The sequence below is a fragment of the Neovison vison genome, chromosome 1 (genome assembly GCF_020171115.1).
Source record: "Neovison vison isolate M4711 chromosome 1, ASM_NN_V1, whole genome shotgun sequence".
Lineage (NCBI taxonomy): Eukaryota > Metazoa > Chordata > Mammalia > Carnivora > Mustelidae > Neogale > Neogale vison.
Window position 1 is genome coordinate 119,188,216 of NC_058091.1, and position 273,449 is coordinate 119,461,664.

Here is a 273,449-nt window from a genome sequence, read left to right on the forward strand (position 1 = left end):
CACCATTTCCTTCTCTATCTTGACATTAAATATTGGAGCTGTCCAAAGCTTGGTCTTGGACTCTCTTCTCACTTTACAATCCTAGGAGATTTCATTCTTTTTTTTTTTTTTTAAGGATTTTATTTATTTGAAAGAGAGAGAGAATGAGCAGTATAGAGGGGCAGAGGGAGAAAGAGAGAGAAAGAGAAGCAGACTCCCCACTGAGCAGGAAGCCTAATGCAGGGTTTGATCCCAGGACCCAGAGACCTGAGCCAAAGGCAGATGCTTAACCCACTGAGCCACCCAGGCACCCCAGGAAATCTCATCCTTAAGAACTGGAAACTTTAGGGGCACCTGGGTGGCTTAGCCAGTAGAGCATGCAACTCTTGATCTCAGGATGATGATTTTGAGTCCCACATTGAAGGCAGAGTTTAGTTAAAAGCAAGCAAGCAAGCAAACAAACAAACAACAAAACAACTGGAAATTCTGGCACTTGCTTTCCTGTCTGGCCTCCACCAATAATCCTGTTGTTACTTTTACATATGGCCTGGCCTACATATGACCTTTGCTACTTTATCCTTTCCCAGCATTGTTGTGAAAGCTCCAGCTCTGCCACCTCTGCCTCTGTCCTCATGGGGCTGGACATATCCATGGGAAATGACAACCACACAGCCATGCTGGCTGATCTCTCTTTTAATTTATCATAAGCCTCAAGTAGACTCAGTGCTGGCTAACAATCATATTGCACTTCCCTACTCCAGTGCCCTTTATCCTAGAATGTTTGAAACCCAAGGAGTACACAAAGACCATACAAGTGGTCCGAGGGGACGACCAGTTATGGAAGTACCCATTTTTGCATTCTCTATTGCTATATGCCCTTTCCCCTAAAACTGGTTTGCCTGAGAGCTGTTCTGCAGATTCTCTCTTCCCTCCTCCTCTTTTACCATTGCCTACATGCCATTCTCTCAAGGTGAGGAAATGTGAAAACATCTGGGTTGTCAAACAAAAGTGCAATTTGGAATATTTGGAATATTGTTTTTGAAAGAAAATTACTTTATTGATTGAGCAATGAATCCTTTAGTGAGTCAGGTGGTTTCCAATTCTTTGCTTTCAACAAAATTAAAAGAGAATATAATGGAGTTGTCAGCCTGAATATCATTAAAAATACTTTTAATGATGGCCCATTATGTGATTTTTGACATATAATTCAGAAGGAGTTCAAAGAAGTGAGTGTTATTGCTATAATATAAGTATTTCCGTTCCCTTTTACTTATAATTTACTTATTATAAGGACTCTTAGCCCTTACACTGATGAAAAAGAAAAAATAGAAAAGGAATTCATAATTAATGCTCCTCATTCCAGCAACACGATTCAATGATACATGAACTAGTTGAAAACTCATTAACAGATGCATTTTGGATACCATTTTATATTAATATTTAATAATTATCAAATTTTATAACGGACATGTGATTTTCATCAGTTCGTGCTACTGTTAATGGTTCAATCCAGAAGAAAAATTGAAACACTTAGAATGCTTTGTTTAAATGAAATTAAAAGGAACTAATTTAAAAAAACAGATTTTGTTGCAGAGAAATAAAGGGAGATTATTACAAGACTCTCAGATATCACATCCATTAAATTAAATAAAATTCTATGGTGGAAGTAAATGAAATAGGAATTCAAGGAGAAAAAACAATGTAAAATCTCCAACTGTGGAAGAAGAGTTCATTCACATCTTTTTTGAAAACATGTTTTTAAGTAGGTTCCATGCCCCAAGTAGGACTTGAACTCATGACCCTGAAATCAAGAGCAGTGTGTTCTACCCACTGAGCCAGCTAGGCACCCCTATTCAAATCTCAGCAGGGCACCACGCTGGCCACTGGGTAGACTACTTCTTTACCCTTTGTGCCCACATTGAACAAAACTCAGGATACATTTCTGTTCGTGCAGCCAACTGTGAAACCTCAGAGCCCCAGCAAAGATGGCAACCTTGGGGCCAAGCTAACACACCCTCTGGACAAAAATGAAATAAAGAAGGTTAGGCAAGTTTTATAAGAGAAAAGAAATTCAGAAACTGGGTGTTGATTACAGACTCAATGCTGGTCTCTTCCACCAAGCTTTCATAACCTTTAGAAATTGTACCACGCAGCCTCCTTCCCTGGATGTGGATATTCACATTATTTTGAATGATACTTGCTTCGGTACAGCTCTCGTGGATGATTTATTTCTGTTTTTCTTGAGACGTGAGAAACAGGTATTTCCTGTGTTGGAATGTAAAGATGATCTAGGTAAGATCAGTGACTTAATAATACCACCTAACCAGGGCTCCTGGGTGGCTCAGTGGGTTAAGCCTCTGCCTTCAGCTTGGGTCGTGATCTCGGGGTCCTGGGACTGACTCCTGCATCGGGCTCTCTGCTCGGCGGGAAGCCTGCTTCCTGCCCCCCCTCTGCCTGTCTCTCTGCCTACTTGTGATCTCTTTCTCTCTCTCTGTTAAATAAATAAATAATATCTTTTAAAAAAAAAATACCACCTAACCAATACCGAGAAGCCAGAGCCATACAATGGAAGATAATATTCCATTCAAGTCCCACAAATGGTGAAAGACTTATGAAATCCAGAAATACTTGCCAGCAAAATCTGAAGTATATTGTGGCCCTTTAAACTTACCAGAACACTGGGGTGCCTGGGTAGCTTAGTCAGTTAAGCATCTGACTTTTGATTTTGACTGAGGCCATGACTTTTGATTTTTTTTTAACTTTTTTTTTTTTTAGATTTTTTATTTATTTACTTGACAGAGAGAGAGATCAGAAGCAGGCAGAGAGGCAGGCACAGAGAGAGGAGGAAGCAGGCTTCCTGCTGAGCAGAGAGCCCGATGTGGGACTCGATCCCAGGACTCTGAGATCATGACCTGAGCCGAAGGCAGCGGCTTAACCCACTGTGCCACCCAGGCGCCCCTGACTTTTGATTTTGACTGAGGCCATGATCTCAGGGTCCTAGGAGTCTGCTTCACGATTCTCTCCCTCTCCCTCTGCCCCTCCCCTCTCTCCTTGTGCAAGCTCTCACCCTTTTTCTCTAAAATAAATAAATAAATCTTTTAAAAAGTGAATAAAATTACTGGCACATGAGATCTAGGAAAAGAGTAATACTGCTATTGGTATATTACCAAATATTTGCTCTCTTTCTTGTTACTTTGGGGAGGGGCTGGGCAGAGAGAAGGTGGGAGGTGGGAAAGGACATATGTTGTAACTTACCATTCATAAAAGTCCATTGTAGGGGTATTATAGAGGGCATGGCTTGCATGGAGCACTGGGTGTGGTGAAAAAAAAAATGAATAATGTTTTTCTGAAAATAAATAAATTTTTAAAAAAAAGTCCATTGTAGGGGTGCCTGCGTGGCTCAGTCATTAAGCATCTGCCTTCGGCTCAGGTCATGATCCCAGTGTCCTGGGATCGAGCCCCATATTGGGCTCCCTGCTCAGAAGGAAAGCTGCTGCTTCTTCTCCAGCTCCCCTGTGCTTGTGTTTGCTCTCTCACTCTCTCTCGCTGTCATAAAAAAATAAAATCTTTAAAAATAAATAAAATTCCGTTGTAGGGGCGCCTGGGTGGCTCAGTGGGTTAAGCCGCTGCCTTCGGCTCAGGTCATGATCTCAGGGTCCTGGGATCGAGTCCCGCATCGGGCTCTCTGCTCAGCAGGGAGCCTGCTTCCCTCACTCTCTCTGCCTGCCTCTCCGTCTACTTGTGATTTCTCTCTGTCAAATAAATAAATAAAATCTTTAAAAAAAAATTCCATTGTAAAAATGAGTGTCATCCCATCTCTTTTGCCATATTCAATTCATTACAAGCAAGTCATTAGATCTAGTCCACACTTAAAGGCAGGGGATTACACAAAGGCATGAATATCAGGAGGTAGAGATCACTGGGAGCTATTTTAGAAGGCTGCCTACTATACACAGCATGACCATAAGCCTAAACATCTGTTATAATTAACACTATTCTGGTCCCAAGGAAATATGTTTCCATACCTCTTAGCCCCTGTCATTGAAACAAAAGTTGATGGTGACCCAATGTTGTGAAGATTTATGGGTTGTGCTGTTGCTGACTCTAAAGATGGACACTTGTTTAAAATGCAGGGAGAATTTAGCAGTGTTAGTAATTAGGTTATAGAAAAGACAAATTAATCAACTTGTCAAATCTCTCTCAGTCAGTATGAAAGCAATGTTTTCTTATATAGTGATGTTTCATTTCCCAGTAGGGCCACAGTTGCACATGGTGGCTGAAGAACATTTCCCTGTACTAAACAATTTATATTACTCTTAAATTTATATTACTCTTAAATATATATATATATATATATATATATATATATATATATATATGTAGGCAGGTAGAACAAGTATGACATATGAAGTTACACTGGCAACTAAACAGACAGGCAATACTTGAATTACATGTAGTTTTATTTTTATAAAAAATATTTAAGGGGTAGGGGCACCTGGGTGGCTAAGTGGGTTAAGCCTCTGTCTTCAGCTCGGGTCATGATCCCAGGGTCCTGGGATCAAGCCTGGCATTGGGCTCCCTGCTCAGCGGGGAGCCTGCTTCTCCCTCTCTCACTCCCCATGCTTGTATTCCGGGAGCTCTCTCGCTGTGTCTCTCTCTGTCAAATAAATAAATAAATACTTTTAAAAAAAATATTTAAAGGGTACCTGGGTGGCTCCGTCAGTTGAGAGGCTGCCTTTGGCTTGGATCATGATCCCAGTGTCCTGCAACTGAGTCCTGCCTCTGGCTCCCTGTTCAGTGGGGAGTCTACTTCTCCCTCCCCCTGCTCTTGTACTCTCACTTTCTCTTTTTCTCCCTCTCAAATAAATAAATAAATAAAATCTTTAAAAAATTAAGATTTAATTACAATTTTTAAATGTTAAATTTTAAAATACCTTCTTTCTATAATAACTTTATTTAGTATGACTTGCATTCTATACTTTATTTTTATTTTTTTTATGATTACTGAAAAGGGACATTTAATCCAGAATGGAAATAACCAAAGAAGGCTTCCTGTAGTTCTTGATCTTTATCCTTTTACCTTTATCTTTTGTACCTTACCCCTTACTGTAAATACATTGGGATCAGCTTAACCGTGAAACTATTTCCACTGATCTGGTTTTTAATTTTTATTTCATTTGTGTCATAGTTTTCTTTCTTTTTTTTCTCTTTCTTTCTTTCTTTCTTTCTCCTCTTTCCTTCCAAATTTATATTTAAATTCTAATTAGTTAGGGGTGCCTAGGTGGCTCAGTTGTTAAGTGTCTACTTTCAGCTCAGGTCATGATCCCAGAGTCCTGGAATGGAGCTGGGCATCAGGATCCCTGCTTGGCAGAAAGCCTGCTTCTTCCTCTCCCACTCCACCTGTCTGTGTCGGCTCTTTCTCTGTGCCTCCCTCTGTCAAATAAATAAATAAAATCTCTTAAAAAATTAAAAAATAAATTCTAGTTAGTTAACATATAGTGTAACATTCGTTTCGGGAGTAGAATTTAGTGATTCACCAGTTACATGTAACGCCCAGTGCTTATCATAACGAGTGCCCTCCTTAATACCAATCAACTGTGTAGCCCATTCCCCACCTATTTCCCTCCATCAACCCTCAGTTTGTTCTCTATCTTTAAGAGTCTCTTATGGTTTGCTTTCCCCTTTCTCCTTCTCTCTCTTTTTACCTCTTCCCACACATTCATCTGTTTTGTTTCCTAAATTCCACATATGAATGACATCATATGGTGTCCTTCTCTGACATCGTCTTTCTCTGACTGATCTATTTCACTTAGCATAATACACTCTAGCTCCATCCACATTACTGCAACTGACAAGATTCCATTGTTTTTGTTGGCTGAGTAATATTCCATTGTATATATGTACCACATCTTCTTTATCCACTCATCAGTCAATGGACATTTGGGCTTCTCCATAGTTTGGCTATTGTTCATAATGCTGCTATGAATATCAGGAGGCAATACTCCTTAGAATCTGTATTTTCATATCCTTTGGGTAAATATCTAGTAGTGAAATTGCTGGATCCTGAGCAGTTCTATTTTTAACTCTTTGAGGAAGCTCCATGCTGTTCTCCAGAGTGGCTGCTCCAGTTTGCATTCCTACTAGCAGTGTAAGAAGGTTCCCCTTTCTCCACATCCTCATCAACATCTGTTATTTCCTGTGTTGTTAATTTTAGCCATTCCAAGAGGTGTGAGGTGATATTTCATCATGGTTTGTTTTTTTTTTAACTTTTTAAAAATTTGTCTTTTTTTAAAGATTCTATGTATTTATTTATATGACAGAGAGAGACACACAGTGAGAGGAAACACAAGCAGGGGAAGTGGGAGAGGGAGAAGCAGGCTTCCCGCTGATTAGAGAGCCCAAAGCGCAGTTCGATCCCAGGACCCTGGGATCATGACCTGAGCCAAAGGCAGATGCTTAACTGACTGAGACACCCAGGAACCCTTATTTATTTATTTTTAAAAATTTATTTATTTATTCGAGAGAGACAGTGAGACTGAACAAGAGAGCTCAAGCAGGGTGAGCAGCAGAGGGAGAGGGAAAAGGAGGGAAATCATTACCTGAGCCTAAGGCAGACGCTTAACCAACTAAGCCACCCAGGTGCCCTATAATTCATTTTATAGTACATGTATTTTAGGGGCGCCTGGGTGACTCAATTGGCTGAGTGTCCAACTCTTAGTTTCAGCTCAGGTCTTGATCTCAGGGCCCTGAGAACAACCCTCCTGTTGGGCTGTGGGTTCAGTGGGGAGTCTGCTTGACATTCTTTCTCCAGCTCACCCTCTGCCCCTCCCCTGATCTGTCTCTAAAATAAATAGATTAAAAATTTTTTAAAATAACATATTTTATTAATTGGTGAATAATGATTATCTTTATTACTCATCCAACCATATCTGCTCCACCAATAGAATACCTAGATACATGTGATAATAATTAAACGTAGTCATTTTGATGTTCTTCTAATTGTGGTGCTTCACTCATATTTTTAAAATTTTGTTGTGAGGGTAAATTTGTCAAAGTAAAAGTAAAGACATATTTAACAGTCCATTAACCTGATTAACAGCTTAAAAAAATTTAGACCTATGATATGCAAGCTTCCATCTTTACTCTTCCACTGGGACCCTACAAATGTCTACACCTTCTTTTCTCTCTGTGTTGAATTAACCTCTTGGTGCCCAGCTGATTATTACTTCTTAGTTCACTGAAAAACAGAAGCAACAGAAGAGAACAGTCTCCACTTCCCACTACATCTCCCTACCTACCTACATTTCTGCCCTTAGACTCTGTCTTCCCTCCAGGCACCAAATCTAAGTATCTATCCAAGGCTACCTCCTCTACTTATGGACTGCACTCTAGGCCCTCTCACTCAAGGATACCAGTCCTACCACTCCTAAAATTACCACTTTACCCCCTTGTCTCCTCTCTCCCTACTTAGTCATTCCTACGAGCGTATAAAAATACCAGAATATGTCCATTAAAAAAAATCCTTCCTCCTGATCCCACATCTCCTTCTACATTATGCTGCTTTTCTCTCCTTCCCTTTAGGGCAACATTCTTTGAAAGAACTGACTGTGCTCTTGTTCTCCTCTTACTCACCACTCTCTCTTGAACTCTCTCCACTTCTTCCATCAAGGGGTGGATTTATGAGATCTATATCTCCTCCCTATAAATCTGAACAGGTTTGTGACTCTCCTGTAACCAATAAATGCAGTGAAGTCATGCCATAAGATTTCTGAGCCTAGATCTAAATGGTGATGCACCTTTTACCCTTTTCACTGCAACACTTGTTTTCAGAGCCACAAGGGCCATGTAAGAATTCTAACTATCCTAAGATTACCACACTGTGAAGAAGGCCAGGCTACTTGGAGAGGACTTGTGTAGGTGTTCTGGCCAAGAGCTCCAGCACAGATTCAGCTGACAGGTAGCATCAGCTGCTAGAAGATGCCACCAGATGGTTCCACCTCAGCAGCTAAGTCACCCCCAGTCTTTAAATCTTCCCACCTGAGGAACCAGACATCACCAAGCAAAAACAACCTGTCCTTACTGTGTCCTTCCTGAATTCCTGATAGTATTCCACAAGTATAACAAAATGGTTGTTTTATGGTTATGTTAAGCAGCAACAGTGTGTGTGTGTGAACGCGCACGTGTGTTCATATATATGTTCATATATTTCCTTGCTTGGTTTGCAGATGGGGCCTACAAACAATGGCATCCCTATAGCAATAAGGATATCTAGCACCCAGATCTTGGTTTCCAAGTGTCACCCTGTCAGAAGAAGCCACAAAAAGACATGGTTGATTCCTAAGCTGAGACAGGAAAAGTACAAATTGAAAGAGAAAGTAAGGAAGCGCTTAAATAATGTTAAGGACATTTCAGAAGGACACGGGATCCTGCTTGAAGGGCCATTTTATTCGACGAATTTGGGATAATTTGTGCATCAAAATAATAATTATAGTAACCTATTATAATTCATTAAGTAAAATAGAAATCCACAGGTCCAGATAATAAATAAGATAGTAATGGATTTACAGCTTATTGGGTAAGATAGGATCAATGAGTCCATAGGATATCAATAAATGAATAAACAAGGGAGAACGAAATGCTCTCTTTTATAGCAGATTGTTGACTAAAAGCTGAAGAAGATATGATGGAATTAAAAATCAGTACTTAATAAACATTATCATGGTTGTTATTCCAGTGGGGGTTATCAATGGATGCTAAGGCAAATAGATAGAGATATGATGATGTAGCAGATACTTAGGAATTACAAAGGGACACATCGTGACTTTATGGAGGAGAAACCTGCCAAACTGGGTTGGTAGTACAGGGGTGAGATGGGTTCACCTCCAGTACTTCCTGATGTCATGCACTGAAAAGTACATAACATCATTTTTCTCTTGCCTGTATGTGGCACTTGGGTTGAAAGACATCTTGCAGAAATGAAAAGCCTGTGCTCCTTATATTTTTAAAGATTTTATTTATTTACTTGAGAGAGAAATATCAGGAGCAGGAGGAGAAGCAGAGGGAGAGGAAGGGGAAAGAATCTCAAGCAGACTCCATGCTGAGCACTGAACCCAATAGGGCACTTGATCTCATGACCCTGATATGACCCTAAGATCATGACCTGGGCCGAAATCAAGAGTCGGATGTTTAACAGACTGAGCCACCCACGTGCCCCTGAATACTGGATACTTTTTAAAATGTTTTCTGTAAACTTGAAATTATTTAAAAAATTTTTTAAAATCCCATGAATAGACATTACACAAGACCTTGGTGCTGAACCTGCCTGTGGAAGGAAAGAAAAAGGTGATTGTATAGCCTTATGGTGAACTTGCCTGAGACATAAGCGAGGGTATCAGAAATTAATACATTAACGTAGCACTTCACAAATTACAAAAAATGAAAACAAACAAAAAAAACACTTGTGTCATTTGCCCCTTATAACAAGTTTGTGAGGCAAGAGATTTACCAGTTTTATAAAACAAAACAAAACAAAAACTAAAGCTAAGAAAAAGTCAGATGACTTCCCCAAGGTCACACTCACAGAGAGACAAAAAATAAATTGAGGCCTATTAAACATTTTAAGCATTGGAGGAAAAACGGATTTGAATGGGGGCAGCACCAAACTGGAAGTGCTTAGGCATGCTCTGTAGATAGGAGCCACATGAAAGACTTACACAGATAAAAGTGCAGAAGCAAAGAAAGTAAATTATTTGGCCAGCTGTAAAAGCTTAAAGTCTAGTTGGCTGTGACTGTCCTCAGCGTTCTGACTTCCTAACCTTGAGGTATTTACGGGCTTAGATTTTGATGTGCTAACATAGGCCACCACGCCATTAACACCACCTCAGTCTAATGGCCTCTTTGTTTAATTAATTTAACACATGTACTCGTTTCGGCAACACATATACTAAACAAAAATTTTTACACACCTCCTAATTATGTAATCAGTTTGATCCCATCCAGGTTTTTTGACTTTTAACACAACCCTCTTGTGGCAACAGCAAATAATAACATGCGTTGACTCTAAACAAAATTGTGACATCGTTTGTACCTTACTGGGGGTGAACAAGGTTTTCCTACTAAGTTAGGTAAGAGACCCTAAAGGATCCAGGTATGAAGTCCACTACCGCACAATGCTTACTCGGTGGGCTACCCTATCCCCCACGGGCCCACTTAATCCAGGGGGTCCTCTGGTCTCCACTTGGGCTTCGGTTTCCATCATGGACCTTCCAACCAGTGCCTGAGGAACAGGGCCAAGAACTTCAATCTGCCCCAACGACAACCTTCTGGGCGACATTCCCAGCCAACAACTCTTTCTCAGCACCCCTCACTCTCCTTCATTATTGCTCCAATACTTAAGCTCCAATTACACCCTCTGGCCCCGCTGACCAATCATGACCTCTTTTTCTAGACCTCCCCTTGGGCTCCTGCGGTCCAATTAGTGATGTCCTCTGGAACACAAGGGCCGGAAATCCGGAAGAGAGCTGTGTGGGTTTGGGTGGGCCACGCTTAGTGGCTGCAGACTTGGGGGAGAAGTAGTCCTGCGCAGCCTCAGCCCACCTCTGTGCTTCCCCACCCACATGGGTTAGGAGAGCCCTTCCCCTAGGCCTTTTCTTACCACCCACTGTGAAGCTGGAATGGGCTGACAGCGGCTCACAGTAGCATACGAGCTCTGCTTGCTCACCCTCTCTCTGATGTTGGGCCCTGAGCCTAGAGACCTAGAATGACTTGAGCAGTTCCAGTTTGCATGGGTCTGTGTTGGGCCTTCAGTTGCCAAGTCCCAGTTATAGTAAAGGCGGACAGACTTTATGAATCTAGTCCAGACCATTCACAGTGCACTGGATGATTATATGAGTGTTTCAAAGGAGAGGCTCATCTCTCCTTTCTCTATCTTTGGTGGGGGGATTAGGGTCAAGCCAGACAGATGCAGGACTTGCAGCTGCCATGCCCCTTAATCCTGGTGCTGCTGAGCAAAGGCTTCCATGCCAGCCTCGCTGATCCAGTCAGCGGTCAGACTATGAGTTAGTATGGCGGAGGAGGAAGGTGATGTGGATGAGGAGGATGTGTTCCTGGCATTTGCCCAGGGACCTTGTCCTCCCAGGAGTCCCCTGCGTCGGGCCTTGGACAAGGCCTTCATTATCTTCCTGGCCCTCGTCCTCACACTACTGACACTGGAGGCTGTTTGTAGGCTACTGTGGCTGCTGCCATGGGCAAAGTTTGGGGACTGGCTCCTGAGAACACCTCAGAAGGAGGAGGAGCTGGAATTGTGACCACCTTTCCTATTAACATTCTCTTCTCCTGCTACAGAGGTGAGAGCAGAGGGAGATGGGACGGCTGGGGCTGTGGAGGGGACACTGGGATAGCTTAGAACAGCTCTCTTACATTTTTTTGCACCTACACATTGGAAATTAATTTTGAAAAAGTTTGTACTTCTCACATTTTAAAGTAACCACCTAAAATTTTTCATCATAAATTAAAGTTGTTTCAAGGATGTAATTTCTGGTATATTGAAAACATTCACATTGAAAAATGAAATAGATCACCCTTTGAATGTCAAGGGAAGGGTAATATCAGAGTGACTTGATACTAACCACTATCTATTTAAAAATAGATAAACAAGCTCCTAACAATTAGGATTATTCCTTTCCTTCTTTCATGACTCTCTTTTCTCCTTGAACACCTGGTTCACTTCACCACAGACAATTTTAGGCTTTTATTTTATTTTTTTAAGATCTTATTTACTTATTTGTCAGAGAGAGAGAGCACAAGCAGGCAGAGGCAGAGAAGCAGGCTCCTTGCTGAGCAAGGAGGCTGATGCAGGACTTGATCCCAAGACCCTGGGATGATGACCTGAGCCAAAAGCAGCTGCTTAACCAACTGAGCCACCCAGGCATCCTGACAATTTTAGGCTTTTATACTTGAAAGTCTTTTATTGACTAATCTATCCTACTTTCCTGCCTATGCTTATATTTTAATTGAGATGAAAAGCATTTTTCTTTCTTGTGACCATAGACAGAAAAGTTAAAAAAATTTCTTCTGTGCTATCATTACAATTATGAGAACAGAACTGATTAAACAGCATAAAGACTGCACACATTTTTTAAATGGCCAAAAATTAAGAGTACATTTTTTAATGAGATAAGGGAGGAGGTATTTATGGTACCTTGATGAAAGAAATGGGCTATGAGTGTGTGTGTGGTTTAAGATTTTATTTATTTATTTGAGAAAAAGTGAGAGGGAAAATACAAGGTTATGTGTGTGTTTAAGATTTTATTTATTTGAGAGAGAGAGAGTGAGAGGGAAAGTACTAGCTGGGGGGAGAGGCATAGGGAAAAGGAGTGGAGAAGCAGACTTCCCACTGAGTAGGGAGCCCAGATAATGACCTAAGCCAAAGACAGATGCTTAAATGACTGAGCCACCCTAGGTGCCCCACTATGTGTTTCTTTATTAAGACAAGGTAAGATTTCGTGATTGACAACCACAGGCACACCTCAGAGATTTGCAGGTTCAATTCCAGACACAACAAAGCAAATACTCAAATAAAGCAAGTCAAAGGAACTTTTTTGGTTTCTCAGTCCATATAAGTTATGTTTACACTATAGCCTATTAAGTTTGCAATAGTATTATGTATAAAAAACCACAAATGCACATACCTTAATTTAAATATATTTTATGGAAGGGCACCTGGATGGCTCTGTCGGTTAAGCAGTCAAGTCTTGATTTCTGCTCAGGTCATGATCTCAGGGTCATGAAATCGAGCCCCATGTTGGGCTCTGCGCTGGGTGTGGAGACTCCTTGGCATTCTCTCTCCCTCTCTCCCTCTGCCCCTCCCCACCCAGCAACACACACACTCTCTTGCTCTCAAATAAAAAAAAAAATACATTATTGCTGAAAGATGTCAGCTATCATCTGAGCTTTCAGGGAGTTTTAATCTTTTTGCTGGGGAAGGGTCTTTCCTAGATGCTGATGGCTGCTGACTGATCAGGGTGGTGATTGCTCAAGGTTAGGATGGCTGTGCCAGTTTCTTAAGACAACAAGGAGGTTTGCCGCATCTGTTGACTATTCTTGCACAAATGATTTTTCTGTAGCTTGTGATGCTACTTGTTAGCATTTTACCTACAGAACTTTCAAAATTAGAATCAATTCTCTCAAACCCCGCTGCTACCTTATCAACTAAGTTTATGTAATATTCTAAATTCTTTGTTGCCATTTCAATAGTCTTAACAGCATCTTCACCAAGAGATTTCATCTCAAGGAAACACTTTTTTTTTTGCTCACCCATAAGAAGCAACTCTTCATCTGTTGAAGATTAATCTCGTGATTGCAGTCAATTCAGTCCCATCTTGAGGCTCCACTTCTGATTCTAGTTCTCTATCCATTTCTACAACATCTGTGGTTATTTCCTCCACTGACATCTTGAACACCTCAAAGTCCTCCATGAAGGTTGGAATCAACTTCTTCAAAACCCTTGTTAATGTTGATTTTTTAAAAAAGATTTTATTATTTATTTGACAGAGAGAGACATCACAAGTGGACAGAGAGGTAGTCAGAGAGAGGGAGAAGCAGGCTTCCCGCTGAGCAGAGAGCCCAATGTGGGGCTCTATCCCAGGACCCTGAGATCATGACCTGAGCCAAAGGCAGAGGCTTAACCCACTGAGCCACCCAGGCGCCCCTTAATGTTGATATTTTGACCTCATCCTATGAATCACGAATGTTCTTAATGACATCTACATTGATGAATTTTTCAAGAGGGTTTTCAATATACTTCCCCCAGATCCATTAGAAGAATCACTGTGTATGCCAGCAATAGTCTTATGAAATGTATTCTTAAGTGATAAGACTTAAATGTCAAAATTACTCCTTGATCCATGGTCTGCAGAATGGATGCTGTGTTTAACAGGCATGAAAACAATATTAATCTCATTGTACATTTCCATCAGATCTCTTGGATTACCAAGTGCATTTTCAATGAGCAGTAACAGAAAGGAATCTTTCTGAGCAGTAGATGTTAACAGTAAACTTTCTTGTCAAGAGATGTGCTGTCATCCAGGCTTTGTGGTTATTTATAGAGCACAGGCAGAGTAGATTTAGCGTAATTCTTAAGGCCTCTAGGATTTTTGGAATGGCACATGAGCAATGACTTTAACTTAATGTCCCTAGCTGTATTAGCCCTCAACAAAAGAATCAACCTGTCGGTTGAAGATTTGAAGCCAGGCACTGACTTTTCACCAGCTATGAAAGTCCTAGATAGTATCTTCTTCCAATATAAGACTCTTTCATCTACACTGAAAATCTGTTTAGTGTAGTCACTTTCCTTAATTATCTCAGCTAGGTCTGCTAGGTAACTTGCTACATCTTCTACATCAGCACCTGCTGTTTCCCCTTGCACTTTTACATTATAAAGATGGCTTCCTTATACCTCATGGACCAACCACTGTAAGCCTCAAATTTTTCTTCTGAAGCTTCCTCACTTCTCTCAGCCTTCAAAGAATTGAAGAGTCAGGGCCTCTGAGAGTTTGGCTGTGGCTGGTTTGATCTTCTATCCAAACCATTCAAGCTTCCTCCATATCAGCAATAACGCTGTTTTTCTAATCATTCATGTATTCTCTGGAGAGGCAATTTTAATTTCCTTCAAGAACTCTTCCTTTGTATTCACAGCCTGACTGCTTGGCATGAGAGGCCCAGATTTCAGCCTATCTCAGCTTTCAACATGCCTTCCTCACTAAGCTTAATCATTTTTAGCTTTTGATTAAAGTGAGAGGTGACTCTTGCTTTCACTTGAACACTTAGAGGCCATCGTAGGGTTACTAATTGGCCTAATTTCAATATTATTGTGTCTCAGAGAATAGGGGAGACTGAAGAGAGGGAGAGAGGTGGGGGAATAGCTGGTTGGTACACAGTATTTATTAAGTTCACTGTCTTATGTGGGTGTCATTTGTGGTATTCCAAAACAATGACAATAGTAACATCAAAAACTACTGATCACAGATCACCATAACAAATATAAAAATAATGGAAAAATTTGAAGTATTGCAATACTTACCAAAATGTGACACAGAGACACACAATGAGCAAATGCTGTTAAGAAAATAGTGCCAATACGGGCAGCTGGCTGGCTTAGTCTGTAGAACATGCAACTCTTGATCTTGGGGTTGTACGTCTGAGCCCCACATTGGACATAGAGATTACTTAAAAATAATTTTTTAAAAGAAAAATGCTGCCAAAATATTTGCTCAATGCAAACCTTCAATTTATAAAAAACAAACAAAAAAATTTCCACAATATCTGTGAAGCACAATAAAATGAGGTATGACTGCATTTTTTTTTCTTTAAGAGGGAGGATGTCTATAAGAAAAGGAAACAGGAAGAGGGAAAATCTCTACTGCAGGCATTTACTCAGTAAGACCAATTTTTCAAAAGTTGAGAATCTGGAAATTAAATTCCTCCAGCTCCTCTAAGTCTAAGTACTCTCATGTTCCCTAATTTGAAGACTATAGGTGTAGACATGGTGTGGGATTCTTTAATGGAAGGGAGGGTTTGAGCTTTTGGTACTCTGAGAGCTTAGGGATGTAAGGACCTCTGCGGTCCTAGAAAGTGGCAAGATGCTTGACACTTGTTGAATGTGAAAGGTTGCAGGAGACGGGAATCTCCGTGTTAACCAGTCTGACTTCCCCATAAGCTCACATTTAGACCCAGCTTGGCCTCCACGAGTCCTTCCGGCCTTTCTGAAGTTGAGTAAGATGGGCGTGAGGACGAGGCGGGCGTCAAAATCAGTTTCTTGTCTCTTTCCTCAGCTCTCCCAGAGGAAGAGGAGGAGAGGAGTCGAGACCCAAGGTATTTTAGAAGTCTCATTTCATCTGATAGCCCTCACAGCGGCAATTTGCACAGCTTCTCCTCAAAGCTCCCGTCCCATATCGCTGTCCGAAGGCCCTGGAGCTCCTGGACAAAGCTCGGCCTCCACTTCGGGAACCCCCACCAGAAAAGAACGGAAAACCACCTAGATGCCACCTACTTGGTCATTAGTTGCGTAGAGGCGCATAAAGAGACATCAATAACAATAGCAATAATAACAACACATTTGTATAGCGCTCTGTGCTCATTTGTATGGTGTGTTATGATTTCACGATTGGGAGCGGAAAGAACCTGGAAGTAGAAGTAGCTGCTGGACAGCGGCAAGGGAGTGCGCAGCCTGCAGAAGGGAAGGGGCAGGCACGGTCGATTAAACCGCGGAGAGGGTACAAGGCAGGTAGGAAAGTAGCTCCGGAAGGCTGGTCAGTGGCCTAACGGAAGGAAAAAGGTTTTTTTTTTCCCCCTCTTAAGAGACTCTCGTTCTTCCCTGCACCCTTGCGCAGTCTTGGAGGGCCCAGTTTCTTAGCTGTCCTTTCCCGTTCCCCCTCCCCTACTTGGAAAGGTGGCTCAGTCCTTCCCGCACGCGACCCGCCGACGGTTAGGCCGGATGCAGGAAGTTTCTGATTGGTGGAGTCGCAAAAGCACCGGGTGAAAAGAGGTCCGTCGGCAGCGCGCCCGAGTTCAGGTGTAGCCGATACCGTACGGCAAGATGGCGCCCCCGTACTTTGGGACGCCCTGAGGTGACAAGCCCGCCCTCTACTGGTCACAGGAAAGGGGGCCGCAGACCGTGTAGGCGATACTTGGAGGTGGGGGCGGGCCTACCGCCACTTCCGGCCGAGGCCGGGCCGCGCGCCGTACGACAATATGGCCGCGCCTAGGTGGCTGTAAGCGGAAATTCAGCAACTTCCGGTCCAGAGAAGGGCCTGCGGTGGGAGGGGGAAGGAAGGCGGAGGGAACCATGCGAGGTTCTGAGATCAGCAGCGAGGGTCGCCTCGAGAGACCGTTTCTGAGGTGGGGGCCGGACCGTGCGAGGAGCGAAGACGGGGGCGGGAATGTCGAGGGAGAGGTACTGGGGAGTCCCGGACGCTGAGTCTGAGGGGCAGGCTGTGGTACCTTCCTTCCAGTCCCTGAAGGGGAGTGGGGCGGCCGGGGGACTGAACTGGGGGAGGGGGACTTGGCGGGAAGCTCATTCTGGGGAAGGGGTCGGACGCAGGGTTGGGATCAGAGAGGAATCGGGAGAGTTCAGCGCTAGACTCGCAATCGGCTACAGGTCACAGAGAGAGAATGGGGGAAATCGGGTGGGGTAAGAGGGAGGGGACTTGAGGTGAGATCTCCCAACCTAACGCCCGGGTTTGAGGAGACCCGTCAGAGGGTGGAGTGTGAAGATAATTAAGGAAGGCGAAGGGGGAATGGGTGGTTGGGAGAGAACCTTCTTCGCCTCAGAGAGTCTTGGAGTTGGGGGTGATTCTTCAGGATGGGGTGAGGGTGTGGATTTGACGTGCTTGAGAGCGAAGGAGGGGAAGGCTCGGGAGGTGGTGCTGATGGGGGTGTGGTGTCTGTGTGAGGGAATGTCAGGAAATCCAGAGTGCAATGCGGAAGGTGGTCCAGGGGTTGGAAGAATCAACTTGGCAAGTATGAGATGATAGTAGGGAAACGAAACAGAGACAGGATATCGACAGGAGGGGTGGAGCTGCGGGCAAGGAACTTAAGGTTTTCAGGTGGTTTGGGGCCCCCCTAGTAAAAGGTCAGAAAAGCGTCCGGGACTAATATTTGCTGAAGATAGGCGGTGAGGACACTGTTGGGCAGGGCTGGGTGTTAGTGGAGCCCAAGAAGACTGGAAAATGTGTGCGATGAAGGGATGGGCTGTGCTGGAGGGGCTCTTTCTGAGGCCCCATCCCCTTCCAGCAGGAATCCCGAAATCCCCAACACTTCCTCCCTCCGGGGGATTTGATCCCCCCATGGCCACCGCTAACAGCATCATCGTGCTGGATGATGATGACGAAGATGAAGCAGCTGCTCAGCCAGGGCCCTCCCACCCACCCCCCAATCCGGCCTCACCCGGGGCAGAAGCCCCTGGCTCCTCCCAGCCCCATGGGGCTGGAGGAAGCAGTAGTTCTGGCGGCAAGAAATGCTACAAGTTGGAGAATGAGAAGCTGTTTGAAGAGGTGAGCTTTAGGGGAGAAGATTCTTGTGCCCCAGGGAGGGGGATGGCTGACTGGCTCTCCTGTCCTTTCTTCCTCACTAACCCCGCCTTACCTTCTTTCTCTCAACCCCTCCCCTTGTCTTTTTCCCCCTCCCTTCTTCCTCTGAACCCTTTAGTTCCTTGAACTGTGTAAGACGCAGACAGCAGACCACCCTGAGGTGGTCCCATTCCTCTATAGCCGGCAGCAGCGTGCCCACTCTCTGTTTTTGGCCTCGGCGGAGTTCTGCAACATCCTCTCTCGGGTCCTCTCTCGGGCCCAGAGTCGGCCAGCTAAGCTCTATGTCTACATTAATGAGCTCTGCACTGTTCTCAAGGCCCATTCAGCCAAGAAGAAGCTGAACCTGGCCCCTGCTGCCACCACCTCTAGTGAACCCTCTGGGAATAACCCTCCCACAGACCCCTCCTCGGACCCCACACATGCCGAGACCACTGCCTCTGAGGCCCCAAGGACCCGTGGTTCCCGGCGGCAGATCCAGCGCTTGGAGCAGCTGCTAGCGCTCTATGTGGCAGAGATCCGGCGGCTGCAGGAAAAGGAGTTGGATCTCTCAGAATTGGACGACCCCGACTCCACGTACCTGCAGGAAGCGAGGTTGAAGCGTAAGCTGATCCGCCTCTTCGGACGGCTGTGTGAGCTCAAAGACTGCTCTTCCCTGACCGGCCGTGTCATAGAGCAGCGCATCCCCTACCGCGGCACCCGCTACCCAGAGGTCAACAGGCGCATTGAGAGGCTCATCAACAAGCCGGGGCCAGATACCTTCCCTGACTATGGAGATGTGCTGCGGGCCGTGGAGAAGGCAGCTGCTCGGCACAGCCTTGGTCTCCCCCGACAGCAGCTCCAGCTCATGGCTCAGGATGCCTTCAGAGATGTGGGCATCAGGTTACAGGAGCGACGCCACCTTGATCTCATCTATAACTTTGGCTGTCACCTCACAGATGACTATAGGCCAGGTAGGGATTAGTGAGATGCCTGTCGGTAACCCTTATATGTCAGATGTTTGGTGGAGGGGGGCATCTCACTAGTCCCATCCCATCTTCTAGGGTTTGGGCTGAGTACTCTGACTTTATATCTCCCCACGTAGGCATTGACCCGGCACTGTCGGATCCTGCCTTAGCCCGGCGCCTGCGAGAAAACCGGAGCTTGGCTATGAGCCGGCTGGATGAGGTCATCTCCAAATATGCAATGATGCAAGACAAGAGTGAGGAGGGTGAGAGACAGAAGAGAAGAGCTCGGCTTCCTCAAGCTACCTCTTCCCACACTGCAGACCCCCCCAAAGCCTCCCTGGATTCTGGTGAGGTATGGAAGGGATAAACCCTTCAGACAGACTTTGTCCTTCCCTTGCACGGGCCAGCAGAGATTCCCCCCGCATCCACCCCCTGTCCCCTGAGGGGGAAGAGTGCAAAAGGAACACAAGAACCAGACCCTCTGGGGCAAGGGATTCCTTAGAGGAACTCCTTTGTCCCCCAGGGCCCTAGTGGAATGGCATCCCAGGAGTGCCCTACCACCTCCAAGCCTGAGAGTGATGATGAAGAAGATGAGGAAAGTGATGAGGAAGAGGAAGAAGAGGAAGAGGAGGAGGAGGAGGAAGAAGAAGAGGAGGCCACAGATTCTGAAGAAGAGGAGGATCTTGAACAGATGCAGGAAGGTCAGGGGGACGATGAAGAGGAGGAGGAGGAGGAGGAGGAAGCAGGTATGTCAAGAACAGTCTCCTCCTGTGTCAGTTCTCTCTACTCTGTTAGATATGAGCCACCTGTTTGAGACCCTTCCCTTCCTCCTCTTACTCTCAGCAGTATTCATTCTCCAAGTTCTCATGCTACCTCGCCCCTCTTTTCTTCTTTTCCAGGTCAGAATGGAGACAAGAGCCCTATGTCCCCACCACAGATGTCCACTGAAAAGAATCTGGAACCTAGCAGAGGGATCAGCAGGTCTGCAGGGGAGCAGCAAAACAAAGGACTCATAGTGTCACCATCTTCACTGTCAGAAGAACCCTTGGCCCCCTCCAGCATAGATGCTGAAAGCAATGGAGAACCCCTTGAGGAGTTACCCCTGGAGGAAGAGAGTCCTGTGTCTCAGCTCTTTGAGCTAGAGATTGAAGCCTTGCCCGTGGATACCACCCCTTCCCCTGAGGAGAGGGACATTTCCTCTTCCAGGAAGCAATCAGAGGATCCCCTCACCACTGTCCTGGAGAATGGAGCAGCCATGGTCACCTCCACTTCCTTCAATGGAGGTGTGTCTCCTCATACCTGGGGAGATTCCTGTCCCCCCTGCAAGAAGTCTCGAAAGGAGAAGCAGATTGGAGCAGGGCCATTAGGAAACAGGTAACAACAAGGACGAGGAGGAGGGAGGCTAAGAAGAGATTACAGGGGGCTTTCTGAGAGGAATATTGTGGAACTGGATGTGCTGGGAGAGACTGGATGCTGGGTCTGCTGGGAGAGACCCCTCCAGCCTCAGGCTCTCCATAACCCCTGCCCCTACATATTTGTGTTTCTGTCCCTAGCTATGTGGAAAGGCAAAGGGCAGTGCATGAGAAGAATGGGAAGAAGATACCTACCCTGTCTAGCCCACCTTCTCCCCTGACTTCCATGGCCCCAGTTGCTGATTCCTCCACAAGGGTGGACTCTCCTAGCCATGGCCTGGTGACCAGCTCACTCTGTAGCCCATCTCCAGCCCGGTTGTCCCAAACGCCCTATTCACTACCCTCCCGGCCTGGTACTTACAAGGTAAGAGGGGGAGGCAGTTTTTCCCTAACTTAATTCTCTTTCATTGTCTGTTTAGTTTCAGGTGTTCCATCTGAATATTACACGCACCACATCCTCTCTCTTCCTTTTGCCTCACCCCTCTTTTTAATCTCTGATAAGTCCTTCCCTCTGCTTCTACTCCCCCTATATTCCAGACAGACGTCTCTTTCTGACTCCATCTCTCACTCCCCTGCAGATGAGTGTGGCCACACAGTGCGATCCTGAGGAGATCATCGTGCTCTCAGACTCTGATTAGCTGCCTCTCCTCCCACTGCCAGCTTCCAACAAAATGTTTTGGGATAGTATTTGGAGGATGGTGGGAAGCTGATCACTGAGGAAGGGATTGACTGAGCTAATCGCCTTTTGGTGATGTTTCTTTTAAAAAAACAGACAAACAAAAAAACAACAAAAACTTAAGTTTTACACAGAAACATTAATAAACAATAAAGTTCTTTTCTTATTGTATCCTTGTCTTTTCCTTTTCCTTCCATACTCAATGCTTGGCCCCAGCTGTTCTCGGGTTCAGGGTTCCCTGACCCCGGGCAACACCTTGGAGCTGTCCTTTGTAGCCTGTCCTTAGATCGCCTCTCTCGGAGTTCCCTCGCCCTGAGGCCTTCCTCTTGCCCTCTGCCAGGCACTGAAAAAAAAAAAAAAAGCTTCGGCGTCCGAAATACGCTTTACTTTCTCACTTTGAGCGGTAGGAGTAAAAAGGCCAATCAGGGGCCGACTCAAGGTTATTTGGCCAATCCGTGCCTGGAGGAAGGGGGCGGGGTTTCAGGGAGACGGTCAGAAGCTAGGAGAGCAGGGCAATTAGATCTTGCAAACCCGCTAATGGCCACAGTTCAGGGGCGGAGCCTAAGCAGCGATGGCCAAGGCCCTTGGCCAATGGGAAGGACAGGCTTGCAGAATTAAAGGGAAATGAATGCTTCGGCCAAACCACCAAGTCCTGAGTTCTTCAGCGGCGGAAGAGGCCTGTTACCTTTAAGGTGGAATGAGACCTCTGTTCTTTAAAGGAGAAGTGTCCGAGTCGGCCAAGCATCGCCCAGCGGCACGGGCGGGGGTGCCCGCCTGTGCCTTTAAAGCCGGAGGGGCGGGAGGCGGAGCGGAGGCGGAGGGCGGAGGGAGTCGGCGCAAGATGGCGGCGGGAGGGGCCCAGGCTGCTGCTCTGGCCGCCGAGTGAGGGGCGGGGGGGCCCGGGGGCGCGCGGCCCGGTAAGCGGGGACGCGCGGGGTTGGGGGGCGCCTTCCGGGTGGGAGAGGAGGTCGAAGTAGCGCTTGGGGCGGAGCAGAGGGGGGCGGGGTCCGGTGTGGGCGGGGGTAGGCAAGGGGCGGGGCCGAGAGGGCCACGGGGGTGGGTCTTGAAGAGGTGGGGCCGAAAGGGCCAAGGGGCGTGTTTTTAAGGGGCGGGGCTAGAGGTAAGCCGGGGGGCAAAGGGGACCTTGGCTCTAGAACAGCTGGGGGGGCGGTGGATAGGCTAAAAAACACAGGAAGAGGGGGATGGTTCTCAGTACAGGAGCAGACTTGCCCCCCTCCCAATAAAAGGGTGCAAGACACCAATAAGGTAAATCTTGGAAAGTCAGGTTCTCAGGCAAATGGGAAATTACGAGGAGAGGCACCCCAATCCCCAAGACCACCTTATTTCTCTAATCTCCAAGGAAAGAGCAGTGGATTTGGAGTCAGGACTTATGCGTTAGCTGACACTGTCACTTACTGGCTGTGTGCTCTTGGATAGTCTCCTAATCTTCTGAACCTTAGTTTGCTATCTATCAAATAGGGTTGAGAGGAATACCTACCTTACAGTGCTATTGTGGGGAATCAGTTAGATAAAGGGTGTGAACATGTTTTTAAACTGTAAAGGGAAGGACTTTGTCATTATGAGATGTTATCATTCTTCTCTCTTTTTCTTCCCAGAGACCCCCCCGGCCGCCCTCCTCCTTCCCCTTGTTCCTGTGGCTGGGGGGGTACCCCCTCCCTCCACGCCATGGAACCATCTCCTCTCTCTCCCAGTGGGGCAGCACTGCCCCTGCCTCTGTCACTGGCCCCACCCCCCCTGCCCCTGCCTGCAGCTGCGGTGGTACACGTGTCCTTCCCTGAGGTGACCAGTGCCCTCCTGGAGTCCCTCAATCAGCAGCGGCTACAGGGTCAGCTCTGCGATGTGTCCATCCGAGTGCAGGGCCGGGAGTTCAGGGCTCATCGTGCTGTCCTGGCTGCCTCCTCCCCTTACTTCCACGACCAGGTTTTACTCAAGGGCATGACCTCCATCTCGCTGCCCAGCGTCATGGACCCAGGCGCCTTCGAGACTGTCCTGGCTTCGGCTTACACTGGCCGCCTCAGCATGGCTGCTGCTGACATTGTCAACTTCCTCACAGTGGGGTCGGTGCTCCAAATGTGGCACATCGTGGATAAGTGCACCGAACTCCTCCGTGAAGGCCGGGCCTCGGCAACCAGCACCACCGCCACCACTGCCGCAGCCACCTCTGCCACTGTCCCTGGGGCTGGGCTCCCATCAGGAAGTGGGGCCACTGTAGGCCCTGCCACCATGGGCTCTGTGCGCTCTCATGCCTCCAGCCGGGCCAGTGAGAATCAGTCCCCCAGCAGCAGCAACTACTTCAGCCCCCGGGAGTCCACTGATTTCTCCTCTTCCTCTCAAGAGGCATTTGCAGCTTCTGCAGTGGGCAGCGGGGAGCGCCGAGGAGGTGGCCCTGTATTCCCAGCCCCTGTGGTTGGCAGCGGGGGAGCCACCTCGGGGAAGCTGCTGCTGGAGGCAGACGAGCTTTGCGACGATGGTGGCGATGGGAGGGGTGCTGTGGTTCCTGGGGCTGGGCTCCGGCGGCCTACCTACGCACCACCCAGCATCATGCCGCAGAAGCACTGGGTATACGTGAAGCGGGGTGGAAACAGCCCAGCACCAGCACCCCTGGTTCCCCAAGACCCAGATCTGGAAGAGGATGAGGAGGAGGAAGACCTGGTGTTGACCTGTGAGGATGATGAAGATGAAGAGCTGGGGGGTGGCCCCAGGGTTCCCGAGGCTGGAGGACCTGAGGCTACCCTTAGCATAAGTGATGTCCGGACCCTAACTGAACCTCCGGACAAGGGAGAGGAGCAGGTCAATTTCTGTGAGTCTTCCAATGACTTTGGCTCCTATGAAGGTGGGGGTCCTGGGGCTGGGCTTGATGATTCAGTGGGGCCAACCCCTTCCTCTTACGCCCCCTCCCACCCTCCGAGGCCCCTGCTTCCCCTGGACATGCAGGGCAATCAGATCCTAGTCTTCCCATCGTCTTCATCTTCCTCCTCCTCCTCACAGGCTCCAGGACAGCCACCTGGGAACCAAGCTGAACATGGGGCGGTGACCCTGGGGGGCACCTCGACCGGGGCCCTGGGCATGCCGAGTGGTGCCGGGGGGACCCCTGGAGGGACAGGCAGTGGGGATGGGAATAAGATCTTTTTGTGCCACTGTGGGAAGGCCTTTTCCCACAAGAGCATGCGCGATCGGCACGTGAATATGCACCTCAACCTGCGGCCCTTTGACTGCCCCGTTTGCAACAAAAAGTTTAAGATGAAGCACCACCTGACCGAGCACATGAAGACGCACACGGGCCTCAAACCCTACGAGTGTGGCGTCTGCGCTAAGAAGTTCATGTGGCGAGACAGCTTCATGCGCCACCGGGGACACTGTGAGCGCAGGCACCGCCTGGGCGGGGGCGGGAGTGGGCCTGGACCTGGGGGCCCGGTAGGGCCAGCCCTGCCACCCAAGAGAGAGGCCCCCGGTGGGGGCGGGGGCAGTGGCGATGAGGCGAGTGGGGCCACGCCCCAGTCCAGCCGAAGGGTCTGGTCCCCACCCAGTGTGCACAAGGTGGAGATGGGCTTTGGTGGAGGTGGAGGAACAAACTGAAGGGGCGGGCTCCTGGAGGTGGCTTTCTGGATGGAGGAAGCAGGGGGCGCAAGGCAGGGCTGCTGTGGCCCTCAGGTGATCTCCCACTATGCTTAATGTCTTCCTTATCTCTCTGGACTTGTATATATTTTGGAGGGGGGAACCATGTTGCACCATCAGCCACCCCAGTCCGTTCCTCAGCCCCTCTCCCACGACGTATCCAAGGAACTAAGTCCCCTTCCCCTCAGATGGGTGCACTGAAGCCCCCAGCTCCAGACTAGGGCACATATGGTGGGGGGAGGGAGGGGGGGCCGTGGAGCATCCTGGAGTCACAGGGTCAAGGGTCAGGTGGTTGTAGTCTGTACCTGAAGTCTGTGTTTGTGTTGTTGTGGGGACCAGGCCTTTGAGCCCCACCCTTGTCCTAGAACCCACCCCACCTCCCTAAGGACGTGCCCTATATTTCCACCCTCATCCCTCCTATCCCTCCTTGGGGGCCCCCAGCTGGATTCTCATTGAGGAGGGAGTGAAGACGAAGAGGGAGTAAGTCGTAAGAGTACACGGTTTTTATTTTAAATCTTATTTTTTTTAAATGGTGATTAAAATATTTATTGGTCATTTCACTCGGCTTACCAACAGCCCCTCTGTGTTTGCTGGGGCCCGGGCGCAGGTGAGGGAGGGCGGAGTAACCGAACTCTGGGAAGTAGAGTCTGGGGGAGGGGGCGGAGGGAGGAGGAGCCTGGGGTTGGGGAGCGCCCCGGGACCAGGTGGTGCAGTGTGTTCCAAGAGGGCGGGACCGGCCCGAGGTCCACTGACCAGAACGAACCGGAGCTACTGTTTCGGGATCCCCACCCGGCCAACGCGGAAAGCACCTGCCGCCCGCGTGCCCTCACCCTACCAGAGAGGGGACTTCCTCCGCCTCTCCTGCCGGCCTTTCAAGGAAAGTGAAAGTGAAAGGGAGAAGTGGAGGCTTCGGGGCTGAGCAGATCGCGGCGCCATGAAGCCCCTGTCTCTGCTCCTCGCCGTGGCTTTGGGTGAGCGAACCCCGAGACTCAAAGGCCCAAGAACATGGGGGAGGTGGAGGGAAGTGAGCCCACCATGTGCCCGACGCGGGGGGCGTGTCGCCCCCTCACTCGCGCCCCTCTCCTCCAGCCTTGGTGACCGCCGTCTCGGCGGGACCCGCGGTGATAGAGTGCTGGATGGTGGAGGACGCGGGCGGTGGCCGCCTGACCAAGAAACCTGCCGCGCTCCTGCTGCGCCAGGGCCCGGGGACACCACCTCCCCGGCCGGACCTCGAACCCGAGCTCTACCTCAAAGTGCATGGTGAGTTACCACGGACTCGCCCTCAACTCTGTCACTTCCACCGAAACCCCCTCCTCTTTAGGTCGCGCTGTGATCTCGGGCCTCAGTTTCCCCGTGTAAAATAAGTCAGGATTACCTCTAAATCTCCCACTGCTGGGTAGTTTGTGCCTTCGGGATTCCCTGGACGCTGCCCTCCCCGCCCCTTTCCTGGCAGCGACTGCCAGCAGCAACTCCCTTCTCCCCGCTCACAGATCCCGCGGGAGCGCTCCAAGCTGCGTTCAGGAGGTACCCCTCGGACGCCCCCGCGCCCCACTGCGAGCTGAGCCACTACGTCCCGTTCCCCGCCTCGGCGAACTGGGCCAGGGGCCTGACCCCGGAGCAGAGCTGCCCGCGGTCCCTGGACGGGACTTGGCTCATGGTCAGCATATCCAGTTCGATCTTCCGCCTCTCCAGCCTCCTGAGAGTACAGTCCGGGCCTCAGCCCGAGCCTGCACTCATCACCTTGGCAACAGGTAGAGAGGGGCAGGCGGAGGGGGGTGGAAGTGGAGAAGAGTGGGTAGATTCTGAGGGTCAGGATCAGCCTGTAACTCGCCGTGTGAACTCGTTTCCCCAGTTGGGGCTTAGTTTCCTCATTTGTAAAGGCGAGGCGGTTCGGCTAGGATTGTTTAATCGGTCTCAACAGCTTCTTCTCGCTCCTGCCCAGTTTCAAACAATCACAATCCTCCCTTTAGGGGGCGGGGCTTTGTGGAGTTCTGGAGGGCTAAGCTTTGGAGAAAGTCTGACTTTCCTGTCCTGGGACCTTGAGAAACTTGTAAGGGGATGGGGTTGGGAGAAGCTCAGAAGCAGGAACCTTTTTTCTTTGCTCGTCCCAGGCCTGTGTCTTGCTAGGTAGACACTGCCATCTTTGCAGTTTTCGCTTTTTCTGAAACCGGCATCCAAGCGTCCAAGCCCCACCTGTACCCACATCCGGAGCTGTGGCCTTTAGCTAGGCAAAGGCTCTTGCACTCGAGTGCGTCGACCCTTCTTGCCAGCCCCTTTCCTATGGCTTGTGAGCACGCACTGATTCTGTGGTCACCAAATGGTGAGCTGGCCTGTGTGGAAAAGACAAGAGGCCTGATGGCTCCCACCGCAGGCATCCCTCATGAGCTGGTGCAGCGCGGTTTGATGGGCAGGGATCTGGCACTTTGCCCAGCTGAGGCTTGAGAGGGAGTGGGCGGTTAAAGCAAGACTGGGGTCCCTGGGGGCTCACCCTTCTGGCAGTAGAGGGTGGGGTAGGATACCAGTACAGTCATTGGCTGCCCTCAGTCTTGTGAGGTTTTTTTTGTTGTTGTTGTTGTTTTTTAAGTTTACCTAGTTTTAGATGTCTCTCTATACACAATATAGGGCTCAAACTCAAGACCCGGAGAGCAAGAGCCACAATGCTCTTCCGACTGGGCCAGCCAGCTGCGTCTTGTGCCATTTTTTGGTAAACAACACAGCATAACTGACAGGCCAACCCTCCCTTCTCCCTTCCCCAGGACCACCTTCCTGCCACCCAGAGTGAATCACCCCAGGACCAGGGAAAGGGACTCAGCACCCATTCATCACCTCTACCTATGCGGCCATTTAATTCCCAGGCCCCATCCTAGGCAGGGGCAGAGGCAAACTGTTCTTTGTCGGGAGAGTAGCTCTTCTCCAGCAGGCAGGAATATTTCACAGGGCTGCGGGCTTAACCAAGGTGAGGGGTGAGAAGATGCTTTTCTCTCTGAGTCTGTTTTTCCAGCTATAAAATGTGGATGCTATTTCCCATGTGCCTTTCTCTTTGTTGTGACTCTCAGGGGAGATACTTTGTTAATTTATTCACCTATTCAATATTTATTAGTACCAAGGAGAAATTTGAGCCCAGTTGGTTCTCAGTCCAGGCTGCAAATAAGAGTCCTCTTGAAAGTCTCTAAAACTGGGGTGCCTGGGTGGCTCAGTCAGTTAAACAGCTGCCTTCGGTTTAGGTCATGATCCCAGGGTCCTGGGATCAAGCCCCACTTCAGGCTTGTTTCTCCCTCTATGTCTGACTGATGCTCTTCCTGCTTGTGCTTTCTCTCTCTGTCAAATAAATAAAATCTTAAAAAAGAAAAATCTCTAAAATATACTGAATTGCCCCACTCCGGGTGAATTAAATCAGAATCTCTGAGGTGGTCCTGGGCACTTTTAAGGGTCAGGAAGGTGATCAGATGTAGATTCTGCTTTCAAGAAGGCTTTTGAAAGATTTGTCTTGGCTAATTGTAGAGTGTAAGATAGTTTGGTCCATGAGAGAAGTGTGGATAGGAGCCCAGGAGTGCCCCGGGTGGGAAAATTTTCTGCTGCTTATAGACCCCTGGGGGTAAAAATTAGTTGCTGTGCTCAGTCTTCCTTTTCAAGCATTTCTACTTGATTGGGGATTGAAGAAAATGAAAGTGGTTTTAATGTAAAATTTAAAATGAATCTTTTAGGGGCACCTGGGTGGCTCAGTGGGTTAAAGACTCTGCCTTCGGTTCAGGTCATGATCCCAGGGTCCTGGGATCAAGCCCTACATCGGGCTTTCTGCTCAGCAGGGAGCCTGCCTCCGCCCCCCACCCCGCCCCTACCCCATGCCTCTCTGCCTCCTTGTGATCTCTGTCTGTCAAATAAATAACATTAAAAAATCGTTAGAAAACTAAATAAAATCAATCTTTTAGGGACACAAATCATTGGTAATTTTGCTAATATACATTTACACAGTATTTCTTAGCAAATACTTTAAAATGTTTGTTGCTAAATACCTGCCCTAACATACTTCGTGTGTATGGTTTTTTAATTCTCATTGTTCTTTTAAAACATTTATGGAAAATTTCAAAGACACATAAAAATAGAGAGAATGCTCGACTGAACCTCATAGACCTCTCCCCCATTTTTGTGGTTAGTAGGTTTTACCACATTTTTTGCCAATCCTTCTCCCACCTTTTTTCTTTTCTTTTCTTTTTTTAAGATTTTATTTATTTATTTGACAGAGAGAGAGAGAAACAGTGAGAGAGGGAACACAAGCAGGGGGAGTGGGAGAGAGCGAAGCAGGCTTCCGGCAGAGCAGGGAGCCCAGGACCCTGGGATCATGACCTGAGCCGAAGGCAGATGCTTAAGGACTGAGCCATGCAGACACCTCTGCTTTTTTTGAAGTGTTTTAAAGTATATATCAGACATCATATTATTTACTCTTAATTACTTCAGTAAGCATCTTTATCAAATAAGGACTTAAGAAAACCATTGTCATAACAAACCAAACAACACTTAATTGCTTGTCCATATTAAAATTTTCCCAGTTTCTCAGTGATGTTATTTTACAGTAGATTTGCTTGAATCTGGATCAAAAACAGGTCTCTGTGTATTACACTTGGTTCTTGATCTGCTTGGATTACCATAACAAAGTATCATAGACTGGGTGTCTTAAATTTATTTTCTTACAACTGTGGAGGCTAGAAGTCCAGATCACGTCTAAGATCAAGGTGCTAGAGGGGTTGGTGAGAGAGCTTAGCCCTTGTGGTTGCATGTGGCTACTTCTGGCCCTGTCCTCATAAAGAGGAGAGAGGGAGCTCTGGTGTTTCTTCCTCTTCTTAAAAGGACACCAGCATATCAGGTTAGAGCCCTATGTTAATTATCTCATTTGATCATGATCACCTCTTCACAGCCCCTATCTCCAAATACAGTTGGCCCTTGAACGACTGTGTGTGGAGGAGTGGTGGGCCGCAGCTGGGGGAGGGGTGGGTGTGGGTGTGGGTGGGTGTCACAGGGTCCTGACCCCACCCCCAGCAGTCAAAAATCTGCATACACTTGACTCCCCCAGAATTTAACCACTCATAGCTTACTGTTTACTGGAAACCTTACTGAAAATGTAAACAGTTGATTGACACATATTTCATGTGTTGTATGTATTACATACTGTGTTCTTCAAGTAAGCTAGAGAAAACGTGTTGTTAAGAAAATTTATCACAAAGAAGAAAATCACAAGTAGGAGAAAATACATTTATATTACTGTATGTTAAAAAAACCAAACCTGCATATAAGTGGACCCTCACAGTTCAAACCTGTGTTGTTCAAGGGTCAACAGTATAGTCACATTGGGGGTTAAGGCTTTAACAAATGAACTTGGGCGGGGGTACCACAGACATGAAGTCCCTAACAGTTTTGTCTTTTAAGCCTCCATTATTCTGTAATTGCCCTGCACCCCTGAAAGGCTCTTGGCTTGTCACTTGTCCTGTAAAACTCCCCATATTCTGTATTTGGCCAAGTGTTTCCTCATTGTGTCATTTTCCTCCTTGTTCCTTTTCCCTCCATACTTCCTTTGAATTGGATAGATCTAGAAACTTGATTAGATTTGGACTTAAATTTTTTCAGTAATGCTTTATAATAATTACTACCATTCACTTTTATTTTATTTTTTTAAAGATTTTGTTTATTTATTTGAGAGAACACAAGCAGGGGGGAATTGGCAGGGCAAGAGGGAGAAGCCAACTCCCTGCAGAGCAGGAAGCCTGACATGGGGCTCGATCTTAGGACCCTGGGATCATGACCCAAGCTGAAGGCAGACACTTAACTGACTGAGCCACCCAAGTGCCCCTATCATTCAGTTTATTAACAGAAAAGCAAAAACCTATATAACGCAAGCTATAGAAACAGGTATGAGTTTCCTTGGGGTTCTGGGTCTGTTGCATTTATATTTGAATTTCTTGGAGTCCTGCTTGAGGGATGCACGTCTAAAACTGCTCCTTCAACCAATGTGAAAGAGTTCTGTTAGGTTAAGGGTTAAATTAAGCCATAAAACCTTCAGATTTTATTAATCCTGTGGATCGTTTTTAACAGTTCAAAAGTATGTTTCTGGATTTTGATAAATGAAGTGAACAGCCTACCTTTTTACTTTAGTGAACAAAAACTGTCCCATGAGGTTGAGATAAGTTTCATCTTGTGGGGCTCAGAAGCTACGATTAAAAATTACATAATCACGTTGAAAATTACGTAATACTTTTATGTGAAGGACCAACATTTCTGGGAAGAAGGAGCAGGAGAACTGACCTTGAGGGACATGGAGTATTTAAATATTTGGGAAACAATGGGGAGGGACCTGAAGGACCGTTATGACCACAGCAAAGAAAGGCCCAGTGATTAGAGTTTCTACTAGACACAGAAAGGGATTCTTTGGAGCTGGTTCTTGGGGTGCAAGAGAAGTCTGGGAGGGTGGGTTGGGGGCTAGGTCATCAAGTGCCCTGAGATCCAGGCTTTATAGGTGACAGTGAATCATCAGAAGTTTTGTGTGTGTGTGCGCACATCTGCATGTGCACACACACGCCTGTCATTTTCCCAAAAGCCTGCTATTTTACTTGATTCTTACAAAGGTAGGCAAGGATCAGATCATTGAGCAGATGAGAGAAATAGAGCTTGAATGATTTTCCTGAGATACCCAGCAAGACCGTGAGGAGGATGATGGCTGTACTGAAAATAGCAACACCTAACATTTACTGAACTTTCTATAGCCAGGTCCTGGCATTTTATTGGCATAACCTCATTTATTCCCGTCAACAACCAAAAGAACGAGGTACTGATATCCTCCCCAGATCACAGATGAAGAGATCTGAGACAGAGCACTTGGGGAACTTGTCCAAGAACTACCAGCTTGTAAGAAGCCAGGCTGGGGATTGAGCCTGGCTCGTTGAGCTCCAGCTTGTGCCTTAGTCGCCTGCTTCGTTGGTAGCTGGGTTTTTTAAACAGGCATGTGACCGGCTCAGACTTGTAGCCACACTGTGTGGCTCCAGCGTGGACGATGAATTGAAGAAGAGGGAGACTGAGGATAGGAAGACCTGAGAGGAGGTTGTAATTGTCCTTATGTATCTTGGTGAGAACTTGAGCTGGAGAAAGAGGTGGGATCTCTCAGGAAGACTGAATTAGTGCCTGGTGGGGGCAGCCCACGGTACGTTATATTTGCCAGTTTGATCCTTTGTCTCCCTTACGAGACCATAAGAAACTGGAGGGCAGTCCCTGTCTCATTCACCGCTCTGTCCTCTACCTTGAACATCATAGGTGCTCAGTAAATATTAGTCTAGTGAGAGAACTGGAGGACGAGTCTTGGTGACGTCAAGTGTTTGCCTTTAGTGTCTGGGGGGCTACTGGTGATTTTTCATCAGGGTGGGGGAATGGGCATTATAGTGGGGTGAGGGAATGCTGCAGAAATGCTGTTGAGTTGGAGCACGTTAAGTTGGTCTGACGGACGGTTAGATGTAATCACCGTAAACACTTTGGTGGCCTTACTGTATTCTGGGCCCTGTTCGAAGCACCTTCTAGATATAGGTGTCTTTGTTATCCAGATGCCGGAACTGAATAAATCTGGTAGCAAGAGGGACCAAATGATTTAAACCTCATGACAACCCCATGAGATAGGTACTATTACCATCATTATTATCTCATTATTTAGGAGACTAAGCTGAGCCATGGCAAAGTGAAACAACCAGCCCATGGGGCTGTATAAATAGTGGGAGAGTAGGGATTAACCAGCACGGCCCAGCTCCAGGAACTTAACTAGCATCCCCTGTCTCAGCAGAGCATAGAGGTCGGTGTCCAGGTCTAGGCTAGAGCCAGAACCTTCCAGAGTCAGTAAGTGCTCTGCACAGCACCAGAGGATTGATAGCCTGAATTATCCCAGCCTTCTCCAGCGAACCAAGAAAGGCCTGGCTCTTTAAGGGTGGGGCATGGAGACGGGACTGGTTCAGGCTGTGTCAGAAGTGCACTCAGCCCACAGACCCCAGAACTTGAGCGGGTTCTGTGCTCAGACCAGCCTTCAACCGCTGTACCCACTCACTGCCCCTGTTCTGGACCTGTCTGCTCACTCTTAGCCACCCTGGGTCCCATGCAGGCCCAGAACAAAGGGGGATTTGCAGGGAGGACTAGAAGGTGGTGGGTATCAGAAAAGGAGGTATCCTCTGAGGGGTGGGTGAACTTGAGTTGGGTCCTCCCTATAATTCTATTTCTCTATTTTTTTTCCCTTCTTTCTGTCCCTCCTGCCCCTTCCACTCCCTCCACTCCTCAACTTCCCTAGCTGTGCTGACTGTCCTCACCCATAGCCCCGTTCCTCGGATCCAGCTGGGACAAGATGCTCTGCTGGACTTGAACTTTGCCTACATGCCCCCCACCTCTGAGGCTGCTACATCTCTGGCCCCAGGTCCCCCTCCCTTCGGGCTGGAGTGGCGACACCAGCACCTGGGAAAGGGGCACCTGCTCCTGGCTGCAACTCCAGGGCTGTGTGAGCAGATGCCAACTCCCCAAGAGGGGGCCGTGGCATTTGCCGCCTGGGATGATGATGAGCCATGGGGTCCGTGGACTGGAAATGGGACCCTCTGGCTGCCTGCAGTACGGCCCTTCCAGGAGGGTGCCTATCTCGCCACTATACACCTGCCGTACCTGCAAGGGCAGGTCACCCTGGAGCTTGCTGTACAGAGTGAGTTGGGTATAGGGATCCCCACGGGTCAACGGTGGGCACAGGGATCAACACCATGATGGCAGAGAAGACGGTGCTGCGTGAGTGGCAGGAGGCAGATGGGGGTCTCTCGGAGTCAAAGGGGCAGTGGGGGGAGGTCCCTGGGAATCTGAGTGATGGGGATGAAGGTTCTCAAATCTGAAGAATAGGACATCCCTGAGAATGAGGCTTTTAGCATGGGGTTTCCTGTGAAGCACCAGTGGGAAGACAGCGGGTTCCCCATCCTGGAAGAAAAAAAATTCAAACCCATCTCAGTTTGGGGGAGAGCATAGGGCAAACTAAGGGTCTCTGAGGGAGGACAGACATGGACTGATTCCCCCCATGCTCCTTTCCTGTTTTCTCCCCAGAGCCCCCCAAAGTCTCCCTGATGCCGGCACCTCTTGTATGGGCTCCCCCCGGGGAGGCACCCCCTGAGTTGGTCTGCCACGTGTCCCACTACTATCCTTCCAAGGGCCTGGAAGTGGAGTGGGAGCTCCGGGGCGGCCCAGAGGGCAGCTTTCAGAAGGCCGAGGGGCAGAGGTGGCTCTCTGCCCTGCGCCACCACTCAGATGGCTCTGTCAGCCTCTCCGCGCACCTGCAGCCCATCCCGGTCACGGCCAAACACCATGGGGCACGCTACGCCTGTCGTGTCCACCACCCAACTCTGCCCGCCTTGGGGCGCAGTGCTGAGGTCACCCTGGAGGTGGCAGGTAGGAGTCAGGAGGAGGATGGAGCTGCCAGGGATAGGGTGGGGGTGGATGTTGGCACCTGGGAAGATACTGAGTTCACTCTCCCCCCTTCCACCTGCCAGGTCTTTCTGGGCCCTCACTAGAGGATGGTGTGGGCCTCTTCCTGTCTGCCTTTCTCCTCCTTGGGCTCATCAAAGCACTGGGCTGGGCTGGTAAGTTGACCCTCATTGCCACAGTGACAGTCCCTGCCTACTCCCAGTAGCCTGCCACCTATCCCTCTACCCTACCACTACTTCATACCATCCCTTCTCAATCTCTCTCCACAGTTGCCTACAAGTCCACTTTGAAGGATTCAGAGGAGAAGGTAACAGTCCTCTTTCTTTACTTTCCATTCCCATTTGAGCCTCTCCCTATAATTCCTCACCCAGGGACTCCTCATGCAAACTCCACCCTGGATTTGGAATTCTCACAGACCTGGGTTAACTCCTGCCACTTTGAATGTTCTACTTAACACCTCAGTTTCCTTGAGCCTAAGGATGAAAAAATTACTTAGGCAAAAGCACTCCGCCCAGTGTCTGCCAGCCAGAAAACCCACAGAAACTAGGAGCCCTGTTCCCCTGCCACCCTCTGTGCCCATGAGGGTTCATTTATCTCTGGACCAATCATGAGCATTTCACCTCGTCTTCTAAAACCCGGAATGCCTCGCTTCCTTTTTTATTTCTCTTCCAGAAAGTACAGTGAGGGCACTCAACACCATCCTGGGGAAGCCGCCATCATCTCTGGCCTGAGTTACTGCAGTAGCACCCCCAAATACTACACCATCATCTGCTCATGCTCTCTCCACCCTCTCTCCACAGAGCAGCTGGAACGCTTTTTCAAAGGACACAGACCTACAGCATTTCCTTTCTTAGAGCCCTAAGGCAGTGGTTCTCAAAAATTTTTCATCTCAGGCCTGCTTAAGGATTGTCAAGAATGCTAGAGAGCTTTTGGTTATGTGGGTGATAAACTAGAGATATTTATGGTACTAGAACTTAGTAAATTATGCTACTTAGTAAATTCTAGTAGCATCAATTGCTTAGTAAGCAAGCCTGCGTTCTTTTAGCTGTGAGGACAATGATGTCAGTAGACAGCTTCTGGAAAACTCTAGTGGTACAATATTTTGGAGAAAGTGAAAAACGCAATATTGTTATGAATAGCCTTAACTTCGCACACCCATGGAAATAGTCTCCAGGACCTCCGGGACAAGGGCCACACTTGGGAGAACCAGTGCTCTAGAAACCAAATCCATTTCCTGTCCTGGCCTAGGCAATTCCCGTTCTGGAGCCACCACTTGCCTCTTCAATCCTACCTGGTACCCTCTAGCCCTTATTTCAGTGTCACACCGATGTCAATTTTCTTTTTTTCCAATGGCTCCCACCTTCCCCGGTCTGTTCCCTTTGTCTGGTCCACCCTCGCCCTTCTTAGGCTCCAGACCAGGTCAGCCTCGTTATTCCCTCACACCAACCCATGTCCCTTTCGTGCGGTTCACCACAGTTGTATTTAAGTGATTGTGTGAGTCCTTGTCAGATGCCTGTCTTCCCTGCCTGACTGCAGGAACATGACTGTCTGTCCCCTGGTGTGTCCCCGATCCGGCAGAGGGCCGGGCGCCCACTGGAGGGCGCTCAACACAAGAAATTAGTCCTTTGCTCGTCCTAAGAATTTAAGAGTCTCATGCTCTACCGACTGAGCTAGCCGGGCGCCCTTCGTCCTAAGAATTTAAAAGCAGGTGTTCGACCAAAGAACTACAGGATGAAGGAAGCGGCAGCTGGCCTGGGGACCTCCGAGGGGGCGGACGGTGGGCTAGACCCACGCGGAAAGCGATCTAATCGTGTGGGAATAAAGTTGTGTTCTAATGCTCCCAAGAGGGTGTCTCATTCTACCCCCACGGGTCCCCTTTGCAAGCAAGCACAAGACTCTTATAGCCATCTCTGGTCCCTTCCAATCACCTCCGACCTCTCAAATGCTTTGGCGACACCCAACCCTCCGGAACATTGGGGGTCGAGCGCCACTCAAGGCGGGCAGGACGCCCTCTAGCAGCAGGCTTCGGTGGGGTGGGAGTAAGCCGAAAGGAGCACGCATACCAGCGCCGGGCGCCGGAAACCCGGGAGAGCCGAACCTAGAACCGGAAGTGGCGGCTTCCTGCTCCGCCCCCTTACGAGAGGGCGGGAACCCCGCGCTCCTCGGAAAACGCGGAGTGGATTCCGGTCCTCTACACGCGTGGGTGTGGGTGGGGAGGGTAACCCCGCGGGGTGGAGTAACCCATCCCTCTCGGCCCAAAACGCTTCCCACGGGAGTTCTAGCCTCCGTGTTGTAGGGTGGAGGGGAATGTTAATTTCGGCTCCTGTCCTCCCTCGGGGGCTGGAGACGGGAATCTTTTTTCCAATTAAGTGCGGGGCGACGTGGGCCCCAGTATCCCCGCATAGGGGGCCCCGAGGACAGCGGAGCTGGGGACCCTGGTTGCTGGGTCTCGGCCGCGGGACGTCCAGCGCTCCCCTAGTCCGCGGCCCTGGCTCCTGTCCTCACTTCCTTCCCTTTTTGGCTCCTGCTGTAGGAGCGGGCGGACGTGGGGGGGAGCGGAAAGGGCGGGAGGGCCCGGGAGCCTGGCGGGGGGGTAACGGGGGTGAGGAAAAGCCGAGGAGGGGACTCGGTCCAGGGACTCGGTTGGGGACCGGAGACCGACGGGAACAGCGGCCCGGGATCCCTGCTGCTCCCACCATTCCCGAGCAGGTCAGAGCCAGAGCACCCTGTGACCCTGCCCGTTTCCGTACTCGTGACCCCCCATCCCCAAAATGCACCAGGGATCCCCATATTCCACTATTGTGTTGCCCACCCCCCCCCGCAGGACTCCCATACGGTCACCTAGGCACCTACCCGCGTCCCTCCCCTCGCCGATCCCCCGCGCCCACCTGACTCTCCACCTGCACCCCCCTCCGTTTCTCCCCAGGAGCCCCCATGGCCCGACCCCGCTGATTCCTTCACTCGGCCATGCTCCCGCGGCCCCTGCGGCTGCTTTGGGACACGAGTCCCCCCGGGGGAGTCGTGCTGAGCAGCTTCCGGAGCCGAGACCCCGAAGAGGGTGGGGGCCCAGGTGGCCAGGGCGTGGGCGGGGGGCAGGAGGAAGAGGAGGAGGAGGAAGAAGACGAGGTGAGACACGAGTGGTGGGAAGTCGGGGAGGTATACATTTCGGAGACTCTCCACCTTGGTCTCGTGCCTCTGTGTCCCTTCATCTCTTCCTCCCAGCCTCAGTTATTTCCGCGCCTCTAGCTGGGTGTCTGCCTGTCTGCCCGCTGCGGGGAGTCCCGGAGTTTCTGTGGTTCCCCGTGGCAGTGTGACTCAGGACCTGCCCGCAGGAACCGTCCCTGTTCCTGCCAGAGCGTCTGGCTCTCTGTCCTGCGAGTCTCTGTCTCTCTCTGCTTCGGCCTGATTGTGCCTGCCTCTCTGGGCACCGTGTCTTGGTCCCTGTCGCCCTCCTTGTTTTTGTTTGGCGGGGAGGGGTTTGTTTCCACAGTAACCGGCTCCACTGACTCTGGGATTGGGGAGGGAACCCTTCGATTTCGTGACCCCTCCCCCTCTCCCGCCGGGCAAAGAGTGGAGGCGGGAAGCCCAGGTTTTTGGACTTTGGAGGGTAGATCCCAGGCCGAGTTGGGGTGGGGGGAGGTGTCACCTGCATTCCTCCGGGACTAATGGTGGTGGCCAGGAGCAGGATTTGGGGCCTCAGGAGGGGCCAGAACTTGGATTCGGGGCCCCGAGGCCCTGGACTCTTGGGTCCAGAGACTGGGTGAGGGCAGGGTGACTGGCAGGGCTGGTTTTTCGGGATCGGTTGGGGGAGGGGCTGGGGCCACGTGACTCTCTGAGTCTGCTGGCGCCCCCCCCCCATCATCCCAACTTCCCCTTCTCCTTCCTGTACTGGGATTGGAGCCGCCACCTTGAGGGGGGTCTCCCAGCAATGAGGGACCGGGGAACGGGGGCTAAGGGGAAGGACTAACTCCTGGGGCTTGGTCAGTTCCTGCGGGGGAGGGCGGAGCTTGCGGCTGTGCCTGTGACTGGGGTTCCAACTTCTCAAGGCCTCTGCCTCTGGTTTTCTGCCTCTCTTGCTTCTCCCTCCTATTCTTTGCACCTTGCTTCTGGGCTGTGTTGGGGTTCAGCTCTGGGGGGAAAGGGCTACAGCGGTCTCCAGACCCAGGGTTCCTGCGTTCCACCCGCCCCCCCACTGCCACCCCCTCGACTCCACCGGGCCCTGAGGCGGCTTGGGGGGGGCTGTCTGGGCCCCAGTGGGGGAGACCTGGGGTCACCAGCCCCCCCCACCCCTCGCACTCGCTGGTACTGTCCCCCGCCACCACAGGTGAGGGGTACAGAGGGAGGAGTAGGGCCTGGGGGTGAGGGCTGGGGACAGTGGGGGGGTGGTGTGGGACTGTCTGACTTCCCTTCCTTACTCCACCAGGCCCCTGTGTCTGTCTGGGATGAGGAAGAGGATGGTGCCACCTTTACTGTCACAAGCCGCCAGTATCGGCCTCCCGATCCCTCGGTGAGATCCTGACTCTGGCTTCTCATCTCTGACCCATCACCTCCCAGTCCCTCTTCCTCTGCCCAGCTTTTTGGCCAGAGTGCTAAGTCAGAGGTCTGGAGAACTGAACTCTGCCATGTGACTTAGGTCAAGTTTTTGGCCCTCTCTGAATCTTAATTTAACAAGCCTGGACCATCTCCTAGGTCTGGGATATCCCTCAGAGATTTGGAGGCTAAGTTGGAAAAAGGGTCAGTGACTTTCCTCTGTCTCCCCCAGGCCCCGACACCTCCCCCACGTTCCTCCAGAAGGCTCCGAGCCGGCACTCTGGAGGCCCTGGTCAGACACCTGCTGGATGCCCGGACATCAGGGGCTGACGTGACCTTCACATCAGCTTTCCTGGCCACCCACCGGGCCTTCACCTCCACACCGGCCCTGCTAGGGCTTATGGCTGACAGGTCAGGGTCATAAAGGGCCAAGGGTTGTGGAGGTGTCTGGACTTTCTGAAGCCAGGAAATCCCACCAAAAGCCACCGGGGGTTTGGAAAAAATGGGCAGATAGGATCCCTTCTCCTTCCCAGGCTGGAAGCCCTTGAATCTCATCCTACTGGTGAACTAGAGAGGACAATAGGGTGAGTGACCTGTGGCTGCTGACCTCACCAATGCCTCTGGCTGAGCTGCAGCTTGCTCTCTGACTCCTGGCTTCCCCCTCTCCCAGGGTAGCCATCTCTGTACTGTCAACCTGGCTGGCCTCTCACCCTGAGGATTTTGGCTCTGAGGTCAAGGGTCAGCTTGACCGGCTTGAGAGCTTCTTGCTTCGGACCGGGTATGCAGCAGGGGCGGGTGTTGGGGGGGGCAGCGCTGACCTCATCCGCAACCTCCGGTCCCGGGTGGACTCCCAGGCCCCCGACCTTCCTAAGCCCCTGGCCCTCCCCGGCGATCCCCCTGCTGACCCCACGGATGTCCTGGTGTTCCTCGCTGACCACTTGGCCGAACAGCTGACCCTGCTAGATGCGGTGAGACCCTGACCTCTTACCCCATGCCCCCTGCCCCCTTGCTAACCTCTCCCTGACTCCACATCCTTTCCTTGCTTCCATCCCTTCCTGATCCGGCTCCCAGGCTCCTCTGTCCACTCGGTTTTGACTTTTCCCCTGTTGCCCTTGATTGTTACCCTTCAAACCCCACGCCCCTGCAGTTCCTTGGCCACCTGAGATCCTTGCGCCCCTGATATCGGAGGGCTGACCTTACTTGACTCTGAGATTTAACGTCTGCCCTCTGTCCTGCAGGAGCTGTTTCTCAGTCTGGTCCCCTCTCAGTGCCTGGGGAGCCTGTGGGGTCACAGAGACCGGCCAGGACATTCCCACCTCTGCCCATCTGTCCGAGCCACTGTCACACAGTTCAACAAGGTGGCTGGGGCGGTGGTCAGCTCTGTCCTGGGGGCTACCTCAACCGGAGAGGGGCTTGGGGAGGTGACCATTCGGCCACTCCGTCCTCCCCAGAGGGCCCGGCTCCTGGAGAAGTGGATCCGTGTGGCAGAGGTAAGAAAGAGGCTTGGCCCTGTTGGGGACCCTGGTGTAGAGAGAGGTCCCAGAGCTCAGGCCTCCCTTTGTGACACCCCCCGCCCCACCATAGGAGTGCCGTCTGCTCCGAAACTTCTCTTCAGTTTATGCTGTTGTGTCGGCCCTGCAGTCCAGCCCCATCCACAGGCTTCGAGCAGCCTGGGGGGAAGCAGCCAGGTGGGGAGTCTGGGGCACTGGACGGGAGCTGAGGGCTGGGAAGAGGCGTGGGGGCGAGCTTGGCCCATCCTCAAGGCTATTGCCCTCCACCCCCCCATCCCCCCAGAGACAGCCTCCGAGTCTTCTCCAGCCTCTGCCACATTTTCTCTGAGGAGGATAACTATTCCCAGAGCCGGGAGCTCCTCTCGCAGGTGAGGCCCTGCTCGCTGGCGCTAGCAGCTGTCCCCACCCCTGTCCCACACCCAAACCTCCTTGTTCTGTCACCACCAGGAGGTGAAGCTGCAGGCCTCTCTGGAGCCGAATTCCAAGAAGGCCCCGAGGTCTGGCTCCCGGGGTGGGGTGAGTGACTAGCTGGGGGGTGGTTGTGAAAGAGGAAGGAGTGTGTGTGGGGAAGGGGTCTGAGGGATGGCTAGGGGACACATAGCAGGGGGTGGGGGGTGGAGTTAAGTTTGTCCTCCGAGGTCATGGGACAGGAAAGTGCAGAGGGATAGTGGAGCCATCAGAGGTGGTGCGGGGCGTGTGGCTGATCCTGACCTCTGACCTCAGGGTGTGGTCCCATACCTTGGCACCTTCTTGAAGGACCTTGTGATGCTGGATGCAGCCTCCAAGGATGAGCTGGAGGTCAGTGGCGTGTGTGTGTTCGTGTGTGCATTGTGATGAGTAGGCCTTGGGGTCAGACAGACCTTCCAGAAAGGTGCTGCAGGCCATCAGCACAGAACTCCAGGGCTCGAACCAGACTGTCAGCACCCTGGTTCTGTCACTTGGGCAGGTTGCTTAGCTTCTTTGTGTCTCAGTGATCTGTAAATGGGAAAGCAGCGACAGTGTCTGTGCGGGTCTGTTATTATGAGAGTTGGGTGAATTACTGCTCAGCAGGTGCTTGGAGCGTGCTTGAAATGTAAGCATATGTAGCCTTTGTTAAAGAAACAGATACTGGGGTCTTGGGCAAGTTCCTCCTTCTCTCTGAGCCCTAATTTGCCCAGCTGTGAAATGGACATCACTTGTAGGACAGGGTGACGGGGAGTAAGGGGAGGGGCAGAGGACTGAGAGACCTGGTGGCTGGAGTGTGTTTGAGGCGGACGTGGGTGGGTGTGTTCCCTCCGTGACAGGGTTGGGCCTCATTCCATCCCCCGTATTCTTGCAGAATGGATACATCAATTTCGACAAGCGGAGGAAGGTGAGGGGAGTGCCCGGGCTGGATGCCAGACAGCCCTAGCTATGTCCCAGGATGGGGAGACTGGGGAGAGTCAGGGGTCCCTGAATTTTGGCTCCTTCCTAGGAGTTCGCTGTCCTTTCTGAGCTGCGGCGGCTCCAGAATGAATGTCGTGGCTATGACCTCCGACCCGATCCCGATATCCAGCGGTGGCTTCAGGGGCTCCGGCCATTGACAGAGGCCCAGAGGTGATAGGCTGGATGAGGTTGGGACTCCAGGGCTTGGGTTGAGTGTGGGGATCAATGTGTCACATCCTGCCCTCTGCCCACTGGCCCTTCTCCCAGCCATCAAGTGTCCTGTGAGGTGGAACCAGCTGGTACCAGTGACCCTCCTGCCCCGCGTGTGCTTCGGCCGACGCTGGTCGTCTCGCAGTGGACAGAGTGAGGGAGTCAGCGGTTGGGGGGTAGTGTCCTGGCGAAGCTCCTTGGGAGAAGAGCCCTTCTTCCTCTGACCCTCCCAATCTCTCACTACTCCAGAGTTCTGGGCTCTGTTGGGGGACCCACCCCCCTGGTCTCCTGGGACCGCCCCAGCATGGGGGGAGATGAGGCACCTGGAACCCCTGCCCCTCTGCTGACTCGGCTGGCCCAGGTGAGCTCTGTTCTTGACCTCAGACCTCAACACTGACCCTGCCTTTGTGAACCTTTCTTCCTTGACCTCTCTGCCTTCATGCTGGTCCCCCATGTTGTTTGTCCCTAGCACATGAAGTGGCCGTCTGTCTCATCTCTGGACTCTGCCCTGGAGAGCACTCCATCCCTGCACAGTCCGGCTGACCCCAGCCACCTCTCTCCCCCAGCCTCCTCTCCGAGACCCTCTCGAGGTCACCGCCGCTCCGCTTCCTGTGGCTCCCCACTCAGTGGGGGTGCGGAGGGGGCCTCCAAGGGGACAGGATACGGGGGTGGGGGGTCTGGGCCAGGGGCCTCTGATTGCCGAATCATCCGAGTCCAGATGGAGCTGGGAGAAGATGGCAGTGTCTACAAGAGCATCTTGGTGAGGACGCTGCGGGCTTGGGGGTGGGGGTGAAGGAGGATGCCTTGTGGGACTACGGGTGTTGTCTTAGGTTTGAATAGCCAACGGGGAGGATCTAGTTTTAGTTCTGACCTTTGGTTATGGCAACTATTTTATTTAGAAAATTTTTTTATTTTCATTTTTGAGAGAGAGAGAGAGCCCACGCGCATGAGCCTGCACGCAAGTGGTGGAGTGGGAAGGGGCCGAGGGAGAGGGAGGGAGAGAATTTTAAGGAGGCTCCACACCCAGCACCACAGAGCCCAATGTGGGCTCAATCTCGTGACCGAGATCGTGACCTGAGCCAAAACTAAGAGTTGGAAGGTCAACCACCCAGGTGCCCCTCAGCTATTTTATTTTAAAGGCTACTTGGCATTACCTGCTGCACCTTGAATTTTGCTTGTTTGTCAGAACCTACAGCAGTTTCTTCATAGGGAAGCAGCCCTATGTTATTGGACACTGTGGAGTACAGGGAGCTACCATATAGGGTTTCCCTGTTCATTCTGAAGTGTTTGACACGGGTAACCATGTCTGATTGGGAATCAGTGGTTAGAGCTGAAAGGGTGGAAAACAGAGGTGATGGCCAATTTATTGCTCTTTTGGCCTCCTGTCCTACCAGGTGACAAGCCAAGACAAGGCTCCAAGTGTCATCAGTCGTGTCCTTAAGAAAAACAATCGGGATTCCGCGGTGGCTTCGGAGTACGAGCTCGTGCAGCTGCTACCAGGGGAGCGAGGTCAGAGCCCATGAGGGAAGGCAGACTCTGGAAGAGAGTGCTGCCCACTCGTGGTGGTTGTGGCGGGAATGGCTATGTCTGTTCTTGATGCCCCCTCTCTGAACACACAGAGCTGACCATCCCACCCTCGGCTAACGTCTTCTATGCTATGGATGGAGCTTCACACGATTTCCTCTTACGGCAACGGCGAAGGCCCTCTACTGCTACACTGGCTCTCACCAGCAGCCCTTCTGCCTCAGGAACTCCCCCAAGTGAGGGAGGAGGGGGTTCCTTTCCCAGGATCAAGGCCACAGGGAGGAAGATTGCCCGGGCCCTCTTCTGAGGAAGAAGCCCTGCCAGCTCAGCAGAACTCCTGGTGGCCATACCAGATGTGGGGAGACATCCTGAATGGTGGTGGTCATGTTGCACTGGCAAGAAATCCAGAAAGGTGGCCAGATACCCTGGGGCAGTGAAGTGCCATTGGTTCACCAGAGAGCCGAGAGAACCAGCTTTGTGGGAACTAGTCATCTCGGTAACCAAGCTGGATACCTGTGTCACCTCCCTACTTTCCATGAATGCAGCACACAGCTAGTGCTGGAAAAAGGGATCAGTTCCTGATTCCTGGCCACATCCTAGCATGCCAAGGGCCAAGGAAAGGCCTATAAGGAGGGGGAGAGGAAAAGCCTAGAGGCTCTGAGCCCTGGGGAGAGAAGATGGCAAGAAGTGGGTTCTAGTAGGAGATCCTTTTCCTACTCTAGGTGTTCCTGTCACTGTGACACTAAGATAATAAACCAAAACACTACCTAAATTTTACTTCCCAGTCCTGTCCTTGCAGTGTATATGGTCTAGCAGCTGGGAGTTGGGGTGGGGAGATGGCTGGAAGTGGACATCAAGGAACAAGAAAGGGCTCAATGTTTTCTGTCCCTGTTGCTGAAAGCGAGGTGTTGGTGAAGTTTCCTCACAGTAGTGAATTCCTCCCCAGTAACCTCTCCAGCTGGGTCCTTTTATTCCCTAAGTTTTTCTCCTCCGTTGTCACCCACATCAAATACTAGTCACCCAGTTAAAGCAATCAGTCTGAAGAACGACCCCCGGTTGGAAATCTGTAAGAAACAATTTTAGGACAAAGAAATGGAAGGCCAACTTTGTGGGTAATGTGTAAACTTGGAGGACTTGACAACATCACAAAGCATTCCATGTTGGATTTTAAATCAGTCTAAGCTACATTTAAACAAATTCTAGAAAGAGACTGACTAAAAAGAGAGATGCTTGGGATCGAGCCCCGCATCGGGCTTTCTGCTCAGTGGGGAGCCTGCTTCTTCCTCTCTCTCTGCCTGCCTCTCTGCCTACTTGTGATCTCTCTCTGTCAAATAAATAAATAAAATCTTTAAAAAAAAAAAGAGAGATGCCAGGGCTTTCTGGAGGATGACGACAAATCATAGCGACGAGGGTCACCACATTCAGTCCTGAGATCTCAGTTTAGGTTACTGTGAGTTCTGTAATTAAACTCATCTTTCCAACAATTGCTGTGTTGGAAATGCTCTTCTCAGGTTTCCTGAAGTGCTGTGCCAACCAAGGTAAGGAAGAATTAAGGGTTGCATATGGGCAAGAAGTAGGTTTGGGACATGTCAGATTTTAAGTCATAGGAAAGAATAAAGGATTACTCTGTTGCAGAGAGATTACAAGAATTTGGACCAGACAGAGTAATACACGCAATATATAAATAAAGTGGAAGGGCCCCAGGTAGCGGATGGAGACAATTATGACAGAAAGTGGCTGATCAGAAAACAGCCAGATGTTTTCACATTTTATTAGCTACAGTATAGACCCTAGAGCTGCCTCATTCCCTCCCCTCCCCTTCCCCCCACCACAGGGTCAGGCCTTCCCGGAAGCCCCCGCCTTGGCTGCCTGTGCCCGCTGGAACTCCTGCTGCAGCTGAGCCAGGGTCTCCCTCTGTTGCTCTGACTGCCGCTCGAGGTCCCGGAGCTGGGATTCATATCGCTTACTGAGGAGAGAGAAGAGAGACAGAGCAAATGAGAAATTCATGGGACTTATTATTGAGGACACTGAAGGCAAGGAAGACATTGATGGAAAACCTGACATCTGGGGGAGGGTTTGCTGGAACTGGACAAGAGGAGGTTACCCAGGAGCTACTCTACAATGGCTCCTCAACCCCTTCACGCCAGCGGTGTCAGGTGCATTGCAGGGTGGCAGAACAAAGACTCACATTTCAGCTGTGATATAGTCCAGCCTCTTCCCCACGGTGGCCCGAGCCTCTCCCAGCTCCTGTTTGACCAGCACAGGACCCAGAAGTTTAAAGACCACGTTGGATCCATCTAGCAGGGCCAGCTCCTGGTGAAGGGAGGGGACATGCGTGATCAGAACCACAGCCAGTACAGGTCCCTCCTCACCCCCACAAGTCCTCTCTCACCTCCTTCACGATATTATTTTCTGTTAGTTGCGCCTCAAGCTTCTGCCGCCCTGACATGGATTTACTCAAGTCTGCGGGTTGGGAAAAAAAGGCTTGATTAGAAACCTCAAATGGGCCGCCTGACGCCAATCCTGGTAAGAAGAAAATGGAGCTGAGGAAGTAGACAAGGATGCCGCGGCCGGTCAGTGGGTGGGGAAGAGCACTGTGATGGGGAAGGAAATGCACGCGGTGCCTCGAGTGAAAATCATTTTCTTGGCTTGGCTTTGGGCTGTGAGTGAAGGGACTGGGGCGAGGCCGCACCGACCCTGCTCCCTTACCCTTCTGTAGCTGCTGATATTTCTCCACTTCTCCCTGTAGCTTCTTCTGGATTAACTCGGCCATGGCGGGGACGAAGGCCTGCGGGGAGCGGGAGAGGGGCGCTTGGTCTCACACTGTGGAAGGTACCCGAACTCCCCTTTCGGCCTGGCCTGCGGAAATGACAGCACTCTTGAGAGGCAGCCTCCCGGAGCACCGCAGCCTCACCCCGTCCGAGAGAGCTCTCTACTCTGGCCCTAGGGCGTGGCGGGCGCAGCAAGACCCCAAAGCCCTCAACCGTAACCCAACCCTACTCACGTTCTCCCTTCACTATTACTAAACCTGGAAGTAAACAAAGAATGCTGGGAAAAGACGGCGCCGGAAGCTGTCTTCTGACGCATGCCGGGAACTGTAGTTCTGGCTTAATGAAAGGCGTTCCGCCAGAAGACTGGACTCGGGATATTTTAGGCAAGACGGGGACACGAAGCTGGAAGAAGAATGCGCACCGTTACTTAGGCCCCAGCTCCAGACTACCTTTCTTTCATTACTCCGGCATAAGCTGCTGCTCCAGATTGCTGGATCAAGGCCTGCCCCGCCCCTCGAGAGAGTGGGCCCTTATTCAAGATGGCGCCTAGAAGGCTTCAGACCTGGTAGGCGCTGAATGGATAAAGGAAGACGGACTTCCGGGGGTTTTCAAGCCGGCTGTGGGACAACTGAGAGGAGTTTGCACGTGGATCGTTGTTCGGGTGGATTAGATGGAAACAGCCCCCAAACCGAGCAAGGATGTGCCGCCCAAGAAGAACAGACTTCAGGCCAAGAGGAAGGTAGAGACGTCTCCTTCCTAGGATGGAAGGGAAGTTTCTAGCTGCGGGGTCCCGGGGGGCGGGGCGCGGCGCGGGCTACGGAGTATTAGAGCTTCTGATGTGCCCGTAGAAACCGCGGAGGTACTGGGACGAAGAAACCACTCTAACCGCTGCGGGAGCCTCCCCAGGGCCCCCTCGTAACAAGAAGAGGAATCGTGAGCTTCGCCCCCAGAGGCCAAAGAACACTAACATAGCAAAGAAGTCTCGGATCTCCAGGAAACCTCAGCTCCCGAAGAAACCCCGAGAAGGGAGGAATCTTGAGCCTCAGCGGAGCGTGTCCGGGGTAAGCCTGGGACCTGATAAGGTGGTGGGACAAGTCGCCTTGTGCTTCACGGGTGCGAGGATTGGGGTCAACCCTAGCCTGTTTGCTGATTGTTTCTTCTTCCCCAGGCCCAGGATCCATTTCCAGGCCCTGCCCCCGTCCCTGTGGAGGTGGCTCGGAAGTTCCGTCGCATTGACAAATCCAAAAAGGTGAGGACCAGCTGGAGAGTGGGGAGAAGTTGCAACCCGGGAGTATATGATTGAATTGGAGGGGGTTGGGGGGTGCTGGGTGGTTCTCCTGGGACCCTAAACAATGTCTGTTTCTTCGCTCACTTTTCCCCGACCAACGATGTTATAGCTGCCACATTCGAAGTCCAAAACCCGAAGCCGACTTGAGGTGGCTGAGGCTGAGGAAGAGGAAATCAGTATTAAAGCTGCTCGTTCTGAACTACTGCTTGCTGAGGAACCCGGGTAAGTGGACCCCAATGTGGGCCTCCCCAGGCCCTGCTTTATGGGGCTTTTCTTTCTCATTTTCATGTTGGTACACCCACTGCATATTTGGGAGTTTGACTGCAACGCTAGCACTCACTCCTAGGTTTTTGGAAGGGGAGGATGGGGAGGACACAGCAAAGATACGCCAGGCTGACATTGTGGAGGCTGTGGATATTGCAAGTGCAGCCAAGGTGAGTTGAAAAGGGGCCACCGGCTGGATTGGTGGTGCAGAGCAAGATGGAAGTGGGGATTAGAAGAGGGAACAACTGAAAGGAGCCATTTCTTTCCTGATTTTTTTTTTCCTGCACTCTTTCCTCTCTCAGCACTTTGATTTAAACTTGAGGCAGTTTGGACCCTACAGACTGAATTACTCCCCAACTGGGAGGTAAGGTTGGAAAGCAGTCTCTTGAACTAGGATGTGGTTCATCTCCTAACCACATCAGTCACGCTCTCCTCGGCTGGACCAGTGTATGTTTAGGCTGATGGTGGGGGGAGGGTCCTGTGATTTGCTTGCATGTGAGGGTGAGCATATAGAGGAGGGGCCGGTGTGGGATGGATCTCACACGGTCCGGGTCAGGGTGCTTTTCTGCACTGATGCTCTACCTGTCCCCTGCCCCCAACAGACACCTGGCTTTTGGAGGGCACCGGGGTCATGTGGCCGCCCTTGATTGGGTAACAAAGAGGCTCATGTGTGAGATCAACGTCATGGAGGCAGTGCGGGACATCCGGTCAGTAGGAGTGAGGCATCCCTTTCCTCATTGAATAACCGCCCCCAACCCCCTTTTCCCAGTGAACCTTTCCACCCCTACTTCCAGGTTTCTGCACTCGGAGGCACTGCTTGCTGTTGCTCAGAATCGCTGGCTTCACATTTACGACAACCAGGGCATCGAGCTCCACTGTATCCGCCGCTGTGACCGAGTCACACGGCTGGAGTTCCTGCCTTTCCACTTCCTCCTGGCTACAGCTGTGAGTGGCTGTGGAGCACAGGGGTTGGGTGGCAGCCCTTGAGAAGACCGTTGCTTCTCTGGGATCCCAGTAGAAGGACAGGGCAGTCAGGACTCATTCTGTGTCTCTCTTTCGGTCAGTCAGAGACAGGGTTTCTGACCTACCTGGACGTGTCAGTGGGAAAGATTGTGGCAGCTCTGAATGCTCGGGCTGGACGGCTGGACGTCATGACTAAGAACCCTTACAATGCCGTCATCCACCTCGGACACAGCAATGGTTGGTCTCTAGCTGAGCTTGGACTCTCTGACCACCTAGACCTGCTTTGTTTCTATGTTTGTACTTTCCAAGTGCCTTCAGGTTGCCCCTATTCATCTCCCTCGTTACTCCTTGGCCTTGAAACCCTGTCCTTCCCAGATGTAATCACCTCAGGGCTTGTTAATAATTTTGGCTCCTCTCCCCTGACATCCAGGTACCGTGTCCTTATGGAGTCCAGCCATGAAGGAGCCACTGGCAAAGATCCTCTGTCATCGGGGTGGAGTCCGGGCTGTGGCTGTAGATTCTACAGGCACGTAAGTCACTTGTTCGGTCATGAGCTGCTGGGGAGGTGACAGCTGGGTGGAAGGATATAGAAGGCAGTGTGTCTTTAAGAGCACAGACTCACAGTCAAGCTGCCTAGGTTTAAATCCTCGTTGGGGGCACCTGGTGGCTCAGTCGGTTAAGAGTCTGATTTTTTTTTTTTTTTTTTAAAGATTTTTATTTATTTATTTGACAGATCTCAAGTAGGCAGAGAGGCAGGCAGGCAGAGAGAGAGGAGGAAGCAGGCTCCCCACTAAGCAGAGATCCCGATGCGGGGCTCGATTCCAGAACCCTGGGATCATGACCTGAGCCGAAGGCAGAGGCTTTAACCCACTGAGCCACCCAGGTGCCCCAAGTGTCTGACTCTTGATCTCAGCTCAGGTCTTAAGGCTTTGAACTCAAGACCCTGAGATCAAGACCTGAATTGGGCTCTGTGATGGGTGTGGACCCTACTTAGAAAAAGTAAGAAGGTAAATAAATCCTGGAGTTAACCACTGACAGGCCATGTAAGTGTGGATACATTTTGTAACCTCTGTGTGCCACACACTTTCCTCACCCCAAGAGTAGAGATGAGTGTCTAGCTCAAGGATCAGAAAGCTCTTTCTGTAAAGAGCCAGATAGTAAAGATTTTAGGTTTTGCTGGCCAAGAGGAAAATTTGAGTGTATTGTATAGGTATTTGAATAAAGAGAAAACAAAGTATCACAGATTTTTAAGCATTAAAATTCAAAATATAATAGTTACCAAATACAGTGTTTTTGTAACACAGGTATACTAATGGGAAGAATTGGGTTTCCCTTTCGAGGATAACATTTTGCTCAACTGAGGTTCACAGTTAGTGTTCTGAATCAGCAATCCCATTTGCAAATATTTTTCTCTTAATTTTGATCTGTGGAGAGATCTTACCTATTTTGTCTTTGAAGACCTTTTCATACAGATGATGAGATAGGTGGCACTTTAAACGCTGTCAAGTTATAACCGTGTCACCACGAGTTGTCATGCGCCCACAGTGGTACGAAGAGATGACATGCCACACATGATGTCGGTCTTGACGGCTCTCCCAGGCTACTGTAGTACAAAAGTGGCCACAGAAGAAACCAGTGAACGACTGGGGTCGTGCTCCCAAACAACTGCCTCTGCAGATGCTGAAATTTGAATCTCCTGTATAATTTTCACCTGTTTCTTTTTTTTTTTTCTAAATATTTTATTTATTTATTTGACAGGCAGAGATCACAAGTAGGCAGAGAGGCAGGCAGAGAGAGAGAGAGAGAGAGAGAGGAGAGGAAGCAGGCTCCCTGCTGAGCAGAGAGCCTGATGCGGGGCTTGATCCCAGGACCCTGGGATCGAGGCCGGCCAGGCTTTGCCTGGGCAGAGGCTTTAACCCGCTGAGCCACCCAGGCACCCCAAATTTTCACCTGTTTCAAAATATTTTTGAATTTTTTCTGGGCACTTAAAAATGGCCAGACCATTCGGAGCTCGAGGACTGTCCAGAAGTAGGTGGTGGCCGGATTTGTTTGGGGCATGGGCTGTAGGCCACCAAGGCGTCCTAAATGTTAAAGCGGGTTAAGGCATATCAAGTTTGGCCTGGTGCCCAGGGAGTATGGAGCACTGGTTTTCGCCACCGGTTTGGCATCATCAAAGGTGATTGTTCTCTTTAGGCCTGGCAGGTGATGTGAGGGGTAGGAGTGGTGGGCCTGCTCAGAATTTCTACTCTTCGAGAGTTTGCAGCTGCCCTGGTGTGCCGTGTGAGGCGTATGTTTGTGTACGTGTGTATATGTGTGTACACAGTGTGTTCTGTTGTACCCAGGTTCCCTCTAATGGGAATAGTGGGTGTTCCCCTTAATTTGTTTCTTTTTTAGGCACTCTAGGGCACTTGCTGTGGGCTGGGCTCTGGGCCTGGGCTTCTGGGGGCGGTCCAAGGATGAAGGGGCTATCGGCCCTGCCCTGGTGCGGTATTCTACTTTATGTACAGAAACAGGAGACTGGAGTTTATGGAAATGATTACTCAGGAGATGCGTTTAGTTCCTGCTGAGTTGTCTTCTGTCACCCTAGACCGAATGTGTCTGTTAAGGGATAGGTCACCCTGCTCTTCCTTGGCTTGTTCCCTTTCTGCCACATTTTCCTCTCACCCAGAATTGGACTTGACACCTCTAGCTACACAGCCCCATCATCCTCAGCCAGCAGTAAGGGCAGGAACCAAGTTGCTGTTTACCGGGTGCATCCTGGAGGCCCAGGCTCATGCTACTTGCTTTGGTGCTGTCACTTCATTACTGTCCACAACCCTGTGTGAAGTCCCGGCTGCTTTCTCCGAGGTCTGTTATTTCCATCCTCGCTGCCTCCTGTGAACATGTTTGATGCTCGCAGCCACTTTCCAGCCTCTGGTTCTTCCTTCTCCTGGCGTGTCCTGGGTGCTGTTGGCAGATTGATCATTCCCACAGCTGCCTTCCTCCTTTCACACTGCTGCGCGGGAATCTTCTATATGTGGTGTAAACTACGTAACTTTATTTTACTTATTTATTTTTTTAAAAGGTTTTATTTATTTGACAGAGATCACAAGTAGGCAGAGAGAGAGGAAGGGTAGCAGGCTCCCTGCCGAGCAGGGAGCCCGACGTGGGGCTCAGTCCCAGGATCCTGGGATCATGACCCGAGCCGAAGTCAGAGGCTTTAACCTACTGAGCCACCCAGGCGCCCCTATGCTACTTTATTTTTAAGTGGTTTTAAACACAAGAAAAGGAACAGCCTAGTAGCCATCAACTTATGAAAACCGTCCAGTTGCTCAGGCCCACCCTCTCTGGTCCTCTCATAGTTGTTGTATCTTTGGGGCCAAGTGATTTGTCTCAGCTGTTTTTACTCCATATTTGTGCCAGCCGGCTTTAGGAGCGTGCTCTCTATGGGCCACTGAGCCTAAGCTGTGGTCTGCCTTCCCTGGGCTGCTTCAGTCAAGTACTGCTGTGCCCAAGGCCTAGTCACTTAGTTCCCTGAGATTTGGTCCACACCTGGACAACAGCACAGGTCCTTGACTGTAGGCCCACCTCTGCTTATCTCTGGTCGCCCTCAGGAGCGCCTCAGGGCACAGGGGCCGCAAAGATGAGGCTTGCTGTCTGCCTTAAGAGGCATTATGGAGGGGTGCCTGTGTGGCTCAGTGGGTTAAGCCTCCGCCTTCAGCTCAGGTCATGATCTCAGGGTCCTGGGATCGAGCCCCACATCAGGCTCTCTGGTCAGCGGGGAGCCTGGTTCTGCCTCTCTCTCTGCCTGCCTCTCTGCCTACTTGTGACCTCTCTTTCTGTCAAATTAAACAAACAAACAAAAAGGCATTATGGAAGCTTGCATTAGGTTTGGATTAGATTCTAAGAGCTAAACTGTTTTCTGAAGTTTAGAAGCATGGTAGCGCAGCCTGGATGCCCTCCGGCCAGCGGGCTGGTATTTGTGCAGCGGATCCAAAAGGTGGGTGTGTGGGGGGAGAGTAGGCAGCATGTGCCCTTCGGTTATGGGTTGACTGAAAGGAGTGACCCTGTGTCCCAGGAGCCCTCAGTAATTCCTGGTTAGTACTGGCGGTCTTTCCTTCTGCTGGAGCTGGGGCCCTGATCGTCTTGTGTCTGGAATAGAATCCAACTGGGCCTCTGTTCAGCCCCATCACAGGGCTAGTTCCTCTCATAGGAACCCTTCAGTCCCCTCTTCTGGGGCTCACAGCCAAGGCGAAGAAGAGAGTCCGTGGCCTTTTGGTAAACTTAATCCCCCGGCCTTGCTGGTCTCCCTTCAACCTCCGTCTCTGAGGAACAACTTGAACCTAGATAGACACTCCCAATCTCTGAAAACAAGCAGCTGCAGTCCACATTCCTGGAGAGCGTGGCCCTCCCTTCTTCCAGGGAAACACGGGGTGGGGTGGGGTCCTCCAGCGCACAATGGCACTGCTTCCTTAGCTTTTCTCAACTCCATGCAGCCTTCAGTCTGTTTCTCATCGCCAGAGAGCAGTGTCAGAGATCTGCATCTTCAGTCCGAGTTTAAAGAGCCCCTGCCAGTGCTCCCCTCCTCATCCTGCTACCCACATGTCCCACCAATCCCGAAAGCAGACCTCTGTTTCCATCTCACCTCCACACTGTTTTGTTCCTTCCTTGTGCTTCCTCGAGAATGACCTTCAATGGCTCCAATCCCAGTTTTATTATGAAGTCCTCCCTGACTATTGCTGTCAGTCCTTCTCTTTGCAGAGCTACTGCGCTCCCTTGTATGTGGCGGAACAGGTCACTTTGGCTGATGGGCTTGTGTGCTCTCCCTTTGATTAAGAGGACAGACACTGAAGAGACAGGCCTTATTTGAATTCTAGCTCTACCACTCACCCTGATCACCTTTCTCTGAGCTTTGGTTTCCTCGTCTGTAAAAGGAAAATAAAAATTGTTTCTCCCTAGCGAGACTTCATGCCTGCACTTGGCCACAGCCCTGCTCAGCAGGCCCACGCAACAGATTCATTTAACAGCCCACCCCCCTCTCCACCAGGTACATGGCCACCTCTGGCCTGGACCACCAGCTGAAGATCTTTGACCTACGAGGGATGTTCCAGCCTCTGAGTGCTCGGACCCTGCCCCAGGGAGCGGGGCATCTGGCCTTTTCCCAGCGGGGACTGCTGGCTGCGGGCATGGGTGATGTGGTCAACATATGGGCAGGGCAGGGCAAGGCTAGCCCACCCTCCCTGGAGCAGCCTTACCTCACCCACCGGCTCTCAGGCCATGTGCATGGCCTTCATTTCTGCCCCTTTGAAGATGTGCTGGGGGTGGGGCACAGTGGCGGCATCACCAGCATGCTCGTCCCCGGTGAGTGGGACAGGAGATGGGATCCATGTGAATGAACTCTGGGTGGAAGTTTGGGTTGGCTCAGGACACCCAGGAACAAAGGGCTTGGTTGGACTGCAGCTGCTGGACTGGGTTCTGTTTATGGCTTCATGGTTCTTCATCCCTCTAGGGGCTGCTGAACCCAACTTTGACGGCCTAGAGAGTAATCCATACAGGAGCCAGAAGCAGCGCCAGGAGTGGGAGGTGAAGGCCCTGCTGGAGAAGGTGAGCATGAGCCTGTGTGGGGTTGGGGTTGGGGAAAGCCCCCCATGCCCCAGGGGTCTTGGGAAGAGGGGGACTCAGCAGCCCCACGGCCTCCATCCCTCTTTGGGTCATTCTTCTGTGGCTCCTGACCCTTTCCTGTGCCTCTGTGACACCTCTAGGTACCTGCAGAGCTCATTTGTCTGGACCCGCGAGCCCTGGCAGAGGTTGATGTCATCTCTTTGGAGCAAGAGAAGAAGGAGCGTATAGAGAGGCTGGTATGGAGCAGGCCCCAGTACTCAGGCCCTCCTCCCCTCCTCACCCTCCGCCATGACATGTCCCCAGAAGGAGGCACAACAGATGGGGGCTGCCACGGTTCCTGGCCCCTAGGCCATTCTAGATTTCACCCTTGTTCCCCTGCTTAGGGCTATGACCCCGAGGCCAAGGCTCCCTTCCAACCAAAGCCAAAGCAGAAGGGCCGCAGCTCGACAGCAAGCTTGGTGAAGAGGAAGAGGAAGGTCATGGACAAGGAGCACCGGGTAAATGATCATTGGGGGGTGGGCTAGGCATCCCACGGCCTGTGTCATCCTGCTAGTGCCTCTGCCCTTGCCAGCCTGCCACTTCTCACCCTGTCTCCATCTTCCCACCCAGGATAAAGTCCGGCAGAGCCTTGCGCAACAGCCACAGAAGCAAGAGAAGGCCAAGCTCCCAAGGGCCCAGCCATCTGCCCTGGACAGATTTGTGCGCTGAGCCATGGTCCAGGGTGGCCTGAGAACAAGTTTGTCCCCATGATGGCCTGTGGGGAGATGACCCTGTTTCTTGGAATGAGAAGAGGGTAGTGTACCCCTTTCCCAACTGGGGAGGGACAGCTGGCTCCTGGGCTGGGTTTGTATTAAAGAAGATGGCTATTTTTTTGGATAATGTGTCTAGACTGGGAACCTGTTCCCCTCCCTTTGCGCATCCTGGGACTACCCTAGGATCCAGGGGGTCCTGGTATCCCGCTTCTACCCCACCCTGTATCTTATCACCATGACCTTAGCCTTTTTCTGTAGTGCCCTTCCTCCTCTCTTTCCCACGTCCCTGGCGATCAATGTCCTTCCCATCCAGCATGGTCTGGCAGCCTCCAGGCTCCCCAGGTTTGTGTTCTTGGACTCCTGGTGAGGATCACGCTGTACTCGAAGAGGTAGACAAACAAGTTTATTGAGGAGCTTATGCCCCTCCTCTGCCATAGCTGAAGAGAAGCACCCCAGCACTGGTTTGCTCTTCCTGGCGACCGTGATAGGGGCTGGCAGGCCAGGCCCCTAGATTTCTCCAGTAATAGAGCATCTGATAGAGGAAACTGGTCAGCTGCAGCCAGTCAGGGCCCCCTGCCTTGGGCCTGGGCTGGAGAAGGTGGAGGGGGTGTCAGCTCGACCCTCAGCTCCTCACTCCTGTGGCCCCAGGCACTCTCAGCTGTGAAGCCAAGCTATTACCCGACAGCGCAGGATCCCCAAGACTTCCTGGAGCCAGGAGCAGAAGGGTGTAGTCCTTTCCCTGTCAGAGCCGCCCACCAGCTTCCAGGCTTCCTGCATTTTCCAGGGGTCCAGCTTATGGGATGTCAGCAGGAATTTCCCATAGCAGCACCGGTCCAAGGGGTAGTGGGTGGCCCCAGCCAGCTTGACACAGTGGGTCGGGGTGAGGCCTCCTCGTCGGGCACTGACCCCCACAAAGACATCTTCCAGTGGCAGAGGGGGTGCCCGGCTGGCCACTTTCAGGATGAGCTGCACAGCAGAAGCTGAAAGCACATACCCCGTGCCAGAGGCGTAGGGTGGAAAAGGGCCCCAGGTAGGAGGCCACTGCTCCTCGGATATCTGGTGCTTGTTCCCTGGTGTCCGAGAGGGGTGCACCCGCCAGTGCACGCGGCCCAGGTACAGAAGAGGCACTGGCTGTCTCAAGATGGACCCCTCTTGCAAGTCTTCATCTCCAGAGTCAACCTCTCTCAGAGGTGGCTCCTTGCCCTTCTCCCATTGTTCCCAACGGCCTCCTCGCCGAATCAGCTCTGACACCAGTTCAGGGACATTGACAAACACATCATCATCCGTCTTGAGGATGTAGCGAGCCATGGAGCAGTGTTTGTTTGCCCAGTTGAGCCCACTGAGGGTCTTGAGAGTAAGGTTCCGGTAGGAGTCCCGGAAGGCCGCCTGCAAGATGTCCCCCTGGGCCGCTGCCTCCCGCACCAGATTGATGTGGGGTTCCCTGGTAGGATGCCACAAGCCTGGCTCTCCCAGCAGAAAAAGAGTCTGCACCCTGAGCCCCCGAGCCTCACGAAGCCCACCCCACGAAGCCCGAATGGCATTTCTTTGGTTCAAGTTCTCTGGGGCTGTGCACACAAGGATGAGCAGGAAGGGTGGGGCGCCGGGACCCCCGCACGCCTCTTCATTGGGGATCAGGAGGCGAGGCAGGGCCAGGGGCGGCCCTGGAGAGGCTGGAGCCGGGCTCAGGGAGGCCAGCGAGAGGCTCAGCAGCTCCTCCCCGATGCCCGAGGGCCCGAAGAGGGTCCAGATAATCACCAGCAGCAGGGCGGCAAGGAGAAGACGCCGGAAGAGGCTGAGGGGCATGGTGTGGGGTAATCAGAAGCGACCTGGAGAGAAAGGAGGGCTGTTAGTGAGCAGACGCCGCAGGTCCCAGTGACTGGAGTCTAACCGGCCACGCCTGGGATGGAGCGGGCGGCTGGTGCGCACGGCCAGCACCAGCAGGGAAGAGCGCCGATATCTGGGAGGCGGTGGGGGTAAGGGGGGCACAGCCGGAACTGCGGGGAGGTTACCTTGTCGGGGCCCCGCCGCCCCAAAGCTCCGCTCCATGGTGGGGTGTCACTGCAGCGCCAGGAGCCCCTCCCCCGCCCGCAGTGGCGGCTGGGTCCCGCCCCGCTCCCTGGGAGGGTGTAGGGCTGCACGCACACCCGCCTCGCCGGAAGCTGCTCGGTAGCTTCCCGGCTGCGGCGGACGAAACACGGCAGACCGAGCCCCGGAGGCGCGGGCCTGGGGCTAGCCGGCGGGAGCGGAATTCGGAGCAGTGTGCCTCAGTCGCTGAGGCGAACGCCGGGCGGGGGCAGCCGCGGCCAACTTCCTTAACCACACACGCGACCCCCCGCTACGCTGCGGACCCCAGCTCTTCCGGGTCAACGATTTAGAGGATTTCATCCCTACCAGTAGTCCACAACTTCCCGGCCTCCGCGCCCCTACGCACCCCCGTATTTTTAAAAGAAACCCAGGGGCGGTCAAAACCGGAAAATTCTCCCCGGACCATTAACTGGCTAGGCTCAAGATACCCACTTCTCGCTAACCCCCGGGGGCCTTGGTTGTCTTTAAATTGCCTTAGTACCCCCGTCTGGGAGGGGGGGGGAAGGGGTGCTTTACCTACGTCTTCCGTTAGAGGGCGTGCACCACAGGGTTGCCTCAGATAGGGCAGGGAGTGGCACTACCACTGGGCTTTGCTTTAGCCCAGGGGTAGGGAGGTGGAGCTGGTTCGGATACCCGAGGAAGCCATCAACCAAGAGTTAAACCACCCACAGGGCCCAGCGAGGCAGCTTTCCCTATCAGGGTCCCCAGAAGAATGCAGAGCACCACACAGAAGGAAGCCTTAGGTGTATAAACTATTTTATTAACAGACAAGGCCTACAGATTTATTTCTTCTTGGACACACCCACGGTGCGGCCCCGGCGCCCTGTGGTCTTGGTGTGCTGGCCTCGGACACGAAGTCTGCAGGTGAGAAAACAGAAGGGTCACAGGTTACACACAATGCGAAGGAAATGTCTGGAAAGAGAAGACACAGCATGACAAATCTCTGCGACTCTAGGGACAGAGAGTTGACTCCCACCCCTACTCACCCCCAAAAGTGGCGCAGCCCTCTGTGGGCCCTGATCTTCTTCAGTCTCTCCAGGTCTTCACGGAGTTTGTTGTCCAGGCCATTGGCCAGAACCTGGATTTGGAAGAGAGGGTGAGGAATGTTTTACCCACAAACCTCCTACAACTAATTCTAACTGGACACCCTGCCATCTCAATACACACCTGGCTGTACTTTCCATCCTTCACATCCTTTTGTCTGTTCAAAAACCAGTCTGGGATCTTATATTGGCGAGGGTTCTGCATAATGGTGATCACACGTTCCACCTGGCAGACAGGACAAAGGTCAGATACAGAGGGCTTCCCTTCGATGGCAGGCCCAACCCACTGCCCCCCTTCCTTGTCCTCACCTCATCCTCAGTGAGCTCTCCGGCTCTCTTGGTGAGATCGATGTCTGCTTTCCTCAACACCACATGAGCGTATCTTCGCCCCACACCCTAAAGAGAGGTTTTGGAAATTTGGGATTAAGTCTGAGTTTCTTGGGTTCCCTTTAATAGTGGGGCTCCACTATACAAAAAGCACACAAAGGTCAGCAACCACCCAGTGCGTTATTACTTTTCTAGATACAAAACCTAACCATTAAATAGGAGGAAATTAATTTTTTTTCCCAGGGACAGGCCTGAGAAAAAGAATCCTTGCACAATGTTCAGCATATATAGCTGTCAAAGACACTGTAGCAGCACCCAAGAGCAGTACCTTCTAGTCTTTGCCTTGTGGAGAACCAAAGGGTTGGTTCTCTCAAAGCTAACAGAGCACCAATAGCAAGACTAGGGGCTTCTGGGTTAACATGGTTGGATCAAGAGGTAGGACTGTGGTGCTCTGGGTCTATAAGGGTCCTTATTCTTTGGGCAGTTCACCCCATCACAATCATCAGTTTCCCAAGATCACAAACTTGGATTCTGTCAGTGCCCACAGATGACCAGGCCTCAGGGAGCTAAGCACCCAAACCAAACTGAAAAGACCCAATGCTTACACTGGTAGCACTGTATCAACACCAACACCAGTACTCCTTGGCACCTAAACTCATGAAGCAAACATGTGAATAGTGAAGGATGATGGACTGGGTTGAATAGTGCCCAACCCCCACCACATATGTCTAACTACAATCCCAGAAATGTGACTTTAGAAATCTGGCCATTCCAAATATAATTAATGAAAATGAGGTTACACTAGATTAAGGCAGGCCCTGAATCCAATGCCTGGTATCCTTATAAAAAGAGAGGACATGGGGCGCCTGCGTGGCTCAGTGGGTTAAAGCCTCTGCCTTCAGCTCAGGTCATGATCCCAGTGTCCTGGGATCAAGCCCCGCATCAGGCTCTCTGCTGGGCAGGGAACCTGCTTGCCTTCCTCTCTGCCTATCTGTGATCTCTGTCTGTCAAATAAATAAATAAATAAAGTCTTTTTTTAAAAAAAGAGAGAGAGAGAGAAGGGGGACAAAGTCGAAGGCCAAGTGATAGGAGAAGTGACACAGCTAAGGAAAACAAAGGAGTGCTGGCAACCACCGCAACCACCAGAAGACAGGATTCCTAGAGCCTTCAGAGGGAGCATGGCTCTGCCGACACCTTGATTTTGGATGTTTGGCCTCCACAACTATGGGAGTAAGTTTTCATTGTTTTAAGCCAACAAGTCTGTGGTGACTGTTCTCAGTAACCCCACAAAATGAAGAGAGGTGTTTTCCTCTCTGTAAGAAGTGATCTAGGGGAGCATCTAGATCAGTTAAATGTCTACCTTCAACTCAGGTGGTTATCTTCTGGTTCTATGATCAATACGACATAAAGCCCCCTGACCATCTGGGAGACTGCTTTTCTCTCTCCCTCTGCCCCCTACCCCGCCATTTGTGTATGCTCTTGCTCATTATCAATATGGTTTAAAAAAAAAAAATGACCTAGAAAATCAAGTTATCACATTGACTCAGAAGAGATTAAGGTCTTGGAAGCCTGCTTCTCCCTCTCCCATCCTCCTACTTGGGTTCCCTCTCTAACATGTCTGTCAAATGACTAAATAAAATCTAAAACAACAAAAAAAAAATGAAACAAAACCCACACAACCGTCCAGAAATTAAGGTCTAAATCTCTCTCAAATTTTAATATTTATAGTTAACAGTTATGTCTGAGATTTACTTTTAAATGATAGGGAAGAATATAGATGAAACAAGAGTCCAAATTTTTGCTATATGGTATTTCACAGGGGTAATTTTCTTCCTTCTAACTTCCTAATGTAGAAATTTTTCCTTAAAAACGTTTTTAAAGAGTTGCTGTAAGGTTTTTTTTAAAAAAAGTAGGCTCCAATCTGTACCCCAGTGTTTATAGCAGCAATGGCCATGGTCGCCAAACTGTGGAAAGAACCAAGATGCCGGGACGCCTGGGTGGCTCAGTTGGTTGGACGACTGCCTCCGGCTCAGGGCGTGATCCTGGAGTACCGGGATCAAGTCCCACATCAGGCTCCCAGCTCCATGGGGAGTCTGCTTTGCTCTCTGACCTTCTCCTCGCTCATGCTCTCTCTAATAAATAAATAAAATCTTTTAAAAAAAAAAAAAAAAAAAAAAGAACCAAGATGCCCTACAGCGGATGAATGGATAAGGAAGATGTGGTCCATATACACTATGGAGTATTATGCCTCCATCAGAAAAGATGAATACCCAACTTTTCTATCAACATGGATGGGACTGAGATTATGCTGAGTGAAATAAGTCAGGCAGAGAGTCAATTATCATATGGTTTCACTTATTTGTAGAGCATAACAAATAACATGGAGGACATAGGGAGATGGAGAGAAGGGAGTTGAGGGAAATTGGAATGGGAGATGAACCATAAGACACTATGGACTGTGAAAAACCACCTGAGGGTTTTGAAGGGGCAGGGGGTGGGAAGTTAGGGGAGCCAGGTGGTGGTTATTATGGAGGGCACGTACTGCATGGGTGTGGTGCAAAATCAATGAATACTGTTATGCTGAAAAGAAATAAAAAATAAAGTAAAAATTACTGTACTAAATTTAACATAAAATAAAGCTTAAAAAAAAAAAAAAAGTCAGCTCCATACCCAGCATGGAGTCCAAGGAGGTGGGGGGTGGGTAGGGCTTGAATTCATGACTCTTGAGACTAAGACTTGAACTGAGATGAAGGGAAAAGATGCTTAACTGACACATACACCCGAGTGCCCCTGGCCAAATTTTTGATAGCCTTGTTTGCAGGCTGGTATTGACTAGCCAACTTTCTACATTAGATCCCTTTTCTCTTCCAAGGAGACCACCCCTGTTTTCTCCATCCAGAAGAGTTAAGTATAGTCAGGGGACCATCACTCATTATTTGTTGTCCAAGGGCCTAGAACGTTATGAGTTGACACCAACTTAATATTAATCTTGGAAAGTATTTAACAGTGTTACTCATGGGACAGGACACAAATTCCTCCTGAGCAAGGACTCTGCTTAGGAGGTTCCTCCCAGCGATTACACCCAATCCCAACCCCTTCCTCCCAGGTTTCCAAATAACCCTCAGTATCACCCTGATTTAGAGGAAGGGCAGAAGACCAGCCAACCTTAAAGAATATCCTTAGTAAAAGTCTACAAGTAGAAACAAAACAATTAGGAAGGGATCATGGAATAGAATTTTATAGGGTCTGTATTACCTCTCAATATCCTCTTCTGCTGCCAACATCCACTCCATTCTTCATCCGTCTCCAGCCAATTAATCCCACTTACTACTTCTTTAGCCACATCTTTGGAAAAATCCTTCCCCATACCCAGCTCCCCACACCATACTTTCTTCCACTTTCCAAGTATTACCCCTCCATTCTGGACCGCCTCCTTTTTAAGCTTGGTTCTCTTACCAGAGGAAGAGCTAGCTGCATTTGCTAGCTATCCACACAATTAGCAAAAATCTCTGTAACATCTTTCTCTAATAATAACCTTTCCCAGTGATAAGCAAAGTATCAGGATCCCTAAGAGACTTACTACAAAGTTCACAAAGTACCTTGAAGTCCTTTGATTAAATTGTTCTAAGTGGACTACAAAGGCTATGGCACATATTTAAAGAAAAGTAAATACAAAATCAGTTAAGAGGCAAAGACAAAGGGTTTAACACAAGGATCCCATTAACCATGACCATCTTTTATACAAGCACACCTTGTTTAACTGCACTGTGCAGATATCCTGGTTTGTTTACAAGCTGAAAGCTTGTGGCAAATCCTGTGTCAAACAAGTCTATCAACACCATTTTCCCAACAGCGTTTGCTCTCTTGTGCCTGTGTCACATTTTGGTAATTCTCACAGTATTTCAAACCTTTTTATTATTATGTTACAGTGAGGTGTGATCATGATTCCTTGAAAGCTCATGATGATTCACATTTTTCAGCAATATTTTTAAATTAAGGTATGTACATTTTTTAAAAAAAGCATTACTACACATTAAATATTAATTACAGTGTAAATATAACTTGCATACACACTGGGAAATCAAAATATTCGACTCACTTTATTGCCTGGAACTGAACCTGCCATATAGACTTTTGAGATAAGCCCGTCTGTATTCACTATCCCACTTTAGCTTCACAGCAACCCTTAAAAAGGTACCAGTAGATTTTTTCCTAGTTTCATGTAATTAACAAAAGGAAGCAATCTTTTTATTTACTGTTTAGGAACAAACGAAAGCCGTACCTCCTGCAATATAACACGAAAAACTGAAAGAATCTGATCTTGTCAACCAAACAAGGATATACAGTTTTGATGGAGTAAGTTATCTATGCAATATTTACGTTTTTTAAAAATTCTTTGAAACCAGGCTACAGTATCCCTGGATCCATTCCCTTACACTGCATGAGCATCTATGATGCGCCAGAAGCTGGGGACTATGAACAAGACAGGACTGTCCCTCCCCCAACGGTGTCCACATACTGGCAACACATTCAGCCATATCCACAATTACACGGACAAATAAAAAAACGGTAGAACAATATCCCCAACTGGAAGGCCAGTTCGTTAGGTTGGTGAAAAGAAAACACATCCAAGCTTGTGTTCATCGACCTAATACGTACAATGAGCCAAATATTGGTTCCCATCAACTGGAAATGCATTTTATCACTTCTGACATTGGAATAAATGCCCCGCTCACCATGTAGTGTTACCCCTTCCACTTCCCAATTATAGGTTTCTTCACACTTGGCAATCTTTGGGCATTTCCACCCCCTCCATGTACAATTACACAATTTCTAAGGGCATAAAAATTTCACAGGAAGGGTTACTATTATGATGCCTTGCTATAGGGGGCAGAAACCAAACTTAGAATGAACCTCACAAAATGACCATGGCTGATGGTCCAGTAAATTCTAGCGAATTCTAGTAGAGACAACCCACTCCCCATTCCCTAGGAGAGAAGTATCTTGGCCTGAACTGACTGGCTTTCATTATTTACCTTTTAGGGAAAATGTGGTAAGTGGTTAAGGGAAATAAAGTCACTCTTTTAACCATTCCCTTTTTTTTTTTTTTTAAAGACTTTATTTGACAGAGAGAGAGGGATCACAAGTAGGCAGAGAGGGGGAAGGAAGCAGGCTCCCCGCTGAGCAGAGAGCCCAATGCGGGGCTCCATCCCAGGACCCTGAGACCATGACCTGAACGGAAGGCAGAGGCTTAACCCACTGAGTCACCCAGGCACCCCACTTTTAACCATTCTTTATTTTACCCAGCAGCTAAGGTGATCTGGTTGGGACAGGTTTCCTCAACCCTGCCTCACTTACAGCTGTCTTAACAAACCCAGTTTCATTTTTGTGCTCCATTCCTTACCCTACTTTACCTTAATTGCAGTGATGGCGAAGGCTATTTTCCGCCGCCCATCGATATTAGTGTTGAGTACTCGCAAAATGTGCTGGAACTTCTCAGGGATCACTAGAGACTGACAGAGACAGGGCGAGAAATCAGGCACTGTCAACTGCCATCAGACAGGAACGTCAAGCTTTATCATACAGGGGGGAACCACCCACACCCACCCCCCAACTTGTTTTCTCACAACAAACTCCTCAGTCCTGCACGCAGAACCTAAAGTGTTCGGGCTCAGGAAAACGCAACCACTGCGAGGGGGCAAATTTTCCGCCCATTCCCAAGAGTACACTCTGAGTGGCGGAGACTTGAGGTCAGCATTCACGCCCAAGACTTTACGGGCTTTCGAGCGCCCGGAGAGCCACTCTTCCTCTGGCCCACACTTCCCAGACCCGGGGGTCTTCAGTCCTTCCTTCCCAGGGTTGTGTCTCAAAGATCCACACAGAAAGTTGCAAATCCCCAGAATAGGGTACTTCAAGCCCCCCAACAGCACACTGTCCGTATCCCGGTTCCGATGTCGCGGGATCCCCGTACCGGTTAATCTTACCATGGCGGCGGCCTCAGCGGCGGCGTGTAGGCCTCCTGTGGAAGAGAGAACGGAAGTGACGTTGTGGCCTTATATAGCCAGCAGGCGGAAAAGGCGGAGCTATCATGAGAAGCGCTTCCGGAAACCGCTGGTGCCGGAGCCAATTCCACTTCGGAGAATCTCTATTTGTAGTCGCGACTTCCGGTGAGGTCTCTTTTTTTACAGTTCGTAAAATTCTTGAGAGAGAAAGCAGCAAAGGTTCCCGGGTGAGATTGTGCTTAAGACGTCCAATTCCCATTTGTAGCTGGGTGAAGTGTTTAAGCCGAAAAGGAAAGGCTAGAGTCAAACAACTTAATTCAAATATCTGGGAACGTTTTCGCGCCCTGCAGGACTCTCTAGGATTTGTTGGTCCCTGAGGGCCGGACTCACAGCGACTGACAGCTGCCGGAAGTGAGGCTGCGCGGAATGGCCGCTGCTGCGACCATGGCGGCTGCAGCCCGAGAGCTGATGCTGCGAGCCGGGGCCTCAGATATGGAGGAGGAGGAGGGCCCGCTGGTGAGAACGCGGGACTATTTCTCTTGCGGAGTCTTGTCCGATGGCCCTCGCGTCAGAAAGGACTGGGCTGGGTTTAGGCGCAAAGGTGGGGGCGCGGCTGATACTGGTGATGGCTACCTGTGTGGCTTTGCAGATTCCGAATTGGGATAGGGCCTGAGGCTGAGCGGAAATCAGAATGACCGAGAGTCAGGTACCAGGGGCATAATTTCAGTTAACTTCCGGATTTGGGGGCAGAATAAAGAAGCAGTGTAGTGTAAAAATTAAGAACATGACCTATAGTCAGATTGCCTGGGTTCTAATTCCACCTTTGCCTCTTGCCCGCTCTGTGTCTTTGGGCAAGTTAGCCAACTTCTTTGTGTCATACTTTCCACGCTGTAAGATGAAGGAAATAATACTTAACCGTGTAGATTATTGGTTATGATTAGATGAATGAGTGTATGAAAGATGGCACCTGGCACGCGGGGAAACGTTTTTAGCAGACATTTCTGGAAGGGCTGGTGATCCCTACAGGGATTGTGATGAAACACCTAAGATAGCAGGAGTCTGGGTATCCTGTATTCAGCTGTGAGCTTTGCTCTGTTCTCTACAACTCCTGATTTTCCTCATTGGGACACCTCTACTCTCTTGGTGGCATGAGAGTCTCTGTCATATTCCCTACCCAGAAGCCCCAGCTAGCAGATTGGGTACAATGTGAGACTCTTGGAATTTTTTGACTCGGTACCTATGTCTCCCAGTAAAAGCCCAGCCTGTTCCCACCTTTCTCCCACTCTCTAAAGGTTTGTGGATTATCCCATTATATTTGTTCTCTCTCTCTTTTCCTTGTCCTTTCCCATTAACTTGTCCCTCTCCAGGGGAGTGGTCCTGGTCTTCAGGAGCCGTTACAACTTGGAGAATTGGACATCTCTTCTGATGAATTCATCCTGGATGAAGTGGATGGTAAGTGATGGCACGAGGTGGATGCAGACTGCTTATGATTTGAGAGGCTTGGTGGCTGGAAGTAGTAAGGCAGGGATTGGTGTACAGATGTTCATTTGGGGGAGAGAGCGCTGTGGAGCTGGACCCTTATGATAAACTTCTATTTCCAGTTCACATTCAGGCAAATCTGGAGGATGAGTTAGTAAAGGAAGCTCTTAAAACGGTGAGGTTTTCTGCTATACTAATCTGCCCCCCCACTTACCCTCCCCTCAAAGAAGAAAAAAAGGAAACAGTTTCTTGCTTTTAAAATATTACCCTGGTGTCTCACCCTCTAGTTCTTTGTTATTCTGTCTCAGTGTCTCTTCACTGTGGCTTTCTCCTAACCTGTCGTGTTTATGTTCTCTCAGGGTGTGGATCTCCGTCACTATTCAAAGCAGGTTGAGCTGGAGCTACAGCAGATAGAGCAGAAATCCATCCGGGATTGTATCCTCCAGTAGAGAAAAAGGGTGATGTTATTAAAATGGGTATTTTTGTGGAGCATGGTGCAGAAAGCCCAGAGGGGCTGAAATCTTCTCTCTGAGGTTTCTGTCATTGCAGGGAAAAATTGGAGTGGTCCTGCAGGTCTGAGAATCTCCCAACTTTATGGTGAGGCCCCTTGACTTTTTGTGGGTCAGATATCCAAGAGAGTGAGAACATAGCATCTCTGCACAACCAGATCACAGCCTGTGATGCTGTTCTTGAGGTTAGTCACCATGACCTGTGACTCCTAATAACCGTGAACCAGATCATGGCCTCTCTTGTCATTCTTTAGGTCATCAGCCTCAGGTGGGGATAGTTAGATTCACTTTCAGGATGACCTCAGCAGCCTTTTTTGGTTGTTACTGTCCTACTAATATTATTTGCCAGTGACCTTTGGGGTACCTCCTTACCTATCACCTGCTACTCTCTTGGACTGATACTGAAGACTTCACCAGTAAACTTAGGTGGCCCCTTTGTCCCCTGGCAACTCTGTGGCACTCCAGCAACATCTTCTGTCCTCCCCCAGCGCATGGAGCAGATGTTGGGAGCTTTTCAGAGTGACCTCAGCTCGATCAGCTCTGAGATCCGGACACTGCAGGAACAATCAGGAGCCATGAACATTCGGCTTCGAAACCGCCAGGCAGTTCGGGGAAAACTGGGGGAACTTGTTGATGGTCTGATTGTACCCTCTGCTCTGATCACGTGAGTTGTCAGTTGAAGAGTCACAATGTCTGTAGTGGGTACATGGGCTAGGGTGACCTCCTGTACTTACCACATCAGTTTCTGGCTTCAGGTCATCAGGTGCCTTCCAGAAACTTGATGGGTGGGTTGACGACTCAACCTTGATGCATGCTTTAGGCATCCAAGATTAGGGATATCCAGGGTTGGGTGTTAAATTGGAGGTTTCAAGGCTTACGGGCATGGGACAGCGGGGAGGTTTCAGGAACAAGAAAATTTGTACACGTATCCTGACTATATGATTAGTATAAGAGGGGAGAGGTGATAGTCTGGATAGAAGAGATGGGATTTGGGATTTAGTGATGTCCAGATCTTCCTCCTGACCCCCACCACCCAACCCTACTACCCAGGGCAATTCTGGAGGCGCCAGTGACAGAGCCCAGGTTCCTGGAGCAGCTGCAGGAGCTAGATGCCAAGGCAGCTGCAGTTCGAGAGCAGGAGGCTAGAGGGACAGCGGCCTGTGCCGATGTCAGAGGCATACTCGACCGGCTCCGGGTCAAGGTGAGGGGTGGGGATGATACCCTAGAGATTACTAGAACCAGCATCCCTGACACCTTCAACCTGGGTTTCCCTGGCAGTCCTCACTGTAGCCCGTCCCCAAGAACTTCACCCTGCCTTACCTGGCAAAGCTCATCTTCATGTCTCTAGGTTCCCCTCAAAAATTTCGGAAATACTGAAGAGTTGTTCTCCACCCTCCATCCCCCTATATTTAACATGTGGCACTTGCCCCACTGTTTCTCAAAGTCATAAGGTTGCAGCTTCATGCCCTGTATCTGATCCCCCCCGTCTAGGCTGTGACGAAGATCCGAGAGTTCATCCTGCAGAAGATTTATTCCTTCAGAAAACCAATGACCAACTATCAGATCCCCCAGACAGCACTGCTGAAGTACAGGTCACTGCCCGAAGGAAGGGCTGGAGAGGCTCTTAAGTTGTTGAGCCGCCCAGAGTAGTGTCTGCTTCCCGGCGGGGGGGGGGGCAGTGGGGAGACTGACTTGTCCCTGGTGCCCACCCCACCCAGGTTCTTCTATCAGTTTCTGCTGGGTAATGAACGAGCAACAGCGAAGGAGATCAGGGATGAGTATGTGGAAACACTGAGCAAGATCTACCTGTCCTACTATCGCTCTTACCTGGGGCGGCTCATGAAGGTGCAGGTGAGGCCAGAGAGAGAGACCTTTGGAGGCACATGGGCTGGGAAGAGGGACCACCCCTGGTCAAGTCTGGATGGTGGAAAAAAATTTTTATCACACTGTGGGAAGAGGCAGTTACCAGTTCTCTCTTTTCTTTTTTCCTAGTACGAGGAAGTCGCTGAGAAGGATGATCTAATGGGTGTAGAAGATACAGCCAAGAAAGATATCCTAGAGCTGAGAAGTCCACCTTCTAGTCCTTGACAGTGAGGACTGCAGTGCCTCAAAGACACTGCTTTTTGCCTTTTTCTCTGGGACTGAAGCCTTCTAGAATGTGATAAAGGCTATGGCCCCCCTCCCCAGAAAAAGGCACATGTCTTTTTGACACATGATGTCAGGGAGGGTAGAAGGTCTCTGAAGCCTATTCCCAGGTGTCAGGGGGAGTGTGGCCCTGGTACTGGGAAGGAGGGACATCTAGGCTGTGTCTGGCTGTCTGTAGTCCCAGAAGGTACTGAGCCTCTGAGTCTGTCACGGTTGTGATCTTACTGTTTTCCCTGACTCTGACCCTTCACGATTCTTCTCGAAGCCTTCCCTCCGCAGCAGGAACACCATCTTCACCCTGGGGACCCGTGGTTCTGTCATCTCCCCCACTGAACTGGAAGCCCCCATCTTGGTGCCCCACACTGCCCAGCGGGGAGAACAGAGGGTAGGAGAGGGAACAAGAGTCTGTCATGGGGGGACACTGAGCATGGATGGGGGAGACCAGATCTGTGGGCAAAACTTCCCGGCCTGCAGTCCCCTGTATCAGTCCCCTTAGAACTGGGAATGACCTTCTTGGGTCACTCAGGTGTTCTGTGTTGTAAAGAGGCTTGAGACCATTGACTTGAGGACAGATAGAGGGAGAGCCTGGCTGAGGGGAGTGTCAAGAGGCAGGTTGTGGAGGTGGATGGCACAGTGACAGCAGGTGGGGGTGGGCTCTTCTCTTGTGCCCCTCGTCGCCCTCCCCCCTTCAGTACCCATTCAGGTTGCTCCATCACAGCCTGCACTTGGGTTAGATGGGAAGGGCCTCCTGAGCTCTCATTACCCAGGCTCATTGATTTTTCCATTAATATCTATAGAGTCAGCATTGGGGTCCATCCCTTCTACTTCTCTTCTTCACCTCTCCCATCCTAGTATCCATTCGAGGCCCTCTTCCGCAGCCAGCACTACGCTCTCCTAGACAATTCCTGCCGTGAATACCTTTTCATCTGTGAATTCTTTGTTGTGTCTGGCTCGGCTGCACATGACCTCTTCCATGCTGTCATGGGTCGCACACTCAGCATGACTCTGGTAAGATTCCCTAGCTCCTGTGCTCTTGGATCCCTTTGTCTTCAGTCCTCTGCAGCACCCTAGTGGGGTCATAACTCTGGTGGTACTGAAACCAGGACCCCCTTGTTCTAAAATGTCTAAGCCTTGGACTCACAGAGTGTATGAAACCCTCAAAGCTTGGGGGTCCCTGAGGCTATCCCTGCTATTGACCCACACCGAGGTAGTAGCATCTAAAAACTAAGGGACCCCGAAGTGGTGCTCAGCCCTGACTTCTGCTGTGATGGGCTTGGGATCATGGATTCTGATGAGCGAGCAACAAGACTACCTGAGTGGCCCAGTGAACAGGGAAAGAGGGGGCATTTCCTGAGAGCTCACTCCGCTCCCTTCCAGAGCTGCATCCCCAGAGGAACACATGCATTTGTCTGTAGCCACTGGGAGCGACAGAGTAACAAACATCCTTTTCCAATACTCTGTCCCTGAATCATAGAAACACCTGGAGTCCTATCTCACAGACTGCTATGATGCCATTGCTGTTTTTCTCTGTATCCACATCGTCCTCCGGTTCCGCAACATTGCAGCGAAGAGGGATGTTCCTGCCCTGGACAGGTCACTGAGCTCTGGTCCTTGATGCTCCACTGTCCTTGAACCCTTGGTCTTACATGACCCTTCCCTGACCCTTGGGCTGCTACTGAGACAACACCCTGACTCTTCCTCCCATTGATCTGCCTGGGGACAGTTCTGGTTTCTGACTCACCTTGCATACCAGTCCTGTCTCCCCAGCCCTCAGCTGTTAATTGGGTTCCCCCACAGAAACCTGCCACCGTTCCCCCACATTTCTTTTTGGCCTTTTAAGTTTTTATTTTAATTCCAGTTAGCTAAAATACAGTGTTCTAGTTGGTTCAGGTGTATGATAACAGTGATTTGGCTATTCCGTGTGTCACCTAGTGCTTATCATGACCCCCCCCCCCCGCATACACATTTCTTGCCAGCTGATCTCTGATTCTGATTAAGCCTGCAGGTACTGGGAGCAGGTGCTTGCCTTGCTGTGGCCACGGTTTGAGCTGATCCTGGAGATGAATGTCCAGAGTGTCCGAAGCACTGACCCTCAGCGCCTCGGGGGGCTGGATACTCGGCCCCACTATGTGAGAGAGGGCAGGGGTAACAAAAGGGCTCCTGAAAGGCAGGGTTCTTAGCTTTGCTGTGGGGGTTGGCCAGGTTCCCAGTTGTGCTGTGGGCCTGGCTGGATCCTGGGGCACAATGTGTATGGGGGGCAGTCTAGGAGTGTGTGTGAATTCAGGGTGAATCGGGCACCGTTGGTTAGCGGGATTGGGAGTGGGAGTCACAGAGGCTGAGTGGCCAGCTCCTAGGGACTTGGGCAGCTGTGTTGGTTGGGCCAGGGGGCCAGTGTGATTTTCTTCCCACTTTCTCTCCCCCAGATTACACGCCGATACGCAGAGTTCTCATCTGCTCTTGTCAGCATCAATCAGACTATTCCCAATGAACGGACAATGCAGCTGCTGGGACAGCTACAGGTGAGCATGGGCAGGACAGACTTCCCAGTGGCAGGGCTGCCAAGGTGGCCTGGAGTGTGAGCAGGGCCATGTACTCCTGCCTCTTCGTGTCACCTCTTCCTTCTGGCTTTTCCAGGTTGAAGTGGAGAATTTTGTCCTCCGAGTGGCTGCTGAGTTCTCCTCAAGGAAGGAACAGCTTGTGTTTCTGATCAACAACTACGACATGATGCTGGGCGTGCTGATGGTACAGACGCCGCGTCTCCCTTCCTTCCTACCCAGAGGGTTTGGCTTCCCCCAATGCTCTGGTGGCTCTGGAAGGACAGAGATGGTGTTGGTCTTGTCCCATGTATTATTCTTGGTGTCTGGCCCGTTGCCCAGCCAAGTACAGTAAATGTGGCAGGAAGGGGATATCCTGAAGTGACGGGCTGCTTCTCCCCACACTTGAGATTTCCCTTTGTCCTCCTTTAGGAGCGGGCTGCAGATGACAGCAAGGAAGTTGAGAGTTTCCAGCAACTGCTCAATGCTCGGACGCAGGTAGGGGGGTGAGGAAGAGGAGAGGGACAGTCTTCTGTGCTATTTTCAGTCCTGTGTGTGTGTGTGTGTAGGGAATGGCAGTTAAAGGGCTTCAGGTACACAGGATTGGAACTATTGGTCTGTTTTATTTTTTTTGTATTTTTTTAAATGATATACATGCCCCTGAAGCTCCTGCGTACCTTGGCGATAACCAGCATCAAACAATGAGTTCTTCCTCAGCCTATTCGTTTCCTTGCCTGTCATGCTTTTAAATCCCTCCTTAACCTAAATATTGTGTTTACCATGCTCTTGCTTTTAAAAACACAGCTTTAAGTATGGCAAAACAATAATAACTTAGTTTTATTTATTTACTTCTAAAGTTTTTATTATGTATTTATTTACTTTTTAAATTTTTTATTTATTTTTAAAATTTATTATTATTTTTTAATATTTCATTTATTTATTTGACAGAGAGAAAGATCATAAGCAGGCAGAGAGGCAGGCAGAAAGAGGGGGAAGCAGGCTCCTCGCTGCGCAGAGAGCCCGATGCAGGGCTCAGTCCCAGGACCCCGAGATCATGACCTGAGTCAAAGGCAGAGGCTTAATGCATTGAGCCACCCAACCACCCTTATTTAACTTTTTTTAAGTAGTCTCCATGTCCAACATGGGGCTCAAACTTGTGACCCCAATATCAAGAATCACAGGCTCTACCCACTGAGCCAGCCAGGCACCCCCATTTAGTTTTATTTTTGAGTGACATGAAAACAATCACAGGATTTTTTTCATGCATAGTTTTTCTTTTTTTCTTTTTAAAGATTTTTTATTTATTCATTTGATAGAGATACAGCAAGAGAATGAACACAAGCAGGGGGAGTGGGAAAGAGAGAAGCAGGCTTCCTGCCAGGCAGAGAGCTGAATGTGAGGCTCAGTCCTAGGACCCTGGGATTGTGACCTGGGCTGAAGGCAGACTCTTTAACAACTGAGCCACCCAGGCGCCCCATCATGCATAGTTTTCCAACATGTTTTCCAATATGATATGTCATATTATGATATATAATTCCAGCTTACTCCTTTTCACTTTATATAATTTTATGTTGTGTGAATATAATGTATTCTTCAGGTGGACCTTTGGATTATTTCTAGTTTTTTGTTTTTTATTTTTTTATTTATTTATTTTTTTTTAAAAAAAAGATTTATTTATTTATTTATTTGACAGACAGAGATCACAAGTAGGCAGAGAGGTAGGCAGAGAGAGAGGAAGGGAAGCAGGCTCCCCACTGAGCAGAGAGCCTGATGCGGGGCTCGATCCTAGGACCCTGGGATCATGACCTGAGCTGAAGGCAGAGACTTTAACCCACTGAGCCACCCGGGCAGTCCTATTTCTAGTTTTTTGCTACTGTGAGAATTGTTTTGTGAACAATTACATTTTTTAGTGTGTGTAGATGGAGATAAGTTTTACAAAAATTTCTCTTGGAAGTAGGCTTTTGCTTATTGCTTATAAGGTTTGTCAGCATTCAGCTTTATGAGACACTGCCAAATTGTTTTCCTAAATGTGTACCAGTTTTTTTCCTTACCAGTGATGTGTAAGAATTCTCTCTGAGCAACATTTTCTCTAACGCATTAGTATTATCAGACTATCTTTGCCATTCTGGTAGGTATCTTTTTGGGGGTCTTTATTTGCATTTTCCTGATTACTAATGAGATTGAGCATCATTCCAAATGTTCAAAAGTCATACAATTTTTTCTTTTCCATAAGATATCTGTCATAGTATTTGACCTTTTTAAAATTGGGCTATTTGTGTATTTCTTTATGATTTATAAGAGTTTTTTGTATGTTCTACTTATGAAACCAGTCTTTTGAGTATATAGGTTGCAGATATCTTTCAGTGCTTTATCTTTTTATTTATTTACTTATTTTTATGTTGTTTTCTGGTGGAAAAATTCTTAATATGATTGACTTTACTGATTTCTTCTTGATACTTCTGTCTCATTTAAGAAATCTCATATTATCACAAGGTCAGAAAAATATTATACTACATTTTCTTCTTAATGTTATAGAATTTTGCTTTTTTACATTTAAGCTCCTAGAATTGATTTTGAATATGATGTGAGTAGGAATCTAATATAATATTTTATATATAGATTATGTTGGACACAGAACCATTTATAGGAAATCCCTCTCTTTCTCCACTTGATCTGCAGTGTGCCTCTGTCATGTGAAAATCTATAAAGATATGTGTCTTGCCTCTGTTCTATTCCACTGATCAACTTGTCTGACCTGTAGCTTAGTTTTAGTTATTATGCCTTATAATTACTCAAATTCTACCTTTTTCAGGAGTATCTTATTATTGGCCTCTTGATTTTTCATATAAATTTTATTGTGAGCTTGTAAGTTTTTACATTGAAAAAACTTTAAGGATTTTGATTGGAAGTGCATTGATCAATTTGGATCAGTTTGGAAGAATGGATAGTTTATGATATTGAAAATTCTCATCCATGAGCATGGGCTTCCCATTTTTTAAGATATTCTGTAATGTTTGTTGATAACCTTTTATAATTTTCAGCACAAAGACATCACAAATCTTTTGTCAGAGTTATTCCTAGGCAGGTTCAATATGCAGATTTCATCCTCCTAGGAGTAAATAAAACTTCTCCAGTCCTTTGCCTTTAATTTCTTGTATCTTTGATCTCATACTCTTCTACCTAGGATCTCTTTGACAGTGTTGAGAAGTTGAATAGAAGGGTTATAGGAAGAATTCCTATCCTGTTCCTGATTTTAAAAGGAATGCTTTCATCACTGCCCCATTAGGAGTAATGCTGCTGTGATTGTTTTCGTAGGTGCCTTGTATCTGGTCAAGAAAACTCTTCTCAATCCCTAGTGTGCTAGGAGTTGTTACTATAGTTATTCCTATTAGAATAAATCCACATTTATTTAGGAATAGTTACTAGGAATACTAGGAATTACTAGGAATAATTGCTACTTATTTTCTTTCTAATTGTTCACACTTTCTGATCTATTCTTTTGGAATTTGTCCTTTAAGTAAACTGTTGATACTTAAGTATTATCATTTTAGAGAGAAATTTTCTTGTTGTTTGAACTACAGAGTGGAAATGCTATTGGTTTTTGTTTATCAACCATATAGCTATCTACCTCCTTAATTTACTATTTCTTTTTTTTTAATGTTTTTTTTTTTTTAAAGATTTTTTATTTATTTATGTGACAGACAGAGATTACAAGCAGGCAGAGAAACAGGCAGAGAGAGGGAAGGAAGCAGGCTCCCCGCTGAGCAGGGAGCCCGATGCGGGGCTCGATCCCAGGACTCTGAGATCATGACCTGAGCCGAAGGCAGCGGCTTAACCCACTGAGCCACCCAGGCACCCCTAATTTACTATTTCTAATAACATTTCTGGAGATTTGTATGTGTGTGTTTCTATGTAGGCATGACAATTTTAGTTCTAACTTTCTAATCCTTAAGTCTTTAATTTCTTATGTATTTATTCTCTTACTGTCCTTGATGGTACCTCCAGCACAAAGTTGAATAGTTGAGTCGAAATGATGATGGTGAGAAACCTTCTCTTTTCCTAATTTTAAAAGGAATGCTTTCATCATTTCCCCAGTAAGAGGAATATTGTTGTTTTATAGCTACCCTTTCTCAGGTTAAGAAAATTCCTTTCAATCCCTAGTATGCCAGGAGTTATTACCTATCAGTAATTCATTTTTTAAAATTCAAGTATAATTAATGTACAGTGTTATGTTAGCAGGTATACAATATGATGATTCAACAATTGTATACATTTCTTCAGTGCTCAAGATAAGTGTACTCTTAATCCCCTTTATCTATTTCACCCATCCTCCACCTACCTGCTCTGGCAACCACCAGTTTGCTCTCTGTATTTAAGAGATTTTTGGTTTGTCTCTCATTTTACTTTTTTTGTTTTGTTTCTTAAATTCCACACATAAGTGAAATCATGTGATATTTGTCTTTCTCTGACTGACTTACTTAGCATAATACCTTCTAGATTCATCATGTCATTGCAGATGTCAAGATCTCATTTATTTTTATGGCTAATACTCCATTGTCTATGCATACCACGTCTTTGTTCATCCATCAACGGACATTTCGGTTGTTTCCATATCTTGGCTATTGCAAATAAGGCTGCAGTAAACATGGGGTTGCATATGTCTTTTCAGATTAGTGTTTTTGTTTTCTTTGGGTCAATACTCAGTAATAGAATAACTGAATCATACGGTCATTCTGTTTTTAATTTTTTGAGGAACCTCCATACTGTTTGCCACAGCGCCTGCACAGTTTGCTTTCCCGCTACCAGTGCTGAGGGTTCCTTTCCCTCCACATCCTCGCCAGCAGTTAGTACTCAATTCCTAGAATGCCAAGAGTTATTATTTATTAAAATCATTGAATTTTTAATTAGAGTGTGTTTTTCTGTAATAGTTGAGGTAATTATATGGTTTTGTTCTTTATTAATTTTATGGTTTATAACTTGTAGATTTTAGAATGTAAAATCATTCTGGATTTGGTCTAATTCATTTAGAATTTTTCCTTATTTGTGCATAGGTGGTATTGGCCATTGGCTATTCGTTTCTTATAGTATCCTCATATGGTTTTGGTACCAAAGTCATACTGGCTTTGGAGAAGGAGGTGGAAAGGAAGTATTTTGTTTTCTTTGTTTCTATTCTGAAAGAGTTAAGATTAAAATGATCTCTTCCTTGAGAGGTTTCATAGAACTTGCCAGCAAAAACATCCCTGAAGATTTTAAACAATGGAATTCCCTCAGATTACTGCTTTTATTGAATTTTGCAGGTTTGAATATGTAGCATTTTTAAAATAATTTAGTTCTAAAATAATAATAAAAATAAAATAATTTAGTTCTAAGAATTTGCAGTTATTTCTTCTTCAATCCATGAGATTTTTTTGGAGGACTGTTTTAAAATTCCCAAAAGTAGATTTCTTATTTATCTTTTTGTTGTCTAATGTCTAATTTAATTGCATTGTGGATGGATAACGGGGTTTTTTGGTTTTGATTTTTGGAAATTTGTTTAGATTCACTGGTGGCCTAGTTACGTGATCAACGTTTGTAAATGTTCCATGTGTTTGAGAAGAATTTGTATTCTGTAATTGCTAAGTGTGGAGAGCCAAGCTTTTTAGTTGTATTGTTCACATTATCTACATCAAAATATCTACTGATTATTTTTGTGTGTGCTTGGCTTATTAATAGTTGAGAGAGATGTTTTGAAATTTATAGATTTGTCACTTTTTCAAAAAACTTCAGTTCTATCAACTTTTGCTTTATATAGTTTCCATTTATTTTATCTAAATTCCTAAAAGGTTAGAATCCTTAGATCTTACTGGTGACTTGAAATATTTGTCACGAGATAGTGACCCACTTTAGCCCTAATAATTTTGTCTTAAAGCCCGTTTGTTACGTCTGATACTAACATAGCTCTGTCAGCTTTAGCTTGGTTAATATTTGCCTTTTAATTGATCTCCATTCTTCTACTTTCAGCCTTTTTATGTTTTCACATTTTAAGTCTTCAATAAATAGCATGTAGCTGAAATTTTTAAAAAATTGGGTTGTCTGCCTTTTAATTTGTGATTTAATCTGTTTATTTTTATGATGATTAGTGTTACATTTGGACTTTTTTTTTTTTAAAGATTTTATTTATTTATTTATTTGACAGACAGAGATTACAAGTAGACAGAGAGGCAGTCAGAGAGAGGAGGAAGCAGGCTCCCCGCTGAGCAGAGAGCCCGATGCGGGACTCAATCCCAGGACCCTGAGATCATGACCTGAGCCGAAGGCAGAGGCCTTAACCCATTCAGCCACCCAGGCGCCCCATCTTTTCCTTTTTTTTAAGATTTATGTTTTTGGGGGCGCCTGGGTGGCTCAGTGGGTTAAGGCCGCTGCCTTTGGCTCAGGTCATGATCTCAGGGTCCTGGGATCGAGTCCCGCATCGGGCTCTCTGCTCAGCGGGAAGCCTGCTTCCTCCTCTCTCTCTCTCTCTGCCTGCCTCTCTGCCTACTTGTGATCTCTCTCTGTCAAATAAATAAATAAAATCTTTAAAAAAAAAAAAAGATTTATGTTTTTGTGGGGCACCTGGGTGGCTCAGTGGGTTAAGGCCTCTGCCTTCAGCTTGGGTCATGATCTCACGGTCCTGGGATCAAGCCCCACATCTGGCTTTTTGCTCAGCGGGGAGCCTGCTTCCCCCTCTCTCTCTGCCTGCCTCTCTGCCTACTTGTGATCTCTGTCTGTCAAATAAATTTTAAAAATCTTAAAAAAGAAAAGATTTATTTTTTTGTTTTGAGAGAGAGAGTGAGAGCACACAAGCAGGAGGGGCAGAGGGAGAAGGAGAGAGAATCTCAAGCAGATTACACGCTAAGCATGGAGCCAGCTGCAGGGCTTGATCTCACCACCCTGAGCTCACGACCTGAGCCAGAGTCAAGAGTAGGATGTTTTCTTTTCTTTTTTTTTTTTTTTAAGAGTTGGATGTTAACCAACTGTGCCACCCAGGCGCCCCTGCTATCTTAAGGTTTCTGTTTGTCCTGTGTGTGTTGTACCTTTTGCCTTTGTTTTTCTTACACGTGTTTTTTTTCTGTTTGGATTTCGTATTCCCTTCTTCTAGAATTTGCCCTTTAACTTCTTTGCATATTTAGCTTAGCATTTAAACTTAATATTTAACTGCTCTCCCAAGCAATACGTAGACTTTAAAACATTGAAAATACTTTAGTGCTCTAGTTGTTCCTCCCCCTTCTGCCTTCTGTGCTAATTATTGACCAGTATTTTATTTCTGTTCTACTTGTTTAAGATTTTATTTATTTATTTGAAAAAGAGAGTAGCATAGTGGACCCCCTCAGGTGCCATCACAGATCTTCAATCAGTAACTACTGATTTATTTCATCTCTGTCAGCACCCATTGCTCATCCTCCTGTGCCTGCCCCCCAGTTTTTTTTTTTTTTAATTTTATTAATTTGACAGAGAAAGAGCACAAGCAGAGGGAGGGGCAGAGGGAGAGGGAGAAGTAGGCTCCCTGCTGAGCAGGGAGTCTGACGTGGGGCTCAATCCCAGGACCCTGGGATCATGACCTGAGCCGAAGGCAGACGCTTAAAGGACTGAGCCACCCATGCTCCCCGCCCCCATTTATTTTGAATTAAATCTTCAATTCAATTAAATCTTCAATCTTACATCGTCACTTCCATCTGTATCAGAATGTGTTTTAAAAACCACAACATAGGGGCACCTGGGTAGCTCAGTGGGTTAAAGCCTCTGCCTTCAGCTCAGGTCATGATCCCAGAGTCCTGGGATCGAGTCCCGCATCAGGCTCTCTGCTCAGTGGGGAGCCTGCCTCCCCCCCCCCCGTCTCTGCCTGCCTCTCTGCCTACTTGTGATCTCAGTCTGTCAAATAAATAAAGAATATATTTAAAAAAAATAAAAATAAAAAATAAAAACCACAAGATAATATTACAACTTAAAAAAAAAATATCTCACTTAAAAGAGCTAGTGCTCAGATTTCCCCAGTTATCCCTTAAATGATTTTTTATGGTTCAAATCAGCACCCATGTATGGTCCATACATATGTGTCTTTATAATCTATAGAGTGCATCTTTGCTCCCCTTGTCTGCAATTTATCTGTGGAAGAAACTGAGTCACTGAGTCATTTGTCATGTAGAATAAAGTATAGTCTGGATTTTGCGGATCACATTCTGTGATGTGGTTAAATGCTGTTTCTTTTTTCTAATTAATGTGTGGCTAGAGGGAAAGGCTCGATCAGATTGCAGTTAGGGTCTTTATTTTCCAGGATAATTGAGAGCTAGTGGTGTGTACTTCCATCAGGGGCACAGAATGTCTTCTTGGTTCCTTTTCTGTCAGTAGCCATCTGCTCACTGCCCACATCCCATGAATTAGATTTTCATACTTCTCAGTGTCATCATTCTTCAGGTATTTCTAATATGCTGTTTAACCTATTGACTTTTTAAAGTTAAAAAAATTTAAAATTTTTAAGTCCTTTCTTTTTTTTTTTTATTATAAATTTCTATTTATTTATTTGATAGAGAGAAATCACAAGTAGGCAGAGAGGCAGGCAGAGAGAGAGGGGGAAGCAGGCTCCCCGCTGAGCAGAGAGCCCGACACGGGGCTTGATCCCAGGACCCCGAGATCACGACCCGAGCCGAAGGCAGAGGCTTAAACCACTGAGCCACCTTTCTTAAAAATTTAATTTTGTTTCACGTCTGTCCATTCCTAATCTTGTTGACTCATCATCTTTGTGTCTAATTTTTAATTCCCTGAATGTTTCATACAGAATGTACAACCGCTATGTATCTGACAGTTCTGATGTTGGCAGTCTTTGGAGGTCTAAGTCCATTGCTTATTGTCTCCTGCCTCTCATAGTAGTTTCCTTTCTTATGGGTCTGACAGTCTTTGAGATCATTGCTTGTTTGTTTGTTTTTTTAATTTAAAGATTTTATATATTTATTTGACAGACAGAGGTCACAAGTAGGCAGAGAGGCAGGCAGAGAGAGAGAGGAGGAAGCAGGCTCCCCGCTGAGCAGAGAGCCCAATGTGGGGCTCGATCCCAGGATCGTGGTGGGATCATGACCTGAACCAAAGGCAGAGGCTTTAACCCACTGACCCACGCAGGCGCCCCTCATTGCTTGGTTTTAATCAGGGGGAGTCATATGGGCCTAAGATGGGATTAAGGATATTTTTTTCTGTCGAGAGGATTTGCCTCTGCTTATGCGGTAGCTGAGAGATGCAGTCCACCGCCATCTACATCAGCACGCCTTTGAGGCTCTTGTGAGAGACCCAGGCTCTGCTTCTCTACTTGAGTCTGGCATCAGGCTCGGTCTCCAGATAGCAGAGTTGCCATGGCCACTTGCCTTCTGGCGGCTCTGCTTTGCCCAGCTCCCCACCCCTCTGGTTTTGGCCCTGATCCCACTTTCTCCTTACTCTGCACCCAGTCCAAGTTTAGTTTTTTGGCTTTTGTTTTTGAAGCGGGAGTAGTCCTTGGAGATTTCCCTACCTCTTGTGAGACCAGTGGTGTCTTAAAGTATATAATTTGCTCTGGGAGTATTCTGGAACCTGGTCAGTCATGATGCCACAAGTGGGAAAATCTGTTGACACCAGGACACTTGACTGTGTGTGTGTGTGTGTGTTTATTTCTACAGGAATTCATTGAAGAGTTATTGTCTCCCCCTTTTGGGGGTCTGGTGGCATTTGTGAAGGAAGCTGAGGCTTTGATTGAGCGTGGACAGGCTGAGCGACTTCGAGGGGAAGAAGGTATGAGGATGATGTGGTAGTGGTGGGGTCAGTGGTAGGGGGAGTGGAAAAGAAAAATGAGAGGATGCAAATTCCACGGTGGGGTGTGTAGAGCAGGCTAATGGGGTCGGGTGGTGAGGAGGGCTGTGCCTTGCGGAGGACTTAGGGGCCAAAGATCACCTAGCCAAGTCCTCCTCTGACACCCTCTCTTTTCCTCCTGCCATCAGCCCGGGTTACTCAGCTGATCCGTGGCTTTGGTAGTTCCTGGAAATCATCAGTGGAGTCTCTGAGTCAGGATGTAATGCGGAGTTTCACCAACTTCAGAAATGGAACCAGTATCATCCAGGTGACTTGCAGCTCCCAGGCCTCCCTCCTCCCACCCCCAGCCCCTGTTACTAGTGGCTTTCCCTGGGCTCAGCATCATCCGGGTGACCCTTGATCTTCAATATCCAGCATGCCTAAAGTTCTGGATGAGCCCTAGCCAGATTCCCAACATCATCTCTAGCACCACCCCACAGCTTGACTCTTGCATGACTTTGTCTGCCCAGGGAGCTTTGACCCAGCTGATCCAGCTCTATCATCGCTTCCACCGGGTGCTCTCTCAGCCCCAGCTCCGCGCTCTGCCTGCCCGGGCTGAGCTCATCAACATTCATCACCTTATGGTGGAGCTCAAGAAGCACAAGCCCAACTTCTGATGTGCCGGACCCTGGGACCCAATGGCCTTCTCTAATGGACTTCTGGATGCTGTCCCAGCCTCTTCGTCACCTGGGGTTTTCTAACCAGTTTTCCGCGTGCCTCCCAGGTCCTTGACATGCCTCACCCTGCCTTCATTCTCTGGACCCTGCCTCATGAGGATAAGCTGGATCCCCTTGTTTTTAGGCTCCCAGGACCACTTCCCCCCGGGTTCCAAAACAGTCTTTATCATTTTCCCAATTTCATCACTCTTCCCCCCCACACACCCAGATTCTCTTCCCCCAGTAAAACCTTCAGTGTCTCAGTCTCTGGTTTACTCAACTCTTGTCACCATGTCCTGAGGCACAGAGCCTCAACTCTTGGACTTGATGGCAAGGCAAGTCATTGATTTTTTTCTTCTACTCAGTGATTTCTTTTCTGTAGCTTTTTGACCTAAGATCTCAGAAACTTGAACACTAACCAATCCGATTCCTCTTGGCTTGAGAGTTACTCCAAGGCCAGTCGGCAGAAAACAATAAATATTTAATATGATATAACACTCTTCTCCCATCTCCTTCCTCCCTCCCTCCTGGGCCTTGAGGGGGGGGCCCCATTTCTGCTCCAGGGTCACCTTTCTGCTGTGGCTACCTCCTGGGCTTACCTCCTGGTGAGTGTCCAGAAGGGAGAGGTACAGAAAGTAACCTTTAACCTAAAGTAACCTTTAACCTCTGCCTGCTTCAGGGCAAAGAAGTGGCTGTGTTGGTTTCAGGGAGGGGACTAATTCATGAGTAACCAGCCTGATGGAGGAAGTGATGGCAAGTGCCTCAAAATAAAAATAAATTATATGCACACACATACATATATACTGCTGTCTTGGCTCCCCAACACGGGCTTTCCTTGCATCCCTACCCCCAAGCTGACCCTGGCACTGTCCCTTCTCCTTCAACATCAGCTCTTAGTTCCTTTGGTTGTGGCTGGCACCACCCTTGCAGGGGTAGGGCAGGGGCAATGATAGGACAGGTTTCCAGAGTGCCTATTTCATACATTTCTGTGTGTAACTTGGAGCACCTGTACACCTCATTTGAACTAAGACTGTAGACCCGAGAGACATGGAGGCGCCTTTAAGTTTTAAAGAGTAAGGCGCAGGCAGTCTGGAGAAAATGGTAATTTGGAGATATTTCCTTCTCTTCCGGCCTGAGCATTCCTTCCCAGGCCCCAGCGAGTTAGGGAAGGAAAATGAATTCTACCCCCTGCTTGGGCCCTTTGGATACAGGCCCAGCCGCAGAGTCAGGGAGGGGAAGGATCCTCAAAACCTCCACGTGTTTGCCAAGCGCTGGATCCCCGACCCGCGAGCGCATTGAAGAGGGAGGTGGGCGCATTGAAGAGGGAGGTGGGCGCGTCGGGAGGGGGAATTGAAACGGTCCTGGCCAGCAAGTTCCTCCGATTGGCTGCCGGGGGGCGGGGACGTGGCAGGAGGGGCCTTTTTCTGCTCCCGCCTTCCTTGGGTTCCGCCCATCTCCGAGAGGCGCGCTCTGATTGGAAGCCAGACCTCGGAGCCACTTCCTCGGCTTTGCTGGCCTGGGCCGAAGTGCGGGGGGGGTGGGGTGGGTAACTGTGGGCGGCTCTTGATTGGCCCAGACGCCTCAGGGGCGGAACCGAGGCAGTGTCCTTAACTGACCTCAGCCGGCGCCACCGCTCCTCACACCCTGCTCTCGGCGTCCTTCCAGTGTTACCCTGCCTGACTCTGCCCTAGACGTTCCCTGAGGCCTGCTGCATGCTAAGTGGTGGGGTGCTAGGCTCCGAGGGCCGCCAGTTCGCCCCGGGAATCCTCTGTCTTTCTGTCCCTCTGTGCCTTCCTATGGTGCTCATCATTCCTCGCCCAGCTACACCCTCCCCCAGTTCTAGTTTTCAGCTTTGGCGGATCTGGTGCTTACATTTGCTCTGACTCCAGCCTCAGTGTGAGGTGCACAGAGAAGGTTCACTCAGGGTTTGGGGCTTGGAACAGGCAAGGTACAGGCTGTTTTGACAAAGAGCAGTTTCCTTACAGAAAGGGTCCCCTGATACCCCATGTGGGAGACTTCCTCCAAGACTGGCGACTTAATCGGAAGTCAACTAATGCTCCTATGGGAGAAGGGCTGTGCGGGCAGGCACTCTGATTTTAGTACAGGCCGCTTCTGTCCATCCCGGAACGCAAATATTCAGACGACCGATAAGCGCGTTATTTTACCGGGTTCACTGAGGGGCAGTGCTGGAGTATGAGGAGGCTCTTGATTAGGGGACCAGAAGGCATTCACGTTTTATTGTAACGCACAGTTTTCGGGGACATCGACCTCCCCGGGGATTCATAAGAACTCGTAAACTCTACAGTCTCAGGACCCGATGCGACAGACTAGCGTGAAAGGGAGCCGCGATACCCATATCGACCTCCAGGGGGCAGCATCCACCAGGAGATGGAGTTATTCCCAGCTGCTTAGTTTTTCTGGAGGCGGGGGCGGGGGGGGGGGACACGAAGCTTCTCCCGTGCTTCCATCTCGCTGAAACGACTGAAGTTGTTTTCTTTCAGCCTGCCTATCCCCCTTTTAAAAAGATGTTTTCAGGGACACCTGGGTGGCTCAGTCAGTTAAGTATCTGTCTTCAGCTCACGTTGTGGTCCCAGGGTCCTGGGATTGAGTCCCATATGGGGTCTCCCTGCTCAGTGGGGAGCCTGGTTCTCCCTCTACCTGCCGCTCCCCCTGCTTGTGCTCTCTCTGACAAATATATAAAATCGTTTAAAAAAAAAAGTCTTTAGAAGGATTTTTAAGAGATTTTATTTACTTGAGAGAGAGTACATGTGGGGAATGGCAGAGGGCGAGGGAGAGAGAGAATATTAAGGAGGCTCCAAGCCCAGCCTCGAGGCCAAGGGGAGAGGGCACCAGATCTGAGCCTAGGTTGGGTCTGATGCTTAACTGACTAAACCTCTTAGGCGCCCGAAGATTTTATTATTTTTTTAAGCAATCTCTTCACCTAAGCTGGGACCAAACCTACAATTCCAAGATCAAGAGTCGGAAGCTCTGCTGTTTGAGCCAGCCAGGCACTCCAACCTAAAGACTCTTTGGCTTAGATAGAACCTTGTGATCTTCAGGCTGAAACTCAACTTCTGGCAAACATCACTGCCCCTCAAATTTCTCCGGCGCTGCTCAAGGATCCTTGACCCTTTAAAGAAATAGCATTTCCCTCTATTTCTCTACCTCTGTACCCTTGACTTGCCCTGAGTTATTTCTTACCTGAACTCTCTGGAAAACACTTAGTGTTTAACAGCTCTATATCTGCACAAAATGGGGGTTTCCATCCCAGCATCAATTTCAGGACTATTGATTGAGGACAAAAGAGATAAGGGACATCCCCCTTCCTCCTCATCCTATTATTGGCCCACCTGCCCTCCAGGTAAGAAGGGTGGCTTTTTTTATTTCAGAAGATCAGTCATAAGGGGAAGCAGGCAAATTAGCCAGATTCCAACATCGATCTGGGGTAAAGATTCAAGGAAAGAAGGAAAAAGCAAGCCCAAAACAAAACTTCAAGGGGGGAGTAGATATCAACTCTTTTCATCCTGGGAATAATGAGTACAGCAATTCATGTTAAATTTTGGAGTTCCCCAAGTGTTTTCATATATAGTATTCATTAAGCCAAAGCATATTTATTGATCCCCTTCTGTTTTCTATGATAGGCACTGATAGGATTCAGCGGAGACTAAATCGAAGTTCTTGATCTCATAGAGTAGACCTTTCATCTTACTGAATTCACACCCCTGCCCTGTGAGGTGTTCTTTCTCTTTCATATGCTTGAATAAATAAATGAGTCCCAACACCACACAGCCACTCAGTGTCTTGAAGCTTTTCTGTCCACACTCACTTCTTGTTCCATGACTCCAGGCTAGGAGTTGTGGGCCTGTGGCAGTAGCTATCTGTAGAGAAATAACAAATGAATTCTAAGAGGTAAGAATAAATTATTGGAAGTATACTTACAGAAGTGAAGGAAAAACTGAACGGGTAGGCTTTGGAAAAGACAGAAGCCAGGACAGTTCCAGGATCTAGGTAGCAGGGACCAAGGGTCCCAAGGTTCACGGGCAGGAAGCAACATGGTCTCCTAGCCTGGCCCCCTTTCCACTCAGACATTGCTGGGTTCCTCTGCAGGGCCTTTAACCAAGATCCTAAAGGCTCTGTGAATGAGGATTGGGGAAATTTTATTTTATTTTATTTTATTTTTATAAAATATTTTATAAAATATTTTACAGACAGAGAACACAAGTAGGCAGAGAGGCAGGCAGAGAGAGGGGGAAGCAGGCTCTCTGCTGAGAGAGAACCTGATGTGGGGCTTGATCCCAGGACCCTGGGATCATGACCTGAACCAAAGGCAGGGGCTTTAACCCAATGACCCACCCAGGAGCCCCAGGATTGGGGAAATTTTAAAAAAAAATTATTTTCACTAACTTCGAACAGACACTTAGCATTTCCTCTAATGAAAAGTGTAAGCAATAAACCACAGCAGAACTGGCAGTACCTGTGACGGTCATCGATAAAAATCACAGGGGTTGGGGCGCCTGGGGGCTCAGTGGGTTAAGTGTCTGCCTTCAGTTCAGGTCAAGATCCTGGGGTCCTGGGATTGAGCCCCGCATCTGGCTCCTCGCTTAGCAGGGAGTCTGCTTCTCCCTCTGCCTCTTTTGCAACCCCTGCTTATGCTCCATTTCCCTTCCTCAAACTCCCCATCCTAAATCTCACGTGGCAACGCTCAGGGTGGGATCTGCAAGCTTTGGACCAGTCTACTCCAGGGCAAGCATCCAAGATCCCTGTGAGCCCAGTGTGTCCACCCTCTCTGAGTGACAATAATGTGACTGCCACATATCAAGGGCTTACCCTGTCCAATGCACTGATTTTTGCACCTCCCCCCAACTTTGTTGAATTTCTTCATTGGATTTGCCTTTTCTTTTTTTATTGATGCCATCTCTTTACTGTTTCTTCACGTTGCTGTGTTTGAGTTTGATATGCTAACCTGAATTTCGAGTCATTGGTTGTCAGCCCTGTCTCCTTTTCCAGCATATGGACTCAATGCTGTAACTTCCCCTCTAAACACTGTTAGGTTATGTCTCGTACGTTCTGACATCTTTGATCTCTTTCTATTGTTATTCAATTCAAAAGATTTCCTAATTTCTGCTGTGGTAGCTTTCATAACCCAAGATTATTTAGGAGTATATGGCTTGACACTGGAGCAGTTCAGTATTTTCTTATTTTATTCTTGATTTCTACTTCCTGTAAAACATATACTGAGTGGTTTCAATCCTTTGATGTCTTTCTGAAGTTTGTTCTGTGACATAGCATGGGGTAATTTTTAGTAAATAAAATTTGATATACAAAAGAATGTGGATTCTTTTGCTATTGGGGCAAGTGTTCTGTATTTGTCAAATAGGTCAAGTTGTTAACTGTGTTCTTCAGATGTTCTATATCTTTTCTGATTTTTCCTTGTGTTTTCTTTTCTATCACTTATTGAGAAAGATGTGCCAAAGTCACTCACTAGGAATGTGTATTTTTCTGTTTTTTTTTTTCATTTAATTTTTTCAAATTCTGTTTTGTGTATTTTCACATGCTTTGGATATATATGACACTGGGTTTGGGGAAGGGAAGGCATCATGAGTTTATGGAACTGCAATATCCTATTGTCTCTAAAATGAAATTAGGATCAGAGTTTACCTTTAAGTTCAGCATCTGAGTCAGAGTCAGAGGATGTTGACACTGCTCCTGAGAGATGGCTACAGAGATGATCATGGAGCATTCGGGTGCCAGGGCTCTCATCCGGGTACTGCAGAGCCTCAGTATAGATCACCTGTAGGAGAGGGAGAGACAGCAGCTCCTTGAAGGGAATATGGATAAGCCAGTAGTCAGGAGGTGGGAGATCCCCACATCTGCACAGAGAAGACTTGAGAAGATGCTGTCCTCCCATTTATCTCGCAGGATCCTGTGGCGGACCTCCCTATAAGGACAGGACAGGGGCTCAGTCCTTGGCCTCTGCTTGGCCTCATTCATAGTCCAGGACAAGTCCTACAACTTAGCACCTGTAGGCATCGTCACCAGCTCTCCCTATGCCCCTGTGCTTGAGCCCCTTGGCAATTGCTTCTGACACCACCCGATTTCTTCCTTGTGTCCAGTTGTATCCTATTCTTCAAGAAATCTCTGGGTTTCCTCATTACTCCAAGGCTTGATTAACTGCCTTGAAGCCTTTCTTGGTTCCAAGCTTCCTTGTCTTCCTTTAGTTTCTGAAAACTTGTAATCATTTTACCCAGAAGATGTCACTGTCTCCATTTTTATTTCCGATTTTCTCTAATTCTTTGCTCTGCAGCTCCAGGGCCTCATCCAGGACCTGCAAAGAGCAGACATCTGGGCTGAGCTGCTATAATTGTGGTGTGGAAGGTTGTCTTCTTGTGGTCTTTGCACTTCTTTTTTGAGGCATCATATTCTTACTTGAGCTTGAAACTTTGCAACCTTGACATGAACTTAGGAGCCCCTAATTGCATCTTCGTCTAAAAACTTTAATGCAAGATTTGCAGAACCCCTCTTCAAGTAACAGCAAAGCCCATCTCCTTTAATATCTCTTTGGTTAGGGGCACCTGGGTGGCTCAGTGGGTTAAAGCCTCTGCCTTCAGCTCAGGTCATGATCTCAGGGTCCTGGGATGGAGCCCTGCATCAGGCTCTCTGCTCGGTGGGGAGTCTGCTTCCTCCTCTCTCTCTCTCTCTCTGCCTGCCTCTCTACTTACTTGTGATCTCTGTCTGTAAAATAAATAAATAAAATCTTAAAAAAATTCTTTGATTATCTGTGCAAAGCTTGGTATCCTTGAGTTTGTTCGAGAATCTCTCATAATAATGCAGGATTTGGAAAAGTTGTACCAATTCATCCACTGTAATATCTGGAGGTAAATCAGAAATAAAATACATTTGTATTTCTCTCTTCTTCAACATGAAACCATCTCGATTCTTCTTTTCTTTTATCTCTCCCCTTTTGGGATCAGCAGGCCTGAGGCTTTTCTTTGCAGAAGTTCCTCTTCATCCCTAGCATTGATACCTTCGTACCTTCGCAGTAGGGCAAGACTTGCCTTCATTGGAGAAGCCACAATTGGCCTGATGTGTAGCAATATAACCTTCTGTGATCTCAGGGAATGAAGCCTTCTCATCCAGCTCCCACTTACAGGAAGTATCAGCCAGCTATTACCCGAAAGAATCCATTTCCCCCCCACTGGGATCTTCTTGGTGTCTCCATATAATTCTTGCATTCCCACCTGCTTGTGAAACCTGTCCTTCCCATCCAAGTGGTTGCCACTTGCCTTTTCCATCTAGCACAGGGGTAGGGTCCAAGTGGGGGAGGCGGCAGCGGCGCCGGGCTTGGGAGCCACTACCCGATTATGTGTGAGGCCTGGACATTTAACACACAGAGTCATTTAATGCCCACAGCAGCCCTGTGAGGTCAGTACTCTTGTCATCTCCATTTTACAGAAGAAGAAATGGAGGCCCAGAGAGACCTTGTCCAAGGTTATAGACAGCTGGAACATGACAAGGGTGGGATTTGAATGCTGTCAGCTCTGCTCTAGAAGCCACATCCTTTTTTTTAAGTTTATTTATTGGGGAACCTTGGAGGCTCTGTTGGCTCAGCATCTATGTCGGCTCAGGTCATGGTCCTGCTCAGCAGAGGAGTTTGCTTCTCCCTCTGTCCCTCTCCCAGCTGGTGCTTTTTCTATCTCTCAAATAAATGAATAAAATCTTTTTAAAAAAGATTATTTGACAGAGGGAGAGAGATCACAAGTAGGCAGAGAGGCAGGCAGAGAGAGAGAGGGGGAAGCAGTCTCCCTGCTGAGCAAAGAGCCTAATGTGGGGCTGATCCCAGGACCCTGAGATCATGACCTGAGCCAAAGGCAGAGGCTTTAACCCACTGAGCCATCCAGGTGCCCCAAATAAAATCTTTTTTAAAAAGCTTATTTATTTAATTTTGAACAATCTCTACACCCAACATGGGGCTTGAACTCATAACCCCAAGATCAAGATTCCATTCTCTTCCAGCTGAGCTAGCTAGGCTTCCCCAGAGGCCATATCCTTAATCACCACTTTTTACTCCTTCCAAGAGACTCAACGAAATCCAGCCTTCCTCCTATCCCTGTTTTGATTGTTTAAGTGAAAATGTAAATGCCCTAGCCCACTTACTCTATAGCATTGTTGTCTCTGTGATACTCTGACTCTGGTCCTGACCCAGCCCTCCACTTGGCCCCTCCCGAAGCTACCCTCATGCCCTCTAATAAACTTCGGACCTCCTCATACCCTTAACTTCTCCTTAGCGTGCTCCCCTCACTTCCAGACTTTAGCTGAAATGTAACTCTTCCCTGGGGGCACTACCTTCTCTGCTGTCTTCTGAAATAAGAGCTGTTTATTTTCTTATAGCTGTGGGTGCTTTCCTTGCTCCAGATTGCTGCTTCCAAACTACACCTCCTCCAGTCCCCAGGTTTGTGTTTAAAATAGCCCCCTGCCTCAGCTAAATTGCTCTTTTCCTCTTTGCTACTGTCCGCCACATGCTAGACCTTCTTACCTCACTGAAGGGGACAGTGGCACCCAGCGGTCTGTGTCTCCCCATCTCTTTGTTCCACGCAGAGGACCCATTCCCCACCTGGCCTCTCAACAGCTTGGTGACATCGTCCCATGAACTTCTGCGCTCCCAGCCAGCCGCCCATTCCCTTTGTCACACCCTGGACTTCGTCATCTGAAGCAGCCACTTTTTGAAAATCCGTCCGTCAGCCTCCTGACTCAGCCCCTATCTTCTAACCTTGCAGCCATCACCCTGGCTAGCTCCTTACCACCATGTCTTAGGCTCCCGGTACCTCCAGGTCAATTCCCTTTTTCCAGTGTGTCAGCACCTCCTCTCCACTTTCAGCTGTATGGCCCTTCATTTCAACAACTGTCTTGACAATATCCCGAACTCCCTCGACCCTCTATATTTTCACCCTTGGCCCTACCTGGCAAAGCCCCACCCCTAGATGAGCCCCGTGATATGTCTTCTTCAGTATTTTACTCTGATGGCCAAGAGGTGTTGGAGGAAGCCACACAACCAGGAAATAGTTACCAGTCCATATTCATGCCACCAACCCCAGCATTGCTTAGTGACCCAACCACATCATGCTGGTCAATGGCTACTTTAAACTCCCTGATCCTCCCTGGCTGGCTCAGTGGGTTAAGCGTCTGCCTTTGGCTCGGGTCATGATCTCAGGGTCCTGGGATTGAGCCCCGAATTGGGCTCTCTGCACACAGGGGAGCCTGCTTCCCCCTTTCTCTCTGCCTGCCTCTTTGCCTCCTTGTGATCTCTCTCTCTCTCTGTGTCAAATAAGTAAAAATAAAATAAAATAATTAAAAAATAAGTAAACTCCCTGATCCTGGTCCTGTGAGGCTCCTCTGTCTCACCTCTCTCAGTTGGTGATCTTACTTATGTCACATAGGAAACTGAAGCCCTCAGAAGTGAACGCCCTCCAACACCTGTCACTAAATTTACACTACCCCCTTGTTCCTCACATTAGAGCAGTAGTTCTCCAATTTTGTGTGCATCAGAATTGCCTGGAGGGCCTGTTAAACCATGTATTCCTGATTCATTGGTTTGCGGGGGCTAGAATTTTAATTTGTAACTACTTCCCAGGTTTGGGACCCATCACACCCGACCCATGGTTTCAGATGCTGTCAGCTGATCATTCTCAAACTCATATCTGGTCTCCGGTCTTGTGTATCTGACTGCCTACATGGAAACCCTACTTGGATATCTGAAAGGTACCACAAACTTAGCATACTTGGAACTTAATCATAATCTTGCCCATAGACAGTATCATCATTATATCCAGACCACAAGGACTTGCTCTGGCCCGCATACTTTGGGGGCCTTTGTTTATCACACACAGCATTTATTAAATGACACCCAGGCACTTGGGATCTGGCGCTCAGTGCTGGCATAGCACAACCTGAAACCCTGAACATCTGCTCTCATCATTAACCCCATTTGGACCCCAGGGAAATGCTTCTGCAATCTCTTGGCCTCTTTCCTGGAAACAAAAGATGACTACAACCGAATCCTGTGAAAGTTTAGACTATGCCTCTGCCAGATTCCGAGGCGCATGCTGGTTTGGTGTGTAGGCAGGAGTTAAGTGGTGGAAGCACTTAGGTAAGAGAAAATGCAACTTAATTAATTTGTCAAATATTATCTCTCAAATGGCATGATAAAGTATCATTTATCACATAAAGTGTCCATTTTTCTTACTTCTCTTTGTGTTTCAGAGGTATCGATTCATGTTGTGCTGCATTCACGATAGTTACAAATGACAATTGAGGAACATTTTGCAATATTAAATGTTTTTTACTGTAAAATTTGTATGCAAAGAGGTCTAGACATAATTTTTGTGAGGTATGACATTGATTTTCTGTTTGGTAAGTGGGTGAACATTGAACACTAGATTACAAATAGTTTGATTTCTATAAAGTTGTCTAATACGGATTTTTAAAGCAAGCAAAAAATAGCTTTATTTAATTAGTTTGATTTAGGATATTAATATTTATTAATTATAATTTTTATTTTGCCTTTTTAATACACAATTTTGAATATTTTAGAAGAAAATACCTTTTGTAACATCTACTAAAGTGATTTTTAAAGTTTTTTTTACATTTACATATTTTGGCAAAAATACATTTTAATTTTGTAAACATTGACTACAATGATATATATATTTATTTATTTTTAAAAGATTTTGTTTATTTATTTGACAGACAGAGATCACAAGTGGGCAGAGAGGCGGGGGGGGGGAAGCAGGCTCCCCACCCAGCAGAGAGCCCAATGCAGGGCTCGATCCCAGGACCCTGATGTCATGACCTGAGCCAAAGGCAGAGGCCCAACCCTCTGAGCCACCCAGGAGCCCCATATATATTTTTTTAAATCATAGGTCACTGGGAATGAGTTTAAAACTATGATAGAAATAGAAGCCATTGAAATTATGGTAGAAGTCGGAACTATGGGGCACCTGGATGGCTCGCTCAGTCAGTTAAGCAACTGCCTTTGGTTCAGGTCTTGATCTCAGGGTCCTGGGATGGAGCCCCATGTTGGGCTCCCTGCTCAGAGGGGAGCATGCTTCTTCCTCTCTTGCTCCCCCTGCTTGTGCTATCTCTCTCTCTCTCATTGATAAATAAATAAATAAATAAATATCTTTTAAAAAAAAGTAGAAACCATGAATGTGGAACTCAAAGAAAAATGGAGTATCTTCAAGGAAGCAATCTACTGAAATTTTTAAAAACTGAGAAGAGTACAAATGGAAGCCACACGCATTTTCATTTTTTTATCCACAACTAAATTAATAAAGAATATGAAATTGTGTGAATTCGATCTGACCTATTCAAGTTGTAGATTTGATAAAATCATTTTCTTGCTCATTTTTCTCAAATTCACAACAGAGAGATTAAGGCCCTGGAACTTCATATTCTTTATTTGTACCCTGTATCTAGACCCCTCAAATGTTAGGGATTTCGCTCTTCCCCTCAGGAGGCCTGCTCCTGGGACCCAGCTGTCAGGCATAGGAGCCGACAACCTCAACTAAGGTTTCAACCAATTGCCAGTATCAGCTGGCAGATATGCCAGTGAAAACCTTCAGATGACTCCAGCTCCCACCCATTCAGTCACTTTCAGCGCAATCCCCACACATTGTAGAGCAGAGACAGGTGGCCCCAACTGTGCCCTGGCCAAATTCCTAACTGTAGAATCCATGGGATAATGCATGGTTATTGCTGTTGTAAGCCATTAAGGTTTGGGTACTTTGTTACATGACGTGGGTGACTAATACAACCTCCTCAATTGACTGCCATCAGCTCTACTTCCTTCCCTCCCACTGAATCTGTTCTCACTAAGGTTGAACACGCTAGATCTTCCCTTTGCCAAATCTAATGGGCATTTTTTATCTTCATTTTCTTTTTTTTCCCCTGAAACATTTGACCTTGTTGACTACCCACTGAAGTTCTTTTCTCTGTTGCTTTTTGTGAAACCATTCTGTTGCTCTCTCTCCCTCTCATTTGTCCTCTTGCCCCTCTTCCTGGACTTTCTTAGGCTACTTTCCATGACTTGATCCCATCTCCCTTCTTTCCTTATTTGCACACTTAAAAAATTTTTTTTATTAACATATAATGTATTACTTGCCCCAGGGGTACAGGTCTTACACACTTCACAGCGCTCACCAAACCACATACCCTCCCCAATATCCATACTCTACACTTTTTAAACTCATTCTCATCGTTATGCTGGTGACTTTGAAATGTGTATTTTTAGCTCAGATTTCTCCCTTGACCTTTACTCCCAGATTATCTGTCTCATGAATCTTTCCATCTGAATGTCTCCAGTTGCTTAAAAATTAACATTCAATTTAAGCTTATTGAGCAAGTATTGAATATTCCCTAATTTGAAATGTGTCTCTTCTCCCAAACCTGCTTCTTCTTCGTTATTCCTGGTTTCAGGAGACCGAATCACCAACCACCCAGATGCTCAAGCCAGAAACCTGGAAGCATCCTCAGATCACACTCTTTCTTGCCCCCTCGCACCCCCTTCCTAAGAACCAAGTCCTGTGATTTAATGTCTAGCTCATCAGTATATCATTACATCACCAACCCTGCTGCCACTGCCTGCCTCCTGACCTCTGGCCTTTCCCCAGCACCCAACACCATGTGCCCACCCAGTTCACAGATGAATCACAAGTGCTCCTTAGGCTTTGGAACCTCTGCTTAGGATTCTTCTGGTCATTCTTGACCTACTCCCCCAGTCTTGCTTCTTTCCAGTTCCTAACTCTGGCTCTAGGGCTCAAACCTTAATCTCATCTCTGGACTTCTGGATTCTAGGGCTTGACCCACTGCTGGATCGTGAGATGGCTTTCAGTACTCTGTACGCTTCAGAGATGGTTTTTATCTGACTTTCTGCCCTTGAACCTAACTCCCGATCAGCCCCTTGGCCAGCCACAGGTGGCCTAAGCTAGTCCCGATGATGAGGGAATGCAGCACTGCTCAGATGTCCCCACACAGACTTTTGAAGAAGTCACTTTGCTGGTCTTCTGTTTCTAGTTTGCCGTCCCCTCCAGCCCATGCTCCTCGCAGCTGCTGTAGGGACACTTCTGAAGCGAAAACCAGAACTTCTCACTCTCCTACTCACAATTCCTTAATGGCTGCCTCTCCCCTTCAGGTAAAATCTCCACTTGTCCACCTGGCACACAAGGCCCTTTGGGATCTGACTTAAGATATGAAGTAGGATGGGGCGCCTGGGTGGCTCAGTAGGTTAAAAGCCTCTGCTTTCGGCTCAGGTCATGATCCCAGGGTCCTGGGATCGAGCCCCGCATCGGGCTCTCTGCTCTGCGGGGAGCCTGCTTCCTCCTCTCTCTCTCTCTGCCTGCCTCTCTGCCTACTTGTGATCTCTGTCTGTCAAACTAAAAAAAAAAAAAATATGAAGTAGGGTGGAAAGAGCACAGGCTATATGGGGTGGCTATACAGGAAAGAGCACGGGCTGTACAGGTGGGGGGTTGGGCGAGCCTGGTGGTGGGTATTAAGGAGGGCACGTATTGCATGGAGCACTGGGTGTGGTGCATAAACAATAAATTTTGGAACGCCGAAAAGAAATTACATTAAAAAAAAAAACCCACCTCAGCTCTGCCATTTTTCGGCTCTATGATCTCTGGCAAGTTACTCTGGACCACAAGTTCCTCATGTACAAAATCAGAGAGATATTGTGAGGACTCATGATTTATATGATTTTGGGAAGTGTGTATCACTGATCCTGGTGCATAGTAAGTGCTCAAGAAATGTTAGCAATTGTTCTCACCCTTCCCTCCCATCTCCATGCTTTATGTTCCAATCAGCAAAACTGACTTACTTGGGGATGCTTGATTATGTCACACTTTCCATCGTCCATTCTGTGGGCATGCTTTTTCCTCCTTCTGGAAAGTTTACCGTCCACTCCCCCTCTACAATAAAAGCCAACATACACCTTTTTCAAGAATTAGCTCAAATCTCAAATGCTCTGGACACAGCTCTGACTCTTCTAGGTAGAGTGAGACCTCTTTTTTCTAATGTGGCCTGTTTCGGTTTCCTATCCCTGTTCCACAAACCACCCTAATATTTAGTGTTTTAACAGAAATGTATTGTTTCTCACAAGTCTGCAAGTTGACTGGGCAGCTCTGCTTCAGGTGGAATGTCCCAGCCTCATCACTTGGCGAGCTGTGGACACTGGAGCTTAGCCACTGCTGGCCTCTGTGGGCCTTGGGTCTACTTCATGTGGGTCTTTCAGTGGCTGCTCGGGTTTCCTCACAACACGGTGACTGGGTCCTGAGGAGGCATGTTCCAGGTGCCAAAAGTGAAAGCTGCAGATCAAGTAAGACCAAACCTCAAAAGTCACACACTCACTCCTGCCACATTCTGTTGGTCACAACAGGCCACAGTCCAACCCCAACTGTAGGGAAGGGAAGATAGACTGAACATCTTAGTGGGAGGAAGGACAAAGAAGCTGCCATCATCTTTAATTCCCCATGCCCTCATTGCACTCTGTCGTTTGTCTTTAGTGCAGCTGGAATTACAGTGTATTCGTAAGACTTGCTCCTGTGTCTGCCTCGGTGCCAGCCTCCATCTCAGAGCTTAGAAACTGGCAACCCGCTCAAGCATTTGGTTCTCAATGTGCTTTTATGATTCTTTTGAATTAATTACAAAACTTAAAAATGGAAACATTTTATAGAAAAATTGGGATGTATAGTTCCTCTTGGGGGGGAAAAAAAGCCTTAAATGAAGGAATGCTAAGCTGATGCAGCCACTGTGGAAAACAGCGTGGAGGTTCCTCAAAAAGTCAAAAATAGAGCTACCCTATGACCCAGCAATTGCACTACTAGGTATTTACCCCAAAGATACAAATGTAGTGATCTGAAGGGGCACGTGCACCCGAATGTTTATAGCAGCAATGTCCACTATAGCCAAACTATGGAAAGAACCTAGATGTCCATCAACAGATGAATGGATAAAGAAGATGTGAGATACACACACACACACACACACTATGCAGCCATCAAAAATGGAATCTTGCCATGTGCAATGACATGGATGGAACTAGAGGGTATGATGCTAAGACAAATAAGTCAAGCAGAGAAAGACAATTATCATATGATCTCACCGATATGAGGAATTTGAGAAACAAGACAGAGGATCATAGGGAAAGGGAGGGAAAAATGAAACAAGATGAAACCAGAGAGGGAGACAAACCATAAGAGACTTTTGATATCAGGAAACAAACTGAGGGTTGCTGGAGGGGGTGGGAGGGCTGGGGTTTCCTGGGTGATGGACCCTGGGGAGGGTATGTGCTATGGGGAGAACTGTGAATTGTGTAAGACTGATGAATCACAGACCTATAACCCTGAAACAAATAATACATTATATGTTAATACAAAAATAAATAAAATGAGGCAATGCTAGTCTGAATTCCTACATGGCGATACCAACCAGAAGCTGCTGCCTCTCCAGACAACCTTGCCCTTGGCAGGGTGCCTGGGCGGCTCAGTGCGTTAAACATCAGCTTTCATGATCTCATGATCATCAGGTCATGATCCCAGAGTCCTGGGGTGGAGCTCCAAGTCCGGCTTCTTGCTCAGCGGGGAGTCTGCTTCTCCCTCTCCATCTGCTCACCCCACTCTCTCTCTCTCCTTCTCAAATAAATAAAATCTTAAAAAACAAAACCTTGCATTTGGCACATTACATGCGTGGCTTTCACAGAAATGTGAGTTTGCCACCTTTAATTTTAGTTGCCTGAAGGGAGAGTTTGGGACATCTCAGATACTGGGCACTTTCATTGCCAGGTATGGTTTTTTTTTTTTTTTTTTTTTAAGATTATTTATTTATTTATTTGACACAGAGAGAGAGAGAGATCACAAGTAGGCAGAGAGGCAGGCAGAGGGAGAGGCGGAAGGAGGCGTCCCGCTAGCAGAGAGCCTGATGCAGGCTTGATCCCAGAACCCTGAGACCATGACCCAAGCTGAAGGCAGAGGCTTAACCCACTGAGACACCCAGGCGCCCCACGGTTCTTTTTTTTAAAAAATTTTAAATTTATTTTTAAAGATTTTATTTATTTATTTGTTGAGGAGAGAAAGAGAGAGAGCACAAGCACGGGGAGTGGCAGAGGGAGAGGGGGACACATAACCTGAGCTGAAGGCAGTCACTTAACTGAGTCACCCTGGCACACCTGAGAATAGTGTTTTTAAGTTCCATAAGATATTGTTGGGGTTTTGATTAGAATCGTACTGATATTTATAGATTTGAGAAAAATTACCAGCTTTATATTGAATTTTCCTTTTCTTGAGCATGGAATAGCTGTCCACTCCTTTTCGTCTTCTTTTCAAAATGTTCTCCAATAAAGTTTTATAATTTTCTCCACAAAGATCATGCACATATTTTGTTATATTTATTTCTAAATATTCTATAGTCTTTGTTGTTATTACAGATGGTATTTTCATTTTTCTTTTCAAAGATTTTATTTATTTGTTTGACAGTGAGAGAGAGAGACAGAGCACAATCAGGCAGAGAGGCAGGCAGAGGGAGAGAGAGAAGCAGGCAGATGCGGGCGGGACTCCATTCTAGGATGCTGGGATCATGACCTGAGCTGAAGGCAGCCGCTCAACTGACTGAGCCACCCAGTCATCCCACACATGGTATTTTCTTAAAATAAAATCTTCTACTTGTTTATTGCTGTCATATAGGCAAATTGATGTTTGCATATTCATCTTGTCCCCAGAAAGGGGTGTATTAGTTCTAATTATTTGTGGGTTCTTGTAAATTTTTTTTGTCACTAATTAATTATCTATGTAAAGTGATGGCTTTACTACTTTTTTTTTTCTTATTGTGCCAGTTCAGACCCACTAGCACAAGTTGAATAGAAACAGTAAAAACTAGGGAGGGGGGCACCTGGCTGGCTTAGTCGGAAGAGTGTGTGACCCTTGATCTTGGAATCATGAGTTCAAGCCCCATGTTGGGTGTAGAGATGACTTAAATAAATGAAACTTAATAAAAAATTAAATATTTTTATTTTTTAAAAAGATTTTATTTATTTATTTGACAGAGAGAGATCACAAGTAGGCAGAGAGGCAGGCAGAGAGAGGAGGAAGCAGGCTCCCTGCTGAGCAGAGAGTCCGATGCGAGGCTCGATCCCAGGACCCTGAGATCATGACCTGAGCCGAAGGCAGTGGCTTAACCCACTGAGCCACCCAGGCGCCCCAAAATTAAATATTTTTATATACAACTGATGAATCTTTGAACACGACCTCTGAAACTAATAATACCCTATATGTTAATTAATTGAATTTATTTTATTATTTTTTAAGATTTTATTTATTTGACAGAGAGAGATCGCAAGTAGTCAGAGAGGCAGGCAGAGAGAGAGAGAGGGGAGCAGGCTCTCTGCCAAGCAGAGAGCCTGATGCAGGACTTGATCCCAGGACCCTGAGATCATGACCTGAGCCGAAGGCAGAAGCTTTAACCCTTGAGCCACCCAGGCGCCCAATTAATTGAATTTAAATTTAAAAATAAAAAATTAAGAAAAGAAACAGTAAAAACTAATATCCTTGTCTTGACTTTGGAAGTTATTTTCTAATCTTAGCTAGCTTTTTAAAAAGATTTTATTTATCCTTTGAGAGACAGACAGAGAGGGAGCACAAGCAGAGGGAGAGGGAGAAGCAGACTTCCCGCTGAGCTGGGAACCTGATGACATGAGGCTCAATACCAGGACCTGGAGATCATAACCTGAGCCAAAGGTGGACACCCAACTACCTGAGCCACCCAGGCATCCAGTTAGCTAGATTTACCAAAAAAAATAATGGATTCCTGTTAAACTTTATCCAATGTGTTCTCTGTACCTATTGGGACAATATTTTTCCTTTTAATTTGACAAATTGTAAACATCATTAATAGATTTTTAAAGTACACCATCCTTGTATTCCTGCAATAAGGCCTGCTTGGTCATGTGCATGCACGCGCGCACACACATACACACACACACACACACACACACACACTTGCACAAACTCCACCAGATTCAGTTTGTTAATATCTTATTTAGGATTTTAGTCTTTCTTTTTAAAAAAATTTGTTTATTTGTTTGAGAGAGGGAGAGAATGAGTAGTGGGGAGGAGCAAAGGGAGAGAGAGAAGCAGATGATGCGGGCTGATCCCAGAACCAGGAGACCATGACTTGAGCCAAAGGCAGAGGCTTAACTGAACCACCCAGGTGCCCATAGGATTTTAGTATTATAAGTGTGATTGTCCCTCTTTTTCTGTTATCTGCTATAGTTTGTATAAGTAAGTAAACAACTGGTTTTTAAGAGTCGGCAATATAGGGACACCTGACTGGCTCAATCTGAAGAACATGTTACTCTTGGTCTTAGGGTCGTGAGTTCAAGCCTCGTGCTATGTGTAGAGCAGACTTTAAAAAAATAGTTGGCAGAATAATACATCTATAAAACTATCTAGATAGGTGTGTGTGTGTGTGTGTGTGTGTGTGTTTTAACTCATTCCATATATTAGAATTTATAGATCTGTTCAGGTTTTCTATTTCTTCTTGAGTCAGCTTTGGCCACTTTTCATCTAATTTCCCCATGTTTTCAGGACCAAGACTTCACCTCCCATCCTTTGGTGGCTGGTAAAACATTTTTTATTTAACAGAACCAATTATCAGTCCTCTTCCAGCAACTGTTGCCATGGTCAGCTTATTCTCTGGCTTTCAGTTTTCTCTTTGTTTATAACACTCGGGATTTTATTTTCCTTTTGAGAACTCAGTCATGTTTACTCCCTCACCCCCATATTTTATCCAGTATTTCCAGGTGATGGTGCGTTTAGATTTTCTATGTCCTCCACCTTGCTTGATTCTGAAGTTGTTCCCATTTTAGAGATAAGAAAGCTAGGTTCAGAGTGATTTAACAGCCTGAGGAAGGTTGTACCACTAATACTTTTTTTTAAAAGATTTTATTTATTTATCAGAGAGAGAGAGCGAGCACAGGCAGACAGAATGGCAGGCAGAGGCAGAGGCAGAGGGAGAAGCAGGCTCCCCGCACAGCAAGGAGCCCGATGTGGGACTCGATCCCAAGACGCTGGGATCATGACCTGAGCCGAAGGCAGCCGCTTAACCAACTGAGCCACCCAGGCGTCCCCGCACCACTAATACTTTTAACCTAGTAATTGAACTCAGATATTATGGTTCTAGATTCTGTGCTGTTGCCACATTATTCCAGGCTGCCTTCTGAAGCCAATGAGGCAAGACCAGAAAGGGGCATTGCAAAGTTAAAGGGAAGGAGGGTCTCATAGGCAAGATGGAGGGGGCCTGAGATGAAGGCAGAACTGTGGAGATGGACAAGATAGAAAATACAGAGGAAGTAATGGTATTAAGAAAATGGCATATGCCTGGGCCGCAGCTGTTGGAGGGAGAATCATGTCCTCAAACCATCCTCTCTGAGATCCTGAAATATGTAGCCCTCTAGCCCAGATCCTGGCACGCATGCTTCTATTGAACCAATATTTCGACTCAATATTTATGGAGTTCGAGGTAACCTGTGTATGACAACAGTGAGCATCTGCAGTCGTGATCCCTGGCCTCTGGGAGCTTACATCCTCTAGGGGGTCAAATAACAAACAAACGTTGAACTGCAACTGTGCCCAGTGCCTCTGAGGAAAGGCACACCTTGGTGTGGGAGCTCGGAAGAGTGGAATCTGACCCATGAAGGAAGGGCAGGGTACCTTTCCTGAGGATGTGGCAGAGACACTGAGATCTGAAGAATGAAGAGGAGCTAGCTAAAAGAGAGATGGGAGAAAGAGCCTTTCAGGCTGAGGGTCCAGCCTGCACAAAGGCTCTTTGCAGGGGGAAGAGGAGCCCTCCCACTGGGAGAGTGGTGGGTGAAGAATCTGGAGAGGCGGACAGAGCCACACCTGGCAGGGCCTTAGCAGGTTAAGGACTTGCGTCTTTACCCTAAGATCAATGGGAAACCATTGAATGAATAAGCAGGGTGCCTGAAACAATCAGATCTGCATTTAAAAAGGCTTCTAACTCGGGAGTGCGGTGGCGCATAGTAGAGAAGGCCATTCTCAAGGTCTCCAGCTACTGCAGTGATTCAGAGGAGAGCCAGATGGTCCAGATGGTGGCTGGACCAGGGAGGTGGAGGGATGGAGAAGAGGGACAGACTCGAGAGATATTATAGTAGATACAACTGATCGGAATAGAGGTGGATGCAGTACTGAGATGCTCGCCACAAACACCTCTACATCACATCCTTCAAAGGCAAGGGGCTACATCATACACCTATTTGTAATACCGAGGTCACGGAACAGTGTCCCTGTTAGGTGGCGGACTCAACAGGTACTTCCTGAAAAGGTGAAACTGACTAGCGGTCTCCCAAGGGATCCTTTTACCTCTAAGCTCCTTTCATTCCTTCTGGCATATGTCTGTAGTCAGCCTCTCTGGTACATCCATAGGGAGAATGCTGCCAAATTCTAAAGCATATACTTTGGGGGGAGTTAATGCAGAACTAAGGTCTACCTTATCTTTTAACATGTATAGTAACAATAATCTTACTGTGAGTGTTGCCCAAGTGAGGCATTCCCCCAACAGAACCTTCTAAAAGGGTGAATGGTGGGGCACCTGGGTGGCTCTGGGTTAAGCATCTGCCTTTCGCTCAGGTCAGGATCTCAGGATCTTGGGATCAAGCCCCACATCGGGCTCTCTGCTTGGCGGGGAGCGTGCTTCCACCCCTCTCTCTGCCTGCCTCTCTGTCCACTTGTGATCTCTCTCTCTGTCAAATAAACAAAAAATCTTTTAAAAAAATTAAAAGGGTGAATGGTAACACCACCCTCCTCAGTGCCAGGCTGGAGCCAGAGGCGCTATCTAGAGGGGACGCTTCTGTGGGACCCCCTGGATGACTGTTCAAAACCAACTGCCCAGGACATTAAGCAAACAATTTTGTGGAAGAAGCGCAAATAGCCAGACACGAAGTACTTGTCTTGGAGCTTGACAACACAGGGGGAAAACCCCAAACTGAAGAAGAGATGAGTGGTCTCTCTGGTGACATTTGTACCTGACAGCGGTCCTAGGTTTTTCTGAGATGTCTCTTGTGTGTATTGTCTTACACGATGCTCTCACTCCTGCGCTTAGACGCATGATCTGCTATGGTTTGGGGACTGAGAAGCCTGAGCCAGGGAAAAGTGAGAGATGGATGGGTATGGGAGAGAGAGGCTCCTTTCCTATTCACCCCTCCAGCAAGACTTTCTTCTTCCCTTCTCAAGCATCCTGGCACAGCGTCACCTCCTCTGGGAGGCCCTTTCTAATTGCCCTACAGGTTCCCAGTGACCCCCTGCTCCAGAGGTTGGAGCCCCTTCTGCATGGGGCACTTACCATTCACCCGATGAGGACCCATCCCGAGGGAACTAACATCTCATGGAACATCTACTGGACTGCTCCTCTGCCTCTGTGCCCATCAGAATCACCCAGAGGGTTTGTAAAAACCCGATGCTCTGCCCCCAGAGTTTCCTGTGTAAAGAACTCTCCCTTTAAGGGGCAAGATGAAGATTTACTCCCAGGCCTCCCTGCCTCTAGTAACCTTTCTTTCCCTGCCTCCCTCCTTTGCATAGTTAGTTATTCTCCTGCATGTATCTAGTTCCTCAATAGAATAGTCAAGTTCTTTTTTGTATACTTTGTATCTCTGGCTTTGCCTAACCTATTTCTTAGGGCTTAATTTACACCGAGAGTGAAGGATTTGGGGAAGGAACCCAGGGAAGCTCCCAGGGCAACAGGATCTGACCTGCTCCCACCACCCCACAACACCTCCTTCTCCCAGCAATAGGGAAGAACACTCGGTCAAGGAGGTAGTTATTTTTCCTGCCTGCGCGGGTAAGAGAGACGCCTAGGGCCACAGTTTGGTATGTCTCCCACATGATGTCACGGAAATAAAAAGGCGCATCTTCGAAATTCAGTCATGGAGGCAGCAGAGAGGGGACGGCAGCAGAAATGTGAGAAGTGGAGAGAAGGGGAGGGTGCGGTGGTGTTGACCGGGTAGCTGAAGAGAGAGATGGGCCAGAGGAGGGGCAATACGGAGACCAGGGGCTGTTACAGGGTTGAGGGAGAGGGCGGGGAAGAGAGACAGAAGCTGCTGCGGGTCGGTCACTTTCCTGGAGAGAATGAGAAAAGTGAGGGGGTGGCGCTCCTGGCAGGCCCGAGAACTAGAAGAAAAGCCGTGGTCGTTCCGTACTCTCCAGTCTCCACCTCTGTATCCTTCCCGACTCCTCCACGCCTGTCTCTCCTCCCTCTTTGAAACTCCGGGAGCGACGCCCAATTTCCCCCAGCCCCAAAGCCCCGGCAGCGCCGCAGCTGCTGGATACCTGGGGTTGGAAAGGAGGCGAGCCAGGATCAAAGGTTCTGGGGAGCGGGTATAGAAAGGGGCTCCTTCAAGTGTTAAGTGGGTGCTGTCTATTTCTGCAGGGCAAGAGGGCTCAGGCGGTGAGTTCAGGCCAGCAGGTCTACAGGACTTAACTGAGCGGAAAGGTGCCCCTTAGTCGGTAGGTATTGAAGGTACTAGGGATCAGAGGGAAAAAACGAGAAATCCCAAGCGTGGGGTGGTGTGCCCTCGGGTCTGTGGATCACACCGAAAGCCTAACTTCTCTGTCTGTGGGGCAGAGAACTGAGCGAGCCGCAGGAATTTGGGGCGGATCGGGGTGGGGGTGCGAAGGGCAACGGAAACAGGAAGTGAGGGGCAGAGAGGCTGAAGGTGGGGGCAGAGGGAGAATCAGTTACTCCGGGAGAGGCGAGTCCGAACCCCGCACTACACCTGACGCGGAGCACCACTGTACCTACGAACGCGGGTTGGGGCCCAGTCCTCCCGTGCAACTCGAGGCCAGGAGCCAGCAACTACTTCACTTGAGGTCCCCACCGTTCTGCTCTTGGCCGCAGCCCGGGCAGGAACAGAACTACACCTCCCCTGCGGCCCTCCCTCCACTCAGCCCGCGGCTAGGCTGGCACTGGCTTGCGCACTCCTGGGAACTGTAGTCCCTGGCCCTGGCCGCCTTCTTTGGGAGACGGTCGGGATGTCCAGCAGGGAGGTCCTCGCAGCCCTCTCCACGACCCCTCCCTCTTGTCTTTCCAGCTATAGACACCAGCTTCTTGCAGTGATGAGGAATTACTCTGCTTCCCAACATCACGGTACCACTGGCGGCTACAAACGTGCCTTACTCTCGAGTCACTTTCCTACATTCCCTTTGGTATTGAAACCCTGGATTCCAGGCTGGGCCATCCAGCTTTTAGAGGGCAGCTGTGAGATCTGACTTGAGACGCCGCTCAGCTCTTCACCCTGTCTCTTTCAGCTTCACAGACTGTGCCCCACTATTTTCATACACAGCTGTTGACTTGGGGTTCAGAAAATTGGGATTTACACACCGTGAATAACCGTTGGCATTTCCTCCCCATTTCCAAGGCTGATTTCCACATGATTTCCAGGCTTGTCTCCCCAGTCTTTTTGTTTTGTTTTGGTTTTTCCCTTTCTAGTACACCCCTGATAAACAGAGACACAGAACTGCAGGTTTCAAAGAGGAGAAGAAGCAAATTTGTTGTTGTTGGTAGGAGGGCATGAAGGGGAAGGTTCTTCACCTTTCCCAACATCTTGTGTAGATGGGAGGCTGCGGGGGAGGGGGAGAAGCAATAGAAAAGGCAGTAGATGGGGGTGCATGCCCCGCTCTGTACAATATAGAAGAATCTGATATAGATACTTTGTATAAAAGCCACTTGTCCTCATTTGTGTCCTCTTGCTGGCTGGCTGGGTTGGGTGGGGCACCGGGGGACAAAGAAGCTGGGGGTGTTGGGCCAGGACATAGGGACACCCCATGGTCCCCATCCTCTGGCTGTCCCTTGTGGGGTCACTTTGGATCCTTGGTGGGAGCATAGCAGAGCTCCAGTGGCCGGGACACCTTCCAGAACTTCTCATTCACCAGTTCCAGGGTCAGGGAGCCATTCAGTGTCTACAGAGAGGGTGGAAGAGAGAGAGAGGCAGGGTAAGAAAAAAGAAAATTGGAGAAGGTAGTAAAGGATACAAATAAGGCAGGAAGTGACCTAGGGAGGAAGAAAGAAAAAAGAGTAATAAAAGAGCTGGGGCAAGGCAAAGCAGGGGCACAGGGAGTAATGGGGGAGGAGACACAGATCTCTAGATGCCCAGAGAGAGGAGGGTGGGCCAGTTAGGGTGGGATCCATGGTTCTGTGTGGCCCCAGACCACCCTCCCGAGCACTCCCTCTTACAGCACTGCCCTCAGAGGCTCTCACCGTGAAGGCTCCGCCCCCAGGGGCGATGTAGATGGTGTACTGCTTTTCGCTGACACCTTCCAGACTGGGCAAGGCAGGCTCCTCAGGGCCGTCACCACCTCCGGCGCCCCCACCCTCTCCGCCACCCCCATCAGGTCCCCCGGCATCAGAGGCGCCCCCTCCAGGCCCTCCTGGCTCCCCAGCCTCTTGCTGCTGCCTCCGCTCTAGGGCAATGCGCAGGGCCAAGTACTTGGAAAGATGGTCCACTGTGGCATTCCCAGTTGTCTTCACATACCTGAAGTGGGAAAGAGGGTAGGTTTAGGGCACAGAAAACCTTAAATGGACAAGGGAAGTAGGGAACTTTCCAACAGGGCCTCTGGGTTAGGGTTTCTTGCTGGGTTTGGGTGAAGCCCACTTCTGATGGAAGTCTATGTGATCTCTGGTTTCTCAGAGGTCAGGGGAAAGACAGGGCTCTCACCTAGTCTGGCAGTATTCTCCCTTCTCCACGAGCAGGGGGTGGGGCCGGAACACGAGCTCAATTTCTCCACCTGGCTCCGGGGGACTGGGGGCCCCAGGAGGGCTTGGAGGGCCTAGGGTGCCCCCTCCCAAGGTCCCTCCCCGGTCACCAGAGTCTTCAGAACCGGCACCCCCACCAACCCCACCAGTGCCACCTCCTCCTGTCCCTACACTGCTCCCCCCTGCGCCCCCACCACGGGGTCGCTTGGGAGCAGGGCCTGGGGCAGAGTCAGGGGCGGAGTCTGAGCTCACATCCTCTCCATCCCCCTCTCCCTCCCCAGGCTCTCCTTCCCCCCCACTCATCGTGGTGGTCTGATCTGACCCGGGCATCGGCCTCCTCACACGCTGGGCCCTGTAGAAGCAAGTGGTTGAAGTTAGAAAGCACCAAGGATAAGGGGTTTAGATTTTAAACTTACGAGAGAACAAGAGATCAGGGAAATATTACTGATGACAACTAATATTTACGAAATACTAACTATATGCTTAAGCACACTGCTAAGTATTTTGCACTGATCGCCCACACAGTACAAATCCTAGAAGCAAGGAATTATATTCTCTTTATAGTTGAGGAAACGGAGGCTTAGAGAGGTTAAATAACTTGTCTGCGATCACAGCCCCTTGACTCTCCTCACGGATTCCCAAGAACCAGAAGCACAGGTTTGTAGAAATGCGGAATTTCAGGCCCAACTCCAGACCCATTGAATTAGAATTTGCATTTTTAACAAGACCCTTGGGTAATCTGGATTCCTACTGAAGACTGAGCAATGCTGGCCTAGAAGGTCATTTAATACCCAGCAGTGTGAATCCAGAGTCTATGCTCAAAATCACTCCACTACTCTAACTTCTAGAAAGTTAAAGGGTGAGCTGTTTTCTTCTTAAGGATAGCAGTGCCAGCTACTAAGAAGCTGCAATTTACGTCCCTGACTTCCAAGCTTCAACAATCATGCTGGGGCTAACTATTAGGATGCTAAGGCATAGAAGCTGGCAGGCAGCAAAGACAGCACCAGGAGTCAGACCCACGCATCTGTCCCACCAGCCCTGCTACTGCTTCTCTCCCAGCCCGAACCTGTGCATGGCCTGCATGCGCAGCCCCTCCTCGATGCTGGAGCTCAGTGCCTGCTGGTTGTGCAGGCGGCTGAGGCGGATGAGCACCCGGTCTTGGTGGGCCTCGTATTCCTCCCGGCTGGGGTAGATCTTAGAGATCAGGGCATCAAAGTTGGGGTCCGGCCGCAGAGACCGCTTGGATACCAGCTTCTTGCGGCAGGTAGGGCACTCCTTGTTCCTGGCATGGAAGAGAGGAGGCTCTGAACAGTCAGCTGCCGGGGCATTGAGGCCCCAACTCTGTACCCTTCATCCCATCTCAAACACATCCCTCCTGTTACCCGCTCCGAAGGGCCGTGACGATACAGTCTGAGCAGAATCGGTGGAGGCACTCCTTGGTGGTCATTGTATTCTTCAGCATGTCCAGGCAGATGGGGCACATGAGTTCTGAATGCAGTGACCGAGGGGAAACCGCAATCTCTGTGCCATCCATGATGGCTTCCTGGAGGCATCAGTGAGTGGAAACGATGGTGGGTTGGGAGGGAAAGGGGTTTTAGAAGTAAGTGGTCCATGGAATGGGAATTTTGAGAAATACAGAATCTGGGTACCCCATGTTGGCCACTTGAGGAAGATGGTAATTCTGAGAGAGAGGAGCTTTGACTTGGAGAGAATGGAAAACAGAAAGGATTAGTGTCCATGAACTAAAAGTAGGAGCTTCGCAACAGAAGGATCGGAGGTTTGGCAAGAGGCGTGGGGGTGGGGGTGGCACAGATTTGGAATTTGGAGAGGGCTTTTTCCACAGAATTTCTTAAAGTGGGTCCAGGTTCAACCTATATCAGAATCCCCTAGGGTACGTGCTTAAAACGCAGATTCTGGGGCCTCATCTCATTACTGTATCAGAACGTTGGTCGGTGGGGGACAGCCGAGAGGCTCCATTTTTAATAAACTTGAGGGGTGAGTCTTACAGGCACTAACTGGAGCCGAGGAACAGTGAAGGTAATTTCTGTCTGTTTACTATCTTTCAGATGAAGGAAGTCATATTTGCTTTATGTCTGTGGCACTAGCTGATGTGAGCATTAAATGAGGTAAACGTGAAGTGCTTGGAAAAGATTAAGATGACTCAAAGGTAGGACCAAGGGAGTCTGTGACATGGGGCAGGGAAACGGAAAAGAGGCTGTGGGATGGGGTCTGTGGATTCAAAGGTTTGGGAAAGGGAGTAAGCTGTGAAGGGAGAGTCCCTGTCACCTGCGGGGTCCGGTGGAGCTCATACAGACTCAGTTCCCACGTTTTGCTGGCATTCTGGGCATTCGCCGGCGTCGTCATGGTGACCGGGCACAGACCCCCCACTAGGGCTCCGCCGCGGTGGAGGAGGAGGAGAGGTAGGCTGGGAGGGGGGGAAGGGGGAAGGGGTGTTAGGGGGGCCGCCCTCGCGCAGACCCCGCCCCTCCGGTGGCTCCCCCCACCCCCCTCCGCCCGGCGCCGCGCTGCCCCTCACCCGGCTCCAGCCGTCCGCGCCCCGGTTGCCGCAGCGCCTCTCCCAGGGCCCGGGCTCCCAGCCCCAAATCCCTCGGTCCGCAGCCGCGGCTCAGACAGCAGCTCCCGCCGCCGCCGCCGCCATGGCCCGGGCGCTGGGGCCCTACGTCACTTCCGTCTGTCCCTCCACTACACCCCCCACACCCGTCAGCAGAGACGTCACCGCCACTCGGGGCTCGGGTGGGACGCGACGTGGGCGCCCCGGCACCCCGCCCGCGGGACGCGCCCGCTTCGCATATAGAGCCGGCGTCCCCGGAGTCCCGAGTTACGTGGGGACCCCGGTCTCAGTAGCCCGGCCGGCACCGTCGTGCTGCCAACCTTAGCCACCGTTCCCTTCCCGAGGTCCCCACCCGAGGCCTCCGCTCCGGAGGGCGGGGCCTGGGATCTCTTGAACCCCGGGAGGGGACAGTAGGTTGGAAAAGGGGCCACCTCCCCCACTCCGCGTCCCCTAGCGGCTCTGGGGAACAGCTGCCCCCCTCCCCACAACTTCTCTGTAACCCCAGCCCGGCATTCCGGGGAGGGTAGGGGGGAAGGCTGCAAAGGATCCTCGGCCGCTTCAGTCCTCCAGTCCTGTGAATGCAACTAAATCCGGATGAACCCGGGATTCCCCTTACCACCCCGGGGACTTGCTCCACCCTCCGCTTTGGCTCTCCCTAGACCCTCCGACCCGCTCTCCCCTCGAGGTTTGGGGGCGGCGGCTCGGGACGTCCAGACTCAACTCTCGGCCAGAGCCAGAGACTCGAGAATTGCGTTTGGACAATCAAGAGCCGCGGCCCGGGGCGGGGGAGGGAGGCGCACGGGAGGAACGGGGTAATGGAGACACCACGCGGAAGCAGGGACACAGACACAAGATGGGGCCCCTATAGGGGAGGGGGCGTGCGCGTGTGGGTGGCTGGGGGCACAAGGGGCAGAATGTCTGGAGTGGGAAGCGGGCAGGAGCCTCCTCCAGGACTTTGCAGTAAAGGAAGGGGACGGGGAGGAAAGAGAAGAGGAAGGGGCAGAGCGATCCCCATTGAGGGCAGGGGATGAGATACGGGGCGGGAGGGGGGGTGCGGGTGGTGGAAAGAGACCGTGGTGGGCGTCCTGTCTCCTTTAGCCTGAGCTGGGGTTCCCGGACTTGGGCTGCAGCTGCCAGGGGGGTAGCCTGTTTCTGGGACAAGGCAACAGTGGGTCCCCTCGCCCCCTCCCCCAGTTCCCCCCTACTTCCCTGTCCTCTCCTTCAGTCCGTGGCCAGTCCTTATGTGGGCTCCAGAGTCGATTAGCGCAGACCCCCTCCCCTTCCTCCTCCTCCTCCCAGCCCCCTCCCTTCTGCTCTCCTCCAGCCCCTTTCATCGGCTGGTCCATTCCCCTAATCCTGGCCCCCTCCCCTAATCCCCCCCACCCGACCCCAGGCCGGCTGCAGCTATTGTAAGGTGGAGAGAAAGGGGAGGGGGGACTCAGAGAAGGGAGAGGGGTGGGGGAGGGCCACCTGTTCCAAGACCCCTCCCAAGGCCAGACTGGACACCAGGATGGGGCCATGAACAAATCACCCTTGGGGACCATAAGGACCTGGGGAACTGGGGGGAGGGGATTGGGGCTGCAGGACCAGTGGGAGGGGGTGGGGCAGAGACACCCTCCCTCTAAAAAGACCGAGTGTCAGGCATACACAGTGACACACACTCTCTCCTCTCACACCCGGCGGCGGGGGTTGCCCTGGGAGACCAGGCAGTGAAAGGGAACAATCCTTCGGGAAAGGGAAAGGAGGGGGAGGTGGGGAAGGGTCTGAGGGCTTAGACACAAGAAGAACCGGAGGTGGCAGGGAAGAGGATTTGGAATTTATTAGGGTCACAAGCACCCCTGCCTCCCATATTCAGCATTTCAGAGCCATACACTGCCACCCCTTTTGTAGCCTGGGAACTCAGAGTCCTCATCAGCAGGAGGCCGGGTAGAGTGGTGGGGGAGTAAGCAGAGTCCAGGGTCCGTGAGGCAGTTACATGAAAAGACCTCCTGGGAGGGGCAGAAACATTTGGACAGATGCACAGGTGGAGACAAATGGGCTGGGGGGCGCCCACTTCGGTCCCATGCCTATGGGAACTTCTGCTGTTCCCTCAGTGGCTCCAGACTCCCTTTACTTGCTTTCTCTTATCATCTGGGTTCCACTACTCTTCCCTCTCCCTCCCCATGATGGCCTCATACCAGTGACTTCCACTGAGGCCCCTGTGATGTATCCACTGTCTTCAGACGCCAAGAATGCGACCACATCTGCCACATCTACAGGAATGGTGGGAAGAAGGCAGAATCCTACTCACTCTCATGGACCCAAAGTCTTCACCTCCTACCGGAACCCCTCCCCACCAACACACAAACTCCAACCACCAATCCTAGTGATATCCTCTCAGGTACCACAAATTCTGGGATCTCTTCATTCAGGCCCTTTCCCTAGGGTCTCCTCCTCATTCAGTGCTCACCCTCAGGATCCCCCATATGTCCCATCGGGATTATTCCAATCACCTGTAAGAAAATACTCATAAGTGGGTGAAAGTTTCTTTTACAGACTTTTTTTGTAGGCTGAGTCTATGACCCTTTTTTTGGTCTTCATTCCTTGTACACTTATTAAATATCTACTATTTGCCAGGCCCTGTGCCCAGATTCTCTTTGAAGCCCAGAGATGTTATGTTGGGTATCTGGAAGGATTCTGCCCTCGGTCCACAGCCTCCTACCTTGTCCAGCACTTTCTGTGGCACTTTCTGTGTCATGGGTGTTGTAATGAACCCTGGGAGGACAGAGTTACAGCGGATCCCATGTCTGTGGAAGGGAGAGTGGCTGCTGACTCTGGAAGAGGACTGAGTACTGACCTGCCTCCCATACCTCCCACATGCCTCAGCAAATCCCTCTGTACCCCCAGGGCTGTCTGACCAACCGTCCAAGCTCCCGAGCTGCAGTCTGGGTCAGCCCAATCACTCCGGCCTTGGATGCTGCGTAGTTTGTCTGTCCCATGTTCCCCACCTATAGATGAGTCAGAGATTTGGGATGAGTCAGGAGTCCCAAGGAGGGGCTCTCCTCTCTATGCCCAACTAGCTGGCTGACCTCATCCCAACTCAATCTGACCTTCCCTACGATGCTACTGATGTTGATGATGGACCCATGGCAACCACTGGACACCAGGGCTTGGGCTGCAGCCTGAGTGACTAGAAAGATGCCCTGGTGAGGAAAGAGTAACAAGGCAGAAAGGAGTGACAGTCCTTCCAGTAACAAGGCAGCTGGAGTGACAGTCTTCTTCCAGCTCCCTCCCCCAGGCTGGAGGAGCTAGAAGCCACAGGTTCAGAGGTCGCCACCTTGAGATTGACAGCTATGACTTTGTCCCAGTCATCCTCAGACATGCGGAGCAGAACCTCATCCCTGGTGATCCCCGCACAGGACACGACGACAGATGGCGGGCGAGAAAAGCAGGCCTATGGAAGGGGGCGGTTACACACCAAAACCCAAGTACAGCCGGGGGAATGGAGGCAACGTCGGCTTTTTAAAAGAGGGCGAGGTCCTGTCGCGTTCACCTGCACTTGTTCCAGCAGGCGCCTGACCGACCCGGCCTCAGACACGTCAGCCTGGAAGGCGGCGTGGGTGCCGCCGGGCGCCACCTCCTCGCTCCCCTGCCCGCCCAGCAGCCACACCGTCTCGCAGGCCGCCGCCCTGTCCAGGTCGCAAGCGGCCACAGTGGCCCCCTCTCTGGCCAGGCGCACACTGACTGCCCGGCCGATTCCGCTACCCGCGCCTGAGGTGGGAAAGAACACGCGGGAGGGGGGAAAAGGGGGGGTGGGCAGGGGTCAGAGGTCGACAGGGCGCAAAGTTAGTAAAATTTGGGCCGGGGGCTAGAGGTCACAGCGCCTGTAGACGCCGAGGGGGCGCCCCGATAACACTCCAGCACCCCAACCCGCCTAGGAGGACATTCCCCTCAACCTGTGACCAGGGCCAGCGCGGAGCGGAGCCTGAGCTGAGACGCCATGTCCGGCGGCGGGTGGGCGGGCACCCAGTACGGAGCCAATCCTAGCGCAGAGGGGGCGTGGCAAGAGCAAAGACGCGCCAATCTAAGCCAGGCCAGCGTTGGGCCATCTGCGGCCACCAGCGCAGGCTGACCTCCCACCGCGGGGCGTGGCCAGTCGCCACCACTTGGGAGCCTGGGGAGTGGGGAGACGAGGGGCCCTTATTCCAAAAAAGACAAAAGACCGCGTGTGGGGCGGAAGATCCGAGGACTTTATTTCCGGGCACCACCCCTACCTCTTGATTCAAACAGTGATATCAAAAGAATAGAAAAAAAAAAAAATCGGGCCAGGAGATTAGCAACCCACCTACCCCCTCAATCACTCCCAAATCAGGACACACGATTGATGTTTAACTGATGTACATCCCCGGCTCTTCCTGCTACCTGCTCTGTCCAGGGCTCTGGTCTTCCCTGAAGCTTCCACCAACAGGTGGGAGGGGTAGGCAGACCTTGGAAGAAGACTGTGTGTAGTAGCTTGGTCCTCGGAAAACACGTTGGGTAGGGCACACGGCATAGGCTGTCATCACCCTCTCTCTTTTCCAGCCTTCTTCATGGCCCCATTTAGCCCCCAAACCCAACAACACAGTCAGCACATGACTTACACGATGGTCCCTCTGACTTCTCACTCTCACTTCTGCAGCTCCTGTAACACTGCAAAATCCTGATGGCCCTAATGCCAAAGTCACCACTTCTCTAGGATACAATTTCCTTTGCCAGATGTCCCTGGTGAGGGCCCCCAACCTCCACAGACCCCTGACCTGGAGGACTTAGAGGCTAGAGGTTTGGGACTGGGGTGGGGACGGTTTACCCCACCTCTCACTCGAGGTGGGCTATCAGCACCATCATGGCAACTCCCCCCAGCAGCCCCAGCACCTCCAGAAGTGACTGCAATGGTGACGCCTCCCTCAACAGCTCAGGCAACACGGACACTGTTGCTATGTAGATAAAGCCACCTGCAGTGAATGGCAGAATCCAGCCAGGACCTGCACCACCAGCAACTTCACTGCCCACTGCCCCTCCTTCAGTTAGGAGGGCACAAGCTGTGCCTGCCAGCGCCCCTACTGCCGTCAGTAGTTGCAGACGCATCGCCTGGTGGGCAGAAAAGACAGAAAGGTACTCAGCAGCATCTAAAGATGATCAGCGGTTAGGCATGTTTGGTGGGGGTATAGGTACATATGGGCAGGGTGCATGTCTTGGAGAACTAAAGACTGAGGCAAAAAGAGGAGGATCTAGAATAGACACTTTCTGAAAAATCTTAAAATATCAAAGAGGTCCTACCTACAGACAGACTCTGAGTGAACAGGTCAAGGTGAAAGACCCTCATAAACCACTGAGATGGTTTGTAGACCACAACTGAAGAGACAGAATTTCTTCCCCCTCATTTCTGTTGTTCCTCACAGTACAGCTTATTTGGAACTAATGAGTGTTGATCATGGATTCTGGGTGGGTAAGCAGGAGGTAAAGAGTTTGAGGCAATCATGTCTGATGCACAAATCACCAACCTGCTTTTTGCTGCATCCAGACTGGACCAGGATGGCAAAGTCCCCGACTTCATGAGGCACTTCGTGTAGCAGGACGGTCATTGTAGTCAGGATCCCAAGCCCCCGACCTCCTCTAAATGAAGCACCAATGGCCAGACCATCTGTGAAGTTGTGTGCCAGGTCAGCAGCCAGATTCAGGTACCCTGATACACGTAGGTCTTGTACAAGCAGAAAGAAAGACAAAATAATTAGAGACATCTATCACTCCTAATTTCAGCCCTGGTCAGCCATTATCACATCTCCCCCCCAGAGATCACTTCACCACCCAGCCCCTTCACGTTTCCCGGACACCTGCCATCACCCACAATGCACATTCCATGTGAAACACAGTATCCCTGCCCAAGTTTATCAATAACTCTGTCCCTCACCTGAACCTCTTTTTTCTTGTCCAGAATTCTGAGGTCTCACTGGCCCATCTTTGAGCCCTGTGCTCCCTCCTCTCCTCTTCCGAGACCCAGCTGCTTCCTTTTCTTCTTCCTCTGAACTCTGTTTCTCCTTTGAAGTACACTCTGCAGGAAGGAGTTGGTAAAAGTGGAGAACAGAGACCTCCAAAAATGTCCTCAGAAAGGAAGTTCCCTCCCACCTAAGAGCCATAGAATAAGGGGATTCTAAGGCAGGCAAAATGCTTTTTAAGGGACGGGACTTACCCTGTTTTCCATGCCCATGACTTCCCTGTGTGTGACCATGAGCATGTCCATGTCCATGACTGTGTCCATGACCTCCTTTCACATGTCTCACAAATTTCTCCACCACAAGAAAGGCAACAATTCCACTGAGGACCCACAGTCCCACAGACAGAATGGGGCCCTGGCCTGGAAATAGAGGCATTGAGACATTAAGGGAGATGATGTAATCAGATTCCAGACTCCTCTCCCCCAAGTGCAGGAGGAGAAGAGGGAGGCAAAGACCTTCCCCAACATCCCAACACATCTTCATCCACTCCTTCCTCACCACTGTGAGAGTGTCCATGTCCAGGCTGCTCCAGAGAGTGGTGAGAATGAGGTTCTAGAGAAAGGGAGAGGAGATGTCAAATGAGAGAATACCCTGGCCAACTGGCATGCATTTGGGGGAATACTGGATAGTAAGAGATGAAAAAAGGGCAAAGAACCCTTCTGCCTAAAGAACAAAACAGTAAGATTTACAATAGTGGCCAAAGATCACTTACCCAGTGCATGAGGGATGAGGTGCAGAAAGGCATCTCCTAAGAGCCCACCTGAAGCAAAACTGAGCAAGATCTGGAGCAGAGAGCGGTGCCGGGGGGAGTTTGATTCCACAGGGATAAGGAAGAGGACAAAAAATGGAGCTGCAGAGATCAGAACGGTGGCCCCCAGTGCCTGGTGAGGGAGAGAGTCGGGGGTCAAGTGGTGCGGGGTTTCCTAAAAATCCAGAACCAGCCCCTCTCTCCCCCATCCCCTGGGGACTCACATAGGCCCAGAGAGTGACAGTGTCCAGGTCCTGCTTGATGCCTGGAGCCCCAGACTCCCCATGGCCTCCATGGCTGTGCTCATGGTCATGTCCATGTCCTCTGTGGTAGAGGCTCTCATGTGATTGGCCATGGCCATGGCCATGGCCATGGTGCAAATCCTCATGTGAATGTCCATGTTCGTGACCGTGGGTATGCCCGTGCCAGATGCTCTCGTGAGTGTGGCCATGGCCATGGGCATGACTGTGTCCATGGTGGAAATCCTCATGTGAGCGCCTGTGGCTGTGGCCATGGAAGTCCTCGTGCAGGTCCTCGTGCAGGTCGCCATGACCCCCGTGTCCGGCCACTAGCAGCCCCAAGGCCGCCCAGGTCAGCAGTCCCACGGACACCCAGTGGGGGGCCCCCTGGCCTCTGGCCATCACGCTGACCAGAGGGACAGAGACAGTGACTCCACCTGACCCTCAACTCTACACCTATGAGGTGTCAGTTTTACTCCGTTCGTGCCCTCCGTCCACTTCTAAGGACCGCTACCACATTCCGCTGTTCCCACCCACATTGTTCCCAAGACTCGATCTCTTTATCTCAATCCCCCTCCCGGATATAGGGCCCCCGGCACACCGCTCTAGGCTTTGATTCTCTACTTTACGGACTCTCTGGGCCCTAGTCTCTATGATCCACTAGGTAGTGGAAAAGGTCTGGAAAGGACGGTAGAGTAAAGCAGGGAATTCTCACCGGCTTCGGGAATCCTCTCCTTTCCCGGTTTGCTCGGACGTGGCAGTCCAGCCTCTGGCTCCCGCGAGAACAGGAAGTTCCGTCCCACCTCAGTCCCAATACCTTTACCAATATGGCGGCACTCGGGTGGCGGCCCAGCCGACTGCTCTGGCGCGCATGCGCGGGCGTGGAGGTTATTTGAGGGAAGGCTGGGCGAGGCCGGCTAACAGGGCCTAGGAGACCGCCTCCTCCGTTTCCAACTAGACGAGGGGGCGGGAACTAGCGCGGAGACTTCCCGTCTATACCAAGATGGCTGCCATGTCGGTGCTGTCATTTTGGTACAGAGCAGAGCGAAGCGCTTAATTTGACCCGGTTAAGCCCAGAGTCTTCTCCTCTGGGGCTTCCTCGTGCTCAGCTAGTCCCCTGGTCAATACTTGGGAATCCCTGGTACCTCTTTGGTATCCTTGCACTCAGCCAAGAATCATGTCTTGGGCTGCTCGCCCGCCCTTCGTCCCCGAGCGGCATGCCGCAGGGCAGTGTGGGCCGGTGGGGGTGCGAAAAGAAATGCATTGTGGGGTCGCCTCCCGGTGGCGGCGGCGACGGCCCTGGCTGGATCCCGCAGCGGCGGCGGCGGCGGCGGCAGCAGCCGGAGAACAACAAACCCCGGAGCCGGAGCCGGGGGAGGCTGGACGGGACGGGATGGGCGACAGCGGGCGGGGTGAGTGTCCTAGCGGACGGACAGGCGAACCAGTGACCGCGTTATCTGCGACCCCTCCCCCCCGTCCCCTGGCGCGCTTTCCCTGGCGCTCCCGCCCCCTTGTTTGTAAACATGCGTCCCCTCCCTCCCGGGGGCCTTAGCGCCCTCCTCCCCGGGGCGGGGCGGGGAGGGGGAAGCTTCCGCCCTCCCAGCTGTGGCTGTTTGAGGCCCTGCAATCTGGAGGTCCGGGGCGTGGGACACGAGTCCTTGAGTTTGGGGACTCTGGACGTTTGAAGGCAGATCCTGCGTCCTAGGAGGGGTCTCCTCCGCCTCTTTTCCTTGTACAGTCCGGCTACAAGCTGGGAATGGAGGGGCCGTCAGTTCCACCCCACGTGCTGCCCCACCCACATAAGACATGTCTGGCTTGGGGTGACCAAATGCATTGCGTGGAATTCTCCCTCGCGTGATCTAGCCTGTCTTTTGTCCACCCCCTCCTCTCACCACAATTAGGAGTTAAACTGTTGTTTGACAACAGGGTGTTTCTGGACATGAGGATGAGTGGAATGGGTTGGGGTGGGGTGCGGTGGGGGATTAGAGAATTAAAGTCTCCAACTGGATGACCTAAGACTCATTTTCTCTTTTTTGTCTTTCTGTCTGTGTGTCTCTGTGCCTGTGTGTACCCCTCCCTCAGACTCCCGAAGCCCAGACAGTTCCTCCCCAAATCCCCTTCCCCAGGGGGCCCCTCCCTCTTCTCCTCCCGGGCTACCCCTACCCCCTTCAGCAGCCTCCTCCCTTGGAGGCTCTGGGGCCCCACCCCCGCCCCCGATGCCACCTCCCCCACTGGGCTCCCCTTTCCCTGTCATCAGCTCTTCCATGGGGTCCCCTGGTCTGCCCCCTCCAGCTCCCCCAGGATTCTCCGGGCCTGTCAGCAGTCCCCAGGTGAGAGGTCATGGCTCACTGACTGCCTCTCCACTTTCATTTCCTTGTTTTCCTTGTGACACCAGATCCTTGTGTGAACTTCCCCATGGCCCACTGACCTTCCAGTCCTCTAATCCTGGCAGGCCTGTGGTCCTTGTGAGACCCCTTGCCCTTCCTGAGGTGACTGATCTTTCAGTGCATGCTTCCTCCCCAGCCCTGTAAAAGAACCTTGATATTCTGATGTCCCTTTCATTTATCAGGGTTTTTTGCCTTTTTGTCCCATCTGCCATCCTGAGATACTTGCCCTTCAGGGCTTCTGTATTGCACAATTTCAGGGAGAATTGTATGCCTAATGTCTTTGGGATTGTGCTCCAGGGGTTCCCCTTCACGTAGACTGCAGTGTAAATAATGTCCTCTGTAATGTGCAATGCAGGGCCCTGCCTAGATGGTAAGGGATGATTTCCATGACCTCTGAGAGATTCTCCTTCCCAATGAGTCTCCCTGTGACTTCCCTATTTCCCCCTATCCCAGATTAACTCAACAGTGTCGCTCCCTGGGGGTGGGTCTGGCCCACCTGAAGATGTGAAGCCACCAGTCTTAGGGGTTCGGGGCCTGCACTGTCCACCCCCTCCAGGTGGCCCTGGGGCTGGCAAACGGCTATGTGCAATCTGCGGGGACCGAAGCTCAGGTATGGGGCTCAGAGGATGACCAGAGAGGAAGAAAGAGAGTTTCTGACATTTACCATCACTTGTGGGATTCCCAGGGGCTCACGGGGTTGCACTGGAGCAGGTGGGTGGGGGGAAGCCTGGTGATAGGTAAGGGACCTGAAGCTCAAATATGGGATGGGGCATGGTCAGAGGAAAGAGGAGGTTGGTATAGGGTTTTGAACAGTGAGCAATGAGGAGAACCCTCATGTCTGGGTCCTCCATCTCTGGATTTGGTAAACACACAATGGATTTAAGCTAAGTTTGCTGGGGGGAAGTTGGCAAGAGACTTAATGGTGAGGGATCTACGTGCAGCCTTGTTGGTTCTATTCCCCTTGCCTTCTAGGCAAACACTATGGGGTTTACAGCTGTGAGGGCTGCAAAGGCTTCTTCAAGCGCACCATCCGTAAGGACCTGACCTACTCATGCCGGGACAACAAGGACTGCACCGTGGACAAGCGCCAGCGAAACCGCTGTCAGTACTGCCGCTATCAGAAGTGCCTGGCCACCGGCATGAAGAGAGAGGGTAAGGGCCTGCATCAGCCAAGCTTTCTGGGCTACCTTATGGGAAAGGAGGGAGGAGGTGGAGGGAGGCTGCAGAAAACCCCTAGACTATACCTCTCAGGGGGACTGGACTGTTCTCTCTCCTCCTCTAGAGGGCGATATTTGATTTCTCTCTCCCCTCATCAGCTCTTGTCCCTGAGTTTCCTTCTTAAAGGGGGTACTCCTCTGTTGCCTGCTCCTTTGACCCCTACCCTCCCTCCTGCTAGGGTAGGCTAACATTGCCTGAGCCACAGTGGGCTTCTCTGTCTCCCCTTCAGTTACCTGAATAGTCCCTCCTCCTTGATACAGTGGTTGCTTATCTATGGTTCTTCCTCCAAAGTCTGGGACTCTACTCTCTTAAGTTATAGACTTTCCTGAAGACCTCAGGGATGCCTTCCTTTTCTTTATCTTCTTAAGTGTGATTCTGGAATTTTCAGACACTTTGGAGCATCTTGGTCAAATCCCTCCTTTTAGAGAAGATGAGCCTGAGGCCTGGTCTTCCTAAGGTCATGTAACAAAGTGGGGATCAGAACCCATCCTTGAAGACCCAGGCCAGTGATCCTTTCACTGCCTCTTAGTTGAATCAGAAGAGCGTCAGATTTGCAGTTAGGCACACATGGATTTAGATGGATGACTTACTGTGTATTATGTGAACTTAGACAAGCTATCTAACTCTCCAAGCCCTACAGTCTTCATCTTTAATAACAGAGATAAGAGCTCACAGGATTTTCACAATAATTGGGGGAATATTAAAATGTGTTTTCATGTTTTTTAGCATGTAGTTGGTCCTCAGTTTAAATGTTAACTTTCTCCCTAATCCTTTACCGTCCCTTCCCGTCCTCTTCCTTGGTTTATTTATCTGCCCTTTTATAACCCCTGCTTCCAGACTGCCCCTGGTCCCCTGTTGCTAGTGACTTCCCCAATTCCTATAAATATTTCCTAAGGGCCATGAGAACCTTGATAAGGCCCTAAGGACATTTCAGAACCCCTTACCGCTGACTATTGACTTTCCCCTTTTTCTTTTCCTCCTCTTCCCACCCCCAGCGGTACAGGAGGAGCGTCAGCGGGGGAAGGACAAGGACGGGGATGGGGAGGGGGCTGGGGGAGCCCCCGAGGAGATGCCTGTGGACAGGATCCTGGAGGCAGAGCTTGCTGTGGAGCAGAAGAGTGACCAGGGCGTTGAGGGTCCTGGGGGAACCGGGGGTAGCGGCAGCAGCGTGAGTGATGGGGTCAATCCAGTCTCTTTCTTGATGGGGGGTGGGGGAGTGGGAGTCTAGGTTGGTTCTGTTTCCCTCTCCTCTCCCTTTCCCTCCCAACCCTCCCCTCCAAAACTGCCTGGGACTGGAAGTGCTGCCAAACAAGGTCTCTCAAACATCCGAGGTGGGTGTGATAGTTTTCTCTGTCCCCATCCCAAAACAACCCAGTGGTGGAACCACAGGCAAGTTCTAAATGCATAATTGTTTTCACGAATGCCAGAGGAGAAGCCTGACTTACAAGGATTGGTTCAGATGGTTTTGAAGGGAGACTCCTTTAAGGAGGTGATGTCAGAAACCTCTTACAAGGGGGGCTTCCACTGTACCTTCAGACCTTCCATAACTCTTACCCCCCATCCCCCGCAGCCAAATGACCCTGTGACTAACATCTGTCAGGCAGCTGACAAACAGCTATTCACGCTTGTTGAGTGGGCGAAGAGGATCCCACACTTTTCCTCCTTGCCTCTGGATGACCAGGTCATATTGCTCCGGGCAGGTCAGTGACCTTGGATCCCCCTGAGCTCTTGACATATGACCCCTACTTCACCTTCTGACCTTCAGTGACCCTAGTGCATACTTATATACCACGGGGCCCAAGCTCATTGACCTCACCACTTCTTCTTCTCTTCCCCTGATATGCTTTGAATCCCATGGTCTGATCTCTGGCTCCTGACCCTTGCTGCCCCAACCCAGGCTGGAATGAGCTCCTCATTGCTTCCTTCTCCCACCGATCCATTGATGTCCGAGATGGCATCCTCCTCGCCACAGGTCTTCATGTGCACCGCAACTCTGCCCATTCTGCAGGCGTGGGAGCCATCTTCGATCGGTCAGTGGCCCTCGGCTGGGCTGGCCTGTAGGTAGAGGGGGTGGGGCTATAGGCTGGTCCGTGTCCAAGGCTGGCTGAGCTGTGACCTTTGAGTGACCTGCAGGTCCCTCTCCAGGGTGCTGACAGAGCTAGTGTCCAAAATGCGTGACATGAGGATGGACAAGACAGAGCTTGGCTGCCTGAGGGCAATCATTCTGTTCAATCCAGGTAAGAGGAGGATCACCCCTATCTCTCAAGACCAAGGCAACCTTGGAGCCTCCTCTTCTCCAGAGACTCCTAAGTTACCCAGCTATTCCCCTCAACCTGGCAATCTCCCAGCTGACCAAGAAAAAATCCACTGATACGCTCCCATTTGACCCCATTCCATAACTTGCCCTGCTTCCCTTGCCAGGCATCTGGTAAAGGGCCAGTAGGTGGGGCCCAGAAGGGACATTGTGTGGGCTGCATCTCCACATTTGTTCTGACTTGATTTGTCTTCCTTCTTCTTCCCCCTCTTTTCCCTGCCATCCCAGATGCCAAGGGCCTCTCCAATCCTAGCGAGGTGGAGGTTCTGCGGGAGAAAGTGTACGCATCACTGGAGACCTATTGCAAGCAGAAGTACCCTGAGCAGCAGGGACGGTGAGAAGGAGCTGTGGGGGTGAGGGGTTGGATGCCATGAGGGTGTGTTCAGGGCCCTTGTGGTTCCAGCTATCTTCTCCTGCCTCTCCCTCAGGTTTGCCAAGCTGCTGCTACGTCTTCCTGCCCTCAGGTCCATCGGCCTTAAGTGTCTAGAGCATCTGTTTTTCTTCAAGCTCATTGGAGACACCCCCATTGACACCTTCCTCATGGAGATGCTTGAGGCTCCCCACCAGCTGGCCTGAGCCCAGACCCAAATGTGGTGCTCCTCACCTGAGGAGTACGCATCCGAGGGGGACTCTGGCCTTGGGGCATGGTGAGGAGGGGCCATGCCCTAGAATCTCGGTGGGGTGAGGTGTAGAGGGCACAGCTGAGACCTCCAAGAGGATCCATAAACCCTCCAGGGGGTTTGCGTGATATCCCAAGTCAGAGGGGACCCCAGATCCTTGTGAGGGCTGGACCTCTCTCTTCAGTGGCCTTGAGTCTCTGAATTTGTCTGGGTCTGCCATGATTTGGGGTGATTTCTCACCCCCTGCCTGGAACGATCTCTCCTTCCCCCAGCACAAAGCACTGGCCTTGCTCACAGGACCTTGCTTCCTTCTCATCTTGCCTCACTTAGCTACCCATGCGAAGAGAGAAAATGGGAATTCGTTCAGAGATGGATATTGGGGGGCAGGCCCCCCAAACTGGTGGACATGGGAGTAGTGCTCTGACAGGCCTTCCTTGAGGCCTTGCCAGCCTCGACAGTAGCCTGGCAGGTGGGGGCTACTCTGGAAGAGGGAGGGGCCCTGTCACTGTCTCCTGTCCAGAGTCCCTCTCACACTTCACCTCCTGCTGCAATCAGACTGAAAAATAAAAAGATGGTGGTGGTTAAGGGGTGGGTGGAGATGTAGGAACCCATCTGCTATTTTTAATTTCCTCTGAGGATAGAGATTTGCAGTTAGACTCAAAGAAGTACTGTACTTTCCCAGGTTGACTAAGAAATGCCAGTGGTGGAGGTGGTGTTTGGGAAAGGGTGGGCCCTGGAGATGGTCTGTCCCCAGGGCCCTTCAAGCACTGGCCTTCCCAACCCCTTCCCCCACAGTTTCTTGTCTAACTAGGGGAAGGGGCCTGGGGTGTGCTGGCAGGGTGGGGTGGGGATGGTTTGGTGAGTAGTCCTCAGGCCCTTCCCTTCACAGCCCTCCCCCAGACCTGGGCACACACAGTGTGGCCTGGGGGACACAAAACCCTGGCCTGAGAATTGAGGGGGGATGGTCAGCCTGCAGAGATGGCCTGCTGGGGCTGCATGACTTTTGCCCTGCAGCTCTTCTCTCTGGGGTTCCTTTCCCTTCTCTTTCACTCACACATAAAATAGCTTTCAAATTAAATCGCTGTTTTCTGGACTGAGGTAACTGTATTGGCCGCGCGCATGGGGTGTTATCCGGTCGGGAGCTTCGAACGCGCTCCCTTGACGCCGCCGCCGAGGTTCCCTGGGGCCCGAGAGGCGGGCACAGGGTGGGGGACACAAGGCGCGCTTTGTCGGGGAGGGGGGAAGAGGGTGTGCCAGCCTGGGGGCGGGGCCGGCTGGAGGAGGAAGAGGGGGGCAGCTGATTCTCAAAGGCGCCTTGTTCGCTTGCGCCCTCCTAGCGCCAGTGGGCGGCGGCGCCTGGGCTCGCTCCTGTCTTCTCCCGCCGCACCGCGGGCTCCGGGCAGACCGGGCGCCGTGCCCGTCCGTGGGGGCTCACCGGGCGCTGAGCGCCCTGGCCTCCTCCGTCCTTGCTCGCCCAGAGGCGGCCTCTCGTCCCTGAGTAACCCTGTTTCCCTGCGCTCTTCCAACGAGCTTCGACGGCCCCCTCATCTCCCCGCTGGGTCCCTTGCCACCTGGGCTTCCGGATTCCCTGACCTCCTTCCCCCACCCCCCGTTTTCATCTCCTTGGACCTGATAGCCTGCGTGTGTCGGGCTGTCCAGTCTCTGGCGGTATCTGTCCCCACTCCGGGTCCCTCTGCCTCCCCTGTAACCACCTGCCCCCCCCCCGCCCCGCCCCTTGCAGCCGTCGGGTAGCAGGTTCCCAGTCGCTATCTATAGCCTAGTCTATAAATACCCCCGCCCCAGGCCGGCTCTGTAATTACACTGGGCTGGGCGAGGGGAAGTAATTATGGAGACCTGATGGGGGGGAGGTAGAGACCCCCCCCCAGGCCCGCCTCTCCCCTCCCACTGTGCCCTAAGTCCCTCCCAGGACAGCTGAAAAGGGGCTCTAGGCCCTCAGGTGGGAGGGAGTTGGGGTGGGGGCTTTGACTGGACCCCTGAGGCCTAGAAAAGGAAGCGGCAAGGGAAGAGATATCGGGGTTCCCGAAAAGGTAGTCTTGGGTACAGTCCATTCAGTCTGCAAGGAGCAGGGGAGAGCAGTCCGAGGGTCAGCGAAGGAGGGCTCCCGTCCTCCCACCCCAACCAGGTGGAGACCGAGGGTGGGGTTTCCCCTCGGTGGCTGTGGGCGGGCGGCTGGAGGCGGGGGCTGGGCTGGGCTGGGACGGGGGCGGGGGCGGGGTGGGGGCTCTGGGCCGCCGGGGTGGCCGGGGACACACAGGAGCGGCGGCCACCGAGGAAGGAGTGGCGCCAGAGCCCCGACGGGCGCCCGGTTGCATGGAGGTGGGCCGCTGAGAGCTGTCGCTACCCGACAGCCCCTGACCTTCGCGGGACCCCAGCGTCCGAGGCTCAGAGCCTGCTTTTTCTCTCTTGTCAGCTTTGGGGCGTTCTGCGCCTCTGACCGCCCGTAGGTCCCTGGGACCCGGTGTTCGGGTCGCCAGCCATGGAGCGATGCAGCCGCTGCCATCGCCTCCTCCTGCTGGTACCGCTAGTGCTGGGGCTTAGCGCGGTCCCCGCCAGGGCAGGTAAGAGGAGTCCCTGACGCCTGCGTCCTCGGAGTCAGGCTCCAGCTCTCAGTATCCCCCTGGGTAGGGGACAGCTGATGCCTAGGGCAGAGCTTCTAAATCCAAGAAGGGGATTTGGGGGGCTAAGGGCCCTGGGTGGAGGGCAGGTCACCTGGGTCCCTGGGAACCAAGGTAGGGGGAATCTCTTTGCCTCCTTGTAGGGACTGGGAGAGGGCAGGTAAGGCTGAAAGGTGAAGGCTCACCTTAAAGAATGGGACTGGGTGCTGGGGGTTCTCCAGGGAGAGCCGAAGGTGTGCCCAGGTCCTGCAGATGGTGGGATGGGGAGGCAGATGTCAGTATTGATGGGTGAGCATTGTGTGTATGTCTTCTAGGCTTTTCTATCTATATGTTTGGGGTGAGAGGGGAGCATCTGTGGGTCAGCGCAGAGCCTAGTAGGTAGAGAAAGAAGGGACCCCTGGACTATTTGTCCCACTGGCTTCCCGGATAGCATCCCCTTCCCCCTCCCTGTGCCCTCGATGCTGCCACGCGGCTGGCTCTGGGGAGCACTGGGGCTGGCTGCCAACAGGACGGCCGCTGGACAGGCTGGGATCAGGTGTCTGAGGCAGGAGCCAACTCTTTGCATTCCTGCCCCACCCCTCCCCCTCTGGCCAGCGGGGCTCCCCTGGGACCCTGGTGTCCACAACCCCAATCTTTTCCTTCTTTTTCCCAGGATCCAGAAGTCCTGGCGCCTAGGAAAGGGATTTGATGCTGGAGAGGAGGGGGCTGGGAGTACCTGGGTTCTAGGCAGGCAGGAACAAGCCTCCCACTCCTGGCAACACTGAAGGCTGATTTGCATATAACTCTACTATTCATTTCTTCTTCGTTCTGGAGAGAAAATGGTCAGAAGAGCAGCATAAAGGATTTAGATTAGATCACAGAAAGAGGAACTTCCATGATACGAGGAGCATGAGGCTGAGGGACAGGAAATGGAAGTGTGCCATGTCTGTGGACTCTTGGAGCCTTTTTCAAGAAGGAAAGGAATCCTCTAGCATGGAGATGGGGGATGGTTAAGATGACTGTCTTTTATTTTGGGGCTGAGTGGCTAGAGATGGGACTCTATAGGGAAATGGGCTGGTGTGGAATTCATAGGAGTAAAAAAAAGTGGGGGTATTCGGGGACCAAAGATAGAGTGTAGGTGGGGTGATGGGGCTGCCTGAGAGGAGCCTGTGGGGCAGACCAAGGCCAGAGTCAGTGGGCACATATGTGGCCTGAGGTGGGCAGACCTGTGGGTAGGTTGTCTATAGGATGGAACTATTCTCCTGTGGGGTTTGGTGAAAGGTGGGGGGCCTCAGAGGTCTCCTTGGCCTGGGGTCTCTGTGAGTCTCTGTGTCTCTGTCTCACTCACCCTTCCTCTCTCAAAGCGGCCCTTGTGTGTTGGTGTTTGCGGAGCTGCCACACTCAGGGGCCAGGCTCAGGCGAGGGGGGGGTGGTGAAGGGGAGGGCAAGGCCGTGGTTTCCCGGCTCCTGGACTCAAAGGGCCTTTTCTCTGCCTGTCCGCCCCACCTCACCCACCCCACCCAGCTCTGCTCTCCTGATCGCTATGGCCCCTGCCCTGCCCCATGCTTCTATGAAAATTTTGCTGGACTTTCTTTGGGATTTTTCCAATCTGGAACTGATGGCATGAGGAGTGTGTGTACCGGGGAGCAAGTGAAGGAAAGGTGACCTTTGTCTTCCAGGGAGTTTGAGTCTGAGGAAGCTGAATTCTAGGTGGATAGAGGGGATGGCCTGGGTCTCAAATCTTTGGATCCGAGAGATGGGGGTAGTGGGGCAGGGTTGAAGTTCCAGGTGCGGGGAGCTTGCCCGGGTTTTGGGCAGGGACTCTGATGGGATCAACAGATGTGTGGCTCTGGGCCCTGGCCCTGCTCCGCTCCTCATGGCAGCTCTCCCCCCCACCCCTCCCGGCTTCACAGCCCATCTCCTGAGCCAGGGGCACAGGTTCCTAGGGTGGCTCTTTCTGCTATCTCCATCCTCAGCATGGTCAGAGTTGTCCCCACCTCCCCAAACGCAGGCACTGAAGCAGCTTGGAGCCCCATCCCCATAGATCTGCCTCTCTGCTCCCTCCCAAGTGCCCCCCCTCACCCCGGCCCGCACCTCCTGTGCCCAGAATGATCGATTGCCCAGATGTTGTTTGTGCTGGAGATACGGGAAAGAGGCCAGAGATCCAGAGACCCAGAGATATGGAAAGGGAGTGAGAGAGGGACAAATAAGGGGGAGAAAAAAACATAGAAGGAGCGGGAGGGAGGTGGAAGAAGACAGAAGAGACAGGGAGACAGGAAGATCAACAGATGTAGAGAAAGGAAGAGTGAGAGAGACAGAGAAGGGGAAATGGTGGAGAGTGGAGAGAGATCCGTAGGTTGAAAGACAGAGATCAGGAGAGACTGAGCAAGACACCCTGGGAGCAAGAGGGGCAGGGTTACGTGGAGCTGAACACAGGGCCAGTGCTGCCCTCTTCCTGGTGATTCTGGTTTCCCATCTGTTCAGGGTCTATTTGGGGGCAGGTAAGGGAGGAGTGACCTTTGTCTTCAGAGAGCTTGAGCTGCAGGAAGCTGAGTTCCAGACCCCAAATGCCCCCATATCTTGGCCCTCCTGAAGGTGTGTCCCTTCTCCTGATCCTCATGGACTCTCCCAGGTACACCGCCTGTGGATGTGCTCCGGGCCCTGAGGTTCCCCTCCCTTCCTGATGGCGTCCGGAGGGCAAGAGGCATCTGTCCAGCTGATGTGGCCTACCGAGTATCCCGTCCTGCCCAGCTCAGTGCACCCACCCGCCAGCTCTTCCCAGGTATGGGTGACATGCTGGAGTAGGGAGAGCTGGGGGAGGCCATGGGGCGGGGTCTAGAGTCAGACACCGTAAGGAAAAGGTTTTATGGTTCTTTTTGCCTCTCATTCCACCTGGTTGTGTCTCTCTCGCGTACCAGGAGGTTTTCCCAAAGATTTCTCATTGCTGACTGCTGTCCGGACCCGCCCTGGCCTCCAGGCTCCCCTCCTGACTCTCTACAGTGCCCAGGGTGTCCAACAGCTGGGCCTGGAGCTTGGCCGACCATTCCGCTTCCTGTATGAGGATCAGACTGGACGGCCTCGACCCCCAGCTCAGCCAGTCTTCAGAGGCCTCAGCCTAGCAGATGGCAAGTAAGTCACTTTGCTCCTCTGGTCTGCCTGGACTGTCCCTTCAGGACATCTCCTTGGAACACTGACCCCAGAACCCCCACTCCCTGAACTAGGAACCCCAACTGACCCTTTTGGCCTCACCTCACCTACCTATTGCCCAAACTTCCTACACTTCTGGCCCAGGGTTTGGGCTTTAGTGTTTAAATCCTTGTACGTAGTACTAGTCTATGCCTTGGGCAAGTGAACTTTTTAAAGCCTCAGTTTCTATGGCTATAAGGATGATAGAATCATCACAATCAAATGAGGAAAGTATTGCCTGGTACCTGGTGCATTGTAAACAGTCAGTAAATAGCCACTTGGATTACTGCTACTATTATCATTGGCTCCAACCTTTCCATCAGCCCTGTTGACTTGACCCTCAGTCAATCACTTGACCCACTCCCCCCGCCCATGACCAGGTGGCACCGTGTGGCTGTGGCTGTGAAGGGCCAGTCTGTCACCCTCATAGTTGACTGCAAGAAGCGGGTCACCCGGCCTCTCCCCCGAAGTGCTCGCCCACTGTTGGACACTCATGGAGTGATTATCTTTGGTGCCCGCATCCTGGATGAAGAAGTGTTTGAGGTAAGCAGAACATAGAGAACAGAGTGATTGCTTGTCCCATATCTTGTGCCCATTGCCCTTCTGGCCCTAGTACTCCATCTTCTTAGAGCCTAGCCCTTCATTCGAGCCCTCATGAATCTCTATTTGCATTTCCTATCCCTGGGGCTAATTTTCTCTGTTGAAGAATTAGGTGCCCACTTATATGGCAGGACAGCTGCCTTTATCAGTTTTCATGAGTCTACCTATCTGTTCATCCCTTCAACCAGTCTCTTTATCTACACCCACCCATTCATATCCTCATCTAACATCCACCCATCCATTTACGTACTCACTCACCGATCAAGCATTCAGATTTGTATCCATTCCTTGCCCATCTTCTCTGCTCAGCCACTTTTTTCTTCACTCATCCATCAATCTATCATCTTTAACCCATCCATTTATTCACTCATCCCACCCAGCCCATCTACCCATGCATATGAGGTGTACATATGCATGTACTCGTCCATACCCTCACTCACCCACCTATCTCCTCACCCACTCACTCTCCATCCTACCATTCATTCATTCACATATTTTACTTCCATTCATCTCTCTGCCTACCAGTTTCTTTCCTCTACTCCATATCTCCATTTATCTACCTACCAATGCTCCCATCCATTCGTTCACCATCCACCAACCCTCCCATTCAATCAGTCATGCATTTGAGCCCCATTCATTCACCTACTGACCTATCCATCCATCCGTCCATCCATCCATCCAACCATCCACCCACGCAACCAGTCCATATTCTTTGAACACCTGCTGTCCCAGTGTCAAGGAGAACATGGAAGAGTAATATAAGGTCTCCATTATTCTCAGGAGCTCCCAGTTCCTCTTTGAAGATGAGACAATAACCCCAAACAATAATGCAAGGCAGGGTATGCAAAGAATCATGTGTGGGCTCAAACAAATGTCATTGGAATTCAAAAGTGTCTTCCCTCTCCCCCATTTTTAGAGGTCCTGAGAATTCTAATCATTACTTTTATTGGAAAGTCAAAGAAACTAAGACTTGGCCACTGTTTCCAGAAGACTTTGTGGAAAGGTTCATGCATTACCACAAAGGGGAGGGGGTGGACAAACAGTGTTGGATTTAGAATTGGAATGTATGAATTCCCTGAGTCTACAATTACAAGTGACCTTGAGCCAGTCATTGCCACATTGAGCTTTCCTGAATGGAATATTTGAACAATAGGCATAAATAGCCTTGTTCTACTGATTTTCCAGTTGTGGTGAAGGTCCAGTGAGATTATGGATGAGAAGGTCCTTTGAAAGTTGAAAAGGGCTGTGTACATGGGAGGGCAGATAATGACCTTCTCCCATTATGTCCTTTTACTTAGTTTTGGCTCTTACCCTGCATCCCAGACTCGATCCTCTGTCTCCGAAACTCTCTCTGCCTCCCTCCCTTGAAGTTCATCCTCCATGTCTTTGCAGGGTGACATCCAGGAGCTTGTCATTGCCCCAGGGGTGCAAGCTGCCTACGAGTCCTGTGAACAGAAGGAGCTGGAGTGTGAAGGAGCTTGGAGGGAGAGACCTCAGAAACAACAGTCTCACAGGGCCCAGAGATCTCCAAAACAGCAGCCATCAAGACTTCATAGGCCACAAAACCAGGAACCTCAGCGACAGGTGAGGGAGCTGGGTGAACCCCAAACCACAGCACACTCCAGGGAAGGGAAGTACCCAGACACCTCCCCAGGGGAATTCCCCCAATGTTCCAGAGCTCCCCATCCTGTTTTGGGCTTCTGTCCCCCCTCCACTAGAGCCACTCTAACCATGCCTCCCTCTCCCAACCATCACTCCCTCTTCCCAGTCCTCATTCATCAACCTTTTTATTTTCAATTAAAAATAAAAAGAGTCATTATGAAAGACTTCATGGCTGGGAGCTGTGTCCCCTGCTCATGTCTCCTTTCCTCCACCAGTCTTCCTGGAACTGTGTCCTTGGGTTTCACATCCCTTCCTTGAATTAAGAGATTGGGGGGCAGTGTGTGTGTGGGATAAGATGCGGGGACAGAGGATGGGCAAGCAGAGTAGGGGAGAGACAGAACCAGGGAGAAAAGTTGAGACAGTAAGACCTAGGAGGAGAAATGGGGAGGAGCAGGAGATAGAGAAAATCCCAGAAGAGTGCTGGGTCTATGGAATTCTGTGTTGGGCCCCAGTCTCTGTCCCCCTGCATGTGGAGGTGCAGAATAAAGGCCTGGGTGGTGGCAAGGGGAGGGAGGGAAAGGAGACAATGGATTGGGTGGCATCCAGATAGTTAAGGTGAGATATGATCTGGGGTCAGTGGTCTGAAGGTTGGAGGGTCAATCTCTTAATCATGTCTACTTCTGTCTCACATGTGGGACCCGCGGCCCCACCTCTCCCCAACCTCTCCTTTTATCCCTAACTCCTACCCCATTTCCAAACCCCCACACCACCCCCTCCTCTCCCTCTACTCACTCTTATACCCATCCCTCTTCCTACCGTTCCCATTGCCCCTTCCCGAACCCCAGCCCACTGAGTCTTTCTACTATGACTACGAGACCCCTTATTACGATGTGATGACTGCAGGGACGACCCCTGATTATCAGGTAAACTTGAGGGACCCCTTTATTTCTTCCCTTCCTCCCACCACCCCTGGAAACATCTCCTAGGGCACCTTCCTCCCCTCTTAACATTTGGGGAGAGACATCATTTATTTAGATTATGGGAGTGTCCTCACTGCTCCCTCCCATGTCTCTCTGCTACAGAGACCACCGAGCCCCAGCCGCAGGGCTCCCCCTCCCCCCAGGGGGCATCGGACCCCTCCCAGAAAGCCTACCCCACCTGCCAAGAGGTCAGCAGCCCGGCAGGCGCCCCCCTCACCAGGCCGGAGGCCTTCTCGAATTGGAGGTTCCGGCCCAGCGCGGGGCCTGCCTCCCCCGTTCAGACGCCCAGCTCGGCGGGCAGCTCCCCCCACTGCCCGGGCCCCCCCCAGGACCAGAGGAAGCGGTTACCGGCAGGTAGAGCTGGGGCATCCAGATCTGTGCTCCCAAACCTCTATGGCCTCGGAGATTTACTCTCCCCAAACTGTCCCCCCCTCCAAAGGGGCTGCAAGATCTGAGATTACCCCCACCGCCCCAGTACAGACACTGCCCACAGCGGGGGACAAGGTGCTGCTTTGCGTCCCCTCCTGCTAACCTCTCTTCTTCCTTTCCACCCCATATTACTCTTCTCCCCCTTCTCCTTGGGGTTAGGACCCCACCCCAGGTGAAGAGGAAGGAATACTGGAATCGAGCCCCTTGCCACCCCCTGAGGAGGTAACTCCATCCCCCACCCTCACGCCAGCTGGGGGCAGTGGGCATCTGTGACCCACTCCCCTTTCCCACGTCATCTTGGTGAATCAACTCTTCCTCTGGCCGGAGGGCTCTTTGTCATATCCATTTGTGGTCTTCCAGTCACTCCAGACCTATGGGCCTGCTTATCTTTCTAAGCACAGCCATTTTTTTTCAGGGTCCATGTCTCCTTCCATTAGTCTTTGATTCTGGAACAACCTCTTCCCCATGTTGGTGTCTAAAGGTTTTCATCGTATTTCTGTTCCCAGGAGTCTTCTGTCCAATCTTGTCACTTTTTCTGTTCTGTTTTTATATCCTTTTCTTTGATTATTCTCTGGACTCCTTTGTCTACCATTATCTCCACAGACTGTCTACTCTGTGTCCAGCCCTCCGGCCACTCTTCTTCCTTCTTGTAATTCATTTTTTCTTCCCACCAGGCCCATTTTGGGGGCATCCCTCCTCATTTGGGGCCTTTGATGGCCCTCCCCTTTCTATACAACCACTTCCCTTGCTTTCTTTGGGAGAAAAAATCCAGTCCCAGTTACCCTCAGAATTCTTTGGGCCAGACCCCACACCCTTCGGGTCCAGGGAAAACCTCCTCTCAGCCCTAATGCCCCCATCTACCCCTCTCCCTCCCCATCTCCGGGAAGGAGCAGACAGATCTCCAGGTCCCCTCCACAGCCGACAGGTTCCTGACAGAGGAATATGGGGAGGGTGGCACAGACCCCCCAGCAGGGCCCTACGATTACACCTATGGCTATGGGGACGATTATCGTGAGGAGACGGAACTTGGCCCTGCCCTGTCTGCGGAGACAGCCCCCTCGGGAGCCGTAAGTGAAAGGAGCTCCTCTTCCGTTCTTGACCTGCAGTGGGAGCTGGAAGAATTGCTTCCTGTTGTTTCTGATTATTGTCTATTGGCTGCAAGCTATCTCCCATTGATGAGTCACCTTTTCCTGTTCACATAAGATGTATATGTTGCTTGAAAGGATGACTTTCTGCTTTCCCCTGCCAAATATCTTGCCCTGTGACAACTCATGGATCCGTCTGTCCAGGGCAGTTGGGATTTTTTTTTTTTCCTTTTTTAATCCTATAACCACTTCCTATCTTTCTTGGCCACTTTCTGTCTCAATCAAGTTGTATTTCATAAAGCTTTTGGCCAATAATCCCCTATTTTTTGTCCATTGTCAGTCTGTCTCAATCATTTCTTCTTGGTAAAAACAATTTCCTATCCATGTTGCTGCCAAATGATCTAACTTCCTATGTCATATTTTCTAACCTACGGGTCACTCCTGTCTATCCTTTCCTGTCTTCCTTGGCCATGGCATCCATCCATGACTGTGACAGTTTGTACTGAAAGGAAGTTATTTATGTATTGGCTTTAGTTTTTCATGCTGTCTTGTAACACTTTCCTTTGCTAATAAGCCACTTCCTGTGTGTCTCAGGTCATCCAAATAATGAAGTTTCCACTGTGGGCCTAGATATTTATCATGGCTACTTCCTGTGTGTACTAGCCTTGATGTCTGTGTTTTCTGGAAGAATTACCTTTTGTTGTCATAATCCCCTTTCCAGGAGTCACTTTTTGTCTGTTTTGTGAACAACTTCTTTCTCTTGGTCATGGTAGCCATGTTGTTGTTGAAGGTCCACTTCCTGAATCTTCTTTTCTTGGCTGCTTCCTGTCTGTCCAACCACTTCCTGTTTGTCCAGTTCATTTTCTAGCCATCTTGGCCATCTTTAATTTTTCTTGGCCCTGGCATCATTCTTGCTTCCAAGTGTTTGTCCCTTTGAAATGTCTCCCTTAATTGTTTCCCATGTCTTCAACCACTCCCTCTCAGCTGGGAAATTTCCTGTTTATTCCACTCATCTTTTGCTTGCCTTGCAATTAGAGCTGCCTCCTCTACCCTGCTGCCTTGTCCCACACTTTCCTTCTCTAATACTGCCACCCTTGACCTTATGCTGCCTTTCCCTTTTGCTGCTTTCTGGAAATTTGGGGTTGATATGGGATATGGGAGAGTTTGAAAATTCATCATTGCTGTTTGGTCAGGATGGAGGCGGAGGGGTGGATTCTGAAGGTCTTTGTTGGGAGAGTTGGGGAGGTGGAGAATGATTTCCATTCTTCCCATCCATATCTTGGTTCTGGCCTCAGTGTTGAGGGTGGGCATCTGAGAAGTGTGGAAAAGAAGGAACTGGTGGGCTTGGAGTATAAATGAGGGCCAGAGGAGGGATGTAGTGTCCTTGCTGGGAGAGGGACTGGGGTTCTGCTCAGGGGCTTGAGTGATAGCCCAAGAGCCGTATCTTTCCAAAAACCAGTTATGAGGTCTGACTGCCTTCCAATTGTACTTAGAGTATGGGTGTTTAACCTCTGTAGAGTTTTTAACTTGTGAACCCTTTGAAATTCTAAGAAAATTTATGTGCATAAGGGCATATACTTTCTCTTTCCCAGAAAAGACTTCTTAGATTATGTCAGACTGTCATATGGATCCATGCTCTCCTTCAAACCCCGATAAAAAGCAATGTACAATCTTAGAGAGATGCTTACTTGGTAGATTGCAGTAAGGGTGAGGTAGCTGATAGTTTCTTAAAGTTCTAAAGATTCCTGGAGTCAAAGGGAGCTTGCAGAATAGGGCACGGTCTTCCAGAAGAAGATTTGGGAAGTCTAAGGATGTGGTTTGGAATTCCGGGAAGTGTGTGAAGATCTTCCTGAAAGAGGTCGTCAGGGAAATGAGGAAGTTTGTTTGCTAAGATGGAGCTGGGAATTGGAGGTGGAGAGCTCTGAGGTCTCCTTGGAAGACCTAGGAGGTCTGTGAAGAGACAGTCACATAGGGTTGGGGAGGTCTCCAGAGGATCTGAGAGTGAAGGAAGGTGGGAGTTGGGATGGGAATAGTCCTGGTGTCCTGGCTGCTCATAGGCCCCACTGGGGGTTACATGTGTGTCTTCTTCAGGCTGCCCGTGGACCCCGGGGGCTAAAGGGAGAGAAGGGGGAGCCTGCGGTGCTGGAACCTGTAAGTCACTGTTGGTCACTGAGCTGAAGGCAGGGGGAAGAAGAAAAGAAGGTAGGGGTGCTAGCACTGTAGCCTCTGACTTCTGACCTTTGGTTCTACAGGGTATGCTAGTAGAGGGGCCTCCTGGCCCAGAAGGCCCTGCGGTAAGTGTAGCTGTGACCCATTAGCCTCCATTCTTTTCTCAGAGACCCTTCTTACACATTCACCTATGTCTTCCCCACATATGCCCAGGCCTCCTTCTCAGAACTCTGGAGAATCCTTCCAAAGCTTCCCAGATTTTCAAATCTCTTTTATAGAGTCCACTCCTCAGTCACATACCCCTCTTCTATCTGAATGCCCATACCTGATGACCCACACCTTTTTTGTTCCTCAGGGGTTGATTGGTCCCCCTGGCATCCAGGGCAACCCAGGCCCAGTTGGAGACCCTGGTGAGAGGGTAAGGGAGTAGTGTGTGCGTGCGTGCATGTGTGTATGTGTGTGCAGAGGACTGCAGAGGAGCCTCTAGTACCCAACAGGGGTACAGGGGTGCCAAGCTAAGTAATTCCTCATTAAATGGCTGATTAATGAACAAGGGGTTGGTGTGCTCCCCAACACCCAGAAGAGAGGACAGGTTCTGATTGGGGAGGGGTGTAATCTGGTATCTCACCCTTATTTTTCTGTATGAGGGAAGGACAGTTCAGGAAAGATATAGGGAAGTTTATATTTATTCTATAGAGGGTTTCACACTGATGCCAAGACCCTAACATTCCCTAACTGTCCACCTATCCTCATTTTCTCCCTATTCTAGGGCCCCCCTGGCCGAGCAGGGCTCCCTGGATCGGATGGGGCCCCTGGCCCTCCCGGGACATCTCTCATGCTTCCAGTGAGTTGTCTTCTGGGCTTTGGAATGGGAGGGGCAGGGGAAACTGTTCTGTTACCAATAACCAGAAGACCAGGAAAGCTAAGGAGGAGTCTTGAAAAACCATCAACACAGAGATTGATCTTTGAGGTGAATGGACTAGGGCCTCATTAAAGGACCCAGAACCAAACATGGATTGTCTAGAACTTGGCAGAAAATCCACATTGCGGGGACTCTGGAAACAAAGGAGAGTTTTTCTGGAGGAAGAAGACAGAGAGTGGGGCAGGGGGCAGGGAGACAGAAGTAGAGTTTCTGAAAACCTATACTTGATTATCTGAAAACCTCCCATGGGAGACACTGGAGGAGGGCATGGGGTAGGGGGTGTCTTTGCACCTTGGAAAAGGGGAGAAGTGCGGGGTGAAGCCTTTGACTGGGAGGGTTACATGAGCTTCCTGGAAGAGAATATAGACCTTTCTTTCTCTCTACCCCTCAGTTCCGGTTTGGCAGTGGTGGGGGTGACAAGGGCCCTGTGGTGGCAGCCCAGGAGGCTCAGGCCCAGGCGATTCTGCAGCAGGCACGGGTATGTAAGGCTGGAGGGGATGTTGGTGAAGGGATGGGTATGGAGGGCAAGTGGACTTTAGTAGGAGTTGGAAGGGTAGGTTGGAATAAATGTGGGGCAGGTAAGGTCTGGTTGGTTTGGGGCTGAAAGGGAGGTAGGTTGGGGAGAATACAAGGCAATGGAATGAGAATTGAGAGTGGAAAGCTGAGGGGCACCTGGGTGGCTCAGTGCGTTAAGCCTCTGCCTTTAAAGGCTCAGGTTATGGTCTCAGGGCTCTCTGCTCAGCAGGGCGCCTGCTTCCCCCTGCCTCCACCCTCTGCCTGCCTCTCTGTCTACTTGTGATCTCTCTGTCAAATAAACAGTAAAATCTTAAAAAAAAAAAAAAAAGAGTGGAAAGCTGAATTTGGAGCGTGTGCTGGGGTTGGGAGTTCTCCTGATGCCTCTTCCTCAGCTCTGCCGTGTCCCTTGCTCCCCTAGCTGGCGCTCCGGGGACCTCCTGGCCCCATGGGATACACAGGCCGCCCTGGACCCTTGGTGAGTTTGTTTGATATTGGGGTAGAGAGTTCTTTATTTGTGTATGTGGGTATGGATAATTCTGGAAAGGGACCAAGTTAAAAGTTATTTTGTGGGGCGCCTGGGTGGCTCGGTTGGTGGCTCAGTTTGGCTCAGGTCATGATCCCAGAGTTCTGGGATCGAGTCCCGCATCAGGCTCCCGGTTCCACGGGGAGTCTGCTTCTCCCTCTGACCTTCTCCTCACTCATGCTCTCTCTCACTATCTCTCTCTCAAATAAATAAATAAAATCTTTTAAAAAAAGTTATTTTGCTACTTTTGGGGAGTGCTTTGAAGTCATTGTTGGGTGTGTCCTTCAACATAGCCGCTCTCTCTTCTCTGTCCCAGGGACAACCTGGGAGCCCTGGCCTGAAAGGAGAATCAGGAGACCTAGGACCTCAGGTGACAAGTCCCACCCATCTGATCCCCCTTCCAATGCCTCCCTTTCTGTCTGTGCTCTTTAACCCTGCCCTGACTCTCTCTCACCAGGGCCCCAGAGGACCTCAAGGTCTCACAGGCCCTCCTGGCAAGGCTGGGCGAAGGGTGAGTGGGAGTGTGGTGGGTGTAGGTGGGAGACAGGACTCAGAGTGTAGGGGATGATGCCTTTGTTTGCTCTGACACTTCCTTTGCACCCCAGGGCCGAGCAGGTGCTGATGGAGCCCGAGGGATGCCTGGAGAACCTGGAGTGAAGGTGACCGGCCTGGGTCCCTCTCTGATGCCTGTGACTTCCAGCCCCGTCTAAGCTCATTTGTTTTCTGGGGATGACCAAGTTCCCAAAGTTTCCCCATGAAGTGGCACCTCCCCACTCAGGACACAGGAGGGAGGGATGAGGAGGGAAAAGAGCTAGGACCTCACCTGGGCTGCCCCTCTTCCCCTAGGGTGACCGAGGTTTTGATGGACTCCCAGGGCTCCCTGGGGAGAAGGGACACCGGGTGAGTATATTGGGGTTAGTGCATTGTGATGAGGGTGTAGGCCTTCTGTGGAGGGGTGGGAGGGGTAGGGAGCACAAGGCAAGGGAAGGAGGCTGAGGGTCCCAGCAGGAGCTCAATGGATGAAACTGGTTGGTTAATTGAAGAGGGTCAGTGTCTGTGCTGGGGGCTCTGAGGCCCCTCTTACCTGGTCCCCATTTTCCAGGGTGATACTGGTGCCCAGGGCCTTCCTGGACCCCCTGGTGAGGATGGAGAGCGGGTAAGTATTGTGGCCAGGGCAGGGGGTCAGTATGGGAGAGGTGTGGAGGGTGAGGCTGTTTCATCATGTCCTCCTCCTCCAGGGAGATGATGGGGAGATTGGGCCTCGGGGACTGCCTGGAGAATCGGTGAGTGACTAGGGGCCTAGTGGTGGAGCTCTGGGGATGCCAAGGGAGGGATATGGATACAAAAGGCACACATTATTTCTTGCCCATGCATGTCATTTCTTCCCCTCACCTGATTGCAGGGACCTCGAGGTCTCCTTGGCCCTAAAGGCCCACCTGGTATTCCTGGGCCCCCGGTATGTGACTGTCCCTGACTTCTGACCCTGATGTCACCCCCTGACCCTTCCAACTCTCCACCCTTCCTAGCTGCCTCTCTCCCCCCACCTCTGGTTCCCCCTCCTTGGCCCCACCTCGCTCTGCTCCAGCCTTTAATCCCAGGTGCCCTTGCAGGGTCCTGTGGTACAGTCCACCAAAGGCTCTGAGCATAGCTTAAAAAAAAAATCTTCAAGAAAAACAAAACAAAACCCGCAAACCCACAGACCCATAGACCCACGCCCTGTGGATCTGGGCTGGCTATGTTTGCTTAGGTTTGGGATGGATTGGAGGTCTGACCAACATGAGGCTGCCCCGTCCCACCCTCTGGAATGGCCGGGCCTCCCAGAAACCACAGGTCCTTCCAAGGCCCAGGCCCCGCCTTCCAGCCTGCTCAAGGCCCTCTCATGTTTCAGGGAGTCCGAGGCATGGATGGTCCCCATGGTCCCAAAGGGAGCTTGGTGAGTAAAGGGCATGGAGAACCTTAGCCAAGGTCCTGTTTCCTTGGTGATCATTTTGACGCCCTGCCTGCTTCTGGTTCTTGTGCTCTGCTGTCCCAGCTAGGACTCAGCTCTCCGCCGTCAGTTTGTCCCATCAGCATCTTCTTTTGACCTCTGCCTGGTTGCTTGTTTCTAGGGACCCCAGGGAGAGCCAGGACCTCCTGGACAACAGGGCACTCCTGGAACCCAGGTGAGTTATCCTGTCCAGCCCCTCCCCATCTTTAACAAGGGCTTCCTGGGCTTCCACAGAGGGTCAGACCCTGGATGGAAATTAAGGGTCTCAAACTCCAGTGCTCATACTCCGAATGGGGATGCTGGCTACAGGAGAGAGCAGCCCACCCTGTGGGGCCCTGTGACTTCTCTCTCTCTCTCTCTCTCTGCATAGGGTCTCCCCGGGCCCCAGGGTGCCATTGGGCCTCATGGAGAGAAGGTAAGTGACTAAGTGATTGGGTGACAGGGGATGGGCTGGAGAGGTTGGTTGTAGGGAGAGCCTTCACTGTGTGGCTAGGACTTCAGCCACCATCTGATCTGATCCCTCTTGTGACCCTCTACCTCCTCCTCTCCCTGCAGGGTCCTCGAGGGAAACCAGGGCTCCCTGGCATGCCTGGCTCTGATGGGCCTCCGGTAAGTGGGTCCGCACCTCTTAATCCAAATTCCACTTGACCCTCCATCCCAGTGAATGTCCTCCAAGTGCATTTGGTAACTATCCACACGGTGTATCCCTCACTGGGAGGTCACTGGTGGTGACTGCCCCTGGTCAATTGGCTTCATTAGGGTCACAAGGGGAAGTGGGGTTAAAGAGGGGAAGGGAGGGGAGCAGAGAAGGTGACAGTGGCCAGTAGTCACATTCTCCTTCCCCTACCCCCAGGGTCACCCTGGAAAGGAAGGTCCTCCTGGAACCAAAGGAAATCAGGTGAGATCTTCCATACCTGCTTTCACCCAGAGGGAGTTTCCACCCAGACTCTGGGGCCCCAAAGTCCTTGGGTTTTCCCTGTCTTACCATTCATGTGGCTCTGAAATAGTCTCGGTCCCATGCTCTGTATCCCTATCCAGACTCCATTGTTCTCTGTACTGTTTCTTCCATACCCTGAGGCCTCCACAGTCACACACCAAGAGCCCTTTTTAGATACCTTTCTTTCTTCTTCCAGGGCCCATCTGGACCTCAGGGTCCCCTAGGATACCCAGGACCTCGAGGTGTCAAGGTAACGGACAACCAGGGTGGGAGATAAAGGACTGTGGTCAGGGGAGCCAGCTGGGGTCTCAGGAACTCGATCCTTCCACTCCAACCTCCGTCCCTGATCTGTCTCTGTCTGCCTTCTAATTCCAGGGTGTCGATGGAATTCGTGGTCTGAAGGGTCATAAGGGTGAAAAGGTGAGAGAGGCACCCCCAGCCTCCCAACATCTCCCCCCTGCCCCGCACCACCCCTTCTGCCCAGCTCTTGCCCCGCTTTTCTCCCTCCAGCCTGCGCTGTGCTCCTCTCCAGCTCCGAAATCCACCCTTCCGCCATGTTTTCCGAAATGCTCCATTTGACCTCCTGACCCCCTATCATCTCTGGGGATCTCCTCTCACCCCCATCTTTCTCAGGGCGAGGATGGCTTTCCCGGGTTCAAAGGGGACATGGGCGTGAAAGGTGACAGGGTGAGTAGAAACCCACACGTTGGCCCCCCAACCCAAAGTCCTGATGTTCCTCCATGTTGGAGCCCCCAGTCACCAGCCTATTTCCTGAAACCCCAGACTCCCCATCACCAGTGCTCTTCTCCCTTGGAGCCCGACCCTGGCAGGATGGCAACCTGCACAGTCTGCTTCCCACCAGCCTGATAGTCACAGTGTTCTCCCTGTCCCTGTGGGGCTCCCTGTCCTGCAGTAGTTTCTGGGACCCTACTCAGCCTCACTGGGGCCTACCTCTCCTTTTAGGGCCCAGCCCACACCACCAGTCCCTGACACTCACTTCTTTGACTGTCTTACCCAGGGAGAGGTTGGAGTTCCTGGTTCTAGGGGAGAAGATGGTCCCGAGGGGCCGAAGGGACGCACTGGACCCACTGGAGACCCTGGCCCCCCCGGGCTCATGGGCGAAAAGGTGACAGGGGACATGGAGGGGATGAGGGCCTGAACACTGGGATCAGGATGGGCTTGGTGGTGCCCACAGCTGGAGTCAATGAGTCATTTGAAGACCACGATACGTTAATTATGCTCCTCTCTGTAGAAGGCACCCCCTGGTCACTGACAGTTGGGGGTGAGGTGGGGATACATAAGAAGTCAAGGAAAAGTCCCTGTTGGGAGAATTTACATGGCATAGAGGAAGGGACAAGGCATGAGGCTGGCATAAGGAATGTAGGTACAAGGCAGAAGGAAAATGTGTCCAGACTTAGAGCAGCAGGAATTACAAGAAGGGAGAGTTAGCCAGTCAGAGGAGGTGACTTACAGAGCTAATCTCCATGCCCTCACCGAGGGCCAGCCCTGCGCCTGCTTGTCCTAAGCCCTGGGCTGCAGAGAGCGTTCATTGCAACAAGTAAAGATGCTTGTTTGTACCACAGCCGGTCATGGGCATGGCCTGCATTTGAGCCTAGGCAGGCCTGCCAGCTCCTAACCTCTGCTTCACCGCTGGCTGAGTGTGGCGGGCCCTGAAGCACCAGGAGGAAGGGGGTGCATGTCAGGAGGGCTTGGGGTGGTGCAGACACGGGTCAGGGGGCAGAGGCCATCCTGAATGTGGTGTGTGAACCTGCAAGGGGACTGGTCTCAGTGGTGCAGGGAGTATGTACTGGGAAAGGAGAGCTGAGTTTCGGGGGGTAGGCAGGAGTAGATCATGGAACTCCATGGAGCCGTGGGTTTAAAGGCGCAGAGGAGGCAGGATCCCAGCCCCAGAGCTGGGGAAAATCCACTCTCAGGAAGGATGGGGGACAAAAGCCAGGCAGCCTGCTGAGCAGGAGAGGAGGGGCTGGGGCCTGGAGGTTTGCTGGGGAGGCTTGTTAGGTGAGGGCTGGCTCCTGTCTCTGGGACTTGGGGTCTCCAGGGATAGTGTGGTGTCTGATTCCTTCCCAACTGCTCCCTATCTCTCCACAGGGCAAGCTGGGTGTTCCTGGTCTGCCTGGCTACCCTGGACGCCAGGGTCCCAAGGTGATATTATGCCCCATTTGTGCCCCTTCTCTTCTTCCCTTCTCTGACCACTGATTCTAGGAAGCTTAGACTGATAGTGGTGGGGGACCCTAGAGTGAACTTAGCTCAACCCCATTCTACAGATGAGGAAACAGAGGGCCAGGCAGCCACGGGGGCATGCTGGTGGTGTGTCCAAGGCCACCTAGTTCTTGGAAGAGCCCAGGCCTCCCACCCTGCTGCCTCCATCACCTCTCCTGACCCCCACTGGCTCTTCTAGGGCCTCTGTTTTCATGACGTCTCAATTTTTTCCTTCTCCATCCTCACCAGGGGTCCCTGGGATTTCCTGGTTTTCCTGGTGCCAGTGGAGAGAAGGGAGCCCGGGTAAGCTGGGGGAACGGAAGGGGTGCAGAGGGCAGGGCTGCCCTATGAGTGGGATCGCACCTCTGGTGATGTGTTCTTTCTGCTTCCTTCCCACCAGGGCCTTTCGGGGAAGTCAGGGCCTCGGGGAGAGCGGGGCCCCACGGTGAGTGCGGGGGGCAGACATGTGGCTCAAGATCCCAAGAGGTGCATTTGGGTTTTTCTGACAGCTCCCCTCCCCGCTCTTTAGGGTCCACGGGGTCAGCGGGGACCCCGAGGTGCCACGGGGAAGTCTGGCGCTAAGGTTAGTGGTCTTGGTAGGACTCCATCCACCATCTGCCCCTTAACCCAGCTCCTGGTTGACTCCTCTGACCTCCAGCAGAGCTAGAAGGCAGCGCCTCTTCCCCTCTGACTCTCTTCCCCCCTACAGGGAACATCAGGTGGTGATGGCCCCCATGGACCCCCCGGAGAAAGGGTGAGTATGGCTTGAGTCTCTTGTTCTCCAGTGCTCCCCAGGGAACCCGAGTGGAACCCTCGCCCTCTCTCCCTGGGTAGGGGGCCAGGGAATATGCACCCCCTGCCCATTCTCCTCATTCAACCTCGCTCTGTCTTTAGGGTCTCCCTGGACCTCAAGGCCCCAATGGATTTCCTGGCCCCAAAGGACCTCCGGTAAGTTGACCTCTGACCCACTTGGGTTCTGTGAATCCTTCTCCATCCTCCTTCCCAGCCCAGCGTTCACCTGATGGCCTGAACCCTTTCTAGGGTCCCCCTGGGAAGGACGGGCTGCCGGGACACCCAGGCCAGAGAGGGGAAGTGGTAAGTAATGCCCTTGGCTTCCCCAGACCTTCCAGGACTATCTGGTAGGCCCACCATGGAGATTCTTCTGGCAAAGGGATTGTCCTGGTGCTGCTCAGACCTGTGGCCAAGGACTCCGTGGTGACTCTGCCCTTCCTCCAGGAACCTGGGGTCCATCCCACAGTGTCTGTGCTTAACATGCCTTGACTGCTCTCTCCTCTTCCTCTCTCAGGGTTTCCAAGGGAAGACTGGCCCCCCTGGCCCTCCAGGGGTGGTGGGACCTCAGGTATGGCTGCCCCCTGAGGAGAGTGGAGCCCAGACCCTGAAGTTAGTTTGTCCGATCTTCTCCCTTTTCCCGATCACATGCCCCAGCCCCTTTGGAGCAGGATCCCGACTGGCCAGTTCTCATCTCGTGTCCCAAAGGGGCAGCTCCCCAGTGGGGACGCGGGGTGGTGCAGTTACCCCAGACTGGGGAACTATACTCCAGCGCAGTGGCCTAGGAGAGCCCCAGGAATTCCCCATAGCTTTGGGGTGGGGATAAAGGGCATCCAGAGGGGTCATTTTAGGATGGCAGAGTGGCCTCTTTGGGCAGGGAGTGGGGCAGAGGATCAGAGGATCAGTCTTTCTGTCTCTTTCTTAGGGAGCAGCAGGAGAAACTGGGCCCATGGGGGAGAGAGGTCACCCGGGCCCCCCAGGCCCCCCTGGAGAGCAGGGACTGACTGGAACAGCTGGAAAAGAAGGAACAAAGGTCAGTAAAGGGTTCGGGCAGAGGGGAACTTGGGAGACCAGGGTTGGGGTGCTAAATGGAACAGATAGTTGGGATTTGAGAAAAGCCAGAGATCTCTCTGTCCAATCCGGGAGCATGGCTGTGGCTCATGACCTTTCATTTCATCTTAGGGTGACCCTGGTCCCCCAGGGGCTCCAGGGAAGGATGGACCTGCGGGTCTGAGGGGCTTCCCAGGAGAGAGAGGCCTCCCCGGCACTGCTGTGAGTGAGAGCTCAGTCCCCCAACAAGTCACCTGGCATCCTGGAGTCGCTCAGTGTCACGCCCACACCCATTTCTCCAAGTCTGCCTCCCCGCCCTCATCCTTCCCTGCCTTCCCGAAGCACATCTGTGACTCCCAATCTCTGGTTCACAGGGTGGATCCGGCTTGAAGGGAAATGAAGGTCCGGCGGGTCCCCCTGGCCCTGCAGTGAGTGTGGGGGACATGAGGGGCAGGAGGGAGGAGCTAGGAAAGAGTGGGTGAGGATGGATGAAGAGGGGCATCCGGATCTAGGCAGGGCTGTGGGACTGGGCAGAGGGAGTCTAGGATCTGCCATTGTGTATTCAATTTGGGGCTATTCTTCTGGGAATCATGTTCAGGGCTTCTCTGGTATGGGTGGGCTGTGGGGGTCTGACTCCATTTCCTGTCTCAGGGCTCCCCTGGGGAGCGAGGTGCAGCAGGATCGGGGGGACCCATTGGCCCCCCAGGGCGCCCAGGCCCACAGGGTCCCCCTGGAGCCGCAGGAGAGAAAGGTGTCCCGGTGAGTGTGGGGTCCCTGGGGAGAGACACTGGAGAGGGGTCTGCGAGTTCTGAGCTGCTGGGCTACAGAGAGTTCCTTGTGAGGGTGTTGGAGGGGGAGGACCGTCTCTGGCTCATGATTCCTTTCTTCTTTTCTTCCAGGGTGAGAAGGGCCCCATTGGTGCAACTGGTCGAGATGGGGTGCAGGGTCCTGTGGGGCTTCCTGGTCCTGCGGGACCCCCCGGTCTGGCAGGAGAGGATGGAGACAAGGTGTGGGAACCTACAGACCCTGGGCCCAATCTTTCCAGATGAGATTGCTGATCTGCGCATGCCTCCCATCCCCATCCCTGTCTTCCCCTCCTTGCCCCACCTGGGTCTTTTCTCTAATACCCCATCTGCCTTGTCCCCATAGGGTGAGGTGGGAGACCCCGGACAGAAGGGCACTAAAGGGAACAAGGGTGAACATGTAAGTGACTGTGACTTTTGACTTCTGATCTCTGGCCTTTAGCCTCGTTTCCACCTGGTCTCTCCCTGTCTTGGTGTCTCTGACTCTCCTTTTCCCCCCCAGGGCCCTCCTGGACCCCCTGGACCCCTTGGTCCTGTGGGGCAGCCTGGAGCCGCAGTGAGTGACTGATGCCCCATCTGCTCCCCTCCCTGCCCCTCCAGGGGCGCTGGCAACTTCTAGTCTGCCCTCAGTTCCCCTTCACCCTTGGAGTTGAGCGTGGGAGTAAGGGCTCTGGACCTGGTGCCCAGCTTGGTGTGGAGTTTGTGAATAGAGAACTCCTAAACCATGACTATCTCTGTGTCCTTGTCCCTACCCTCCCTCCACCTCAGGGAGCAGATGGGGAGCCCGGAGCTCGGGGACCCCAGGGACACTTTGGAGCCAAAGGTGATGAAGGAACGAGAGGATTCAATGGGCCCCCAGGACCCATTGGCCTACAGGTGAGTTGGGGGGAGTAGAGGCAGGGGCTGAGAGGTGGGGTCAGGATGGGTCTGCTGACCAGCCCCTGCTGCTGAGGACTGGGGGACATGTGGGATCGGAGGGAGGGCACTGGAGGCTAAGTGTACCTGGAGCTGTTCTCTGGTGGGTCGGTCATCCTGGTCTGTGCTGTGTACCCCCGCACAGGGTTTGCCAGGCCCCTCGGGTGAGAAGGGAGAAACAGGAGATGTGGGCCCTATGGTAAGAGTGACCCCACTGACCCCCCGGCCCCAACCCCACCTGCTAGTCTCTCCCCCTCCATCCAGCACTCCCAGCATCCCTGCTCCCTGCATGCTGCTTCCTGGTGGGGCTGCGCCCCTCCCCTGAAACCCCCACCCCCACCCTGGGATGTCAACCCCACCCAACCCTCTGGCATTCCTGGTGTGCCTAATGCTCTTCCTTTCTCTTCCCTTCCCCATCTCTGCTCTGTTTTCCCCAGGGACCACCCGGCCCCCCAGGACCTCGAGGCCCAGCTGGACCCAATGGAGCTGATGTGAGTCCTCTCAGATCACTGCGGCCAGTCTTGCCTCCCTTTCCCCAGACTATAAACTCTAGTCTCATCTCAGCTGCCATGAGAAGTCGCTGGCCCTGGAAGGCCTCCAGCTGTCTCACCGCTGTGACCTTGGGGTGCTCATTCAGGGTCTACTCCCTCCCTTAAGCAATGACTCCTACTTCTGCTCCTCTTCCAGGGTCCGCAAGGTCCCCCGGGAGGTGTTGGGAACCTAGGTCCCCCTGGAGAGAAGGTAACTGGGAAGGGAGTAAAGGAAGGGGCTTGTCTTGGGCCGGGGTATGAGGGTTGGACTTCTGCCAGCTTTGGTTGGGGTGGGGCAAAAGAGAATGAAATATGGGAAATATCGAGATTTGGGGGTGAAAGGAGGTTTTTGAACCCAATCTCCTTGCAGGGGGAGCCGGGAGAGTCAGGCTCTCCAGGGGTCCAGGGTGAGCCTGGTGTCAAGGTCAGTGAGATCTCTGAGCCCTTGCTCCCTAATCCCCAACACCCTCCTCAACCCCAGCCCCTGTTACTGTGACCTCCTGGAGCTGGAGCTCCTCTACAGCCCAGGAGCCTGTGCTCCTAACACTCTGTGAGGCTGGACCCCTGGGTCTGAGTGAGCCCCATGCTCACTCTTCGGAGGGAAGGAGGGACCCGAGTACGCCCTATGGGCTTGACTTTCCGTGAGCATCCTGCTGTCACTGAGGGGGTAGAGGGGAGGCTGAAGGTGTCTTGGAAGCAGGGGCTGCATCCTTGATCTTCGAGACCCCTTTGGGACCATCCATACCCTCTACTCATCCTTCAGGGCTCACGCGGGGAGCGTGGGGAGAAAGGAGAGTCGGGGCAACCGGGAGAGGCAGGACCACCAGGGCCTAAAGGCCCCACCGGTGATGATGGCCCCAAAGGGAACCCTGTGAGTTTAGGGGAGGGGCTGGGAGGAGGGCTTTGTGAATGAGAGACCTGGGTATAGGGGTGTCTGTGAGTGGGAGGGTCTTGGAGTAGGAGGAACCCAGGAATGGGGGGATACTTGGGTGGAAGGCTCTGGAATGAGGTCTCCTGGCAGGGATGTATGAAATCCATGGCAGGATGTGAAATCCAGAGAAAGAAAGTGAGAGATGCCTTCTAATTAATTCCCTGAAAGCATCAGAAAGCATGTAGCACATGAGGTGGGGAAAAGAGAGTGCCAGGGACCATCTCCCCAGGGTGTGCCGTTGGGCACCGGGGGCACCAGCTGGAGAGGGAGAGTGTGGCATGTGCTCTGAGCATCTGTGCTGGCTCTGGGTAGGGTTAGGGGGTGGTGACTTTGATCCTGTTCTCTGCATTAGGGTCCTGTTGGTTTTCCTGGTGATCCTGGTCCTCCTGGAGAAGGTGGCCCTCGGGTGAGTCTGCTCGTGGGAGGGGAAGGGAGATAGAAGATGGGCTTCTGTATGGGCCTTTGTGCGGCTGACTGGCTTGAGTGTGGGAAGCTGGGGGTAGGGCAGGGCAGGCAGAGGGATGGGAAAATTGGCAGTTTTGGAGGTGACGCCAGCTAGGTTGAGGCAATCCCTGACCTTGCTGCATCCCTGCAGGGCCAGGATGGTGCGAAGGGTGACCGAGGAGAGGATGGAGAGCCAGGACAGCCTGTGAGTGACCAGTGACCCATCCCTCCACTACAGAGCCCAAGCCTTCAGGCCTATTGCCCCCTTTTAAGCCCCACTCCATTGGCTGGAGGCTAAACACTCACCCACTCCTGTCCCTTTCTAGGGATCCCCTGGTCCCACTGGGGAGAATGGACCTCCTGGACCACTTGGAAAGCGGGTAAGTGAGGTGCACATCCGGGACCTTGAGGAGCAGTCCTTGGCTGGGTGGATAGGAGATGGGGGCAGTGGAGATGGGATGGGCAGGGAGGTGCCTGGAGGTGGGGTGCATGTGTGTGGACATTTGTATTTGTAAGCGTGCCGTGTATAAGGGAGCATGTCTGTTCCTGGGCTTTGCTATTTATGTTCTTGCGGGGGGTGTGGGGGGTGGTACCCATCAACTGGTCAGAATGGACGCTGGAGGAAGGGGCTAGCTTTCCTGGAGGGTCCCTGCTGAGCCACGGATTAACCCTCTATTTGCTGGGATAGAAGGGGTATGGATGGTAGACTGTGTGCAGGCAGGTGGCTCGTCCCTGAATACACAGAACTCCTCGTTATTTTAACAACCGGTACAGCTGTACCAGCTCGTCTGGGAATCAGCTTCTGCAACTCTGTTGGTGCATGCACGTGTATGTGCGCGTGCGCGTGCACGTGCACACGCGCAGGCAAGCACACACACGCACAGGCTCATGGCCCCCGGAGCCAGGAGGACAGGACGGGGAAGCAGCTGAGCCTGGTGACTCACTGACTTTTCCTTCCTGTCTCTACCTGCAGGGTCCTGCCGGCACCCCTGGTCCTGAGGGGCGGCAAGGAGAGAAGGGAGCCAAGGTGAGGGAGAGGCCATCCTGGATGCTGGAATATTCCCCCCATCTTCTGGCACCTCTGGCTCCTCAGATTCCTCTCTCCAGATGTCTACCCCATATTGAGGCTCTTATCTCTAGGGGGGTTCACTGTGCTTATTCCTGTTCCTATATATGTTTCAGGGGGATCCCGGTGCTGTGGGTGCCCCGGGGAAGACAGGCCCTGTGGGTCCAGCAGGCCCAGCAGGGAAACCTGGTCCTGATGGCCTAAGGGGACTCCCAGGCTCAGTGGTGAGTCATGGAGTGGAGCGGCTTGGCTGAGGGCAGGAGGGGTCAGGGGCCTTTGGAAGGGTGCCCATGTGGGGACAGTTCTCCTGATCTCTGTGGTCCCCTTGAATCTGCAGGGTCAGCAAGGCCGTCCTGGGGCCACAGGCCAGGCAGGACCTCCAGGTCCTCTGGTGAGTGACTCAGGATTGGGTGGGGTGGGTGGGGTGAGGCTGGTGGTGTTCTTGGGCAGTGGGCATCCAGCTGAAGCCCTGGAGGAGGTGGGACATGGCTCTGGGGAGAGCTTGGTCCCACTTTTCCATGCACAGAGTGATTTCTATCTCCCCACAGGGACCGCCGGGACTTCCTGGCCTGCGAGGTGATATTGGAGCCAAGGGCGAGAAGGTGAGTGCAGACCTGCGGCTAGGTATCTCCCCTTACCCTCAGCCCGGAGGACTATGGGGGCCCCGAGGGTCTATCACTGTGTTTCAGGGCTCTGACACCGAGTCTCTGGGGTCCTTGCTCAGTGAGGGCTGTTCACAGGCCCTGCTCTGTCCTCGGCCCCCTGCCCGAGTCTCTCCTGTCATTTGGGCTCTGACCCCTGTGGGCTCCTCCTTCTGCATGCATGTGTCTCCTTTCTGCCTCCCCCTGACCGACCACCTGTCCTTTCTCCAGGGTCACCCAGGTCTCATCGGGCTGATTGGGCCCCCTGGGGAGCAGGGAGAGAAGGGTGATCGGGGACTTCCTGGCCCTCAGGGCTCTGCTGGACAGAAGGGAGAGACGGTGAGGACATGGTCCTGGAAGGTCTGGGAGGATGAGCGTGGGGATTCATGGTGGGGGTGGGGAGGGTGGAGGTGGAGACTCAGCTAGGGGGTGGGTGGTCAGGAGGGGTGTGGAGGGGGACCCAGTTGAACCATGTCCTTTTCCTTCCTAGGGTATCCCCGGAGCATCTGGCCCTATTGGTCCTGGAGGGCCTCCCGGCCTCCCCGTGAGTACCCCATCTGTTCCTCACTAAATCCCCTAAACCCTACTATTCTCCCTCCATAATCCCCCAATGGCATCCATGGCAACCACCAGCCAAGCAGAACAGGCCCCAGTGTCCTCCATATGTCCTTACACAGTGTCTCCTGCCCCATCCTTCCAGGCCTCCAGAATGTCCCCGTGTTCCCTCAGGCCTGCCCCTCCTATAGTAAAGCCAGGGTCCTGTGGACTCATGACTTTGCCTCTCCATTCCTCCTTGTCCTACCCTTCCCCCATGGTGACCATCTCTTTCTTCTTCCTCATTTCCCAGGGACCTGCTGGCCCCAAAGGAGCCAAAGGAGCCACAGTGAGTGACCCCCAGCCAGCTCTGAGCTCTGCCCCCTTCCCCCAGCCAGACTTGACACTTTCTCTCCAGGGCAAACATGCTCCCTCCAGCAGAACTGCTCATTCCCAGCCCAGAGACTGACTTGACCCTTCTCCGGCCTTGACTGCATGCATGAGCCCTTGATTCCTCCATGAGCTCATTTACTCCTTTGGCAGGGCCCAGCTGGACCCAAGGGAGAGAAGGGCGTCCAGGGTCCTCCAGGACACCCGGTGAGTTGCAAGTCAGGGCCTGCCTCTGTCTGCTCCACCTCTGCCTCTCTTTCTCAGAGTTTCTTGGCTTCTACCTCCTATCCATTTGTCTCTAACCTTTTCCATTCTTCCTTCCACACAGGGCCCCCCCGGTGAGGTGATCCAGCCCCTGCCCATCCAGATGCCCAAGAAGACTCGGCGCTCCGTGGACGGAAGCCGCCTGATGCAGGATGAGGCCATGCCGACTGGGGGGGCTCCAGGCAGTGCTGGGGGGCTGGAGGAGATCTTTGGCTCCCTCGACTCCTTGCGGGAGGAGATTGAGCAGATGAGGCGGCCGACAGGGACCCAGGACAGCCCCGCTCGTACCTGCCAGGACCTGAAGCTCTGCCACCCGGAGCTGCCCGACGGTCAGTGCCAGCCTCAGGAGACCGCGTCACAACAGGATGAAAAGCAGAGTGGATGCAGGGACTTCTTGGGGGAAGGGGTGGGGTGGGGGTGAGGGTCGAGGGGCCTGGAGCGGCAGCTCTTCACCAGCCAGGTGGGGAGTTTTTCAATATTTGACAACTGATCTGGTCCTCCCGGTGCAGACCGGCTCACGATCAGCCTGCTGCCTGCAAGAAGTGACAAACATACACACGTGTACATATGTGCTTGCATTTACACAGACGGGCACGCATGCGAATCTACCACCACATATTGTACCAACGTGAGGTGTCAGTGCTCCTGCCCCTTCCATCGGGGGCCTGGGCGTGCCGCTGTGGGGAAGGGTGCCACAGATGGGCAGGGGTGTAAGGTGGTGATGGGGCATGAAGTAGGGTGGGCAGCGTTGTGGGATTCCAGGGGACAGTGGGACCTGGAGACTGAGGGCATGGTGGGGAGGGTGGGAGTTTGGAACAGCGGGGTGGGAGTGGGAAGGGGGGCAAGGAGTGTCTCGGGTCCCACCTGTGGGGACCCTGACCCTTTCCTCTCCCTCACCCAACAGGAGAGTACTGGGTGGACCCCAACCAGGGCTGTGCTCGGGATGCCTTCCGGGTTTTCTGCAACTTTACAGCTGGAGGGGAAACATGTGTGACACCCAGAGATGATGTCACGCAAGTGAGGGTTGCCCCCCTTCCCTCCCCTGCCCCACTCACAGTCCCAGTGGCTTCTGGGTTTCTGTGACAGGCGCCCTGGCACTACAGAGCCTGTGCACCTTCTTTCCTTGGCTCTTCCCTTCTTACCACCATCCCGCTGCCTTTTCCCTCGACAACTCTAGACAAAGCTTGCCTTCTGTTTACCCTCAGTCAGTCCCAGTCTCCTGCTCTGGTCCCTCATTTCTCCCTCAGCTCTTTCTGCCCACCCATTCCCTGACCGTGACCCCAGCCCCGGGGACCCCGCTTCTGTAGATGCTCTGCCAGCCCTGCTCCATCTGCCCCTCACCACCAGCTCTCTCCCGCCAGTTCTCTTACGTCGACTCAGAAGGCTCCCCAGTCGGTGTGGTGCAGCTCACCTTCCTGCGGCTGCTCAGTGTCTCAGCCCATCAGGATGTCTCCTACCCCTGCTCTGGGATGGCCCAAGGTGGTCCCCTGAAGCTCCGGGGGGCCAATGAGGATGAGCTGAGCCTGGAGACCAGCCCCTATGTCAAGGAATTCAGAGACGGCTGTCAGGTGGGAAGCAGGAAGAGGTGGATCAGGGTGCATCCCCGAGTCAGGCTGCAGGAAGACTCTTTGGGCGGAGGCACCCAGGAAGAGCAGGAGGCTCTAGCTTCTTGGTGTCAGATACACCGGAGGAGGCGCTGATGGCAAGGAGGGTGGGAAGGATGGAAGATGGGCTTCACCTCTGTGCGCACATCAGCATCACCTGAATTGAGTCACGCAGGCTGGTGCATACATTCACACAGGCTGTCGGATGGAGGCACGCAGGGGTGCAAATCACCCCCGCCCCGTGAAGGCACAGGAGCACACAGATACCCACAGAATGTGCATACACCCCGGCGCTGCCTGGACAGGGTCACACATGCACACACGGGGAATCGTGTCTGATGTTATCACGCAGTTACACTGCAGACACGTGTTTACACACCTCGTGGAGTCACACTGACTCACACAACCACCCCAGGGGGATAGTCTCAAAGACAAATGCACAGACTGGCTCGTGAGCATACGTGCATGTGTGCACCCATGCATGTGTGCACGTGTGCAGACATACACACATCGCCCTAGCTTTCCCAACCCCGACTCTGGAAGACATTTGAGGAAGAAAATCTATCAAGTCTGACCACGTGACAAGGATTGGGAGGAACAGCATCTTAGGGCCCTCAGAGGAGAGGCGAGCCTGGTGCCAAGCCTGGGGGATCTTGGGGGGTGTGTGTGTGCACGCGCCCCTCCACCACGCTCACTGCTCCCTCTCTCCTGTCTTCCCCTCAAGACACAGCAAGGCCGGACGGTGCTGGAGGTGCGGACGCCCGTGCTGGAGCAGCTACCAGTGCTGGATGCCTCCTTCTCAGACCTGGGGGCCCCCCCTCGGCGGGGAGGGGTGTTGTTGGGGCCTGTCTGCTTCATGGGCTAGGACCTGCTCAGTCTAACCCCATGCACCGAAACCAGGCCCACCTGGAATCCCACAGCATTAGCTCTGTGCCGCCTCCCAAGAGGGCTCCTCACCATCTAGGGGGCTTTGGGCCAGGGCACAGAGAGCCCCCAATCAGGGGCAGACCAGGGGAGGGGTAAAGCATGAGCTGGGCGCCCCGGGCGGGGGGGCATCTGGGGTTCTTGGCCCTCCCACCTGGAGCCCGTGACCTGTTAGACAGCTGGGACCCTTATTTAAAACTCACCTCCCAACCACCCCCAAACAAGCAGAAGAGAAGAGAAAGGACACTGTGTATTTTGTATTTAAAAGTAATTATATTAATTATTTAAAGAATGGAGAACAAAAGAACAAAAAAAGATAAAGAGAGAAACGCCAACAAAAATTAGCGGACTTCGCAGACAGGGCTCTCCAAGGGTGAGCCCAGCCCCTTTCTCCTTGCCTCAGGGCTTTCCTCAGTGACTGTGGGGGGACATTTTCAGGCCAAACCCCACCTCCCTCACAGCCCGCCTGTAGCACCCACTGTGAATGTTGGAATATATGGTCTCCTTTGCCTCAGGGTCTGACTCTCTCTGCCCAGGGTGGGGCTTCCCCTGCTCCACCTTCCAGGTGCTGGGCTCCCTGACCCACACACCATCTGTCTCTCACTTGGTCTGGGGCTTGCAGGAACTGCCTGCAACTTGGGGAGCGGCCCACATCCCCCCGGAGGTGGGGGGAAACGGAAGGGTGAGGGGTGAGAGCAGGGCCTGTATTCAGCACTGTTGAAATATGGAAATTCGTCCTTATCAGCTCGACAATCCCATGGCTCTGAGCCCCCCAGTATCCCACTGCCTTCCTGGCCACCCTGGTCCCACCCCTGAGCGCCCCCTCACCTTCGCTGATCCCGCTATGGAAGGGTTAATGTGTGGCGTCTGGATGGAAGGGACTCCCAGGACCTTGTCTAGCCCTAGACCAGTGTCCTTTCTGACTGATGGTTAAATAATGTGATCTCCTTCCGGGGTGTGTGTGTTGGTGCTTGTTATTTCAACCCTCTCCCCAGACCCTGACCTGTACCCCTCTTTGCTGGCTGAGGCTTTCCCAGAAATGGAAGGGTTCATCCCTTTCCCCAGAGGGCCTGTCCTTTCGTGGTGTCAAGGCCCAGAAAGAGTTCATGAAACCTGGCTGACAAGTCCAGACTCACAAGCTGATCTCCCAGTGACGTTGCGTGGGGAGACAGGGTTCCGTGTGACATGGGTGCTGGATCGTTTTTGGGTGAGGGTGTGCCTGTCTTCCTTGTGTCCAGATCAAACACGACCTCTCCGCACCCTCATTTCCCATCTTTAGGGACCTCAGGGGTGGAAGGGGGCCTCACAAGGTCTAGTCTCAACTCTTTGCAAATGAGGAAACTGAGGCAGGCTCATGTCCAAGACAATGTTTCCTGCCTCCACCACCCCTCCCCCCGGCTGTGGGTGTGGTTGAAGGCTACTTGCACCTGCCAGTATTACCGCTATCCCGATCCAGGCTTCTTTTTGTGTCAAGTGCACAATCCTCGTCCCATCGCGTGCTTTGCCGCCCCCACTTCTTCCCTAGCGGCCCCTTTCAAGGCTTACTCAGGAGCTCTGTGCCCTCTGGGTCTGGGTAGGGCCCTTCTGTTCAGGGCAGCAGATCAGCCAGGCGTCCCTAGCTAACCTCCCCACCTCTCTTGGGGCTTCCCATCCTCATACAGCATTTCCTGGCTCCCTCCAGTCCTGGCAGTAGAATAAAATTTAACTCCAGGCCTCCTTCTAATCGGGACACCCCTTCTTCGCTGGACGCGTGGCTGCGGGTGTCCGAGTGCGAGTGGATCAGTGCGCGCGTGCGGGCAGCCGCAACCCCCGCAACCAGGCGGGCCGGGGAGGGACCCCGAGTATCGGGAGACAGCGTCCTGCCCCTCCCCGATGGAGCCCCGACGGCACAGCTTTGATCGTCGCCGCCCCCCCCGCCCCGCCCCCGAGGACAGAATTCCTTTCTCTGAAAGCCTAGAGTGGTGGAGCTAGCTCATGGTTGATCGAAGGAAGCTTTCTTATGGGATCTAGAAGCCCGGCCTGGCATCGATGGTGGGCAGGAAAACCATTTGCAGGTGAAAACAAACTCCCATCCCTCCAAAAAACAAACCCTCCTCCGCGCGCATCTCTCCGCCTCTGCTGCCCCCTGGTGCCGGCGCCAAGACCTCGGCCCGCCAAAGGGCAAGCGGAATAAGGCATCCTTAACATGCTGCTCCTTCCTTGTCACCCCCTGAACCCCCACTCTCCTAACCCAAGAAAAGGTCGAATGGAGGCTTAACCCCCCTGATCTCGTCTTTTCGGGGCCAGGCAGTGGATGGGTTTTTGGGATCACTCACGCCCTCCGTCTTCATCTTCAAGTCCCGAAGGCTTCGGGCAGCCCCCTCCCCTTCCTCCTGGGCCTCAGCTCAAGGGAAGATCCGACCTAAATAGATCCTTGCCCACACCTACTCCCAGCCAAGCTGCGCCAGAGCTGAGGCTTCTCGGGGCCCTCTCTGCAATTGGAGCCAAACCCACAGATGTTGCCTCCAGGGCACAAAGGGGAGTGTCCCCAAAGGTCACTTTTGGTCAGATGCTCTGAGCTCAGAGGGATTTTCTCCATGGAAACAATGCCATACATTCACTCAAATAACATTTATACGCGGCAGTTGGGTCCCAGGCCAATCCACAAAAGCCTATTTAGCTAGAATGCCAACCAACCCCAGACAACAGTTTCACAAGCATTTCTGTGCCAAGTTGCCTCGGAGAATGCCAGAAGCACAGCCCTCTCCTTGCAGCAGGATTTCTGCCTCCTGTGGGGCAAGTGAGGGCCTGGCTCTGAGGAAAGGTGGGAGGATTTGAAGAGCAGGACTCCAGAGGAGAGGGGGTAGTTTTGGGATGGTGTTGGGTGTGGGTAGCGCAGGGGTCCGGATATCCAAACATGTGGGTGCTGGCAGTGGCTCCAGTGGCTGTGGGCAGAGCGAGTTTCTGGATGGGGTGGGGAGCAGATAAAGAGGAGAGAGGCAGAGACTTTGGGGAGCTACTTTGGGTTTGATTGGGTTAGAATACAAACTCTTGCAGGAAGGGCTGGGTTCTGAAACTCTTGACTGCCTCTCAAAGAAGTTGAACTTGAACCCAATAAGGAGGAGGGAGTCACTGATGATGTTTGGAAAGATAAGTGATAATGACAGATGTGTGCATTAGCAAGGCCCCTCCCAGATTGGATGACGTTGTGAATGGCCTGACCACAAACCCACAGCCAAACAGCCACATAGGGGTAGCGAGATCTAGCATGAATACTAGGGGGGATGGGTGCTCTAGCCCATCACATTCTTGAGGATGGCATTTTAGCCTTGTGCTGAGATTTTTTTGCATCCTAATTTATCGTGAAAAAACGCCTTGTACAGTTTGGACCACTTGGATCACTGTACCTGGGAGCACTACATATCCCAGAAGGCCTCCTGCTCCTTGGCTGTGTTGCATGCTGGGATTTGTAGTTTCTGAACAGATCAGGATCGCCAGCGGGAGGAGCGGGGGTAGGGGTGAGAAACCGACAGGGAAGGACATGTGTCAAGGTAAGGATAGTTGCCTCAGAAAGAAGTGCCTGTGCAGTAGGGGGTGGTAACCCAGTTTTGTGGGCATGTAGCCCCTATTCCTGCAAGTTTGTTAGGGCCATATCCTAACAAGCCGTGGTAATATTTCCCAGCTCAAGCCTGCGCAAGTGAGCAGAAATCTCCGCTGGGTGCTTGCAATTGGCTTCCTTTTATTTTTTTCTTATTTTTCTCACCATCAGAGTAGTTTCATGGGAACCGGCACTACCGGCTGACTGCCAGCTCAATTGGGAAGACTTGTCCCACTGGTCCCTGAATGAAGACCAGGGACATCTATAAGGACACCTCCTTTAGGGCTCAAACAGCCAAGATGGTAGAGTAAACCTCGGTGAGAGCCAGCCCACCACATTGCTTTCCCTCAGGTAACAGGGGCGTAACAATCCATTTGTCTGGCTTCTCTTTCTAGCAGTAAAAGTCTTTTTTTGTTGTTTGTTGTCTAAGACTTTTATTTATCTATTTGACAGAGAGAGACACAGCGAGAGAGGGAACGCAAGCAGGGGGAGTGGGAGAGGGAGAAGCAGGTTTCCCGCAGAGCAGGGAGTCCAATGCGATCCCAGGACCCTGGAATCATGACCTGAGCTGAACGCAGACGCTTAACAACTGAGCCACCCAGGCATCCCTAGAAACATCTTTTTAAAATACGTTATTTATTTGAGAGAGAGAGAGTGCAAGAGAGCACGAGAGAGAGATAATGAGCGCAAGCGGGAGGGAAGGGGCAGAGGGAGAAGGAGAAGCAGACTCCCTGTGAGCTGGGAGCCCTATGCAGCACTCCATCCCGGGACCCTGGGATCACGACCTGAGCTGAAGACAGACACCCAACTGGCTGAGCCACACTGGCGCCCCTCTATTAGTAACATTTTACTTCCAGGTGGAAGGCCTTTTGAATAGGAACAAGGTTTTGTAAAGCATAACAGGTAAAAGCAACATTGGATACTATGGCCGCTGGTGTGAAGGTCATGTACCAGGTCCTGCCACTTCACCTCTACAGGGCTGGGACTCCACTCTCCAGCCAAAGTATGTGGGTCACAGTGACATATTCCTATGTTACTTCATGTCTCCCCTCGGTCTGGGCCGTATTGGTGGGTCACACCGTGGGCCAGTTCTTCTCACTAACTCAAGTACACCTACACTATTAGTGCTCGTAGAGATTTCTTCTAACTCTGCAACTTTTTGTATTTTTTTTTTTAGATTTTATTTATTTATTTGACAGACAGAGATCACAAGTAGGCAGAGAGGCAGGCAGAGAGAGAAAGAGGAGGAAGCAGGCTTCCTGCTGAGTAGAGAGCCCAATGTAGAGCCCGATGTGGGGCTCGATTCCAGGAGCCTGGGATCATGACCTGAGCCCCAGGCAGAGGCTTTAATCCATTGAGCCACCCAGGGACCCCTTCACTTGTATTTTTAATAACTTAATATTTTCTCTATTTCTTTCGGAATTGAAAATCTATAGAAATACACAAGTAAAAACTAAAAACTAAGAAACGTGTTTCAGAGATATTTGTGTTAGAGAGAAGATGGGAAATAGCACCCCTTGATTGGAGCCCTGGTGGCAGAGGGAGTCAGATAGAGAAGTTGGCTGTGGCTGCTGGTCTAGGCAGGGTAGGGTTGAGCAGACTTAGGGCGAGGGAGGTCACTGATTGATGCTGGCAGATCTCTCTGCCCACCTACCAGGCCTTCTCCTGCGTATAACTTGCCAGTGGTGTTTGGATGGGGCTATTTCTTTACTATGAGCATCAGTTTTCTCATCTGCACAATGGGAGAGCGCTTTCTCTATCAAGGAGTAATCGCCCCATTAGTGACAACCTTTGCACTGGAAAGAGAAGGGAGGGGAACTGGCCATGCTGGTGAGGTTAAACCTCCTTGCCTAGATGACTGGTGTCACACTGGGGTTTGGGGCACACTGCTTCCCTTTACACTTCTGATCTTAGTGTTATCAAGTCCCTGTACTTTTAAAGTCTTGTCTTATCTTTTCCCTTTTCTTCTTTCTTTAATTTTTTAAAAAAATTTATTTATTTTTGTGTGTGTGAGAGAGAGGTAGCATGAGTAGGGGATAGGGAGAGAGGGGCAGAGGGAGAAGCAGATTTCCTATTGAGCAGGGAGCCTGACGTGGGACTCAATCCCAGGACCCTGGGATCACAACCTGAGCCGAAGGCAGACACTTAACTGACTGAGCCACCAACGTGCCCTTCTATTTCTTCTTCTTCTTCTTCTTCTTTTAAAAATTTCAAATAGATTCCACAATCAACGTGGGGCTTGAACTCACAACCCTGAGGTCAAGAGTCTCATGCTCTATGTACTGAGCCAACCAGGCGCCCCTAAAATTTCTTTTTGTTACAAACATAAAATATGATTCAGAACAGCTTAAGCCCCAAAGAAAATTTATGATAAAAATGTCAGGGTACTCAGGATTTGAGGGAGCGTTGACTTCATAGGGAAGAGAAAAAGGCAAGTTCTGAGACCCCAGGGGTTCATACACTTTGTCCTTGAATGTGGCCGCAAACACCACTCCATCAATCCACTCTCAACCTCTGTGTCTCTGGGCTCTGTGGTTTAGGTTCCTGGAGCCCTAGCCCTGGTGAGCTTTCTCCCTGAGAACCAACTTTGTATGGCTGGTGGCCCAGTGTGACAACAGATAATTTATATGAAGCCCTAGGACAGTGTAAGGGAGGTGTTGGGGGCACTCTTCCCACATAAGGTGGGATAGCTGAGAAGACACCCCAAGAGGTGCTTGCTATCTTTCCCTCTCTGCAGACCCTTTTCTGTAAATTTGACCAGCAGGATCCAACCAGCTCATTCATGACCATATTGGCACTCCCTGACTCACCCTCTCCCCAAGGGCCAACCCAAAGTCACGTTCAGCAGTTGTAGCCACAATGTCATGAGCTCTCTAATTCCAGAGTCCAGGATCTCCGCTGTTTGCATTTTGCTGTTTTCTCTTCGGCACATAAACATCCATGACCATGATACCCAGGGCTGCATTATGACATCTATGGGCCCTATACACATTTGCTTTCTAGACCCTATCCTCAAAAAAAATCCAGAGCTATATTTTGCAACTGAGTTGGTATATAGATAAATACATTCGTATTATATATTTATATATTAAGATATGTTCTTGGGCGCCTGAGTGGCTCAGTGGGTTAAGCCTCTGCCTTCCGTTCGGGTCATGATCCCAGGGTCCTGGGATCGCTCTCTGCTCAGCAGGGAGCCTGCTTCCCCCTCTCTCTCTGCCTGCCTCTCTGCCTACTTGTGATCTCTGTCTGTCAAATAAATAAATAAAATATTTTTAAAAAAGTTCTTCATCCTAAAAGTTCATTTTCTATTTTAAAAGAAGTGTAAACATTTTCATGAACCCTCAAAAGCACTGTGGACCTTCGTGTGTACTGTGCCAAATGGATAAGTGGGCCATGACTGTGTCTTCATTTAAGATTTTATGCTTTATTAATTAAAAAAGATCCCTCTTCTTGTTTACTGAATGATCAGAATATTTTGTCTAATGTTAAAAAACCCTGCTTTTTCTCCTTTGCTTTATCTGGTTTCTGTGTGATGATTATCATCTATTATTAGAACTTTCTTTAATGGAAAATTTCAAATATATGAACATAGAATGGTAAAATGAATCTTCTGCTATCTGTCAGCAGAAGATGGATAAAAAAATTTTATCAAATTTTTTTATAAAAACTTTCAACTCATGGCCAATCTTGTTTCATGTCTACCTCACTGACTCCTTCCTCCTTGCCTGAATTATTTTTTAAAAGATTTTATTTATTTATTTATTTATTTGACAGAGAGAGAGATCACAAGTAGGCAGAGAGAAAGGGGGAGGCAGGCTCTCCGCTGAGCAGAGAGCCCAATTTGGGGCTCCATCCCAGGACCCTCAGACCATGACCTGAGCAGAAGGCAGAGGCTTAACCTGCTGAGCCACCCAGGTGCCCTGCACCTGGATTATTCTGAAGCTGTCCCAGATATCCTATGATTCCATCTGTGAACTTTTCAGTAGGTGGCACTGAGATAAGGACTCACACAAATATCACAATTCTGTGGTCACATCTAAAAATTAATAATGATTTTTATCAAGTATCCACTCAGTGTTCAGATGTCCTAGACTGTATGTATGTGTGTGTTTTTTCAAATCATGATCCAAATGGGATCAGATAAAACTCTTTGAAATCTTTAAAAACTTATTTCCTGGGGCACCTGGGTGGTTTAGTCAGTTAAGCATCTGACTCTTCATCTCAGCGCAGGTCTTGATCTCAGGATCACGAGTTCAAGCCCCGCATTGGGCTCCACACTGGGCATGGAGACTACTTAAAGCAACATAAAACAGAACCTTATTCCCCTAAGTTATTTTTGCCTACTTTTTTTATTATGGAAAAATTTAAACATATGAAAGCAGCTTATTATTTCTGTTTTTAAAAGGGTAAGTATTGCTTTTTTCAGTTTTCATTTTGAATACTATAAATTCCAATAACATAAGACATACAAGGAAAGCCTTTTGGGTTCTCAATAATTTTTAAGAGTATAAGAGAGTCCTGAGCTGGGGGAGGAAACATTGTAAATAACTAGTCTAGAAGAGCTCTTAAAAATTACTCATACCTGTCTGTACCTTTCGAGATGTGGATTCAGTTTACCTGGCATGGGGCCTGGGCAAAGGTACTTTGGTAAAAGTTCCCCAGGATGATTCCAAAGTGCAGCCTGTGTGGCGACCCTCTGCTCAGAGACCTGTAGGAAATAAGCAAAGGGACGGAGTAAGAAAGGCAACCAAATGCCCTAGGTCTGGAAGGGCCTCCTGGGACCTGCTGCATCCAGTAGAAACGCCGTCAAGAGCAGGCATGGAACACCAAAATACCAGTGGCTAAAAACAAATAGGAATTAATTTTTCTCATATCACAAGAAATCTGAGAAAGACAGTTGGTGGTGTTAGTTTGACCACTTGTCGATGCTATCGGAGACCAGATGGTATCTTTGTACTCCACCATCTCTCAGCGTTACCCTTCCTTCCGTGTACTCATCCCCTCGTGTCCCCAAAGTGGCAGCTACATCTCGCTATCACGTCAACAGTCAAGATGGAAGAAGTAAGTCATAGTGACAGCCGCATCTGTTTCTTTAGCAAACTTCTGCTTTTGGGTCACGCAGCCATCCTTAATTGGGGAAAGAGGGGTCAGGATGAGTGTGGAGTGGGGTCAGCCAGACCGCAGTCTGCTGCCCACTGGTTGGATCGGTATGTGGGAAGTCAATATCCAGCTTCCTTCCCCCCACAGGACTTGTGCTGCTGAACAACGCTGTTAATTTTAGACTGAGTTAGCCATTAAGTCAGAAAAGTATGGCACCGTGGAATGAATTCTGACATATTTTCCTTGACTAAACTATAAGAACATTATCATTATCATTATTATTATTATTTCTGTTATAGCTGCTGTAGTTGTTTCTGTCACTGTCAAACATGGCATTCATCAACGAAGAAAAGATGCGTTAGAAATATCTGACTCCATTTAGCTGCAAACACGCCCAATACTGAATCACTGGGTCTTTAAAGAGCAACTTCAGGGGAGCCTGGGTGGCTCAGTGGGTTAAGCCTCTGCCTTCGTCTCAGGTCATGATCTCAGGGTCCTGGGATCGAGCCCCACATTGCGCTCTCTGCTCAGCCGGGAGCTTGTTTCCCCCGCCCGCCCCCCCCCGGCCTACTTATGCTCTCTCTCTCTCTCTGTCTAATTAATTAATTAGTTAATTAAAAAAAAAGACGAACTTCATCTTATTGCAAGTATTTTGGAGATCCTAAGGCTTGTATCCCACCCATGTCGACTGAACACTGGAAACTGAAAAGCATAACTGCCACTGAGGTGTGATATTGACTTATTACTACAAATAAGTCTATGCCAGGTCTGAAATCATCGGAGATGGCCCCACACTCACCACATGCCCAGTGCCTGGGATCCTGCCCCATCCCATTTCTGGGGCTCATAGAGCCACACTTGCTCCTTACTAACAAGCCCCATGGAGGCGTGTGATGTCGGACAAGGCGCCATATGAGGTGACATAGAAGATAAATAGCTTGTGGGGCGCCTGGGTGGCTCAGTGGGTTAAAGCCTCTGCCTTCAGCTCAGGTCATGTTCCCAGGGTCCTGGGATGGAGCCCCACATGGGCCACTCTGCTCAGCAGGGAGCCTGCTTCCTCCTCTCTGTCTTTGCCTGCCTCTCTGTCTACTTGTAATCTCTGTCAAATAAATAAATAAAATTAAAAAAAAAAAAGAAGAAGATAAATAGCTTGTGAGCCAGCAGTCACTGAAAGCCCTGCCTGTGCCAGGACCGGAGGAAGCCAGTCCATACCTATCTGACTCTTGAGGGTGGGGAGCACCCCGGGAGCTCCATTTTGTATTTCATTGAGTCTACTTTTGTTACATTTCGGCTGAGAACCAGAGATGCTATATATATTGCATAGGATTAGGTTGAGCTGGGAGAAACAGAAAATTCTGAATGCAATAGTGGCTTAACCAAGACAGACTTTTCTTTCTTTCTTTCTTTCTTCCTTCCTTCCTTCCTTCCTTCCTTTCTTTCTTTCTTTCTTTCTTTCTTTCCTTTCATGACACCCCAGGTCTGATAGGATATTTAACAGTATCAGGGTTCAGATTCCTTCTATCTTTTCCCACCAGCCTCAACATGGCTCTTCCTGTTCAAGTCCAATATGACTGCCTGAGTTCCAGCTTTCTTTTCTACATTCCAATCAGCAGAAAGGGGGAAGGGGAAGAAGGACCCATTTCTCTTTTTATAAGGGCACTTTCTAGAAGTTGCACACTGCAGTTCTGCATACAGCTCATTGGACAGAATTTGTGTGTGACCGTACGTAACCGGAGAGGAGGATGGGAAACCAGTACTTATTCTGGAAGTCTGTGTGACCTTGTGAAATGGAAATTCTATTTAGCAATCAGAGATTATGGATATTGGTGATAAAATTAGTATTTTCTGTCATGCCATGTCTCTAAACAATTTCTCAAGTAAGATCCAAAAATGGGGAATTGTGCAGTGGTTTTTACCAATAAAATGGTCTTATAATTTCCATAAAAATCATTTGTATAAAACCACGGTTTTTTGCCTTAATGGAGGGAGGAGCATTCCAAGGTCATCTCTCTATGAGTGGTGGCTTAAAGGCCAACAGTTCAAGGCAAAGCATTAGGCAGAAGATTAAAAACAAATAGTCTGCTTATTTGGTTTTCCTGGCACACCTCCTACTGGGAATTTCTTAAATTTTTGGAGGCCTTTTTGGATGCACTTAGAGAAACACGCTTTCCTCCATGACTCTGCCATGAGTTGCCCCTGTTGCTAGGCTGGTGTCTGAGTATCTTGAGATCATTGTTCTACTGGAACATCAGTAGAATGGCTACAGTATGCAATCTTACAAGATGATTTAATTTTAATTTAATACATCCTTTTAAAATGATTTAATTTGTTGGGGTGCCTGGGTGGCTCAGTGGGTTAAAGCCTCTGCCTTTTTGGCTCAGGTCATGATCCCAGGATCCTGGGATCAAGCCCCATGTCGGGCTCTCTGCTCTGCAGGGAGCCTGCTTCCTCCCCTCTCTCTCTCTGTCTGCCTCTCTGCCTACTTGTGATTTCTCTCTCTCTGTCAAAAAAAAAAAAAAAAAAAAGATTTAATTTGTTAACAATGCCAGCCAGTTGAATTCTCAGAGATATATGCCATATAGTTATGTATGTCTTACTCAAATCATTAAACTCCAGGTATCAGTATACCTGTTTAGCCCGTAAAGCAATATTATCCAATAGAACTTTCTAGAGTAATGGAACTGTTCTACATCTGTGCAGTCCAATATGGTGGCCAGTAGCCCCAGATGGCTATTGAGCACTTAAAATGTGGTTAGCGCCCCTAAGGAACTTTACTTTTAATTTTATTTAATTTTAATTAATCTAGCCACATGTGGCTACTAGTGGGCTAATGGTTACTGTATTAGTGGTTACTGTTTTAGCATGGCTCGAAAGCATCTTGCTGTTTAAGGAGCTTCTAAATTTGGATCCATTTTTGCTAATTGGTGAAGAGACCCAAGTTTAGTATGGATGTGGATATGCAGTTTTCAGAATTCAAACATACCAATTGATTCCTGTTCTCCTTTCTCAGATAAGGAGTTTCAAGGGCAAAGGCTTTTGCCTGATTTTGGGGAAAATTTTTCTTCCCAAAAGTTTACTTTAATCATTAAGTTAATCATTAAGTCAATAAGGGAAGACAGGTTTTGGGTGCAGTACTTTTTAAAAATCAGTGTTACAGAGATATAATTTACACACAGTAAAATTTATCCTTCTTTGCTGAATTGTTCAGAAGTTTTGACAAACATGCATTGTGTAATCACCACAATGATCAAGAAAAAGGATATGCCTTCCCAACAAAAAAGTTCCTCACAGGCCCAATTGTGACCCCTGGCTAATGTGTCGTTATTGTAATGAACAATTTTAATACTTGAATTGGATTTAGGTCATCTGTTTATTGTATTTCTTTTTTTTTTAATTTTAGTTAACATACGGTGCAAATTTGGTTTCTGGAGGGGAATTCAGTGATTCATCGCTTACATATAATACCCAGCACTCATCACAATGCGTGCCCTCTTTAACTCCCATCACCTATTAGGTCAGCTGTTTAAATTCTGTTTTTATTGGATTATGCCTCAGGGTGGAAGAATTTATATTGGTGATACAGTCAATGTGGCTTGTTAGGGCAGCCGAGTGAAAGCAAACTGTGGTGGTGAACATAATTTATTGGTATTAAAAAGAATACACCAGCCAAATGGATGCACGTATGCTAACCAAGGATTGATTTTGGAAGATCCTTTACTGAGGAAATGATATCAAGTACAGTGCTAACATCATACATCTCTATATATTACAACTAGATGAGTTAAATATATGTACTTGGAACAGTCCCTGGCACTTAGTAAGTACTATTTAAGGATTAGCTAATCTTCCTAATATTGCTGTAACTTCCAAGATGCACCTACCTTTTGACTGCCAGTGAGTTCTATTGGTGGGATGCGTATCTCCAGGTTCTCCAATTATTTGATCATAATTGTTATTTTGCATATTCTCCTAGAGACTTGACATTTTCATATTACCTCTCCCCCCACCCCCCGGGGAAGTAGAATTCCAGAGGTTCAAAGTGGTAGCTTTTCCAATTTCCAGAATTGCATTAGTGAATTCAAATAACATACCCGGGGACTGGTGAAATCACCACTGGAACTTTTTTGGTTTCCTGTAAACCCCTTTAATGTTATCTCAACAGATCTCGCCTTATATATAGTTTCCCTTCCACATGCCCCAATATTCAAAATAGCCCTCATATTAGACTAGGTTTTCCTGATTGATAGTTACTGTTGATCCTGTATCCCAAGGTTCCTAGAATTCTGGGATATTTTTCTTGGTCCAAAGTTTTTTAATAGAGTCTACAGCGTCTCCAGACAGATCTACCACTGCAACAAGTCTAGAGGGACAGACTTTGGGGGCTATTTGTGCTGTCCTACAAGAGGATCTGGCTTGATCTTTAGGGTAAAACTCTTTAAACTCACAGGGTGAAAGAAGGAGGTGTGTTGAAGTGCCCCCCTTTTTGTATGTACCAGGAAAAATGTGTTCGTAAAGTTTATGAGCTCTTTGTCTTTGTGATTTCCTTTGGCTTGGTTCCCAGCGGTTTTCAACTATGTGAGCTGGAAGTTTGCCAAGATTATTTCTATGGTTGAAGCGTCTGTATGTGGTAGAATTGGACTGTTGGTGCTTCCTTAACTTCTTTTGTAATTTTATTAACTTGCTAGTGGGCCTGTTATGTCTTTGAGATTCGATACCCTCAAGTCTAATGAGCTGTGACCAGACAAGACTCTTTCTTTCCACCTTCCTTTGCTTGTGTCATTCTTTTTCACGTTTCAATTCTCTAGCAGTTTCACCATGGGATGGTTCTGCCTCCACTGAAAGCTACTAAGAGAGGGCCTACATATTTTTAGAGAAAGATTGTAAGCTCTACTCTGCGCCCCAGTATGGTAGCTACTAGTCACAGGTGGCTTTGACAATTTGAATTTAAATATTTTAAAATTAAATGAAGATTTCACCTCCTTAGTTGCATGGGCCATTAGCATTTTCAACGCTCAAAAGTATATGTGGCTACTTTATCGGACCGCTCAGACACAGAACATTTCCACCACTGCGGAATAGTTCTATTGGACAGCGATGCTCTGTTTCTGGGTGATCACATTCACTCTCCAGCTACTAGCAGTCTCTAGTTATGTAGTCCTTCTTTCCAAAGTTGACGCTGAAGGGTTTCCTTCTGTTGGTATGTTCTCTTTAGATTATGTAAAAATATAATTAGGGTTTGTTTAGTGACAGAGCCATGACTAGCATATTTTTACGGCTGCTGTTAAAGGCATAGCCAAACCGCAGAAGCACCGCGCTACCAAAGCCTCAACATTTGGCCATATTTGTTTTGGCTTTTGTATGCCTAACTTTTTCTCTTTTTTTTTGTTAAAAATGTTGGAGTATTCCCAAATGGACAAATGCCCTTGCTTCTAGTTCCAAGTGTAGATTCCACTCTCGGCCACTAGGTGGTGATGGGATCCTTCTTAATAATTCTCGAACTTCCGAGGCCATTTAAAATTCAGATCCTTGCAGTGCTGCTTCTTCAAAAAACTGAGAATTTTCTCATGAGCATTAACAATACCCTACAATTTTAATTCCTACAGTTGTTCAATAACGAAGGAAAGGATAACCCCCTGACATCAGGAGCCGGAAGTGAGTGTAGCGGGGGAGAGAAGGTGACTGCGGGGTGGGGGTGGGGCTGTCCACCCAGCACTTGGATTCATCTCCTTCATTTCCAACAGGGAAGAAGCTTACACCGAGTCCGTGGAGCCTGAAAAGCTAATACAATGCCCTTACAATAAAACCCACCAGATCAGGGCCTGCAGGTTTCCTCATTTTACCGAGTACGGAAACAGTCATGCCGGTGTTGTAAATTGGTTGCTTGTCCCGTCAGTGCTCGCCACTTCAGTGCTCACCAGGTTCCTCGGGCCGAAATCAGCCATCGTATCTCAAGCTGTGATGATAAAAGCTGTACTGAGCCGAATGTCAACCAAATCAGGAGCCTTGGACAAGAGACTCTGGCTGTGCGCACATGGCAGTGCCCCCCTCCTTGTGATGAAGGCTGGGATAAAGATCTGTAGCAACAGACCAGCACCCCACTTGTCCTGGGCACGGCCAACTACTGTGACAACCACAACCCTGCCAACAATACAGTTAGGGGTTCTGGAAAAGAAGAGTAACCTGGCCTCGGGCATGCATATTTCCTTGGCTCTGCCGAATTCGCTGCGGTAGAAAAGCTACGGAAATGCACAGTAACTGAGTATCTACCTCATCAAACGCCAGGCCCTAGAAGACTCTTGTTTCTTCCTACTACCAGTGGGTTCTTCACTTTTTTCCTCTTAGTTTAATTGTAGAAAGATAAACTGTGACTTTCAAACTGATAAGTACGTTTCTCCTCTTTTTCCCTCTCCCTGCTTTGAGTTCCTCACTCATTGGATGCAAGAAAGAACATTGTGGTGCCTGGCCAGTTAGGTCAGTGGCAGAAGCTCAGCAGGTAGAACGTGGGACCTGTGATCTTAGGGTTGTGAGTTCAGGCCCCCTGTTGGGTGTGGATCCTGATTAAAACAGTTTTTTGTTTTTGTTTTTGTTTTAAGAGAGAAACCTTAAGCTCAGAAGAACTATTTCAAATAAAGCATCGCTCTAGATTTAAAAAAAAAAAAAGGAAAGGACAGAAGTACTAAGTAATTTATGTGTTACGAAAAAGAAATTTCCCTGTTATGTTTCCACATGGCAATCCTCTACCCTCAAGAGGGCAAGCTTCAAAACAGGACTCAGTGGTTAGAATTCTGAGTTAACGCACAGCTTTCGGACTGTCCTCAGATGACACTATGTTAGGAGGAATTTTTAACCAAACAGAAGATCAGGGAGACTCTCTTCTCCTTGTCAAACCCTAAATTAATGTATTGGTTCTGTTTTATAAGGACTCTAAGATAACAGGCAAATGTTTTTGTTTTTGTTTTTTAATTTTTATTTATTTATTTTTAAAAAGATTTTATTTATTTATTTCACAGAAGTCACAAGTAAGCAGAAAGGCAGACAGAGAGGGAGAGAGAGAGAGGAGGAATCAGGCTCCCTGCAGAGCAGAGAACCCCATGTGGGGCTCGATCCCAGGACCCTAGGATCATGACCTGAGCTGAAGGCAGAGGCTTTTAACTCACTGAGCCAGCTAGGTGCCCCAGGCAAATGTTTTTAAACTAAGTTCCTTTTAATTATGACTCCAGATAATATTAAATTAACTCTTAGGCATTATAAATGCTGGCTTGTCAGACCTCTCTGGTAAGGCTTATTTTTTATCAAAATCCCAAATAGTGAAGTCCCGTGAAGTGAAGGCAGTGCAGGCAATGTGAGGCTCATTCACAGTCAAGCTTCTTGGATGTGAAATTCTTTGGAAACTAAGTGGATTGCCTCTCTCTTTTTCCAAGATGATGGACAGTGGAGATATGAATTACAACTTAACTTTCTCATTTGGAGCACTGAGAGGTAGGCTACTATATCTGGCATTGAGTAGAAACCAAAAACTTCAGAGAACAGAATACTTTCATCTGCATCCTTTGTACTTCAGCTTTTCAAAAACTCTTTAATCCAAGGGCATGGCTGGCTCAGTCGCTCTTGGTCTCAGGGTTGTGAGTTCAAGTCCCCTGTTGGGCATAGGGATAACTTTTTAAAAAAACCTACTTAAATGCTAATAGGATTCATAAAACATTTGTAATAGTAATTTCACATAATAATAATTAAATATAATTATATGAATTTAGCTCTATGTCTTCTGCAATAACCCATGTTTCCAGAAACCTAGTCTTTAGGGTGTTTTCTGTATCAACATATGTCTTTTTTGGATAAAAATGGATACTCATGTTATTTTGAAAGTTGTCAGCCAAATGAGTGGTTTGCCTCTGTGTGGAAAAGAAGTAACGTAGCAGGTCTACCATCCTTTTGGCCTGCTTACAAAGTTGGCCCCTGCCTGGCATCTGGGAATTTGGATTTTTCACAGGGTTCCCACCATTTTCAGACCTGATAAGAATATGCTTAAATTGTACCTAAACTGTACAAAAATATGGTTTATGCTGAACACCTGCTTTCCTTCTGCAAGTCTGGAATTTGGGTATGTGCTGGCAGATGGTGCCTACATGACCAGGCTCCAGTAAAAATCCTGAGTGCTGAGCTTTTCTGGCAGACAATATTTCACACGTGTGATCGCAACTCGAGGCTGGAGAAATTAAGTGTTTCCTGTGGCTCCAATAGGAGACGAGTTCTGGAAGCTTACACCTGGTTTTTCTGGGCTTTGCCCCATGTGCTTTTTCCTTGACTTTGCTTTATAGACCTTTGCGGTAATAAATCACAGCCATGAGTACAACTACATGATTCCTCCTAGTGAATCACCTCATCTGGCTGGTCTTGAGGACCCCCGACACAGCCCTTTATTTAAAATCACCAAAAACTGACTGAAGGTTATAGTTTATGATGATATTGGGTCAAACTGGTTTTAAGTAGTCACAGGGAAGAAGGTCAGTGAAGAAAGGAAAGCTCTTTAAGCTTGGATAAGGCCCATCATTTTTGAGAAATGATACTAATCTATAAATGTTACAGGAATTAGAAGTTTTCCTGATTACTATTATATGAAATTTGGGCTTAGGGGCATTACATACCATGAAATGATGGAAACAAATACGATTTCTGTCTTGGTCTGAAATGTTAATTAAAACGATTTATAAAAATCATAATAAAGTGTATTCTAAAAGCAGACGCATGTCTGAAAAAATCTGGTATACACTATGACCCATCAATTGCACTACAGGGTATTTACCTCAAAAATACAGATGTGGTGAAAAGAAGGGCTGTATGCACCCCAATGTTCATAGCAGCAATGGCCACAATAGCCAAAATGTGGAAAGAGCCAAGATTCCCTTCAACAGACGAACAGATAAAGCATATGTGGTCCATATACACAATAGAATATTACTCAGCCCCCAGAAAGGATGAATACCCAATTTTTGCATCAACATGGGTGGGACTGGAGGACATTATGTTGAGTGAAATAAGCAAGCAGAGAAAGTCAGTTGTCACGTGGTTTCATTTACTTGTGGAACATAAGGAATAACATGGAGGACATGGAGGGGAAGAAATCGAAGTGAGAAATGAACCATGAGAGACTATGGACTCTGGGAAACAAACTGAGGGTTTTAGAGGGGAGGGAGATGAACCTGTAGGTGGGTATTAAGGAAGGCATGGATTGCATGGAGCAGGTATTATATGCAAACAATGAATCATGGAACACTACATCAAAAATTAATGATGTACTGTATGGTGACTAAAATAAAACAATAAAAATTTTTTTGAAAATCTGGTATATACTTGTCTTTGGCCCTTTGGGAACTGGAGATATATTTCCTGACTCAGGAAGGGAAAGAATTTCGGGTGATCTGATAAACAGAGAGTCATTGGGTAAGTCTGTTTTTATGCCTCGATGTGAATAGTATTAACAAAGAACTATAATATTAACATATTACACCTGTATATACAATTCTGATCTTCTGTTGGTTTTTACACTTGGAAAGCATATTCTTAGTGACTGACATACTTTATCACTTTATCAGTCGTGTATGAATGTCAAGTCCAAGCTCAGTGTCTTTTCCACATGGAATTTCTAGGGGTAATGGTTCCACCCTTCACTGGTAAGAATGCAGCATGAACTTTGGTCATCTACAATGATATAAAGCAAACTTTAGGGGGTCCACTATCAGTTGGCCTCCAGTTCAATAGGGAGAACTGATCACCATCAAGAAGTTTATTTCTCCATGACTAGATAAAACAACTGTGACTTGTCCAGTGATCACCAAACCCTTCAACCGTAAGCATAGCCCATGACCATCTACTTCCTCTCAAAAAAAAAAAAAAGAAAAACAACATTCAGTTTAGATGGTTTATGTTCCTCAGGAAAGGTCACTCTATAGACTGGAAGAACTTGAGAAAGAGGAAGTTTGTTGAAATAAAATGCAGAGACTCAGAAACTGGCCTAAGGGAGCACAATTTAGCCATTATGTCCTTTCTGGATGTGGGAGGTTGCTGGACAACAGGAATATCAGAACCACTTTTTCCAAGGCTACATGTGATGTCTGAGATCAGTTCAGGAGCCCTGTGAAGAAAAAGAAGGAGGAGGAGAAGGAGAGGGAGAGGAGAGAGGAGGAGGAGGAAGAAGAGGAAAAGAGGAAGAAGAACAATTATTCATTTATTTATATTTACTTTTAAAGATTTTATTTATTTATTTGAGAGAAAGCACAAGTGGTGGGGAAGGGGAGGAACAGAGTGAGAGGGAGAAGGAGGCTCCCCACTGAGGCGGGAGCCCAATGCGGGTCTTGAGGCCAGGACCCCGAGATCATGACCTGAGCCAAAGGTAGATGCTTAACCAAGTGAGACTCTCAGGTGCCCCAGAAGAAGAATTTAAAACAATCCAAGCTTAAAGTCTACAATTCCTTTCTGTCTAGAGTCCCAGGGGAGAAAAAAATTATAGCAAGAGGTTAAATGTTGATTTAATGAAAAATGGTAAAGAGTTTCTGGAGTTCCTTCAGCAGTGGGGCAAAGTCATGCTCTGTAGCCACACCCACTTAAAAAGGAAAATAGGAACAAGAGTTGGGGGCATTTGGGCTCAATTTGAGAGAAAGGAGCAGCCTCAGAGTTTCTCCTATTGTCCGGGCACGTCCTGTGATCTATCCTGACTGAACACAGCACACTCATTGAATGCTCCCAATCTCGTGTTGCAATGAAATGAATCACATCCAAGAAAGAAAAAGGGAGCAGAAATACCACCTGATGGCTGAGGTCCCTGTCATCCTGAAATGAAAGTGACAGGGAAGATGGATTGGTCATTGGGAGAGTAAGGAGCAATGGCATCTTGGAAAGTTATCCAAACATTTCCACTGGCGTCCCCATGTCACCGGGAATGAAAGCAGGGCCCGCTCTGCAGGTGTGAGTCCCCAGACCCAAGAGAACACCCTGAAGAACAGGCTATCTGACGCCCTGTCTTACCGGACCCTTTCTCGGGCTACGCGTCTTCCTCCCTACAGGGCTGTCTTTGCCTCATCAGAGTCTGATTTCAGTGGCCTCTTTTGCTCTGTTGTTTTGCTTTTCTGTGAAAACGTCCCTACTGAAGAATAGTGACACAGTGGAAAGACAGTATCAACCACTTTCCAGAAGTTTCTTACCTCTCTGCCTTCGAAAACGGAGGATGAAGCTCATTCCAAGGGCAATGAGTCCTAGCACAAAGCCTCCGACTCCAGCCAGCATCTTGCTCCGGGCAGAATCAGCTTGTAGCCCTGGGGAGAACAGAAGTCAGGGTGACTCCCCGCCTCCATGGGCCCTCCACCCCAGGGCCCTGTCTGACATCAGGAGCCTGATCTAATCTGCCACGGAGGGAAAAGGAATGGGATAAGGCCAAGTGCGGAGCCACTATGGAGAAGGAGTAGGTGTGGAAAGCACTCTGAAGTTTGGGGCCTCAGAGTTCTGGCTTCCACAGGAGGAAATGCTGGTTTTAGGTCAGGCATTAAGTCCAAGCTTAAGGGACTGAAGGGAGGCTGAAGGGAGAGGCATTTCCATGTCTGAGGCCCAGTCATGAAGGTGACTGCCTTTCTGTTTTGTTTGTTTGTTTGTCTGTTTGTTTGTTTTTTGACACAGAGAGATTCCTTAGATGCTCCCCCCGCCCCCCGCCCGGGGCAGGATAAATGTGTATGAGGATTGCCAGATCTTCCCTGCTCCCAGCCAAGGCTGAGGCCTGTTGGGTTGCTGAGGATCACAGGGTAGCGTTGTGCAGTGACACAAGACAAAAAGAGCGGACCTCCGAGCCTGGGGCCTGGAGGGTCATCAGGGAGTAACTCACTCCACTCCACGGTGACAGGACTGTCCAGGCTGGGGTGCTCCACTTGGCAGGTGTAAACGTCTCCCTGCTGGGGGGTCATTTCCAGCATCACCAGGATCTGGAATGTCCAGTCTCCGTTATGCATCAAGTTGGTGGATAAAACCCCAGCTGTTTCCTCTTGTCCATTCAAGAACCAGCGGACTTGAATGTGGCCTGGGTAGAAATCTGACACGTGGCAAACAAGCAGGTTGTGGTGCTGCGGGTGCCCCTTCTTAGAGGGGGAAACGTGCACTTGAGGCTGGACTGGGAGGGGAAAAGACTCTTGTTAGGGCAGCTGAGACAGCCAATGCAGTGCATTGAGCGGTTTTCTTGCCAAACAGATTTCTCAGATGTTAAAGATGAATCCTATCCCCTAATAAGCTACTTAGAGGCAGGAGATGGGGAACCCAGTAGAAAAAAGGAATAAAACATTCAAATGTTCTAAGAATGACCTTGTCATACCCAATAATGCAAGAGCAAAGAAGAACAGGAGAGGGTCAGTTGGTGCTCTAGAACACTTCTGCCAGAAATGTAGGTTGACAGTGACTAATATTCTTTGAACAGAAATATTGGACCAGCAATGAGGCTACCTGAATTTACATTTTTCTCATCTTGTTCAAAAAGGTGTATAATCCTGCCAGATATTATCTTGGAATCAGAATATATTCAGCCCCTAGATTTCCTCTGATCTAGCAGTCTGATATTCTCCTTAAAAAGAAGAGGAGAGGGGCTCCTGGGTGGCTCAGTGGGTTAAGCCTCTGTCTTCGGCTCAGGTCCTGGGTCCCAGGATCCCAGGGTCCTGGGATCGAGCCCCGCTTCAGGCTCTCTGCTCAGTGGGGAGCCTGCTTCCCTTCCTCTCTCTCTCTGCCTGCCTCTCTACCTACTTGTGATCTCTGTCTGTCAAATAAATAAATAAAATCTTAAAAAAAAAAAAAGAGGAGAAAATGGGATGCCTGGGTGGCTCAGTTGGTTAAGCATCTACCCTAGGCTGCCATCATGATCTTCATGAACCCTGGGATCGAGTCCACATAGGACTCCTTGCTTGGTGCAGAGCCTGCTTCTCCCTCTGCCTGCTGCTCCCCCTGCTTGTGCTGGAACTCTCTTTCTCTCTGATAGATGACAGACAGATAGATAGATAGCTGGGAGAAGAAATAAAGTAGCTTGGTCTGTTGTTGTTGTTTTTTAAATTTTTAGATTATTTCTTTATTTATTTGACAGATAGAGATCACAAGTAGGCAGAGAGGAGGAAGCAGGCTCCCTGCTGAGCAGAGAGCCCAGTGCAGGGCTTGATCCCAGAACCCTGAGACCATGACCCAAGCCGAAGGCAGAGGCTTAACCCACTGAGCCACCCAGGCGCCCCAGCTTGGTCTGTTGTTGATTTTAACCTGTCTCCGGGCTTCCTCTACCAGGAAAAAAAAAGGGTTGTCGCAAAATCCGCAAACCCAATGCTGCTGGCTCTTTCCTGTCTGCCCAGCGGGGTAGTTTGGCCCCTTGCCCCGCTGGCCTGGCCCCTGGGCTCCGTGCGGATTCCCGGTCCCGTCCGCCGCTCCCGCCTCTGCCGCCCAAGTCCACCCCGTGCAGAGTGTCTGCTTCAGACCCGCCCTGTCACCTCGGCGCTTCAGCGTGAAACCCTCGTCCAGGTCGAAGTTGTGCTTGCACACGGAGTCCACGGCGCTCCGTCTCAGGTACAGGAACTCCCTCTGGATGTTCCAGTTCCTGGCAGTTATGCGGCCCAGCTCGGACTTGGCGACAAACACCCCCGCGGCGCTGTCGAACTGGACGAACAACTCTCGGTTGTACGTGTATTGCTCCAGGAAGCGGTGCGTCCCGTTTAACTCCAAGCAGGTGCTCCGCCTCTGGTAGACGTAAAGATCTGCGGGGAGTAAACCAGGAGGTGAATGGAAGAATGTCTGGGAGAGGGGCGCCTGGGTGGCTCAGGCCCTGATGCCAGAATCGGGGATCAAGTCCCCCATCACGCTCCCCGCTGTGTGGGGGTGGGAGCCTGATTCTCCCTCAGCCTCTGGCTGCCCCTCCCCCTGCCCCCCCCAATAAATAAGTAAATAAATAAATAAAACCTTTAAACAAAAAGAATGTATAGGGGAATATAATAATGAATATGGGGGGGGGGCGCCTGGGTGGCTCAGTGGGTTAAGCCGCTGCCTTCGGCTCAGGTCATGATCTCGGGGTCCTGGGATCGAGTCCCAGAGAGCCTGCTTCCCTCTCTCTCTGCCTGCCTCTCCATCTACTTGTGATTTCTCTCTGTCAAATAAATACATAAAATCTTTTAAAAAAAAATAATGAATATGGGGGTGAGGAAGCATTTCTTAAGCAAACATAAAATCACAAAGAGCTATGCAAAGGGCACCACTAAGAAGTTAAGAGACAGAATAGAAATACACCATACAGTGATAGGGAACTGGGTAAGGAGTGGAAATGGGAATTTATAGGAGAGGAAACTTGCAAGGCAGACTGCAGCTCACCAGTGGGAAGAAACTTCAGAAAGTAATGAGACTGAGATCTGTTAGACTCGGAACAGTTAGAGTCTGGATAGGTCCATGCTGGTGCTTGGCGGTGTGGAGAAAGCATCATATGGGGTGTAGCTGCCCACCCTCCCATGGCTAGAAGGACACTTGGTCAACTTGAAGAGATGTATGCCATATGACTCAGCACTCCCACAACTTGTTAGAGGTCTAGAATGTCCACACAGGTCCATAAAGGGACAAGTAGGGGCTGTGGCTGCCTGTGGCATTATTTATGACCCTGAGGAATTGGCAGGAATCAGTTGGTGTGATCATACCTGGGACAGCAAACACCTAAAATCTGTTGTCGATGTGTACCATGGAATATTTTGTTAAAGATTTTATTTATTTATTTATTTATTTATTTAGAGAGAAAGCATGAACGGGGGAGGGCAGAGGAGCAAGGAAAGAGGATCCCAGACAGACTCCCCGCTGAACATAGAGCTGGCATGGGGTTCGAGCTCAGGACCTTGAGATCATGACCTGAGCTGAGATCAAGAGTCAGATGCTCAACCGACTCAGCCACCCAGGTGGCCCTGGATCATGGAGTGTTATGTAACCATTAGATGAAACCAAATGGTTGTACACTTTATAGTAGAAATATTAAAAATATAGGCATAAGAAATATCTATCTTGAAAGAATGCATAAGAACAAAAACTATGTAGGAAACCCACTAGAGTGGGTGGGTGCATTCTCTGTGTATTTTAGAATCTTATCACAATGGTCCCATTAGGGACACGCAGACAATTTGATTTTTTCCCATGTCCTATCCTGTTCTTTACACTTGAACATTTTAAGGCAAGTTACTCTTTTATTCATATTTGTATAAAGCACCTAACCTAAGCCTTAGTAAATTCTTTTTTTTTAAGATTTTATTTATTTATTTGACAGACGGAGATCACAAGTAGGCAGAGAGGCAGGCAGAGAGAGAGAGAGAAGGAAGCAGGCTCCCCGCTGAGCAGAGGGCCCGATGTGGGGCTCGATGTGGGGCTTGATCTCAGGACCCAGAGATCCTGACCTGAGCCGAAGGCGGAGGCTTAACCCACTGAGCCACCCAGGCGCCCCACCTTAGTAAATTCTTATGAATCAGAGAATGAGCAGAAAACTGGTTTTGTTTTTTAACATGTTTCCAGTTTTACTGACATATATTTGACAATAAAATCATATATATTTAAGGTGTGAAACATGATGGTCTGATATATGTGTACATTGTGAAATATTCAGAAGTCAATCGACATATTCATCATCTCATACAGTTACTAATTGTCCTTTTTTCTCCTTTGGTGAGACCACCTATGATTTCAAGTACACAATATAATATTGTCAACTATAGTCACACTGCTGTACATGGTTCTCCAGAACTTACCTATAACTGAAATGTAGTACTCCTTGAAAAATATCTTCCTATTTTCACCTCCTCCAGCTCCTGTAACCATTTCTATCAATTTGACTATTTCAGATTTCACACATAAGTAAGATCATGCAGTATTTGTCTTTCTACATCTGGCTCATTTCACTGAACATAATGTCCTACAGGTTTATCCATGTTGTTGCAAATGTCAGGATTTCCTTCTTTTTAAAGGCTGAAGAGTATTGCATTGTGTATATATACACCATATTTTCTTTATTCATTCATCTGTTCTTGGACATTTAAGTTGTGTCCATATGTTGGTTCTGAGAATGGTACTGAAATGAACACAGAAGAGCAGGTATCTTCAAAATCCAGATTTCATTTCTTCTGGATATATGCCCAGAAGTGAGATTGCTGGATCATATGGCAGTCCTATTTTTAATTTTTTGAGGCACCTCCATACCGTTTTCCATAGTAGCTGCACCAACTTGTATCCTCACAGCTGTATCTGGTTCTCTTTTTGCCACATCCTAGCATCATTAATCTTCCACCTTTTGATTCTATCCATTCTAACAGGTGTGAGATGATACCTCACTGTGGTTTTAATTTGTATTAGTGAAGTTGATAATTAGTAAAGTGAATTAGTAAATTCATTAGTAATGTTGAGCACTTCTTCATATACGTGTTAACCACTGTATGTCTTCTTTGGAGAAATGTCTATTCAGATCCTTTGCTGTTTTTTTAAATCAGGGTTTTTTGTTTGTTTGTTTGTTTGTTTGTTTGTTTTTCTATTGAGTTACATGAGCTCCTGCATTTCGAATACGTGGTTTGCAAATATTTTCTCCCCATTCCATAGGTTGCCTTTTCACTGTATTGTTTCCTTTGCTCTGCAAAAGCTTTTCAGTTTGTCTGTTTTTGCTTGTTGCCTGTGTTTTTGATGTTGTATCCAAAAAAATCATTGTGTAGACCAGTGTCAAGAAGGTTTTCCTTTATGTTTTCTTCTAGGAGTTTTATAATTTTGGATTTTACATAAATCTTTAATCAATTTTGAGTTGATTTTAGTATATGGTATGAGATAAGGGTCCTATTTTATTATTCTACATGTGGATATCCAGTTTTCTCAATATCATTTATTGAAGAATGTCTTTCCTTTATTGTATGTTCTTGGCACTCTTTTTTTTTTTAAATCTTTTTTTTTTTTAAGATTTTATTTATGTATTTGACAGAGAGAGTGAGCACAGGCAGATAGAGAGGCAGGCAGAGGCAGAGGGAGAAGCAGGGAGCCCAATGTGGGACTCGATCCCAGGACCCTGGGATCATGACTTGAGCCGAAGGCAGCTGCTTAACCAACTGAGCCACCCAGGCGTCCCTGTTCTTGGCACTCTTGTTGAATATCAGTTGACTGTAGATATATGGATTTATTTCTGGATGTCTATTATATTCCACTGTTGCCTATATGTCTGTATTTATGCCAGCATCATAGTGTTTTGATCACTGTAGCACTGTAATACATTTTGAAATCGGGAAATGTGATGCTGTGTTCTTCTTGCTCAAGATTGTCTTAATCATTCAGGGTCTTTTGTAATTCCAAACGACTTTTAGAATTGTCCCATTCTATTTCTGTAAAGAATCCCGTTGGAGTTTCGAAAGGGATGGCATAGAATCTGTATTTAGGTTGTATGAACATTCTTCTAGTCCATGAACGTGGATGTCTTCATTTATCTGTGTCTTCTTTGATTTATTTTACCAATTTTTCAGTAATTTCCATTGTGTAAGTCTTACTTCTTTGGTTAAGTTTATTCCTAAGTATTTTATACTTTTTGTTGCTATTGTGTGTAATTGTTTTCTTTCTTTATTTTTGTGATTGTTTTCATGTGTGTGTGTGTGTGTGTGTGTGTGATTGTTTTCTTAACTTCAGTTTGGATAGTTCTTTGTCTGTGCATAGAAAGGTGATTGATGTTTGTATTTTGATTTCATATCCTGCAAGTTTACTGGATTTGTTCTGTTTTTACTGGATTCATTGGTATGTTCTAATAGTTTTTTTTGTTGCGTCTCAAAGGTTTTCTGTCTACCTGAACATGTCATCCACAAACAGGGATAATTCTATTTCTTCTTTTCTGATTTGGATATCTTTTATGTCTTTTTCTTGTCTAATTGCTCTGTCTAGGATTATCTTACGTTGAAAAGAGGACGCAAGAGTGGGCATCCTTGGCTTGAAACAGATTTTGGAAAGCTCTCAGTTTTTCCCCATTGATAAGATAGGCTGTGCACTTTTCATCTATGGCCTTTATTATGTTGAGGTTAAGGTCCCTCTACATTTTTGTTGAGAGTTTAATCATGAATGGATGCTGAACTTTCTCAACGGTTTTTTCTGTGTTTGTTGAGATGATCATGTATTGTTTTTCCCTTTCCATTTGTTGGCATGGTGTATCTCATTGATTGATTTATTTGCTTATGTTCAAATCTGCTTGCATCCCAGGGATAAATCCCACTTAGTCATGGTGTATAATTCCTTTAATATGAATTTGGTTTGTTTGTATTCTTTTGAGAATCTTGAATATATATTCATTATGAATATTGGCCTGCAGTTTTCTTTTCTAGGGTTGTCTTTGTCTGATTTTGTTATCAGGGTAATGCTACCAGCAAAGAATTGATTATAAATTACTGGCTGCCTGGAATCTAATTGGGGCTCTACAGCTGGCTGTTGAAGGAGTCTTTAAATTGCAGCTTCTCTGTGTGACTTAAAGTGTATCATAAATGGAAAGTCCAGAATGAATTTATCACACAACTGCCCAGACCACAGAAATGAGGACAGTGCTGCACAGCGGCAGAAGTAAAGGATGTTTGAAGAACAGGTCAACACAAGGCTCACCCTGTGATTTCAGGGCTGAGCTCAGGGAGCCCAAGCTCCAGACGAAGCTCCTTCCTCCACTCAGGAGTCTTTCTGAGTGGCTGTCAAAGGGCCCATCCTAACAGTAGGAAGAGGTGTGAGGGGGTCTGACCATCATCTCTGTCTCTGCGGAGATGACAAGAGTTGATTTGGGTGGTCTCATCAGAGTCCTTGTCCTTCCTTAGGGCTCCACATGCCCCAACTTGAAGTTGCTCAACTGGTTGCTCAGGGAAGAAGAGAGACACCACAAACCTCAGGGAGCCCTATACAACTTTAGACTACAAGGGCTGTGCTACAGTAGCACTTCAGTTCTCTCAGCTCTACCAAGCCGTTCTTCTTGCTCTGGGCTCTGCCCCTCAGCCTCTGAACCCCTGGCCCCATCCACTTTGGAGTCTGTGCTCTCTGTCTTCCATCAGCCTACTGCTGATACTGCTACTCTACTCCCCCATACTGAACTCCATTTCCTGTTCCACTGAGAGTTTTCCCCACCTGTTTCTCAATGAGGATACAATTCTGTTAGTTCTGAATAATGGTTTTGATTTTTTTTTTCAAAGCAGTGAACTTTTAAAAAACTTCTGTTGTAGTCCCAGTAGTTTATTTTTGCTTTAATTTTCCTTGCCTCAAGAGACATCTAGAAAAATGTTGCTATGGCTCTTGGTGGGAACACAAACTTGTACAGCCTCTGTGGAAAACACTATGGAGATTCCTCAAAAAGTTAAAAATAGAAATAGCCTATGATCTAGTAATCACACTACTGGCTATTTGCCCCCCAAATCTGAAAACACAAATTCAAAAGCATATATGAACCCCGGTGTTTAATGCAGCATTATTTATACTAGCCATATTATGGAAACAGCCCAAATGTCCTTTAATAGATGAATGGATAAAGAAATGTGGTTTATATATACAACGGAATGTTATTCAGTAATAAAAAATAATGAAATTTGCTATTTCCAACAACATAGATGGAGATAGAATAATGCTAGGTGAAATAAGTCAGTCAGAGAAAGATAGATACCATCTAACTTCACTCATATGTGAAATTTAAGAAATAACACAAATTAACAAAGGATAAAAAGAGACAAACCAAGAAACGGACTCTTAACTATAGAGAACAAATGGGTGGTTTCCAGAGGGAGAACAAGTGAAGGGGATTAAGAGTACATTTATCTTGATGAGCACTGAGTAATGTACAAAATTTTGAGTCACTATATTTTACACCTGAAATAGTATAACACTATGTGTTAACTGTACAGGAATTAAAAATGTAAAAAAACAGTAAAGCAATTGACTTTTTTTTCCATAATGAAATCTTTTTTTTTTTTTTTTTTTTTAATTTATCAGAGAGAGAGAGGGAGAGAGCGAGCACAGGCAGACAGAGTGGCAGGCAGAAGCAGAGACAGAGGGAGAAGCAGGCTCCCCACCGAGCAAGGAGCCCGATGTGGGACTCGATCCCAGGACACTGGGATCATGACCTGAGCCGAAGGCAGCTGCTTAACCAACTGAGCCACCCAGGCGTCCCTCCATAATGAAATCTTATTTTCAAAGCAGACAAATGTCACAAAGTTCTCTCAAAACTGTTTCCTATGTGTACTTGAAAAATATTACAGAGTTTCTAAAACTCTTGAAAACATCTGAATTTTCTAAAGTAGAGCTTGGGGGTGCCTGGGTGGCTCAGTGGGTTGAGGCCTCTGCCTTCAGCTCTGGTCATGATCCCAGAGTTCTGGGATCAAGCCCCACATCGGGATCTCTGCTAAGCAGGGAGCCTGCTTCCTCTCTCTCTCTGCCTGCCTCTCTGCCTACTTGTGATCTCTGTCTAATAAATAAATAAAATCTTAAAAAAAAAGAAAAAAATAAAGTAGAGCTTGAAAATTTCAGGTGCAAAATAAATCTTTCTAGATAGGACATACTAAGAATATGTAATTACCACAGGATACAAGGAAGGTAATATGGACGGAACAATAAGGATGTCCATAGACCAGCTGTGTGGCCTTGGGCAAGTAAAGCAACTTTAAGTTAGACTCTCACCATTTTCACCTGTAAAAAAGGATGTTACTATTATTTTTATTATTTACCTTGAAGGACTATGTTAAAATTAAATAAAATGTTATAAATAAAACCTAGAGCATAGTATCTGGTCCTAGTCACTGGAGGTTAAAGCCCTTCTCCTTGTCAAGCTATGATGGCTTAAATTATGTGGAGACGAAGAGAAACACAAAGGACCGAACCCTAGTTTGTTCAGAATGGCTCAAATGGAGCTGCCCTTTGAGGCACAACATTAGTGCTTGAAAAGGAGCTTTCATTAACTTAATACTGATAATTTCTTTCTTTCCACCTCGTCTTTCACTTGGGAAAGGGAGATAGAAGAAGTGGACTAAACAGTAGATTAAATCGCCAGGTGTATTCTGCCTCCCAGGTGTGTGATAGGTTAGAGTCCCAAGTCTTCAATGCCAGAGTGGCAAATGTCATGAACAAAGAATGTTTCAAGTGGCTGTTGGAGCTACATTTCTGTTTCATCCATGAGTTGGATGCTTTCTTTCTCCAAAGTTTTCTTCATGACCCAATAGTCACTAGTGTTTTCTTAACAACTTCAGGATCTCCCCTTTTGTCTCTTTTTATTTTTGCTCTGTTGGAAGTTGAAGAAATCTTGAGGAGTTGGAGGCATAAGAAGTTGGAGGAATATGCCCAACCCATTGGGTCCAAGTTTCCAGGACTCATATTTCACTTAGTAATGAGTTCCTCAGCATCAAATCTGTGCAGAGAGCTCCTGGTCCACCTGCTTGCTCCCCATAGCAGTCTCTCTCACAAGGTAATGAGACTATATTCATTCTTCTTAAATCTGAATCCACTGGGTTCTCCATCTCATCCCACCTCTCCTACCACACCACACTTCTCGCTATTCACTCCAAAGGATACCCCAGCCCCGTTTTCAATGTACTTGTATCAGCACCACTGTCCCTGGGCCCCACAATAGAGTTGCCTCTCCTGTCACCTCTTGTGGGACGCTGTCTCATCTCACCAGCTACTTCCACAGTTCCTCTGGCTGTCTAGGACTCTCGTTTCTCCATTTTTTCTCTCATGGCAGGCATGAGCCCACAGCTGAGCTGCCCTGTCTAACTCTCTGCCCATATGAGTCAGAAATGTCTGAAATTTTCCCTTCTCTCTACCTGAGAAATGAGTACATTGGGATAGAATTTGAGCAGATGAATTTGGGAGTTTCAAATGCTTTTATCCCTGGAAATTAAGGAAGGAAACTGAGAGTACCTGATCCTCAGGAGAAAGTGGGGCTGGCCTTATGGATGGGGATGAGGAGGTTGGGAAATTTTAACATAAACAAATTCACCATTCTATCACAAATGGTCTTCTTCATGGTGAAGAAGAGGTCATTTCCTGTTTCCCACTTCTTCTCTGGCCTGTCCTGATGTGCCCTGATCCAATTCCTGATGTGAGGGACAATCAGCTACACTGGTATCCTGTTGGTCTTAACCACAGCTTGTCCTCATCACCCTCCCCTGCTGCTCTGGCCATCATTGGTTCCTCACTGGTTCCAGGGACAGTTCCTGCCTGGTTCTGTGGAAGGGGCCCTTACCTGGAGTGCTGATTCTACAGGGTGATCTTCAGATCTTGGACAATGCAGACTAACCCTAATTTCCCCCTTCTGATCTTTGGTGGATGCTGAAATGTCACTTTGGTGACCCTTTTGTGAGAACCTTGTCCCTCCAAAATCACTCCAGACCACCAGGTACCATTGTCCCCATCACATGCACACCCTCATCTCCTTCTCTCTCTGGTGAGAATGGCAGTGCTTGTACGATGTCAGAGCCCCAAAGTCTTTCTCAGGGACTGGGCCCACATGGAAAACTCCCTAAGGTCATTCCCTGAGCTGGGTTCTCCAAGAGGAGCAGCTCTGCACTTACCTGGGCTGTCTCTGCTCTGAACCAAAGGGGAGCTCAGCATCACCAAGGACATCATGAGGGCTGCCATCCCTGGGACCTCAGTGATCCTCAAGACCACCATCCTGGAGCCTGGGAAAGGATGGGGGCCGAGACACTTGCAGTCAGAGCAGCTCTCACTCAATGGGCTCCACTCCTAAAATATCAGAGATGATGAGTTTGGACAGGCTTCCTTATTCCCTGGGTGTGGCCAGATTCTGAAAAAGGAACCAATAAGCAGGAATTGTTACTCACCAGACAGAAGTTTGGTATAAAGCACATGATTCTTTAAGGTGATAAGATTCACTGAAGAGAGTATAAGGAAAGGGATCCTCATTTTGAGCAACTGGGTGAGTCATAAGGCTTGATTTTTTAAAATATACTTCCTCCCTAGGAATTGATCCCAAGGAATGTCATTCCCTGGTGGGAATGATGGTGCAATGCTATCCCCCTTGCATGGACATGTTGTGGGACAGAGAAGGTCCTAAGCAGTGTGTTAATGACTTGGGGGGATTAAACTGCCCATCCCAGAACTAAAAATTAGCCCTGGGAGTTAATGCAGTTTTGCAAAGTATATGGTGTGGTTCCTCTCAGTGGTTCTGTAGCTTTTAGAATAAGAAAGGGTAAGGGTATGGACTAAGGGTCTCTGCATTTCATACTAGATGAGGCGTGGAAGTAGGTGTACAACTTTACACAACTTTACTTGCCTTTCTGTGTCACGATTTCTTCATTTTTGAAATGGGGATGGTAGCACCTGCATATCAGTAATTCTTGAGGGTGAAATGGGAGTGCTGTGTAAAATGCTTTAGAAACTTATAGATCTGAGAGTTTTGAGTAGATCAATTAAGTTATCGGGAACCATCTTTTTTTTTTCAATTCAACATACATACATATTTTTGGTAACTGTTAAACAGCAAATTGTCCCATCAAACAATACAGATAGTCCCTGAAATGAAGTACATATACTCCTGAAATATATAGTTCCTGAAATAAAGTAAATATACTCCCACAGAACTCACAACCTAAGAAAGACAATAACAAAACAAATATAATTTCCAACAAATATATCAAGTACTTAAATACAGTGTTGATGAATTGAGTAAAAGCATACGAAATATTTAATTTAGGTTTTCTATTAGGTAAAAAGATGCATTATAGCGAAGTGGTCAGGCACAGGTTTAGAAAGCTCCTTTCTACTACTTCTAGTTTTTTTTAACCCACTGTAACTTATTTTCTCTCACATAGAATGGAGATCATTATGTCACTGGTTTATTGGGAAATCTAACTGGGATGATATTGAGTATTTGTGACTCTCTTAAAACAAAACTTCGCACATAGTGAGGAATCAAGAAATGTTCATATTATAATGCAGGACTACTTCAGAACATGAGAAATTCTTTATCTAATACAATATATTATTTAATCCAATAATATAAATTCTATAATTTTAACAATAAACACCAGAGGAATTTCTGCAATTCCCCATCCCTTAAGTATATTTCCAAATCCCTCTGTAATAAAACAGGATATCATGAGATGCCTGGGTGGCTCAGTTGGTTAAGTGTCTGCCTTCAGCTCACGTCATGATTCAAGGGTCCTGGGGTTGAGCCCCGCATCAGTCTCCCAGCTCAGCAGAGAGCCTGCTTCTCTCTCCCTCTGCCTGCTGCTCTGCTTACTTGTGCTCTCCATCTCTCTGTCAAATAAATAAATAAAATCTTTTAAAAAACCAGCATATCAGCAAAATATCTACCATTAGACTTAATGTGAAATGATTAGGGAAATTGTCCTTAACATTAAGGTTTAAAGGTGCCTGGCTGGCTCAGTCAAAAGGACATGCGACTCTTGATCTCAGGGTCATGAGTTCAAACCCCATGTTGGGCATGGAGCCTACTAAAAAAATATTTGATGAAAAACAGTGAGATATAAATAAAGGTGCCTTATATCACCAAATTATGTATAAGAAGAAATAAAAGAGTAATAATTAGAAATGAAACAATTAGGCACTTTTTGCCTTCTGTTTGTCTCCCTGGAAATATCAAAGAATTCCTATAAAATTATCAAAGGTATAAAATGGTAAATATAATATCATTTGATAACAAATGAATTCCTATATGATACTGAGAATTAACATGAAGGGATGCCTGGGTGGCTCAGTTAGTTAAGGGTCTGACTCTTGATTTGGGCTCGGGTCATGATCTCAGGGTCGTGAAATTGAGTCCCAAGTCAGGCTCTGTGCACAGAGGGGGTTGGCTTGAGTTTCTCTCCCTCTTCCCCACCTCCCAACTCCTGCTCTCTCTCAAATAAATAAGTCTTTAAAAAAAAAGGGAACTGATGCAGAGAAAGAAGACAATTATACGGTTTCACTCATATGTGGAGTATAAGAAATAGCGCAGAGGACCATAAGGGAAGGGAGGGAAAACTGAATGGGAAGAAATAAGAGAGGGAGACAAACCATGAGAAAGTCTGGACTCTGGGAAACAAACTCAGGGTTGCAGAAGGGGCTGGGGTGCAGGGTTGGGATAACCGGGTGATGGGCATTAAAGAGGGCACGTGATATGGTGAACACTGGGTGTTTTACGCAACTAATGAATCACTGAACACTACATCAAAAGCTAAAAATGTACCTATGTGTTGGCTAATTGAACTTAATAAAAAAAATGAATCAACATGAAGTTTTGAAGTTATCCATTCACAAAGGTCACTAACCATAAAAAATACAAAATCAACTTCAATAACATATTTCAAAACAATCTCAAGAGGAAGATAATTTGATCATCTTGTTTTAAGTAGGATCCACACATAACATGGGGCTTGAACTCACAACTCTTTGATTAAGAGTTGCATGCCTCACCTGACTGGACCCGCCAGAACAGGAGGAAGATGGTTATGATGTCTCTATTGTAGTTTTTTCCCACTTATTCCCAAATTCCTCATAGGTTGGGACTTTCTGGGTCACACTGATCCTGACACTTTCCCACATCCACTCCCAGTGGTTCTATCATTTTCTCTCCCGAACAGAGATGCCCATTCTGACATTTTCTGAGTTGGCTGAGCCGCCTTGAGCAGTTTCACCTCCATCCCTTCTCCCTCCACCAGATAAGGAAGTAAGTCCTGGACTCAGAGCTCCTCCCTACCCTGATCTGCCTCAATCTCTCCTCACTGTCTACCTCACAGGGCCCACTGCAGATAAACCTTGAAGACATAAGGACCCGGTCCCAAGTCATGATCCTGGGAGCCATCGCACTGGCTGCCCTGCTGAGCCCCCATGGAACTGCAGCCATCAGGGGTGAGTGCTCTGGTGGGCCAGAGAGGGTGGGGACTATAAGGAGACCTATAGCCCATAGGTGATTTTCTCTCTCCCATTTTTCCTCTTCCCTCTTTTTCTCTTGTGTGAAGTCTTCTGCTTTTTGTCTTTCTGACAACACTCAGAAGCAGTGTTTATTGAACACTGGCCAAATGCTAGATCTCATTTCATTTTCACAACAGTTTTTTCAGGAGGGCATTTATTACTCTCATTCTAGAAATGAAAAGGCTGAGATCTAAGGGATGTCTCGGGAACCCCATGTCACAGTGCCAATGAGTGAGAGCCATGGCCCTTCATCCTCTGGAGAGCATTTCTCTCTGTCGCTCTTGAAGTCCAGAAGTAAATTTCTTGTAATTGGAGTCTGCAGTGCTTGTTTTTGCTTTTTCCTGCTTCATTCAGTCCTCAGTCCCCTGCATTCTCCCTTTTGTCTCCTCACATCTCTGATGCTGTGAGAGTGGCATCCTTACAACCAAAACCACTGGTTACTTCTCTGTATATCTTACCTGTGTCACTAGTAATATTTGCAACGTGACCACTTCCTCCTTTCTGGAATCTTTCTCTTGTTCTTTGTCTTTGAGGAGCACACTTCCTCTTTGTTCTTCCTACTCACTAGTCCTCTCCCTTTCAGCCTTAAGGAAAAGTTTATTTAAGTGATCCTTACACCCAACGTGGGGCTCGAACTCATGACCTGCAAGAGTCACATGTTCTTCTGACTGAGCCACCCAGGTGGCCCCAGCAACCTTTTCTAAATGTCCATGTTTGTCAGGATGCAGGACCACACACTCTGACCCTTTGTACAGTTCTTGGGTGACTCAATCCAAGCTTATAACTTCATCTACCATGAGGACTCCTAATGTACATCACTAGCCTAGTCTAGCTTGAGATCCATCCATTATTTCAACCACGCTCAAACTAACTCCACTTTGTCTCCCAGAAATTCAAACTCATTGTGTCCCCAAAAGAACATTTTATCTTCTCTCACTTCCTTCTCCTTCATTACTTTTCCTGTCACTGATGCCATAATTCTCCACATCGCCCAGGTATTCTGGACTCCACTTCATATTCCTTCTTCCACCATGGCACTTAATGATTCCTGTGGCTTCTTGTCTCTCCAGTGCCATTCAAACCCATCCTCCCTTCTCCTTACCCCATGCTGTTGCCCCATCTACACCCTCATCACTTTCCACTTGTTTGCTGAAGAGTCCTGCCGGTCTCACTTACAAACGAGCCTCTTCCAATCCATCTTCCCTATAGCTGTCATCTTCAAGTAGAAATCTCATCGTTACAGTCTTGATTAAGATCCTTCATTGAGGGACGCCTGGGTGGCGCAGTTGGTTGGACGACTGCCTCCGGCTCAGGGCGTGATCCTGGAGTCCCGGGATCGAGTCCCACATCAGGCTCCCAGCTCCATGGGGAGTCTGCTTCGCTCTCTGACCTTCTCCTCGCTCATTCTCTCACTGTCTCTCTCTCTCAAATAAATAAAATAAAATCTTTAAAAAAAAAAAAAAAGATCCTTCATTGATTTCCCTGGGGCTGTGGATCAAATTCAAACATCTGCAATTAGCATACAAGGCAGGTATAGTGTAGCCCTTCCACAACCTTTGAGCTTCAGTCATATCCAAGGGCTCTGAGTCCTCCATGAAGTCTTTCTGCTCCTATGTCTCTTGTGAGAGATGCCACTTCCTTCTATTTCTGCTTTGCTATCTCACATAGAGACCATCTCTAGGAAGTTTACTTCAATCTCATTCCAATGCTCTCCTTTTGCTCCCAAGTACCATCTGCATACACCTTGTGATAACACAGCAGTGATGAAACCACATATATACTAACCGTCTTTTCTTTGTCTCTCTCATTCTTTGGATTTCAAGTAGCTTGAGGACAAGGACCGTGTCTTCTGAGTTATATCCTTAAGTGCCTGGAGAATGAACATTCACAATGAAGGCTTTTTTGACTGAATGAAAACGAACATCTGTAAGAGTGTAATTTGCTTCACAGTGCACAGGCTAGTTTTAAAAATTTGCAAAAACAATAAAAATGAGATATCCTAAGGTGAACAAATTATGTCCATATAATAGCCATGTCTGTACTTTTTCTTTTTTCTTTTTCTTTCATCTTTTCTGTAGGGGAGTGATTTTCCCCAAGCATTTTTGTGAGACAGTGAATCCTGTCACTAGAAGTGTCCAGGGAGAGGATAAGTTCTCCTCGTGTTGGAGCTGCAGGGCGAAATCTTTCAATCAGGAGTTGGACCAGTGAGCCCCGGAGTGTCACTTCCTCTTGGTTCCTTTCTTTTTCTCAGCCCCAAACTCTCTCATTTTTATTGTTTTATTGTAATATTAATAGTTTTTTTCTTTTGTTAATCTCCCTTCCTCCTTCCCTCCCTCCCCCTCTCACTCCTTTCCTTCCTTCCTTCCTTCCTTTCTGGAAAAGGTAGACTTTTAATAACTGCTTTTATCACCAGGTTAAGTCATGCAGTTACAAAGTAGTTAGAAGTTTCTGAAAGGGCATTGTTGCTGCTGCTGTTGTTTTTAAAGCTCTTTCTTACATAAATAATATCCAGGACTTCATTGGGACACTGCTGTTCAAACCTTTGCTGCTTCTTACACATCAGGTAAAACGAAGATGCTATCCCATAGGTGTTTCAAATCCAACAATCTTTATTTCCAGGAGAAATTACCTTTAACAGCATAAAGTCAACAAGAAAATTTGTGAATGTTGTGTGAATGATAACACTTTAAAATTTAATTTTCCTTAAATGAAGGTGTTGTGGACAAAATTACATAATCTACCATTTTTATTCTAAAGCTAAAAAAGTAACTGGAAGCCTATAAATGACACCAAGACTCTGGACACCTTTTTATTTCCTTCACAATTAAAAAAAAAATCTCCACTCTGATGGATTTTTATTCCACTCTCCCCTCTCCCCCTACCCATTCTGTGGCTTTATCACTAATTTTATACGTCTGGTCTAACAAGGATTCTGAGATAATTGTGCATGTGGGTGAGGAGATGATTCAATCTTGACTCTACCAGGAGCTGTGCTACCCTGGGCCAGTTACTTAACCTCTGTGGGCAGGTCCTTAACATGCAAATGAATGCTTTATGTGGAGGTGTGAAGATGTAAAAAATAAATCGAACACGTATTAAGTCCTCTATAGATATTACTTTATTATTGTGTTCAGTGTGACTGTTATTGTACTGGAGTGATGGATGCTTAAGTTTTCAGGAACAAGGGAAACAACCTAAATTCTCAGTCATTTCTCTCATTGCTTCTTCCCATTTCTTTTTTTTTTTTTTCATTTTTCATTTCTCATTTTCTGTGTTATTCGTTCATGTTATTACTGTTTGCTTCCTATGTTCTGTTTCCTCTTCTACATAATCACCTGTTCTCCAATCTCCCTTCTTCTTCAAGCAGGGGGCCATATGTCAGTGTATGCCGAGTTCGTCCAGACACACAGACCCTCTGGGGAGTACATGTTTGAGTTTGATGGGGATGAGCAGTTCTATGTGGACCTGGATAAGAAGGAGACTGTCTGGCATCTCCCAGATTTTATTCATGCCTTTGACTTTGATGCTTGGAGGGGTATTGCTGACATTGTCATGGCAAAGAAGAACTTGAACAGCCTGATCCAACGGTCCAACCACACCAGGGCCACAAATGGTACTGCTTGCTCTTGCTCATTTCTCTACCACCCAACTGCAGCCTCTCCATGCTTTATCTTCTGCTGCATAGAGAATGGGAGACTCAGATGTCCACTCATGAATGAAACTCTCCTCATTGAATGAACAATATTAAGCCCACAAAGCTGGGTCCTTAGGTCATCAAAAGAATCATTGATTCTTCTTTTTTAAAAGATTTTATTTATTTATTTGACAGATAGGGATCACAAGTATACAGAGGGGGCAGGCAGAGAGGGGAAAGCAGGCTCCCCGCTGAGCAGAGAGCCCAACGCGGGGCTCGATCCCAGGATCCTTGGATCATGACCTGAGCTGAAGGCAGAGGATTTAACCCACTGAGCCACACAAGCACCCCTCATTTTCTTCTTATTCAAGAACAGGTTGGGCTGGGGGAGGCCAGTTAGGAACATGAGAAGCTATGACTTTGATCTGGGAGTTGGTGTGGGGGCGATGGACAAAGGATTGGCATGAGAGAGGTGGCCTCTAACCTGGAGACTATAGGGGTTATGTTGGTAGAGACCTTTGAGATTCAGTCAAAGGCAGCAGACTTACCAGGTTCTGTCTCTTCTCAGAGCCACCTGAGGTGACCGTGTTTCCCAAGGAGCCTGTGGAGCTGGGACAACCCAACACTCTCATCTGTCATGTGGACAAGTTCTTCCCACCTGTGCTCAATGTCACATGGCTGCGCAATGGGCAGATGGTCACTGAAGGTATAGCTGAGACCATCTTCCTGCCCAGCACAGAATTTAGATTCCACAAGTTCCACTACTTAACCTTCCTTCCCATGGCTGAAGATGTCTATGACTGCAAGGTGGAGCACTGGGGCCTAGACCAGCCGCTCCTTCAGCACTGGGGTACGGAGCCCTGTCCCTTTACCAGCGCTGTCCTGACACCATCTTTATTTCCAGGATCCGTCTCTCTGCAGCACCTTCTTTCCTTAATCTCATGTGTCTTATTGTCACTTTATCCAAACTTCACTGGTGATCTCACAGTTTCTAACTCTTCATACTCCTACACCTGAGCCAGCTGCTGCTTTCTGTGCCTTCTAACTCTGTCTTTCCTTTGTGCCCCAGAGGCCCAGGAGCTGATCCAGGTGCCGGAGACGAAGGAGACTGTGGTCTGTGTCCTGGGTCTGGTGGTAGGCATGGCAGGCATCATCACTGGCATCATTGTCCTGAAGACCAGGCAGCCTGACAGCATCCCTGGGTGCAGGGGCTCCTGTGAGTTTTCCAGAGCTGGTACCAGGGGCACAGTGCAAAAGAGGAGGCAGTCCAGTGGTGGGGGTGGGGGTGGATGAGAAGGAGAAACACTTCAACAGGCATTCTTTGAGCACTTTGTTATTTCCGAATCACCGGCTAGAGGAAAACAATACAATGATAAGACTGTTGGCTGAGTTGCTTGCTACTTACCAGGCCCTATTCTATATGCTTCTTATGTATTCAGTTACTTATGTCTGGAAGTTGGTACCATTATTTCCCCATCATACAGAGGGGAAGCAGACGTGAAGGGGGTGAAGGAGCCTGTCCAAGATCACCCAGTTTGAAAGGTACAGAGTCTGGATTTGAACTCAGCCCTTGGGACTCCAGAAGCTCAGTTTTATCCAATATGTAGATTATATATGTCATCTGCAGTCATTTTATTGCTCCCTGACAATCTTCATAACCTTGATTTTCTTCTGTTGTCATAGCGATGTCTACGAACCTCTAATACTGTGTTAAACATGTGTAATTATTAAAGGACATCCTACCTTTTGCATAATCTCAAAGGGAATGCATTTAATTTCTCCATAAATATATATGCTATAGATTTTTGGTTAATAAGGTTTACCATATGGTAAGGAGCGCCTGGGTGGCTCAGTGGGTTGAGCCGCTACCTTCGGCTCAGGTCATGATCTCAGGGTCCTGGGATCGAGTCCCACATCGGGCTCTCTGCTCAGCGGGGAGCCTGCTTCCCTCTCTCTTTCTCTGCCTGCCTCTCCGTCTACTTGTGATTTCTCTCTGTCAAATAAATAAATAAAATCTTTAAAAAAAAATAAGCTTTATCATATGGTAAAATTGATCAAATTGTTTATGCAGTTATTCAGTTGAATTCAGTTGAAATTAATACAAATGTTCTTTTCTGGTTTACTAATTTTTTTTTATCATATTATTGATTTTCTGACATTGAGACTTCAATGCATTCCTAGCTAGGTGTTTTGTGTGGTCTCAACCTCTCCATGGTGATGTGACCAGCTAAGAATGCCTGGAGAACTCACCTGGGTCCCTATTACTTGGGGAGAGTCCCTACAGGCATTTCCCAGACAGGCCCTTGTGGTTCTTATGACTGCAGGACACTCCTCAGCAACAACCATCAGAGACCTTTGAGAAAAAACAAGATATATTGATTTATTGCTCACAAGTCCTGGAGGGTATGTGGCCTGATCAGAGCCGCACAGTGAAGTTGTAGGAGGTGGGAGAGATCGGGGGATCTGCCATAATTGGGGTTGAGGAAGGGGTGCCTCAGATTTCACAGGGTCACGCTTTATTGGTGAATTTTAAAAATAAGAACTGGAGTTAAAGCGCAAGAAGGGAAAAGCAGGGTCACTCAAGCAATTTGTTATCTAGGTCACCCAAGACTTTCTAAAAGGGGAACTTCATGGGGGCAGGGCAAGGGGGTGCAGCCCGGCTCTTTATTCTTTATCTAGTTGTGTATCAGGCAATATGTTTCCTTTAGATGGATATCTTTGGAGATGGATGCCTTGGCAATCAGAAGCTTAATGTCAGGCAGGCACTGACATTACAATAAAATAAACTAATAGTCATCACTTACACTGTCCTAGTACAAATCTTATTTGGTGGAAATGAATCATGCTTGTAATGCATTGTTGGACTCAGTGACATGGCTGACATTAATCCATAATTTTCTACTCTTGTACTATCCTTAGCTGGCTTTAAAAATAAAGGTGCATCGGCCTCACAAGATGATTCAGAAAGCTTTTGTTCTTTTCCGTGTTCTAGAATGACATGTACAAGAGAGGAACGATTTGTTTTTGAAATATCCTAGCTGCCACATTAGGACATGCGCTGTTGGGAAGGTGTTCTTTGCTTTCCAAGCCGGTGTCTTTGATGCTCCTGACTCTATTTCAGGTTTCTACTACTCCCCGTAGTTTTGACCTTTTTATCTTTCTAGAAGTGTATCCATCTAATCTAAATTTTCAGATTTATTGCAATAGAGTTGATCATAACAAACTTTTTTTCATTTAAAAATGTTTGTGTATATATTTGTTTCTCCTTTTCATTCTGAATCTCCTACATTTTCCTTAATGGTTTTGCCAGATGAGTCTATCACTGAATCAAACTTTGATTTTGTTTATCTTCCCTACTTTTTGTTCTCTAGTTCACTGAATTCTGCCCTTGTCTTTATTATTTACATTTTTTTCTTTTGCTCTTTTTCTACTTTCCCATTGTCTTAATGGAAATGACTATCACATTTGTTTTCAGGCTTCCTTTCTTAATACATTTGTTTAAAAGTTAGACGTTTCCTTCTAGGCATTACTTTTGATATACAGGTTGTCACTGAGTACCGAGTGTTCCGTCATTTAGATTTTCATTCCTAGCGTTATTTAATTGCATGTTTGGGGTATATGGAGTTCATTTGTTTATCCTTTTTCATCAGTTTAGAATTCAATTGCATTATAGCCAAAGAACATATTCATGATATGATATTCATTTGAACACACTGAGGTTTTCTTTGTGGCTTAATGAATGTTGTTTTCATAGATGTGCCATGTGAGCTTGAAAACCATGTGCATATTGTTGGTTGTGGAAATCTCTATGTAGTTATTTGAGCCTTTTACTTGTATTATTTAGATCTTTGTTTTTATTTGTATTATTTAGATCTTTATATCTTTGTTTACTTTCGTTTTGCTTCTGTGCTTAGTTTTTGAGGATATGTTAAAATCTGAAGTTTAATTTGAAGAGTTTTAATATTTAGAGTCTTCCTCCACAGATTTCTGTCATTTGTTGCTCTTGTATTTTGAGGTTTTATTTTCAGGGAAATATATGTTCATATTCATTGCAGTTTCTTGCTCTAGTTTTTTCCACTTGTCTTTAATTCTCTTTTGGCAAATGTGTGATTTGTTATATCAGTTATCTTTGTTTATCTGCCTGAAGTGTCTTTTTCCATTATTTGGTTTTGACCTTCAGTATTCATGTATTCTGTCTGACTTTGTTAGACTACGTAGAAGGTACAATTTGAGAGGCTCTTCTTTTTAATTGGTTGGTTAGCTCATTCAATTAATTGCAATTACTATTAAGTTAAAAATTTACTATCATATTATTAAAATGTTTTATTTAATATACTTTATTCTTGTTCATTTTTCCTCATCTCTCATTCCTAAAGGCTAGGCCAAATTCTGTTACTAAAAAAGTTGTATTTTCTAAATGTATTCATGAAATGGTTTATCTTAATGCTCTAATTACATCAATTAGAACACTGATAAATCCCTTTATTCTTCCTGCCCCACAAAAGAGACAAGCACTTTGCAGTATTTTTCGTTCCTCCCTATTATCACTACCTAGGATTTCCTTTGTGTTAATATTAATCACATATTTAGTTTTCATTCATTTTAAATACATTTTTCTTTTTTAAAAAAGATTTTATTTATTTGTGAGTGAGAGAGAGTGCACAAGCAGGGGGAGTAGCAGGCTAAGCAAGGAGCCTGATGTGGGACTTAGTCCCAGGACACTGGGACCATGATCCCAGCCAAAGGCCGGCATTTAACTGACTGAGCCACCCAGGCATGCCACATTTTTCTTACTTTAAAAAAAATTTAGCCTCTGCTTTTTAAGAGAACAATAACTTTTTAAAATTATTTGATCTTTCTTTTTTCCACACCTCTCTTAGATGTGTTTCTCTTTTTTGGGGGGTGCTTTTTAAAAAAGTATTTTAGGGGAACCTTGGTGGCTCAGTCAGTTAAGCATCTGCCTTCAGCTCAGGTAATGATCCCAGGGTCCTGGGATTGAGTCCCACATTGGGCTCCTATCCCAACAGGGAGCCTGCTTCTCCCTCTGCATCTCCTCACACATGTGAGCTCTCTCTTTCTCTCTCTCTCTCTGTGTGTGTGTGTGTATCTCAGATAAACATAAAATCTCTTTAAAAATTATAAAAAGTATTTTTAAATTGTGTCAAATAAATAAAGTCTTTTAAAATTTATTTAAAAAGTATTTTAAAAGTTTTTTTTTTTAAATAGCAAAGCATCTAAGGTTGAAATGTTTGAAAGTATTCATGTATTAAAATGACTGTGTGTTGTGGGTATATATTTTGGGATTGAAAGTTCTTTTTCTTCAGTTCTATGCAAGTAACATCCCATTAAGTGCTGCTGTTGATAGGAGTGATGTTTATTAATTCTTTTCCAGATCAATCTGCTCTTGTTCTTTTATCAGTGGAACTGCTCACTCTGCAAGTGTTGAGAATGGTTTTTTTGAGAATTTTTTTGTCTTTGAAGTTCTTACAGTTTTCTTATAATGTATTAAATATGTGCTTTTTAAGGAGACATGTTTTTTAAAAACTCTATTTTTCATCAATGTGCCATGTCAAACTAAGTTATTTCATCTTTCTATGAAGCCTAGAAATCTATTCTTTTTTCCAGACATTTCATCTCCTTTTACTATTTCCCCCACTTCCTAGTGCGGGGGGGAGGTTAGCAAGACATCAGGATGTCTGCATTGATCCTCCATGTCTCACAGTTTTTCTTTTATGTTTCCTCTTGTTTAAACTTTCACACTGCCCTTGAGAGCATTTCTCAGTCTGACCTCTTGTTTATTAATTATTATTCAGTTGCAGAAGTCCCACTAGTTGTTTCATCTAAATATCCTTTATTCCAACCATTATTAAAACTCAATATTTCTGCTTGATTCATTGGTTTCTTTTTCTTTTTTTTTTTTTTTTTTTGCCTCAAATTACTAATATCCTTCTTTGGCTCTCTTTTTAAACCCTTTTACTGTGAACGAGCAGACATATGTAAGAAATATACAAAACATTAATGTACAGCCAATGATTATCAAGCGAACACCCATGTAACTAGTACCTAGGTCAGGGAATAGAACATCACCAATGTCCCAGAGGCCATCTTTGGGGTCTGGGGGGACCTAAAAACCTTGTCTTTAGGGATTGAGAATGCAAAGTTAAATAGGGAGTTGTAACCCCACTGTGTTTGTTGTATTGCAGGTGATAACCCTTATGAGACAGAAGAGGACATAGGGGAATGCCCAGCAACAGATCTACTTTAAAGCTCCAGTGCCTCTGAATGTCTGTGCTCCTCAACACCAATGATCGATGTCCCCAAAGACCCCTCCAATCCCTGCCTGTCTGTGATCCTACTCGCACTTTACACCTGTGAAGGGCCTCATACATAGAAAGTACTCAATAAATGCTGAAAATTGATGTATGGTGACAATTTAATCCCCACACGATGGTCTATAGGCCCTGGTTTCCTCTGAGACTCTTCCCTACAGAGCATCCTTTCTAAGTAATTCCAAGGACCAACAAATACCTGTGTGTGTTAGACATTTTTGGTGCCTTCTTTGTGACTCCCGGGCCTTTCCTCAGTGTCTGTATCTTCAGTTCCCTAGGAGCACATACCTTGGACCTGTAATGTGGATGTAGTTATTGCAGCTCCTGAGCCTGTCAGGCTTAGAGAGTATTTGCTCTGCCTGGGTACTTCCCTAGCCTACAGCATGGGGTTGAGGACACAAGGATGGTTGGTGTCACCATAGGGTTGATTTACTCGGAACTATTCATCTCACTTTCTCCATCCTGCTGTGAACCTCCTTAGTTCACCCCCTTTTATTTTATCCAGAATTCTGACCACTTCTGGACTCTGACCCCCAGGGTTCCTCTCCTCCTCCAGGCAGTGGAAAAGATCCATTGTCCTGTTTTGCAGGAGTTTCCCATAGTAAAGTTAAGCCTTTAGTGACTTCATGTCTTCTTTTCTACTACGTCATACTGTACCCCATCCATTAGTCCTCCACTCTGTTTTCTTAATTTTATTTATTTATTTATTTAACTTTATCTTTACCTTTTTTTAAACTTTATTTTTACTTTATTCCCCCCATATTTTTTCAGGGGTACCTGCAACCATCTTTGCAGATCCCAGCATGTTAGCTGGTTTACTGATGTCTGAATCTCAATTGTCAATTAATGTCATGTCTCCTGCAGGGTCTCTGGGGCTGGAGCAAAGTATGGGGATATGGATGAGTATCTGTTTCAGATGGAGAGTTGTTTTTTTATTATTTATTTATTTGACAGAGAAAGATCACAAGTAGGCAGAGAGGCAGGCAGAGAGAGAGAGAGAAGAGGGGAAGCAGACTCCCTGCCCACCAGAGACCCCGATTCGAGACTCAATCCCAGGACCCTGAGATCATGACCTGAGCTGAAGGCAGAGGCCTAACCCACTGAGCCACCCAGGTTCCCTCAGATGGAGAGTTTTAACATAAACTGCTCACCATTCTATTACGCATGGCCTTGGTGGTAAACTGAAACTAGAAATTAAGAGGTACTATGAGGACGTGATACAGAAACCTAGAAGTTATAATATAAAATTATGCATAATGGGCAGCTTGAGGAGGATGCCACTTCCTGTTTCTTGCTTCCTCTCTGGCCCCATCCTAATGTGCTGGATGAGGGAGTTCTGGACATGGGGGGGTGTGGGGATGTGGCCAGCTGCAATATGTACCCTATGGGCCTTAACCATGGCTTGCCCTCATCACTCTCCTCTGCTACTCTGGCCATCATTGGTTCCTCACTGGTTCCAATGATGGTTCCTGCCTGGTTCTGTGGAAGGGACCCTTACCTGGAGCACTGATTCTACAGGGTGATCTTCAGATCTTGGACAATGCAGACTAACCCTTATTTCCCTTTTCTGATTTTTTAAAAAAGGTTTTATTTATTTATTTATATGACAGAGAGAGATCACAAGTAAGCAGAGAAGCAGGAAGAGAGAGAGAGAGGGAAGCAGGCTCCTTGCTGAGCAGAGAGCCTGATGCGGGACCCAATCCCAGGACCCTGAGATCATGGCCTGAGCCGAAGGCAGAGGCTTAACACACTGAGCCAAGGTGCCCCCTTTTCTGATCTTTGATGGATGTTGAAATGTCATTTTGATGACCCTTTTGTGAGAACCTTGTCCCTCCAAAACCACTCCAGACCACCAGGTACCACTGTCCCCATCACATGCACACCCTCACTCCTTCTCTCTCTGGTGAGAATGGCAGTGCTTGCACGATGTCAGAGCCTTAAAGTCTTTCTCAGGGACTGGGCCCACATGGAAAACTTCCTAAGGTTTTCCTTAGGGATACGACCTTGGGATAAGTTCATACTCCTGAGCTGGATTCTCCCTGAGAAGCAGCTCTGCACTTACCTAGGCTGTCTCTGCTCTGAACCAAAGGGGAGCTCAGCATCACCAAGGACATCATGAGGGCTGCCATCCTTGGGACCTCAGTGATCCTCAAGACCACCATCCTGGAGCCTGGGAAAGGATGGGGGCTGAGACACTTGCAGTCAGAGCAGTTCTCACTCAATGGGCCCCACCCCTAAGATGTATTAATATATTAATTTATGTACTATATACTATAATATTAAAATACTAAAAATGAGCCTGGATTGCCTTCTATAGCCCCTGACTGTGGCCAGATTCTGAAAAAGGAACCAATAAGCAGGAATTGTTACTCACCATACAGAAGTGTGGTATAAAGCACATAATTCTTTAAGGTATACAATTCACTGAAGACAGTATAAGGAAAGGGATCCTCTTTTTGAGCAACTGTGAGTCATAAGGCTTGATTTTTTAATATACTTTCTGCCCTAGGAACAAATCTCAAGGAATATCATTCCCACTCCATGGTGGAATGCCATCCACCTTGCACGGACATGTTCTGGGACAGAGCAAACCCTCAAAAGTGTGAAGATCTAGGGGGATTAGACTCCCTACCTTTAAGCTCTGGGGTCCATCCTTTCTTTGCATTTCAATATTTTTTGGGGGGGGCAGAATTTGTAAAAACCAAACGATCCCTTTCTCACTTACAGGTGGATCCTGATATATATTCCTGATTTTTTTTTTTTTTAACTCACTGTGACTAGTTTCCTCTTGTGTTGAACAGAGGTTATTATGGAGCCTATGTCATTGGTTTATTGGGAAATCTAACTGGGATAATACTCTGTATTTGTGAATCTCTTAAAATCAAGCCTTGCACCTAGTAAGGAATCAAGAAATGTTCATTATTATACTGCAAAACAGTTGAATAATTACAATACACAATTAATTTTAACAATATAAGTTCTATCATATTGTTAGTAAGTACCAAGGGCTTTTACTAGAGTTCTACATAAATATATTTATTTTTTAAAAAGATTTTTATTTATTTGTTTAGCAGACAGAGATCACAGTAGGCAGAGCAGCAGGCAGAGAGAGAGAGGGGGAAGCAGGCTTCCCCTCGAGCAGAGCCCGATGTGGGGCTCTATCCCAGGATCCTGGGATCATGACCGGAGCCCAAGGCAGCGGCTTTAACCCACTGAGCCACCCAGGCGCCCATACATAAATTTATTTAAAAAAAAAATTTATTAAGCAGAGTTAATTTTAGACTAAGTAGTAAAATATTAGAGAAATCTTGTATAAAGAAGATAAAAATTTTAAGAAGAAATAAAAGTAGTAATTGAAGTGAAATAGTATTTTTTGCATTTTGATTCCATGTCTGGAAACATCAGAGTCCTCCAAGATTATCAAAGGAATGAAAGGGTAAAATATAACATGACTTAAAAATAAGCAAGTGGGTTCTTATATGGTACAAAAAATCAACATAAAATTATGAAGAAAATTATCCATTCACTAAAGTTACTACAAATAAAAAATAGTCCAGGATCAATTTCATAGATGTATTTCCAATTGATCCCCTTAAAAGGAAGGTGATTATCCTGTCTCCACTTTTGTTCTCTTCCTCTTATCCCTGAACCCCACATAGGTTAGGACTTTTCTCAGCCATGTCGGTTCTCGCCTCTTTCCCAGACGCCGAGAAGTCCCTCCTGACGTTTTCTGGTCGGCTGAGCCCCGCTGAGCTGTTTCACTTCCACCCCTTCTCCTTCCCCCAGAAAGGGAAGTAAGTCCTGGATTCAGAGGTCCTCCATGCCCTGCCCGGCCTCATTTTCTCCTCACCGCCTGGCTCACAGTGGCCACTGCAGAGGTACCTGGAATAGAAAAGGAAAAGAAAACACCTTGAATTATGAGGGTTAAACGGAGCAATGCGCGCACCTAACAGGTTCCCGGAGGGACGGTGGATTCGCCGTGCTCAGGGCTCTCACTTAATCATCCAGTCCTTTCTGCAGACCCCAGCTATGCTTACTCCTGGCTCAGTAACCCCAAGTCTGCACCCTCAGTCTCCACCTCTTTCGGAAATGGGGGAAGCTGGTCCCACACAGGGCATGATGGGAGGGGAGCAGCCGGAAAGGAGCGAGCAGCGGGAACCGACAAGGGGCGGGGACCAGAGGGGGCGAACGAGATGGAAGCGGCTGGAAAGGAGCTAAGGAGAGAGGAGGCACCACCTCGGCGTGTCAGAGTTCTTCTAAGAGCCCAATATGTGCTCCAGGGGTAATACTCTATATTTTATGCAAAAAGGACCACTTAGAACTTACCTCGACTTTCAAAATAATTTCATACAAAACAGAAAACCCCAAATCACTTTGGATTGTAAAAAAAAAAATGTTTAAAAAAGAGAACTGCATCGACTGCTTTGAGCATTTTAACACTGTGTGAATTGCTGAGACAGGAGGCCTGGATGGTCTGATGACTACAAACTTAAGGCATAAACCTGTGTCTTCTATAACTTGTTGCATTAAAAAGGCTAAGCCTTGTTTGGTCAAGGACTATTCATCATGGTGTGCAAAGAAAAGGATTTATTTATTTATTTATTTATTTATTTATTTTTTAAAGATTTTATTTATTTATCAGAGAGAGAGGAGAGAGAGCGAGCACAGGCAGACAGAATGGCAGGCAGAGGGAGAAGCAGGCTTCCTGCTGAGCAAGGAGCCCGATGTGGGACTCGATCCCAGGACGCTGGGATCATGACCTGAGCCGAAGGCAGCTGCTTAACCAACTGAGCCACCCAGGCGTCCCAAGAAAAGGATTTATTAAAGTTTATTACATTATATTTCCAATTTTAAATTCTGATCTTAATTTTATTTCTTTTTTAAAAAGATTTATTTATTTTAGGGGCGGGGCAGAGGGAGGAGAGAGAGAATCCTGAAGCAGATATCCTTGCTAGCTGTGAGCCTGATGCAGGACTCTGTCCCAGGACCAAGACTGTGACCTAAGCCACAATAAGTCAGATGTTCATTCAACTGAACCACCAGGCACCACTTAATTTGATTTCTTAATGGTAATGGTAAAATACACTCTTCATAAGTTATATATTGAATCAGTGCGGTGTGAATATAGGTCATATAACATGAAATTAGCCATCTGCTCATCCTAGAATAACTAAGAATGGTTCCAGACCTACAGGGATAAAGGTAACAAACATAAATCACTACCTTTGTGCAGCCCAAAGATAAGAGGGTGAATTCAGAGGAGGTCCATGTCCAAGCTGCCACCTTTCCCTAGAGTCAGGATATCTCCTTTATGGGGTTTCCTTCTTGCCTGTGTATACACAACAATGAACTTCATGAACTCCTAGTCTTTTTACCAAAACCCTCAAACAAAAGCAATGGCAGAGATGGCTTGGGGAATATTCTTAAAACAGACAAGAACAATGGCTTTTTATTATTTATGGAACTCCAAAAGGGAACTTGGATACAGGCCCTGAGAGAAAGTGTGCATGGAATCAAAGAGAACAACTACAGAAACTAGTTTCAGACCAATTACTTGGCAGTAACATCCCCTTGGGAGGCCGAAGTCTGTCCCAGAACCTGCCTCTGGGACTGAGGAAAGACAGAAAAATTCTTGTTCCAGGGCACATGCTTGTCTTCAGGTGAGATCAGGAACCCTGTGGAGGTAAAAGGAAAAATTATAGTTATCTCAGGTTGCTGACCTCTCTTTCTCTAAGTCTCAGTAAAGAAAACTTTGCTGAGAGACCGAGGCTTAGCCTGATGAAAAAGAAGAGTTTCTCTGGGCTTCCTTCATCAACGGAGCAAAGTAACGTTCATTTTTCATACTTGCTAAAGGGCTGAAGTTGAAAGAGAGGTTCAGGCCCGAGACCCTCTTCCCAGTAGAAGCTTCAGAGTCACGGTGCAATGAAAAGACTTTCTGCAACCCATCCCCAAAGAAAAACAAAGCCAGAGTATTAATTGGTTTTCAAGATCCTCATTATGTGAAAGTGAAAGGAGAAAAGGGGATGTAATTAGCCATTAAAAATATCTTAGGTAAACGTTCCCATCTCATTTCCATTGTCATGGTCGGCATTGGTGGTTCAGTGGTAGAATTCTCGCCTGCCATTGTCATGGTCAGAAGCCTGAAGTAAGGCAGGGGCTAGTTGGACTCATCAACAGAACTCATAACTGAACTCAGGCATGACCTGAGTATCTGCAACCCCCATGTGTCTGGTTGGGATAAGATTCCAGCCTAGGAATTTCTCTCTCCTGCCAGGCCTTTCTGCTCCCTGACAATCTGATTTCAGCGGGCTCCAGGAAAGCAAACCTCAGCCACTTCTCAGGTTTTCTTACTTTTCTTGATCCTCATGGGCACTAAGATGCCCACTACAAGGAAGCTGAGCCCCAGCACAAAGCCCAAGATTCTAGCCAGCATTTCTCTGGGAAGAATCAGTGTGCCTCTGGGAAACACAGACTAAGGGTCAGTCCCACCCTCCGCCTCAGGTACTGTCTGATTCTAGAATATCAATATGAAGGCTATGAGAGATACATATCTTGGAGAAAGGGGAAATTTAGAAAAGACCCCCAAGTTCTGGAAATTAGACTGTGACTTCAAAAAGGACACATATGCTAATTCTGGTAGCTGCCTCTCAAAATAACTAAGCTAAAAGACCAAGGCAGAGAACAGTTCCCATGTGTGAGGGTGATTCAGGAAGGTGTCTGAGTTTCCTACGTTTTCTGACCCGAACAGAGATCTATGAATCCTTAGCATCCTCTAGGTCAGAGTAGCCAAGCCTCTGCAGCCACAGCTCTGAACTATTCTCAGGGACTTCTCTAGGAAAAAGATGGGGGTAGATACGACAGTGGTGTACACACAAAGATGAGTGGACCCCAAAGCTAGAACATCCCCTGTTCTTCAGAATTTGGAGCCCACACGGTCATCAGGGAATAACTTCCTCCACTCCCCAGTGACAGTACCATCCAGGGGGTGCTCTGCTTGGCAGGCCCAGCCATCTCCCTGCTGAAGGGTCATTGCCAACATCACCAGGATCTGGAAGATCCAGTCTTTATTATAGATCAGGTTGGTGGACATACCCTAGCTGTTTTCCTCCTGTCCATTTAGGAACCAGTGGGGTTTAATGTGGCCTGGATAGAAATCTGTCACATGGTAGACGAGAAGGCTGAGGGGCTGTAGGGGTCCATTCTTCAAAGGGGAGGTGTTCATTTTAGGCTTGACTAAGAATTGTAAAGAGAAAAAAAGCTAATGGTACATGAGATTATTACTTCTTAGACATTTTTGTTATAGAGTTGATTTCTAGATGTTTAAAATATAAATGATATAATTAGGCTAGTAGATATGGGTGGTACTGAACAGATGGAAATAAACCTTCAAATGGAATATTCATGACCTTAAATTATATAATAAGGATTGAGAAGAATGGGAGAGAGACAAGGCGGCACTTTGTGGCACATTTAGCAGAAATTTTAACTGTAAGTCAGTGAATAATAGCCTTTGGAAAAAGAATATATAACCAGCTGTGAAATGACCTATGTTTTCAATGTTTATCTTGAAGAAAAGGATGAAAAACTTGCTCAAATAATTTCTTAAAATTAAATATAAAGACAATAGCATTCTCTTGTTTTATGAATCTAATAACTTTATTTTTTAAAAAATGAAGGAAATTAAGCAAGTTTGATATAGCTTATTCTTTAAATAACTTCTTTTTTCTACAAAAATCTAAAATCTTCATATTTATAGTGATATTCCCAAACCCAGTATTCTGAGCTCCTACATGCGTCATCAGTAAGCATACCAGCCCTTTAAGCTCCTCTTTTGCAATGTCTTCTCAGGTTCCTTGAAGAATCCCACAAATAATCAGGAGTTGTCTGTACCTCCTCATTTCTCTGCTTGATGTCCCTCTTCTCCTTCATCTTCTGTGCTGCTCATAGGTCAGTTTCCAAGGGCAGTTACTTGAGTATCTTCCACCAGCACCCTTCCTCCCTCCAGAGGGCAGAAAGTCTTCTACACAAAATTCAGAGCAATTTCCCAAATCAGAGCTTCTACATCCTTAATAATTTAGTTTTTCTTTTTCTACGCACAAATATTCTAGGGTGCAGATGAGTCAGGTAAAGGAACAGTAACTACACCCATGACCATTGTTCCCTGTGATATTTCTGCTTTGTGTGTACTGGGAGAGTGAGAAAATATCCCAACAAAACTAAACTGAATGGGCATGCAAGCACTTCTTGCAGCTCCTCTCCCTGGCTCAGCACAGAGTGAGCAGGTGATAAAACCCAGCCCCCAGCTTCTCTGTGGAAGGAATTAGACTGCACATCCAGCACCCTGACTTTTCTAGCTGTTGACTGAGGATCTGGCTTCTAAAAGTCTGTCCATAAGAGAAGGGCTGGAATTTGCTAGTCTCCTGGGGACAACAGAGAATAAGTGAATCTTTGATTAGGATGATTGGTAAGGGTCTTCTCCTGTATGAGGCCAGTACATGAAGACCAGGAGAGATGGCTGTTTTGTCTAATGCATAGACATCAACACAGAGTCAAGGAAAACGAAGAAACAGGGAAATATGTTCCAAACAAAAGAACAACATGAATTTCTTGAAATCAATCCTAATGAAATAGAAATATGTAGTTTACTCAACAGAGAATTCAAAATAATGGTCATTAAGCTGCTCACTGAAGTTAGGAGATATCAAATAAACAACCTAACTTTACACTTCAAGAATTAGAAAAAGAACAGACTAAACGCCAAGTTAGTAGATAGAAAGAACTAATAAAACAGAAATAAATAAGACAGAGGATAAAGATAGAGGATATCAACAAAACTGAAAATTGGTCTTTGAAAAGATAAAAAAATTTGATAAACCCTTAACTAGGCTAAGAAAAAAGAAAGAAACCTGAAATAAATCTAATCAGAAATGAAAGAGGAGACATTAAATGGATGCCATGGAAATAAACAAGATCATTAAGAACTTTATGAGTAATTATATACCAACAAATTGGATAACCTAAAAGAAATGAAAAAGCTCCTAGAAACATATAACAATATAGAATCAAGAAGAAATGGAAAGCCTGAACAGATGAATAATAAGACAACTGAAAGAGTAATAAAAACCCCCCAACAGAAAATCCCAGGACCAGATGGCTTAATGGGTGAATGTCTATCAGACATTCAAAGAAGAATTAAAACCAATTCATCTAAAACTCTTCCAAAAAATACAGGGAACACTTCCAAACCATTTATGAGCCCAGCAATACCCTAATACCAAAGCCTGATAAAGATAATACAAGAAAAGAAAACCACAGACCAATATCCCTAATGAACACAGATGTTAAAATACTCAATAGAACATTAGCAAACCAATTCAACAGCACATTAAAAGGATTATACACCATGACCAAGTGGGATTTATCTGTGGGATGAAAAGATGATTCAATAATGGCAAATCAATGTGACACAGCATATTAACAGAATGAAAGATAAACATGATCATCTCACAATAGATGAATAGACACAGAAAAAGCATTTGACAACATCTATATGGGACAAACATTATCAGCAAAATAGATGTAGAGGAACTCAACATCAACACAATAAAGGCCATATATTAAAAGCCTACAGCTAACATCATAGTCAATAAAGAAAACCTGAAAGCTTTTCTAAGATCTGATACAAGGCAAAGATACCCACTTTTGCCACTTCTATTCAACACAGTACTCGAAATCCTAGCTAAAGGAATTAGACAAGAAAATGAAATGAAAGGCATCCAAAACAGAATGGAAGAAATAAATTTACCTCTGTTTTCAGATGACATGATCATATATGTAGAAATCTCCAAAGACTCAACAACAACAAAACTATTAGAACTAATAAATTAATCTAGTAAAGTTGTAAGAAACAAAACCAACGTGTGAAAATCCGTGATGTTTCTTTACACTAACAATGAACTATCTGAAAAGAAAATTAAGGAAACAGTCTTAATCACATAGCAACAAACAGACCAAAATATTTAAGTATAAACTTAACCAAAGAGATGAAAAACCTGTCCACTGAAAATTGTAAAACACTGATGAAGAAAATCAAAGCAGACACAGATAAAACAAAAGACCTCAATGTCCATGGATTGGAAAGATATTGTTAAAAGGTCCAGACTACCCAAGGTAATTTATGGATTCAGTGCAATTCCTGTCAAACTCCCAATGGAATTATTTACAGAAATAGAAAAAATAATCTTAATTACATAAAACACAGAAGACCCCAGATAGCCAAAACAGTTTTGAGCAATAAGAACAATAAAGCATCTCATTTCCTAGGTTTTTTCCCCACAGAAAGTAGTTTATTGCTTTTAGAACAAAAGAAAATGCTTTCAGAACTTTTATTAGTGAAGAAAAACGGTGAGAACTTGACAACTTTTCTAAAACATTATTTTGCCAGCTGATGACATAGGCATTTCAACACAGAATACTTGTCCCATTTGCAACTGTGGGGAGCCCAAGCTGTCCAGTTAATACAGCTAACTACTTAGAAGTGGGGCTTGCACTTGTGGCTGGTGTACTGTCAGGTCTGACCTTTTTGCCCTGACGCCTGTGGTGCTCCTCCCTCTCCAGCGCCCACTCACAGCTCTTCCTCACCATTCCACACCTCACAGTCCTGTACGGGACTCTATGCAGGAGACAGCTCTGAGTGAATGGATGGAGTGGCCTGTCCACACCTAAGCTAATCCACACAGGGAAAAATGGTGATCCGCCCTGAGTTAGGTGACCTTGGATGCCCCTTCTACAACAGAAGTCCCCTCTTTCGGACACCATCTCCTCCCCCAGTGATATCCCCCAGGGCCAAAGAAATTGTTTAGTAGGACAGCAGGAGGTGAGAGGTCCTACTCCCTCACAGGCATCTTTGTGATACATGACTACCTGTTTAGGTGTGTTTGTTAGGTGTCTAGGGGGTAGGCGGGGGGCCAAGGTACTCTGAGGGCAATATAGCTCAGGATCAGCTCATGAGAGCCTGGCACTACCTAAAGAGAGCCAGAGGCCCCATGCTGCCACTTCAGACCCTAGTCTGGCTGGGGGGTCAGCATGCCTGGTATAGACCCAACTGGGGGCTCCCAGCAACTCTAGATGTCTGAGGTAGGAAAACAAGGCTGCCAGCTTATGGCAGCCCTGACAATGACCCTCAAGGGCTGATCTTGGTCTCCAGCCCTGGCTAAGGAGAAAAGGGACCTCCCTAGCCCCATGGGAGAGAGGCCCTGCCCAATTTCAAAATATATTACAAAGCAATGAAAACAGTATGGTACTGGTATAGAAACAGACATATAGGCAAATGGAACAGAATAGAGGGCCCAGAAATAAATCAGTGCATCTATGGTCAGTTGGTCTCAAAAGAGTTTCAGAAACACACAGTGGGGAAAGGAGAGTCTCTTCAATAAATATTGTTGGGAGCAGTGGGTATCTATATACGGAAGAATGAAACTGGGCCCTTGTCTTGCACCATGTGCAAGAATCAACTCAAAATGGACTAAAGACTTCAATGTAAGACCTGAAACCATAAAATCCTAGAAGAAAACAAGGAGGTGGAAACCTCCTTGACATACAAGGAGAGATGTCATCTCATACCTGTTAGGATGGCTATTATCAAAAGACAAAAGGTAAGTGTTGCCAAGGATGTGGAGAAAAGGCAATCTTTGTACACTGGTAGTGGGAATGTAAATTGGTACAGCCATTATGGAAAACAGTATAGAAGGTCCTCAAAAAATTAAAAATAAAACTACCATACAACCAGGAATCCCACTTCTGAATATATATCCATTGTATATATGTATGAATATATACAATATATGCAATATATTGTTTATATATTATACATAATACATGTGCTAATTAGCTATATACTAAGTAAAATATGCAAAGTAAAAAGACACAGAAAGGCAAATACTGCATGATCTCACTTCCATGTGGAATCTAAGATAGTTAAACTCACAGAGGCATAGAATAGAATGGTAGTAACCAGGGCTTAGGGAGAGGTATAAATAGGAGCTATTGGTCAAAGGGTAGAAATTTTCAGTTATCCAAGATGAATAAATTCTGGAGATCTTAACATACAGCATGCTGATATAGTTAACAATACTGTATTGTATACTTGAAATTTATTGAGGGTAAATCTCAAATGTTCTCAACACATATGCACACAAAGACTCTAGCTACCGTGGGAATTGGATATGTTAATTAGCTTGATTGTGCAATCATTTCACAATGTATACATATACCAAAACATCAAGTTGAACACCTAAAATATATATAATTAATATATAAATTCCTAGTTGTCAATTGTACCTCAATAAAATGGAAAAAAGAAACATCTTCAGGACCTGCCAACTCTTACCTGGCTATGTGGGGATCACTAGGGAGCTAATTAAAAACACAGCTTTCCAGGCCTCCCCACCGAGATTCAGGATCTGAATCTCTGGGCAGTGATTCTGTGGAATCTGTGCTTTAGGGAAGATTTCTAGGAGGTTCTGGTGGGCGGGACCTGGGATCCAGTGGCCTAGAAGATCTCCTTAGGCTGGCATCCAGCATTCTGATAACCAGCACCTGATTACTGCTAGAGAAAATGATGCCATTTAGCAGAACTATGACCCCACAAAATCTTGTACAGGGCACCTCAAAAATTTACCATTCCTATGGCTTGTCTTTAGGCATTTCTCGCATCTAATTACCTCAGCAACTTGCCTTTTAAATGACGTCACTCTCTTAACTCCTACCCAATTTGTCCACCATCTAATTCTTAGCAGACAACCTTGCCTCCCACTTTCCCAAGAGGAAACAAAAGCTGTCACACACACAGCTTGTCCCTTCTCCCACCCTTCATCCTTTCCTTTGTCTCTGTGACTAGAGTCCTTGTTTTTGCTCATAGCTCACTCCTCCACCCCTCACTGCTATTCTCTTTTGATGTCAGGTTTGTGTACCCAGTCTCCTCCTCTGTACGAGCTGACAGAAAGGGGCCTTGACCAGTCCTCTTGACTCGGCACACAGCTCAGCTCTCTTCCTCCCTTTACGCTCAGACTTCCTAAAAGAACCTACACTACTCTGTACTAGCGATGGGAAATCAAAGACAAATCAAACGCCATCTCAGCCCCCAACGATCTTAGGCTCCACACTCATCCTCATCCGCCCCCACTTTACTTCTCAGCCCGACCCGATCTTGCTCCTGCTCCCCGCGTCCCGCAGCCAGCCTGCTCTCCCCAAGGCTCCCCGTTTCCAAACCCACATTTCAACCTTACTTTCCTTCACCTACCGAAGTCATTGCTACCTTTGGTTTAGGTCACCCTCTTAACCTCAGTTTCTGGAACACTTGTCTGTCCATTTCTCCTAATACCTGCTCTTCATTTTCACATTTCCTTCCCAGGATCCCTGTCAGCCAACATCACAACTGTCCGGGTTCCTGAGATACAGTCCTTTGCTCTCTTCTCCAGGGCTGCGCTCTCCTAAATGGTCTCAGCGCCTTGTCGTGGCCTCCAGACCTTTAGAGGAACCGTCCGAACACCTGGCGTCCCTCAAACATCTGAGACCGATCTTCCCCACCGGCGTTTCCTCCAACACCGCCCAGGGGCGGTGCTGTGCAGGGAGGCTCCGTCCGCACCTCCCTGTCCCACCGCCAAGCCTGCACCCCTACCTCCCAGGGCTCCCCACTCCCACGGCCAGCCAGATGCTGTCTTGCATGTCCCCGCAGAAATCGCCTTCCCTCTTCTGGGGTTCAACCTCTTCAGGTCCTGCCCTCACTCTCCCCACCCCCCCGTCGCAGAACCCTAGCCCCAGCGCCCCCTTCCCGCTTCTCTCCCCGCGAGCCCGCCCACACGCTTAGCGCGACGCCCCCGCCACGCCCTCGCTCAGCCTCCCGTATGCAAACAACATCCCTCCGCCCGCGGCCGCTTCTCGACCGGCTTCGGCCGGTTCTCGCCGTTGCCCCCGCCCCCGCGAAAGCGCGCCCTCTCCTCTCCCGCTAACGAAGTGAGTTCTCACCTAGCCCCGCGCGGGGGCGGCAGCCGGAGCCCTAAGCGTCCGCGCAGTAGGGAAGTGCGCTGCGGCTAGCGGCGGCGCCCGACTTCCACTTCTCCCACGCCCGCCTAGGTCTGCGCGGTCCTGGGTACCGAAACGGGCAGGGGCGACCGTCGTTAGCTGTCCACCCGCCTCCCGGGCCCCTTGCACCCCCCGCCCCCGCGCGCTTCCCCGCCCCTTGCATCCCGCTCCAGCTGAACCTCAAGCCCGCGCCGACGCCCGCCGGCGGGGTGCGCTAACCTGGCGCCCCCGGGGTCCTAGTGCCGCCCTTATGGCGCAGCTTTGTATTCGGGAGCTTTTCCCCGGCTGTCGCATTTAGGGAGCGGTAGAGTCTATTAAAATCAAAACCGAACGGAGACTAGCCTTGAAAATTCTAAGCAGAATAACCAGACTGCGATCATCCAAGCAACGGTTAATTTAGCTTATTTTGCAAGGCTAACTTGACCTACATCATTTCTTGTTTGCACTTCTGGAAATAAGTAAAACTTGAATTGTTTCCCGTGGTTGATATGAAGGAACCACTTAGAAAAATCTAATATTGTAACCAATCTGTGAAGGATAAACAGTCATTGTTTTCTCAGGGCATAAGCTGCTTTATAACAATATTCTCCTGAGCCTCATTCCATGCTCTGGGTTGAGAGCCCCCGGTTTGCAAACTGTATTCTTGGTGTGTGCAGGTAAATTTTTACTAATCACTTTAGTGGTTCATTGGTTTTTATTTTGGCTATTTTGAACCTTTGACAGTTTATTTAGTGTGCATGGTTCTAGCTATTCTCAAAAATTCTCACCGCAGGTCTGAATTTTTAAAAACTATCTTTTCTAACAGTGATTTTGGTCACAGAAACTTTCTAGGCCTTGGTGTTTATGAAAGGGGAGGATTTAACTAAATGACTTCTGAACATTGAACGATAGGCCTTTCACAAGGAAAAGAAAACAGTAAATAAACATGCATACATATATATGAATATATAAAATGTGACTCAATGCTAAGGGGTGATTCAGTGATCTTTAGACAGGGTTGGCCATATTAAGGGAAAAGCAATCAATTCTCTTGGCAGCTGGAAGAGGAGGGGGATGTGAAGGTTTGGGGGTGAGGGGGTGATATTTCATGTGGAGTCCAAGCAGGGGCAGAATCCCACTACTGGGGAAAGGCCTTAGGCTGAGGCATTGGAAGGACAGAAAGAGTTTGAGAAATGGAGAGTGGTGCTGTTTTTTCTGACTCCTTTCCTGCTATTGGACAGTCTGGCTTATATGTCATCTCCTCCAGGAAGCCTTCTCTTATTTCTTTCTCTTTTCCACTTTAGGTTCTCTCTCTTCTGTTGCCAGTATTACATATTAAATATACTTTAGTTTTGTTGTGTTGCATGCTGGAAATGTAGAAATAAATTTTGTAAAGCTTTCTTAAAGCCCGGTGTAAGAAAGTCTTAGCTTGAAGATTAACATATCTTTTCACCTTTCAAGCATTGCCATAGAGAGACTAAGGTGTGGAATGAACCTTGGTTGCTCAATGAAAATGACCACAACCTCCATATAGTGCATTTAATCTAAATATCAGCAGAATATATCTTAAAATGTGATGCATTAATTTAAAATATCATTTAGAGGGGTGCCTGGGTGGCTCAGTTGGTTAAGCATCAGACTCTTGGTTTTGGCTCAGGTCATGATCTTCCCGCTCATGAGATCAAGCCCCGCATCAGGCTCTGTGCTGACCGAGCTCAGAGCCTGCTTGGGATTCTCCTCTCATCTCCCTCTGCCCCATCCCCGCCCCTTGCTTTCTCTGGCTCTTTCTCTTTCTATCTAAAATAAATAAAAGGAAAGAAAATGTCATTTAGAGACAACAGAAAACAAACTGGAACATTCACAAATCTATAGAAATTAAAACACTCAACTAATAGATCAAGTTAAAAATCGCAAGAGAAATTAGAAAATATTTAGATGAATGAAAACTAATGCATAACACACAGAACAGCATACCATCAGTAAGGACTGCACTAAGGGGCAAATTTACATCTGTAAACTCTTACATTAAAAAGGAAGAAAGGGGGGCGCCTGGGTGGCTCAGTGGGTTAAGCCTCTGGCTTCAGCTCAGGTGAGGATCTCAGCCCCTACCCCCTGCATTGGGCTCTCTGCTCAGTGGGGGGCCTGCTTCCCCCACCTCTCTCTGCCGGCCTCTCTGCCTCCTTGTGATCTCTGTCTCTCAAATAAATAAATAAAATCTTTTAAAAAATAAATAAAATAAATAAGGAAGAAAGTCCTCAAACCAATCACCTACTTCACAACCTTAGGAACTAAAAAAAAGAAGAACAAACAACCCAAAGCTGGCAGATGGAAATAATAAAGATTAAAACAGAGATAAATAAAATAGAGAAGAGAAAATATACTGAAAATAAATAACCCCCAAAGTTGCTTCTTCAAAAAGAGTAACAAAATCAAGAAACTGTTACGTGGATTGACTGAAAAAAGGGAGAGGAAGATTCAAATTACTGGTTAGAAATGACCTGGGGTGGGGTGTTGGGGGGGACTGGGTGGCTCAGTCAGTTAAGCATCTGCCTTCTGCTCAGGTCATGAACTGAGTCCTGGGATTCAGCCCTTCATAGGGCTCCCAGCTCAGCTGGGAGTCTGCTTCTTCCTCTCTCTCTGCCCTTCCTTCCCCTCCCCGTGCTTGTTCATGTGCTCTCTTGCTCTCTCAAATAAATAAAATCTTTAAAAAAAGAATGAATTAGAGACATTTCTACTGATTCCACAGAAATAAAAAGTATTAAAAGATAGTACCATGAACAACTGGATAATCAACTAATTGGATGACCTAGGTGGAACGAACAAATACCTAGAAACACAAAATTTACCTAGACTGAATCAATAAGAAATAGAAAATCTGAGTAGATGTATAACTTGTAAGTTTAAATCAGTAATTAAAAAATAACAACAGGGGCGCCTGGGTGGCTCAGTGGGTTAAGCCGCTGCCTTCGGCTCAGGTCATGGTCTCAGGGTCCTGGGATCGAGTCCCGCATCGGGCTCTCTGCTCAGCAGGGAGCCTGCTTCCTCCTCTCTCTCTCTGCCTGCCTCTCTGCCTACTTGTGATTTCTCTCTGTCAAACAAATAAATAAAATCTTTAAAAAAAAAAAAAAAAGAAGGGAGTTCTCCCTCCAAAAAAAAAAAAAAAAAAAAAATACTAGCAAACTGAATCCAGGAGCATATTAAAAGAATACACACCAAGTAGAATTTATTCTTGGTATGCAACCATGGTTCAACATATGAAAATTCATGTTATATATGACACCAACAGAATGGAAGGAAAAACCCAAATGATCCACTTCAACTGATGCAAAAAAGCATTTGGCAAAATCTTGACACTCTTTAACGGTGAAAACACTCACCAAACTAGGAGTAGAAGGAAATGACCCCAACATAATAAAGTCATAAATGAAAATCCCACAGCTAACAGCATAATCAATGGTGAAAGACAGAAATCTTTTCTTGTAATTTCAGAAACAAGATAAGGATGCTTGCTTTAGCCACTACTCAAAATAGCACTAGAAATTCTAGCCAGAGCAATTAAACAAGCTAAGGGGGGAAAAAAAGGACATCCAAATTGGAAAGAGTAAAATTATCTCTGTTCAAAGATGCATGCTTTTATAAGTACAACACCCTAAAGTTTCTCCCACAAAACAATAAATGAAATTAGCAAAGTAGCAAGGTACAAAAAACACACAAATCCACAGCTGTTTTTTTAATGCAAATCAAAACCACAATGAGATATCGTCTCACACCTGTCAGAATAGTAATATCAAAAATATAAGAAATAACAGGCATTGGCAAGGATGTAAAGAAATGTGGTACACACTGTTGGTAGAAACGTGAATCGGTGCAGCCACTATGGAAAATAGTATGGACTTTCCCCAGAAAATTAAGAAGAGAAATACCATACAATATGGCAATTTCGCTTCTGGGTATTCACCTGAAAACAATGAAAACACTAATTCAAAAAGATATATACACCCCTATGTTTATTGCAGCATTATTTACAATAGCCAAGATACGGAAGAAACCTAAGTCCATCAACTGATGAATGGATAAAGAAAATGTGGTATATACACAGAATGGAATATTTCTAAGCTATAAAAAAGAATGAAATCTTGCTATTTGTGGCAACACGGATGGACCTAGAGAGTCTTACCTAAGTGAAATAATTTAGGCAGAGAAAGACAAATACTGTAAGCTTTCATTTGTATGTGGAGTCTAAAAAACCAAAACAAATGAATGAGCAAAATAGAAACAGACTCATAAATACGGACCACAAACTGGTGGTTGCCAGAAGAGAGGGGGGTGAGGGGATGGGTGAAATAGATGGAAGAGAATTAAGAGGTACAAACTTCTAGTTATAAAATAAGTAAGTCACAGGGAGGTAAACTACAGCATAGGGAATATAGTCATTAATATTATAATAACTACGTATGGTGACAGATAACTGAACTTACCATGCTGGTCATTTACTAATGTATATAAATGTTGGGTCACCATGTTGTACAGTTGAAATGAATACAATATTGTATGTCAACTATATTTCAATTAAAAAATCAGTTGTGTTTATACACACTAACAGAACAAAAAAGAAAACAATTCTATTCACAATAGCATCGAAAAGAATAAAATTCTTAGGAATTAACCCAACCAAGGATGTGAATGCTGTATGCACTGAAAACTAAAAGACATTGCTGAGCCTTTTGTGGCCATTGCTGAAGCGCCAGCAGCCAAAATGAAGTTCAAAAGACTGGAGCAAGAACCATGAAAGACCTTTCAGTGCACCTTCCCATATTCTCAGGAAAATTATGTCTTCCCCTTTTCCAAAGAGCTGAGACAGAAGCATGATATTTGATCCATGCCCATCTGAAAGCATGATGAAGTACAGGTTGTATGAGGACACTACAAAGGTCAGCAAGTTGGCAAAGTTGTCCAGGTTTACAAGAAGGAATATGTCATCTACACCGAATGAGTACAGTGAGAGAAGGCAAACGGCACAATTGTCCATGTGGGCATTCACCCTAGCAAGGTGGTTATCATTAGACTGCGAAAGATCGTAAATAATAAAAATACATTATATGTTTATTAAAAAAATAAATAAACAAAATTTTTTTAAAAGATCATAAATAGATCCTTGAACATGAAGCCAAATCTCACCAAGTAGGAAAGGAAAAGGGCAAATATCAGGAAGAAACAATTGAGAAGATGCAGGAATAAAGCAATCTTATATATGATTGTTCTATCCTATGGGAGGAAAAAGAAAAAAAAACATTGCTGAAAGAAGTTAGGGAAGATGTAAATAAATGGAAAGACACTCCATGTTCATGGATTGGAAAACTTCTATTATTAAAATTTGTTATATTATCCAGAGCAATCTACAGACTCAGTAGAATCCTTATCAAAATCCCATCTTTTTTTTTTTTGCAGAAATAGAATTATATATCCTAAAATTCATATGGAATCTCAAGGGATCCCTAAATGCCAAAACAATCTTAAAAAAGAGGAAGAGCTGGAGGTGTAACACTTACTCATTTCAAAACTTACCACAAATCTACAGTAATCGAAACAGTATGGAGCTGGCATAAAGACAGACACATAGACCAATGGAATAAAGTCAAGAACCCCCAAATAAACTCTTGCCTATAGAGTCAGTGATTTTCAACAAGAGTACCAAGATCATTCAGTGGGAGAAAAGACAGACTTTTCAACAAAGGGTGCTGGTAAAACCGTATATCCACATGCAAAAGAATGATGTTGGACTCATATACAAAATTAACTCAAAATGGATAAAAGATTTAAAAGTAGGAGCTAAAACTATAAAATATTACTATTTTAAATACATAGTGCTGGAAGCTGCTTTCCTCTTCAAGAGATGTAATTGATTTCAAGGAGAAAATTTACCTTTGATTTAGGAAAACATATTAATGTGCTTTTTCATTATGAGAGAAATACGTAAAGTTAGTAGAGGCAGGCAGAAGTCACATGTTTCTGTAAAACATATAGGGATAATATTTTATTATAAAATATTAATATACTGATGGTCTTAATATTTTCTTTTTCATACACCTTTAGATGCGATCTCATGCCTATTCATCCAGAGATCCTCGTTGTCTTGGGGAACATCTGGATTTTTATCACAGAATTTCCAAGAGAAACAATTCCAAAATGGTATTTTGACAGATAGAGCAAAGCCATAGTCTTGAAAACCAGACATTGGTAAAAGAAAAAGAGGTTTCTGAAGTTCTTGGTTTTAGAATTTCAGGCTTGGCTTCATTTTTAGAGTTTCTTGCTGAGTGTGCATTTTAGGTTGGGACCATCTTCTTTTGGAGGTGAGTATTCATTGGCCAGTTCTGTTTCCAAGAACTTAAAAACATCAAAACTCTCCTTTTTCATTCTTCCACTACCTTCACAAGGGGCTAGAACCCATAGGGTCCTGTGTGGTTGTTTGGACTCATCCATTCATATTCTAGAGTTCCAGGGGCTGCCTGGTCCTTACTTCGCTGAAGACATTGTCTCTGGTTACTTTGCTATCCCAATTGATCTGTTTTTGTGAAGACACTTGAGACAATTAAAAAACTCTATAGCCATTATCATTTTCTTGCATTTGTAACATTTGGCAAACTGATCATTACTTTGAAAGCTAATAAGAAGACAAAAGGAAAACTAAAATTTTTTTAGAAACTTCAAATGCTGTAAAACCACTTAATTCAATATGTAAAGTGACAAAAACTTTATAAAGTTAAAGAATCAAGTTTTCGGTAAATTGGTAAAATAGGAAAATTGTGATTTAGTGAGTTAATTTCTGATTGGTTGGCCATTTGGTGAGTTTATTTTTATTTTTATATTATAAAAAGTTTAAAAGATTTTATTTTTAATTCACTCTACACCCAGCATGGGGATCAGACTTACAACCCTGAGATCAAGGGTCAAATGCTCTACCAACTGAGCCAGCGAGGTGCCTTGAGGAACTGATTTTCAGAGAGTTGATTTTCAGTAAGTTGATTTTCAGTAATTTGATTTTCAAGGTAGTCATGGAGAGGGTAGAACTGGACTGGATTCAAGGGTAATTGAAGGAGAGAGGGCAGAGGACCATGACCAAGGTGATACTAAAAATAGAGAACCATCAGAAAAAAGGAATATGCCACCCAGACCTAGCGTCCCACAGTCATAATGTTATACAAACTTAACTTCTGTCCCAGGATGTCATTCGAGAAAGAAGGAAGGAGAAGGAGAAAGAGGAGAAATTCTGAAAGACTTGGCCTTTCCCAAAGGAAAGATGAATCTTTTTTTTTTTTTAATCTCTTTTAAATGGGAAGAGTTGCATCTATATCTTTAAAAGTCCTGTTTGGGGATTTTCCTACCATCATTTTGAATTGTTGCTACAGAGTATGATGAAATCAGTCATATATATATGCACATATACATATATATATATATTAAAGTTACTTTTTTCACAGACAGGTTTTAATTTTTATATTTCAAGCTATCTAAAGATATAAAGGAACAGTGATTTTAGTATATGCACTGTTGAAGAAAGAGCAAAGAGCGATTTTAGCTTTAAAATTTTTAGTTTGTTCCTAGGAGATAAGAGGTCTGGGATTTAGAGAAGTCAGAAAATGGGAGGGGAAAGTTCTAGGACAAGCCAGCAGCTTCCAGCAACACGACAGAAGTCCAGAGCCTGAAAACACAGCCAGTAAGACACCTGCTACAATAGAGAGCAGCCTCAAATCAGCTGAAACAGACTTTCCGGAGCAGGAGGTTAGAGCAAGAGATCCGGAGCACCTGACATACAGAAACACATGTTTGTATCACTTCTCTGTCCAGGGAATTCTGGAGACAGGACTAGACCCCTTGAATTCCTGAAATTATCTGGGTTGGAACTATTTAATTAATTACTAAAAAAGGGTCATCCCAGGAAGTTGAAGAGCACATGAACACTCATAGTGTACAGTAACATAATGGCTTTGATTCTTCTTTCTTTTCACATCAAACGTGGTTGTTTATAGCCTTCTTGATAAATTGAAAGATCTGGGATGGCAGGAACCATAATGTGGTCCCAGAGCCTAGCACAGTGCCTGAAGCAAAATAGACTAAAAGTAGTTAAACACATATATACTAAAAATAGATAGAAGGGCTAGAATTGAAACAATGAAAGGTAAGATCGCCCTCTGGTGGAATCCCTAGGTGGTCACAAGTCTGCCCCCCAACCCCAGGCCGGCCTCTGGAAAGTGGACTGTTAAATTGAACAATCTAAGAAAAGAGTTAGTGGTTAATTGGCTGCCAACAGAGAGCAACCAGAACAGAACTGTTCATTAGAAATGTAATGAGACTATGGTGAGTGCTGTAAAGTGGGTAAACCTGGCAATTCACAGACCTGTATCCCTGTGGCTAATAATACATTATATGTTTATTTAACAAATTTAAAAAATTAAATTAAAAAAAAGAAATGTAATGAGAGTTACATTTTCAATATCAAATTTTCTAGTAGACACTTTAAAAAAGTAATAAAAAACAGTGAAATTAATAATATATTTTAAAAACTCAACATATCCAAAATATTGCCAATTAACCATCAATCAATATAAAAAGATTAATTAGATAATATATTCATATATATAATTTTAAATATATATAATACATATATGTTTTACAAGGTCTTCAAAATTCCATGGTTTCCTACTTATATCTCAGGACTGGCTATATTACAAGTGGTCAATGGCCACCTGTGGCAGGTGGTGACTATATTGGACAGCACAGTCTTCTGGAGAAAGGGGCCATGTGCTGTTTTCTGTGTCCCCAGGACATAGTAAGTGTATAGTAAGTGTTCCATAAATATATGTTGAATAAATAATATCTCCTAACCACCTACCTCAGCTTTATTATTACATAACGTTATTATGTCTCTAGAGAACATGATGGATAGAACTACATTTATCTCAAAGTCAAGTGTTTTAGACAATTTAGAGTAACTGAGTTTATGTCATATCCAAAGAGCAGACACTTTTCTCCCCAATGTTGAGCCTGTACTTATTTTCAGTATTTGTTTCCAGTACTGGAATATCGCTCTCTAGAACCACTGGTATTCAATTCATTGTTTGTATTTATTTATTTATCTATCTATCTATCTATTTATTTATTTGAGAGAAAGAGAGAGAGCACGGGGGCACATGCGCCAGTGGCGGGGGGGGGGGAGCTGAGGGGGAGGGAGAGAGTTTCAAGCAAACTCCGCACTAAACGCAGAGCCCAATGAGGGGGTCTTTCGGACCACCCTGAGATCAGATCTGAGCCCAAACTACGAATCAGAGGCTTAACTGACTGCACCGCCCAGGCATTGATCTTTATTTGTTATAATCTGTTTATGTATTTGAAAAGCATTTATTTACTACTGTGTTAGCATCTGGAGGAGAGGGGGGTTTATATAACAAAGAGTCAATGAACCACAAGCCCTTGGCATTTCTATATGGGGGGCTGTAGTTTGTACATAATATTAGAGGGAAATAATGGAGAGGCCTGCTTCCTGTGAGGATAAATTAACACGTGTTCTTGATTCCCAGCTCTAAAAACCAACCATGGAGAAGCCGTGAAGGGAAACTCTGGGAAATCCCTCGTGCCACTGTCTCTTGTTTTCGCGTGGCTCGCTGGCTGTGAGAAGATTCATCAGAGGCGTCTGCTCCTGCTTTTCCTTGGTGTTCCCTTGAACATGTATCACCTGCCCCATAATACGAAATACAGGGGCAAGATCCTGATTGCTCATACAGCAGTGGAGGGTTGGGGAGAAAGTCTAGGTTGAAATGCCTGCTGGAGCTGGGAGGGGTAGGACAATAGATGCACCTGAGCCCCTGCATCATTCACTGTACTCTGTCTCCCAGCGCCAGGGAGAGAGAGGCCTGGCCCCTCCCACCTGAGCTGTCACCAGTAAGGTGACACCAAAAGGGTGGTAACTGGCTTTGTGTTGTCCTAGAACTTGGGTCCTTCCCTCTCTACATTCATGAGACTGACCTAGATGGGCACTCAAAGGCCAGATTTGTAACTCCCTCCCTTTGGTGAGTTTCACAACTGGAAAGAAAAACAACAAATGGGCCCATATATGTCCTTAGAAAAGTACCAGAAAATATAGACTAGCCCCTTAAAATGAGCATGAAAAATGCATTAAAAAATAAGAAAAGTTAGGGGCACCTGGGTGGCTCACTGGGTTGAGCCTCTGTCTTCGGCTCAGGTCATGATCTCAGGGTCCTGGGATCGAGCCCCGCGTCGGGCTCTCTGCTCAGCGGGGAGCCTGCTTCCTCCTCTCTCTGCCTGCCTCTCTGCCTGCTTGTGATCTCTGTCTGTCAACTAAATAAATAAAATCTTTAAAAAAAAAAAAAAGAAAAGTTATTATAATATGAGAAAAGATAGGGAATACAGGGAAAGCTACATAGAAGTTCCAGGCATGAAAAAAATATGAAAGTCAAAATAAAAATCCTACTAAAGGGAATAAATAGTGGGAGAGATACAACTAAGCGGGAAGACTACACTGAAGGACTTTCCTAGAGTAAAAGATACAAGGAGGAAGAAATTGAAATAGAGAAGTCAAAAGAGACTGGGGAGAGAAATGCCCAATCAGGGATAATATGAATTTCATGAAGAGAAAAAAAATTAAAGACGAAGAGAAAATTTACATTTACAGAAATAAAGAGAATTACAGAATTCCCAGAATGAAAAGATACAGGGGATCCATAATGCCCTATAGCAAGAGAAGGAAAACCCATTTTAGATACAATATTTACAAATTGTAAATTTAGATACAAATTTGGATACAAATTTAAATGGAACTTTAGATAAAATTTTAGATACAAATTTCAAAGGTCAAAGGCAATGAGAAAATTCTAAGATTCCCGAGAAGAAGCCTGATATCAGATTTCCTAACTACAGCACTGGATGCAAGAAGATATTGGGATGATATTACTTAAAATATTAACAAAAAAAACAACTGTGGCGGGGTGGGGCTCCAGGCACTCCCTAGAGCCCAAGGCCACTGCACCTGAGCCCAGTGAGAACGCCAAAGGCAAGGTTCTTTTTAATTTTTTTTCTAGCCCTTTACTCCCAGGAATTTTAGACGTTGAAAACACTCCCTATGCGCAGGATCTGATATTGTGTGGTTCATTAGGATCTGCTGTGGTTGGCCTTGGACATTTTTTGTTAACTGGCCGTGAGTTGGAGGATTTATCTTGGTGACTTGAGGATGCTTATTCCACTGTGGGCATAATTACGCAAAGCTAAGACACCAGGAAAGAATTGTCAGAGAAGGAATTAAAAATCAGATTTTACATGAAAACACCCACCTTGATCCTAAAAGAAAACAAACCAAGGGCAACGGGAGCAACTAAGCAGGCGTCAAACACAGAAAACCCAGACACCACTCACGGAAGTCAGTGTGAACAGAATCGAAGTCAACTCCACTAAACCTTTCAATTAAGTAAATAAAGTGTGTGTTGTTAAAAAAAGAAAGAAAGAAAGAAAGAAAGAAAGAGAAAAGGAAAAAAGGGGAAAAAGAGAAAGAAAGAAAGAGAAAAAAGAAGAGAAAGAAAGGAAAAGAAAAAAACACTTTAAACTTAGAATTTATTTATTTTTTAAAAGATTTTATTTATTTATTTGAGTGAGAGAGAGAGTAGGGGGAGGAGCAGCCAGGGAGGAAGGGAGAATCTCAAGCAGGTACCCCACTGAGCGTGAGCCGGATGCGGAGCTGTCCCAGGACCGTGAGTGAGATCGTGACCTGAGCTGAAAAGCAAGAGTCCAGCGTTAAACCATCAGAACTACCCAGGAGCCCCTAAACATAGAAATTAATACATAACTAAACATTATTCAAGAGCGATGCTATAACAAAAATATTCTCAGGTATACAAAGCTTCAGAAGATTTGCCACAGAAATACTCAAGACATTTTTGGAAAAAATATTCCAATAAGAGAAAAAAATGTCAGGAGGTGCCAAAAAGGAGGAGAAGTAAAGTTGATCAACACCTTGGTGAAGAAGAGAGGGAGGAAGTAAATGAATAACTTGAAAGCATACTGAAGTTCTGATCTGGTTAGAGAAAAGATTGGTAAGGCATAGAGAACAGTTTGGTTTTGTTTTTTTTTTTAAAGACAATGAAGAAAAGGAAACTTGAAAAACAGAAATATTGAAATAAATAAAATATTAGAAACAAGTCCAAATATGTTAATAATCACAATAAATACAGCTGGGAAGGGCAAAGATAGTGCTATGTCCTCGCCAGACCAGTACATCTCCTGAACACACAGCTAAAATTCATTTTTCCATTCCTGTTGTACTCAGGCAGGGTCATTGTTTAATTCTTGCGAAGGGAATGTGGTAGAAATGGCATGTGGTTTCTGGTCCAAATCTGTAAGATTGTAAGATCCTTCCACAGACTCTCTTCTGGAAGCATAGTTCTTTTCAGTTGCGATGGTGCTCACTTTTGGAGCATGCTACTAACCCGGGTCTCCTGGGTCTACCCTTGAAAAGGCTGCTTTAACTCAGGTCAGAATGGAACCCAGGAATCTGTATTTTTTAATTTATTTTATTTTTTAAGAAAGCGAGAAGAGGGAGGGGCAGAGGGAGAGGGAGAGAAATCCCAAGGAGGCTCTGTGCTCAGCATGACTCAGGGCTTGATCTCATGACTCTGAGATCATCATCTGAGCCAAAATCAAGTCAGATGTTTAACCGACTGAGCCACCCAGGTGCCCCAGGAATCTCCCCAGGTGATTCTTCTGTGTAACCAGATTTGGAACCATAGACTCAGATGATGTCTTGGTTCCCTTCCAAGCTGAAAATCATTTATTTCATGATCTTTCAGATATTTGGTTAGACTTTTCCTTATCTAGAGAGATGGTTAGCTTTGTATATATTTTTGATATTGGACCAAATTCTGCCCCTGCCTCCCATTGGATGAACCCAACCAGAAACCATAGGGCAGGGAGATGTTGTCCACAGGTCAGCCTGCAGGCAGCACGGAGAAGGGTGTCCCGGGGGCCCAGAGGGACAAATGGAGGTTCTCCTGCACCCTCTGCCCTCCTTAGAACAGTCCACTGAGACTCCTTACAGTTCTTCCTTGCTCCGAGCATCTCTCACAATTACATATTTTTTTCTAACACAATGAAATGAAGTAATGTTTTCCAAAGTGATTTAAAGGGTTTTTTTTTTGTTTTGTTTTTTAAAAGATTTTTATTTATTTATTTGATAGACAGAGAGAGATCACAAGTAGGCAGAGAGGCAGGCAGAGAGAGAGGGGGAAGCAGGCTTCCCGCTGAGCAGAGAGCCCGATGTGGGGCTTGATCCCAGGACCCTGAGATCATGACCCGAGCTGAAGGCAGAGGCTTAAACCACTGAGCCACCCAGGCGCCCCTAAAGGGTTTTTTTTTTTAAGGATTTTAATTTGCTGTGTATCCATGATCTCCTTTTAAAAGTTTCTAAGTACAGTTTATATTATTATTTATATTATTTATATTATTATTGTCTTCAAATCTGTCTGCAGAAACTTATAGGGAGACTGGGATTCTCTACACTCCAGACCAAGATAGAGGTTTTGTTTGAGCTCGGTTGCGTGGTTCTCTGATGGCCTTTTCTCCCCCTTCAGGGGGCCTCTTGTTGGAGTTCCTAGTAATGACTGATTTAAGCCCCTGTCACCTCCCAAACAGAAACCTCCTCTTCACTCTCCTGGGGGCCAGGCTTCCCCGGTGCAATGAGGGTCCAGCTCATTCTTTCACCTTCCACCTAGGCTCCTTACTTCTTTCCCCAGCAACAGCTGCACGAACTCAGAGAATGACTCTGATTGGCTGAATATAACAGGGGTCTTCCCCACCCGAGAATCTGTTTCCTTCCTCTTTCTGTTTACCTCCTCCACGGGCCCCACACCGAGAATTACTTAGTTAAAGGACCAGGGCAATGCTCCTCAGTGGGGGGCTAGTCCTGGGACTCTACATCTTGATCAGCCTCCTGAGCCCCCAGGAAACTGGGGCCATCAAGGGTGAGTGCTGGGAGGGATTGGGTGAGGAGAGGAGATTTAGGATTACATGAGAGATGGTATAGAACATAAATTGTTCTTCTCTGGTTTATGGGCAACTTCCTTCACCAAGAGAACCCCAATCTCTCTCACGTCTATCATGTCCATTGCAGACCTAAAATATACAGGTCAGCCCAGCCCAGCCACGCCAGCTGCAGGTTCAAACTTTTCTAGGTTCAGGTGCCTCCCCAGTTCCTTCCTTCCTTGTGAGACCCGGACCTCCATTCTACTGCTGCCCAGCACAGTGATTTCTCTGACACTTCCTGGCTTGGAGTGTGTCCATTCAAATCCAGTTTTATTGCAGTATTTATCACCATGTGGATAGTTAACTGTTTATCTGCCTTTTCCTGCTCTAGACATGAGCTCCTTGTGTGAGGGACCTACAGCTGGGTCATCTGTATTTCCCTGGGACCTAGTATTGTGCTGGGCACATAGTAGTCCCTTAATGGCTGTTGAACATACAATTTCATAGAATTCTAAAGGTCCCTTACCAATTAAAATCTAACCCAAATTTCCAACAAAAACTGAGCCTCAGTTATGGAAACAGACATGTTTGATCATAATCTGAGGTGAAAGAGTTGGGGGGCATAAACCTGACTTGAACTTTAGGCTCCTTTTCCAGTGCTCTCTGTCATACCTCAGACTGCCTTTTCCTATCTGGTTGGTCTCTGTCACAGATCTTAATTCTTACTTCTGTCAGCCATCACCTCTTCTCCCCTCACGCCTACCCACAGTGTCTCTGTGCCCCAGGCTCCATTATGCTCCCATCCTTAATCATCTTCCCTCACCCCCACCCCCCCACCACTCATCTCACACACAGGACCTCATAGGACAACTAGAGCTGACGACCGTGGCTAACATTCAACTTTGGGGATCCCAAGCATGATTCCAGGCGGCCTCTCTTCTTCCCGACCTGGTATGCCACACCGCGCTCATGTCTCTGTTCCTGTCATTGTGTTGGGCCTGGGCTTGTTTCCCTCTGTCCTCGCCCTTCTACTGCCCAGCAACCTTTCCACGGTCCAAGAACCAGCTCAACAAGTCAACTCTGTCCCCACAGAGAACCCAGCCTGGGGCATAGGCTCAGAGATTCAACATATCGCATGCTCTCAATGAGACTGATACGTTTTCTTTTCTGTCTCTGACCCTGAACTCACCGGATTCAGCTGATCACATGGGCTCCTATGGACCAGCCTTCTACCAGTCTTATGGTGCCTCAGGTCAGTTTGCTTATGAATTTGACGGGGAACAGCTGTTCTCTGTGGAGCTGAAGAAGAAGGAGGCCGTGTGGCGTTTGCCTGAGTTTGGCAACTTGGCCCACTTTGACCCACAGAATGGGCTGGCCAGCATCGCGGTGATCAAAGCCCATCTGGATGTCTTGGTGGAACGCTCCAACCGCACCAGAGCCACCAACGGTATCTGCCTTTCCTCTCCTCGTGCCCTCCCCTCCCCTGTGTTAGGCAGGGGAGGTCCAAAGAAGCTTCTTCCCACCTCACAGGCCCCCATCTACTCTGGCATGCCCCTCTTTCACCCTCTGTGACTGTTGTATTCAGCCTCTTTCTTTTCCAGGAGGCTCTAGAACTTCCCAGACCCTTTCAGCACCCTCTTCCTCCTCTTCCCTCTTGAGGACTGACACTTTCACCTGGACACCCCCTCAGGGACCTGTCAGACATAGGAGTCCCTGGTGCCCCCATGACCCTCCTCAGCCTCTTTTCCCTCTGCCCCCACCCCCACCCTGGCTGTTATGTCCCAGAGCATCCCCTGCCTGCAAATGCCTAAATAGGAGGAAATGTCCCTCAATCCCAGTCCTAATCAGGCGCAGCTGCAGGGATGAGCCTTTGGGATTCAGGGCCTCATTCTTCCTAGTGCCTCCGAGAGTGACGGTACTCCCCAGGTTCCGAGTGGAGCTGGGGCAGCCCAACGTCCTCATCTGCATGGTGGACAACATCTTCCCTCCTGTGATCAATATCACCTGGCTGCGCAACGGTCAAACAATCAGCGAGGGGGTGGCCCAGACCAGCTTCTATTCCCAGCCCGACCATCTGTTCCGCAAGTTCTGCTACCTGACCTTCGTGCCCTCTGCAGACGACATGTATGACTGCAAGGTGGAGCACTGGGGCCTGGATGAACCACTTCTCAAACACTGGGGTAGGAGCCCCTCCCCAGCTTGCTCTCCTCAGACCCATGTTTCCTTTACTCTGGAATCCTTTCACCGACCCTTCCTTTCTCCCCCAAGAGCCCCAGGTGCCTATCCCAGTGCCAGACACCACCGAGACTCTGATCTGCGCCCTCGGCCTGGCTCTTGGCCTGCTGGGCTTCCTTGTGGGCACCTTCCTCATCATCAGAGGCACGTGCTTGTCCAGAGCCCACAGGTACAGAGGCCGCGGGCTTCTGGGGGCAGGAGAGTGGGTGGCTCTGAACAGGATGGGGTGGAGGATCATTCCTTGGGGAGCACTGGGGTCAGGGAAGGGTAACATAGACAAGTAGCAGAGAGAATAGAAGAGCAGAGGTGATGAGGGGGTGAGGTTTTGGGAAGGTGGGCGATCAGAGATAGGCTCCCAGCATTGTGAGCTCGAACAACCTTGTTCATATGCTTTTTACCACTTTAGGTAATGAACCTTCCGAGAACGAAAGATTGTGGGAAATGCTCTATGGATTCCTTGCAAGTTTCTGACAGCCCTTGCATACTCAGTGCTTCTGCCTACTAAGTATATCCCTACGGTGCTGACTTTGGGTGGGATCAAACCCTGTGCCATGGATCTCCTCTCTTAGACCTGGTACTCATCACAGGATTTGTGGGGCAGCAACTAGCTCCCCTTCCCACCCCCAGTGTGCACGCACACGCGCACACACACAAACACACTCTTTTCTTGCTCTACCCAAAGTTCTGGCTAGCAGCAGTAAATTTTTTATTGGTGTTTGCACTGTATTCTTCCTGCCAGGTCTTGGCCAATTCTCCCAGGGTGTGAGGGGTGCCAGGAACCTAGAAGGGGGAGTTTCAGGTGATGACCATCAAACAGTATTATTTCATACTGGGGACTGGCAGCCGTCCTCAGGCCAGTTCAGCCATGTCTTGCTCCACTTGAATAATTCATTGTGTGTTAGTTGTGAACAGGCCATTTCACAAAGACTTCATGAAATTTACCTTCTGAATTTAGATTTACCCCCAAAAGAGTTTTCAGGAGAGGAAAGTTTCACAAGCATTGTACTTTTGTCTATGTTAACGCCATAATGAAGAGCCCATAGGTAAACGGCCATGATCTACGATGTCATCTCCTTTTTCTGTAACCCCTAGAGTCCCAGGCATGACAAAGAGAGGTCCAAAGCTTGGATACTATGGTTACTTCCTTAACCTGGGGTCAATCATAGCAGTGGAAGACTTGGTCACATGTTTAGAGAGAGTTCAGGTGGATATCTCTTAGCAGCTTTCAAAAATGAAATGTACATGAAAATCACTAGGAAGCCTTTTAAAAAGTGTAGGCTTCACCCAGATATACCGAATTAGACTCTTGGGGTTTGGGGAGAGTGGTAGCAGCGTGGAATTTTTAACAGGCTCTAGATGATGCTGATGCAGCCACCCTGGACTAAGACTGTGGTCTGATAACTGGGACACACTGACATACCCTGATGCTATTGGAAGAGGGGGAATCCCTAAGGTCAGATTGGTCCAGGAAAACTTTTTGAAGAACTGGTCTTTTCAGACATAGAGAAAGATACAAGTAAGCAGGGACAAGATGGGATTTGGCATTGTGAGCATTTGGTCCTAGAGAAGAAAGAAAGCAAGAGATCATGAAGACACTGGATTTCCCAAAAGAGAATAAGTTCAAAGAATGGCCAGAAGAAGACCCTGATAGAAGTGGGGGAGTATCATCCTACTCAAGGCTTTTGTTTGCCAGTAACAAAACCCTCTTAAAACGATCACAGATATAAGGAGAGGATATTTACAATAAAGACACAGGAGTGGTGTCCTGAACCCAGGGATGGGTTTTAGCCAAGCTTTGCAGGGAACAGAATTCAGAACTGAAAAGCCAGCAGAATCTAGAGCAGCTTTCCTTGCTCTGTCTCTCGGCTACATGGCCTGTGTTGTCCCTCTGCATGTTAGCTGTATTAGCCATATTATTCTGGCTCTGAGGACAATCCTTTTCAGCAACATATCCACCTGAAGTTGTTAAGTTTGTATATTATCTCGGCTCTACCCACCCATCAACAGTATCTCCCAGCCACAATTTTAAATTCTTGGAAAAACAAATGAATTCCCAAACTTGGGGCGGTGTCCATCCCAATCCGATATACCGTGACCAGAGGCACAAGATCCATAGTATAAACTCCTCTGAGGAGAGGGGTTAGATCATGCTTAGAGAAAAAAGAATGGGTTGGTTCTCAGAAGATACCTAAAGATATGTTTGTCCTCAACATGCCCCGATCTCTGCTGATCTTTTGCTTAAAAGTTAACTTGATCATCCTTGGAAAAGATGCTTCTCTGATCTCTGTCCTGTGTTTAATAAGGTCATTAAAAGTTTTTCCTTTGATCAGAAGTGCGTTTCTTTTTCACTATGCATATATTATACAGAAGTCACTGAAACTTCTAGGAACAGTTCCAAATCTTTTAGGTTTATGTATTTGCCTTCAAAATCACATTTTCTTCTAGTTTCAAGTAAACAGCCTCCCATTAAAAAAGTTGTTCTCCCTGTAACCCTGGGGATAAAAATATATTATATGTTTATAAAAAATAAAAATTTTAAAAAATTGTTCTCCTATATTCTTTTTTTCTTTTTAAAATTTTATTTAAATTTCGTTAGTTAACATACAATGCAATATTGGTTTCTGGAGCAGAATTCAGTGATTCGTCACTTACATACAACACCCAGTTTCATCATAAGTGCCTTCCTTAATACCCATCACCCATCTAGCCCATCCCCCACATACCTCCCTCCATCGACCCTCAGTTTGTTCCCTATCATTAAGAGTCACTTATGGGGGGTGCCTGGGTGGCTCAGTGGGTTAAAGCCTCTGCCTTCGGCTCAGGTCATGATCCTAGGGTCCTGGGATCAAGCCCCGCGTCGTCAGGCTCTCTGCTCAGCAGGGAGCCTGCTTCCTCCTCTCTCTCTCTCTCTGCCTGCCTCTCAGCCTACTTGTGATCTCTGTCTGTCAAATAAATAAATAAAATCTTAAAAAAAAAAGAGTCACTTATGGGGGCACTTGGGTGGCTCAGCTTGTTAAGTGTCTGCCTTATGTGGTTAATTTAAGCCATTCTGACAGGTGTGAGGTGGTATCTCATCATGGTTTTTATTTGTATTTGCCTGATATTCAGTGATATTGAGTATCTTCATGTGTCTGTTAGTCATCTGGATGTCTTCTTTGGTAAAGTGTCTATTCATGTCTTCTGTCCATTTCTTAACTGGATTATTTATTTTTTGGGTGTTGAGTTTGGTAAATTCTTTACAGATTTACGATACTAGCCTTTTATCAGATATGTCATTTGCAAATATCTTCTCTCATTTTGAGTGTTCTCTTTCAGTTTTGTTGATTGTTTCCTTGGCTGTGCAGAAGGTTTCTATCTTGATGAAGTCCCATTAGTTCATTTTTGCTTTTGTTTCCCTTGCCTCCTGTGACTTGTCTAATAAATTGCTGTGGCTGAGGTCAAAGAAGTTGTTGCTGCCTGTGTTCTCCTCTAGGATTTTGACGGTTTCCTGTCTCACATGTAGGTCTTTCATCCATTTTGAGTCTATTTTTGTGTGTGGTGTAAGAAAGTGGCCCAGTTTCATTCTTCCACATGTTGCTGTCCACTTTTTCCAACACCATTTGTTGAAGAGACTGTATTTTTTCCATTGGATTTTCTTTCCTGCTTTGTTGAAAATTAGTTGACCATAGAGTTGAAGGTCTGTTTCTGGGGTCTCTATTCTGTTCCATTGATCTATGTGTCTGTTTTTTTGCCAGTACCATACTGTCTGAATGATTACAGCTTTTTAAAAAAGATTTTATTTATTTATTTGACAGAGAGAGACATAGCGAGAGAGGGAACACAAGCAGGAGGAGTGGGAGAGGGAGAAGCAGGCCTCCTGCTGAGCAGGGCAGGGAGCCCAATGTGGGGGAGTGGGGGGCTCAATCCCAGGACCCTGGGATCATGACGTGAGCCCAAGGCAGACGCTTAATGACTGAGCCACCCAGGCATCCTGATGATTACAGCTTTGTAATACTGCTTGAAGTCTGGAATTGTGATGCCTGCAGTTTTGTTTTTCTTTTTCAGGAATGCTTTGCCTATTAGGGGTCATTTGTGGTTCCTTACAAATTTTAGGACCATTTGTTCTAGTTCTGTGAAGAATGTTATATTCTTGATCTCATCTCTTTCTGTGTCTTTTAGAATAGATTTTCAATAGGTACCTCCTCTTCTGTATTTTCAAACTCTCCCTCTTTGCAGGGTTCCCTCTACAAATGATGAGCATATCATATCTTTTATATATCAAGAACATCAAATCTCCTCTTTGTCCTATAACCCAGCATCCCCACCCCTGCAAGTTCCTCCCAGTCATTCTCTCTGAAAGAGTATTCTGCATGGGCGGTCTCCAAATCCCTTTTACTGATCCTTTCTTTCTCTCTCTCTTTCTCCCCACACAACATCCTGTGCATGCTGTGTATCATAGAGTACACATACATTGCATCTTCTAACCACAAGTAATCCCATTTGGTAGATACTAATATCATTCCATTTTTAAATAAGAGGAAACTGAGGCTTGAACAAATTCAGTTACTTGTTCAAAGCAGCATGACTGTCAGCGCCAAAGCAGGGAATAGAATTCAAGTCTGACTCCAAAGGCCATGCTCTTCGTGTTTTAACAGGTTTAATGCAGATCAATGAATGACCCACTGCATGAACCAGGAGGAAGCAGAGCAGATATGGACATCCAGAATTTTCAGAAAACTAAAAGCTGAATGCAATTATTCATTTTGACTTCCTAATATTAAGAATGTCCTTGTAGTGTTCCAAAAGAAGCTTGAGAAAATACTCAGAGGTCTAATTTATGTTTAATGAAACAGGTCCATTGTAGTCAAGTGACTTGCTACTCCTTTGACTCATTTATGCATCAATCTGATACATCAATCAGATACTCAGTGAGCCCCTCTTGTAAATGCTTTTGGCAGGGGTTGTGGGGCAGGAGTGAAAAGGCCAGACATAGCCTCTACCTCCAAAATGTTATCCTTAGTGAGGTAAACATACAAACCACCAACAAAAAGCATATTTAGGGGTGCCTGGGTAGCTCAGTGGGTTAAGCCTCTGCCTTTGGCTTAGGTCATGATCCCGTGGTCCTGAATATCGAGCCCTGCATCGGGATCTCTGCTCAGCGGGGAGCCTGCATCGCACTCCCCCCCCCACTCTCTGCCTGCCTCTCTGCCTGTGATCTCTCTCTCTGTCTCTCTGTGTCGAATAAATGGATAAAAACTTTTTTAAAAAGCCATGTTTAATGAGAAATATGAGGCCTGCACTTTGTGAGGAGTCCTATGAGGAAAATTAAACAGAATGAGAAATCTGATAGAGAGTGCTTGAAGGAGAGGGCTGCAGTCCTACTTTAGGAGGTGACAGGGAAACCATAATATTATTATTATTATTAAAAATTTTATTTATTTCTTTGACAGACGGAGATCACAAGCAGGCAGAGAGGCAGGCAGAGAGAGGAGGAAGCGGGCTCCCGATAAGCAGAGAGCCAAATGCGGGCTCGATCCCAGGACCCTGGGATCATGACCTGAGCCAAAGGCAGAGGCTTTAACCCACTGAGCCACCCAGGCGCCCCGAAGCCATGATATTATTAATGAAGACAGACAGGCAGAGCTCTGAGGAATGAGTGATTCAGTAAGAAAGAAGCACGATTATCCCAAGCACAGAACAGACTCCTGAGCTCACAGAAGGAGAGTTTAGTAATGCTGCTTTACCGAGAACTTTGTTCCTTCCCTTGCACAGGGCTACAGTTTTGTTCATCTGCTTAATCTTCTTTTTCTTTCTTTTTACCTTTTGACTCCCTTCACTCATTTCTCCCCTACTCACCTCCTCCCGACAACTTCCAATCTGTCCCCTGTATTTATGAATGTGTAGGGTTTTGTGTTTTTTTTTTTTTAGATTCCAGTGTAAATGAAGTCGTATGGTATTCGTCTTTCTCTGACTTATGTCCCTTCACCTAATACCCCAGAGATCCATCTGTAGTGTCGCAAATGGCAAGATTTCAATCTTTTTTTTTTTTACAGCTAAGTAATATTCCATTTCATATGTACCACAGTTTCTCGCTCCATTCACCCATCAACAGACACTTGGGTGATTCCCCTATCTTTGCCATTATCAACAGTGCTCAGTGAACATGGGGGTGCACATATCTTTTTGAAAGAATGCTTTCATTTTCCTCAGATGATATGGAATAATTTTAATTTTTAACAAAGTCATGTCATACCCCTAGTTTATTTATTTATTTCTTGTACATTCTTCCTATCTCCAGCTGTTGAGACCATATTTCTGAGAGCCGAGGTTACCTCTAGTGGTGAAACCAGAGCCAGTGCTAAGCAGCCCGACCCCAACAGTCATGGAACATGTTGTTTGTTCTCCTCTTCTAGAAGCTGTAGCGATCTAGTTAGATTATCCGTTGTCTTCACAAAGCTGCATGTCCAAGCATCCCGTCCTCTGAGGTTCCCACAATGGCTCTTTCTCTCTGTGACAGGCCATGCAGGGGGTCAGCCCTGACCAGCGGTCTATTTTGGAGAACAGCATTTTCTCAGTCACAGAACGCTCTCTTTTTGGGCCGCCAACTGCACAGATTTCTTCATTTTAAATGGGTTGCTGGACGTCTTTCTAAATCCCGAAAATCAAGTGGTCTTTCACTTGGTGTCAGTATATAAGGTGGCGTTTTTGGCGCCAGAGGGCTTTTTTTTTTTTTTTTTCCTTTAAAGATTTTATTTCTTTCTTTGAGAGAGAGCGAGCGAGAGCACAGGCAGGATGAGGGGCAGAGGGAGAGGGAGAAGCAGAAACTCCGCGGAGCAGGGAGTACCATGCAGGCTCCATCCCAGGACCCCAAGATCCTGAACTGAGCAGAAGCCGCTCAACCGACTGAGCCAGCCAGGCGCCCCGGTGCCCGAGGTTTAAAGGGAGTTGAGGGACTCAGGTCTTGGACGTGGAGTGTCTTCGTTATTTCCTGCTACAGCGCCCAGCCCTGGCCGGAACCGCACGATGACACTAGCTTGTGGGACCCCTCGGAATCCTTGTTCCAGGTCTGCAGTTGGTGGCGTTACATTTAATTTTTCTGGGACCCTCGTTTGCTGATTAATACTTCACTGTGTTCCATTTTATACTGAATTCGACTGATTTCTGCCAAGACAGCCACGGTGGGAGAAGGAAATGCGGCCCCACTCCTAAACGCGAACCGCCTACCGCCAGCTATTTGGCGCTGTCTGCTTCTGTGCTTCATTCATACCAGCTCCTCTGGCTTGCCTCCTTGTGCCTGTGCCGGCTTTAGAGCCGCTGCTGTCCCGCTGGGTCCTCTGGAGGGTCCCTGGCCAGGGCCGCTGCCCACCTGCTCCTCTCTCCAATTTTAGTATATGTGTGCTGCCGAAGCGAGCACCTGCTCCTCTCTCCAGAGGAGGCGCCTGGCCGGTTAATCATGCACAGAGTTTAAACAGTTGAGTAGTTCTATGAGATCTCCCAGAAACATCCAGTCTCCAGCGGCCTCTCCTACCGTGTCCTGCCCCCCCCCCCCCCCCCCGCCAAGAGGTGATTGACTTTCAACTGTTTTGAACCAATTCTGTTGGTATTAGCTCCTGTCTCGAAATAACACGTTTGTGTTGCTCCATCTTGATTTTTCAGCTTTAGGCTTTCTCTCTTTACCTCCCACTGTGGAAGACGAGGATTTTCATCCTCATATTACACGCGTGCTTCCTTCCCGTGGCCATAGCCTTTAATACAGTTTTACTGTCGCTCTGGCTTGTGGATGTTCAGTGTTTATATTATCTTGACCACGTGAAAGCCATTCAGAGCCAAACCATAGATTGAGCCACGCTCTTCCTTCCCTAGACGACTTTTGTTTTCCCTGGAGTGAATAATGGTCCTGTTTTCTCGTGCTTGGTTTTGTTCGTGCTTATTACTGAAGCACAAATTTCCTCACAGAGCAATCAGCCCATTTTATTGTCATAAAACTCTCCCGCCACCTTCTGTCTTCTTCACTCACTGCCCTCTGCGACACAGCTGTCATCCTGGGATCACCCCTCACCGTCCTTGTCAGGATTTACCTGTCCTCTGTGTGGCGGCTTCTGTTTCTTCTTAAATCCAGTAATTACCCTTTTGTGGTCTAATGCCTTATTTTAGGGAGACACATTCTCTCTTAGCTTCCTGAGAAAGAGTGCATACGAGGCAAATTTTTGTGCTTTTCATTTGAGAAAATGTATTTTTTCTACTCTTATACTTGAATGAGAGCAGTTGGGCATACAATTCAAAATTCAAAATAATTTCTATCAGAATTTTGAGGTCATTTCCCCTTTTCGGTTCTAGTGTTTTATTGAGAAGCCAAAAGATATTCGGAGTCCCGAAATTTGTGTGTGATCTGTTGTTTTTTCTCCTGAAGCTTTTAGAATATTTTCTTTTTTTTCTTCCTCCAGCTTTAAATTCCTATGCATGCTCTATTATCAGCAGGGTGAAGGAGATCCTTCTCAAATTGTCCCCCATCTACATTTTTAACCTTATTTCTAGTAGCTCTCCCGAAAACAGTCAATGCTAAGTCACACAAAACTCTCAAGATATGTTTACACTTCCCTGTCTTTACTACTATTTTCTGTGCTAGACCTGCATTTCTCAGACAACAAGTCAAAATTTTACCTGTCCTCCCCTGAGTCCAAATTAAATGCCACCTCTGAGAAGCCTTCCTAATCCCAGGCCACAATATGTTGCCCATTCTCTCACTAGGACCTACGACATTCTGCCATATGTCAGAGTTAGCTCTGTGTGTGTGCATGAGTGTGTGTGTGTGTGCATGAATGTGTGTGTGTGTGTGTGTGTGTGTGTGTCTGTCTGTCTGTCTGTCTTCCTTTGTTGCTTCTCTACCACAAGGTAAGGCTTTGTCTTATCTTTCCAACACCTGTCCTATTATCTGGAACATACTAGGCATTAAAACATTTGTGGAATTCTTTTTTTTTTTTTAAGATTTTCTTTTTTTTTTTTTTTAAAGATTTTTTATTTTATTTATTTGAGAGAGAGAGACAGTGAGAGAGAGAATGAGCGAGGAGAAGGACAGAGAGCGAAGCAGACTCCCCATGGAGCTGGGAGCCTGATGTGGGACTCGATCCCGGGACTCCAGGATCACGCCCTGAGCCTGAGGCAGTCGTTTTTAACCAACTGCGCCACCCAGGCGTCCCAAGATTTTATTTCTTTATTAGAGAGAGAGAAAGCACAAGCAGAGGAAGCAGCAGGCAGAGAGAGAAGCAAAATCCCTGCTGAGCAGGGAGCCTGATGCAGGGCTCCATCCCAGGACCCTGGGATCATGACTGAGCTGAAGGCAGACGCTTAACTGACTGAGCCATCCAGGTGCCCCAGACATTTGTAGAATTCTACTGAATTCCATTTTATTTGCTGTAGATTTGGCCTGTTCTCAGTGTTCTGCAGCTGGTTTTAAAAACAGTGCTACCATTTACTGAATATTATATAACTCGAGGTAAATGCTTTTCGTATATAGTAGATTTGAATCTTGGTCCACAAAAACTAGAAAATAGTGCAGAAAATGGAAGAAGTAGTAAATTAAAAAAAAAAAAGTTTTAAATTGGACTAAAAACCAAACCTTTCCTCCACAGAAACTGGTGGTAAATTCAACCTCAGTCATGATTTGAGCTTCCCTCTTTCACGTTTTTCAAAGGCACTGACATGTGCTAGGGCATTAGATAAGTCCCTTCTGTCTTCCTACGTCTGTCCAGACTGGCTACCTCTAGGATGTCTGGGTCTTACCCTGTGTAGTTCTTTTGGAGTGGCAGCTTTGCTGTTCTGCATCAGGCAGGCAGGGGAATTTTTGGTGAGGATCAGCCCCAGTGCTTGGGAGGAGGACTGCACAAATGCACTACATGGACACCCTTCCTTTTCCCCAGAGGCTTCTCTACCTGCTTTCGGTGCTGCAAGGCAACAGGGCTCTCTTAGGAACCCGCCGACCATAGTGCCTTCCACAGTTTGGGAGAATCTCCCTTCTCTGCCTTGCCTTACTGCCTCTCAAAGACAGTCCTCCCTTTCTCTCTCCCTAGCATAATGTCTGGGACTCCTGCCATAATGGCAAGCGTGCTTCAGACTTTGGAAAATTCAGAGCTGGAAAAGGGAAGGTCTTGGAGGTGACACTTGCCATTGCCTTATATCACAGACCTAAGTACAGAGGAAGAAAAAAAGAAAAGAAAAGCAGCATTCTGCCAATATGTATTATTCCTTTCTTATAATCAACTTGCAGGGTTAGAATAACTATACCCATTTTACAGAGGAGGAAACTGGGGTTGAAATTATACAATTTGCCCCAACATCAGACCTCTAGAAGGTGGCTGGGAAGGTCTGTGTGACACTGGAGCCCAAATTCCTTCTCCTGCACCATTACTACTCAGGAGCTAATGGAAGCTAGTTTGTAATTAAATTTTTTCTGCTTTTATTAACATTGTTACTTTCATTATGATTATTATCTTTCATTTATTGGGCACTGCCAATGTGCCAAGAACTAGTCTGAACACCTTACATTTGTCAAATCCATTAGTCTGCACACTCAGCATGAAGTCTACCTGGAATTACTTTCTTTCTTTCTTTTTTTTAATTAACATATAATGTATTATTAGCCCCAGGGTACAGGTCTGTGAATCGTCAGGCTTACACATTTCACAGCACTCACCATAGCACATACCCTCCCCAACGTCCTTCATCCAGCCACCCTCTCTTACCCCCCGACCCAGTAACCCTCAGTTTGTTTCCTGAGATTAAGAGTCTTATGGTTTATCTCCCTCCTGATCCCATCTTGTTTCGTTTTTTCCTTCCCCACCCGCCAACCACCCCCCCCCGTCCTGCCTCCTAAATTCCTCATATCAGAGAGAGCATATGACAATTATCCCTCTCTGATTGACTTATTTTGCTCAGCCTAATACCGTTTAGTTCCATCCATGTCATCGCAAATGGCAAGATTTCATTTCTTTTGATGGCTGCATAGTATTTCATTGTATATATATATACCACATCTTCCTTACCCATTCATCTGTTGATGGACATCTAGGTTCTTTCATAGTTTGGCTATTGTGGACATTGCTGCTATAAACATTCAGGTGCACGTGCCCCTTCAGATCACTACATTTGTATCTTTATGGTAAATACCCAGTAGTATGATTGCTGGGTCATAGGGTAGCTCTATTTTCAACTTTCTGAAGAGCCTCCATGCTGTTTTCCAGAGTGGCTTCACCAGCTTGCATTTCCACCAACAGCGTAGGAGGGTTCCCCTTTCTCCGCATCCTCACCTGACATTTCTTAAACTATTCCATGAAACTCAAGTTGGAATTCCAAAGAATGCTAATAACGGAATTAAAAATAAATGCAAGTAATATTTTTCTTCTAAAATATACTTAAGGAGGACCTGGGTGTCTTAGTCAGTTAGGCACCTGATTCTTGGTTTTGGCTTGGGTCATGATCACAGGTTCCTGGGACTGGGCCCCAAGTCAGTCTCCATGCTCAGCAGTGGAGTGAGTGTCTTCTTGAGGATTCTCTCTCTCCCTCTCCTTCTGCCCCTCACTCGGCTTCTGTGTTCACACGTCTCTCTCTCTAAAATAAAGAAATAGGGGTGCCTGGATGGCTTAGTTGGTTATGCATCTGCCTTTGGCCCAGGTCATGATCCCAGGGTCCCAGGATCGAGCCCTGCATCAGGCTCCCTGCTCAGCAGCAGTTTTCTCCCTCTTCCTCTACTTGCTGCTCCCCCTGCTTGTGTGCTTCCTCTCTCCAAATAAATAAATATATAAATATATAATAAATCCTTAAAAAATAAAAATAAAATGTACTTTAATACATATAAGAAAATGTCAAACATGTAGTCTTTATTATATAGTCATCTGCCTTTTGAGACTGTTATGTCATTTTTTGTAATAGCAAGAGATTGCTAATGTATCTAGTAAGAGTGGAATGGTTGCAAAAGCTATGGGACTTCCACACAATTACTCTGAAGCTGTTGGCAGAATAAGGACGATCTCTGCTGGTGTGGAGGAATCTCAAGGGAGTCATGGAGAATGCAAGATACAAAGGAATTATATATACTATGTGTTACCTTTGGGGTAAGAAAGAGGGGAAATATATATTTGCAAAAAGCCATACTGGAAGGATAATCCAGAAATTGATAAAAATGAGGTGGGGAATTATCGTGAAGGAATGGGTTTGAGAACACAGGGATAAAAATGAATGTTAACTTTTGAAACACATAAATGCTTTATAATTTTTATAAAAATAACAAAAAAAACCCTAAAATGTGAAACAAACAGAAACAACTAAATCATACAGAGAAGAGAATTTAACTAATATTAGAAGACAATACTGTATGTTCTTAGTGGAATATATTCTAAGGACAGAAGGAACTACCAAAAACCTTATGTGTCTTTCAGTAGTTTCATTGTTAACAGTAACATTGTATTATTATTTTGAAACCATGTTATGTATATTATGGGATAAAACAAATCAGTAATTACTGATGTAATTAGGAACCAAGATTTTTTTTAGGAGCCAAGACTTTTAATGTACAAAAAGAAATTAAAAAGTAGCTGAATTGAAACAATAACATTAGGGTGCCTGAGTGGCTTAGTTGGTTAAGAGTCTGCCTTCAGCTCAGGTCATGATCTTAGAGTCCTGGGATCAAGCCCTGCATTGGTCTCTCTGCTCAGCAGGAAGTCTGCTTCTCCCTCTTCCTCTGTGCTCTCTCTCTCTCTCTCTCAAGTAAATAAAATCTTTTTTAAAAAGTTAAAAAAAATGAAACAAGATGGGATTGGGAGGGAGACAAACCATAAGTGACTCTTAATCTCACAAAACAAACTGAGGGTTGTTGGGGGCAGGGGGGGTGGTGAGAAGGGGGGTGGGGTTATGGACATTGGGGAGGGTATGTGCTTTGGTGAGTGCTGTGAAGTGTGTAAACCTGGCGATTCACATATCTGTATCCCGGGGGATAAAAATATATTATATGTTTATAAAAAATAAAATTTTTTTTAAAAGTTAAAAAAATGAAACACTAATATTAAATTTTAATTAGAAATGAATTTTAGGGACGCCTGGGTGGCTCAGTTGGTTCGGCATCTGCCTTCAGCTCAGGTCATGATTCCAGGGTCCTAGGCTCAAGCCCCAAGTTGGGCACCCTGCTCAGCGGAGAGCCTGCTTCTCCATCTCCCTCTGCGCCTCCTCCTGCTCATGCATGTACATTTTCTCTCTCTCAAAAAAAAAGTCCATTTTAATTAATGATTTATAAATATATATATATATATATATATATATCTCTCCAATTCCAGTGGCCGAAAGAACCTGAAAGCAATGGTACCTAGTAGCAAGGAGCTTCCCAAGGACACAGATAGTAGTTTCTAATACCCAATAAAAGGAAATGAAACTTTTTAGAGAAGTGACTGATTTCAGGTCTGGGTTAGGGAAAATACAAAGCAAACTTGTTTCTGTAAACAAGGAAGTGTTCTAAGGCTAATAGGGGCATGCCAAAAGAAAAGAGCAGCTAGCTTGAAGGGGCTTCCGTTGGCCAAATTGGGCAACTTGAGCATCAAAAAATGACTATAATCAACTCAAACATGTCAATTGTGTGTGTGTGTATATATATATATATATATATATATATATATATAATGAGTCCCTAATAATAACCAGACAGAGGTAAAACAAACAAACAAGCAAGCAGCAACAACAACAAAACTTTTCTACCTCCACTGGGTGTGATATTCTAATTCCTGACATGGAAAATTGATACTTAAAGAAAACAAGAATATATCGTGACTCTTCAGAAGGAACTATGGTTCCATTGATAAAAAAAATTCTCCCTTTTACATGACTGCCAGCCAATAAATGTAGAAGAAATAATAGAATTAGAAAATCAGTGTTTTGTGACTCTAATATGATCATCGATTCAGGGGTGGCATCACTGATGTTAAAACCATCAGGAGAGGGGGCCTGGGTGGTTCAGCCAGTTAAGCGTCTGACTCTTGATTTCAGGTCAGGTCATGATCTCAGTAGAGAGATGGAGCCCTGTGTCTGGCTCCTGCTGAGTGTAGAGACTCCAGATTCGCTCTTCCCCTCTCCCTCTGCTCCTCCCCCACTCTGCTTGTACTCCTGCTCTCTCTCTCTAAAACAACAACAACAAAACCACAAAGCATTAGGAGAACAGTTGATTGGGAACGGATGGGTCACATCGAGGCCAAGTATCATGCCCATAGGTTCTTTGCTATTGAAAAAAGGGAGAAAATATCTCTACAGAAGAGAGAGATTTGGCTGTCACCATTTCAACTCAGTGATCAAACGTGGCCTCCTCAATAATGGGTAACAAGACAGTAATCACGTATGTCTCCTGAGGGGATGAAAAGTAGGGTACGTGGATCATCACCTATGAAGAACTATTGCCAAAAGTCTTTCAACTGAATATAACCAAGTCTTTAGTCCAAAGTTCTAGTTTATAGAAAATATATTGGATAGAGAAAAAAGTCAAATGAAAACCATGAAGAAAGGATCATACAAATTCAGAATGTGAAATATTCTGCAAGACAACTGGCTTGGTCTCTTCAAAAAGACAATGTAAAAAAAGATGGGGGGGTAAGAGGAAACACTGCAGTCAGTTTTAGTGGGATTCTTGGCTACACATTCAGGGAAAAACAAATATAAAGACATTTTGGAGGAAAATGGGGAAATTAGAACATGGACTGTGTAATCAATGATATTAGAAAATTACTTTCAGTTTTGTTCAGTATGATTATGATACTGTGGTTACATAGCAAGATGTCTTTATGCTAAGGCATTTAGAGATGAAATGCCTTGAGGAATTTATTTTGAAATGAATTCAGATGCCCATACAAACACACAAAATTGAAACAAATATGGCAAAATCTTGACAGACGTTGAATTTAGGTTGCTCAAGTATTCTTTGTAATTTTTCCAACTTTTCTGTATATTTAGAATTTTCCTAATAAAAAGTGTATGTATGTGTGTGTTTGTAAACTTATGCCATATTTGGAAATAGAAAATTAAATGAGAGGTAACCGGATTTCTGAATCCATGAATTAATGCGTGTCACCTATTGAATAATTATGTTTCTGGAATAGATATTTTATCATTTTAAATATAAATAATTTTTAATTTTTTTTTCTTTGGTTTTAACTGAAATGAAATGAACATGGTGTAATGCATAGCAACTTTTTCATTCGTGGGTTCAAAGCACAGTCTCAGTTTATCTTGGGAGTCCTACAATTGCTTTATCCAGGTTTCGACCTTTAAAAACCATGTTCTGTGGTCAGAAGTTACTAAAATATTGTCTATAGTCATGTCAGAAACACCAAGAATAAATGGAACTGTAAAAATATTAGAATGTTTGTAATTTTGTACTTTTCTCCATGTTGGAGGTATTATTGTCAATCCCAATCAGAAAACAGACAAGATTAATTAAAATTTTTAAAAAAAGAGTAAAAATGGAGAAGACACAAAGTTTCCAAAATCCTACAAAGTTCCTGTAATTTTTATTCCTCGTCTATAATTTTTATTATTCTTTTTCTATCCTTCTTACCTGGTCAGTACAAGCCCAGATATTTCCCAGTCCACACTTTCCCTTTCATGGACCTGTCTACCTTGTCACAGCACACATGTCCTTCATCAGCCACCTCCTGGTTCCCATAGGCCTCCTCCCTCATCAAGGTTCTGGTCTGTAAGGCAAGCGTGAAGGCGTGGTTAGGAGAGATGGCAGGTATGAAGAATTGCCATTCAGCTATTCCTCAGTACAAAGAGAATAGTTTCTACTCAGCCTGGGTGTTCTTCACACAGCAGAGCTATTACTGGGAATTCCTTCGCCTAAACTTGTAGAACAAGGTGGTTTCACTTTCTCTAAGTGTCTTCACACTTCTTTAGTAGTTCTTTATCAGTTCTTTAGCTAACACTCAATTACTTGGTCTTGCTGAAAAAATTAATTTTCTACAGCATGGAGGAAACTTGGGAAGAAGCTACATTTTAAAAGATATGGATATGACAGACGATAGATAGAAGTGTGTGTGTGTGTTTATCTCCAGCCGTATTCTTTAGTTCAGGTTGGTGGAGTTAATATCAGAATGTTTTTTTCTGGGTGTTTTTAAAATTTCACTTGTGAATTCTTTTCTTGCTTATATCCAGAAAACTTCCAGCCTAGAAGAAAGAATATAAACTTCAAAATCAGCCATATCCTGTCTCACTAACAAATGGGACCCTCTTATGACCATTAAGTTAGAGTTCCCCCATTTCAAAAGTAAGAACAATAATGTACGTGTGATCAAGATGTTGCATGGACTGAAAGAGATCACTAGGAGAAGAGCCCATCAAAATACCTGGCGGTTAGCAAGAGCTCAGCAAGTGTCAATTGCCCTTCCCTGGCTTTCTTTCAACTCTGCAGAAGCACGTTCTTTTCCGTTTTATTTTCTCCCTTGTTTGGAAGTAGTCCTCTCCATCAACAGAACTGCTCTGCGAACCAGCCTCTCAACTCCAAGCTGCTCCCTCACTTGCTCGCTCAGTGTTCTCTCTGCACTCAATGTTTTCTTCTGACCGGATCATTGGTGACAGCATTGTGTGGCTCTGCAGGGTCTATTTGCAAGATCCAAGGCAGTGATGCAAAAGCAGGAGAACACTGGGGAATCAGGCTGAGTGGCGGGAGATGGGCTCAAGAGCAGCCAATCAGCGGATTTGGTTACTGTGGTTGGAATGAGGTCCAGAAAAGGATGCAGAATTGGAAAGGGCAGTCTAGGTAGAGGTTCAGGGCCATCTCAGCATCGACTAGACCCCAGGGAACTGGGGGCCAGGTAAGGAGAACTCTTTATGGAAGGCAGCGGGTGAACCAGAAACCCACCACGAGAGACCAAAGGCCATAGAGGGATTGTGCAGCCCTTGTTGTCTCTCCAATCAATGGAACAGAACAAAATGTAGTAACCATGGGTCTGGGACAACAACCATCATTCTGTGTCTCACTAAAGAGCATGAAGTTTCCCTCTGAGAGGGATGGAGGCCTTCTTGGCCCCCTCTTAGTAACTTTTCAGCTTTCTTTCCCCTGGAGTTAGAGTTAAAAGCATACATAAAAACTTAGAAAACCTTAAAAACTGGTTTTGTTTTTGTTTTCATTTTTTTGAGAGAAAGAAGGAGATGGCCAAAACTGTCTCCTTTTCGCAGCAACTCTGGGTGAGAAGAGACTAGGCAGGAGGATAGGTAATAACCATTTCTGGAAGAGCTCTCAGTGTCCCTACAACCTGCCTCAATGGGGAAGCCAGTTCCAACACATGCACTGCGGAAGAGGAGGAAGTATTCATTGAGTGAGCCCTATTACATTCCCATGGTCTCAGAAATCATAGCAGCAGCTCTGAGGTCTGACAGTTGAACTGATGGAAAAGTACTTTAGCTAAACACTCTGCTTTCAACCAACGCCTGGCAAAAATCCTCATCCCTGGAGAATAGCTTCCTTTTCTACTCCAACCTCAAATCAAACATTAGCTTACCCAGTGAGAGTAGCCATGTCCTCGTTTGGCAAACACACATGAGGAGTATTGTGTGTAAATGTTTGCTAGTTGCTCTGGCACAATTTGCCACTCTTATCTTGGCCACCTTAGGTTGATGTGAGGCCTCACTGCAAGGGACAGGCCTGGTGCCTCAGAAAGGGAGAGCTCCTGGCACGGTGAGGGTAGGGCAGGGCACGAGGGAAGAAGGTGGTTGAGGAGCCCGGAGACAACACAGTATAGCGGAAAGACATGGACTTTGGAACAAATGACTCAGGCCCAGTTACTATACCTCAGTGCGCCTCTGCTTTCTCTTCTATTAGGTAGGCATATTGGAATCTAATGATAAAGAATTATATGTGGTGAGAGTCAGGAGTTGAGGTATATGGCGTAATAATTATGGGGCTTGGAAAATAAAAAAATGCCTAGAGTATGTTAGCTCTTACTAGCTCCCTGCGTGGCCAAAGTGGTGATGTCTCCATTCATGAGGTGGCCATGTATCCCAATTTGCCTGAGATTTTCCCATATTTATAGCTAAAACTCGTCAGCCCCGGACAAGCCAGGGATGGGTGGTTTCCCTACATTCACCACACCTTGATGATGTGCCCGTCCACACCTCAGCGCCCAGCCCGCCCATGGCAGAGCTGATGCGTCTTCTGGTGGGAGTTGTGCTGAGGTACCTCGGAAGGATGCAAGACTAAATAAGAGGTAGCTTAACCATCATTTATGCTTAAATTTAAGTTGTTTCCAGGCACTGGACTGATTAGGTTATAAAGAACAAGACACAGTTCCTACTTCATGAAGGAGCTATAAGAGACTTAAAAGTACAAGGGGGCAGAATTAAGGAGGAAGTGCTTAAGTGTGACCTGAAAAATTGAAGTTGTCGAATTGTTCATAGGTAGAGTCCTCAAAGGCTGATGAACGGAACAGCCACAACAGAGAGGTCACTGTAACTCAATGCTAGACACCCCCGCCGCCGCAGTCTGGAGACAGGGGCGTGGTTAGATGGGAGGGCCTAGTGCAGTTCAAAGCTCAATGAGGTCCTTTGGAAAGTGTGTGTATGTGTCATGGGGGTTGGAAGGACAGTCAGAAAGGTCTTTATAGTGGAGGTAATGAATTGTTCTTGCAGATTATGTAGAATTTGCTGATGGGGGAAAGGGGATATTCCAGGCAGAGAGGACAGCATGTGCCAAGGCCTGATGGGGCTGAACAGCAAGGGAGAATCTGGGAAGGCCCATCTTTTGTTCTGAGTTGAATGCAGAGTTCAAGGGCAAATGAGAAATATAACCTTCTTGTAGAGGTAACAAGGGTGAGATAGAGGCCTTGCAAAGGAATTTATGTCTGAAGGGTAATAAAAGCAACATGATCAGATTTCTTTCCTGAAGGATTTGTCTGGCAGCTAATGTGGGGGATGGATACGATGGAAATGAGCTTGTGGACAGAAGACTGGTGGGCAGAGAGTTGTGTCAGTGCGGCCTGACGGGAACACTGAGGGGAAAGAAGTGATGGAGGAAGACTCCACAGCCCTTGCCGGGTGAACAAAGAAGGGGAGAGCAAGGGGGAGAAATCTAGGCAGATCACCAGGCTCTGGCTCCAATAACTGGGGGAACGGCAGTTACGTTAATAATCCGGCTCTGCCACTTATTTACTGTAGAACTGTTTCCGGGTAGCTCTGTTGGTTTCCTCATCTATAAAAGGGTGCTCGGTGCCTAACTCCTGGTATTCTTGGGAGGACTTGCCTGCAAAGACATTTGTGTCTGGCACATTAGTGAATTTTGTGTGAGTGCGTGCTGCATAAATAGGTAACTCACTGAGGCGCATGTGTGGGGAAAGATAAGATAGCTTTTGGACATGTGCTGAGTGCTAGGAGCTCCGGGACATTGTCATTTGACAGTTGAAAAGAGACTTGGAAATTTGGAGCAAGGTCTGGACAGAGACAGAGGTTATGGGTGTGAACTACCTCCAGAAGAATGGGTAGAATTGCTTAGAGATGTTGTCCAAATAAGGATAAGGAGGACAAAGAAAGTAACATGAGAGACAACATCTCATGGAAGGCTTAAGTAGAGACTTTTGAGGAGCCAACTAAGAGGGTCTGTTTGAAGAAAGCATCGGATGCTTCAGAGGTCGAGGGTGATCGCGTCATAAGAGTGAAGCTCCTGTTTCAAGAAATGAGTTGTAGGGAAGTGAGAAGGAAAGAAGAGCCAAGGGACGCCTGGGTGGCTCAGTTGGTTAAGCAGCTGCCTTCAGCTCAGGTCATGATCCCAGCGTCCTGGGATCGAGTCCCACATCGGGCTCCTTGCTCGGCAGGGAGCCTGCTTCTCCCTCTGCCTCTGCCTGCCTCTCTGTCTGCCTGTGCTCGCTCTCTCTCCCTCTCTCTCTCACAAATAAATAAATAAAGTCTTTAAAAAAAAAAAAGAAAGAAGAGCCAAAAGATGGGAGGGTACACACGATACTACCTGAACTATACAGGTGGAAGTCATGGTAACATGCTCACCAGGTGGCGCCAAAGACCCTCTGAGGCTCTTAAGTGCCCCGACTCCAGCAATCCCATTCCCCACCCCCCACCCCCGCCCCTCCCGGGGGAAAGGCTGCCGGTTTTCTTCACCTCCTCAGCCAGGTGGCGTTCCTTTAGTCAACCAACTACCAAACTTCTACTACTGGAAAGATCAGGGACTCCAAGGGATACAGAGGTATTTACAATTCTGCTCTTCCACAGTGTCTGGGGAATAATCCCATCCATTTTATCTCCTACAAGGTTTTTGAGTGTTATCTACTCTTCACCTAAGCTGCTGCCTCTTCGCTCCAAACCACTATCCTCACTTGAAGAGACTTTTTAAATCACTCTTCATCCCTTCTCCATGCCCCACCAACCCAACATGATTCCCACTGCAATTCCCACTGCAATTTTTTCAAAGGATGTGTCTCCTAGCACCCCACTAACCCACAATATTGGAATTCTAGGGTCGTAGTTCCTGGAGCCAGATTGCTGGGTTCGAATCCTACCCACTCACTAGTTGGCTGCAACTTTGGGCAAGTTCCTTAACCTATCTGTGCCTCATTTCTTTATCTGTTAAAGGCAGATTAGACCTACTTCACAGGACTATAATGAAGACAAAATAAGTTGTTCTCAGTATACTGCTTGGCATAGTGCTCAATAAATATGAGTTCTAATTGAAGTCTTCAGGATAAAAATTCAAATCTTTATTGTGGCTAAATGTTCTCCGTGGTCTAGTTCTGCCTTTCTGGCCTTACCTGGAAGTACTCACCCTTTCATTCTTATTGCTTCAGTACCACCTACATCCTGGAGCTTACCTCCACTATTCTTCCTGTAGGCAATGTTCACTCCCCCTTCCCCTGGATACAGCCCAACATACTTACTCATCCTTCTGAGATCTGTCAGAACAGATCTGAGATGTGATCTCTCTGATAAGAACCCTCTAAGCTCATAAAATATTTCCATGTTGTGGGGCTAGAAATACAATTTTCATTAAAATTTGCGATGAGCTGTGTTCCCCCCCCAAAAACCACACACATAAACTATGGGGGCAGCAAGCTGTCTCATCCGGTGTTGGAGACCAGCTAGTGAGATTTTGCAGAGCTCGAACTACTTATGATCCAGGGAAGGGGAAAGCCCCAAAGATGTAAGATCCTGGGAGATGTAAGATCCTGGGAGACATCAGATCAGTTCCCTACCATCATTTGCACATGGCCTTCCCAGCTCTACTACAGTCCGTCTCACTGTTCAGGAAAAACACTCTCAAGGTTACTTTGGGCAAAATCCAAAGATTAGCTCCAATCAAAACAGTCCTGAGGGAATCCGAGAGCAAGGTTGGCAAGGGCTGGGACGAGGAGCCACACATTGGCATACAATAAAGATTAAGTGTCTGGGAAGACTAAGTCATGCCTTTATCTTGGAGACCATCAGCACGGTGTACCGCAAGAATGAGGAATTCCAGAACAGGCTGCATGAGGGCAGGGCCTGCTCTCTGACTTCACCCCCACACCTCTGGCTTAGCGGAGGTCAGCAGTGTCTAGGTCTACTGACTGAATTTGTTAAAAATAAAAGGCGACCAATGGAACTCCGTAAAATGTGAATAAAAAAGCTCCCACAGGAGACATCAGAGCGACAAATGGCGTTTAGAAAAAGGCAGTGGAGGGACGCCTGGGTGGCTCAGTTGGTTAAGCGGCTGCCTTCGGCTCAGGTCATGATCCCAGCATCCTGGGATCGAGTCCCACATCGGGCTCCTTGCTCGGTGGGGAGCCTGCTTCTCCCTCTGTCTCTGCCTGCCATTCTGTCTGCCTGTGCTCGCTCTCTCCCCCTCTCTCTCTGACAAATAAGTAAAATCTTTAAAAAAAAAAGAAAGAAAGAAAGAAAGAAAAAGGCAGTGGAACCCATGGTTTCAAGAGCTGCGAAGAGCATGGGAGAGATACCCACAGGACTCCAGGGTTGTGTCCTGCTAGTCCCGCTGGAGACTAGTTACTATGCAAGACAGGAATTCCAACCACGGCAGAAGTAGCATTCTGACGCCTCCAACTACTTACCATGAGAAAGGGTATGGGATGGAGTGAAGTTGGGGCTTGGACTAGCAAATTCAACTAAGGGAGAAGACTGGCCCCAAACTAAAGCAAGGATCAAGGACAACAGCAAGGACTCTACCAAGAACTTGAGTCTCAGGAAATCCACTTGAAACTGGCCTGATGTGGCAGCATGGGAGATGTAATGCAGGTCTGGAGCTACTCCTTCCATCTCATGCTGTTCTGCAGTCAAAGCGATGAGCTGCTCTGCCTTTTCTTACAGCATTTGTTCTCTGTTTAGTTATACTAGATTCTGAAACTAGCCTCCTCCCAAACTAATGCAACTTTTTTTGAAATGAGATGTAATCCTGGACATACAAACATGCATCTGATTAAAATTATAACATTGTTTTTAGACTTAACTCTTGTTCTACCCCCAAAACAAATCCCATTACAAGTTATGTCCAAGTTTTCCAGTTTTTTAAATGACTTTGAGAGTGAGAGAATAAGCACAGCGGAGTAACTGAGGCAAAGATGACTCACCACTGAACAGGGAGCCTGACGAGGGGCTGGATTCCAGTACCCCAGGATTATGACCTGAGCTGAAGGCAGAAGCTTAATGGACTAAACCAGCCAGGTGCCCTCCATTAGCTTTTTGATCACCCTTCTCAAAAAGATCAGAGCTCAAAGCTCAAGATTCGATCACGGAGTTCTAGGATTAAGTTGGGCCAAAAGCTCAGTCAGATCTCCCCTCCCTTTCCAAGCTAAGGGCTTTCCAAAAAACCTACCAAGTGGTTCTCAGCCCAGGTTGTGCATTGCCATACCTCCTGAACTTTAAGATTTTGTTATTTGACAGAGAGAGATCACAAGTGGGCAGAGAGGCAGGCAGAGTTGGGGGTGGGGGTGGGAAGCAGGCTCCCCGCTGAGCAGAGAGCCTGACGCAGGGGTCCATCCCAGGACCCTGAGATCATGACCTGAGCGGAAGGCAGAGGCTTAACCCACTGAGCCCCCCAGGCGCCCCTCTAGGCCCCAATTTAATGAGAATTCATGAAGACAGAATACTTAGTGCAGTATTTTAAAAAAAGCTTTACCGGAGCCCTAGTCTGTGGTTAAGGGCAGAGTATCCCTGCTACAGCCCACATTCTCGCTTCTAAAATCTTCTATTTCCAAACCAGATTCCACCCTGTACCTTCCTGTTCCGGACATCATTATTTAGGGAAGGATAGACCGTTTTCCCTATGTTAACAATTCCCAGCTCTTACTTCAAAGATCGAGTTTTCTACAGTGGTCTGATATACTAAGCTAAAATGTCTTTTACTTTTGTTGCTGGTCCCCAATTCCAGAACCCACATGCCCCAGTTCCCTGAACTATATAGTCCATCTCCCCTCAGCAAGACAAGGGCTTAAAATTTATCGATGTTCATTTTTGTAATCTGAGTTTGGCAAAAATTACTGGATTATGTTAATAAACTGTGCAGGGCTCTGTAAATCTGGAAATTTGAGGCCAAAGCTTACAAAAAAGGAAACACACCTGTCTTCTCTAAGTCAGATGCAGAACACAAAAAAATACCTGTAATCAGCCACCTTTCATCATTTTCACATTTGGTTTAAACCTATCTTACGTCCTGAGTCCTAAACTTGATCAACTATCAATAAGCCAGAGGTTTAAGAACTTCTCTAAACCACAGCAGGGGTGCCTGGCTGGCTCAGGTTGTCACCTAGGGTTGTGAGATCCAGCCCAAAGCTCTGTGCTTGGCCTCTTCCTCTGTCCCTCCACTTGTGCTAAATAAAAAAATCTAAAATTAAACAGGAAAAAACAAAACAAAACAGAGCAAACCATGAACCTAAAGGTATTTTGAAGGATTCATTTCACAAAGCAGATGAACTTACTTTTTAATCACCATAGCAACAGCCTACTGGTTTAAAAACTAAGACAATCCGACTACAAGATAGCTCTCCTTTTCTCACTTCAGGATTATTTTCCTCAAAATTTTGTATTATGTTTCTTTTGAAATACTACAAAGCAAACGTTATTAAGGGAACTCAAAATCTGAATAATATTTTCTTTATTTACAAGTTAGAATCAACAGACAAAGAAAGACAATCTAGGGGACCAAATGGGGTGATGACTGAAACCCCCAGGGGCCCCAAATGGAGAAGGAAAAGGGAAAACAGAGTAGAAAAAAAAAGTCAACGTAAAAAAAGAGCTCCCCCTTCTTCCCTCCCCATGGAGGCTGAGGGTACCATGGCCCCATACACCTCAGCCTTACCTAGCTTAAAATAAATTAGAACCACCAACCTCAAAACAGGGCCTTTACAAGTGAACAGGGCAGCTATGGCCTCAGGTAACCCCGTTATCAGGGCCTTTGCTCACTCCCACCCTGTACCCCTGCCCCCGTCAGTCATTTTGAATGGGGGCTCTATGCCCAAGAGGTCATTCTCAATGGGGCTGGGACTAATCTTATTTTGTCCATTTAAGTCCCTCCTTCAGCAAATGTCCCTGCACCCCTCCCCCCTGCAGAGCCAGCTCTCCTACAGTGGGGGGGAGAGGGGATGAGATGAGGAAGTGTCACAGCAAGGGGGGGGGGGGAGGGCGGGGCAGGGTGGTCTAGGGGTCCGGTCCTGCGGAGCCTCCTGCCCCATCTGGCCTGGCCCCTTAGCCTGAGTCTGAATCACTGGTGTCTGAAGAAGAGGATGATGAAGAGGAGGAGCTGGAATCTGAGCTGGAGCTGGAAGCGCTGAGGCGGGACACTGCTACTTGCTGTGCCGACGACGACTCTGTTTTCTCACTTGCTGCAAGACAAGGTTAAAGGTTCAAGTTGCATAAATTTCACCTCCATTTGTCAAAGAAGTTGAAAGGGAGATGCAGTGAATTTGTAGTAGCTTACAGCGTACTCACCTTTCTTGGGGGGCTTTTTGGTGGAATTGAGCTGCCCACTAACATCTTGTAACCGCTTTTCTAATTCCCGCTTCTTTTCCAAAGCCAGCTCCTCCTTTGTCTTTCCCACAGGTTTCTTAATGGCTAGAAAAACAAGCATTCCAGATCTAAGACTGCCATAAGCATGTAGCTTCATTGCACCTTACTTCAGCCAAGTTCCTTTCTTGATCATGAAACAAGCATGTCCCCCCTACCCTGGGGCTGACAAGAGAGAGTGCCTCAAACATATCCTACTGTCCTCAGAACTTCTTGGATTAATGTGGGAAAGGTCCTTTCATACTCACTATAGGGCTTCCGAGGTTTCTTTCGTAGACAGGAGAGAACATAGCGCTCAAGCTCTCTAAGTGTGGATGGCTTGAGGGTTTCAAAATCAATCTCTATCTCTTCTGGGTTTGAGTCACGTAAAGAAGGCTCTCTAGCCTGGATTATGTGTACAACTCGACCAAGTTTCTCCCCAGGTAATTTGTTGATGTCCAAACTCAACTGACGCTTTTCATCATAACTCATGGGTCTGCTTTCCTCTTCCTCCTCTGAATCATAGCCTGTAGGCAGGGCAGGTGGGGCTGTCTTCGTGGCCTTTTTGGGCAGTCTATAGGCAAAAAAAATTCTGTCACTTAGGGAAGCATCACTAACTTCTTCCAACACATTTCCACTGTTTAATCCACTAATCTAAATTTCCCGCCAGAGTAAGGCTTCAGTTTTCCCATAAGGTAAATGGGAAATAAGATACTACCAACCCTCCTCAGTAATACAAACCTTCTCACATGCTAAACACTTAACCACTTACTTGGGGCTTTGAAAACTAGACACTGATATATTGGCACGAGTCCATCTTTTTGCTCCCTAAAACACTTAACCCTCCCCAGCATGGAAAACAAGACAAAGTGTATAATTTGTTAGTGCAAAGAGAAGGACTAGATAATCTAGAGGACAAATCTGGCTTACCATTGCTTTCTGCACAAGTGAAGTTTTACTGGAATAGTCCTAACCACATTTCCGTAAGTAAGGTCTATAGCTGCTTTCACACCACCCCACCAAAGGGGAATGACTTTGAGTGGCTCCACAGCTCTCAAAATCAGTGTTACCTAGCCAATTAAAAACTTACTTGCTGACCTCTGGTTTAGAGAACACTCTGCACAAAGTGGAAAAAACCACTCTCCCCCTGGACAGTGTAGTGACCGTCCTTTGTCCCTGCTCCCTGACCTCTTAAGAACTTACTTGCTGCCGCTTCCTCCAGAAGGTCCAAAGCCGGGAGGGCCCAGCGTAGCAGCACTGCCACCCCCACCACCACTTGCTTTCTTGGACTTCTTGGGTTGGGATGGGCGGGGTGCCCGAGGTCCCTTGTCATCTTCATCAAGCCCAGCTCGGCCTCGATGCTTCTCTGCCTTCCGTTTCTTCTTTTTCTCTTTTTTTTCTCTCTTCCGCTTTGGCTTGGATATTGGGCCTTGAGACAGGGCAGCCAGTTGTTCATGTACTGCCCGGAGCTGGAGACAAAATAATCAAAAGTATAAAAAGAAAAATAAAAGTAGAATAAAAGAGAGTAAGAGGAAAAAAAAATTAGGGCAAAAAGACAAGGCATGACTTTATAAACTAAATAATAAAATACCTGCTCTTGTAGTTCAGCCAATCTATGAGCCCTTTCTTCCTCAGAGTCCGAGCTTTCACTCTCTTCCTCCTCCTCATCCTCCTCCTCGTCGTCCTCTTCTTCCTCAGAAGAGCTCTCACTGCTGCTTTCCTCGCTGGAGGACTCTGAAGAGGATTTGGCCAATCCAGGTGGCAAGGCAGTAGACACAGGTAAAGGCCCTGGTTCCAGTGGTTCATCTGGCATCTTGGCGTAACGGAACTCAAATACATCCTAGTAAGAAAGATACCATCAGAGCCTTGCTAGTCAACAGTGCCCCAATTACACCCAGCCACCTGGTGGTACAACACAGCTCCTATTTACAACTGTGCATTGGGGAAGAACCTCACAATAAGGTAGTATAGCAAAGCAAGAGCTCTCTCCCCAGACCCACTTGTTCTTCAAATTCCAACTGTGACACTCACCTGAAGCTTTCGTGCCATGGCCACGACATCGTGGTCTGGGGGATTGTACTTATAGCAGTTGGAGAACATAAGCCGCACATCAGCAGCAAACTCCTGTGCATCCCGGTAATCACGATTCTCCATCTTCCGCTGCAGAAGGAGGCAGCATCAGAAGCTGCACAGGCAGGGAGACTCACCTTTCCCTGCCAACCCCAGACATTGCCAAGAGTAGCCCTCTCTTGAGAGCACAGTAGGGATGACCTTAAAGATCTATGCCCTGGGGTTCAAGTTTGAAGTCAAATGAATTTGGGTGGGTTGAAGATATATCTATGTCTAGAAAAAAAAACCATTTCTAAGTGATAGGGGTGGGTGGCCTCTATCCTTCCAACCCCTTACTCCCCTAACCCAATGCTCCCAGTAAGTAGGACTTAAACGTACATGAGTAGTATTGCTCTGAAGACAAAACTCACCATACGAAGTCCAAGAAATACCAACTCAATTATCAAGCACCTAACCTTCTGTCCCGTTACCATTTTATAAAAAATACCAAGAATCAAGATTGCCATGTGCCCGTTAGAAGTGACTGATTGTTTTATTGAACCCAAAGTTCCAATCACTGCCTGAGCATCCCATCTGCCCCATGCAGTGGGTACCTTGACAGTGCTGAGGTCCATGGGGTGCTTAATGATGTCATGGTAGTCATGCAGACCAAGAGCAGAAGCGTCCACTGGTTTATAGAAAGGCCAGGCATAGGCAGCGTGCTTCTTAGAGAGCAATTCTTTCAAAATGCCATTGCAATGTTTTAACTGTTCTGACAGCTTTCCTTTCTTGGAGCTCTGGTGTTGCTGCTGAGAGTCAGGTAAGTCTTTGCGTGGGGGCTTGATGGGGCGACCACTCTCTCTACGCATAGGGGGAAGACGTGCTGCCTTGGGCTCAAGACTCCCAGGGGGGCTAGCTGGGGAACCAGGAGCCAGGATGGCTGTAGGAGTAGGTGTGGTAGTATCTGCTTTCCGCTTTACGCCTTTTTTCTGCAGAGAAAAACAAGATGCAAGCCTTTTAGGGTCCACCTCATTCATCCAAGACCTTGCCCTTCCCACTGCCCAAAAGAAATCCACAGATCTGTACCTTGGCAAGGGGCTGGGCTGGGGGAGCTGCAGAGACAGCAAGGAGCGGGGGTCCAGCAGAGTGTAAGGACTTGAGAAGGGGAGAAGAGATGACTGACGGGTGGGGAATGTTGAGGACAGTGGTAGGTATCTCAGGTGGTGGAGTATACAGGGCTGTGTGAGACACAGAAGAAACAGCAGGCACCTGATGGGCACTAGTGATGCTACCCTGGAGTGCTAGAAGAAAGGAGGGGGGAAAAAAGATTAGTTCTATTATCTTCCCCATCTTGTCTCCATTAGGGCAATTGCTGCTCTTCCTACCTGCCAATTTGGCCCCCTTCTTGTGGCTGTTCTTAGGAATGGTCACCACAAGCTCTTGCTCCTCTTGTGGCATAGATGCCACTTTCTGTAGGAAGATCTTTTCCAACGTTTGTGCCATTAGGACAATATCATCAGTGGGCTACAGGAAACAAAAACAAGAAGATCCAAATGCCAGCTAAAAGCAGACAAACCATTTTTCTCAAGAGAAATTCCTAGCTCCAACTATCACCACACCCCCCTCAGACAACTTTGTCATCAAGTACTGGCAACTGCCTATACTGGGCCACTTATTTCCATGTTCTCCCCTAACTGTCCCTCAAAATGCAATAAAGAAAAAGTTCAAAAGTAAGGGAATGAGACTGTCAAGGAGAATACATTCTGCTCTACTCAGCTTTCTGGAGGTTTCTGTTGAGAAATCGGGCCACCATCCCCAAATACTAAAAATGTTCTACTTAAATAACCTTTAACTCCAGATCTCTGAAGATACATCACTGTGAGCAGTATCCTTTGGAACTCAGATTTTCTGGATCCTACGCACTTTGAGAGTACCTTCAAACATCCCACCCACACACAGTATCTAAGCAGTAACAGAGACATGGTCTCTCTTTATTAATGAGCACACACAGAAAAACTCACCTTGTTGTAGATGTAACAATTGGTGAACATGGTGTTAAAATCCTGCATACACTCTGAGGCAGCCCAGTAATAGTTGTTTTCAAGCCTCCTTTTAATAGTACCCATGTCCATAGGCTGTTTTATAATTTTGTGATAATCCTAAAAAACAAAAACAAAACAAAACTAGATCAGAGCCACTGAAAAATAAATGCCAGTTTTTCTAAACTCCTGACCCCAGCAACACACGCACATACACACCCCCCCCGCATCACAGTATGTAGTCCCCTACACTGCGGCCCCAATTAAACTAAGGACCAAAAAAAAAAAAAAAAGAAAAAAAAAGTAATGGGCTTAACACCCGTTGGGAGGCCCCTAGTACCTTTCTCTAACCACCCACCTCCCTCCCACTCTGCGAGGTTTCCCCTCCTGTGACATTACCTCTGGGGCTGGCTATCCATGGGCTGGCATGAGGGAGAGGAAGAAGCTAAGAATTTTGGCCACCGTGGTCCTCTCCCAACCTGGGGTGGGAATCTGTAAAATGGAGCCAGGGCACAAAAGTTAAGGAAGGACACATGGAGGGCACAATGAGATGCCAAGACAGCAAGCGATTGGATCAATAATCACAAAGGACCAAGAATCCAGAAATCTGGTGGCTATCTGCCCTACAGGGGAGAGATGGGAAGTCCCTAGGGGCCGCAGCACCTATACTAAGCAGCCCACCTCCACTCACACACATTCTTTTTTCATTGCCAATACCTCCCCACTCCAATATCCCCACTCACCGGCAGACCCAGTTTGACGGCATCCACAGGCTGCCTGAAGGGCCATGCAAACTGATGTTTCCACAGAGCCTTCATCACCACCTTGTGCAGGTATTGCAGCTGGTTGGTAACCCGTCCTGGCTTTTTGGGATTGGACACCTCCGGGGGTGGTGGGTTGGCAGGGGTCAGTTGTAAAGCTGGCACTGAAGCCATTGTAGGGCTCTCAAATCCCTCATACAACAGAGAGGGCTTTCGAATCCTCTTCCCTGGAGCTGCTGCCTCTGGGCCCAGCCCCAGTAACCCTGCATTCCCCTCCCCAGGGAGCCTGTGAAATGGGAAACATAATTAGATGTGGTAATTTCATGACAATCAGTAGTGCCACTTATACTACATACCCAATAAATCCAGACTTCCATTTTAATAAGAGATAACCAAGCTTATGGAAGTCAATCTGAACCACAACCAGTATCCAAACAATATATGGACCTTTTGTTCCTGGCCCCCCAACTCCCCACTTTCTGTTTCCCTATTTTTAGTTACACCTATCCAGATCTCATATTCTGGACTCTGATGGGTAGTGTATCATCTGTAGTTCCTTTAAAGTTAAAAAAAGAAAAAAATCCCAAGATGGTTTCTCATAAGGCATAACATCACATCTGAGAACCACAGCTTTAGAGTTTGAGACTTAAAATGGGTGGAGCAGAGAAGCTCAAACCCCAAGCTTCTTCCTCACTAGGGGCTAGGTGGTTGCCATGGTGGTTGAGCCTGAGGGAAGCCAACGAAGAGAAAGGGAACAAAACAGGGAGCAAATTTCGTAAAATGCTGATGAAGACACCTAAAAATCCATCTGGGCACAAGAGAACACAACACCAACCTCTCCAACAAGCTCTGCTGCTTAATTTAAAGCAGAGAATGAATCAGAAATCTAACGGAAAACCTTACCAACTTAAAAAAATTTTCAGACAAGGGAGCATTTGTCTGACTTTACCGCCTGGAATAACCCAGCTGCCAGACCCCAGAAACCATTCGAATTCATCTTTCTCCCAGGGACTCAAAAATAAAGCCAGCCCAGTCCCTAGTCAAGGTCAGCAATTCCAATAAACAGTGACAGACCACCCTTAACCCCGCCAAAAAAATAAGATTAACGGCTCCCATTCCAGCAGCAGACTCTTAAAATCAATGGCCAAGACTGGTTCAAACTTATATTCTCTCCGGTACTCCTCAGAACTAGGTGCTTCCCCGGTCCTAAGACTAGAGACACTACACGGAGATCTCATTGTTTACATCCGTACAGCTGGACAAAAAATCCTTAGCTCCACCCTCCTGCCCAGAGTCAAACTCTTAAAAGAGAGCAAAAACATGCCTCCAAACAAAAAGCACGCAAACCCCCAACACAAAACTGATTCACTGAATTTAATTACTGATTCACTGCACTTAATTCAAGAATTTAACGACCTAGTCTGAACACACGAACCCACTGGCTAAAAGTAATCCCTCTACCCCTCTGGTGAGAATCAGTAGCCAGTCTGAGGCTCTATCACCATGGCAACCCTATAAGGTGCTAGATGGGGCCACGAAAGCCCCTAAAAGCCCTATGACAAACCGTTGCTAGACACCAGACCCACCGCCCGCAGGACCGGCTACCCACTCAATGTCGTCTTTCCCCACTACATTCCGCCGCCAACCCGCTCTGTCCGGCTAGATTAAGACTAGACCACGGCGGGAAAAGTAACGCATAAATTGACCACCTGTCCTCCCTCCATACGCAGTATCTGGCCCTCTACCACCGTTCCAAAACCGTCACCCAACCCCCTCCGCGAGCCCTCGAGAGCCAACAGTCGCACCGCGGAAGAGGAACGCGCCCGAGTCCGTTCTGTCCTCCCTCCGAACCCGACGCTCCACATCCCCGTGTCACAGCCCCCACCAACGTCTCCTTCCCACACGCGGATTAGGGGGACATACTTGCTGTGGGGAGTCACGTTTTGCAGCATCTTGACCACGGGGAACCGGCGCTGCCCTCAGCCGCGTGAAGTCCGGGTGGCCTCGGTTCCCCTTACCTCCCGGTCCAGCATAACCCGGGAAGTAGGGGAGGGGTGGAGGGCAGTTGCCCTTGGCCCTCCAGGCGACAACCCCCACCCCCCGCGCCCGGCCGGCACGAAAGCAGTCTTCTCCGCGAGCTCCCAGCAGCTTGGCGCGCTCCGCAGGAGGCGGACAGCGAGAAAATGGCGGCGGCCTCAGCAGAGGCGGGCGAACGAGGGGGGACGGACTCCTCAAACACTAGGACAGCCCCCAATTCCGGACACCGTCGTCAATACTGCCCGCTGTTGATCTGCAAGGATCCCCTCTTCCTGCTGGGACTGCCCGCAGCGGACGAGGTCCCGTTTCGATCTCGGATGGAGGCGGATGAACACGAAAAGTGGTTTAGGGAGCCGCCGCCTCCATCTTTGAAATCCTCTTGAGGGCGGAGTAGAGGGGGTGGACAGACTCCGAGGATTGGGCGGGGCCCGAAAAAGGGGAGCGTCGGGGGCTTCTATGGGGTCTGTACTGTCCGCCGGGACCGGTCATAGGCCGAGACGAAGGCCATTTCCAAACGGATGGACGTGGATTGCAATGGCGGTCCCCGACGACTCGAAAGCTCTCTATCAGTAGGCAGAATCCTCCAGCTCGTCCTAGAGGCTGCTCCACTCCAGCGCGAAATGGCGCCGCCGAGCCCCGCGCCAGCCCTTTATATATAGGCAGGGAGGCGGAGCCTCGCCGCTCATGCGCGCCACCGTGCTCGAGACTTCCCCCACCCCCTCCGCGCGCGCACGCTCGCTCACGCGCGTGAAGAAGCAAAGTCGAAAGGGGAGGAACACCTCTCCGCGGGAGCGTCTTCTATTGGTTGGCTGGACCGATGACGTCAGAAGCTTCATTTCCAAGGTGTCAGTCACTAGGCAGAAGAGTGCCGCATAGACCCATAGGGAACCGGCAACCCGCCACATCTCTGAGCCAATTGGCTGCGCTGTGGTTCGGCAACTCCAGGGAAAGAGAGAGGCTGGCATGGGTGCAGCACCCTCTCCCCGCCTCCCCTTCCAACAAAGTCTTCCCAGGCGTCCAAGCCCGGTGCGACTGGCGACTGCCAAGCTGGGGCAGGTCGTGCCATTCGTAGCTCCTCCATTGGCCACACCGACAGGACTGGAGGGGGCCGCGTGGGCGTAGCCAGCCTGGGCCCGCCAGGGTGTGGCCGCAGGACGCCAGGCGGGTTGTTGTTCTCCGCAGAGGCCGCCGCAGTGAAGAATCTGAAATGAGGAAGAAGACGCCATCTTAGAAGCCGCGGCCTGCTACTCTGGCAGAGAACTAAGGGCTCCCGAACCTAACCATGGAAGGAATCTAACGTTCCCATAGCCCACAATAAAAAATACAGGCTTGCCGCAGTCTTAAAATCTTCCCCGTCTTTCCCCAGATAAAATAATCAGAAGACAAAGGCAAAACTCAGTGAGCTCCCAAAGGCTTACCATCAAGACAACCAAATCTAAAATACGTTCCCCAAACTTTCACCCAAGCACCTCTGCAATTCCTCCCTGCTCACACCTTCAGTTACCCATTAAGTATATGCTTGGTCGACAAAATCCCGGCAATCCTACTAAAGTGGAAGCAAAACCTCCAAACATACCCTATACTCTATGACACCCACCTCCTCCCTAAACTTCATTCCGGTGTCAGATCAGAGCGGAAAAAAACAAGCCCTGCGAGGGGCAAATCAGGGTGAAACCCTCCCCTCCTGGCGAGCTCAGAGCTTTCCCCAAGCTCCCAGCCCTCCCCCACCCCGAGAGCAGGCTCGAACCCCCTCCTTAGGGTCCCTCCGCCTCGGGGGCAGCAAGGCCCCCCCATCCCCCCACCAGGGTCCGGAGTCCTCCCCACGGAGCGGCTGGTCCATCGGTCAGCGCCAGGGAGGAGGGCGAGCGGAGGAGGCGGCGGCTGCAGCTCAGACTAGCCCTCCCCCTCCTTCTCTCCCCTCCTCCCCTCCCCCCGGGCCGTCCGCCTCCGAGGAGGGGCAGGAGCCATTTTGGGAGCTCAGTCTCGCCCCCCTCCCCCAACCTACTCACTTAGTCCTCCCCACAATCCTGTTACCTGAGTAGGATTAGACTATGGAAGAGTAAAGACTCAGAATACAAAGCCAGGAATCTCTCAAGCCATCTCTGGGACCACGACCTCGCCACCCCGGCATCCCCTCCTCTCCCGATGGGAGAGTGAAAGAATTATCCCCAACCTGCGCTTTAGCTGGCAGTCTCCCTCTCCACCTCCCCTTCTCTGGATACCAAGATAAAAAAGACTGCATTATCTGAGAAAGGAAAATAATGTAACCAACGAACATAAGAGCCCCCCATCCCCACCCCCGAAAGGCACCTGAGGGCCTAGGTCCTTGCGCTCCAACCACATCACCCCCCTCCTTTTACAGTAGCTCTTGAGCCCTAACCTCAGTTACTGCGTCTAAAATGGCCGCCAATCTCACGTCTTCTCGACCACCAGAGTCGGGCCAACCCTGCGGGGGGAAGTGCACACAGGGAAGGAAGCCTCTTCCCCTATTACTACCGCCCTCCCCCACGCAGGGATCAGGCTTCGGCCCCAAAAGTACATGCGGGCTGGCGCGGGCAGTTGCAGCAGGGAGGGCAGTGACACAGCAACTTTGCTGAGGCCTTCTCCCCTCCCCCTAGTGGCCCAGCCTTCTAAATCTGCAGTTCTCCGCCCGAGGCCTGCAAATTAGGAGAGGCCCATTAGGGGGCCGGCCAGAAGAAAAATTTAGTAGGAGGTCGCGAAATGCTGGGTCTTCGAAAGCGAAAGGGCAGCCAGACCTTACTCTGGCTTACTTCCCTGCATTCCGGAAAATCACTGCTCCCTACTCCCTCTCAAACCTCCCTTCCCCCACATGAGTCACAGGGGAGGCTAACAGCTAGTCAGGAATTTGGAAAAGTAACTCTTCCCTCCTTTCCGTTCCCTCCCCCGCAGTACACAAGGAGAGAACTGTTCAGGAGTGGGGGAGGGGATGAAGGAGGCAAAAGACGCCACCCTGGAGAAACCCGAAACCTTGTGAGCTGTGAAATCATTCCAGGTCCTAAGCCTCAACTCCCTCCAGTCTCAGACCAAGCTTTCTACAGCCCTCCCAGCACCCACCTTGGGCTTGGTTTCTGCTCCTAAACAAACCCCAAGATTTCAGCCTGTAAGCCCTCCCCAGCCTGGGGTAACACATGCTGAGCTAAGACCCCACCGAGGCAACGAAGTTTTGTACAGAAGGCTCCACAGGCCGTGTCCACGTGAATGCACACAAATTCGATAAGCGATTCGAAGCGTAACCTCCAGCATGCCATGTGATGACTGCGAGCTTCCTACCGCTGACACAAAAGCACAGACATGCTCCTTCCAGAGTCTCTAGGGAGAAAGGGAGTGGGCGCCCGGGAACAATCTCAGTTCACAACCTGAGTTGCCCACTCAAATCCAAGAGTAGAAATACAGACACCACTCCCACTCCCCAGCCCACTAGGTCACCCCTCCCTCCGGCCGCCAAAAGGAAACCTCACCTGGCTCCGGACTCCTCTACCCCCAGGGGACGAATGGAATGGGGGGACACACCGCCCCCCACGCCCCTTTGCCCTCCAATAGGTATGGAGGCACGAGGTTGGCCATTCCCCTCCCCCATCTGAGGGGCCCTCTCCCGCTCGCCCCCCCTCCACGCTCCCATTGGCTGTAAACTGTTTGAAGGACAAACCCTCCCACCCTCAGGTTTTTCTCTGAACCCCAAGAATTTCTCCCTCCGGACTCCCCACCATTGGTTAAGCATTTAAATGACTACCAACATACCCGCCCCCCAAGGGCCCCTTCTCACCTGGAACCTGGAATCTTCCAGGGGGAGCCAACGTTCCCCTAGGCCTGGTGCGGGGGGGAAAAGGATGTAATCCGGGGTGTCACCCCCCCCCCCGGGAAACAGAAGCTGTGTTGGGGGAGGGGGCGTAACCCCCACCCCTCCCTTCCCGAGCGAGCTGGGGGGGGTGGGGAGATAGTCGGGGCCGCGCCGCCACGTCAGCAACACCCAGATTGGCTGACCTGGGTCACGTGCCAGCCGCCGCCTTCCCCCCCCCCTCCACGAGGACCAGTTTTCCGAAGGTTTCTGGGGGTCGCGCAAGGGGCCAAGGAAGCCGCATGGCCCTGGCCTATCTCCAGAGACCCAGGGCGCTGTAATGCCGCTGCTTCTCCGTTTCCCTGGCTTCCTATCCCGCTGTCGTCGACCCTGTCCCCCCCACTAGCCTCTCCGTACGGGTTCAGCATGGCTGCCGCTGCCCGAGAACATGCACTGCGCAAGCGCAAGGGTTCGGTCGCCTGCGGGGAGGGGAAAGGAGTGCCGGAGCCCACGGGGAGAGCAGCAGAGCGCATGCGTCCGCAGGCACCGTCGCCTCCTCGCCAGGACTGGGAGCGCGCGCAGTGGGTGGGGCGGAAGCGGGTGCGGCGCGCAGATCTCTTCTCTTCTCTTCGCTGAGCCCCTCCCTTAGTAGCACCCGCTGTGTGGGGCTCCCGGGGCCGGCTGACTTGCTTGCTTTTGCCTAGGTGTGAGGTGCCCGTTAGTTCGTCCTGGACAGAGTCCAGCGGAAACGCGCCCCGCCAAGTTGTTGTCAGTGAAGGAGCCTGGGGCCTGGGGCCTGGACCTGGAGATGCAAGGGCTTGCCGGGTAGGGCCCGCTCCGGCCGTAGTATAGTTCCACTGGGGGAAAGGGAGTTTACCACCTCCTTGGTGCCTCCGGCGGGAAAGGAGGTGCTGACTGTGGATGTGGGCATCTTGTTGGGCATCTTTTGTCTTAGGTAGCTTTACAGCCTCTTACTTCTCCTGAACCTACCTCGACTTCGTCGCTTCACTGAGGCCTACCAGCCTCGACTTCTTACCTTACACAAAACTTAACCGGCCTTCTGGTCACTTTCACTTTTTCACTGACCTGCTCTACCGTTTCAGTTAAAACGCCTCTACTTTTTCCTAAGACTTTGCCCTCTATTTTCTCGATGTTGAATCAGTCCCATAAAAATCTAAGGATATGGTGGTTCTCTTGCTACCTAAAGCAAACCTTTTACTTGTTTATAGTCAATAATCTCTCCCTTGACCCTCAGTGTATGGATTCAGATCTTAACTCTAGTCCATTCCCCACCGATAGAACAGAAGAGCCAACCTGCAGGGGAGCTGGCGATTTTCCATTTCCCTCCTATGAACTGGGCCTTGTCTGTAATCCTTTAGTATTGTACTGGAAGTCCTCTCTTCGGTTTAAGAAATTCCTTTTCTTTAGACCTGGTCAACCTTATCTATTACTCTAAAGCTATCCTCCATTTCGTTCCAATTGGCATTTTTAGCAGCTCTCTTCCACTGGCTTGCCAGCCTCAAAAAAGGAAAAAAAAAAAAACCTTACTAATATCGTGTCAACTTGTAGACTTTTTATTTATCTCTGAGCTACCCTGCACAGTCAAGACCTCAAAATATTGAAATTTTCCTCTCTCAGCCCCATTCCCACTCTTCAGCCCACTTTTTTCATTATTGAAACTGTTCTGGCAGATGTCTCCAAGGACCTTCTAATTGGCAAAGTCAGGATGCACTTCTCAGTTCTCACCTTACTTGACCTCTGAAACATTTGATCTTTGATTACACTTCCTTCCTGAAATTCTCTACACCGGTGATTTCTGCGGCCAGTCTCACCTGTTTCTTTTCTTACTTGTCCAACTGCTCCTCTGAACTCTCCTTCTGAACTCTTTAGCCTCTTCCGATTGATTGAGGTTTGCCAGGATTTTGCCTCCGTTTGCTTCTAGTTCTGCTCATCTTCTCTACCCAGTTTAACTCAATGGCTCCCAACCTCTCAAATGTGTTAACTTCGTAGAGGGTTCAGAAGACTCTCCTGAGCTAAACTTGCTACTAAACGTTACTGCTTGGATAACCCTTAGGCACTTCAACAAGTTCAAAATTGATGCAATCTCTTCAAGCTGAATCTGTTTCTGTATTAGCCTGGCTAATTGCAACTCTTTAGTCGCAAAGCCTGGAATCTGGGAGCCCATTCTCAATTTCTTACTCCCTGCGCCCCCACAGCTTTATATCCACAAGACTTACCATTTTGCTTCTTAAGTATTTACTGAATCACATTCTGTCATAGTCTTACAATCTGAGCTACATCAACAGCTTCCTAACTGATTTCCCTATCTCTAGAGCTGTATTGTCCAACACAGTGGCCACTAGGCACATGTTGCTATTTAAGTTAATATTAAATTCCTCAGTTCCTCAGTTGAACTCGGCACATTTCAAGTTCTCATTAGCTACATGTGGCTAGTGTCTATCATATTGGATAGCAGGACTAATAGAACATTTCCATTATTGCAGAAAATTCTATTGAACAGTACTGCTTTAGATTTTCTTCTCTGTCCCTGGCACAACATTGACAAGAGTGTGCTTTCGAAAATACAGCTCTGACCATATGCTACTGTTTAAGCCCTCGGTTAATTCCTCATTGCCTGTGTGATCAAGTCCAAATGCCTATGCTTACAGAAAATCCTCTCTGATTCACCAGTTTTGTGTCTAGCCACTTCCCCCTTGGGCCCTTTACTCCTGCCATAATGAACTGTTCCCCAGACAGACCATTTTGGTTTACGCCTCTGTATTTTACACATACTGTTCTCTTACATGGAATAAGCTTTTCTCCAATGCATCTAAGCCCCAAATCCATCATCTGAAAAGCCTACTTTTGTCTCTCAAATTGATCTGACTGCTCATTCCTTGGTGTCCCTTCCTCTTATGATTGCACTTTTCATAGTGAATGGCATTTATGTGATTACATGTTTCTAACCCTTACTAGACTTTGATCTTGAGAGCAGGGTCATATTGTATTCTTTAAAAAAAATATATCCATTGTTCTTGGCACAGTACCTGGACAATGTGAGGTTCTCACAAAGTGAGCAAATGTTGAAGGAAATTGATTCTTAAATATGTGACTTAGATGAAATTGTAATGTGTATGTTTATCAGTCATCGTTCATAGTATTGAGAAGATAATCATTATAAGTCATAATCTTTGCTGTCAAGTACATAATTGAGACATTTGAATGGTGTGAGGAAAGACAGAAGCAGAACAGCACAGGGCACCTTCTCAGAGAGCAGTGCAGTCCAATCTGGCCAGAATAGAATATAAGCTTAAAAAAAAAAAAAAAAAGAATAGAATGTAAGCTATAAGAGGTGAAGCAGGAGAGAAGACTGGAAAATAAATTTATATGAGGGAGTGTTGTAAAAGATTTCCTGTGCCATTATGTTTGGACAAGGTGGGAAGTCACTTGAGAAATGACTTGATCAGGGACGCCTGGGTGGCTCAGTTGGTTGGACGACTGCCTTCGGCTCAGGTCATGATCCCGGAGTTCCGGGATCGAGTCCCGCATCGGGCTCCCAGCCCCACGGGGAGTCTGCTTCTCTCTCTGACCTTCTCCTTGCTCATGCTCTCTCTCACTGTCTCTCTCTCAAATTAAAAAAAAAAAAATCTTAAAAAAAAAAAAAGAAATGACTTGATCAATCTTATGTCATTAGGTAAGAACCCTATCTTCACACATTCCCAACAGCTAGCACTATATCTGTTAATAAACACCAGATACAAATGTCAGTGGTTGAAAGGAGATGAGACCAGTGATAGCTCACATTTATTGAGTATTTGAAATGTGTTAGGCCCTCTTATAAGTGCTTTACACGTATTTTTTTTTCTTTTTAAGATTTTATTTATTTATTTAGAGTAGTTGAGCAGAGAGAGGGAATTTCAAGCAGATGCCTGGCTAAGAGTGGACCCAATGCGGGACTTGATCTCGTGACCCTGAGATCATGACCTGAACCAAAACCAAGAGTCCAAAGCTTAACTAGCTGTGTCACCCACGTGCCCCGGTGCTTTACATATATTCACTCTTTTAACTTGTATAACCTTATAAAGTAGATGCTATTATTATTACCCCCATTTATCAAATGAAGCAACTGAAGCAACAGATGTTAAATAATTTACTTGTGGTCACACTTTTAGTAACTGATCCAAACTGGGATGTGAACCCAGGCAGTCTGCCCATGCCCAGTCTGTTCTTCTGGTTGCTAGACACAGCAGGTGCTTTAAAATCTAGGACTGAATTTGGGGGAAGAGAAGACTAGGAGAGGTATATTTGGGAGATATCTTTGAATTGATGTTTGAATCATTGATGCAGGAGGGTGAGATTTATAAGGGAGGAAATATAAAACAGAATTTAGTTGGGAGTGCAGGATTGAGCTTTGGGTTAGATCATCACAGAGGGAACAGAATAGGAAGTGGAACCACTGAAAGAGCATCAAAGAAGAAGGAAAAGCAAAGCAAAAATATAATGAAGGTGCCAGAACAAGAGAGGGCCCCAGTGAGGACTTGATGTTTGTTGAACAAATGACTGACTAATTAGGAGTTTGTTATGCTTGTTTGTGCCATGGACTTCTTTGGTGGTCTGGTCAAGCCTCAAGACTTTGCCTAACAATACTATTTGTAAACGCATAAATGAAATACACAATTATCAGAATGTTTAGAGAAATGTGTTATGATCTAGTAATATGTGCTTCCATATTAATATAATACATGTGGTTCTTAGATAACAAAATGATTTATTGGCAAGTCTAATAATGCATTAATTATAAAGATATTTTGAGATGTCTATGTGTGATACGAAAATACTAATTGATAATTTCTACTGATGACAGTGTTACAGGAACCGCTAGTACTACAAAGATTTATTTTCTATGTTTCCTAAAATTAAATTTCAGTTAGATGCTATTGAAAATAAAATTGACTTTAAAAAATTTTGTCTAAGTTCATGGACCTCTGAATTTTGTGGTGTATGGACTACAGGTGAAGAACGTTGTTCTGATTGAATGAGGAAGTGAGATTCTGCAGACAGGTATAAGGGAACAAAGGGGGAAAACTCACAGTTTGGTAACTGTGAGTCATGACTGATCATGGAGAACATTTCTGTAATCTGGGGTAGAATACAGAGTATAGGGAACCTGAAAACCTAGGCCAAGTAATCCAGACTGAATACAGTAGAAAGAAGGGAGCTATTTAAGTTTTCTGAGAGGGGAAGTGAGAACTACCTTTATAGGGAAATTTATTTGGCGATAATGTGCACCATGGATTGGCTTTGGGGAGACTGGAAGTAGGTCAGCTAGGAATCTTAGCATGCATCCTCACGTGAGATGAGAAGGAATAAAGTAATCACAGTCTCAGGACTAACTATGCTAAGAAGACAGCCCACGATCTTTCACTTCCTTGAAGGAGCCAGTCTTTTGCTGTCTTAGTGGCTTACGCATGCTGTTCCCTCCAAGGGAGCATTCTTCCCACTTTGCCTAACTCCTACTCACCCTTCAGACCCCACGTCACTATCACTAGGGTCCCCACTCCAGTTAATCTTATGGATCTCAGTTCTTTTCCTTCATAGTACCTTTTACATTTTGCTTTTATAGTTTTGTTTGTATACTTGTTTAATATCTCTCTTTTCACTAGATTATAAGTTTGATGATGATATATGTTTGGTGTCTAGCATCCTGCCAGGCACATAGAGGGTGGTCAGTTTGCTAGATAGATAAACAAACAAATGAACCTCTTTGAGGCACAGTTTTCTTGTTTATAGATGGAATAATAAATTCCAACCTTGTAGTTGATAGAAATGCTACGCCCTAATAAGGTAGTTAAAAGAAAGAATGAATATGGCTCTGAAGAGATATATTACAATGAGAATGAGGGTGGTGGGAGATGGATGACTAGGTTTGCTCTCTGAAATAGGAGGTGGAAGGGAGTAGGAAGAAAGTGGCAGTTGGCAAGGAACTTGGGAAGGGCCTAGAATGGAATGGAAAGAAGGCGGAGAATGGTGGAAGACAGTGGGAATGAAAGTATTTGCAGAGTAGCCCATAGGCATACTTGCTAAGACCTACTGTTGGAGTATCTGTGTCAGAAGTGATTATCTATCAGTCATCTAATGCTTGAAGGCTCTTCAGTCTCTCTTTCAACATCTTCAGTAACAGCACATTCATCCAGGGAGTAGTCACTTGTTGGTGGGCGTTCTTGGTGCATGCTAAACATGTAAAAAGAGAGAATAGGGCATGGTTCCTTAAGGGTCCCACAGTGAGGGTGAGGTGACTATGAAGCACTTATATAAATCAAATAGTACAAGAAAAATGATGGTAATGACTGGCACAGGGTGCTGTGGAAGCATATGGAGGAAGCTACTAATCTCTGTTCCAAGTCCCAAGGCTTTCTGAGGGAGATGAGATTTCATCTCAAAAGACATCTAGAAGTAGGTTAAATGGGATTCAGGTCATTAAGGATCATACTGAGGAAATCAGATTACAATCATTGGAGGACTTTATACAAAAGTATTATTGATCAAATGTGCATACTTAAAAAATTCCTTTGGCAGCACTAGATAATAAGGAGGGAGACAGATCAAGAAAGAGAAAGTTGTGTGGGGCACCTGGGTGGCTTATTCGGTTAAGGATCTGCCTTTGGCTCAGGTCATGATCCCAGAGTCTGCTTCTCCATCTGCCCCTGCCCCCCCACCCCCGCTCATGCTCTCTCTCTCTGATAAATAAAATCTTAAAAAATTTTAAAAAAAGTAATAAGAGGGGTGCCTGGGTGGCTCAGTTGGTTAAGTGACTGCCTTCAGTTTAGGTCATGATCCTGGAGTCTGATTGAGTCCTGCATCTGGCTCCCAGCTCAGTGTGGAGTCTGCCTCTCCCTCTGGCTCTCCCCCGCTCATGCTCTCTTTCTCACTCTCTCTCTTTTAAATAAGTAAATAAAATCTTAAAAAAAAAAAAAGAATAAGAAAGTTGTAGTAATCCAGGAAAATGCAAATAAATCGATGAAGGCTTGAGCCAATGGGAAGGGAAGAAAAGAAAGGACAGATGCAAGAGATATTAACGAGGTAGAATTGATAGGACTTGGTAAACAATTGGGTGAGAAGGTTCGAGGAAGATGAAGTTGTCAAGGTTGGCTCATAGATTTGTAGCTCAGATGACTGGTTGGATAGTCAAGTTATTTACTGAGATCTTGAATATAGGAGTTGGAACTTGTTAGGAAGGGAGGGTGATAAGTTTAATTTTGTAGATTTTGAGGCAGAGGTGCATTCAAGATAGTAATTGCTGAACTTATTTTCTTATTAGAATTCATTGTTGAGCCATCAACAGGGGTTTGTGAGACATAATGTAAAATGGCAAACTCACAGAGGCACCTGGGTAGCTCAGATGGTTAAGCATCTGCCTTGGCTCAGGTCATGATCTCCAGATCCTGGGATCAAGCTAGGGCTTGATCAAGCTCCCTGCTCAGTTGGAAGTCTGCTTCTCCCTCTGCCTCTGCCTGTCCCCTCCACTCACTCATTTCTCAAATGAAGCAATAAAATCCTTAAAAAAAAAAGAAAACTTGGGACGCCTGGGTGGCTCAGTTGTTAAGCGTCTGCCTTTTGCTTAGGTCATGATCCCTAAGGATCCTGGGATGGAGCCCTGCATCGGGCTCCGTGCTGCTCAGCAGGAAGCCTGCTTCTCCCTCTCCCACTCCCCCAGCTGTGTTCCCTCTCTCGCTGTCTCTCTCTGCCAAATAAATAAATAAATCTAAAAAAAAAGGGAAAAAAGAACAGAAAAAAGAAAACTCACCGATACTTTTGAAATGCAATTTGGAAACCATAAGACAATGTTTTTCATTTAAAATTTAGACATTTTTGAGATAATTGGGGAAAAATGAACACAGGTTGATTTAAATGAAGTTAAACAATTGTTTTTAATTTTGCTGACTGTGGTGATAATATTGTATTATGTAAAAAGAAAAGTTATTATCTTAGAAATATAATAACAGAATTTGTTTAAAATAATCCAGAAAAGAAAAAAAAGATGTAGAACAGAATAGATGAAAAAAAAAGGAAGAATTTTAGACAATTGAAAAGTATTTAAACTTATGAGAGTACATGAGGAGTTGTTAGATTCTTCTCTTTTATGTATGTTTGAAATTTTTAAAAGTTTTTATTTATTTATTTTAGAGATAGAGGGACAATGGGCAGAAGAGCAGAGGGAGTAGGACAAGCAGACTCTACACTGAGCTCAGAGCCTGACACAGGACTCGATCCCACGACCCTGAGATCATGACCTAAGCCAAAATCAAGACTTGGATGCTTAACCAACTGAGCCACTCAGATGTCCTTGTTTGAAATTTTTCATAGTAAAATTTAAAATAGAACTTCTTTTAGTCATACATCCAAAGGGAATCAGTTAGTGGGATGTATTATTTATTTATATTTTATATTATTTATTTATATTTATATATTTATTATTAATAAATCAACATTGAAACATATTATGAGTATGTTCTGAATTTGTGGCAAGACTTGTGACAGACCAGAGGTCATCAAGTAGAAGATATATTACCCGGGAAGTTAGTTGGGAAATGCTGTCTGAGCATTAATACACAGATTTAACCTCATGTTTATGTCTCAGATGGTCTCATGCAATTGTCCAGGATGCCATATGTTGAAGATAGCTGTTGGTTCATGATGATTCTCCCATCTCTGGAAATAATTCTGATACATTAGCGGTGATATTGTGCTTGACCACAGCTAATTGATCCAGAAATACACGCTAATACAAGCTGAGTCAGTCAGATTGTCTCTCCCAGCAAAACTAAACTTGAAAGATGAAGGCTGGAGGTCTTTAAAGGTGAGGCATAATTAACAGGAGCTCAACGCTTGCTGCTAAGGCCTGTGAGGCTCCCCTTCCTGAGGCTAGCTTATTCCACTCTTTCTTCGATTTCACAAACTAACTCAGTATCCTTCCAGTAAATTGCCATTTAAAAAGTTAAGTTACCCAGAATTGGTTTCTACTGTCTACATCTCCAAGAACTTTATTCAATAAAATAAATGGTTACATAATAAAAGTATTATGTAAATGTATTTGGTACCTTATTACCTCTGTGAGGAAATAAATTTAAAAATAGAACACTGCTACTATCAAATTTACGTTTGAAAAAATTTCTTGAGGGACACTTTTTGTTTTGTTTTGTTTTGTTAGAGAGAGACAGACAGACAGACAGAGTGCAAGCACAGGCAGACAGAGTGGCAGGCTAGAGGCAGAGGGAGAAGCAGGCTCCCTGCTGAGCAAGGAGCCCCATGAGGGACTCGATCCCACGACGCTGGGATCATGACCTGAGCCGAAGGCAGCCGCTTAACCAACTGAGCCACCCAGGCGTCCCTTGAGGGACACTTTTGTGGAGAATATGGTTTGAGGACTGCTGTGGAGGTCAAGAGGAGAGGCCTAAAGGCAACTGGGTGTCTGGGTGGTATGGAGCTCAGGATCTGAGCTCAAGGGGTAAATTTGGAAGACATCAGCAAATAGGTGGCAGCTGAAGGCTTGCCATCCAGGACAAATGTAGTGTAAGAAGAGAAAACCCTGAGGACAAAACTCCAGGGAACACCCACTCTTAAGAAAGGAGTCCACATAGCAGACATAGAAGAGGACGCCAGAGAAGTGGGAGGAAAAACTAGGAGAGGGTGCCATTCAGAATGCCAAAAAATA

At 47.7% G+C, this 273,449-nt stretch overlaps 19 protein-coding genes, 3 long non-coding RNA genes, 1 other non-coding gene and 2 pseudogenes across 38 annotated transcripts; 14 read left to right on the forward strand and 11 right to left on the reverse strand.

Moving 5' to 3' along the window:
* The first annotated feature begins 11,042 nt into the window (after positions 1-11,042).
* SMIM40 (small integral membrane protein 40) lies at positions 11,043-11,285 on the forward strand. The gene has a single exon (XM_044245395.1). The coding sequence runs from the start codon at positions 11,043-11,045 to the stop codon at positions 11,283-11,285; it is 243 nt and encodes an 80-aa protein (XP_044101330.1).
* A 5,491-nt stretch (positions 11,286-16,776) lies between these two features.
* Positions 16,777-21,268, forward strand: DAXX (death domain associated protein). 3 transcript variants are annotated; one of them, XM_044255410.1, is made up of 8 exons: positions 16,777-16,875; positions 17,770-18,029; positions 18,184-19,015; positions 19,147-19,361; positions 19,533-19,755; positions 19,909-20,383; positions 20,563-20,785; positions 21,000-21,268. In XM_044255410.1, the coding sequence occupies exons 2-8, from the start codon at positions 17,823-17,825 to the stop codon at positions 21,057-21,059; spliced, it is 2,235 nt and encodes a 744-aa protein (XP_044111345.1). In that variant the 5' UTR covers positions 16,777-16,875; positions 17,770-17,822; the 3' UTR covers positions 21,060-21,268. The 3 variants fall into 3 exon arrangements, with proteins under 3 accessions (XP_044111345.1, XP_044111354.1, XP_044111362.1); XM_044255419.1 differs by having other exon boundaries at positions 17,773-18,029; XM_044255427.1 differs by having other exon boundaries at positions 17,840-18,029.
* A 693-nt stretch (positions 21,269-21,961) lies between these two features.
* ZBTB22 (zinc finger and BTB domain containing 22) lies at positions 21,962-25,293 on the forward strand. Its single transcript, XM_044255437.1, has 2 exons — positions 21,962-22,014; positions 22,714-25,293. Exon 2 carries the CDS (start codon positions 22,784-22,786, stop codon positions 24,692-24,694), a length of 1,911 nt encoding a protein of 636 aa, XP_044111372.1. The 5' UTR covers positions 21,962-22,014; positions 22,714-22,783; the 3' UTR covers positions 24,695-25,293.
* A 143-nt stretch (positions 25,294-25,436) lies between these two features.
* On the forward strand, positions 25,437-36,048 carry LOC122910811 (TAP binding protein). Its single transcript, XM_044255447.1, has 8 exons — positions 25,437-25,704; positions 25,823-25,993; positions 26,224-26,484; positions 33,042-33,440; positions 33,827-34,168; positions 34,270-34,359; positions 34,474-34,511; positions 34,877-36,048. The coding sequence occupies exons 1-8, from the start codon at positions 25,668-25,670 to the stop codon at positions 34,886-34,888; spliced, it is 1,350 nt and encodes a 449-aa protein (XP_044111382.1). The 5' UTR covers positions 25,437-25,667; the 3' UTR covers positions 34,889-36,048.
* A 740-nt stretch (positions 36,049-36,788) lies between these two features.
* RGL2 (ral guanine nucleotide dissociation stimulator like 2) lies at positions 36,789-44,160 on the forward strand. Its single transcript, XM_044255476.1, has 18 exons — positions 36,789-36,913; positions 37,131-37,330; positions 38,628-38,711; positions 38,967-39,145; positions 39,268-39,318; positions 39,405-39,702; positions 39,973-40,224; positions 40,319-40,422; positions 40,529-40,613; positions 40,693-40,761; positions 40,969-41,043; positions 41,564-41,596; positions 41,699-41,820; positions 41,917-42,012; positions 42,109-42,220; positions 42,329-42,619; positions 43,254-43,368; positions 43,479-44,160. Exons 2-18 carry the CDS (start codon positions 37,172-37,174, stop codon positions 43,688-43,690), a joined length of 2,337 nt encoding a protein of 778 aa, XP_044111411.1. The 5' UTR covers positions 36,789-36,913; positions 37,131-37,171; the 3' UTR covers positions 43,691-44,160.
* Positions 44,161-45,121: 961 nt separating this feature from the next.
* PFDN6 (prefoldin subunit 6) lies at positions 45,122-46,434 on the reverse strand. Of its 2 annotated transcripts, XM_044255524.1 has the most exons (5): positions 46,388-46,434; positions 46,093-46,242; positions 45,776-45,846; positions 45,572-45,696; positions 45,122-45,349 (listed from the first exon to the last, which is right to left on the reverse strand). In XM_044255524.1, exons 2-5 carry the CDS (start codon positions 46,154-46,156, stop codon positions 45,220-45,222), a joined length of 390 nt encoding a protein of 129 aa, XP_044111459.1. In that variant the 5' UTR covers positions 46,157-46,242; positions 46,388-46,434; the 3' UTR covers positions 45,122-45,219. The 2 variants fall into 2 exon arrangements, with proteins under 2 accessions (XP_044111459.1, XP_044111451.1); XM_044255516.1 differs by having other exon boundaries at positions 46,093-46,428.
* An 80-nt stretch (positions 46,435-46,514) lies between these two features.
* On the forward strand, positions 46,515-55,146 carry WDR46 (WD repeat domain 46). The gene is made up of 15 exons (XM_044255480.1): positions 46,515-46,893; positions 47,003-47,215; positions 47,323-47,403; positions 47,552-47,664; positions 47,789-47,876; positions 48,009-48,070; positions 48,309-48,413; positions 48,501-48,651; positions 48,771-48,906; positions 49,100-49,199; positions 53,696-54,009; positions 54,158-54,252; positions 54,411-54,506; positions 54,654-54,767; positions 54,880-55,146. The coding sequence occupies exons 1-15, from the start codon at positions 46,825-46,827 to the stop codon at positions 54,976-54,978; spliced, it is 1,836 nt and encodes a 611-aa protein (XP_044111415.1). The 5' UTR covers positions 46,515-46,824; the 3' UTR covers positions 54,979-55,146.
* A 290-nt stretch (positions 55,147-55,436) lies between these two features.
* On the reverse strand, positions 55,437-57,119 carry B3GALT4 (beta-1,3-galactosyltransferase 4). The gene is made up of 2 exons (XM_044255485.1): positions 57,032-57,119; positions 55,437-56,848 (listed from the first exon to the last, which is right to left on the reverse strand). The coding sequence occupies exon 2, from the start codon at positions 56,823-56,825 to the stop codon at positions 55,677-55,679; it is 1,149 nt and encodes a 382-aa protein (XP_044111420.1). The 5' UTR covers positions 56,826-56,848; positions 57,032-57,119; the 3' UTR covers positions 55,437-55,676.
* Positions 57,120-57,846: 727 nt separating this feature from the next.
* On the reverse strand, positions 57,847-64,520 carry RPS18 (ribosomal protein S18). Its single transcript, XM_044255502.1, has 6 exons — positions 64,462-64,520; positions 63,892-63,990; positions 58,460-58,546; positions 58,275-58,376; positions 58,094-58,185; positions 57,847-57,965 (listed from the first exon to the last, which is right to left on the reverse strand). Exons 1-6 carry the CDS (start codon positions 64,462-64,464, stop codon positions 57,890-57,892), a joined length of 459 nt encoding a protein of 152 aa, XP_044111437.1. The 5' UTR covers positions 64,465-64,520; the 3' UTR covers positions 57,847-57,889.
* Positions 64,521-64,671: 151 nt separating this feature from the next.
* On the forward strand, positions 64,672-82,122 carry VPS52 (VPS52 subunit of GARP complex). 2 transcript variants are annotated; one of them, XM_044255477.1, is made up of 21 exons: positions 64,672-64,706; positions 64,830-64,995; positions 65,847-65,931; positions 66,081-66,133; positions 66,318-66,393; positions 66,585-66,652; positions 66,956-67,131; positions 67,518-67,668; positions 67,959-68,059; positions 68,186-68,318; positions 68,460-68,517; positions 68,864-68,997; positions 69,465-69,620; positions 70,087-70,205; positions 70,618-70,741; positions 71,036-71,131; positions 71,247-71,354; positions 71,579-71,644; positions 80,803-80,914; positions 81,121-81,239; positions 81,442-82,122. In XM_044255477.1, exons 2-21 carry the CDS (start codon positions 64,906-64,908, stop codon positions 81,586-81,588), a joined length of 2,172 nt encoding a protein of 723 aa, XP_044111412.1. In that variant the 5' UTR covers positions 64,672-64,706; positions 64,830-64,905; the 3' UTR covers positions 81,589-82,122. The 2 variants fall into 2 exon arrangements, with proteins under 2 accessions (XP_044111412.1, XP_044111413.1); XM_044255478.1 differs by lacking the exons at positions 64,672-64,706; positions 64,830-64,995 and adding an exon at positions 65,057-65,185.
* A 21,376-nt stretch (positions 82,123-103,498) lies between these two features.
* On the forward strand, positions 103,499-105,164 carry LOC122911139. Its single transcript, XR_006385423.1, has 3 exons — positions 103,499-103,643; positions 104,113-104,189; positions 104,774-105,164. It is a non-coding gene; the product is annotated as an uncharacterized LOC122911139 (long non-coding RNA).
* Positions 105,165-105,206: 42 nt separating this feature from the next.
* Positions 105,207-109,191, reverse strand: RING1 (ring finger protein 1). Its single transcript, XM_044255484.1, has 7 exons — positions 108,971-109,191; positions 108,721-108,859; positions 107,817-107,977; positions 107,501-107,716; positions 106,397-106,786; positions 105,940-106,213; positions 105,207-105,641 (listed from the first exon to the last, which is right to left on the reverse strand). Exons 2-7 carry the CDS (start codon positions 108,796-108,798, stop codon positions 105,540-105,542), a joined length of 1,221 nt encoding a protein of 406 aa, XP_044111419.1. The 5' UTR covers positions 108,799-108,859; positions 108,971-109,191; the 3' UTR covers positions 105,207-105,539.
* A 1,609-nt stretch (positions 109,192-110,800) lies between these two features.
* Positions 110,801-113,096, reverse strand: HSD17B8 (hydroxysteroid 17-beta dehydrogenase 8). Of its 3 annotated transcripts, XM_044255489.1 has the most exons (9): positions 112,942-113,036; positions 112,539-112,756; positions 112,323-112,439; positions 112,096-112,188; positions 111,908-111,993; positions 111,708-111,792; positions 111,456-111,498; positions 111,184-111,258; positions 110,801-110,994 (listed from the first exon to the last, which is right to left on the reverse strand). In XM_044255489.1, the coding sequence occupies exons 1-9, from the start codon at positions 112,985-112,987 to the stop codon at positions 110,978-110,980; spliced, it is 780 nt and encodes a 259-aa protein (XP_044111424.1). In that variant the 5' UTR covers positions 112,988-113,036; the 3' UTR covers positions 110,801-110,977. The 3 variants fall into 3 exon arrangements, with proteins under 3 accessions (XP_044111424.1, XP_044111426.1, XP_044111425.1); XM_044255491.1 differs by lacking the exon at positions 111,456-111,498 and having other exon boundaries at positions 112,942-113,096; XM_044255490.1 differs by lacking the exons at positions 111,456-111,498; positions 112,096-112,188 and having other exon boundaries at positions 112,942-113,058.
* Positions 113,097-113,212: 116 nt separating this feature from the next.
* SLC39A7 (solute carrier family 39 member 7) lies at positions 113,213-116,928 on the reverse strand. Its single transcript, XM_044255483.1, has 8 exons — positions 116,720-116,928; positions 115,990-116,410; positions 115,730-115,898; positions 115,516-115,569; positions 115,212-115,376; positions 114,933-115,073; positions 114,526-114,722; positions 113,213-114,112 (listed from the first exon to the last, which is right to left on the reverse strand). Exons 2-8 carry the CDS (start codon positions 116,404-116,406, stop codon positions 113,840-113,842), a joined length of 1,416 nt encoding a protein of 471 aa, XP_044111418.1. The 5' UTR covers positions 116,407-116,410; positions 116,720-116,928; the 3' UTR covers positions 113,213-113,839.
* Positions 116,929-117,062: 134 nt separating this feature from the next.
* Positions 117,063-123,636, forward strand: RXRB (retinoid X receptor beta). 2 transcript variants are annotated; one of them, XM_044255482.1, is made up of 10 exons: positions 117,063-117,416; positions 118,087-118,334; positions 118,845-119,001; positions 119,364-119,543; positions 120,605-120,777; positions 121,180-121,309; positions 121,507-121,639; positions 121,743-121,846; positions 122,152-122,257; positions 122,352-123,636. In XM_044255482.1, the coding sequence occupies exons 1-10, from the start codon at positions 117,182-117,184 to the stop codon at positions 122,497-122,499; spliced, it is 1,614 nt and encodes a 537-aa protein (XP_044111417.1). In that variant the 5' UTR covers positions 117,063-117,181; the 3' UTR covers positions 122,500-123,636. The 2 variants fall into 2 exon arrangements, with proteins under 2 accessions (XP_044111417.1, XP_044111416.1); XM_044255481.1 differs by having other exon boundaries at positions 117,084-117,416; positions 121,755-121,846.
* Positions 123,637-124,590: 954 nt separating this feature from the next.
* Positions 124,591-153,713, forward strand: COL11A2 (collagen type XI alpha 2 chain). 2 transcript variants are annotated; one of them, XM_044255458.1, is made up of 67 exons: positions 124,591-124,686; positions 124,975-125,122; positions 127,791-127,940; positions 128,077-128,287; positions 128,725-128,887; positions 130,337-130,528; positions 131,392-131,469; positions 132,115-132,177; positions 132,843-133,022; positions 135,132-135,191; positions 135,293-135,334; positions 135,565-135,627; positions 135,979-136,053; positions 136,523-136,609; positions 137,066-137,122; positions 137,487-137,540; positions 137,628-137,681; positions 137,776-137,829; positions 138,017-138,070; positions 138,273-138,326; positions 138,409-138,453; positions 138,573-138,626; positions 139,059-139,103; positions 139,279-139,332; positions 139,528-139,572; positions 139,713-139,766; positions 140,011-140,055; positions 140,291-140,344; positions 140,470-140,514; positions 140,728-140,781; positions 141,113-141,220; positions 142,204-142,257; positions 142,564-142,617; positions 142,715-142,759; positions 142,844-142,897; positions 143,024-143,068; positions 143,209-143,262; positions 143,356-143,409; positions 143,621-143,674; positions 144,029-144,136; positions 144,286-144,375; positions 144,528-144,581; positions 144,805-144,912; positions 145,053-145,160; positions 145,303-145,356; positions 145,459-145,512; positions 145,725-145,832; positions 146,017-146,070; positions 146,309-146,362; positions 146,559-146,612; positions 146,772-146,825; positions 147,165-147,272; positions 147,685-147,738; positions 147,928-147,981; positions 148,103-148,156; positions 148,750-148,803; positions 148,959-149,066; positions 149,180-149,233; positions 149,391-149,444; positions 149,715-149,822; positions 149,974-150,027; positions 150,331-150,366; positions 150,561-150,614; positions 150,736-151,000; positions 151,576-151,688; positions 152,033-152,239; positions 153,000-153,713. In XM_044255458.1, exons 2-67 carry the CDS (start codon positions 125,041-125,043, stop codon positions 153,138-153,140), a joined length of 5,208 nt encoding a protein of 1,735 aa, XP_044111393.1. In that variant the 5' UTR covers positions 124,591-124,686; positions 124,975-125,040; the 3' UTR covers positions 153,141-153,713. The 2 variants fall into 2 exon arrangements, with proteins under 2 accessions (XP_044111393.1, XP_044111401.1); XM_044255466.1 differs by lacking the exons at positions 124,591-124,686; positions 135,132-135,191; positions 135,293-135,334; ... (54 more) ...; positions 152,033-152,239; positions 153,000-153,713 and having other exon boundaries at positions 124,831-125,122; positions 132,874-132,975.
* A 2,382-nt stretch (positions 153,714-156,095) lies between these two features.
* On the forward strand, positions 156,096-168,131 carry LOC122904531 (annotated as a pseudogene).
* A 924-nt stretch (positions 168,132-169,055) lies between these two features.
* On the reverse strand, positions 169,056-184,741 carry LOC122911007 (HLA class II histocompatibility antigen, DP beta 1 chain-like). 2 transcript variants are annotated; one of them, XM_044255486.1, is made up of 6 exons: positions 184,712-184,741; positions 184,442-184,613; positions 175,373-175,636; positions 173,746-174,027; positions 173,075-173,185; positions 169,056-169,513 (listed from the first exon to the last, which is right to left on the reverse strand). In XM_044255486.1, the coding sequence occupies exons 1-6, from the start codon at positions 184,736-184,738 to the stop codon at positions 169,491-169,493; spliced, it is 879 nt and encodes a 292-aa protein (XP_044111421.1). In that variant the 5' UTR covers positions 184,739-184,741; the 3' UTR covers positions 169,056-169,490. The 2 variants fall into 2 exon arrangements, with proteins under 2 accessions (XP_044111421.1, XP_044111422.1); XM_044255487.1 differs by lacking the exon at positions 169,056-169,513 and adding an exon at positions 171,151-172,008.
* Positions 184,742-184,768: 27 nt separating this feature from the next.
* Positions 184,769-197,816, forward strand: LOC122911034 (RLA class II histocompatibility antigen, DP alpha-1 chain). The gene is made up of 6 exons (XM_044255488.1): positions 184,769-184,806; positions 187,631-187,742; positions 191,173-191,418; positions 192,008-192,289; positions 192,509-192,655; positions 197,643-197,816. The coding sequence occupies exons 2-6, from the start codon at positions 187,679-187,681 to the stop codon at positions 197,702-197,704; spliced, it is 801 nt and encodes a 266-aa protein (XP_044111423.1). The 5' UTR covers positions 184,769-184,806; positions 187,631-187,678; the 3' UTR covers positions 197,705-197,816.
* Positions 192,727-199,969, reverse strand: LOC122911143. Its single transcript, XR_006385434.1, has 3 exons — positions 199,831-199,969; positions 193,690-193,792; positions 192,727-192,790 (listed from the first exon to the last, which is right to left on the reverse strand). It is a non-coding gene; the product is annotated as an uncharacterized LOC122911143 (long non-coding RNA).
* Positions 199,970-201,012: 1,043 nt separating this feature from the next.
* LOC122911130 lies at positions 201,013-211,950 on the reverse strand. Of its 4 annotated transcripts, none has more exons than XR_006385418.1 (5): positions 211,794-211,950; positions 205,659-205,788; positions 203,323-203,443; positions 202,992-203,097; positions 201,013-201,650 (listed from the first exon to the last, which is right to left on the reverse strand). It is a non-coding gene; the product is annotated as an uncharacterized LOC122911130 (long non-coding RNA). The 4 variants fall into 4 exon arrangements; XR_006385419.1 differs by lacking the exon at positions 211,794-211,950 and adding an exon at positions 211,447-211,540; XR_006385422.1 differs by lacking the exon at positions 211,794-211,950 and adding an exon at positions 211,150-211,435.
* LOC122898320 lies at positions 208,894-209,023 on the reverse strand. Its single transcript, XR_006382987.1, has one exon.
* Positions 211,951-215,705: 3,755 nt separating the features above from the next.
* LOC122904590 lies at positions 215,706-217,067 on the forward strand (annotated as a pseudogene).
* Positions 217,068-225,736: 8,669 nt separating this feature from the next.
* LOC122911086 (HLA class II histocompatibility antigen, DO alpha chain) lies at positions 225,737-230,634 on the forward strand. Of its 2 annotated transcripts, XM_044255493.1 has the most exons (6): positions 225,764-225,850; positions 226,707-226,802; positions 227,050-227,298; positions 227,750-228,031; positions 228,120-228,255; positions 228,493-230,634. In XM_044255493.1, exons 2-6 carry the CDS (start codon positions 226,769-226,771, stop codon positions 228,494-228,496), a joined length of 705 nt encoding a protein of 234 aa, XP_044111428.1. In that variant the 5' UTR covers positions 225,764-225,850; positions 226,707-226,768; the 3' UTR covers positions 228,497-230,634. The 2 variants fall into 2 exon arrangements, with proteins under 2 accessions (XP_044111427.1, XP_044111428.1); XM_044255492.1 differs by lacking the exon at positions 226,707-226,802 and having other exon boundaries at positions 225,737-225,850.
* A 21,517-nt stretch (positions 230,635-252,151) lies between these two features.
* BRD2 (bromodomain containing 2) lies at positions 252,152-263,822 on the reverse strand. Of its 3 annotated transcripts, none has more exons than XM_044255473.1 (13): positions 263,726-263,822; positions 259,828-261,143; positions 257,887-258,190; positions 257,126-257,263; positions 256,490-256,628; positions 256,191-256,405; positions 255,719-256,093; positions 255,087-255,215; positions 254,647-254,895; positions 254,259-254,524; positions 253,325-253,629; positions 253,002-253,124; positions 252,152-252,895 (listed from the first exon to the last, which is right to left on the reverse strand). In XM_044255473.1, the coding sequence occupies exons 2-13, from the start codon at positions 259,854-259,856 to the stop codon at positions 252,759-252,761; spliced, it is 2,409 nt and encodes an 802-aa protein (XP_044111408.1). In that variant the 5' UTR covers positions 259,857-261,143; positions 263,726-263,822; the 3' UTR covers positions 252,152-252,758. The 3 variants fall into 3 exon arrangements, with proteins under 3 accessions (XP_044111408.1, XP_044111409.1, XP_044111410.1); XM_044255474.1 differs by lacking the exon at positions 263,726-263,822 and adding an exon at positions 261,744-261,762; XM_044255475.1 differs by lacking the exons at positions 259,828-261,143; positions 263,726-263,822 and adding an exon at positions 257,543-257,635 and having other exon boundaries at positions 257,887-257,978.
* Positions 263,823-273,449: the final 9,627 nt, after the last annotated feature.

Coding starts and splice junctions, on each gene's coding strand:
- DAXX (XM_044255427.1), top strand. CDS start 16,823: ATGCGAGGTTCTGAGATCAGCAGCGAGGGTCGCCTCGAGAGACCGTTT. Junction 19,016..19,146: donor CACAGATGACTATAGGCCAG/GTAGGGATTAGT, acceptor CTCCCCACGTAG/GCATTGACCCGGCACTGTCG. Junction 19,756..19,908: donor GGAGGAGGAGGAGGAAGCAG/GTATGTCAAGAA, acceptor CTTCTTTTCCAG/GTCAGAATGGAGACAAGAGC.
- BRD2 (XM_044255473.1), bottom strand. CDS start 259,856: ATGCTGCAAAACGTGACTCCCCACAGCAA. Junction 256,629..257,125: donor ATTGTTACATCTACAACAAG/GTGAGTTTTTCT, acceptor TGTTTCCTGTAG/CCCACTGATGATATTGTCCT. Junction 254,896..255,086: donor CCATGGCACGAAAGCTTCAG/GTGAGTGTCACA, acceptor CTTTCTTACTAG/GATGTATTTGAGTTCCGTTA.
- COL11A2 (XM_044255458.1), top strand. CDS start 125,041: ATGGAGCGATGCAGCCGCTGCCATCGCCTCCTCCTGCTGGTACCGCTA. Junction 137,541..137,627: donor CAGGAGACCTAGGACCTCAG/GTGACAAGTCCC, acceptor CTCTCTCACCAG/GGCCCCAGAGGACCTCAAGG. Junction 137,830..138,016: donor CTGGAGAACCTGGAGTGAAG/GTGACCGGCCTG, acceptor CTCTTCCCCTAG/GGTGACCGAGGTTTTGATGG.
- VPS52 (XM_044255477.1), top strand. CDS start 64,906: ATGGCCGCTGCTGCGACCATGGCGGCTGCAGCCCGAGAGCTGATGCTG. Junction 68,060..68,185: donor ACAGCACTGCTGAAGTACAG/GTCACTGCCCGA, acceptor CACCCCACCCAG/GTTCTTCTATCAGTTTCTGC. Junction 69,621..70,086: donor GCACACTCAGCATGACTCTG/GTAAGATTCCCT, acceptor CCTGAATCATAG/AAACACCTGGAGTCCTATCT.
- LOC122910811 (XM_044255447.1), top strand. CDS start 25,668: ATGAAGCCCCTGTCTCTGCTCCTCGCCGTGGCTTTGG. Junction 25,705..25,822: donor GCTCCTCGCCGTGGCTTTGG/GTGAGCGAACCC, acceptor CCTCTCCTCCAG/CCTTGGTGACCGCCGTCTCG. Junction 33,441..33,826: donor CCTGGAGCTTGCTGTACAGA/GTGAGTTGGGTA, acceptor TTTTCTCCCCAG/AGCCCCCCAAAGTCTCCCTG.
- WDR46 (XM_044255480.1), top strand. CDS start 46,825: ATGGAAACAGCCCCCAAACCGAGCAAGGATGTGCCGCCCAAGAAGAAC. Junction 47,665..47,788: donor CTGCTTGCTGAGGAACCCGG/GTAAGTGGACCC, acceptor ACTCACTCCTAG/GTTTTTGGAAGGGGAGGATG. Junction 48,071..48,308: donor AATTACTCCCCAACTGGGAG/GTAAGGTTGGAA, acceptor TGCCCCCAACAG/ACACCTGGCTTTTGGAGGGC.
- RXRB (XM_044255482.1), top strand. CDS start 117,182: ATGTCTTGGGCTGCTCGCCCGCCCTTCGTCCCCGAGCGGCATGCCGCA. Junction 119,544..120,604: donor CACCGGCATGAAGAGAGAGG/GTAAGGGCCTGC, acceptor TCCCACCCCCAG/CGGTACAGGAGGAGCGTCAG. Junction 121,310..121,506: donor GGTCATATTGCTCCGGGCAG/GTCAGTGACCTT, acceptor GCCCCAACCCAG/GCTGGAATGAGCTCCTCATT.
- HSD17B8 (XM_044255491.1), bottom strand. CDS start 112,987: ATGGCGTCTCAGCTCAGGCTCCGCTCCGCGCTGGCCCTGGTCACAG. Junction 112,189..112,322: donor TCATAGCTGTCAATCTCAAG/GTGGCGACCTCT, acceptor TTTCCTCACCAG/GGCATCTTTCTAGTCACTCA. Junction 111,994..112,095: donor TCAGTAGCATCGTAGGGAAG/GTCAGATTGAGT, acceptor ACTCATCTATAG/GTGGGGAACATGGGACAGAC.
- B3GALT4 (XM_044255485.1), bottom strand. CDS start 56,825: ATGCCCCTCAGCCTCTTCCGGCGTCTTCTCCTTGCCGCCCTGCTGCTG.
- RING1 (XM_044255484.1), bottom strand. CDS start 108,798: ATGACGACGCCGGCGAATGCCCAGAATGCCAGCAAAACGTGGGAACTG. Junction 106,787..107,500: donor CGCATGCAGGCCATGCACAG/GTTCGGGCTGGG, acceptor TTGCTTCTACAG/GGCCCAGCGTGTGAGGAGGC. Junction 106,214..106,396: donor GGAGAATACTGCCAGACTAG/GTGAGAGCCCTG, acceptor TTCCCACTTCAG/GTATGTGAAGACAACTGGGA.
- SLC39A7 (XM_044255483.1), bottom strand. CDS start 116,406: ATGGCCAGAGGCCAGGGGGCCCCCCACTGGGTGTCCGTGGGACTGCTG. Junction 115,570..115,729: donor CCTCATCCCTCATGCACTGG/GTAAGTGATCTT, acceptor CCCTTTCTCTAG/AACCTCATTCTCACCACTCT. Junction 115,074..115,211: donor TCATGGGCATGGAAAACAGG/GTAAGTCCCGTC, acceptor TCCTTCCTGCAG/AGTGTACTTCAAAGGAGAAA.
- LOC122911034 (XM_044255488.1), top strand. CDS start 187,679: ATGATCCTGGGAGCCATCGCACTGGCTGCCCTGCTGAGCCCCCATGGA. Junction 187,743..191,172: donor TGGAACTGCAGCCATCAGGG/GTGAGTGCTCTG, acceptor TTCTTCAAGCAG/GGGGCCATATGTCAGTGTAT. Junction 192,656..197,642: donor CCCTGGGTGCAGGGGCTCCT/GTGAGTTTTCCA, acceptor GTTGTATTGCAG/GTGATAACCCTTATGAGACA.
- PFDN6 (XM_044255524.1), bottom strand. CDS start 46,156: ATGGCCGAGTTAATCCAGAAGAAGCTACAGGGAGAAGTGGAGAAATAT. Junction 45,697..45,775: donor AAAATAATATCGTGAAGGAG/GTGAGAGAGGAC, acceptor TCCCTTCACCAG/GAGCTGGCCCTGCTAGATGG. Junction 45,350..45,571: donor GACTATATCACAGCTGAAAT/GTGAGTCTTTGT, acceptor CTCTCTCCTCAG/TAAGCGATATGAATCCCAGC.
- LOC122911086 (XM_044255492.1), top strand. CDS start 225,769: ATGCTCCTCAGTGGGGGGCTAGTCCTGGGACTCTACATCTTGATCAGC. Junction 225,851..227,049: donor GGAAACTGGGGCCATCAAGG/GTGAGTGCTGGG, acceptor CACCGGATTCAG/CTGATCACATGGGCTCCTAT. Junction 227,299..227,749: donor CCGCACCAGAGCCACCAACG/GTATCTGCCTTT, acceptor CATTCTTCCTAG/TGCCTCCGAGAGTGACGGTA.
- RGL2 (XM_044255476.1), top strand. CDS start 37,172: ATGCTCCCGCGGCCCCTGCGGCTGCTTTGGGACACGAGTCCCCCCGGG. Junction 39,703..39,972: donor AGCTGACCCTGCTAGATGCG/GTGAGACCCTGA, acceptor TCTGTCCTGCAG/GAGCTGTTTCTCAGTCTGGT. Junction 40,614..40,692: donor GCCGGGAGCTCCTCTCGCAG/GTGAGGCCCTGC, acceptor TGTCACCACCAG/GAGGTGAAGCTGCAGGCCTC.
- SMIM40 (XM_044245395.1), top strand. CDS start 11,043: ATGGCGGAGGAGGAAGGTGATGTGGATGAGGAGGATGTGTTCCTGGCA.
- ZBTB22 (XM_044255437.1), top strand. CDS start 22,784: ATGGAACCATCTCCTCTCTCTCCCAGTGGGGCAGCACTGCCCCTGCCT.
- LOC122911007 (XM_044255486.1), bottom strand. CDS start 184,738: ATGTGCTTTATACCAAACTTCTGTCTG. Junction 175,637..184,441: donor TCAGAGCAGAGACAGCCCAG/GTAAGTGCAGAG, acceptor TACTCCCCGCAG/ATCTTTACGTCTACCAGAGG. Junction 174,028..175,372: donor TTTCACGCTGAAGCGCCGAG/GTGACAGGGCGG, acceptor TTCCCCTCCCAG/TCCAGCCTCAAGTGCACGTT.
- RPS18 (XM_044255502.1), bottom strand. Junction 58,547..63,891: donor TCGCCATCACTGCAATTAAG/GTAAAGTAGGGT, acceptor ACCTCTCTTTAG/GGTGTGGGGCGAAGATACGC. Junction 57,966..58,093: donor GGGCTGCGCCACTTTTGGGG/GTGAGTAGGGGT, acceptor TCTCACCTGCAG/ACTTCGTGTCCGAGGCCAGC.